The 284,583-nt window shown below is 40.1% G+C and overlaps 4 protein-coding genes and 1 long non-coding RNA gene across 19 annotated transcripts; 3 read left to right on the top strand and 2 right to left on the bottom strand.

Annotated features, from left to right (window-relative positions):
- The first annotated feature begins 83,171 nt into the window (after positions 1-83,171).
- Positions 83,172-83,778, top strand: LOC122686767 (60S ribosomal protein L6-like). Its single transcript, XM_043892003.1, has one exon. The coding sequence runs from the start codon at positions 83,187-83,189 to the stop codon at positions 83,718-83,720; it is 534 nt and encodes a 177-aa protein (XP_043747938.1). The 5' UTR covers positions 83,172-83,186; the 3' UTR covers positions 83,721-83,778.
- An 8,941-nt stretch (positions 83,779-92,719) lies between these two features.
- Positions 92,720-157,041, top strand: RCBTB2 (RCC1 and BTB domain containing protein 2). Of its 14 annotated transcripts, XM_043891905.1 has the most exons (16): positions 113,784-114,039; positions 125,372-125,470; positions 128,896-128,973; positions 130,038-130,120; positions 130,429-130,479; positions 135,228-135,383; positions 135,614-135,764; positions 136,818-136,984; positions 137,510-137,668; positions 137,797-137,904; positions 138,909-139,051; positions 144,319-144,509; positions 145,020-145,146; positions 146,772-146,911; positions 151,052-151,182; positions 155,810-157,041. In XM_043891905.1, the coding sequence occupies exons 5-16, from the start codon at positions 130,429-130,431 to the stop codon at positions 155,948-155,950; spliced, it is 1,665 nt and encodes a 554-aa protein (XP_043747840.1). In that variant the 5' UTR covers positions 113,784-114,039; positions 125,372-125,470; positions 128,896-128,973; positions 130,038-130,120; the 3' UTR covers positions 155,951-157,041. The 14 variants fall into 14 exon arrangements, with proteins under 14 accessions (XP_043747834.1, XP_043747839.1, XP_043747844.1 ...); XM_043891899.1 differs by lacking the exons at positions 113,784-114,039; positions 130,038-130,120 and adding an exon at positions 92,720-92,882; XM_043891896.1 differs by lacking the exon at positions 130,038-130,120.
- Positions 157,042-158,719: 1,678 nt separating this feature from the next.
- RB1 (RB transcriptional corepressor 1) lies at positions 158,720-275,168 on the bottom strand. 2 transcript variants are annotated; one of them, XM_043891640.1, is made up of 27 exons: positions 274,883-275,168; positions 272,016-272,142; positions 247,105-247,220; positions 244,935-245,054; positions 238,337-238,375; positions 237,308-237,375; positions 235,266-235,376; positions 232,725-232,867; positions 230,226-230,303; positions 227,840-227,949; positions 226,794-226,871; positions 224,282-224,369; positions 216,988-217,104; positions 215,474-215,530; positions 215,359-215,390; positions 215,196-215,272; positions 213,999-214,195; positions 176,761-176,879; positions 173,008-173,153; positions 171,383-171,528; positions 170,649-170,753; positions 170,066-170,179; positions 169,805-169,968; positions 167,690-167,720; positions 165,136-165,278; positions 164,570-164,619; positions 158,720-161,113 (listed from the first exon to the last, which is right to left on the bottom strand). In XM_043891640.1, the coding sequence occupies exons 1-27, from the start codon at positions 275,005-275,007 to the stop codon at positions 161,040-161,042; spliced, it is 2,775 nt and encodes a 924-aa protein (XP_043747575.1). In that variant the 5' UTR covers positions 275,008-275,168; the 3' UTR covers positions 158,720-161,039. The 2 variants fall into 2 exon arrangements, with proteins under 2 accessions (XP_043747575.1, XP_043747576.1); XM_043891641.1 differs by lacking the exons at positions 272,016-272,142; positions 274,883-275,168 and adding an exon at positions 262,680-263,231.
- On the top strand, positions 191,774-193,835 carry LPAR6 (lysophosphatidic acid receptor 6). Its single transcript, XM_043891642.1, has one exon. The coding sequence runs from the start codon at positions 192,514-192,516 to the stop codon at positions 193,537-193,539; it is 1,026 nt and encodes a 341-aa protein (XP_043747577.1). The 5' UTR covers positions 191,774-192,513; the 3' UTR covers positions 193,540-193,835.
- On the bottom strand, positions 268,654-269,916 carry LOC122686530. Its single transcript, XR_006338807.1, has 2 exons — positions 269,867-269,916; positions 268,654-269,418 (listed from the first exon to the last, which is right to left on the bottom strand). It is a non-coding gene; the product is annotated as an uncharacterized LOC122686530 (long non-coding RNA).
- Positions 275,169-284,583: the final 9,415 nt, after the last annotated feature.

The following is a 284,583-nucleotide window of genomic DNA, read 5'->3' as shown; positions in this document are numbered from 1 at the left end:
GAGCGGCTAGACAACAACAGCAACTTACCTGGGCATTCTGTTTCCCCATGTGAATCCAGTCCCTTCTCTTGAATCAGATTATTTGGCATCTTCTCCTCCATCTTCAAACCTCCAAGAAACTTTCCCCCTCACTTTCAGCTTGTAACCTCATTTCAAACTCTATGGAGAAAATAAATAAATCAGATGAGAACTACCTCATTTTCCCACTACCAAACCCAGGCCCTGTGTTGGGACCACACGTTTTGCCTTCTTGATTGATAGCGGGGAGTGCAGATGAGCACTCCTGTCCAAAAGCAGCTCTCTCCTGTGCTCTCCTCCAACCGTCTCTCTCTACTCAAGCCCCTGTTCATACAGCATCAAGTTCCTCATCATTCCAATCAACATATTGATAGGCTTTAATAGTGGAAGTGAAGGTGTTAATCAGTCATATCTGATGTTTGCAACCCCATGGACTGTAGCCCTCCAGGCTCCTCCGTCCATGGGGTTCTCCAGGCAAGAATACTGGAGTGGATTGCCATTCCCTTCTCCAGGGGATCTTTCCAACCCAGGGATTGAACCGGGGTCTCCAGCATTACAGGCAGGTTCAATGAATTTCTTGACCCCACACCTTTCTGGCTACTCGCCCATTTCTCTGTTCTTCTTTAGAGCAAAGACTCTGTCTATATTTTTCATTCTACCCTCTCGTCCTCCATTCTCTTACACAACCCCACTTCCAGCCAGGCTTCTGTCCTTATCAACCCACTGAATGACTCTTAAGAAGATCAGTAGTGACAGCTCTCTCATCAGATCCAGCGGTCAGTTCTCTGTCCGTATCTTGTTCACCCTCAGCAGCACTGGCCATTGACCATTGTTTCCTTCATGGACATATTCTCTCTAGGCTCCACGGCACCATGGTCTTTTCTTACACTGGTTGTCATCCTACTTGTGTGGCTACTTCCCACTCTCCACGCACCTGCATTATTTATTTCTATATCTGGCTGTGCTGGTTCTCAGTGGGGAGCATGCAAACTCTGAGTTGCAGCACGTGGGGTCTAGTTCCCTGACTAGGGATCGAACCTGGGCCCCCTGCATTGGGACCATGGAGTCTTAGCCACAGGACCACCAAGGAAGTCCCCTCCCAACTTTTTAAAACTTTTTATTATAGAAAATTTTCAATATGTACAAAAGTAAACAGAAGAGATACATGTATGATTGAGTCCCTTTGCTGTCCACCTGAAACTATCACAACAGTGTTAATCGGCTCTATGGTAATACAAAACAAAAAAAGGTTAATAAAAATAAAAGTACACAAAAGAGTCTAAAGAATTCCCGTGGTATTATCAGTCAGTAGCACGCATGATGTGTCTTGTTTTATCTATCTCCCACCCACTTCCTCCTTCTAAATTATTTGCAAATCCCAGACATATTATTTCATTCTTAAATATTTCAGTTCAGTTCAGTACAGTTCAGTCGCTCAGTTGTGTCCAACTCTTTGTGACCCCATGAATCACAGCACACCAGGCCTCCCTGTCCATCACCAACTCCCAGAGTCTACTAAAACTCATGTCCATCGAGTCGGTGATGCTATCCAACCATCTCATCCTCCATCGTCCCCTTCTCCTCCTGCCCCCAATCCCTCCCAGCATCAGGGTCTTTTCCAATGAGTCAACTCTTCACATGAGGTGGCCAAAGTACTGGAGTTTCAGCTTCAGCATCAGTCCTTCCAACGAATACCCGGGACTGATCTCCTTTAGGATGGACTGGTTGGATCTCCTTGCAGTCCAAGGGACTCTCAAAACTCTTCTCCAACACCACAGTTCAAAAGCATCAATTCTTCGGCACTCAGCTTTCTTCACAGTCCAACTCTCACAACTATACATGACCACTGGGAAAACCATAGCCTTGACCAGATGGACCTTTGTTGGCAGAGTAATGTCTCTGCTTTTTAATATGCTATCTAGGTTGGTCATAACTTTCCTTCCAAGGAGTAAGAGTCTTAATTTTATGGCTGCAATCACCATCTGCAGTGATTTTGGAGCCCAAAAGAAATAAAGTCTGACACTGTTCCACTGTTTCCCCAACTATTTCCCATGAAGTGATGGGACCAGATGCCATGATCTTAGTTTTCTGAATGTTGAGCTTTAAGCCAACTTTTTCACTCTCCTCTTTCACTTTCATCAAGAGAGTTTTTAGTTCTTCTTCACTTTCTGCCATAAGCGTGGTGTCATCTGCATATCTGAGGTTATTGATATTTCTCCCAGCAATCTTGATTCCAGCTTGAGCTTCTTCCAGTCCAGCGTTTCTCATGATGTACTCTGCATAGAAGTTAAATAAGCAGGGTGACAATATACAGCGTTGATGTACTCCTTTTCCTATTTGGAACCAGTCTGTTGTTGCATGTCCAGTTCTAACTGTTGCTTCCTGACCTGCATACAGGTTTCTCAAGAGGCAGGTCGGGTGGTCTGGTATTCCCATCTCCTTCAGAATTTTCCACAGTTTCTTGTGATCCACACAGTCGAAGGCTTTGGTGTAGTCAATGAAGTAGAAATAGATGTTTTTCTGGAATTCTCTTGCTTTTTCGATGATCCAGTGGATGTTGGCAATTTGATCTCTGGTTCCTCTGCCTTTTCCAAAACCAGTTTGAACATCTGGAAGTTCATGGTTCACGTATTGCTGAAGCCTGGTTTGGAGAATTTTGAGCACTACTTTACTAGCGTGTGAGATGAGTGCAATTGTGCAGTAGTTTGAGCATTCTTTGGCATTGCCTTTCTTAGGTATTGGAATGAAAACGGACCTTTTCCAGGCCTGTGGCCACTGCTGAGTTTTCCAAATTTGCTGCCATATTGAGTGCAGCACTTTCACAGCATCGTCTTTCAGGATTTGAAATAGCTCAACTGGAACTCCATCACCTCCACTAGCTTTGTTCATACTGATGCTTTCCAAGGCCCACTTGACTTCACCTTCCAGGATGTCTGGCTCTAGGAGAGTGATCACACCATTGTGATTATCTGGGTCATGAAGATCTTTTTTGTGTAGTTCTTCTGTGTATTCTTGCCACCTCTTCTTAATATCTTCTGCTTCTGTTAGGTCCACACCATTTCTGTCCTTTATCAAACCCATCTTTGTGTGAAATGTTCCCTTGGTATCTCTAATTTTCTTGAAGAGATTGCTAGTCTTTCCCATTCTGTTGTTTTTCTCTATTTCTTTGCATTGATTGCTGAGGAAGTCTTTCTTATCTCTCCTGGCTATTCTTTGGAACTCTGCATTCAAACGGGAATATCTTTCCTTTTCTCCTTTGCTTTTCACTTCTCTTCTTTTCACAGCTATTTGTAAGGCCTCCTCAGACAACCATTTTACCTTTTTGCATTTCTTTTCCATGGGGATGGTCTGTCTATCTAAATAAAGACTCTATGATAAGAAACATAACCAAACCATTGTTATTGCACTTGAGAAAAGAATGAACAACATATCATCAAATATCAATGACAACTCCTTACTGGCTGTCTTTGCTGTATCCCCTTGTCTACCAAACCTCTAAATGTTGGAACTTCAAGCTGCATACTTTATTCACATCTCTTTTTATGCTCGTTTTCTAGATGATCCCATCCAATTATAGAGCTTTAAATGCCATCTCTGTGCTTATACTCCCCTGAGTTCCACGTTTCTGTGGTCAATTGTTTAACTTAAATTTTTAAAGAGAATAGCAATTTTGATATGGCAAAAACAGGATCTCTGATTCTTTCCCTACCCATCCTCTACCCGATACCTGCTCAGCTCCCAGTCTCATCCATCCTTGTAAATGGCACTGATATCTACATTTTTTGCTCAGACAAAAACCAGGCAATTAGCCTTGATTCTTTTGGTTCACTTCTATCTCATATCTTATATCTCATGCAGAGAAGGCAATGGCAACCCATTCCAATACTCTTGCCTGGAAAATCCCATGGATGGAGGAGCCTGGTAGGCTGCAGTCCATGGGGTCGCTAAGAGTCGGATATGACTGAGCGACTTCACTTTCACTTTTCACTTTCATGCATTGGGGAAGGAAATGGCAACCCAGTCCAGTGTTCTTGCCTGGAGAATCCCAGGTATGGTGGAGCCTGGTGGGCTGCTGTCTATGGAGTCGCACAGAGTCAGACACAACTGAAGCGACTTAGCAGCAGCAGCAGCATCTCATATGATGAGGACTCCTATTTTTCTTGATTTCACCTTCTTCCATAGTAACAGAAATTCTTCCTGGGCACCTGTGCAACCAGGATGAAGACTACATTTCCCAGCTTCTCTTGCAGCTAACTGTGGACTTGTGACTTAGTTCTGGCTGACTGGATGTAAATAGAAGTGTTAAGGGGCCACTTTTTATCTCTTCTTTATCATTTCTTCTGTGTTGATGTTTTGAATAGTGGTGCTGCCTTGGACCACAAGGATGAGGGTCACATCCTACAATGCTCTAACAGTGAGCTGTATGTGTATCATACACTGTCCAATCTGGAGACAGAATTTGAACAGGCAATGTGCCATATAAAGAATTATTAACTATTTATGGGAGGAGGGGAGCTCAGAGGTCCTTATATCACCATCTTGTTTGTCTTTGATTTCCCTTAAAGACTTTCTGTGACTTTTCAGTAAAGTTGGAGGTTAGATATCTTGTTTGCTGATGAAGATGGATTAGCAAAATCTTCCCTGTGACTTTTTCTAAATTGTTACAAGAAAAGTATTGGATGGGGTTAAGAATAAAGAAGTAGGGCCTTCCTGGTGGTCCAGTGGTTAAGAATCTGCCTGCCAATGCAGGGGACATGGATTTGATCCCTGGCCTGGGAAGGTCCCACATTCCACAAGGCAATTAAGCCCATGCGCCACAACTACTGAGCCCGCACACCTAGAGCCCATGCAGGGCAACAAGAGAAGCCACCACTGTAAGTCCATGTCCTGCGACTCTAGAGCAGCCCCCACTAGCAGCAATTAGAGGAAGCCCTCAGGCAGCATCAAAGACTCAGTGCAGCCAGAAAATAGAAAGGATAAAGAATTGATCTCTGCCCACCTCCATCAGGCCCTGAAATTAACTGGACTATTACATCTTGTCAAAAGACCTTGAACCTGCCCCTTCCAATCCCCCTTTCCTTCCCAACCCTCCTTACTGCAATATTGCAGCCACATCTCCTGGATATTTTATCAACAGAGAGAAATGCACATAGGTTTCTCCTTTGGGATCCTTAAAAACATTTTAAACCACAGGTTTGGCTCAATTTGAGGACCAAAGCCTTGAGTAGCTGTATACTGAGGGGTTTACCTAAACACAAAGGCAACAGAAATTACCATGATTATAGAAAGCTGAGATGGAAGGAAAATTACAGGTATCTCACTTTCCTCCGCAACACTATTTCTTTTAATTCATCCTCATTTGTTGATCAATCTGGTGGTAAACACTTCACAGGTGGCGTGTTAATCTTTTCCAGGAGTCCAAGAATAGCACTTAACAGCCCACAAGTATTTTCCCAACATTCAGTGTTATTTCCTTTTCTCAACCCTATGTTCCTAACTCTGAAGTGTTTGGGTCTTTTTATTTAGCCCAAGGTCTCCTAGGGCTTCACCGGGTCACTGGCTCCACCACCAAGTAAATAAATAAATCATTCCCAAGGTCCTTGGCTGGGCCGACTGCCCATCTCACATGAATTTGACGTTCCCCTTGAGTCACTGGTTAGCCTGCAGCACAGGAGAAGGGGGATGTGCCTTCGTCCACTCACGTCCTTCATGATCTCTGACCTGATGACCTCCTCCCCCTTCCCTAGGGGTCCATTAAGATAGAAACGAGAGTCCTGGGCTTCCCTGGTGGCTCAGTAGTAAAGAACCTTCCTGCCAGTGCAGGAGACACAGGTTCAATCCCTGATCTGGGAAGATCCCACATGCCATGGAGCAACTGAGCCCATGCACTTGTGTTCTGCAACAGGAGAAGCCACTGAAGTGAGAAACCGGAGTACTGCAGCTAGAGAGTAGCCCCCATACACCACAACTAGAGAAAAGCCCACATAGCAACAAAGACCCAGCGGGGCCACATAAATAAATTAATAGAAGCAAGAGTCCTAGAACCATTTTCAATATTTCCAAATTGCTAATGTTAATATAAGCTATAACACTCACTTGCGCCTTCCAGATTAAAACAGTCATCTCCTTAAACAGATAAGGTTAATGGTTAGTCACCATCTCTGTGGCTATTCTATGGGCTAGTAACTTCCATAAAATAATCACCAACTCATAGTTTTTCTTCTGTTGCTCCTAACTCCTACATGACCCAAGTTTCACTAATGATCCCACCTCTTCACTCTGTACCACAATCCTGAGAAAAGCCTTCTACCTAAGTATTTCCAGGAAATCCCTGGGGATGTCTCACAGAGGTTCAAGTCCCCTCAGCTCTCTGCACTTCTGGTCTCTTCATCTGTTTCAGCTCCCTCTGCTGGTCATTGCCACGTCCTTGGGGCCAGCTGCCCAGGGTGGACACCTTTGCCTTTTTCTTTCAGGAGTGGTCACCTGACTTTGAGGGGCTTAGCAGGATGGTTGACTGTGGCCAAGAAGTGGAGAATATGTCTATTTCTATACGGACTGATGCTGAAGTTGAAACTCCAATACTTTGGCCACCTCATGAGAAGAGTTGACTCATTGGAAAAGACCCTGATGCTGGGAGGGATTGGGGGCAGGAGGAGAAGGGGACGACAGAGGATGAGATGGCTGAATGGCATCACCGACTCAATGGACATGAGTTTGAGTAAACTCCAGGAGTTGGTGATGGACAGGGAGGCCTGGCGTGCTGCGATTCATGGGGTCGCAAAGAGTCGGACACGACAGAGTGACTGAACTGAACTGATACTTCTTTAGCATACTTAGCCATTCAGTCAGTCCAACTCTTTGTATACTCTTTACAGACCCCATGGACTGTAGTCAGCCAGGCTCCTCGGTCCAAGGGATTTTTCAGGCAAGAATATTGGAGTGGGTTGCCGTTTCCTCCTCCGGGGTATCTTCCCAACCCAGTGATTGAACCTGAGACTCCTGTGTCTCCTGCATTACATGCAGATTCTTTACCCACTAAGCCAGCGGGGCAGCCCATACTCCTTCAGAGGAAAACCAAACAAGGATGTTCATCCCCCAATATCGTAACATTTTCAGTGAAACGGTTCTTTCTGTTGGCACTTGGTGTCCACCTCCCCTCCTGTCCTGCCTTCATCCCTGATTCCATCAGATCTGGACATGGTAGGCAGCGTCATGCACTGTATTGGAAATTACACCTCCTTCCATGGATGTGGTCCATGTGACTGGGGCAGGCTCTCCTTGCCTGGGTCTTGGGGAATTCTTGCTGACGAGGCTTGTCAAGCCTCTTGGCAAATTAAATTTTTACTGGGCCGGTCTATCAGGTTTCCAAATGTGCCGGACCTTTTCTGACCCCCAGTGGTGGATAGAACTTAGGATCCTGTAAATTGAAAGCTCCCTGTAAAGTTGATCCCGTGACTCTGTTCTCATAAATAATGGAACAGGCTTTGGGGAGATTAAGAGATTCATTCAAAGCTCTGTAGCCATGTCTTGATCAATTTTAAAAAATCAATTAAGGGACTTCCCTGGTGGTCCAGAGGTTAAGAATCTACCTTGCCATGCAGGGGACTAGGGTTCAATGCCTGGTGGGGGAGCTAGGATTTCACATACCCCAGAGCAACTAAGCCCACAGGCCACAACTAGAGAGTCCATGTGCCACAGCAAAAGATCCTATATGATGAAAAGAAAATTCTGCATGTTGCAACTAAGACTGGATACAGCCAAATAAATACATTTTTTAAAAACTTAGCAACTTAAATAAATAAATAAAATAAAATGCCAATGCCAGGTCACGCTTCTAGGCCAAGTTAATTGGTCTGACTGGACCTCAGGCATTGGAATAAAAAAAGCCTGATAATTAATTAATACAGCTTTTGCAGTAGAAGATTTTAAAACTGGTGACTGAGGGCCATTGGAGTAGGGGGTGGGACTTTAGAGATCTGGATGCCGATGTCAGTGGGGCAATTGGCTCGACTTCGTATTTCCACAATCACACCAGAGGCTTCTACCGCTGCCAAAGCTCTGCATGAACTCCACTGGAGGAAACCTGGTTTGTTTTCCTCTTCATTTTCAGTACAAACACACTGCTCTGAGGAACCATTGTGAGACATTTGATTTAAGGCTGAAGATTAAGATGCAGGCCTGGCTTCCAACCATGGTTCCCTGGACCCCGGCGTGAATGAAGAGAGTGGTTACTGTCAGGCAGCCTATGAGGACCAAGGCGATCCACAGTCCCAGAGTCTGCTTGGAAGTAATACAGATGGGAAATAGGAAACCTCATCACTCTGCTTCTTAGGGGAAGACAATAAAAGGTGGGCAAGTAAAAGAAATTCCAGATGAAGAATGTTTAAGCTTGAAAGTGAGACCAATTACTCAAAATCTTTATGACTGTCCCAGTCCACTGTCTCGACTGCAAAAGAGAGAAACCAACTTTAGAAGCTTAAGCAGAAGGGGAATCTATCAGAAGTCCAGCTCCCCTGGAGGACCTGAGAGAATTGTTAGGATGGCTGGAGAACCAGACTTGGAAGTAGGGCAAGGAACAGAGGGCACCCAGCCACTCACTGCATCTGGGTCATTCAGGACAGCCTGGGCCAGAGGAAGCTGCTGCTGCTGCTGCCCCTGAATGCCCCATGGCACCCCAGGCCTGCCCCCCAGCCCCGCCACCACCAGATACTGGCCTCTCCTACTGCCCAAGGGCTGCTGGGCCCTGGACAAAGGGAACCACTACTGCCACCAGGGCTGATTCCAAGCTGCTCTTGCTCGCATACCTCACTCCACCATGGGCCAGACTTGGGCCACGCGCCCCCTCGGTGGCTGCTGAAGAAGCAGAAAAAGCACCTACCTGCCTTTTCAGGTCGCCTACTAGTGGGTGGAACCCTGATTCCCAGCAACATTCACCCAGCACCTAGTTCCTTTGACATGGGAAGGGGGTTCAGATCATTGGTACCCACTGTACTCCTGTCTAGGGCTTCCCAGGTGGCACCATGGTAAAGAACCAACACAGGAGACATAAGAGACACAGGTTCAATCCCTGGGTCAGGAAGATCCCCTGGAGGAAGGCATGACAACCCACTCCCGTATTCTTGCCTGGAGAATCCCATGGGCAGAGGAACCTGGTGGGCTACGGTCCATGGGGATGCAAAGAGTCGGACACAACTGAGTGACTTAACATGCACACACATGCTCATCTCTTAGGGCTGCCATACTAGAATACCACAGATGGTGGCTTAAACAACAGAAATTTTTTTTCTCAAAGTTCTGGAGGCTGAAAGCCCAAGATGAAGGTGTGGATGGGCTTGGTTTCTCCTGAGGCCTCTCTCTCTTTGTGAACTCACTGTGCTGTCTCTGTGTGCATTCACGTTTCCTCTTCTTGGGACTCCTCTGGTGGTCCAGTGGCTAAGACTCCACACTCTCAATGCAAGGGGCCTGGGTTCGATCCCTGATTAGGGAACTAGATTCCACATGACTCAACTAGGATTGAAGATTCCGCATGCCACAACTAATACCTGGTACATCCGAACAGAATTAAAAGAAATAAATTTTTAAAAATAAAAATTAAGAGAAAAACATTAAAGAAAATAAACCAGTTCTCCTCTTACAAGGACTTCAGTCAGATAGGGTCCTTTCTAATGACCTCATTTTAAGTTAATCACAGTGTTAATGGCTCGATCTCCAAACACAATCACGTTCTGAGGCACTGGGTATTAGGCTTCAACATGTGAATTTGGGGGTGGACACATTCCGGCCAGCTGGAGAAGGAACTGGCAACCCACTTCAGTGTTCTTGACTGCAAAATCCTGTGGAGAGAGGGCTCTGGTGGGCTGTAGTCCATACTGTCATAAAAAGAGTTGGACATGGCTAAGTGATTAAGCAACAGCAATTCAATCAGCACCCTCCCAAACCAAAAAATGTCTAACCTTTGTGAGTGAAAACAGAGACAATAAGTAGGAATGGGGTTGATATGGCGGCTCCCTGGTGAGTCAGATATGGCTTCCCCAGTGGCTCAGACAATAAATAATCCAGCTGCAATGCAGGAGACCTGGGTTGGGAAGATCCCCTGGAGGAGGGGATGGCAACTACCCCAGTATTCTTGCCTGGAGAATCCCATGGACAGAGGAGCCTGGTGGGCTACAGTCCATGGGGTCCCACAGAGTTGGACATGATTGAGCAACTAAGCATAGCACAAGTTGGTATGTGTTCAAAGGCAGGACTGTGTGCTGTGTGCACGCTAAGTCACTTCAGTCGTGTCCAGAACTTTGTAACCCCATGGACTGTAGCCCGCCAGGCTCCTCTGTCTATGGGATTCTTCAGGCAAGAATACTGGAACGGGTTGCCATGCCCTCCTCCAGGGGATTTTCCCGACCCAGGGATCAAACAGGAGTCTCTTACATCTCCTGCATTAACAGGTGTGTTCTTTACCACTAGTGCCACATGGGAAGCCCAACAGTTTGAAAGAAGACTTATTTGCTGCAGATGAGAGGGGCCAGTTCTGTGTGCCTCAGAAGCTCTTGCTGAATCCAGACACAGAAAAGGGACCACGGGCCTCCTGCCTTAGGGCCTGGCAGGCTCAGAAAGCTCTCATTCTAGGCCACAGTGACAAGAGTGGCAGGGACCCTCTTAAGTCTATTTCTTGGCACAGGAGGGGAAATTTTATATTTTTGGTACTTACTTTAAAATTTTGTGCCATGATCTCTAAACAACTCTCTGGGTTTTCACTATTTCCTTTGGCCAAGTTTCTTAAGCACCTCCTGGGTCAGTTTTCTCATCTGAAAACGGGGATAATAGTACCTGCCTCCTGAGGCCATGTGACTTTTTTTTTTTTTTTTTCTCTTCTAATTTAGTTTGGCAGTGCTGGGTCTTCATGGCAGCGTGCAGGCTTAGTTGCCCTCTGGCATGTGGGATCTTAGTTCCCTGACCAGGCATTGAACCTGCATCCCCTGTGCTGGAAGGTGGATGTTTAACTACTGGATGGTCAGAGAAGTCCCTGTGTGAGGACTGAGTGGGTTAATCTTGCAGAGCCTGAGAACAGTATTGGACACATATTGAATGCTATGTGGCTCAGCGGTAAAGAATCTGCCTGCATTGCGGGAGCAGCAGGAGACATGGATTCATTCCCTGGTTCAGGAAGAGACCCTGGAGGAGGGCAAGGCAACCCACTTCAGTATTCTTGCCTGGAGAATCCCGTGGCCAGAGGAACCTGGCAGGCTACAGTCCATGGGGTCACACTTAGCTCTGAAGTGACTTAGCACACACACACACATGCACAAGTGCTACATAGGTTAGCGGTTATTACTTTTATTTCAGGAGAGGTAAAAGAGGTCCCATGACCTCCTTCTTGATTTTCTTTTATCCTTAGATGAGTTAACATTCAAGGACAGAATTAATTCCCTAGGACCCATCCACATACCTAAAATTTTGGCGAGAATTTAAAGTATTCACACAAGTATTTTCAAACGGAACAAGCTTTAGGCTTTAGGACCAATTTTGAAAGTGTTACAGTCTGGCTGGTGAATACATGTATACGGGAAAGTTGAGTTACTGGTTCAGTCAACTCCTAGCCTGCGAGATGAAGAAGACAGAGTCTTGAAAGCAAGAGAGAGAGAGAGATCAAGAGAGAGAGACTCTTAGAGTAGGAGCCAAAGGGAAAAGACACATGTTTTTGCTATATAGACAAACTAGAAATACAAATAATTACCTGCCTTTGGTTGGCGAGGACGTTGCCCAGCAGCGCCTCCTACAAGGGTAAAGGAAACCTGAAAAGTGCAGACCACCAGGGTGGTCAAGGAGAGGCCAGCCTGGCCTTCCTGCAGAATGAAGAACCATGCTGAGAAGAACACAGCCCGTCCGGGTACCCTGTTCTCCAGCACACGGCAAGGGCTGGGCACGGGCCCATCCGAGCCGCATGGAAGACGGGAAATGTTTTTGGTAGGGTTTGGTTTGGTTTGGTTTTCCTTGAGCTCTGGAACCTCAAGAGAATGGAAAAAGGCAAATCCAGAGTCAGGTGTGTCCAGAACCAGAGGCTCTGGGAGGCGTGGAGGAGGCACCAAAGGCCGGGGGAGGAGGGAGCCACCCGCTCTCGAAGAGATGACCTGGATCTGGGGATGCCTCCCTGTGAGAATAGACTGCCTTTTCAGAAATGAGTCAGATTTCTGACCAGCAAATATAATTACTAATTTTAGACATTTTCTGAAGAAATGACCAAGTTGAATCTTCAGTGCTAATCATGATCTTCTCTGAAACTTTTGAAGTATTTCCCCCCTCCCCCATTGTTTTCCTTAGTAATCTGCCTTGGTGTTCAGCTTGGGAAATGGATAAAATTCCCTTCTTTGAAACCGAGCTGAATAGCTTTTAGGCAGAGATGATCTCCATGTCGTTTGATGCCACAGTCCTGGTTCCACTTCAGGACCCGCTGTTATTCCCCTTTTGTTATATACTGACCTCAATGGCAGGTGAAGGAAGAAAGAAAAACACAATTTGAGGGAAAGTGACACTAAAGCCAGTTTCCTCTGCCTGGAATGTCCCTCTTCCTGATTTCTTCTCATCCTTTAGAGCCTGGTTTAAATATCACCTGCCCAGGGGACTTCCCAATTGCCTGTCTGCCATAGATACATCCCCGTGACAAGCGATGGTGGGTCATGGTCTCCAGATATGGTCAAACACCATTCTGGATGTGTTCAGCGAGGGTGTTCTCAGAGGAGATGCACATTTAGATCAGTGGACTATGACTAAAGCAGATGGGCTTCCCTAATGCGGGTGGACCTCAACCAGTCAAAGGCTTGAGTAGAGACAAAGGCTGACCTCCCAGGAGCAATGGGGAATTCTGCCAGCAGACGGCCTCCAGACTTCATTGGCATCATCAGCTCCTCCCAGTTCTAGAGCAGACTCAGATTGCAGGTCTTTCCTGAGTCTTCAGCCTGCTCCTCCCTGACCCCTGACTGCATTAGATTCTGGACTCCCCAAGCCTTCAGAGTTCGGTTAGCCAATTCCTTAAAGTAAGTCTCTTTCTGTCTATGTGTGTGCTAAGTCACTTCAGTCATGTCTGACTCTTGTGAACCTGTGGACTGTAGCCTGCCAGGCTCCTCTGTCCATGGGATTCTCCAGGCAAGAATACTGGAGTGGGTTGCCTTGCTCACCTCCAGGGGATCTTCCCAACACAGGGACTGAACCTGTGTCTCTCCCATCAAACTTGCATTGGCAAGTGGGTTCTTTACCACTAGCCCACCTGGGAACCCCTTCTGTCTGTATGCACACATCCTATTGGTCCTGTTTTTCTGCAGAACCCTGACCCATACACCCTCTGTGCACACACACACCCTTGTTCTTTTCCTCAGTCTTTGTTCACGTCCTGCAGAAGCCCACACCAACATGCAGCTGTGTTGTTCATTGTTTCATCTGTTTATTCAGTGTCCCTACCAAACAGAAGCTCCCCCAGGGCTGGACAGGTCTGCCTGCTCCCCCTGCCTTCTGAACGGGTCTGCCTGCTGTTCTCTGCCTTGTGTTGTCAGAAGTGCTGGGAACACAGCAGATGTGGCAGATCTTGGTTGAATGAGTGGATGGTTAAGCTTATCTGATAGACTATGGGCTAGGGGAACTCCTATATGCAAATCAAAGCTCTAGCGTGTGTGGGAGTATTGTTTTAAAACTACAGTGCGTATTCAATAAACTACATTCCTAGGGAAAAAAAAAATACAAGACTTCTCTGGTGGTCCAGCAGTTAAGACTCCATGCTTCCACTGCAGGGGGCACAGAGTCCATCCCTGGTCAGGGAATGGTGATCCCACATGCCATGCAGCATGGCAAAAATATATTTTAAAATTTAAAAAATTTTTAAAAATGATCACAACCATAGTGAGGTGCCATTTCACACCCACAAAGATGGATGACTGTAGTCTGACATACACACAGAGCTAATAATAACAAGTGTTGTTTAGGAGATTGGAATGCTTAGACATGGTGCAGCTACTGAAAAACAATTTTTCAGTTCCTTAGAATGTTAAACATAGAGTGATCCTTTGACCAGAAATTCCATTTCTTGACTATACCCAAGAGAGATGAAACTTCTACACAAATGTTCATAGCAGCTTTAGTCATAATGGCTAAAATCTGGAAACGACTCAATGTCCACCAGGAGCTGAAAGGATAAACAAAATGTGGTATATCCATATTTGGATACATATGTGCTGGTTGTACAGCCATGTATACTTACTAAATGCCCCTGAACTGCATACTTTTAAATGGTGAGTTTTATGGTATGGGAAATGTCTCAATTTTTTAAAATAATAAAGTGCAAAAAAAAAAAATGCTCTCAAGAGGTGAGCTCTGTGGGCTTCACGTGCAGAATGTAGCCTCAAGTGGAAAGTACAGCATCCCAACCATTCTCTTAAGCCCCTCTATCGTGGGGATTCCCTGCTGGCCCAGTGGTTATGACTCTGCACCTCCACTGCTGGGAGCCTGGGTTCCATTCCTGGTCAAGGAGCTAATATTCCTGAGAGCTTGGGGCACAGCCAGAAACAAAAAGACCCCCCACTGTGTAAGCAAGGGCATCTCTAAATGAGGGTTACACTTATTGGCATAAGGTAATATTGATACGATTCTCTATTTCTCTTTTTGGCCTATGAATACACTTAGAGGTGAGTTATCATTCTCAAAACTCAGCCATTAGTTTTTAAATCTGTTTATTTGTTTTTGGTTGTGATGGGTCTTCATTGCTGTGTGTGGGCTTTCTCTAGTGAGCGAGGACTGCTCTTCGCTGCGGTGTGAGAGCTTCTCATTGAGTGACTTCTTGTTGCAGAGCATGGGTTAGGAGCTGGGGCTTCTGTAGTTGCAGTAACACAGGCTCGGTAGCTGAAGCTCAGGCGCTGTAGAGTGCAGGCTCAGTACTTGTGGCGTGTGGGCTTAGTGACTCTGAGGCATGTGGGATCTTCCCAGACTAGGACTGAACCCGTGTCCCCTGCGTGGGTGGGCAGATTCCTATCCACTGTGTCACCAGGGAAGCCCTCACTTAGCCATTATTTAAGAAACTGTAGCTGTCGCCCATTTGAAAACCATGAGTCAAAACCCACAAGTGAATGTAACAGTACCAAGCGTGGCTCTTGGGAAATGACATTTTCAGCTGTCCGCAAAACTAAAATGAAACTCCCCACTTTGTCAGCTTCCTGGAGGAGCACTGGAGATATTTATAACGTGTCCAATCTCAACCACAAAAGCCAGATTCCCTGCTTGTCCCCACCCTTTCCACTGCGTGCTCTGGCTACTTCCTGTTGCTAAGTCTGCTCAGTGGTACCTTGTCCGTGAAGGCAGTGGAAGACAAGCTGAGTGCAAGATTCGAATCCAGGTTTGTCTGAGGATAGGGTTGGAGAAATTGGACACTGTGTTATTTAAGCTCATGAGTGTCTGTATTCATTTTGTAGCACTGTCCAAGGAAAGGACTTTTCATTTGGGGTACTTTTCTCAAAACCTATTATACTTCCAATGTCCTCTAATTTTGTGTCAAGCCCAAATATCTTGTTATTCTTAACTAACGATTACCCTCAACCCCTCATTTCTGACAGTGCGTGTGTATTTCCCATGCTGCTTCTGCTAAGTCGCTTCAGTCGTGTCCGATTCTGTGCGACCCCATAGACGGCAGCCCACCAGGCTCCGCTGTCCCTGGGATTCTCCAAGCAAGAACACTGGAGTGGGTTACCATTTCCTTCTCCAATGCATGAAAGTGAAAAGTGAAAGTGAAGTCGCTCAGTCGTGTCCGACTCTTAGCAACCCCACGGACTGCAGCCCACCAGGCTCCTCCGTCCATGGGATTTTCCAGGCAAGAGTACTGGAGTGGGGTGCCAATGTATTTCCCATAGGTGAATTTAAACCATTTTCTGTTCAGAAAGGAACACTTACCAAGCTGTGACATCAGGACCCATCAGCTGGCAGCTGGAGCAGATGACTATGAGTGCTTGGACCCAAATAACCAGAGAAGAACAGCCTCTTTCCTGGCTGAACCACCTGTGCCCAAGGTGATTCCACACCTCCAGAGCAGGTGTCAGAGCTTCAGGCCACAGCCCCTTGGCCTGGGCTGTGGCTCTATGTTCTTTGGAGCCAATACAATGCAGCTTCTCATGCTCACCGGGTACCCTCCAGTCTACTCAGCCCTGACACTCCTGTCCCGGGCCGCACTGGACACTGCCTTCACTCTCCGCCAATGCCAGGACCTCTCATGGGGGACACAGTTAAATTTCTCAGTCTGACTTTGGCTGCTGGTTTATCTTCACTCGACCCTCAGTGTTGGGTTTTCACTTACTGGTGACAGTAGCCAGCCCGTCCCTTTCCCTCCGCTCTCACTTCCACCCCTACTCTGTGCCGCTGTGTTTTTTAAGATGATAGTAATTAGCATTGTTATGACAACAGCCAACATTTATTCAGTGTTAATAATGTGTTTTACATATGATTATTTCTCTAAGCCTCATGAAACTCAATGAGGTAGACACCACCTTTTCATAAGACAATGTAAACAGAGAGAGATAACAAAAAGTCAAGGTCATATAGCTAATGAATGAAATTGTCAGAGCTTGAAACCAGGCATTCTCCAGCAAGGACTCAGGCTGCCGATCTGACTGGATTTCACCATGTACCCTCCATCTCTCCCCCCAACCCCCCCCACGACCCTGATGTTTTCTTTGTGGCAACAGATATAATGGCAAACATAACTACAACCAATGGATGGCATCACTGACTTGATGGAAGTAAGTTTGAGCAAGCTCAGGGAGCTGGTGATGGACAGGGAGGCCTGGCGTGCTGCAGTCCATGGGGTTGCAAAGAGTCAGACACGACTGAGCAACTGAACTGATCTGAACTGATAATTACAACCAGGAAGTAGGTCACTACTTGTTTCTCCTGCCCAACTCAAATTTAGATAAAGAGGCTCAAGGCAAATTAAACTATATTCTGACTCTTGTGGATATAATCTACTCCTTCCTTCCTTTGTTCATTCTTTCATTCCTTCCATTTATCCTTCCAAATGATAGACTTGGAACAAGATGGCAACCTCACAGACATGGGGTCATGGGGGATTGTGTCACATAGCGAGCACAAGGTCAGCTTTGGCATCTGCTCACAGACCAACTAGTCCAGATCTGGGTGATTTAGCAGTGGCAGATGCAGGTGAACACATCCTCGAAGATCACTGATGATGATCTTTCTTCACTTCTTCAGAAATTTCTAGGAAAAGTTGGTTCTCTTTCTGTCATCCCAGTAAAACCATGCAATGTAGATTGGGACCTGACCCATGGTCTTTTCATTGAGATCACACACCTGGTCTTAGGGCTTAATGAAGCTCAGGTTCTTCACGTCTCATCACAGAAAGAATTCAGTGAGAGACAAAGTGGTAGGTAAGAAGTGGATTTATTTAGAAAGAAGCACACTCCACAGACAGAGTGTGGACCATCTCAGAAGATAAGAGCCCCTGAAATATGGCATGATTAGTTTTTATGGGGTGGGTAATTTCATAGGCTAATGAGTTGGAGGATTATTCCAACTATTTCAGGGAAGGGGTAGGGATTTCCCAGAATTGGGCCACCACCTACTTTTTGGCCTTTTATGATAGGCCTCGGGAAGATCTCCTGGAGAAAGGAATGGCTACCCACTCCAGTATTCTTGCCTTGAGAATTCCATGGACAGAAGAGCCTGGCGGGCTACCGTCCAAGGGGTTGCAAAGAGTTGGACACCACTGAGTGACTAATGCTTTCATTTCAGAACTGTCATGATGTTTATGAGTGTGTTGTTTAGTATTTGCTAATGTATTACTATGAGTGTATACTCATTGGTCTACTAAAAGTTGAATCTTCCACCGTCTTGGATCTAGTTAATTCTAACCAATTTTTGTCATGTCCTTTGGTCATGTCATTCTTTTAAAGGTTGTTTTCTGCACTCTTCTTTCCTGTTTCACCAATGGCTAGATGGGTCCTTGGCATTTCTATACTGGTTGGTCAACTACAAGGACAGGGCTGATAAAAGAGAGGGATATGTGGTACATCTGGATAGATTACTATTCAAGACCAGTGGTTTATCCATTTTAGTTTCTATATATAACCAGTTTACTCACAAGTCTAAACTTGTGTGTCTAAAACATAAGATGATCCTATTTTTTCTAATAATTTTGCCCAGCTGGCCTTGTCAAATTTTCCAATGGATAGCTTATTCTTTTGGGCTTCCCTTGTGGCTCAGCTGGTAAAGAAGCCACCTGCAATGTGGGAGACCTGGGTTCGATCCCTGGGTTGGGAAGATACCCTGGAGAAGGGAAAGGCTACCCACTCCAGTATTCTGGCCTGGAGAATTCCATAGTCCATGGGATCTCAAAGAGTTGGACATGACTGAGCGACTTTCACTTTCAGTTCATTCTTTATTGATATCTTGGCCAAATTTTATAATTCTTCAGGGATTCTTGTTTTGAAACAGTCTCATTTCAGCATTTGAAACTCACTTCTGTTCATTTCAAAATTTCTGTCTCAAAAGTCATTCCAAAAAGTCAAAAAAATTCTTTTTTCCTCGTCCTACTTGTACCAAGTAAACCTGGCTTGGTTCTTGGGGTTTGTGAAGTTAAATGCAATTTTTACAACTGTGGTTGAGGGCAGGTTTGAGTCTCCAGGCAAGATCAGATTTTATTTATGAGACAATATTCCCGATCATGTGATCCTGTAAATTATAGTAGTTCCCTCTTCTCCCTTCTCATTGTCCCCATCTGCACCAAAGATCCATCCCATTACCTCTTGCTCCTGGGGTTCCTCTTTCCTGCAGGTTAAGTGGCTTCAATCTGATATCAGTAATTGATTCAAATCTGGTTATTTTCACTACAGTCTCTTTGACCTACCAGAAACATATACGTCGTCGCCTGGTCAAATAGTGGGCTTCTCTGGCAGTTCAGTGGTAGCGAATCTGTCCACCAATGCAGGAGATGAGGGTTTGATCCCAGAGTCAGAAAGATGCCCTGGAGAAAGAAATGACAATCCACTCCAGTATTCTTGCCTGGGAAACCTTACTGACAGGGGAGCCTGGCAGGCTACAGTCCATGGGGTCACGAAGAGTGGGACATGACTTTAAGTGACTAAACAACAACAACCCCTGTACTCCCCAAACTCATTGTTCTTCTCTATTTTTTTCATCTTGCACAGCATCCTTTCACATATCATATAATTTGCCAATCTATTATGTCTTCTCCCCAAGCTAGAATGTGAATGCCTCAGAATGGGGATTTCTGGCTATTTTGTGCATGAAAGTTGACACACAGAACTTAGTAAATACGTGTTGCATGAGTGGGTAAAAATGAATGAATGATTCTATTGAGACAAAACTGATTCCATAACAAGGTATCTTAGGGCAGATAATCCTCCTCCCAGTGGCTTGTAAAGACTAAATTCTTTGGCCAATGTATTTTTAAGCTATATCTCCCAGATCCAATTTAAACCAGGATCTTTGCAAGTTAATCAAATGAGCCTTAAATTAGAAAATATATGTACATTCAGCTAACACTGTTCCTGGTGCAGAATAATTTCTAATAAATTAAGTTTCTAACCCCCGCTTTCCGAGAAGCACAGGATTTTATTATCCTGAAGGAGGGTGGAAGGCCTCTTTAATTTGAGTCCTTCTCGTGACAAGGACAGATTTATGTGGGGCCATGGCATCGGATGGCTCCTGGTGCTTACACCAGAGACTGCTCTTCCAGACTTGCCAGCATGCCAAGCTGATGACAAGAATGAAGACATGCTAGCATGGTGACATGATGGAAAGGCAGAACCATAGTCATAATGTGTAAAAATTCTGGGTTCCTGCAGCAAAGAGTTTTTTCCCTTCCTCTTCTCCCCCTTAGCTTTTTTTTTTTCTCAAAAAAAAAAAAATGCTTTATTATTTATTTATTTGGCTGTTCCAGGTCTAGTTGTAGCTTGTAGGATCTAGTTCCCTGTCCAGGGATCGAACCTGGGCCCCCTGTAGTGGGAACTCAGAGTCTTAGCCACCGGACCACCAGGGAAGTCCCTGCAACAGACCTTCTTGCTCCACTGGGGGTATAATTGTTGCTCTTAAAGACCTGGTCCTTGCCCTTCAGTGCCCTCTGGCATGTTGTGTCAGCATGGCATCAACACAGAGGCCCCAGAGGAAAGAGACAGTGGTTGTGTTCACCACCAGGCACTGACACAATGAGTGCTGCTTGACACAGGCTCCCACCGTGGGGCCCCCAGGCCCTGGGACTGACCTTTCCAGAAGGCAATGAAGTCATCCAACAGTAACTGTCTTAGTGGAAGGAGATGTGTGTCTCTTATAGGGGAGCTTAGGTAGCTCACTTGTTCTAATTCATATTTCTCTTTTCTTACCCTTTTGCACTGAAATCATGTAAGATGTCATAGACTCTCTCTCTGAAGTTGTCCTCCATTTATGGTCACCATGTTGACAAAATATAAAACCATACCCTGGAACCCCTGAAAGCAGCACAGTACCTTGATGAAGCGTTTAAATTCTTCTAGAGCTTCCCTGGTGGCTCAGATGGTAAAGAATCTACCTGCAATGCAGGAGACCTGGGTTCAATCAATCCCTGGGTTGGGAAGATCCCTTGGAGAAGGGAATGGCAACCTACTCCAGTACTTTTGCCTGAAAAATCCCATGGACAGAGGAGCCTGGCAGGGCTACAGTCCATGGGGTCACAAAGAGTCAGACAAGACTGAGCAACTAACGCTTTTTGAACAGGAAAAAAGAAATGTCACATTAGTAAGACATCTCTCTCTTATGTGTATACATTATCTCACTTCATTGTCTCAGGCAGTGGGTATTACTATTTTATAGGAGAAAACAATGGACTGTATAAACTGAGAAAAAAGGCGTGATTTTGCTATATTAGTTTTTTTAGTGCTCCATAAAAAATGGCCACAAACTTAGTGGTTGAAGACAACAGAAATATATCCTCTGAATTGAGAGAGTAACATTGACTTATGTACAGCTGTTGTTGTTGTTCAGTTGCCAGGTTGTGTCTAATTCTTCGGGACCACACAGACTGCAGCAGGCCAGGCATCCCTGTCCCTCACCATCTCCTGGAGTTTGCTCAGGTTCATGTCCACTGAGTCGGTGGTACCATCCAACCGTCTCATCCTCTGCCATCCCCTTCTCCTCCTGCCTTCAATCTTTCCCAGCATCAGGGTCTTTTCCATCGAGTCGGCTGTTTGCATCAGGTGGCCAAAGTACTGGAGCTTCAGCATCGGTCTACTACCACGTATAAAACAGATAGCTAGTGGGAAGCTGCTGAGTAGCACAGGGAGCTCAGCTCAGCCCTCTGTGATGACCTAGAGGGATGGGATGGGGGAGATGGGAGGGAGGCTCAAGAGGGAGGGAACATATGTATACTTACTGGCTGATTCATGTTGTACAGCAGAAACCAACACAATATTGTAAAGGAATTATCTTCCAATTAAAAAAGAAAGAAAGAAATGTATCCCCACCCAGTTTTTAGGACTTCCAGAAGTCCTAAATCAAGGCATCAGCATGTTCTTTCTTGCAGCATCCAGGAAAGAATCCTTCCTTGCCTCCCTCCCAGCTTCCAGTGGCAAGAGCATCCTAAGCATTGCTTGACTTGTGGGTGCATCACTCCAGTCTCTACCTCCCTCTTCACAAGGCCTTCCCCTCTGTGCGTCTCTGTGTCTGTTAAGTCTCCCTAGCCTTTCTCTCAGGACACCAGACATTGGATTTGCATCCCTCTTTGAGTCGGGATGATCTCACCTCTAGGTCTAATTTCTAATCTCACCTCTAATTTACTGACATCTGCGTGTGTTTGTGCTCATGCTCAACTGCTTAGTCGTGTCCGACTCTCTGTGACCCCATAGACTGTAGCCCTCCAGGCTCCTCTGTCCACGGGATTCTCCAGGCAAGAGTACTGGAGTGGGTTGCCATTTCCTTCTCTAGGGGATCTTCCCAACCCAGGGATCAGACCTGCGTCTCCTGTGTCTCTCCTGCTTTGGCAGGTGGATTGTTTACCACTGAACAAGCAGGGGGAAAACCTCATTTTTAAATAAGCTCACATTCACAGATATCAGGGGTTAGGACCTAGACATATCTTTTCAGGTTGACACAAGTCAACCCATTATAGTTACGAAGAAGTGGCAAAGCCAAGACTCAAAACCAATTCTATATAAATTTAGCAATTCTGAGTCACAGAGGCTTCTTCAGTGATTCAAGAGGAACTCGCATAAACCACGCTAGACTTACAGCTACTCTTGAAGACAAGTTCCTCTTGTGGCTTGTCTTCCTTTCCTAGGAAAAAAGTTCTTCCTTTCTGCTTTTCCCATTGCTTAGCTGGATTCAAATGGAATATAATCTGAGTCAAGTCCTTCTGAGAATTTCTTGGGAAGTATGTGGGGGTTATTCTAATGTTAAGTGTGTTTGGCAGAATCTCTCTTCCTATGAGGTACTGAAATTGTTCTGAGAAAAAATCTGGGTTCACACGACAACAGAGGCCCTGGCAAACACTGAACCAGGAGGGAAAAGACCTTATTTCCAAATAAGGTCTTACTGAATTTGTAAAGATGCTCCTGACATGGGAAGGAGTGCTTTAGAACTATCTGTTGTGTCTGAATTTCTTTAACAACAAAAATTCATTTGGATGCTCTGCAGTAAAGCAGGGGTCCCCAACCTCTGGGATCTAATGCCTGATGACCTGAGGAGGAGCTGACGTAATACTAATAGAAATAGAGTGCACAGTAAATGTAACACATTTGAATCATCCCCAAACCACCCCCCCTCCACCTGTGGAAAAATTGTTTTCCATGAAACCTGTCCCTGGAGCCAAAAATATTGGGTCTATGCAGTAAAGGATTATTTCAGCAATTCCAGATTGTCCAAACCCTGCACATTTCAGAGACATTTCACTTCCAAGATGGTGCTAAAGAACCAGACTGCCAATGCAGGAGAATTAAGAGAGGCAGGCTCGATCCCTGTGTTGGGAAGGTCCTCTGGAGGAGGGCACGGCAACCCACTCCAGTGTTCTTGCCTGGAGAATCTCATGGACAGAGGAGCCTGGCGGGCTACAGTCTGTAGGGTCACAAAGAGTCAGACATGACTGAGGAGATTTAGCATGCATGCTGCACACACACACCTCGTGTCTTCAGCCATGCTAGATAGTTTATGCAGACAACTTGACTTAGGGAACCCTTGGGCCACATGGCATTAGCTTGGTCTCTGCAGTTAGGTCAACCACACAAGCAGTCAGCCATGCCTCTGTTATAGAACCCCAATAACAACCCTGGACCCCAAGACTCAGCTGAGCTTCCCTTTTTGGCAATACTTCATGTGCACTGCCACACTTTGATGCCTAGAGAATTCAATGTCCATGTGACCCCACTGGGAATGGACAATTGGAAGCTTATGCCTGGTCTCTCCAAGAATTCATCCTGTCACCCTTTCTCTGCGGTCAATTTTAGTCTAGATCCTTTCACTGTAACAAGTCCCAACCATGATTATAACAGCTTTGCTGATTTCTGTAAGCCCTTCTAGTGACTCACTGAACCTGATGCTGGGCCCTGGGAGTCTAAAGAGGACCCCCAAACACAGGAACTACTGTCTCATAAAAGTCTATAACTTTTTAAATGGTGCATTGTTTCCTTTAACATTTCAGTTCTTTCAAAGTCCTGCTGAATTAAATCGGAAACTCCGTTACAGTGAAAATTGCTCCTTTTTTGTTAATCTTTACATTTCCTTGTCCCCACAATACACATACAGAGCTTTGAATGTACTATCTGTTCAATGAGGAGCAAATGGAAATGACATGAAATCTGAGACCAGACTGAGGAAAACTCTCCTATAACTGGAGCTGACTTGCAGGCCATAGGTGAGCATTGTTATCAATACTGGGCTTCCCAGATGGTTCAGTGGTAAAGAACACACCTACCAATGAAGGAGAAGCAGGAGACATGGGTTCAATCCTTGGGTCAGGAAAGATCCCCTGGAGGAGGGAAAAGCAACCTGCTTTAGTGCTCTTGCTTGGAGAAGGCAGTTCTGGGAATAAGCAACTTCTTAAATCACAGCCTTGAAACAGATGTCGTGACTCTTCAAGAAAAGTATCAACATCTTCAATGGATTTTTGTTTTACAACTAGAATTTTAGTGGACTCTTTGAGGTTGGTCAAAAGTCTTAGTCTTAGAATAAATAAAACTGGTTGACTGAGGCAAATATTAAGTCTCTCTAGCCATCCAGAGGTAGCGTATTTCTCAGGGGTCTCTGTTCTTTGCTTTGAAAGAGAATAAAAATTTTTTAGTATATAACGCCAAGCGGCAAACTGCCCAACAAATAGGGCAGTGGTCACTAAAACAGATGGTTAGAAGCACTTTGCATAGCATGGAAGCTGTACTCTGCCATCCAGAAATACTCAAAATTGCTTCTTTGTTCATCTGTTTGTTTTTTCCTCATAGCAATATCTTCACTAGCAAAATTGTTGTGGGTGAAACATGAAAACAAAACAAAAGGGGTCGATTAACTGATTTTTCACAAGGACGCCAAGACAGAAAAGGGGAAAGAATAGTCTTTTCAACAAATGGTGCTGGGGACAAATGGAAAGCCACATGCAAAGGAGTGGAGCTGGACCTTCACGCCTTCACTAACAAAAACGAACTCAAAGGATCAATGTAAGACTAACGCGAGACTTAAGGTATAAAACTCTTAGAGGAAAATATAGTGGTTAATTGGCTGCTGCACCGGCACAGGAGGACGGAGAGGAGCTACTCCACGTTCAAGGTCAGGAGGGGCGGCCGTGAGGAGATACCCCTCGTCCAAGGTAAGGAGCAGCGGCTGCGCTTTGCTGGAGCAGTGGTGAAGAGATACCCCACGTCCAAGGTAAGGGAAACCCAAGTAAGAAGGTAGGTGTTGCGAGAGGGCATCAGAGGGCAGACACACTAAAACCATAATCACAGAAAACTAGCCAGTCTGATCACAGGACCGACCACAGTCTTGTCTAACTCAATGAAACTAAGCCATGCTGTGTGGGGCCACCCAAGACAGTTGGGTCATGGTGGGGAGGTCTGACAGAATGTGGTCCACTGGAGAAGGGAATGGCAAACCACTTCAGTATTCTTGCCTTGAGAAACCCATGAACAGTATGAGAGGGCAAAATGATAGGATACTGAAAGAGGAACTCCCCAGGTCGGTAGGTGCCCAATATGCTACTGGAGATCAGTGGAGAAATAACTCCAGAAAGAATGAAGGGATGGAGCCAAAGCAAAAACAATACCTAGTTGTGGATGGGACTGGTGATAGAAGCAAGGTCTGATGCTGTAAAGAGCAATATTGCATAGGAACCTGGAATGTTAGGTCCATGAATCAAGGCATATTGGAAGTGGTCAAACAGGAGATGGCAAAAGTGAATGTTGACATTCTAGGAATCAGTGAACTAAAATGGACTGGAATGGGTGAATTTAACTCAGATGACCATTATATCTACTACTGTGGGCAGGAATCTCTTAGAAGAAATGGAGTAGCCATAATAGTCAACAAAAGAGTCTGAAATGCAGTACTTGGATGCAATCTCAAAAACGACAGAATGATCTCTGTTCATTTCCAAGGCAAACCATTCAATATCACAGTAATCCAAGCCTATGCCCCAACCAGTAATGCTGAAGAAGCTGAAGTTGAATGGTTCTATGAAGACCTACAAGACCTTTTAGAACTAACACCCAAAAAAGATGTCCTTTTCATTATAGGGGACTGGAATGCAAAAGTAGGAAGTGAAGAAACACCTGGAGTAACAGGCAAATTTGGCCTTGGAGTACAGAATGAAGCAGGGCAAAGGCTAATAGAGTTTTGCCAAGAGAGCGCACTGGTAATAGCAAACACCCTCTTCCAACAACACAAGAGAAGACTCTACACATGGACATCACCAGATGGTCAACACCGAAATCACATTGATTATATTCTTTGCGGCCAAAGATGGAGACGCTCTATACAGTCAGCAAAAACAAGACTGGGAGCTGACTGTGGCTCAGATCATGAATTCCTTATGGCCAAATTCAGACTTAAACTGAGGAAAGTAGGGATAACCACTAGAGCATTCAGGTATGACCTAAATCAAATCCCTTATGACTATACAATGGAAGTGAGAAATAGATTTAAGGGACTAGATCTGATAGACAGAGAGCCTGATGAACTACGGATGGAGATTTGTGACATTGTACAGGAGACAGGGATCAAGATCATCCCCATGGAAAAGAAATGCAAAAAGGCAAAATGGTTATTTGAGGAGGCCTTACAAATAGCTGTGAAAAGAAGAGAAGCGAAAAGCAAAGGAGAAAAGGAAAGATACTCCCATTTGAATGCAGAGTTCCAAAGAATAGCCAGGAGAGATAAGAAAACCTTCCTCAGCAATCAATGCAAAGAAATAGAGAAAAACAACAGAATGGGAAAGACTAGAGATCTCTTCAAGAATATTAGAGATACCAAGGGAACATTTCATGCAAAGATGGGCTCGATAAAGGACAGAAATGGTATGGACCTAACAGAAGCAGAAGATATTAAAAAGAGGTGGCAAGAATACACAGAAGAACTGTACAAAAAAGATCTTTACGACCCAGATAATCACAATGGTGTGATCACTCACCTAGAGCCACACATCCTGGAGTGTGAAGTCAAGTGGGCCTTAGGAAGCATCACTATGAAAAAAGCTAGTGGAGGTGAGGGAGTTCCAGTTGAGCTATTTCAAATCCTGAAAGATGATGCTGTGAAAGTGCTGCACTCAATATGGCAGCAAATTTGGAAAACTCAGCAGTGGCCACAGGACTGGAAAAGGTCAGTTTTCATTCCAATCCCTAAGAAAGGCAATGCCAAAGAATGCTCAAACTACCGAACAATTGCACTCATCTCACACGCTAATAAAGTAATGCTCAAAATTCTCCAAGCCGTGCTTCAGCAATACGTGAACTGAGAACTTCCAGATGTTCAAGCTGGTTTTAGAAAAGGCAGAGGAACCAGAGATCAAATTGCCAACATCCACTGGATCATTGAAAAAGCAAGAGAATTCCAGAAAAACATCTATTTATGCTTTATTGACATTGCTAAAGCCTTCAACTGTGTGGATCACAATAAACTGTGGAAAATTCTGAAAGAGATGGGAATACCAGGCCACCCAACCTGCCTCTTGAGAAACCTGTATGCAGGTCAGGAAGCAACAGTTTGAACTGGACATGGAACAACAGACTGGTTCCAAATAGGAAAAGGAGTACATCAAGGCTGTATATTGTCACCCTGCTTATTTAACTTCTATGCAGAGTACATCATGAGAAACGCTGGGCTGGAAGAAGCACAAGCTGGAATCAAGATTGCTGGGAGAAATATCAATAACCTCAGATATGCAGATGACACCACCCTTATGGCAGAAAGTGAAGAGGAACTAAAAACTCTCTTGATGAAAGTGAAAGAGGAGAGTGGAAAAAGTTGGCTTAAAGCTTAACATTCAGAAAACTAAGATCATGGCATCTGGTCCCATCACTTCATGGGAAATAGATGGGGAGACAGTGGAAACAGTGTCAGATTTTATTTTTTGGGGGCTCCAAAATCACTGCAGATGGTGATTTCAGCCATGAAATTAAAAGACACTTACTCCTTGGAAGGAAAGTTATGACCAACCTAGATAGCATATTAAAAAGCAGAGACATTACTTTGCCAACAAAGGTCCATCCGGCCAAGGCTATGGTTTTTCCAGTGGTCATGTATGGATGTGAGAGTTGGACTGTGAAGAAAGCTGAGCGGCGAAAAATTGATGCTTTTGAACTATGGTGTTGGAGAAGACTCTTAAGAGTTCCTTGGACTGCAAGGAGATCCAACCAGTCCATCCTAAAGGAGATCAGTCCTGGGTGTTCATTGGAAGGACTGATGCTGAAGCTGAAACTCCAATACTTTGGCCACCTCATGCGAAGAGTTGACTCTTTGGAAAAGACCCTGATGTTGGGAGGGATTGGGGACAGGAGGAGAAGGGGATGACAGAGGATGAGATGGCTGGATGGCATCACCGGCTTGATGGGCATGAGTTTAAGCAAACTCTGGGAGTTTGTGATGGACAGGGAGGCCTGGCGTGCTGCGATTCATGGGGTCACAAAGAGTCAGACACAACTGAGCGACTAAACTGAACTGAACCCTGTGACCCTGGATTGGGCAACGGTTTGTTAAATATGACACCAAAAGCACAAGTGACATTAGAAAAAGTTGACTTAGACAAATAACAGCACCAAAATTAAAATTTTGTGCACCAAAGAACACCATAAAGGAAGCAAAAAGACAACTTACAGAGTGGGAGAAAATATTTGCAAGTCATACATCTGATAAGGGACTTGAATATATACTATATAAAGAACTCTTACAACTCAATAATAAGAAGACAAGCTCATTTTAAAATAGGAAAGGGACCTGAATAGTCATTTCTGCAAAGAAGATATGCAAATAGCCAACAAACACATGCAAACACACTCAACATCATTGGTCATCAGAGAACTGCAAATTAAAACCAGAATAAGATACCACTTCACACCCACTAGGATAACCAGAATAAAAAAGTCATGTAATGACAAGTGCTGGCAAGTGTATGAAGAAATTAGAATCCCATACACTATTGGGAACAGAAAATGGTGTAGCTACTTTGGAAAATAGTCTGACAACTCTTAAAATGTTTAAAAATAGAGTTCTATGCCATGTGATATAGCAACTCCATTTCTGGATATAAACTCAAGGCAAATAAAAACATACTTTAGTCCTTTTGGGCTTTCACAACAAAATGCCATAGCCTGGGTGACCTAAACAGCAAACAAGTCTATTTCTCACAGTTCTGGAGGCTGGAAGTCTGAGGTCAGGGTACCAGCACCATTGGATTCTGGCAAAAGTTCTTTTCCTGATTTATAGATGGTATTTTCTTACTGTGTTCTCACATAGCAGAGAGAGAGAGAGCATGCGCTACAGTCTATTCTTCTCATAAGGGCACTAATTCCATTAACGAGGCCCCATCCTATGGCATAATTACCTCCCAAAGGCCCCACATTCTAATACTATCACATTGGGAGTTAGAACTTCAACCACTGAATTTTGGGGGTACACCAACATTCAGTCCATAGCAACACACATCCATGCAAAAATTTGTATGCAAATGTTCATAGCAGCATGATTCTTAAAGGCCCCAAAGGAAGAACAACCCAAATTTACCATCTGATGAATCAATAAATAAAATGTGATTTGTCCATATAATGGAATATTACTTGGAAATAAAAAGGAGTACTAATACATGTTGATGGCTCAGCCAGTAAAGAATCTGTCTGCAATGCAGGAGACACAGGAGATGCAGGTTTAATCCCTGGGTAGGGAAGATCCCCTGGTGAAGGAAATGACAACCCACTCCAGTATTCTTGCCTGAAAAACCCCATGGACAGAGGAGCCTGGCAGGCTACCATCCAATGGGCCACAAAAAGTCAGACATGACTGAGAAACTGCGCACTAATACATGTGAATGTACTAACACTGACACATCCAATGTGGATGAACTTCAATAGCATCCTGAGTGAAAGAAAACAGAGGACCACATGTCGTATGATTCCACTTGCATGAAATGCCCAGAATAGACAAGTCTATAGAAGCAGAAAATAGACCAGAGGAGATTGCCTAGGACTGGAGGAAATGGGGCAAGGGTTGGGGGTACTGATGGCTAGGGGATGTGAGGTATATTGTTTGGGTAATGAAAAAATTCTGAAATTGATTTTTATCATGATGGATGCATAATTTTGTGAATATACTAAAAGTCATTAAGGCATGCACTCTAGATGGGTGAATGGTCAGAATGTGACTATTTCTCAAAAATATTTTTAAGTTGCCTTTTAAAAAAATATGAAGGTTGAGAAAAATTTCAGAAACTGATGACATGCAAAAACAATAAAATAAATCACGTAGGTTAATCCCTCCCCCATATCTCCCAGCCCAGGAGAAAGGAAACAGCTTTGCTATGCACATCATTGGTGCCAAACAATTCTTGTTGTAAGTCTGCCAAGATCACACAGCCAGTGATGGGGAGGCCAGGCCACCTTGAGGAGGGACCTTTTTGTTGGTTGGTTTAGTTGCTAAGTCATGTCTGACTCTTTTCAACCCCATGAACTATAGCCCGCCAGGCTCCTCTGTCTATGGGATTTCTCTGGCAAAAATACTGGAGTAGGTTACCATTTCCTTCTCCAGGGAATCTTTCTGACCCAGGGAATAAACCCAAGTCTGCTGCATTGGACCTTGCTACACTGCTATTGGTGAGGGACAGGGAGGCTCGGCGTGCTGCGGTTCATGGGGTCGCAGAGTCGCACACGACTGACTGACTGAACTGAACTGAACTGACACTGCTAAAAATGTATACTGTTCCTCTTTATCCCAGCTGTCTCCAAACATACCTTTGGCCTTCCTTTTACTGAGTGACTGTGCACTGGGGAAAAGGAAATAACCAGATATTCAGGGATCACTGGACACTAGCTCTCAGTTAACACTAATTCCAGGACACCCAACACTTCACTGTGGCTCACCAGTTAGAGTGGGGGCTTATGGAGGTCAGGTGATCAATGATATTTTAGCTCAGGTCTGTCTCACAGTGGGTCCCTGAACTCATCCTGTGGTTATCTCATTTTGAGGAAGCATAATTGCAATAGACGTACACAGCAGCTGAGAGAATCCCCATGTGAGTGGGAGCCCACACTGAAATCTAGATTTGTTTGACTCCAGAATCTGTGTTCTCTCCACTCTGCCAGATGTCTGGAAGGCAAGACAGCAAATTATTAACAAGAGGCTCCAGCAGCCCTGGAATTTATGCCTACTTTCTGCATAATGGAGTTATGGCCGGTGATCTGGTTTGTCAACACAGAGCAGACTGAAGCGGCAAATTAGAAGGGACACAAATTAGACAGAGATGTTCTGCTGACAGCCGAGACGGATGACCGCCCTCGGTGGGAGACAGAACCTGCAGAAAGGTGGGAAGAGCTCCTTTTGCAAAGGGCAAAGCAGTCGCTGGGTGTGGGGCATAATGCAGCTCTGCCCCTCCCCACCCAGCCATGCCCCCAAGGGCATCCCCATAGCAGCCTTGCTCAAACTTGAGTGAACTTCACAATCACCTAGGGGAGTTGTTGTTGTCTAGTAGCTCAGTTGTGTCTGACTCTTTGTGACCCCATGGACCGCAGCATGCCAGGCTTCCCTGTCCTTCACCATCTCCCAGAGTTTGCTCAAATTCATGTCCATTGAGTCGGTGATGCCATCCAACCATCTCATCCTCTGTCGTCCCCTTCTCCTCCTGCCTTCAGTCTTTCCCAGCATCAGGGTCTTTTCCAATGAGTTGGTTCTTCACATCAGGTGGCCAAAGTATTGGAGTTTCAGCTTCAGCATCAGTCCTTTCAGTGAATACTCAGGACTGATTTCCTTTAGGATTGCAGGAATCCTGCAATTGTTGGATTGTTGGATCTCCCTGCAGTCCAAGGGACTCTCAAGAGTCTTTTCTAGCACCACAGTTCAAAGGTGGGGAGGGTCAAAAAAAGTTTCCTGGACCCCACCCCTAGCATTTCAGATTCAGCGGGTCTCAGGGACCTGAGAACGGGCCTTCCTAACACATTCTGGGGTTGCTGAGACTGCTGGTCCCAGGACAGACTTTGAGAACCGCCAACCTGAGTATTCACTGGAAGGACTGATGCTGAAGCAGAAGCTCCAGGACTTTGGCCACCTGATGTGAAGGGTTGACTCATTGGAAAAGACCCTGATGCTGGGAAAGATTGAGGACAGGAGGAGAAGGGGGTAACAGAGGATGAGATGGTTGGATGGTATTATTGACTACTGATGTGAGTTTGAGCAAACTCTAGGAGATAGTGAAGGACAGGGGAAGCCTGGAATGCTGCAGCCCATGGGGTCATCAAGAGTCAGAAGCGACTTGGTGACTGCAACAATAGCAACAACCTAGAGACTAGCCCGGGATATTCCCAGGTGTCCCCAAGAGCTGCATCTTTTAGAGAAAGATGTGACTGTGCCAGGTGTCTGTGTTATAAAGCAGAGGTGCACAAAGCTTGTAAAATAATTTTGGTCAAAGCTAGTTAGAATTAAAACTGGGGACATTTAAAGATGTAAGTTTTGGAAATTGGGAAGATTCATTCCTCAGGAGCCCTGCACATGGATCCCCGAGGAGGGGGAAAGACTTCCCTCATCCCTTTAGCCATCCTCTCCTCACCCCCACCCCCATCCTGCCATCCCTGGTCCCTGCTCCCCAACCTTGCTCTACTTCATCTCAAAGCATTTCTCACAACTGGATGCTTCATTGTGCATTTATTTGTTTATATGTTCATGGTCTTTCTCCCACAGAAAGGAAGATCCATGAAGCCAGTCTCATTTTATTCTGTTCATCAAGGGTCCCCAGAATCGAGATCAGGCCTGGAACCTGGAAGGGTCTTGTTGTTCAGTCACTCAGTCTTGTCTGACTCTTTGTGACCCCATGAACCACAGCACACCAGGCTTCCCTGTCCTTCACCAACTCCCAGAGTTTGCTCAAACTCATGTCCATTGAGTCGATGATGCCATCCAACCATCTCATCCTCTGTTGCCTCCTTCTCCCCCTGCTCTCAATCTTCCCCAGCATCAGGGTCTTTTCCAATTAGTCAGTTCTTCACATCAGGTGGCCAAAGTGTTCGAGCTTCAGCTTCAGCATCAGTCCTTTCAATGAATATTCAGGTTTGATTTCTTTTGGGATTGACTAGTTTGATCTCCTTGCAGACAAAATAACTCTCAAGAGTCTTATCCAACACCACAATTTGAAAGCATTAATTCTTTGGCACTCAGACTTCTTTATGATCCAACTCTCACATCCATACATGACTACTGGAAAAACCATGACTGACTAGATGGACCTTTGTCGGCAAAGTGATGTCTCTGCTTTTTAATATGCTGTCTAGGTTTGTCATAGCTTTTCTTCCAAGGAGCAAGTGTCTTTTAATCTCATGGCTGCATTCACCATCCACAGTGATTTTGGAGCCCAAGAAAATAAAATCTGTCACTGTTTCCACCTTTTCCCCATCTATTTGCCATGAAGTGATGGGACCAGGTGCTATGATCTTAGTTTTTTGAATGTTAAGTTTTAAACCAGCTTTTTCAGTCTCCTCTTTCACCTTCATCAAGAGGCTTTTTAGTTCCTCTTCACTTTCTGCCATGAGGCAGGGTCTTAGTAAATAGTTATTTACTGAGCAAATGAATGAGGAAAACATAATGTTTTGTGAAAGTTTTGGCTAAAGGCAGGGTGTGTGTATGATGTTCGTGGTGTGTGTTGGTGGTGCATCGTTAGTGTGTGTTAGTGTGTGTGGGTGTGTTAGTGTGTAATATGTGTAATGTGTGTGCACAGTGTGTGCTGTGTGTGTGTCAGTAGTAATATGTGTAGCATGTAGCGTGTGTGTAGTATGTGCAAAATATGTTTGCGGTGTGCAATGTGTGTGTCTATGTGTGTGTCTGCATGTTTTGAGAGGATCAGGGCCCAGGAAGAGGTATAATTGTTGGGTGGCTACAAGTCAAGGAAAAAGGACCCTCCTCTTTGCACCTCCTTTAAGGAAATGGCATTTGAGAAGCGCGGGAAAGGAGTGGAGGGAAACCATGGATGGGGAAGAAGCTGTTTCCTTCTCCATCTGTTTGCTGAGAGTGAAGCCCATCTCGGGAAGGGCAGGAACACCTCACAGGGTTCACCTGGTGCTCCTCCTCCTCCCCAGGCCTGTAGTCGGGGCTCCAATGCCCTTGCTCACTTCATCCATCACCCAGTTTATCCATCCCTGAGTCCAGCATCTGTTGGGGAAGAGAGGAGGTGTCTGAGACTGACCGTCTGCTCAGTGACTCCTCAGGGCAGCTGAGAAAACAGCCAAGCATCTGGTGGTGGAAAAATACAAAAAAGAGCAGTACTCTGCATTGCTCCTCCTCTCCCCTTGTCCTCCTCTCTCCTTTTCCCCAGGAAAACAACATCCTGTTTTCCCCTGCAGTTACTCTCCAGAGGGTCCCACACATACCTTCAACAAGAAAGTCAGGGATCAGCCTTCTCTGACACAGAGGCGATCACAAAGGCCCAGGAAGCAGAGGTCACCCTCCCAAGTCAGCCGCAGATCCAGGACCAGAATTCAACTCTGTCCATCAAGAGAACTTTCTACTACCCACCCTGTCATTGCAGACTTGGAGTGCCTGTGGAGAGAAACTGCCCCGTTCATCTGATGGGCACCATAGCTGGTACAAAATAGATCTCAAGAAGTAGCCAGGAATAAACAGGAGAAAACTTACTATCTTTTCCTCCATATGCCCTGCAAGAGGCAGTGTGATTATGGATGACATAAGAAACATGTCTGGTGTGATTAAAGAGAGAAAGGGACATGGGAGAGAAATTACAGGACATCCAGGCATGGAAAATCAACAGGATAGGGTCAGCCTTTCCAGGCTCTCCTCATACATTCTTTGTGTCTAGAAGCTCAATTTTGGGATCATCTCAAGCTAACCAAACTCACAAGAGACCAGAAGGCAGGTAATTCCTATTTAGTGTGCAGGAATGACTAGGTATCTGGATTAGTTCATCAACCATTCTCTTCCTGTGGGAAGATCTAATTGGGAACCATATCCCCTAACTGTGTGTCCCAGTCCAACCCCTAGCACGGTGACTAATCACTTAAAATTATTCTTCTTGTTAAGTAAGCTCCAAGAGGGCAGGCATCTTTGCCTTTCTTTCTTATCAGTGTATCACAAGCATCTAAAAGAATGTCCATCACATAGCACATACTCAATGAAGAGCTCTTTAATCAACACAAAATTAGGACAAAGAAAATTGCACTAGTGGCAGCAACAGACTTATGTGGACCATGTCTGCTAAGAAAATACAGCTGCCAAGCAGACGCAATGGGAGTGTGTCCATGGGCATCTTCATGAGGGTGTTGAAGACACTGATAAGCCCTAGCTCCCTGGCTTCCCTTTACTCTGATGATCTGCCTTTGGGGTGTCAGATTCTTTCTTTGGACAAGGTACAAGCCAGTTCTCTCTTTCTTGATTACACCCACCTTCCAAGCACCTGGTGACTACATTTTGGCACCTGGCCACCCTGCTTGAAAGTGGGTGAGGCTTGCTAGAATTTCCCCAACTGCTCATTTGTCTCTCTTGCGGGGGAGTCAGTCCTTTTCAGCACATGTTGATTCATCCTTGTTTCCTCCACAAAGGGCAACTGAGTTTCCAAGTTCAAAGCTCCCAGTGATCTAGCCATTGTCTGTAGCAAGTATTCAGAGGGAATCATGGGACAATCCAGGAAATAAAAAATCCTCCAAACAAGAGATTCTCCCGAGCAACTAGCTGTCAGCTCTGCCATTCATTGTCAAGTATAATTAACCTGCTCATAATATCTTACAGTATAACAACACTCTTATACATGATATCACTCTCATTTTTATTATTCAAGTATCACTGATATATATATCTATATATATATACACACACACACACATCAATATCAATATGTGTCATATATATAAGATGTTATGGAAAAACTCAAAAGAACATTTTGGCCAACCCAGTGTATATGGATAACCGAATCACTTTGCTGTACACTTAAAACTCACATAACATTGCAAATCAACTATAATTTTTTAATTTTAAGAAAAAAAAATACAGTTGACTTACGATATTAGTTTTATGTGTAGAACATAGTAATTCTTTATTTTTATAGAGTGTACTCCATACAAAGTTATAAAATATTGGCTAGGGCTTCCGCAGTGGCTCATGGGTAAAGAACCCACCTGCCAATGTAGGAGACATGGGTTCGATCTCTGATCCGGGAAGATCCACATGCTGCGAAGTAACTAAGCATGTGGGTCACAGTTACTGAGCCTGTGCTCTAGAGACCCACATGCCACAATACTGAGACCCCAGGTGCCCTAGAGATGCTACCGCAATGAGAAGCTCATGCACCATAACTAGATAGTAGCCCACACTCGCCGAAACTAGAGAAAAGCCCACGTAGCAAACAAGACCCAGCACACCCAAAAACAAATACATAAATAAAATAACTTTACCAAAATAAAGTAAAAAATAAAATACTATGTTCCCTACACTGTATATCTTTGAAACTTGTTTACTTGATACTTAGAAGTTTGTACCACTTAATATCCTTCCCTTATTTTGCCCCTCCTCCCACCACTCTCTCCTCTGGGAACCACTCATTTGTTCTCTGTATACACGTGTTATCTCTTGATCTGATGCTCATATCACCGCCTGTCATAGATACTTTCAGGATGAGAGAGCCATTCCCCAGAGGAAGACACGGCAGCAGCCTTATCGCCTGGTCTAAGCTGACACTGCTATGAAGAACAGGAGTTTGACTTGACTTTGTAGGAATTCAATCTAAAAACCTCCCATTATGTCCTCTCCCTCTATAAACTGAGGGTGTCATTAGCATGAGGGGAAGGTAATGACTGAACCCAGCGGTATGTCCAGCTCCTAAGGAATAAAGAGGCCAGCAAGATAGAAACTAAACCACCAGGTGGCCACAGGGCTGAAACTTCCATTCTGGCCCTACCCCCATCAGCACTGCTCCCCCAAATCTTTCTTCTGAGAACCCCCCAAAGTGATCGTCAAGGAATTTAAAAATTATAAATCCATAAGGATCAAGAGTACCAAGAGGAAACAATGATAGACAAGAAGTGCCCACCTAGTTTTAGAAGATGCTAAAAGATTGTGGAGATACAGAGACTTTTATTTGTGTAGAACTTAGATGAACTTGGGCTTCCCTTGTGGCTCAGCTGGTAAAGAATCTGCCTGCACTGTGGGAGAACTGGGTTTGATCCTTGGGTTGGGAAGATCCCTTGGAGAAGGGAAAGGCTACCGCCTCCAGGATTCTGGCCTGGAGAATTTCATGGACTGTACAGTCCATGGGGTCTCAAAGAGTCGGACACGACTGAGCGACTGAACTGAATTGAATAGGACATGGAGAAAGAGAAAACAGAAAACAGAGCAAGGAAATTTTAGGAAAGAGAATAAGAACTTTTAACCAGGCTGAAGGAAATAAGACTCTGGGCTGAAAGGAGCCCACTAAATATCCAACAAGATAAATTAAAAAGGACCCCCACAGCACAGCACCATGAAATTTCAAGAACCCTGGTATTAAGAGAACAACCTAAAAGCCTCCAACCCAATGTAAGTTCTAAGAATCAGAATGACTTTGGACTTCTCAACAACATGAGAAGCTGGGATACACTAGATGTTTCAAAATTCTAGGAACTCAGTCTATCAATTGATACGTGGGATTGAGGCATTTTCAAATGTACAATGACTCAAGAAGTTTTGTGTCTTGTGTTTACTTTCTCAAGAAGCTACCAATCTAAACAGTAAATGTGAAAAGAAAAGGAAAGAGTAAATACAGGAAGAAAGGGCAAGGCCGTGGATACAGAACATTAGGATCCCACAAAGGAGAGCAGTCAGGAGGCGGACCCTGATGCTGACAGGATGAGACCACCCCCACTCCCAGCAGGGCTCTGGAGGAATGAAAGGAACAGATACATTGCCTGGTGGCTTTGATCATGTTCTACAGATTACTTGGCCTCTTCAGGAAGAATTAAAGAGTGGCACAAAAAGAGAACCAAATAATAAAAGGGAGACAAAGATTAACTCTGGACAACCTAAATATGTATAAGAAGAAATGTAATGGTTGGCTCAGCATGGGACATTTACACAGCACTAATAATGAACATTCTAAATATGTGTGTGCTCAGCTGCATCATTCGTGTTCGACTCTCTGTGACCCCATGGACTGCAGCCCTCCAGGCTCCTCTGTGCAGGGGATTCTCCAGGCAAAATACTGGAGTGGGTTGCCATGCCCTTCTCCAGGAGATCTTCCTGACCCAGGGATCGAACCCATGTCTCCTGTGTCTCCTGCAGTGCAGATTGAATTCTTTATCCACTGAGCCACCTCATAGTTAAAAACAAAAACAAAAAAGTTTATGATATAACCTAATGGGCAGCTGGAGGGAGGAGGAGAAATAAGGTAAGGATGCCCGGCAGCTAAACCCTCATCGCCCGCAACAGGACAACAATAGCTACCATCAGAAACTGACAAGTCGGAAAAGAGCTGTATGTGTTTATTCCTTAGAAATGTTCAGTTCAGCCATATGACCCAGCAATCCCACTCCTGGGCATACACACCGAGGAAACCAGATCTGAAAGAGACACTTGTACCCCAATGTTCATTGCAGCACTGTTTATAATAGCCAGGACATGGAAGCAACCTAGATGCCCATCAGCAGACGAATGGATAAGAAAGCTGTGGTACCTATACACTATGGAATATTACTCAGCCATTAAAAAGAATTCATCTGAATCAGTTCTAATGAGATGGATGAAACTGGAGCCCATTATACAGAATGAAGCCAGAAAGATAAACACCAATACGGTATACTAAAGCATATATATAGAATTTAAAAAGATGGTAACAATAACACTATATGCAAGACAGAAAAAGAGACACAGATGTATAGAACAAACTTTTGGACTCTGTGGGAGAAGGCAAGGGTGGGATGATCTGAGAGAATAGCATTGAAACATGTATATTATCAAGTGTGAAACAGATCACCAGCTCAGGTTGGATGCATGAGACAAGTGCTCAGGGCTGGTGCACTGGGAAGACCCAGAGGGATGGGATGGAGAGGGAGGTGGGAGGGGGGATCAGGATGGGGAACACATGTAAATCCATGGCTGATTCATGTCAATGTATGGCAAAAACCAGTACAATATTGTAAAGTAATTAGCCTCCAACTAATAAAAATAAATGAAAAAATAAATAAATAAAAGAGCTCTGTAGTTGAAACAAACAAACAAAAAAGAAATATTCAGTTCAATAGCAGAAAAATAGAAGGGGCTTGGAAGGGTTGAAGTTGATGGCTTTCAAGGAGAAATGGAGAGACAGAAAGACAGAAATGTGAAGTAAGGAGCCACTGTTATTTGTCTTAATCTCTTAGTACCACTGGACATAATATGTGTGTATACATACCATGGATAACAGTGAAAAAATGCACAGAGATAGCTAGGGAATGTGGTGTATTATAAAAAAATGTCCTGCAAAAATGGCTGGAGTCAGCAAGCACCCATATATGAATTTAAGATGTAAGCTTCAGGTGTTTGAAAAATGCCCACCTAGGGCTTCCATGGCAGTCCAGTGGTAAAGACTCCAAGTTTCCAATTCAGGGGCTGCTGATTAGATCCCTGGTCAGGGAACTAAGATGCCACATGCCGTGAAGTCCAGCCAATAAATAAATAGATAATATGAAAAATAAAAATGCCCACACATGGTGCCCCTTGTCCCCCACACTGAGTCTAGCACTGTTACCACACCCCTCAGCTCTCAGCACAAAATCTCCCCTCACACTCCACCTATTCAGTGAACAAACTGTTTGCTCTGCATATCTGGACAATAAGGGTTTTCTCCAGGAGATTTGTACTTTTCCATAGCTGATGAAGCATGTCTCCTACATAACCCTAAGGGATATTTTGTTGACTCAGTCCTTCTGGCCTTTGTCAAGCATCCCAAGCCACCAAGCTGTGTGAGTTCTAGAACCTGTAGGACTGAGTTATGACTTTCATGGGCTCAAGGCACTTCACCTTTGTGGCCCCCTTCCTCCATTTAAAAACAAACAAACAAACAAACAAACAAAAAAATATATATATACACACACACACACACATATATTTATCACACTAGTGTAAAGATTAACATAAACAATCTAGAGTCATTGTTATACATGTTCATTAAGATGTGGGGTTTTTTTTTCTGATTTGAAGAGCAATGAAAACCATTTTCACATCTCTTTGAGGTCCCTCAGCCTTCCTGTGAGGTGGGTCCCATGTCCACTGACATCCCAGTGGCTCCTGAGGTTAGATTTTGTGCTTAAGTTCAACCATGCCATCAATGGCAGCCCAGGGGTGTGTGACCACCAAGTCTGCCTCTTCCCACCTTGCCCTCAACATTTCTGGTGTCATGGGGGTGGTGGGGGCCATGCACCTGCTCCTGTCACCCTCTGTCTGAGTCCTCCTTTCCCCACCATACACTTTACCTTGCATGGAGAAGAGAAATAAACATCAGCGTGCAGTAAGAGTGAAGCCAGAATCTGATATAGTAGGAAACTCCATGAGTGCATGTTCCTTTGTATCTACAGTGATCAGAATGTTGGTGACATTTTTTTCCCCCTCTCGATCTAAGATTTCTTATCAGCACCTTGTGTTCCCATTTCAGTCCATGTCATCAGCTGGCCTTGATGGTTGGTCACCTTTTGTGATACCTGAAGGGTGACAAGGCCTGAGCACAAGGAGAGATCCCCCCTTACTCTGAGAGACAGTTTTAGATGAAGTCACAGCCAGCCAGTAATTCCAACTCCACCTTATTTTCCTCAGCTATTACCCATGGAAGAGAAGCTATGATAAACCTAGAGAGCATATTAAGACATCACTTTGCCACCAAAGTCCATATAGTCAAAGCTATGGATCTTCCAGTAGTCATGTATGGATGTGAGAGCTGGATCATAAAGAAGGCTGAGTGCCGAAGAATTGATGTTTTCGAATTGTGTTGGAGAAGACTCTTGAGAGTCTACTGGGCTGCAAGGGGATGAAACCAGTCAATCCTAAAAGAAATCAAACCTGAATATTCATTGGGAGGACTGATGTTGAAGCTGAAGCTTCAACACTGGCCACCTGATGCAAAGAGCCGTCTGGTTAGAAAAGGCCCTGATGCTGGGAAAGATTGAGGGCAGGAGGACAAGGGGGCGACAGAGGATGAGATAGTTGGATGGCATCGCTGACTCGATGGACATGAGTTTGAGCAAGCTCCAGGATATGGTGAAGGACGGGGAAGCCTGGTGTGCTGCAGTCCATGGGGTCGCAAAGAGTCGGACACGGCTGAGTGACTGAACAATAACATTACCCATGTCTGTCTGTGAAAGGGACTCAGTGAGAAATGTGACAATTTGCATTTATACGGAATCCCAGTGTTAATTAATCAGAACACTTAACTACCTGGCAATCCTTCCCTGAAAGTCGGAAAGCTAAACTTTGTTTGAAAGAATGATTTGTGCTGCCACAGAATCTCACCACAGGACTCCTGAGCCTCACAATATAAGGAAATCATTCTCTGTGGGAAAATCTGTCCATTTATTCCCACAAAGTGATGTTCCTTTCCACTCTGGCTACCCTCTGACCCACCTCTATACCCACCCCCTAAGCAAAAACATTATGGTTAAAAAGGAAAAAACAGGACTTCCCTGGTGGTCTGGTGATCCAGTGATTCAGTGGTCCTTCCAATGTAATGGGTGAGGGTTCAATTCCTGGTCAGGGAACTAAGATCCCACACGCCTCATGGACAAAAAAACAAAGCATAAAATAAAAGCAACATTGTAACAGGTTCAATAAAGACTCATGGGGCTTCCCTGGTGGTTCAGTGGTAAAGAATCTGCCTGCTAAGGTAGGAGACACTGATTTGATCCCTAACTGGAGAAGATCCCACATAACATGGAGCTACTAAGCTTGTGCTCTAGAGCCCATGTTCAGCAATAAGAGAAGCCATCATGATGAGAAACCCGCGCACCATAACTAGAAAGTAGCCTCCGCTCTCTGAAACTAGAGAAAAGCCTGAACAGCAACAGAGATCAAACACATCCAATAAATAAATTTAAAAAAATATTTTAAGGAGGAAGAAGAGAGATTTTTCTTGAAGTAAATTAGAAACCACAAGAGGGTAGGTTGAGTCACAGAACACTAGCGTGATGCCAGCTGCCATGACACACAGCAGAGAGCTGTGAGGAAATGACGAAGTGAAGGAAAGGCAGGCCTGAAGTAGAAACTTGATAAGAGACAGAAAATTTCAAGAAATGCATTGCTGTGATGAATATTGAGGTTGAGCCCCAAACTGTTCATTGAGGGGTTACCTTAGAGAAATAGTTCAGAGAGGGAGGTTGTTGGGGTTGCAGAAATCACTTCATATTCTTCTGGAGGTTTGAAATATTTGTTAAACAAAGAGCATGTATTGGTTTGATTACTTTCAGCATGGCTTCCCTGATAGTTCAGCTGGTAAAGAATCCGCCTGGATTCGGGAGGATTGGATTTGATCCCTGGGTTGGGAGAAGGTAAGGACCACCCACTCCTGTATTCTGGCCTGGAAAATTCCACAGACTGTACAGTCCATGGGGTCGCAAAGAGTCAGACACGACTGAGTGCCTTTCACTTTCAGCATAATAAAAATAAAAGAAATTAAATGATAGCCATGGGAGGCCTCCAGGCCAAAAAAAAAAAAAAAAGATAAGAGCAGGGAAGCCAGAGACAAGGACTTGAATTCATCTCTCTCTGCTTCTCAGAGTCTTCGTGTGAAAAATGCAGAAGTTATGATACTTCTCGGCCAGGTTTACCACAAGAGGATTCCAGCAGGTGATAAGTGGAAGAAAGCACAGGGTGTCTTTTCACGTAGCCCCTTACCACTAACCCCTCCTAAGTTGGAGGATGGAACATGCTACATCCCCAAACACAGTTTGCTAAGGATTTTCCTTCAGGCCATGTCCAGGCAATGTGAGGGTCCTCAGCCTTGAGGAGCTGCCCAGCAGACATGAGAACCAGGCAACCTGTCAACCAGTAGCCAGGACAAAGCTCACAGACCCACGGACACGTCACCTACACAGGTGTGCACACTCTCTCACTGGTAGAGGCGAATGTGGAAACATCTCCTGACACTTACATTAGGGCCCAGAATGAGGTGACTGAAAGGTCAAAATGGGAGCGTCAAAGATATACAAGGAGGGGGCATGGTGCTTGGGGCGGGGGAAACGGGGTTGCCTAGAAGCAAAATTCAGCCACCAAAATATCCTGCTGAGAGAGGGTTCTCTCTGAATTCCAGGGGTCCAAGCAAAGTTGCCACTAAGCCCCAGGTTGCCCCTTTCCTTCCCTTCTTACTCCTCAGCTTCCCTGATGGCTCAGGGGTAAAGAATCCATCTGCAGTGCAGGATAATGCAGAAGACCCAGGTTCGATCCCTGGGTCAGGAAGATACCCTGGAAGAGGAAATGGCAACCCTTTCCAGTGTCCTTGCTGGGAACGTGCTGTGAATGGAGGAGATGGGCGGGGCTACAGTCCATAGAGTTGCAAAAAGTCAGACGTGACTTAGTGGCTGAGCACACAGCACGCATCCCCAGCCCTCCATCCCCACAGACTAAGAACCACCCCACACCAGGCTACCTCATGAAGAGAGGTAGAAGAGAGAGGTTGGGGCAAGAGAGATGGGGGTGGGGAGAAAGTCTACAGTGGGATGGGGTGGGGACCCTTTAGGCACAGACCTAGAGCTCCGTGGGGAAATGATTTGCACCATTCCTCGTCATGCCAACGACCAGTGTTGCAGGCATCACTGGAATTTTATTATACTCTTTGCTGCTCTGGAAAACTGTGTTCACCAGGCCTTGATGTGTTGGTTCTTGGTGTTAAACCAAGTTGATTATTTAATCCTCCCCCTTGTGTAAGAACAGACTAAGCAGCACATTCACACTGTCAGGACACATTCTTCTCATTTATAAAGGGGAAACCTCTCATAAATGAAGGCTCTGCCTTCCAAGATGGACAGGAACAAGCCAGACTGCTCAACATGTTCAGTCCAGGAGAAATAGTAAAAGTTGGGCAGAAATTCATAGGTTGTGTTTTGAGGTATTGCTGGCATAGAGGTTAAAAAGGGCAAACAGGTATTATTAGTATTCTAGCATCAAGGGTGCTGGAAAATGTCAGGCTCTGTGGACCACCACTCAGTAAAACATCCTGAGGTTGCTTCCTCAGGTCCACATACCACACCAGAAGCTCTGTGATAGAAATCCTCCTCATTGTGGCTTGTCTCAGGAGGTGCTGTGGAAAGAATAATGGCTGCAAAACAGCTGAAAAAGACTTCAAGAGACAGCATCTGGGACAACTCCCTAACATCAGATAGACATGTGTTCTTGTCACCGATTTTAAGTGAATGGTACCTGGGGTTGGAGAGTGCAGTGACTCAACCAAGGTTACACGGCCAGTGATGGAGAAGCTAAGGTGAAAACTCTCACCTCTGCCTTCTGTGCATGCCCTTTCCCCTGCTCTGTGGCTTCCCTAGCCCAGGGAGAACTTGGGGGTGATTTCCTGGTCAGTGTGGATTGCTGCCACTCAGCCACTATCCACAAATTCATCCCATCCACCTACCCTCCGATCCATCCATCCACCCACCCATTCATCTACCTATTTATCTACCCATCCATCCACTTATCTAGTTCAACGAACATTTACTAAGGACCTATTCTGTCCCAGAGTCTGTATTCTCCAGCAGTTGGAGGTAGAAAAATAGGTTAAGAGGCATCTTCTTCCCTTAGGTGTCTGAGGTTCAGTGGAGAGGCCCACACATACTCACCCACCTGCCACACTTAGATTCAAGCTAATAAGAACAGAGGCTTGGATGAGGCAGACAAGATGGGGTGGATGAGGGAGGGGCTAGGTAGAGAGAGCTGGAAAGGAGAGGGCTTTTCTACTAGAGGCATGGGAGGAAAAAGCACCAGGAGTGGTCTGAGAACACAAGAAGACCACGCTGTCTGGCTGGGTGGAGGATCCAACAAGTGATCCGGGTTAACAGAAGCCCCAGTAAAGACAGAGTCAATGCCCTGTGACCTCCTGGCTGACCCTACTCCTCAGCAAGCAAGAGAAATGTGGGGGACAGGATGGGACATGAGGTTGGTGCTGGGCTATGTGGACCTTGAATATTGGAGTTGGTCATTGAGATTTGATCCTGTGAGGGTGTCCTCGCTCTGTGTTGGAGTCATGAATCAATCCGGGGAGATCTGTGTGACTGATATCTGAAAGGTCACGCTGACCGCAGGCGGGAAAGCGCCAGCCGGAAAATGCTGACAGAGAAGCCCCCGCCGGAAAGTCCAGGATAAGTCCCAGGGACAGACATCCACCAATCAACAGCCCGTTGCCAGGCAGACTGATGGACACGAAGGCACCAAGACTCCGGCCAATCCAAAACTGACACGAGACCGAAAAGTCCAATCAGCACCCTAGAGCCCGATTCTAACCATATATGGAAAGGTCCCGCCACTTCTGCATCCGCCAGGGTATATAGGTGACGCCTCCCCTTCCCGCAGGTTGTAGACTCCCGCTTTCCCCCTGCTCGCGCTTGGGAGCTCTGCCCGGGAGCGATTGCCCAATAAAGCCTCTTAATACTCCGGTGCTCTCTTTGTCTTGCTGCGGCGTTCTTACAATATCCTGTTCCTAAGTGTTTCTGAATTGTTCTTTCTACCTAGCTTGCTCCCCTGGGGGGGGGGGGGGGGGGGGGGGGGCGTTGGGGTGGGTAGGGCGGTAATTCTGCCTCCTCCTTCCTTCACGGTCTTCTGCCCCAGTATGTACCCCTGATCACTTCCTGACTGTTGTTTTCTCGTGGTTGTTTTTGAACATCCTGCGTGGCCAAGTTATAAATAACTTCTTTCATTTAAGAAGTCTAAGTACGCTTATCCACCTCATCCATACATGATTGTCTCTGATGGTACAAACACTCCCTTGTGATTAGACCTTCCTGTTGTGTCTCCTCAAGCAGCTAATCGGTGGCCTTTGACAGTGGCCATTCTGCTGGTTCTGTTTCTTTGTGATTAGCTCCCTGTTGCCTAGCAGAGTGTGAGCCCAGCTTGTGTTAGGCCAGCTAACCCATAGTCTGTCAGCAGGTTCCAACACAGGCTGCTGCAGACAGGGGCTGGCCATTGGCCAAACTCTTGAGGAGGGACTGCATGCAGGCTTCCTGTGGACAGGAATGCTTGACAACAGTTGGGGCAGAAGCCAGCCGTGAAGATTTTGGTTATCCCTGATTCCAAAACCATGCCCCAGATAATTATGTTAGGTAAAGAAAAGGAAAATAAATCGCCTTCTCCAAATGCTTAAAAGGTGAGGGCTAGGACTTCCCTGGCTGTTCAGTGGTTAACACTCTGAGCTTCTACTGCAGGGAGTATGGGTTCGATCCCTGGTCAGGGACATCAAATGCTGCATGCCAACTGACCCCAGAGCAGATATTACATAAAACCAACAATAAACAGCCAGATAATAAGCTACAAAAACACAAAACAATAAAAAAAATGTAGCCACTTGGAAACTGAAACTCTCTCTTCTAAATCTTGAATCAATGAGAAATCAGATATGTAATTGCAAAATGTTTGGAAGAAAAAAAAATTACATGAACATCTCATATTAAAACAAAGCAAACTGATAGCATTATTGTGTCATATTAAAAAACATAGAAAATAAATGTGAGGGCCACCTTTACTTCACACAAGTGCTACTTAGCTACAGAGTCAGTACCAGGGGGCTGTTCTATTATTGGATTCAGACGCCATGGGATTCCAAAGCCCACACAGATAAAGGGTTTGCGAACCAGTGTCCTTCACATCCCACGGCTGAAATAAAGGATTTTAATTTTTTTTATTTAAGAAAGTGAGACAAGTGTTGACAAAGATGGAAGTGGAGTAGAGAGAGAAAGGCAATCATTAGAGGAAATACGAGAGAAGAGAATACACACACTTCAGGATCATCACTAATGAAAAGTGTATCTATCATGTGTTTTTTGATAACTTCTGATGGAGGGAGAGTGCATGTTCTTTTTAGATAAGTAAAGTAGTGCAGGCTGTGTAGCCTTGTTTTCTGCTAGGAGAGAGAAACAGAAGAAAAAACATTCCAGTGGTTATGAAAATTAGGACGGTTGAATCCCCATAAAGGGTTGCCAACAAGATACCTCATTATATTCACCTTCAGAAAAATAAGCAATAGTTTTTTTGTACATATATCCCAAATATTGTATATTAAAAAATTTTGTTGTTTATCAGAAATTAAAATGTAACCAGATAGCCTGTATTTTCATTTGTTAAATCTGACAACCTTAGTCTTGCATTAAGAATGAAAACTCTCAATAAGCTTCGCATGAGAATGGTGTTTAGAATATAAGAGAAAGGTCAGCAAGAGGTCATCCGGGGAACACCACAAAGGGCTTTTATTCAGGATGTTGAATAAACACCCGGTAGACAGCGAGCTTCTTGCTCCTATGAAAGGCTGGTTCTGTTTCTTGGCAGGATGAAGGCTGCCCTCAGTAACCCCAATTTATAGCCTGATTGGAAAACTCTCTCGGATTAGAACTGGTTTCCATGGGAACACCCTGGCTGCCCAATACTTAAGTGCCTGGCGTGCATTTCTTGTAGTAGGTGCTCAGGAAGAAGGAGAGGTTGGGTGAGAGAGTTGGTAGATGAATTCTCTTAACTTTAGCATCAAAAAGGTGGCTGACTCTTTTTTGGAATTATGCTTTATTGTAGTATAATTGCTTTACAATGCTGTGTTAGCACCTACTCCACAGCGAAATGAATCAGCCATACATATACATATATCCCCTCCATTTTGGATTTCCCTTCTTCTTAGGATGGGCTTCCCAGGTGGCTCAGCAGTAAAGAATCTGCCTGCCAATGCAGGAGACGCAGGTTTGATTCCTCAATCAGAAAGATCCCCTGGAAAAGGAAATGGCAACCCACTCTAGTATTTTCGCTGGGAAATCCCATGGACAGAGGAGCCTGACAGGCTACCGTCCATGAGGTCTCAATAGAGTCAGGTATGATTTAGCCACTAACAACAATGCATTAGGGACGCCACAGTGCCTTAAGTAGAATTCTCTGCGCTACACACTATAATCCCAACAGCTGTGTATTTTGTATTGATAGTGTATATGTACCAGTTCGTCTCCCAGTTCCTCCCACTCCACCCCTTTCCTCCTTTCGTGAGCATGCTCAGTCATGTCCAATTCTTTGCAGCTCCATGGAATGCAGCCTACCAGGTTCCTCTGTCCTTGGAGTTTTCCTGGCAAGAATGCTGGAGTGGGTTACCATTTCCTCCTCCAGGGGATCTTCCCGACCCAGGGATCCACCCCTGGGCTCTTGTGTCTCCTGCATCAGTAGGAGGATTCTCTACCACTAGCGCCATCTGGGAAGCCCACCGTTTCCTCCTTGGTGATTGTTTAGTAAGACTAATTAGCATCCAAAATGTTTCTATCTGCATTCATTGGCCCATGTTCAGTTTTTTAAGTATAAAAATGGGCAGATCTTCAGACAAGGTAACTCAGCAGCTTAGTGGCAGAGCTAGGATGAGAAGAAGAAACTATCATTCTGTACCATATGCCTTGGCACATGTTTCCATTCAACAGTTTGTTTCTTACTTGATACCTAAGATTTTTCATCCTCACGGGGTCAAATAAAATCACACTTTTCCGTAAGCATTGTTCTTCACGCATCATGTGTAAGACAATTTACACAGCCTCCATTTTCTCAATTTTTGGTTTGTTTGGGTTGATTTATTTTGAAAAACCATCACACAGTAGAACCATTCCAGCTACTCTTTTTATCTGCAGACTTATGAATATTTAAATGAGCTTGGTCCCTGCCAATTTAGATATGATGTAGGTAGAAATTTTTATCGCTTCTTCTATTTTCCATGTATCCAAACTCCACTAAGTGATGGCACATGACCATCATTTAAATCTAATTCACACATTTAGTTGGGAGTTAGAATATGCTTAGGGAATTACCCTGAAGTTTGATTTTATTTATTTCATTTAATTAACTTATTTATTTGATTTGATTTATTTTATTATGTTTCTGTGTCTTTGATAAAATTTAGAAGCATTCCCAGAAAACATCCACTTTTGGGTACTTAGCATGTTTCAAAAACTACATCAATAAATGAGTCTGAGTTTTGAGCAGAGTATCTCCTTGCCGTTCAGTCACTCAGTTGTGTCCAAATCTTTGCGACTCTGTGGATTGCAGCACACCAGGCTTCTCCATCTCCCAGAGTTTGCTCAAACTCATGTCCATTGAGTTGGTGATGTCATCCAACCATCTCATCCTCTGTTGCTCCCTTCTCCTTCTGCCTTCAACCTTTCCCAGCATCAGGGTCTTTTCAAATGAGTCAGTTCTTCGCATCAGATGGCCAAAGTGTTGGAGCTTCAGCGTCAGCATCAGTCCTTCCAATGAATACTCGGGTTTGGTTTCCTTTAGGATTGACTGGTTTGATCTCCTTGCAGTCCAAAGACTCTCAAGAGTCTTCTCCAACACCACAGGTTGAATGCATCAATTCTTTGGTGCTCAGCCATTTTTGTTGTCCAGCTCTCACATCCATGCATGACTACTGGAAAAACCATAGCTTTGACTATACACACCTTTGTAGGCAAAGTAATGTCTCTGCTTTTTAATACGCTGTCTAGGTTTGTCATTGCTTTTCTTCCAAGTATCTCTTACAGGAGAGGAAAAAAAGAAGATGAATCAGACTGAACTTCCTGGTTTTCCCTTGATGCACAGCTTTCCATCTCTCAACTCAGGTCTACTGACCTAGAAGCACCAGGCAGGGCCTCACAAATGTCACCCAGAGGGTGTCATCATCATCCATGACAAAATCCCTGGTTGCACTCACAACTACTGTACCTCACAGATGCCTTTGGCTGGAATTCCAGAAGACACTACTAAGTTTCAGAACTTATCATGTCATTCTTGAAATGTGTGATGAGAAGAAGTGCTTGCTTGGATCTGAGAAAACAGAATTGGCATTTACGTGGAAGGTGTATTTTATAAACTCACACAGCAGTGGTGTGGGATGGCCGTGGGACTGGAAATACTTTTGGAGCCCATGCTCCATACAAGATATTGAGCTAGACAGCTGGGAAATAGAAAGATGAATTTGCCTCTCTCCTCTCAAAGGGCTGTGAGACATGTAGTTAATTAATTATAGCACAAGGCAAAATACAAGGCATGTCCTAAAAAGGCACAGAATATCATAGTATTAAGAGGAAGGAGAGGGACTGCCCTGGTGGTCTAGTGGCTAAGACTCTGTGCTCCCAATGCAGGGGCTCTAGGTTCAATCCCTGGTCAGAGAAATAGATCTTGCATGCCCCAACAAGGACCTAAAAAAAAGTGAAAGTTGCTCAGTTAAGTCTGACTCTTTGCAACACCCATGGACCATAGCCTGCTCCTCTGTCCATGGAATTCTCCAGGCCAGAATACAGAGTAGATTATCCTCATATCCTCATGCTCACCCAGGCCCTCTGGCTTCATCATCTACATCCATCCTGGGCTCTTGCCCCATCCATATGTGCAGAGAGGCACTAGATGGTGGCATTAATTTTTGCTAAGTAGCTAGAGACCAAAAGTTAACTCCAAATCTTCAAGAGAGACAAAGAAAGAGTTCCTTTCTAGAAACCTAATCTTTAAACAGAGACATCAGTTTGCCAACAAAGGTCCATCTAGTCAAAGCTATGGTTTTTCCAGTAGTCACATACGGATGTGAGAGTTGGCCCATAAAGAACTCTGAGCACCAAAGAATTGATGCTTTTGAACTGCGGTGTTGGAAAAGACTCTTGAGAGTCCCTTGGGCTTTGAGGAGATCAAACCAGTCAATCCTAAAGGAAATTAGTCCTGAACATTCCTTGGAAGGAGTGATGCCAAAGCTGAAACTCCAATACTTTGACCACCTGATGTGAAGAGCTGACTCATTGGAAGAGACCCTGATGCTGGGAAAGATTGAGGGCAGAAGGAGAAGGGGACGACAGAGGATGAGATGGTTGGATGGCATCACCGACTCAATGGACATGAGTTTGAGTAAACTCTGGGAGATGGTGATGGACAGGGAAGCCTAGCGTGCTGCAGTCCACAGGGTCACAAAGAGTCGGACACGACTGAGCAACTGAACAACAATAACAGCTTTTCAACAGTGACGGAGGCACACCACAAGCCTGCCCTCCAGGTGACCCTGAAGGAAAGCCATTGCCTGTAAAGCCCAGAGCAAGAGTGGAGGGAGAAGAGGAACCACTTGAATTCAAGTGGCTTCTTAGAGCCTGACTGTGATGAGAGTGTGGCTCTCTAGTGACCATGCTCCTCGGGGTAATTAGGTCAACTGTCTGCTCACTGGAGGACGTTACCCCTTAGGCCAGGCCACGGCAACTATTTACTTCCCACATCCTCAACATCTCTGTGTTCTTCTGAAAACTGCCCCAGAAGTAGCTGTGGGAACTCAGCCTGTGCCCTCACTCTTGTTTACGCCTCCCCATCACCCTTCTCCCACTTAACAAAAGAGAAACAGACACCTCCAGCCGTCCCACACGTCTTACCACATACACGGCCCCAGTGTGTGAAAACACGCACCAAACAACCCGGCAAAAGGAAACTTCAGATCCGAGAGAGGAAATTCCCATGAGAGCAAAGCAGAGGGAGCTTTCTGGAAGGAAATCCTAGCAGGGCAGAGCAGCCATCAGCCTGCCCTGCCCCAGCCGCTCACCTGCCTTGGTATTCAAGACAAGCGTGCCATGGTCGCCACCACAAAACAGTTTCTTGAATGGAAAACGATCGAGTAAAGTTTTTTTTTTTTTTTCCCGTCAGAACACAATTTTAATTTGTCCACTGGCTTGACAGTGGAGGCTGACTTTGCCCACGAGGAGATTCAGGGGGCATTTTTTAAACCTATTTTATTTTACTTTACTATTTCATTTCATTTCATTCATTTTTATTATTTCAAAATATATTAAAAAAATTTTTTGCCACCCTGCATGGCATGTGGGATCTTAGTTTCCTGGCCAGGGTTAGAACCCATGCCACCTGCAGTGGAAGCGTAGAAGCTAAATGGCTGGACCAACAGGGAAGTCCCTAGATGTCAACTTCAAAATGTGCAGGGGGCACACACTTGCTCACTATCTTAGGGGACATAGAAATGAAGATTGAGGATCTCTGTGTTAGTCCTTCGGTCATTTCTGACTCTTTGTGACCCCGTGGACTGCAGTACGCCAGGCCTCCCCGTCCATCGCCAACTCCAAGAGCTGCTCCAAGATGGAGCGAAGCCTGGAGTGATGCAGTCCACGGGGTTGCCAAGAGTCGGACATGACCGAGCGACTGAGCTGAACGGAGGGATCTTCAGGATCTTCCCTGGTGGCTCGGATGGTAAAGAATCTGCATACAACGCAGGAGACCAGGGTTCGATCCCTGGGTGGGGAAGATCCCCTGGAGAAGGGAATGGCTACCCACTCCTGTATTCTGGCCTGGAGAATTCCATGGGCAGAGGAGCCTGGTGGGCTACACTCTGTGGGGGCAAAAAGAGTCAGATACGACTGAGCGACTAACACAGGGATCCTCAAGCTTCCTTCCTAAGTCCCCTAAAATAGTTGTGAGCTATTATGTGCCCCCTGCACATTTTAAAGTTGACATCTAGGGACTTCCCTGTTGGTCTAGCTGTTTAGTCTCTACACTTCCACTGCAGGTGGCCTGGGTCCAACCCTGGTCAAAGAACTAAAATCCCACATGCTGTGCAGTGTGGCAAAAAAAAAAAAAAAAAAAAAAAAAATTGAAATAATAAAAATGAATGAAATGAAGTAAAATAGTAAAGTAAAATAAAATGGATAAAAATCCCAGTTTGGGGGATTTCTATAGATAAAGATCCCTAAACCTTCACGTTCTCTTCAAACTAACCAATGTTGGGAAATGTATTAACATAAACTGCTGAGCTGAAATTCTAGTTTAATCCTGAAGAGGGCAGCATTGCTTAAATGTTCAGTTCAGTTCAGTCGCTCAGTCCTGTCAGATTCTTTACAGAGCTGAAAAAATATTTTTCCTAATGGTTCTCTCTAAGCTATCTCATCCTAAAGGAGATCAGTCCTGAGTGTTCATTGGAAGGACTGATGTTGAAGCTGAAATACTTTGGCCACCTGAGTTGAAGAGCTCATTTGAAAAGACCCTGATGTTGGGAAAGATTGAAGGTGGGAGGAGAAGGGGAAGACAGAGGATGAGATGGTTGGACGGCATCACCTACTCGATGGACATGAGTTTGAGTAAACTCTGGGAGATGGTGATGGACAGGGAGGCCTGGCGTGCTGCAGTCCATGGGGTCACAAAGAGTCAGACACGACTGAGTGGCTGAGTTGAACTGAACTGAAGCTAACTCTCCTTATTTGCCTTCAGATAATTTTACTTCAAATAAGAATGAACTTTAGCATTTGAAGGCTTGAGGAGAGAGTAGCTGTCTTTTCAGAACAGAAAGGCATCTGTGTCAGGCACATTTTTTCAAGACTGAAACAGTATTATTATTTTTTTGCTTAAAAAAAACAAACAATTTCTTGAGTTCCAATAGCAAATAGGTACTCAAAAAAGTGCTTCCCTGGTAGTTCAGCTGCTAAAGAATCTGCCTGCAATGCAAGAGACCCCGGTTCAATTCCTAGGTTGGGAAGATCCCCTGGAGGAGGGCATGGCAACCCACTCCAGTATTCTTGCCTGGAGAATCCCCATGGACAGTGGAGCCTGGCGGGCTACAGTCCACGGGGTTGCAGAGTTGGATACAACTGAGTGAAGAAGCACAGCTCAGAAAAGCGTTTGATACTTGGACAGTCATGTTACCTCCAACTCCAGGGAAGTTTTTGGTTAAACACGCAGGATAATTTTGTGTCTACATGACTCCCAGGCAAGACTCACCCACGTCCCCTGAAGACCCACCTCACTCATTGCTTGAGCCTAGCAGTGCCCAGAGAGGTCAGACACATTGTATAAATAAAGAGGACTTTGGCACTGTCTGACACGCAATGGCCTAAACGTGACTATAGCTGTTTACAGTTCTCGATGACTCCAGGAAATTATGTTCTGATGTCATTTCACTAAGAAAATCATGTGGTTTCCTTATGGGGGGTTAATTATTGCCAGGTCTTGAATAAATGATGGTCAAAAATTTACATTGAAAGCACAGATAAAGCATGTAGACAGATAATCCATGGCTCACATCGAACACGACCCTGCCAGGAACTGGAAGCTTCTTCAAAGATGAGACAGGGAAGCAAGATGAAGTTGAAAGGAAAAGCGTGAAGTAATGAGTTCTGACTCTCAGACTCTCAATTCCTCTTTTTTTTTTTTTTTAATTGGAGGATAATTGCTTTGCAGTATTGTGTTGGTTTCTTCTCAATTCCTTTTTCCAGTGATGTGTCCACTCCCAGCTAAGAGGCTACACACTTCTCGTTCTAGATGTAAAAACTGCCTTCCGGCAAGTTTCAACTTGGTTGCCTCCACTAGGGTATTTGAATGTTTGTTTAAATAGAACTGAAATAGAAGATTTTGCTCCAAGTAGAAGGAATTCCAGCCTCAGAGACAGGTGTGGGAGGCGGGTTTTTCAGAGGGTGAGTTCTGTTGCTGAGATGGCTGGGCAGGTGTGAAAGGAGCCCACAGACTCCACGCAGCCCTTCAGATATCTCATCAGCACCTTGGCACCACCAAAACAGAATTGAAAGGTTGTTGCTGAACGATGAGACGCGGGATTCTTGGCCTCCGGAGGAGATGAATTCAATCCGGGGCCAGAGACGAGGCTGGATCGCTCAGAGCTTATGTGTAATAAAGTTTTATTAAAGTATAAAGGAGATAGAGAAAGCTTCTGACATAGGCATCAGAAGGGGGCAAAAGAGTACCCCTTTGATAGTGTTAGCAATGGAGTTATATACTCTCCAATGAATCCAAAGAATGTCTGGAGGTTGCAAAGACCTCACCAGACCCACTCCCATAATTTACATTTTAAGATAACAGAGTTGGCTAGAAGGTTTAATCCAAAGATTGTCCTCAGGCAGGATACATCCTTGTAAAGACCAGACCTACTCCCATAATTTACATTTTAAGATAACAGAGTTGGCTAGAGGGTTTAATCCAAAGACTGTCCTCAGGCAGGATACATTATTGTTATATATTCCTAAGGAATGTAGAGGAAAAAAAGTAAAAAAGTTTGTCCTTTCTTCCTCCTTGAATATCCCAGACCTCTCTCTCATTGGGGACCCCTAGACTTCTTATCAACCTGCCTAGGAAATGACTCTCTCAGAATGTCAGGTCAAGGGATCTGCTGCTTTCAAGGCACTGAAAGTTTCAAATATAATCTACAACAATCAAACCACAAAACCAAAGGCACAAGATATGCGTGCCTGTGTCTGTGTGTGTATATATGTATGTGTGTGTATGTGCATGCATGCTCAGCCACTGAAGTCACGTCAGATCTGTTTTGCAATGCCATGGACAGTAGGCCGCCAGGCTCCTCTGTCCATGAAATTCTCCAGGCAAGAATATTGGAGTGGGTTGCCATTTCCTCCTCCAGGGGATCTTCCCAGACCAGGGATTGAACCTGCGGTTCCTGTGGCTTGTACATTGGCAGGCAGATTCTTTACCACTGAGCCACCTAGAAACTACTGTGTGTATATATACACACGCATAAATATCATATCAGTACTATATACGATATATTGGGTATACATATATTTAAGCACATGCTGCTGCTGCTAAGTTACTTCAGTCGTGTCCGACTCTATGTAACCCTATAGACGGCAGCCCACCACGCTCCCCCGTCCCTGGGATTCTCCAGGCAAGAACACTGGAGTGGGTTGCCATTTCCTTCTCTAATGCATGAAAGTGAAAAGTGAAAGTGAAGTCGCTCAGTTGTGTCCGACTCTTAGTGACTGCATGGACTGCAGCCCACCAGGCTCCTCCGTCCATGGGACTTTCCAGGCAAGAGTACTGGAGTGGGGTGCCATTGTCTTCTCCAATTTAAGCACATGATTAACTGCAAAACTATAATGCTTGCTATATCAGGAACTGTATATCCTACTAGGAAGGAACCTGTCATCACCACCACCAAAGGCAAACAGTTATTAATTAAACATCCATGTTCACATGGCATTTTCCTGAGAATACAAAACCTCCTGCAGCTCTCCCTGAGTTTACCTTTCTGTTAAATACCAGTGTGGGCCCTTCCATAGAGGGAGAGGCAGACAGAAATGAACAAGAAGGACCAGGAGTTGATCAAATTAATATAAACACACTCTGTGGTTGGTGGAGACAGGTGTCCGGACTGCATAACATCCTGGCCTTGGCTGGGCCCTATTTCTTCATTTAACACATACTACTTATGATCTTGGTTTACTGTTAACCTGACTTATTCAGGTTCTGGCTTATTGCAGACTAAACCACTGGCTTCCTATTTCTAGATGACAACATCAAATACAGCGGAATGAATATTTACACTCTCCAAAAATTTTGTGTTGAAATTCTAACCCTCAGGGTGTTGGTATTAGGAAGTGGGACCTTTGAGAGATGGCATTTTTCGTGAAAGGTTATGAGAGTGGAGTCCTCGGGAAGGAGATTAGGAGGCTTATGAAAGAGACCCCTGGGAGCTGCCTCACTCCTTCTACCATGTGAAGACACAGCAAGAAGTTTGCCATCTGTGAATAGGAAGTGAGCCATTGTTGGACATCAAATCTGCCAGGACCTTGATCTTGGACTTCCCAGACTCCAGAACTGTAAAAAACACATTTCTGTTGTTTAAGTCATGCAGTCTAAGGTAATTTGTTATAGCAGCTTGAACAGACTAAGACCCAAGGTAAAGGCCATGTTTACTATGCATAGGCTTCAGGGTCCCAGAAACTAGTATTGTCTTCTAGGTACCGAAGAAGGGGACCCAGGAAACTGGTGAACTGGAAGTCTACTGGAAAATTTCTTCTAGTTTACCATTAACTGGAAAACTCAGTCCTAGCCCACCTTAAATAGAGATGTTGCCAGGGTGGTCTCTAAGTCAATAGGGCAAGGGGAAGGAGGGAACAGAAGACATTATAGTCCATGTTCCCTGAGAGTCTTACTTGCATTTCTTCACCCTCAATAAGACTATTCCAGGGGATTAACTGCAGAGATGCCAGGGAGACAGCATCTTTGACTTTTAAGAGGGAACTTTCAAGGTTAAAAACCACATTCTAAACCTCAGCAACATCAGGCCAGGCTCTGCCCAGGATAACACATACCCCTAGGAAGAAGTAGGGGCTTCCCTGGTGGCTCAGATGGTAAAGAATCTGCTGCAATGAGGGATACCTGGGTTTGATCCCTGGGCCACGAAGATCCCCTGGAGAAGGGCATGGCAGCCCACTCCAGTATTCTTGCCTGGAGAATTACATGGATAGAGGAACCTAGAGGGCTACAGGCAATGGGGTCGCAAAGAGACACAACTGAACAACTAACACTTTTTAACTTTTGGAAGAAGCATCACTTGCCCCAGGAACCCAGAAGTCCACCCTTCCAGGCACTTCCTCGGTGACTCAGATCCTAGGATGTTTGGTGACCCTTGGGTGTGATAATGGCTTTGAAGTTTGTGAAAAATTAGTTGAAGAGGAAAGACGTCAGCCCCACACACCACTGCCCCCCCCCACCCCAAAGAATGAAAGGTCTTGGAAAGGTCTCTAAAGAATACAATGACCAGACACAGAGCTTTAGCTTAGTGGTTTGATTCTTATTTTTTTTTTCAAATAGTCATGCCTTCCTTTACAGTCTCAGAGGGAGTCTGAAATTCACCCAAATTCTTAAAATAAATCCAATTTAACTTACAAAAATTACTGTATGTCTGACAACATTTTCAGAAGAAGATAGGGGAGGCTCTTCCTACACAAAATAACAATAATAAAATGATTGAATTCATTAAAAACCATGTACCAGTTATTTATATGTATTATATATAGTGTATAGCTATAGCTATATCTGGGCTTCACTTGTGGCTCAGATGTTAAAGAGTCCACCTGCAATGCAGGAGACCCAGGTTTGATCCCTGTGTTGGAATGATCCCCTGGAGAAGGAAATGGTGATTCACTCCAGTATTCTTGCCTGGGAAACCCCATGGACAGAGAAGTCTGGCAGGCTATAACCCATGGGTTGCAAAGAGTCGCATAAGACTGAGTGTCTAAACAGCAACAAAATGTATCTGTAATTGTCTAGCCTGAAGAGAAAGGATACTAGTGAGCAGGACCTCAGTTATTCCTACTAGGCATTTTGTAACATCACCTCCCTTAAACCTCCTAGACAATCACATGAGGAAACGGGGGGTTTGCCAAGATCCGGCAGCTGATGAAATCAGGTGGGATCAAATCTAGATCTGATGAGCCAGAAGCCAGTGTTCTTAGCTGACTCTGTTCCACCAACTTCCTGGTCATACTCAAAGTGGGAAAAAGAAAGGTTTCATGAAGATCTTCAAAAAGAAGAGAAGGCTATTGCATCTGATTGGTATCAGCCTTTGTAAGTAAGTATCACTGGTACTTACCAGGGCTTCCCTTGTGGCTCAGACAGTAAAGAATCTGCCTGCAATCCAGGCAACCCAGGTTCAATCTCTGGGTTGGGGAGATCCCCTGGGGAAGGAAATGGCAATCCACTTCAATATTCTTGCCTGGAGAATTCCATGGACAGAGGAGCCTGGTGGGCTACAGTCCATGGGGTTTCAAAGAGTCGGACACCACTGAGTGACTAACACTTGCTTACTTACTATCACTGGTAAATATAATATCCATGGTTTAGGGTTAACATTGTTTCCATCTGTGTCTTAAAAAAATTTTTTTTAATTAATTAATTTGGCTGCACTGGGTGTTGATTGGGACACATGGGGATCTAGTTCCCTGACCAGGTATCAAACCCAGGCCCCCTGCATTGAGAGCACAGAGTCTTAGCCACTGGACCACTAGGGAAGTCCTTCCAGCTGTGTCTTAAAGGGAGGAAGGGAATGGGAGAAGGAAAAGAGAGAGGGGAGGACAAGAGTTAAAGCAGCTTTGAAATCTTTGACGAGTCTACTCTTTGTCCCTCTAGGCAAATGGAGAGCACACTTTCTGGGAGAAAAGTCAAGTCATTCCCCATGGCTCATCACTCCCCGAGAACAACTGGTTACCTCCTTCATAGGGAGGTGTGTGATTCCTGCTGGCAGGGTGAAGCACCTGGCTTCAGGAAGGATGAGACATTAGGAGATGTAATCCAGTTCATCCTAAAGACCTGGGCAGGGCAGCCTTTAGAAGGCCATTCCTTGCTCCACAAGCCCCGAGGATTTGAATGCCAGCCAGAATGACGCCAAGGAGCCTTCCTCTTTCCTGATGGCGTGGCCGAGAAACCTCACTCCAAGGACCGGCTTCCTGGCCAGATGTTTGTCATCCACACCTGCGGACCTTAGGAAACCTAGGGTGACCTCAGTAGGTGTAGCCTTGACTTCCTTCCCACCACCACCCTTCAGATGTGGAAACTGAATGAAAATCCTCACTGGGACCATCCGCTCAAGCAAATGGGTCAGGGTGGAGAACTTCCTCGATTAATGGTCAGCAAGTCAGGTGTTGGGCCGCCTCCTGGCACATCTGATCAAAGGACAAGACCATCCAGGCAGTGGGTCAGGCTGTTTTCTTGCAGGATGATGTGGTTGGGCTTCTATTTTGTGGCTCATCTAGAAGCAGACGGTATTTATGTATTTATTTAGGATGTTCCAGATCTTTGTTTCAGCCTGCAGGCTTCTCTAGTTGCGGCTCAGTTGCCCTGAGACATGTGGGATCTTTCCGGACCAGGAATCGAACCCATGTCCCCTGCATTGGAAGTCAGATTCTTAACCACTGGACTACCAGGGAAGTCCCAGATGGTTCTGATTCTCTAGTGATACTCCCAGAGCCTGTGCTAAAGCAAGGAAGCCACCACGTTGGATTAAGCCAGACAATCAGACAGCTGCCTTTGTGCACTGTATTTTCTTAGCCTCTCCTAAAAGGTCCATTTCTGAACTGGCCTTTCATAGAATGCCCTCTTTTGCATTAGTGAACACTATGCCAGCTGTAGGGCCATTTCAGTGATACTACTAAGTGCTAAATTGGTTTAGTCGTGTCCTACTCTTTGCAGTTTTATGGACTGTAGCCCACCAGGCTTCTCTGTCCATGAGATTCTCCAGACACAAGTACTGGAGTGGATTGCCATTTCCTCCTTGAGGTGATCCTCCCAACTCAGGGATCAAACCTTCATCTTTTATGTCTCCTACATCGGCAGGCAGGTGCTTTACTACTAACACCAGCTGGGAAGTTGGTGCTACTAAGGATGTGGCCCAATCCAGCTGACAGCACTGATCCCCTTTTTCAGGCCTCTTAAGAGAAATGCCTCTAGGTTTGAATAACCAGAAAAATGTGTGTTTCTCCTGAATGTGAGCCTGTGTTCTTTTCCGGGCATAATGAATCTGGTAACTTACAGAATTTTTCTGTTTACGTTGGATGTTGGGAAATTCAAAGCTAAACACATTGCCTACTTCCAACAACTTGCACAGTACTACAGGGCATGTATTGTCTGTACACCCTTTGCACTTGTGTTCATCCTGTTTTCCTACCCTTGCTTTCTTTTTGCCTTAATTGCTTCATCTCTTAGTTGTTGTTGATCACATTGGATATATTCTAGGGTATTAGTCAGAGTAGGCCTACTAGATTTACAATTAAATTACAAATGGCTCCAAAATCTCAAAGCAGTAAGTGAGGATGACCTCTGAGTTGCGCTTCACAGGTGACTCAGCAGTAAAGAATCCACCTGATAATGCAAGGAGACACAGAAGGCATGGGTTTAAACCCTGGGTGGGGAAGGTCCCCTGGAGAAGGAAATAGTAACACACCCCAGTATTCTTGCCTTGGAAATCCCATAGACAGAGGAGCCTGGTAGGCTACAGTCCACGGGGTTACAGAGTGAGACCCGACCGAGCAACTGGGCACACACACTCAGCCTCTCACTTGACTTAAGTCTAATGCAGCTATTATGTGGTGATTCCCCTCCTCAGGAGCCCAGGTCCTTTTCACCATGAGGTAGAAAGATAGGAAGCATATCAGAAAATTGACTGCTTCAACCTGGAAAGCACACACCATTTCTTTGCACTTTCCATTGGCCAACATTAGTCACACAGATGCAAAATTTCTTGGAAATATATTTCCCAGTTGGGCACACTCTTCCTTCAAGCAACTCTATATGGGAAGGAACATGAATCCTTGATGGTTGGCTCTCCTTTCTCTGCCACACTCCCTAAATTGTTCTTGGAATAAGAAAATTAAACTAACTCAATAGACACTAGATAAAAAGAAAATGTCTCCTTGCCAAAGAACTGATCACTCCAAAAATAACCAGAATTGGTAAAGATCTATGGCTAGACTCTATGCTGGGTATTGCAGTTGACACGAAAAGGTGAGTTATACAGTTCTCGCCTTCAAGTGGATTACAGTGTTTCATGTACACCTTCTGCACTTCCACTTCCATGGTTAGGTAGAGATGTAACCACCCTCAAAATCATTCTCTGGTAGAGACATCATTCTACCAGATATCTTTCCTGTCCTCATCAAACTCTGTAAAGAGAAGAGTCAGACACAACAAGCAGCTAGCTTGTTCTGCGGCATAAACCAAAGACCTTCTGAAGCCATCTTTAGGGCAACCAGTGAGAAGTAAGGAGGTGGGTACTCTTCATTTCTGGCCTTGGTAAAGGGTTTAATTTCCTCTTGCCTGGATTCCTAACCTGTAAATTGAAGATAATGATGTTTGCCTGCCTTGCCCTCAGAATTAATTAGTGGTTGTGTTGTGCTTTTTGTCTATAGATGAAAGGCTTTCATGTGAACATCATTACCATCATCATCATGACCATTATTACCTTGGGTCCTGAAGATAAAGTGATGGAATTCCCACACAAAGTTTCCAGGAGACTTGAGCTTTCTAACCTTTCAACCTCCTCCTCAACACTTTTAAAAAGAACTAACCCACTTTCCCCCTCTTTCTGACCTTGCTGTCAAGGACAGAGAAAATGAGAGCTAGTCGTCATTTCTTAAAGACCTGTGTTTCACACACCCCAACTTGACGATGACTTTCTTCCAGCAATCGAGACTATACCATTTCAACCACTCCCCAAATCCAGATGTAAGAGATAGATCAGGAGACAAGGGAAGGGAAAACACTTAAAAGAAACTTTAAAACATCTCAGAACTCTTCAAAAAATTATTTCATTTTTTTTCTCCCAAGACATCTAACTATATATATTGACCTTTTCTATTTACTTGATTACATTATAAGGAAGAGTATTATTTCATTTCCTTCAGGTAGCTCAGTAGTAAAGAATCTGCCTGCCAATGCAGGAGGGGTGGGTTCGATCCCTGGGTCGGGAAGATCCCCTGGAGGAGGGTATGGCAACCCTCTCCAGTATTTTTGCTTGGATAAACCCATGACAGAGAAGTCTGATAAGCTACAATCCACAGGGTTGCAAAGAGCCAGACACGACTGGGCACGCATGCAGAGGCACAATTATTTCCTTTGAACTTAGTACCATGGGCTGGTTCCCAAGTTCTAGGGAGCTTGTCTGTCTCTGAACTCAGTAAAAGGTCAAACTCTGATGTGAAAACTGGAGTCCTTCCAGGGAGATTGACAGGGCTTCGGACAACATCCTACTTTTGGAAGTGGGAGCTAGGAGCAGAGGTAGTGTGGGTGATGAAGTGATAGAAGTAGCACCAAGAAAACAGGGTCAGGTTATCAGAGAAGAACCTGAAGTTTCCTTGGTACCTAGATTTAGTGTTCCTGAGCCAGTACTGAGTTGGCGTAACCCAATGGGGACTTATAAACAGTCCCAGTTCCCAGGACTAGATTAATTGGGGTCATGATATTTCTGGGACGCCAATAAAATAGTTTGCTAAAGCAGTGTAAACCCTTTCACTTATCATTGATGCTGGTACTTCCTCATTCTAAATGAGCCCTGAAATGTGAAAGCTGGTCGGGACTGGAAAAGCTGGAATGAGTCAGCTACCCCAGTGATTCCAGCCCCAGCTTGCCTTATTTCCAGTGACAAGTTGCACAAGGGGAATAAAGTTTGATTCTGAGTTCTTGGTGACTCATATGCTTAGTCAGGCAGTAATGATCATAGCAAATATGTTTATGCCTCTTCCTGTGTGCTAGGCATTGTTCTACCCCCTTGGCATGAAATAAGTCATTTAATCCACCCTAGGAGGCAATTTCTATTATTACTCCTACTTTAGAGATAAGGAAACAGAGGCAGAAAGGGTTTAACTGTCTTATGCAAGCTTTCATGGCCAGGCAGAGGCAGAGCCAGTCTTTGAACCCAAGCTGTCTATACTTGGAACCCCTAAACTACAGTGACTCTGCTGCTGCTGCTCAGTCACTTCAGTCATGTCCTACTCTGTGCAGCCCCACAGATGGCAGCCCACCAGGCTCCTCTGTCCACAGGAGTCTCTAGGTAAGAACACTGGAGTGGGTTGCCATTTCCTTCTCCAACAATGACTCTATGAGTGTTCTTTTCTGCGTTGTGTAGCATTTCTCTGCATCAGGAAGTCAGTCCCTATTTCTGGACTGAATTTAAATGGTCAGTTTTTTCCCACAAGTTGGAATTTTCATACCTACAGAAGACCTGCATATACTGGGTTGGCAAAAATGTTTGATTCTTTTGGCCAACCCAATATGGTCAACCACAAAGCAGGGAAAAGGCAGAGCTCAGCAGAATGGATGCCACCTAGTGACCCCAAGGTACAGAGAGAAACACGCACTGTTGCTGGAGGTGAAAGGAGGGTGCTGAGGGCATGGGTCCATTCCTTCCATGGCCAAGACAGAGTTTGTTTTGTTTTGTTTTTTTAAAAAAGCATTCTAAACCAAGATGGAGATATCTGTTGCTGATGAGAAAATCTCTCAGGAAGTAGAAGAGACAAGAGGTCTTTTTAACAAACGGTGCTGGAACAACTGGAGATCCACAGGCCAAAAAACCCCAAATTAATCCAAGTGTAGATTTTACACTTTTGGCAAAAATTAACCCCAAATGAGTCCTAGACCTAAATGTAAATTCAGAACTATAAAACTTCTAGAAGATAACATAGGAGAAAATCTAGGTGACCTTGGGTTTGGCATAATTTTAAAAATAGAACACCAAAAGCACAATCCAAAACGATGTCAGACTTCATTAAAATCAAAATCTACTACACAAAAGACATCGTTAAGGGAACGAGAAGACAAGTCACAGATTGGGAGAAAATATTTGCAAAACGTGTATCTGATAAAAGGACTTGTATTCAGAATATACAAAGAACTCAAACCCAACAATAAGGAAACAAACCACCCAATTTTAAAAAAGCAAAAGGTCTGAATAGACACTGCACCAAAGAAGATATACAGATGGCAAACAAGCACATGAAAAGATGCCCCATGTCATATGTGACTGGGGAATTGCAAATTAAAATAACTATGAGATACCACTGTACATTGATTTGGAGTGGCTAGCATCAAAAAAAAGAAAAAACCACCAAAAACAAAAACCCAACACCACCAAATTCTGGAAAGGATGCAGAGCAAGAGCACCCCTCATTTGTTTTTGTTTCTGGTTGGAAGGCAAAGTAGTATAGCCACTTTCAAAGACAGTTGGGCAGTATCTTAAAAAGCTAAGCACAGTTCATATGTCAGCTATCTCTCAATAAAGCTAGGGGGAAAACAGTCTTGCCACAAGATTCAGCAATCACGTTCATGTTTACCCAAATGAGTCGGAAACTTGTGTTCTACACAAAGACCTGTACACGAATATTTATAGCAAGTTTATTTATAATTGCAAAAAATTGGAAGCAACCAAGATGTCCTTAAACAGATGAACAAACCGTGATATACCCAGATAATGGAATATTATTCAGTGTTAAGAAATGAGCTATCAAGCCATAAACAGCTTTATAAGGCAGAACTTCAAATGCATATGCTAAATGAAATAAGCCAGTCTAAAAAGGCTACATACTATATGATTCCAACTATAAGACATTGTAGAAAAAGGCAAAACTAAAGATCTAATTAAAAAAAATCAGTGCTTGTTGGAGGGAGATATAAATGGAGCACAGGTGATTTTTAGGACAAACTATTCTGAATGATATGATAATGGTGGGTATATGACATGTATTTCTCAAAACTCATGGGCCTGTACTGCACAAAGAATGAATTCAAATGAAAGCTATGGACTCCAGTTAGCATATTGGTTCATCAATTATAATAAATGTTTCACACTACTGAGAACTATTAACTATAGAGGAAAGTGAAACAGAGAGGAACAGGGAAGGGGGGAGCATATGGGAACCCTTTACACAATCTGTTTGATTTTTTGGTAACTAAAGTTGCTTTAAAAAGTAAAGTCAGGCTTCCCTGATGGTCCAGTAGTTAAGAGTCAGCCTTGGCATGCAGGGGACACTGGTTCAATCTCTGGCCCAGGAAGATCCACACACCACTGAGCAACTAAGCTCCTGTGCTACAGTTACTGACGCCCATGTGCCTAGGGCCTGTGCTCCACAACAGAGAAAAGCCACCGACCACAACGAGAAACTTGCACACCACATCTAGAGAGTAGCCCCCACTCACCACAACTAGAGAAAAGCTCGTGCAGCAACAAAGACCCAACACAGCCAAAAATATAAATAAATAAATAAAATAATGAAAGTTTTTTTAAAAAGTAAAGTCTCGGGAATTCCCTGGTGATTAGGGCTCTGTGATTCCACTGCAGGGGACACAGGTTTGATCCCTGGTGAGGGATGCCTTGTTGTGTGGTCCAAAAAAACAGGGGGGGAGTGGGGAGAGTCTTAATTATAAAAAAGGGGAAATAAAAATGATGAGAAAATTGAAGCATTAACTCAGAAAATTCAACATCTGGCCCACCATTGTAAAGACACAAGTTCAGCATGGGGAGAGATTTTATCTCTTTCGTTCATTGTTATGTCCCAAGAGCCTAGAACAGATTCTGGTATACCAGAGCTAGGTATAAAACAATGCTATTAAAATATATTTAATATATATTAAAATACGTAAACAATGCTAGGTACTCAAGAAAGAAAAAGCAGAGAAAATGGAGAGGACAAATTTATTAAGGAAATAATACATTTCTCAGAACTGAAGTATCCTCTGAAACAGAAAAATGAGGGACCAGAGGGCCAAAAAAGCATGTTACCTGCCACTTCAGAACATCCACAATAAGGAAAAGATCCTGAAAGTTTACAGAACAGACTAAGAACGATTGGCATTGGGTTTCTTGACAACACCAAAATCTGGACGAGAATGGAGCGATGTCTTCCAAGTTTTGAGGAAAATCTTCTCCAACCTAGAATTCTCTGCCTTGTTGCCGGAGTCCAACCCCGGCAGTCCAGGAATACTCAAGGGATGAGTGACGTCAGCGAAAAGAAGTGCATGGACTCTGGTTGCAATGCAAGAACTCTCTCTGTTTATTTTTTAACAGCTCAGATTATATAGAATTGTTTTTCTTGCCTCCCCCTTACCATCACCCCATGTTACATCAGATGTTGGTTTCATACTTCCATCAACACTTTCCCTCATATCTTTTCCAATGACTTCATCTGGAACAATCTTGATTACAGGGCTTTTTCCTTGAATGTCCTGTACATAGTCTTCTTGCCTCAATGGCCTAACATTTTCACTCTGACAAAAACAATGTTCCATAGATTCCAGATATAGTATGAATTCTTTGGACAATAAAACAATGCATGGGAAGGGTTATGAAAAACATGTTTGACATTTCTGAGAATAGTACCATGAGAAAACCTCGATATTTTTCTTTGTCTAAGACCACACAACCTCAGTCTACAATCTTTAACTAAGAAACAGCAAAACACCTCTAAAACAGCAAAACACCTCTATTAATAGTGAGGTGATGGCAGTGAGGCTGGTTAACATAAATCTTTCATACTATTGAAATCCTATGTTACACATTTTCTAATTCTACAAAAATACCCATAATATTCTATGTTTATTAAGGGAATGGAAACAGTGGACAAATAGCAGCACTGAAATAGCAACAATGAAAACTCTCTTGACCAAAGAGCAAGTAAACTGAAGCAGTACATCTACTTCTGAATCTAAATGTCTCTACTCTTTTCTAATCTAGAACATTATAATCTTCTGAGCAAGCAGCCAAACTATGCCTGTGGCCTTTTCCTTATTTCTACCCATAGCCATACCCTCGGCTTGGGCTATTCTGGGGAGGCCTGATTACTACATATTACATTTCCAAGATTTAGTAGAAAGCACAATAACAGTAAGACAGAAAGAGAAAGGGGACAAACTGGGTCCCCGGGGTGACCCTGAGGGGAAGAGCTGCCTTGCAGGTTCCTCTCTCATCCTGTGACCTTGTCACGGTCTGGGCACTTCCCAGCGACTCCCGACACCTAGTTAAAATACTAATTGAATATGAAGATAAAATAAAGTCTTTTTCACACCAGCAAGGGCTTCAAAATTTCCCTCCACCAACTCCTTCTCGGGAGCTTTCCTGGTGGCTCAGCATAAAGAATCCGCCTGCATGCAGGAGATGCGGGTTTGATCCCCTGTTGGAGAAGATCCCCTGGAGAAGGAAATGGCAACTCACTTCAGTATTCTTGCTTGGATAATCCCATGAGAGAGGAGGCTGCCGGTCTACAGTCCACGCAGTGGTAAAGAGTACCTTCTTCTCAGAAAGTTCCAGAAGGATGTACTCCACCAAAGGAAAGAATTAAACCATGAAAGAGGAAGACACAGATTCTAGGAAATAGAGGCTTCAACACAGAGTGTGGACAAAGGAAATTCCCCGGGAGCTGACGAAAAGAAGCTGAGTCACAACTGGACAGCAGACCCAGTGAGCAGCCAATCCCAATCGGAGCCAGGACAGAGGGGTCTCTATCTTTTTCTAAGTGAATATATGTACATATTCATGGTTATATAAATACCAAATGTTGATTTAACCCCAATTTCAGAAATGTCCATATAGGGTGGTAGAAAGTGGAAGTGGGAAGGTGGAAATGAACTAAAGTCTCTCATTCTATAGTAAAAAATCAACATGTAATGCACAAGCTGGAATCGAGATTGCCGGGAGAAATATCAATAACCTCAGATGAGTAGATGACACCACCCTTATGGCAGAAAGTGAAGAACTAAAGAGCCTCTTGATGAAAGTGAAAGAGGAGAGTGAAAAAGTTGGCTTAACGCTCAACATTCAGAAAACTAATATCATGTCATCTGGTCCCATTACTTCATGGCAAATAGATGGGGAAACAATGGAAACAGTGGCTGACTTTATTTTGGGGGGGCTCCAAAATCACTGCAGATGGTGATTGCAGCCATGAAATTAAAAGGCTCTTACTCCTTGGAAAGAAAGTTATGACCAACCCAGACAGCATATTAAAAAGCAGAGACATTAGTTTGTCAACACTCTGTGTTGAGGCCTCTGTTTCCTAGAATCTGTGTTAAAGTATGGAGGTTGTTACTTTGAAAACACCATCAGTTTCCTGTAGAGAGGAGGCCTCTGGATGGGGAAACTGTCTCTCGTTAGAAAGAAATATCATAGTGTTCTTTGTCTTTTGAAGGTTTGACACGTGTTGTCTTCAAAATACAAATTCAATTTAAAAAAAAAAAGAAGAGGAAGAAAAGTTGTAGTAGTAATTTCAAAAGGATTCAAGCAGATATTTAAAATGGATAACCAACCAGGACCTACTGTACAGCACAGGGAACTCTGCTCAAGATTATGTGGCAGCCTGGATGGGAGGGGAGTTTGGGGGAGAGATGGATACATGTGTATGTATGGCTGAGTCCCTTTGCTATCTACCCGAAACTATGACAACATTGTTAATTGACTATACACTGAGTTCAGTTCAGTCACTCAGTTGTGTTCAGCCACTCTTTGTGACTTTATGGACTCTAGCACACCAGGCTTCCTTGTCCTTCACCATCTCCCGAAGCTTGCTCAAACTCATGTCCATTGAGTCGGTGATGCCATCCAACCATCTCGTCCTGTTGTCCCCCTTCTCCTCCTGCCTTCAATCTTTCCCAACATCAGGGTTTTTTCCAGTGAGTCAGGTCTTTGCATCAAGTGGCCAAAGTATTGGAGCTTCAGCTTCAGCATCAGTCCTTCCAATGAATATTCAGGACTGATTTCCTTTAGGATTGACTGGTTGGATCTCCTTGCAGTTCAAGGGACTCTGAAGAGTCTTCTCCAACACCACAGTTCAAAAGCATCAATTCTTTGGTGCCCAGCCTTCTTTACGATCCAACTCTCACACCCATACATGACTACTGGAAAAACTGTAGCTTTGACTATATGAACCTAATATAAAGTAAACTTTTCTTTTTTTTTTTTAAGGACTCAAGCAGGGTCCTTTGGGTTGCCTGCTGATTATATGAGGATGGAGAGGCAGTGTACAGGTGACCTATCCATCCCAAATTCCATCCCAAATACAGAGCCCAGACTGTGTCTGGGGTCAAGTAGCAGGCTCATTTTGGTACATCAGCAATGTCATTTTTGGTCTTCAATTCTGTGCTCTCTGCCTCTCCGACTTTGAATCCTTTGAAAGGTTTGAAAATATTGCAATCATACCTTAGTACGAGGGGCAGACCTACATTTTATGGGACCTGAAACTTATATGACTTTGGGGATCCTCGCTAGGAAAAATAATACAAAGGAATATTTACTTATTATTATTTAGAATGAGACAATATATCACAGTAAATTCAAAATGTTTTAAGCTATTGAATACCCAAAAGCTAAAAATCCAGAGAAGTGATGTTACATTTGTTAATTAGCTCCCTGACACACCCTTAAAATAAGTTTTTCCTATATTGTTTTGGATGCATAATCTTTGATCCCTATAAAAAATTTTATCATATTTTTATAGAGAGAATAGAAAGATAATTCAGTCTTCTCTCTAGCAAGGTTGATTGAAATCTTTTTTTTTTTTTTTAGTAATTTGTTGCTTAGAAAATGCTTTCTCTGGTATCTAAATCATTATTGGTAAAGCCATGTACATGTGTAATGTTTTTGTCTTGAATTTTGAAATATCTTTTTGTTCTTTTTATTTATGAACTACTTCAGACACCTTGCTTTTGTGGTATTGCTTCAGACTTGTTGCCTGAAAACACAGGAATTCTGATAAATGTTGTTGTATGCGATTTCCATCAATACAGGAAAGGGAAATATATATATATATATATATATGTATATGTATATGTATATATATATATAGATATATAGGCTTCCCTGGTAGCTCAGCTGATAAAGAATCCACCTGCAATGCAGGGAACCCTGGTTTGATTCCTGGGTGGTGAAGATCCTCTGGAGAAGGGATAGGCTACGCACTCCAGTATTCTTGGGCTTCCCTAGTGGCTCAGTGAAGAATCCGCCTGCAATGCGGGAGACCTGGGTTTGGAAGATCCCATGGAGGAGGGCATGGCAACCCACTGCAGTATTCCTGCCTGGAGAATCCCCATGGACAGAGGTGTCTGATGGGCTACAGTCCATAGGGTTGCAAAGAGTCAGACATGACTGAGTGACTTAGTGTGCACAGCACACGTGTGCATGCACACATGCACACACACATACACACACAGTATCATAATTGTCTATGCTGCATTTTCAAGTATATTCCTGACAAGAAAGAACATGCATTTTGACTAAACTTGTTTGAGAGCTGAATCTTGCATTTACTAAAGATTGGAAGAATGTTCCACATTCCACATCTTTCCAACTGAAAGATGTTTTTCAGTTCCAACCTTTCAAATCTTGTTTCTCCTTCACTGTTCTCATGCTTCCAGTGCCAAACGCCACAGGACTTTCCATGTCATGAAATGGCCTCTGTCCCCTGCATCTTACTGTCATGACTCCCAGCCAATGAACTATAGTAGCCCCTAGACATACTCGGCAGAGACCACAGCATTCAACAATATATATCACTAAACCCAAACTATATGTATCTCCAGCTCAACTTCCTCCCCAAAGCCCAAGGAAAGCCACAATGTCCCCACCAAATGGGAAAGAATGATGGAAAGGACATGAAAGAAGAAACAGGGTCTTTACTGACTGTGGTTAAAATATGCCTTGCAAATTTTAATTTTTAAAAAACCATATTACCATGAGGCTCTATTTCTAGAGCCTTAGAAGGCCCAGTGCAAAGGAAGTGCCCTGTAGTTTAAGCTTCACTCCCTCTGACAGGCAATTAGGCAGGAAAATGGCCAGCACTCCAGTCCTTCTGCCCTGATGTGAAATGTCACAGCTTCTGTCCTGAGGCCAGGGTGGGGAGGTTTGGGCCTAGGGTAGCTGAAGGGGTAGGGCTCATGTCTGGTTCACCTGAGCTGACCCTGGCTGTGTGGCTTAAGGGATGTGAGCAGAGGACAAAGGAGGTCACCCTGGAAGCACTTTCTCTGCCAGCTGGCAGGGGAGGAGGCAGGGTGGGGAGTGTTGAGGGAAGGCAGGAAAGAAAGGAAAACCCGGTCCCCAACAATTACTAGCAGGCACCAGAGAAAGTCTCTTCTGGCACTGAATCTTTGATTAACATCACCAGGATAATCAACCCATTGATTATTACCATTTTTTCTGAAGACAGCCATTTCTCCTGTATTTGCTTTTTTTTTAATATATATACAATATATTTAACCATATTTATTGTTCATGCCCCTTGAATTATTCTTTAAGGGGTAGAGCATATTTTTTAAAAAATATTTTATAATATGTTTGTTATTTTTTTAATTAATTAATTTATTTTAATTGGAGGCTAATTACAACATTGTAGTGGTTTTTGCCTACATTGATGTGAATCAGCCATGGGTGTACATGTGTTCCTCATCCTGAATCCTCCTCCCACCTCCCTCCCCATCCCATCCCTCAAGGTCATCCCAGTGCACCAGCCCTGAGCACCCTGTCTCATGCATCAAACCTGGACTGGCCATCTATTTCACATATGATAATATACATGTTTCAATGTTATTCTCTCAAATCATCCCACGCTCACCTTCTCCCACAGAGTCCAAAAGCCTGTTCTTTACATCTGTGTCTCTTTTGCTGTCTCACATATGGGGTCATCGTTGCCATCTTTCTAAATTCCATATATATGTGTTAATATGCTGTATTGGTGTTTTTCTTTCTGACTTACTTCACTCTGTATAATATGCTCCAGTTTCATCCACCTCCTTAGAACTGATGTGAATGCATTCTTTTTAGTAGCTGAGTAATATTCCATTGTGTAAATATACCACACCTTTCTTATCCATTTGTCTGCCGATGGACATCTAGGTTGCTTCCATGTCCTGGCTATTATAAACAGTGCTTCAATGAACATTGGGGTACATGTGTCTCTTTCGATTCTGGTTTCTTCAGTGTGTATGCCCAGCAGTGGGATTGCTGGGTCATATGGCAGTTCTATTTCCAGTTTTTTAAGGAATCTCCACACTGTTCTCCATAGTGGCTGTACTAGTTTGCATTCCCACCAATAGTCTAAGGGTTCCCTTTTCTCTGCACCCTCTCCAGCATTCATTGTTTGTACACTTTTTGATAGCAGCCATTCTGACTGGCATGAGATGGTTCCTCATTGTGGTTTTGATTTGCATTTCTCTAATAATGAGTGATATTGAGCATCTTTTCATGTGTTTGTTAGCCATCTGTATGTCTTCTTTGGAGAAATGTCTGATTAGTTCTTTGGCCCATTTTTTTGATTGGGTCATTTATTTTTCTGGAATTGAGCTGCAGGAGCTACTTGTATATTTTTGAGATTAATTCTTTGTCAGTTGTTTCATTTGTTAATATTTTCTCCCATTCTGAAGGCTGTCTTTTCACCTTGCTTATAGTTTCCTTCATTGTGCAAAAGCTTTTAAGTTTAATTAGGTCCCATTTGTTTATTTTTGCTTTTATTTCCATTACTCTGGGAGGTGGGTCATAGAGGATCCTGCTGTGATTTATGTCAGAGAATGTTTTGCCTATGTTTTCCTTTAAGTTTTATAGTTTCTGGTCTTACATTTAGATCTTTAATCCATTTTGAGTTTATTTTTGTGTATGGTGTTAGAAAGTGTTCTAGTTTCATTCTTTTACAAGTGACTGACCAGTTTTCCCAGCACCGCTTGTTAAAGAGATTTGTCTTTCCTCTATTGTATATTCTTGCTTCCTTTGTCAAAGATAAGGTGTCCATAGGTGTGTGGATTTATCTCTAGGCTTTCTATTTTGTTCCATTGATCTATATTTCCGTCTTTGTGCCAGTATCATACTGTCTTGATGACTGTAGCTTTATAGTATGGTCTGAAGTCAGGCAAGTTGATTCCTCCAGTTCCATTCTTCTTTCTCAAGATTGCTTTGGCTATTCGAGGTTTTTTGTATTTCCATACAAATAGTGAAATTATTTGTTCTAGTTCTCTGAAAAATACCATTGGTAGCTTGATAAGGATTGCATTGAATGTATAGATTGCTTTTGGTAGTATACTCATTTTCACTATATTGATTCTCCCAATCCATGAACATGGTATATTTCTCCATCTATTTGTGTCATCTTTGATTTCTTTCATCAGTGTTTTATAGTTTTCTATATATAGGTTTTTTGTTTCTTTAAGTGGATTTATTCCTAAGTACTTTATTCTTTTCATTGCAATGGTGAATGGAATTGTTTCCTTAATTTATCTTTCTGTTTTCTCATTATTAGTGCATAGGAATACAAGAGATTTCTGTGTGTGTATTTTATATCCTACAACTTTACTATATTCATTGATTAGCTTTAGTTATTTTCTGGTGGAGTCTTTAGGGTTTTCTATGTAGAGGATCACGTCATCTGCAAACAGTGCATCTCTCCTGTATTTGGCTGAATGTGTTCATTTTGTGGACTGTGACAACAACAGCTTGCCATCAATTGTACTTTGGATCTGTCTCTCCTGTCATCAATTGTACGTGCAAAAGAAATATAAAACAATATTACTGGTAGACCAAGGAAACTATAATGAGGAAGATTATTTCAGATAGAAGGTAACAATACATTCTACAAGTCAAACAGATATTATTTTTGAAAGTCTGTTTGTTTCTGTCTCTTGGAGGAACAAGGGCCTTCCCTGGTGGCTCAGTGGTAAAGAATCCACCTGCCAGTACAGGAGATGTGGGTTCAATCCCTGGGTCAGAAGATCCCCTGGAGAAGGTAAATGGCAACCTACTCTGGTCAGAAATCCCATGGATGAAAAGGCCTGGTGGGCTACAGTCCATGGGATTGCAAAAAGTCAGGCACAAATTAATGACTGAGCATGCACTTGGAGGAACAAACATTTTTAGAGGTTTACTTTGTGCCATGTGTATTATCTCCTTTAATCTCACAATAATCCTGAGAAGAGGTGCTATTATTTGTATTTTTCAGAGAAGGACACAAGCCCAGAGTAAAATTAAAAGGTTCAGGGTCTAAACAAGATAACACAAAGGTTGTCTGACTCCCAGGCTGTGTTTTCTCACTACCTCACACTGATCACTGAAAACCACCCATAACGTCAAGTCCCAGGGCTGGTCAGAGTCCTCCCCACTGAAGGGTTTGGTGTCCAGGCCTGTCACACTCTGAGCATCCAGACCCTGACCAAGGCAAAGAAACTATCTTGTCCTTTACAGGGCTGCTCAGAGCTTGCAGCGTGATCCTGACAACTAGTGGATAGATTTTATTCTTTTCCCTGAAGAATTACCCCTATCCTCAGAAGCAATCCCTAGAACTAAGAAAGGTTGTAGAAAACTTCTTTTATTAATAGAAACAATCAAAAATTTCATTTTCAGGTCAGAGATTAGAGAGCTTTGAAGTTTAATAATGTTGACTTGGATGAGTTTTTTTTTTTTTAAATCCTTTCATTTTGAAGCTATTGTAAATATTATAGAGACACGTTTTCACTCTATACCCTGGGAAACTGTCAACCAAACACTGGCTTCCTTCTCTGAGTTCTGGTGTCTGAAACAAAAGCTGACATTTCTTGTTTGCGTGCCTGGTTGTTGTTTCAAAACGAAACCAGAACATTCTCAGCCTTCAGGCAGTGCTAATAGCCACAGACAGCTGGCAATTCTGCAACCACAGTGAAGAGGCTAGGGGAAGCTCCCACTAGGCCCTACACACAGATCCGCTGTGTGTGCATGTTTATACATATTTTTTAGTGATGCACAAAATGTAGACTCAGAGAAGCATGACTGTGGTTACAGACTGAACTACCTTCTTGTCCTGACTTTGTGATTCACTGGACAAGCGGTTTGGGGGCTGAGAGAGGAGGGGGCCAGGACCATGAGTCCTTTGATTACACCAAAGCTTTAGAGACATTTCTGGAAGAATAAGCAGATTGTCTTCTATATATATATATAACATATGTCAGGCAACGGAGACTGTTGCTTTTTCCCACACAATCACATGCAGCTATTTCAGTCTCCATGGCAGGAAGAGGCCCTTGACCTGTATGCCTTGTCCCATAAAAGAGTAGATGCAATCATGATGCCAGATCCATGCTGGCAAACTTCGAATGACTTTTTAAGAAATTAATTAATTTAATTGGAGGATAATTACTTGACAACATTGTGATGGTTTTTTTGCCACATATCAACATGAATCAGCCACAGGCATACTTGTGTCCCCTCCCTCCTGAGGCCCCCACTCACCTCCCTCCCTACTCCGTCCTTCCAGGTTGTCACAGAGCACCGGCTCTGGGATTTTCCAAACGACAACAGTAATCAAACAGTAATCATCACAAGGACTTCCCTATTGGTCCAGTGATTAAGGCTCTATGCTTCCACTGTAGGGGATGTGGGTTCCATTCCTGGTTGGAGAGCTAAGATCTCTTGTGCTACACAGCATGGACAAAAATAAGAAACAAATAAGTAAAAATTTTAAAGTAACACAGAAACTATTTTAAAAAATAATTGTCACATTTGGAGACATCTTTCTCAAGGGGAGCTCAATGAATGATAGCCCTGTCTTTAACTCTGACCTTTCCCTCTGAGTCCCTAAATCTCATTGGTCACAGAACAGTGAGGCATCTGCTGCTAAGTCTCCCTCTCTAGGGCCCCCTCATCCCACTAGATGCCCAAAACTCTCTGACAGCTTTGGGTTGCTCAGAACCCCCAAAGTGGGGCATGGCTTTGCTATTCCCTGGCTAGCAATATTGGCCTCACCGGGGGGCTGGTCAGAAATACAGCACCCTGGATCCCAGCCCTGACCTGCTGAATAGAGCTTGCATCTAACAGGACCCTTGGTGACTTGTGGGCATATGTGTTTGTGAAGCGCTGGTCTACACTATTCTCATGAGGGTACAGCTGAGCCTTGGCACCAACTCACATGTGACTCGGGGCATGTCAGGACATACCTCCGGGCCTCAGTTTTCTCATTTGTGGAATGAAGAAGTAAAACTATCCTTAGGTGGCTCCAGAGTCAGGCCAACCACTCACCTCTGGGTCAAATGAGTCAACCCCGCCCCCCGCCCCAAGCCTTAGTCTGTGCTCAGTCGCTAAGTCAAGTCCGACTCTTTGCAACCCCATGGGGTGTAGCCCTCCAGGCTCCTCTGTCCATTGGATTTCTCAGGCAAGAATGTTGGAGTGGGTTGCCATTTCCTACCCCAGGGGATCTTCCCAACCCAGGGATTGAACCCACATCTCCTGTGTCTCCTGCATTGGCAGGCAGATTATTTAACACTAAACCACCAGGAAAGTCCTTAGTTTACTCACTTGCAAAATAGCAATATTAAGTACCCATCTGCTGGAGCTATTGTAGAGAGGGGGATGGATGAAAACAATCTGTATTTTTTTTCCAGTTGCAGCTGTAATAAATTATCCCGAAGTTAGTGGCTCAAGGAAAAAACACTTTTAACTTACAGTTCAAGAGATCAGAAGCCTGAAATGGGTGTCATTGGGCCGAAATCAAGGTGTCAGCAGGGCAAGGAAGCTCAGAGGAGAATCTGTTTTCCTGTGTTTCCAGCTTCTAGAGGTTGCCCACATTCCTTGAGCCATGGCTCCCTCCGCCTTCAATCTCAGCAATAGTCAGTCAAGCCCTCACATCCCATCATTCCAACCACTGCTTCTGCCATTACATCTCCTTCTCTGACACTGCCTCTTGCCTCCTGCTTTCACTTATAAGGACTCCTGTGATGACCAGATAATCCAAAACAATCAACCCATCTCAAAGTCAACTGATTAGTAACCTTAATTCCATCTGCAGCCTTAATTCTTCCTTTGCTGTCTAATGTAACATAGTCACAGACTGCAGGGATTGGGACACAGACATCTTTAGGGGGGCAATCTTTTGGCCACCACATGGCCTTAGGGAGTTATCACTGTGCCTGGCAAGTAGTCAACACTCAATAAATGTTACGTGTTTTTATCCTATTTTATAGGAGCAGAGCAGTGGAGTGGCTGTGTTTTCATGATGAAGTTGAAACAGAGTAGGACCCTATGGGCCCTGTCCTCCACGTCCTCAGCCTGCCCTTTGTCTGTGGAAAAACTCTAGCCAAAGAATAAGTTTAATCAGAGAAGGGAGAAAATGCAGAAGCAAAGGAAAACTGTCCAACAAGACTAAATAATAAAAGTTTAGTCATTAAGCAAAGTCAAGGATCTTTGGTTCCTTCTCAAAAGCTATAGATAAGATTCTGAGCTATGTCCTCTGAGTTGTCTTGTAGATACTACTGAAACCCCCACCAGGTCACAGAAGTTCACTACACGATGACCAGACTATAATCCATGACATAAATTGCCACAGTTCTGAGAACTGGCCTCAAGGAAATGGGAACACACCAATCCTGGAACTGAAGACTAATTGTACTTAAAACAATCAAGATGACATTGGTCAGACCACCAGTGACCAATTTGAAGATGACTGTCAGAGCTGACTGTACTGTTTCTGCATGTAGCCCCCTCCCTGAGCCTATAAAAGCTTTTGCCCTCTGATTGTCAGGGTAGAGAATTGGTCTTTGGACAGAAGTTCACCCTCCCCTATCTCCTTGGTTGCCAGCAACCAAAATAAACAAACTTCCCTTCCCACCAACCTGGGAAGGCTTTTGAGTGTTGAGCAGCCAGACCCCACTTCCTGTCACAAAACAACCGAGATTGTTTCCATAGATGTGTCTTCTGGTTCTGGCTTGTCTTACCTGCTACAACTTTGGCTCCTGTGGTTAGACACACATCCCTAACTAGGGGCTCCCACACCCCCTGACGAGTCAGCCACATCCCAAGTCTAAAGCTTGAGAAACTTTCAGGTCTACGTGTGGATAATAAGTTACAGCTTCATGACAGTTTCAGAGTTCCCTGAATCCATTATCTGAGTTTTCTCCTGAAGACCACCTATCCTCTATCATGTTCATTCATTTGAGAAATACTGAGTACCTCTCAGGGGCTTACCTGGTGGCTCAGTGGTAAGGAGTCCACCTGTCAATTCAGGAGACACAAGAGACACAGGTTCGATCCCAGTGTCAGGAAGATCCCTTGGAAAAGGAAATGGCAACCCACTCCAGTATTCTTGCTTGGAAAATCCCATGGACAGAGGAACCTGGCAGGCTACAGTCCATGAGCTCACAGAGTTGGACATGACTTAGTGACTGAGGACACACGCACCAGTACCTTTCAGGTGCTGGGCACCAAAGCTAAAACAAGGTTGAGACAGCTTATCTCCATTTCTTGATAGAAACCTATGTACCTACAGAGGTGACTTGGGAGCTGCCGACAGGGTTCAGAGGGAAGCTGGGAGGCCCTGGCTTCTCTGAGCCTCACTTCAACAGAACACCTTCACAAGAGACTCTATGGCCATCAGTGCGAAGACTTTAGACCAATTCTTTGTATTATACTTGGTTACCTCTCGGCTATATAACGTCTGAGTGCAAATCATTGAACTCTTTAACAAAGTATTGTGGAGAATAAATCATAATTGGTTTTTTTAAAAAAGCAGCTTCAATTTTTTTTTCTGTTTCACACAGTGGAGTTCTGTGTAGTATTTTGTTTAAAATCAGTGTCCCCTTTCTGGGACCTGGCACTCAGCATGCTCAGTGGCTCATTGTGTCCGATTCTTTGCGACCCCTTGGACTGTAGCCCGCCAGACTCCTCTGTCCATGGAATTTTGCAGGCAAGAAAACCTGGAGTATGTTGCCATTTCCTACTCCAGAGGATCTTCTTGACCCAGGGATCGAACCCACGACTCTTGCATTCCCTGCATTGGCAGGCAGATTCTTTATCACTGCATCACTTGGGAATCCCCTGGCACTCAGTGGACATTTGTGAATAAGTAAACCTCTATGTGTCTGTAAACCACTAATCTAAGATATGAAGCCCCTTTCCAGCTGATTCTCCCTGGTTGGCCCCTGGGTTTGCTAACGCTGATGCCTCAGGTCCTCTGGTCCTGAGTCTGGAAACGCCTTCTCACCTCAGCTCAGTTGCATGGCTTCCCCTGAGTGCCATAAGCAGCTCTCCTTCCTTTGTCCTCATTAGTTTTGACTTCCTCTCTTTTCTTTCCATTTCTAGGCACCACCCTCCGCCATCTTTTGATCCACTTCTGGTATTTCTGGAGCACATGTAGCCCCTCTTACCATCTTTCTGTCTCCTGTTAGTTAAATCCTGGTTTATCATCATAGTAGTTGTCTCAAGTCCCCAGTGATATTTGCTGCCTTCTTCTAAAAGGGATTCAACCTACCCTGCTTCCTAGGGCAGAGGAGAAATCACCCTTTTCCCCTTGCCAGCCCTGCCCTCTCCCCCACTCATCCATACCCCACTCTCCCTCCCCCGCCTTACCACAGAGCAACAACAACCCTTACATAGGGCTTCCCAGGTGGCTCAGTGGTAAAGAATCCACCTGCCAATGCAGGAGACGCAGGAGACTCGGGTTTGATCTCTGGGTTTGATCTAGGCAGATCCTCTGGGGGAATGCACACCAGTATTCTTGCCTGGAGAATCCCATGGACAGAGGAGCCTGGTGGGCTACAGTCCACAGAGTCGCAAAGAGTCAGACACGACTGAGTGACTAAACAAAAACAACCCTCACACAGATCTTCACCCCAGGGGATTTGGAATTACTTAAAATTAAGCTGTCTCATCATTCCCTTCCAATCATTTCTAATAACACCTTATATTTATAGCTCTTTTGAGTTCACAAAGTTCTTTGACATTATTGCATTTAATTTGAGATTCAGACGCTCATATGAGGTAAGCAAGGCAGTGACTTTTTCTTCTCTTTTTTGCAGAGAAGGAAACCGGCTCTGGGTGAAACAGCGCTTTGCTGAAAGCCACTGCGGTAAAACCAGCTGCAAGTTGAGGTTTGCCCAAGCACAACCCTCTCTGCACTGTGTATTTGGCCTCGCATCCAAAGAGTAAGAAGGTTCAGGGCCTGTTTCATGTTTGTTTCAGAGGTGGAATTGGCAACTGAGCAAGTTGCTCTTGATCCTGGCTCTGGCTGTTGGAAAACTTGCCTTGCCCTCCTCACATTAGTTGCCTGTTGAATTTGGAACCTGAAACAAAGAAATCTTCCGTTTGCTTGTTTGCACTTTATATTGTTTCCTCCTTTGACTTCATAGAAAAGGAAGAAGCTGGAAACTTGCATTTCTGTCAGTTACAGTCACTTTAATTAGACCATGACACTTGAAAATTAAGCTTTGTCATGAAAAGCAAGTTTCTTCTGTTGGAAAAGGACAGCCTTTTGGAGCCAATGAAGATAACATAGTTTGGCAATATTCTCCACAGCACACCCTTGACCTGCCACAGAATAGAAGGGTAGTTAAGATACTGTATCTGAATTATTTGGTAACAGAAATAAATTCTCCTAGTCTCAGGACTCCAAACATTAAGAAATACAAATGTAGGCTGTAAGGGATCACTAGACAGTCAGTTTCTGTCATTTCTGTTCCCTCTCCTCTGCTTTCCTTGGAGAAAGCTGTACAATTTGGGTTGTTCTCAGAACCTTAGGATTTTCAAACTTTTTTTTTGGGGGGGGGGGTTAAAAGTGATAAAGAAATGACAGATTACACCTTCAGAGCCAGGCAAGACGGGTGGAAACTGTTGTATTCTGCTTGGTCACCCTAAAAGCTAATCAGTTTTCAGATCAGCTTTCCTCTTACTGAGTCAGGCTGGGAGCAGAATAAGAAATAAATGGTTCCAAACTTGAATGCAAAACAAGAAGTACCTCTGACTAGATGGTACTGAATTGAATGAATGGATGTAGAATGTTTTTCCATCAAAGGAAGAACCTGGTGGTTCTGGATTAGGAAGAGAGGAGTCAGTGTGATGCAGTCATGACTTAAATAAACATATATTATAATTTTCCCTACTGAAGGGCCTAGACAATGACACCTCAGTAACAATAAACACACCATGTGCCCAGATATAGGTTTCTAAGTGCCATTCCCCTGGATTCGTCATGAAAAGGAACAGTTTCAGGGCTGGAGAAGGGAATACAAGATAAGCCTATGATATGCCAGAAAGTAAAAAACAAAGACTTATAGGTATTTGCTGGGGCCCTTGCCCCAGCAGGATCCAGGCGTACCCTCAGGATGAACAGCGTCAGCAAGTGAGAGAGAGAGAGAGAGAGAGAGAGAGACCAGACCAGGATGTGCAGCAGAGTCTGGCCGCATTTTATTTTTCACAGTAGCTTTTTTTTTTTTTTTCACAGTAGCTTTTATACCCTAAGTTAGTACATTTCTAAGGGGAGATGAAAGATAAGCATACAAAGTTTAGTTTAACATTATGTCAGTTTTGTCCTTCATGAAACCAGGGTGTTTTCTGCATACTTCTTTGTTCATGAGAGTTTTCTTTCATAGTGGATCTTTGTACATTATCTTCTGGCCTTGGGGCCTATTACCATTTTATGATCTAGGTGAAGGCAAAACTGTTTTTATTGTTCTATTTTGCCTTGAGTTTAGCAGAAAACAAAAAAGTTGCAGTTTCATGGTGCAGCAGGTTGCAACATAGTAGAAATACAATCCTGTTAACACAAATGTCAGCCTTTTTGCAAAAGTTCTCAGCTAAAATAATCTAAAAAATTTAGCACACAAAGACTCTGTGGCTCTGGTGAGGCAGCCTCTGTTTTAGAACTCTTGATTAAAATTAACAATTATCTTATTGTTTCCACACTAGGGCTAAACTCTTATTTTTCTAAATCCTTAACTATATTAGCAATAGTTTTTACTGCACAACCTCAGCACAATAACAGCAATCAAACATTGATCCAATAACCACTTTTAGAATAATAATTTTTGTGTTCTCTAATAGGGCTTTTTCACCCCCCAAAGGGCTCTGTGCCTATCAGGGCCTTTTGTGATCAGGTTTTTTATGCTGTTTATGATTAAGGTGTTGTGAGCAGTCGTGTGCATTAGTACGCATCTGCCAAACAAGCCAGAATGCCAGCAAAAGGGCTTTTACTTGAAACATTTCCTTCATTCCTGGCCCCTTCACAGGGAACCAGCGTCCAGGAGATTTATTAATTAGGGTTCTATGTTGGTCTTTATTTAGTGAAAGAGGAGCAGGAGAGCTCTCGGCAGGCAACACAAGAATCTGCAGTGGGCAAACAAGAACAACAGCATAAAAGTGGGGAGGATATGGGGTGGGGTAGAGGCCAAGGCCAACCTGGAGGGTCCCTTGTATCCTGAATGGCCTTGCGTGTCAGGTTTTTTCCTCATGACCTTGTCATGGATGGGATCCTGAACGGCCTTGCCTGTCAGGTATTTTCTTCATGACCTCGTCATGGGTGGGATCTCCCACAACGGCTCCCGGCAGGTATTTATAAAAAATATCATGCAGGGACTTCCCTGGCAGTCCAGTGGTTAAGACGCCACACTTTCACTGCATGGGGCACAGGTTCAATCCCTGGTCAGGGAACTAAGATGACTCATATGACACAGCTTGGCGGAGAAATTTTTTTTAAAAAGGCATGATCATACAAAGACATTCATGAGTCTTCAATGCATATTGGTCAGTGAAAGAAGTTGGTCTGAAAGGGCTACATACTGCATAAATACTGTATAATTCCATTTATGTAATATTCTGGAAACTGCAAAGCTATAGAGAGGCTAAACAGAACAATCTAGGGTGGGGAAGAAGATTGACTGCATAGGTGAAACACAGGGAAACTATTCTGAAAAGTAAAGAAATTTTTTTACAACATAAAAAATCACTTTGAGACTTATCTGTTTTCCAACTTCAGATTTTACTGTATAGAATTTTCTAAAAGGAAAGAACACACAATATACTTACATATGTATGTATTATAGACTATATAGGAAGAGCTAAAAACTGCAAGTGTTGATGTGTAGGGTTTATAAATGCGTGTAGGCAATATCTTGGGAGAAAGAGTATAATAAGGTTTCAATACATATTGCAATTTGTTTAATAGACTGATTCATTTGATTCAGACATCACCTTAGGTTCCATGAAAAAGAGAAAGTGTTACTCTCTCAGTCGTGTCTGACTCTGCAACCCCATGGACTATAGCCTACCAGGTTCCTCTGTCCATGGGATTCTCCAGGTAAGAATACTGGAGTGCCGCAAAATGCCTAGGTATTACCCCACTGAAGATGTGCCTCGGAAACTGTTGAGTCACGGCAAGAAACCGTTCAGGAAACATGTGAGGAAGCTGCGCGCCAGCATCACTCCTGGGACCGTTCTCATCATCCTCACGGGGCGCCACAGAGACAAGAGGGTCATTTTCCTGAAGCAGCTGGGCAGTGGCTTGCTACTTGTGACTGGGCCTCTATCCCTCAATCGAGTTCCTCTGCGTAGAACACACCAGAAATTTGTCATTGCCACCTCTACCAAAATCGATATCAGTGGTGTGAAAATCCCAGAACATCTCACTGACACTTACTTCAAGAAGAAGAAGCTGCGTAAGCCGAGACACCAAGAGGGTGAGATCTTCGACACAGAGAGAGAGAAATACAAGATCACAGAGCAGCGCAAGGTTGATCAGAAAGCTGTGGACTCACAAATTCTGCGAAGAATCAAAGCTGTCCCTCAGCTCCAGGGCTACCTCCGCTCTGTGTTTGCTCTCACAAATGGAATTTACCCTCACAAAGTAGTATTCTGAACTTCTTGCAAAGAACCTAATTAAATAACTTGTCCATTAAAAAAAAAAAAAAAGAATACTGGAGTGGGTTGCCATGCCCTTTTCCAGGGGATCTTCCCAACCCAGGGGTCAAACCTGGGTCTCCCACGTGGCAGGCAGATTCTTTACCATCTGAGTCACCACGGAAAGTTTCATACTGCATTGTAAATAGACTGAATGAAGTTTAACAGTGCATTCCAGGGGAATAACGAGGGCAACGGAATTAAAAACACAAAGTTTCCCTCTCCATCATGTCCTACTCCACTGCTGCAAAAAACTTAAAGTCTCATAAAACCTAAGGGACCTGTATGTCACAGACCCTGGGGCATGAAAGGCCAGAATATCATTGATGAGGCTGTCACTCTGCTCGCACCTATTCAGAAATCTAGAACCCAACTATAAAGCCTCTGAGAAGGGGACATATTTATTTACTGTGCAAAGTCAAATGGACCCCATCACATGAGCCCATCTTTCATGGTCCCAGTTGTAAAGGTGTCTACAGAAGATGTAGAGATGGAATATCACCTGAAGCCTAGAGAAATACAAGCCTCACGCTGCTCCTGGGCTAAATCTCATGGTCCTCTGAAGAATAACTTCCTCATCAGCGTGCCTCATCTAGGGCACACACTCACACACCCTTACTCACTTTACACACACTCACATACATTTCCTCCTTTTCTTCCCTGAATACTCAATTCCAAGGCAAACTCTGCATCGCACCATTTGTTTTCTTTCTTTCTTTTTGCCTATGTAAGAAGCATGGGGACAAGCTTACAGATAACTGCGAACTTGTGCAGAGTCAGTATTTGTAAAACCTCTCAAAGTGACTCTTATCACTATCAAAATAGACTAGGTCAGCAGCCCGAAAAGGAAGTAAAACACAGAGGAAGAAAGATGATCTTCTTAAACCGGCATAAACATCCTTATTTATTTGTCGTGGTCTCTTATTATCCTTACTTTTCTTTGCTGGAATAGCATGAATATTTTTTTCATGAGTTGTTATCACCAATTAGCCCAGAAAAAGGATAGCACTTATTTATCACTCTTTCTACTTTCTGCCTTTCTTGTCACAACCATTTTCAATCTCTTTCCAAGATACTGGTTGGCACCACGTATCATGTCCTCGCTTGGACGCTTTTACCAGCAACACTGAGAGAATCTATTACTTTTGTCTTCCTGGTGAGTCACACAGTTTATTAAAAGCATCTCAAGGCCATTGTAAGTGCAGTTGACTTAATAGTTGATGAAACACAGAGGAAGTTTTTTTAATTAAGTGAAGGCTCACATGTCTTTATATTAAAATTCTTTTGGCCACTATCCCTGGTAGTTCAAGCACATGTTTAATAGATAATTACCCTTAAACAATTCAAGCAATTTGGGTTGGGGTACAAAGGGACCAGAAGAATGGAACTGATCATTGGAAACCTTACAAAATAATCAGAGAAAAGATTACTCTTCTCTCAGTTCTCTACAGTATTCAGGAGTGTTAGAACAGGGAGGGTTTGAGGGGGTTGTCCATTTTAATTTAATTTGATTTAATTTAATAGATGAGGAGGCTGGGGGTCAGGGGGTTCTGATGCCTCACTGAAGGCTAGCAATTAGGTGCTGGACAAAACAAATTTGACCCAGTGTTTTTTCATTAAATCATGGATTTGTATTATTTTTGGACTTTTAGACAAGAAAGAAATATGTTTGTTAATTAAATTGCATCCTTATTATAATTATAGTGCTGAATATCATAAAGGTCTCTAGAAAGATGTAACCAAAGGGCATATGGCTCTAGGCCTTAAACACTGATTTCTGGGAATATTTAAGTGCCTTCAAGTTCAGTAAGGGATTCAGAAGAAATCATAGTCGACGTTTTCTAATTTCTTTGAAGAATAGGCAGCGATAGAATCTGTTTTGGTCAACAGATGTGTGCGTGTGCTCAGTCGCGTCCAACTCTTTGTGGCCCCATGGACTGTAGCCCGCCAGGGTTCTCTGTCCGTGGCATTTTCCAGGCAAGTTTACTGGAGTGGGTTGCCGTTTCCTACTCCAAGGGGTCTTCCTGACCCAGGGATCGAAACCTCCTCTCTTCATTTGTAGATGGATTCTTTACCACTGTGGCTCAGCTGGTAAAGAATTTGCCTGCAATGCATGGAACCTGGGTTCAATCCCTGGGTTTGGGAAGATCCGCTGGAGAAGGGAAAGGCTGCCCACTCCAGTATTCTGGCCTGGAGAATTCCATGGACTGTATAGTCCATGGGGTTGCAAAGAGTCTGACATGACTGAAATACTTTCACATTACTTCACTTCTTTACCACCAGCGCCACCTCAGAAGCCCCTTGGCCAAGAGATGAGACAGTCAGGTGTTGCTGGGAACTACATGTTTTCTAAGTTGCTCTTAGTTTCAGCCATTTTGAGATACCACTGAAAATGGGATCTACGGGAAGAATTAAAGGCATGGGGATAATTATGGTTAAGAGGTCAACCATTCTGGATAAGGATAGAAAATGATATTTCCTAATATCTCAGTCACTGGCAAGGCCAGAGACTGTGGTCAGGAGCCCTCATTCTGTAACCTCTGTATATTAACCTTACCCATCTTCTACCATGTTATATTAATATATTAATTATTATGTTAATACTACCATCATCAGGCTTCTCCTGTTATCCAAGTAAAATGAACCATTAAAAAATCATTTGGGGGAATCTCTTTGTGGTTCAATAGTTAAGACTTGGTGCTTTCACTGGTAGGGGCCCAAGTTCATCCCTGGTTGGGGAACTATGAGCCGGTAAGCCACATGGTGCAGGCAAAAATAATTATTTTGGTGTTCTCCCATACTTTGTCAAAGTTTGGGCATATAGAAAGCTCTTCATTTGTGTTTTAATTTTGTTATCAATTATTTAGTTGATCTGGAGAAATTATACCAAGTTTGGGTCCGCCAATTTGTAACCATGAGGTAGACCAGTTGACAACACTGCAGAATGGAAACTGTGGAACCTCTGTAGGTAGTCTAAATGTGAAGCCACACTCCTTGTGAGTAACCACTTCTGTGGTTCACACCTAGTTCTCACTGCCTCTGATTGAATCTCTCTCATGTATGTTTTCTTTTTGTTTTTCTCTCAGGTTAGTGGTGCTTCCTGTAGGTAAGGCACTAAACATCTCCAGTCAGAGTACATTATTCTTTTTGCTTTACAGGTCACATTCAGCAAACAAGACACACTGGTCAATATAAATGCCTCTTGCATTGGATTTGGCTTCTGATTTATCATCTTCAGCGTCAGGATAATTAAGGATTTGTTTTCAACAGCAGATTCATATATCCAGTGGGTTGGTAACTCCATTTCAATGAACACTCACTAAACACCTTCACTGAGCTTACTGTTCTGACAGGCACTGTAGAAAACATGGTCTCTTCAGGCAATAGAATTTAATTTATTTAACCTGTCATATTATTGTAATTTAGATGTATTTCCTGTAGTTTGCTCATTTTATCTTCCATTTCTCAGTTTTCTAAAACATCAGAGCAATAAGTGGTGCAACAGCTGCTTAGTAAATTTTTTTATGCACGTTATTCTTCTGCTTATGAGTTTGTAAACTAATCAATTCATATGCTAATCTGCTATGGATCTGTGTTATTTAATAAAAAATAAATCTGAAAATAGTAATATTAATATTTATCAATGTTTAACTGACGAAAGTCAACCTTATATATATATATATATTTAAATTAAGTATCACTGTAAACAATGGAACCATAAAAAATTCCTGAACATTTTGGGTCAGATTTTTCAAATCTGAAAGGAATGAAAAAGCCTGGGTTATTAGCAGTAATCTTTTAAAACTCAGGGTGCTTGAAGGACAGCCAAAATTATAATGAGCTTGAAGCAAATTATCTAATTAATCTTGGTTGATGCAATGACTGTCCTAGCTTGTGAAGCCACTTGTCTCCATTTGAAGATGTCAACATCAAAAGTGAAACATTTACTGAGAGTCCAAAATGCTTCAGGCAGTGGAGAGGAAAGCAAAATGAAAGGACCTCACTTTAGTGAGCTTATAATTACAAGGGAAGTAATGGGGAGGGCTTTTAGGGGAGAAATAAATAGAAATAACAAGATAATACTGAGCAAGAAGAAATTTTAGGATGAGCTCAGGAAAATAATTCCTATCAAACTTCTCAGTGTAATCACTGGAGACATTATACTGTATAATGTTGTTGGGGTTATTAATATTAATCATAGTAATCATCATTTATTATGAGTGCAGCATACAGAACAATTCTGCAGTGGTAGGATGATGGAACAGATAGAGCTGAACAAGGCTGTGTGGTTTATGAATTCTAAGAACAGACGGTCTTACGTACTTCATTATCAGAGAAAAGTGCTGCCTGACCAAATCCAAACACGTGTCTTCTTTGCAACTCTACTCTTTTAATTAAAGAAGATGATCCTTAATGTTACTGACTCACTTGAAAAAAAAACACTACATACAAGAATGTTCAGTTATCGTTAGTGGGGAGCATGTGTATCCATCTTCCTGTCTTCTTTCATCTTTAAGAAATAATCTACAAAATAAGTTTATCTTGTTATTGTGCACAATTATTTGCTTATCTTGGAACTATGTGCAAGATAAGTCAGGTGAAGAATAAAGAATGGAACTTTAGTAGAAAACCTAAAGAAATTTAGATTACTAAACCATTTTCCATTGAATTTTTTATTGAGATAATTGTAGATACACATACAACTATAATAAATAATACAGAAAGTATCTTCAACTCAGTTTCCCTCAACACTTTGCAAAACTCTAGTATAATATCACAACCAGGATATTGACATTGATACAATCCACTGACACTATTCATATTTTCCTAGCTTAACATGTATACATTGGTGTGTACTTAATCCTATACAATTCTGTCACATGTAGGTTCATGTATCTATCATTACAGTCAACATATAAAACATTCCATCATCACAAGGATCTTTCCTGTTGCTTTTTATTACAACATCCAACTTTCCTCTCACCCTGTTAGTAACCCCTGGCAACCACTAATCCATGTTCTATTTCTAAAATATTGTTATTTCAAAATTACTGTCTAAAGGAATCATACAGAATTACCTTTTGAGATTGGCACTTTTCACTGAGCATAATTCCCTGGAGATATATCCAAGTTACTACTTGTATCAATAGTTCATTTCTTTTGATTGCAGAGTAGTATATCATGGTATGTATGAACCATAGTTTGTTTAACCACTCACCTGTTGAAGGGCATTTGGGCTGTTTCCAGTTTTTAACTATTACAGAACACTGCTATGTACATTCACAAACAGGTGTTCATTAGGTTTGTCCGAGAGTGCAATTGCTAGATCAGATGGTTACTGTGTATTTAGACTTATAAGAAAACACCAAATTGTTTTCCAAGTGGCTGTACCATTTTTACTTCCCACCAACAATGTATCATTGATCCAGTTTCTCTGCATCCTTACCAGTACCTGGTGTTGTCAGTATTTTTAATTTTAGCCATTCTTGTGGGTATACAGTGATATCCCATCATGGTCTTAATGTGGATTTCTTGAATGGCAAATGATGATGAACACCTTTATATTTATTTGCCAACTGTATGACCTCTTCAATAAAAGTGTCTTCATGGCTTTTATCAAAAATTATCATGACTGACGAGGGTTTATTCCAGGAATACAAGAATGGTTTAAGACATGAAACTCTTTTAAGATAATTTTCCACCTTAATAAATTTTAAAATAAGGGATAATTGCTATATATGTTCTCCTCCAATTCAATAAGATTAGACATTTATCTAGGATGTTTAAATAATCAAAAAGAATATTTTAGAAATTAGGAACAGAAAGAATATTTCTTCAAGTGATAAAGGGTAATTATAAAAAATCTGCCACAATTATCTTACTTAGTGAAACATTAGAAGCATTCTATTTAAAGTCAGGAAAATGACAAAGATATCATCATTACTATTTCCATTCAATTTAGTTCTAGAAGTCTTAACCAGAGCCAAAAAAAAAAAAAGAAATAAAATGGAATGGGAAAAAAATCAGTTCCAAAGAACTTGATTGTTCAAACAGTGCATCCAAGAGAATCTACAAATTTTTCAAGCTAATAAGAAAGTCCAAGCTAATAAGATGGTGTGTTACAAGAGCAGTATTAAAAAGTCAATGGTATTCCAGGACACTAGCAATGATCATAATTGAAACGGAGAAGGAAATGGCAACCCACTCCAGTATTCTTGCCTGGGAAATCCCATGGACCAAGGAGGCTGGCGGGCTACAGTCCATGAGGTCGCAAAGAATCGGACACAACTTAGGGACTAAATCACCAACCACCACCATTAACTGAAAAGCTTTAATACAACATTCTCTACTTGTTTCTAGAAATTCCTAGGTATATCATATCAATCCTAAACTTATTTTAAGTAAAGATTAAGATTGGTAAATTCACTTTTATTGTTTCCCTTCTTTTCTTTGCTCACGAGGTTAGTGATCCATACATGAGATTTTAAAAATATGTCCTATAGTTCTTAGCGATATAAAGAGAAAATGCAACAATACCACAAATGTGAATTAATTTTATTTCTTCATATCTAAGATTCACTATTTGTTCCCTATCATATGTGCATGTGCTTGCTAAGTCACTTCAGCCGTGTTGACCCAGGGATCAAATCCATATTTCTTAAGTCTCCTGCATTGGCAGGCAGATTCTTTACCACTACCGCCACCATGGAAGCCCATGAGAACAATCATCTTCAAGTCCCAAGTACTGAAACCAGAAGAGGGAAGCTGTGGGCTTTCTCAGGATTGTCTATTTGGGGCAGCGATTTCTCTTGAGTTTTTAGGGAGACGTGGGAGGCTTGTCTGAGCTGTGAGCTAGTTTGAGTGGCCCCATTGCGGAAAGGAAAGAGAAGGAGGATTTGAGGCCAAGGGAACCAGGAAGACTGGTTAAACCAGGGCCTGACATTCTGATGAATTTAGTAGGTGACAGAGCTTGGTCACAGACAGAGGTCACAAGAGTCAGCACTGCTGTCAGAAATGAGTGTTGAGAGACCAAAAGGACACTGAAGGCCAGAGCTGAGCCAGAGAAGAGCTACTGTCAAATCCTAATTAGAGAGAAGAGCAGAAGAGATCGGAGTTAGAAGTGGGTTGAGGTGAGAAGGGAGTTTCCGAGACCACGGGGCACAGCCAGAGGCAGGCAGCATGGCACCACAACTTCCTAGTTTCTTGATGTATCTCCTGCTTCGTTTGCACCCTTGTTGTTAACCACTGACTAACAACCGATTCCTAATTTGCCCAAAGCCTCACTGTTCATTTCTCCTTTTGTGTGTGTTAGTCACTCAGCCGTGTCTGACTCTTTGCAACCCCAGGGACTGTAGCCTGCCAGGCTTCTCTGTCCATGGGGTTTCCCAGCAAGAATAATGGAGTGGGTTGCCATTCCCTTCTCCAGGGCATCTTCCCAACCCAGGGATCGAACCCGGATCTCCCGCACTTCAGGAGTCCACTCGGGAAAGGACGGATATCCATTCGGTTTGGTGATGTTGAGACAAGGGTTCAGAGATTCATCCATAACCCAGGCTGAGTAGATCCAGGAAACAGGGCCAGAATTTCCCTACAAACCTCTCTCCTAATTTTAATTTAGGAACCCTGAAGGTGGCCTTATCACAGCCCATTACATGGCAAATTTTATTTCAATTAGTGCAAAAAAAGTCAGAAAATGGGTGAAGGGGGTCAGTTGTATGGTGATGGATGGAATGTAGACCTTTGGTGGTGATCTCTCTGTTGTGGACACAGAATATATATATATAATCACAGTGGTGTACACCTGAGACTTATGTAATGGAATATTACCTATTTTCAATTTTTAAAAAAGCTAAAAAAAAAGAGTTAGAAATTTCATTGTGTTCTTCATTTCTCTATGATATATTTGAGATTATCAGGTCAGACTATACTACCAAGCCTTGGAATAATATCACACCAGGCCCTGCAAAATGAGATCATAAATTGGTTTCCAAGTTTTCTCTAGTGACTTGGATCTGAGGTGCCAAACCTGAGCTAGGAACTAGCACACTAGATAGAAATCTCAGAAGGGAAGAGGATTAAATAGACACTGGTACTAAGTAATACAGTCTCCACAACTTTACTTCTAGGTGGGACTCTTAAACTCTCCCACCACTGACCCATGCCTTGTGTTTTTACCACAGGGGATGGCATTCTTGACCCAAAGTATACCTGAGGTCCTGAATGGCTTGGAGGGAAGACAGTCTCAGCCTTTCCTCCAAATTTGCTACAATATTTTCTCCGGAGGCACATTGACTCTGACTGCTGTAGGGTATTATCAGTTTTGAGTCCCTGCTGTTGAAGCCTTGTTTGTTGTTTAGTTGCTAATTCATGTCTGACTCTTTTGTGACCCCATGGACTGTAGCCCACCAGACTCCTCTGTCCGTGGGATTTCCCAGGTAAGAATACTGGAGTGTGTTGCCATTTCCTTCTCCAGGGGATCTTCCCGAGACAGGGATCCAACTGGCATCTCCTGCATTGGCAGGTGGATTTTTTACCGGTGAGTCACCAGGTAAGATGGTCAGAAGTCATCAGAAAAGCCTTAGGGAGGCCTTGTCTAACCTCTGACCAGATTTCAGAACAGCCTGTCCCCTAAAAGGCAATTTGAGTGAAGAGCCAGTGGTATGGGAAGACCCCAGACAACCAGGCCCATCATGAAGCTGTAAGAATGCTCCCAAGGGAGGGTGTGAGCAACATCACCTCACTGAAGACTCAGGGCAGGACAGGGAGAAGACACCAAGGCTATAATATGGTCCCGGGATGGATGGCCTGCTGTCTTTGTCCTGGGGTCAGGGACACATCCCTGTGTCTGTGGGGAGGTGAGTTCTACTGTCACTCATCACGTGATGGGGTGGATCTATTGCAGGGAAAAACAAATCTGCAGATAACCTGGCTCAGAGTTTCACCACTTCCATGCTGCCTGCCAGGAGCAAGCTGCTCCTCCTTTAGAGCTCCGACCTGAGGATGGATGGAAAAATGCTTGCTCTCTGTTTCCCTTCCCACAGATGAAGTAAATTCAGCTCTGCCAAAGGCTCCATGGTGTCAAGAGAGAACAAGGGAGAAATGACCCCAGAGACCCTAGAAGGTAAGTGTTTGCTTAATCCCTCTTTTCTCCTTTCCATCCCCAAATGACTTCTCAAATTCATGCTTGCATTGTCTTGTCTAGACTCCAGGGGCGCTTCTCAATCTGTCCCCCTACATTATCTGCCCCTTCACGCCATCCTCCACACCATATCTGATCTCTGTTAAGAATTCACCTGAGAATTCACCTCAAGGAACTGCCTTTCTAGATTCACCTCCAGCTTGTCTCCCCGCATGCCTTCGTGGTGTGTCTGTACAAGCTCATGAGGTCTGTGAGAGCAAGGTTATCGCGTTCATCAAATTTGCCACAGTGTCTATGGTAACATAGGGCACACAGCACGTGGGTCTAGCATGTTGATTCCATTTCCTTTGACCACTGTCATGGTCAGCATGGCCCTGGCTCCCTGTGTTGAAGGCCTGGTGGAATCAGCCATGCAAAGGGTAATTAACTAAAGGAAAAAAGGCTCTTCTTCAAGTTTACTCTGGAGGCCAAGAATATTCTTAAAGCCGAAAAGATTTTAACATCTTTTCGGCTTTAAGAATATGTAATTTCTTGGGAGAATTAAAGGTGCCAAACAAATACAAATTTCTTACAAGTAGGCTAACAGGAGACTACTTATCATTTTTACCACTAAGTGAAAATTGTGCCAATCTTATTCTCTTGGTGACTGGGAAATATTTCTCTAATAAAGTGCATGCTTTTCTCAAAGTTTTTTTTTTTTTTTCTTTCTCCAGCAGGATAACTATGTCCCCCTGGGCTACAGAGTATTGTTAATTATAACGATAAGATACACAGAGGAAAAAAAAAAAGATCAGGAAATGCTTAAAAGTCCCCAACAAATGTTTATCAGGAAATGTTATTCTAGAATCAAAACATTTCCTGTCCGATGATTGTGCCACAGAGAAAAATCAAGTGATGCCAGTTATGGGGTCTTATAAAAATAATTTTTATGATGAGATGTTTATTTGAGGCAAAATCATTACAAATAACATGAATTAAACGAGAGTTGCTCAAAATCACACTTTTAAAAAAAAGTTTATTATTCACATCAAAATCTAGACCTTCAACCTTACAGAAATATACAAGGAATAAATTGGAAATTCACCATCTTACCACTCAGAGATAACTACTATTAATATTTACCTTTATATTTAAATGAACATAATTCCAGGTGTATGAATGCTTAGTCACTCAGTCATGTCCAACTCTATTTGACCCCATGTACTGCAGCCCACCAGGCTCCTCTGTCCATGGAATTTTCTAGGCAAGAAAACTGGAGTAGGTTGCCATTTCCTCTTCCAGGTGATCTTCCTGACCCAGGAATTGAACCCATGTTTCCTGGGTCTCCTGCATTGACAGAAAGATTCTTTACCACTGAGCCATCTGGGAAGTCCTTGGATTGCAAGATCAAACCAGTCAGTCCTGAAGGAAATAAACGTTGTACATTGGAAGGACTGATGCTAAAACTGAAGCTCCAATACTTTGGCCACGTGATGCAAAGAGCTGACTCATTGGAAAAGACCCTGATGCTGGGAAAGATTGAAGGCAAAAGGAAAAGAGGGCAGTAAAGGATGAAATGGTTAAATAGCATCACCAACTCAAAGGATGTGAATTTGAGCAAACTCCAGGAGATAGTGGAGGACAGAGGATCCTGGCATGCTACAGTCCATGGGGTCACAAAGAGTCAGACACAACTTAGTGTCTGAACAACAACAACCACCAAGACCAGATAGGTCTTGGTGCATATGTACACATTTATGTTCGATTTTATGTAGATAATTTTAATAATAGGTGTATCAGCAACATATCATATATATCTTTCCCTGTCAATAAGTCTATAACTACAGTGTGTATTCATAAGTCTGCATGAATATCATATGTCTCCACTGGGATGTTCCAAGCTTCAGCAGCAGCTCTTCAAACATCAAGTCCTCATGTGACAATATGAGAAAAGCCTGAAGGGAAGAGTGGGCAGCTGAGTGGGTGGCGAGGTCATTCTCTAATGTGACCTTTCTCATAAGTGTCTACATCCAGGATTAGCCACCTGCCCACCACAGACACTGCCAATGAGAAGGCACTGATAAAATGTGCTCACAGAAGCCAAGATTTCTTCTCTGTGACTAATTGCATTACTACCTAAACGAAACAGGGTTCTGTGAGCAAGAAAACACATGAGCAATGAAACACATGAAGCAAGCTTAAATCCACGAATTCACAATGATACCAACAGACAAACTCATTTGATCACCGTTGGAGACTGTGAGTGAAACAGCTCATTATTTTGCAAACTAGCAAATTAAGAAAAAGAATTAAATGCTTTTCTGGTCTCCCTATATCACTCGGAAACCAACTCATTGAGGAAAGTAGTTTCCCTTTATAAAAGTGTTCCAACTAATAGATGGAGGAGAAATGATGGAGTTAGGATTATCACTATTTATAATACTAGATGCTAATCTAATCAGTAGACCGCATTCAGTATAGTATGGATATATGCACTAAGCACCAACAGTAACTAACATCACACACCTCTTGATGGAAGGATACAACATTATCTAAGAAGAAATTATCTTGCTGGGAAAAAAAGAACCTGAATCTAACCAAGACTCTAAATCAGGGGTCCCCAGCCTCCCAGATCTAATGCCTGATGATCTGAGATGGAGCTTATGTAATAGTAAAGAAATTAAGTGCACAATAAATGTTAATGTGCTTGAATCATCCTGAAACCACCCCCTCTACCCATCCATGAAATAACTGTCTTTCACAAAACTGGGCCCTGGTGCCAAAAAGTTTGAGGATTGCTGCTCCAGACTATCAATGACCAATTTATGGGAAGTATGAAGAGCGCATTCAGGAAAATCCAGAATTTGGAAAATCTAGAGGATAAAAGGAGAAGGCAAAAGGAAAAGAGGGTAGTAGAGGATGAGATGGTTAGACAGCCTCACTGACTCAATGGACATGAATTTGAGAAAACTCCGGGAGACAAGAAGGACAGGGAAGCCTGACCTGCTGCAGTCCATGGGGTCACAAACAGCAACTGAACAACAGCAACAACGGAGGACAAATAACTTAAGAAATAAATTTCAAGGAAACGAAAGGAACTGAAGAGGGAACCTGTGAATTAAAAGAGACTTAAAAGATGTATCAGTGAATTGCAATGTGTAGACTTTGAGTCCTGAGTCACCCAAACTGTTAAAAAAGTATATAAGGCACTTGTGAGGTAATTAAAAATTTGAACTCAGAAAAGATGTCTTCTCATCAAGAAATCTGTGAAAGGATGATAATATTTCAGTTACATTTTTTACAAAAGAGTTCTTATTGTTTAAGAACTTTTACATACTTATGTGTTGAATATTTAATATTCAAATTGAAATATTTACAGATGAAATGACAAGATGCTTCAAAATAATATGGTGGTGGAGAGAAATATTGATAAAACCCATTTTGGCTGTGGATTGCTAATTGATGAAGCTGAATGATGAATGCATGGGGGCTTATTAATCATTTTTTCCATTTTTGTACATGTTTGAAATTTTTCCTAGTACAAAGTGAAAGAAAGAATTGAGGAAAGAAAGGAAAAAAAGAAAGAAGGAAGGGAGGGTGACTTTTAGGTAGGTCACCAATAGTATTCTTCATATTTTAATTTTTCTAATTAACTTGCCATAAAATATATAGGCTGTTTTTCCTTTTCTCCTAATTATAAAGATGCTGTGATGGACTTCCCTGGTGGTCCAGTGGTTAAGACTTTGTGCTTCCATTATAGGGGGTCGGGGTTTGATCCCTGGTGGGGGAATTAAGAGCTCATATTCCACTAGGAGCAGTCCCTACCCCTGCCCAAATACTGTGATTTATAGCCATCTGCATACATCTTTTCACATTAACAGATTCCTAAAGGTGGGTTTATTGAGCCAAAGAATAAATTTAATACATAAAGTCAAACTGCTTTCAAAAGGGCTCTGCCAAAATACACTTTCAAATGGATTTTTAAGTTATTTCAATGAAAATATTGAGATTTTTATTAGGATAGCATTAGACTTACAAACTAATTTTAGGAAAATTGACATCCTTACATTATTGAATCTTCCTCTCTAAAAACAATACAATATTCTTCTCTATTTCGCCTTCCTTTGTCTCAGTAGTTTTATAGTTTTCTAATTGATTTTTGTATATTGATTTTGTAACTGGCTATGTTGCTAAACTATTATTTCTAAAAGTTTTTCAGTTTCTATTCTTGGCTGTTCAGGATCTATTTCAGTTAAGCCAAAAGTATGAATGATTAAGGTGGTTTTTGACAAGGAGAATCAGAAAAACTCAAATCCTATTCTGAACCTGTTTTCTTTAAGGTCCCCCAAGAAGAGTACCTGAACACAGACACACAAAGAAAGCAGGGCACTGTTATACTCTGATGACTTTCACTGGGAGCCTTGAACTCAAGCAGATTAGGCTACACTGTTACACTAGGGGCTTCCCTGGTGGCTCAGATGGTAAAGAGTCTGCCTGCAATGCTGGAGACCTGGGTTCAATCCCTGGGTCAGGAAGATCCCCTGGAGAAGGAAATGGCAACCCACTACATATGCCTACATGACATAAACAAAACAGGCATGGAACCATGATCTTGGCTCTTGCCCCTGCAATGCAGGATAAGCACTAACCAGAGCACCTGGTCAAGAAAAGCACGTACTAGAGCATAAAAGCATTTGCTCCAATGCTTGGGGAGTCAGTGATGGACAGGGAAGCCTGCCCTGCCCCCGTCCGTGGGGTCACAAAGAGTCCAACACGACTGAGCGACTGAACTAACTTGGGGCAACGGGATTATCACTGAGCTTCTGCCTTTCAGGCAACAAGGAATGAAAAGCCACAAATGGAATTAGTATGTTGTTGGCTGTCTCTCAAGAAGGGACTCTGACATTTTTTTCCCCTCAAGCCTTCTAAAAAAGGACTCACGAGAGTCACTCCCAGTGCCTCCCACTGGACAGAATGGTACAATAACAGCTCCATTCTTGGAGGGCAGTAGCCAAAAAGTGCCTTTGAACTTGATCAATCTCAAAGTTGGAATAGAGTAATGGGGTAGGGAAAAGAGGCTGTGAGCATCCCTCAGCCAAAAAAATCTAACTGCATTGTCAATAAATAATGATAAATTGTCTGTATCCTGGGAATTCCGTGGCATCCAGTGGTTAAGACTCGGTGATTTCACTTCCAGGGCCTGGGTTGAATCCCTGATCAGGGAACTATGATCCTGCAAGCTGTGAGACACAGTTAAAAAAAAATTTTTGTTTTTCCTCTGTGTCCTTTTAAGTCATCAGTTCCTTACTTTACTTTCTCATCTAATTGTAACCATTGTTTTATTACTATATTTAACAGACATGCTGTTAGGATTTCACCATTAAACATGAAGCTAGTTTTCAGTGTGTGCATGTAGCCTTTTACTAAAATTTCTTTTTATCAAAAATGCATATCATGATTGAATTATATGAGAGTCTCAGCATCGATCAAAACATACCCTATTCCTTTGGCCTGTTTTTAAAATCACACTACACCTTTATTGTGCTTTTGCAAATATCTTGCTTTTTGTTTTTTTATGAATTGAAGGTTTGTGGCAACTCTGCGTTGAGCAACTCTTTTGGCACCTTTTTTTTCCAGCAGCATTTGCTCATTTTGTGCCTCTGTGTCACATTTTGGTAATTCTCACAGTATTTCAAGCCCTCCACGAGGAAGAGATAATGACTCACTGAAGGCTCAGATGAGACTTAGGAGTTTTTATCCTTTTTTATTTAACGTATGTACATTTTTAGACATACTATCGCATGCTTAATAGATAACAGTATGATACAAACACAACCCTTATATGCAATGAAAAACCAAAAAACATGCAACCCACCCAGGCATATGTTGGAAGTTGGGTCCCAGATCACAATAAAGCAAAAATTGCAATAAAGTGAGTCACATGCATTCCTTGGTTTCCCAGTGCACAAAAAAGCCATGTTTACACTATACTTCAGTCTTTTGACCTATTATTATAGAGAAATATGTTAACCAATATTTTCTCAAAATCTTCTCAAATTCATCTCCTCTTTCTTTAAGCTATCCCACTGTTACATTGAGTTCAACTCTTCTAACCAGACTGCTGGAAAAAACCTAAAGTTCTCAGAAAGTGAAAGTGTTAATTGCTCAGTCATGTCCAACTCTTTTTTGTGACTCCATGGACTCCAGCCCACCAGGCTCCTCTGTCCATGGTATTCTCCAGCCAGGAATACTGGAGTGGGTTGCCATTCCCTTCTCCAGGGGAATCTTCCTGATCCAGGGATCGAACGTGCATCTCTTGTGTCTCCTGCATTGACAGGCAGATTCTTTACCATTGTGCCACTTAGAAAGCCCATTTAAAATATTACAGAGATTCGGGGGGAGGAGCCAAGATGGCGGAGGAGTAGGACGGGGAGACCACTTTCTCTCCTACAAATTCATCAAAAGAATAACTGAACGCAGAGCAAACTTCGCAAAACAACTTCGGATCGCTAGCTGAGGTCATCAGGCGCCCAGAAAAGCAGCCCATTGTCTTCGAAAGGAGGTAGGACAAAATATAAAAGATAAAAAGTGAGACAAAAGAGCTAAGGACGGAGATCCGTCCCGGGAGCTCTTAGGCGGCATTGCTTGGGGTAGGGTCCGGCCGAGTGCCCTGAGGACAATCGGAGGGAACTTCTGTGAGTTACCAACTTGAACTGTGGGAGACCAAAAGAGAGAGAGTAAATTAACCGGCCCGAACACACTGCCGGCCGTTCGCAGAACAAAGAGACCGAGAGGGTCCAGAGAGGAGCTCGCAGGCTGCGGACCCGCCCAGCCCCGTCGGAGGCAGGAGGCAGGGGGGAGGGGAAGGTCGTGGCGAGACACAGGGCGCAGGCACCCGACCGGCGCGGGCGGGGACTGGGGCTGGGGACGCGGAGGGCGGAAGGCGCGCGCACCCGACTGGCGCCAGCGGAAACTGAGACTAGGTCCGCGGAAGGGAGGGGGCGCGCCACACCTGGGGAGAGTGCGCCCACCAAGCCCCTGGCTGCCTGGACCGCTCTGACGGGGAAGGCACAGAGAGCAGGCGCAGCTTTTCCTTCCGCGCTTTTGTGGAACACCCGAGGGCTGGAACCTCGCGCAGCGCGGGGCGCGCTCCATATAGAACAGCCGGGAGCCTGAGCAGCGCAGACGGAGAAAGCAGCGTCAGCCCCTCCCGGCAGCCCCAGCCCGCCCCCGCAGGGCCAGCCCCTCCCCGCAGCGTCAACCCCTCCCGGCAGCCCCAGCCCATCCCCGCGGCGCAAGCCTGTCCACACAGCGCCAGCCTCTCCCTGCAGCGCAAGCCCCTCCCTGCGCCGCAGAGCGACGGAACTAGCTACCTGAATAAGAGTCCACCTCCGCCCGCCTGTGTCAGGGCAGAAATGAGGCTCTGAAGAGACCGGCAAACAGAAGCCAAATAAACAAAGGGAACCGCTTCAGAAGGGACTGGTGCAACAGATTAAAATCCCTCTAGGAAACACTGACTACACCGGAGGGGCCTGTAGATATCGAGAAGCGTCAGCTGGAACGAGGAGCTATCTGAAACTGAGCCGAACCCACACTGACCGCAACAGCTCCAGAGAAACTCCTAGATATAATTTTACTTTTTTCTCTTTTTTTTTTTAAATTTTTTTATTTTTTTTCTTTTTTCTTTTTTCTTTCTTCTCTTTTATTTTCCTTTAAAATCCCCTATTACTCCCCCATTACTCCTTAACTTTCATTTCCACAGACTTTTACGATTTTTTAATTAGGGGGAAAAAAAATTTTTTTTTTCTTTTTTTTTCTTTTTCTTTCCTTTTTTTTCTTTTTTTTCTTTCCTTTTTCTCTTCTATTTTCTATTTTTCTTTTTCTCTTATTTCTTTTAAAGTCCTCTAGTACTCCTCTACTACTCCTTAATTTTCATTTTCAATACACTATAACCTTACAAAAAAAAAAAAAAAGAAGAGAAGCCCTATTTTTAAACCGAAGATTATTCTCTCCCAATCTTGACTCTCTGTTTTCTACCTCAGAACACCTCTATTTCCTCCTTTCCCCTTCTCTTCCCAATCCAATTCTGTGAATCCTTGTAGGTGACTGGGCTACGGAGAACACTCTGGGAACAGACAGCTGGGTAGATCTGTCTCTCTCCTCTTGAGTCCCCCTTTTTCTCCTCCTGTTCATCTCTATCTCCCTCCTCCCTCTCCTCTTCTTCATGTAACTCTGTGAACCTCTGTGGGTGTCCCTAACGGGGGAGAATCTTTTAGCCATTAACCTAGAAGTTTTCTTATCAGGGCTGTATAGTTGGAGAAGTCCTGAGACTACAGGAAGAATAAAACTGAAATCCAGAGGCAGGAGACTTAAGCCCAAAACCTGAGAACATCAGAAAACTCCTGACTACATGGAACTTTAAGTAATAAGTGACCGTCCAAAAGCCTCCATACCTACACTGAAACCAACCACCACCCAAGAGCCAATAAGTTTTAGAGCAAGACATACCACGCAAATTCTCCAGCAACGCAGGAACATAGCCCTGAACATCAACATACAGGCTGCCCAAGGACACACCTAACACATAGACCCATCTCAAAACTCATTACTGGGCACTCCATTGCTCTCCAAAGAGAAGAAATCAAGTTCCACGCACCAGAACACTGACACAAGCTCCCCTAACCAGGAAATCTTGACAAGCCAATTGTCTAACCCCACCCACTGGGTTAATCCTCCACAATAAAAAGGAACCACAGACCTCCAGAATACAGAAAGCCCACTCCAGATACAGCAATCTAAACAAGATGAAAAGGCAAAGAAATACCCAACAGGTAAAGGAACATGAAAAATGCCCACCAAGTCAAACAAAAGAGGAGGAGATAGGGAATCTACCTGAAAAAGAATTTAGAATAATGATAATAAAAATGATCCAAAATCTTGAAAACAAAATGGAGTTACAGATAAATAGCCTGGAAACAAAGATTGAAAAGATTCAAGAACTGTTTAATAAAGACCTAGAAGAAATAAAAAAGAGTCAATTAAAAATGAATAATGCAATGAATGAGATCAAAAACACTTTGGAGGGAACCAAGAGTAGAATAACGGAGGCAGAAGATAGGATAAGTGAAGTAGAAGATAAAATGGTGGAAATAAATGAAGCAGAGAGGAAAAAAGAAAAAAGGATCAAAAGAAATGAGGACAACCTCAGGGACCTCTGGGACACTGTGAAACGCCCCAACATTCGAATCATAGGAGTTCCAGAAGAAGAAGACAAAAAGAAAGGCCATGAGAAAATACTCGAGGAGATAATAGCTGAAAACTTCCCTAAAATGGGGAAGGAAATAGCCACCCAAATCCAAGAAACCCAGAGAGTCCCAAACAGGATAAACCCAAGGCGAAACACCCCAAGACACATATTAATCAAATTAACAAAGATCAAACACAAAGAACAAATATTAAAAGCAGCAAGGGAAAAACAACAAATAACACACAAAGGGATTCCCATAAGGATAACAGCTGATCTATCAATTGAAACCCTCCAGGCCAGAAGGGAATGGCAGGACGTACTGAAAGTAATGAAAGAGAATAACCTACAACCTAGATTACTGTATCCAGCAAGGATCTCATTCAGATATGAAGGAGAATTCAAAAGCTTTACAGATAAGCAAAAGCTGAGAGAATTCAGCACCACCAAACCAGCTCTTCAACAAATGCTAAAGGATCTTCTCTAGACAGGAAATGCAGAAAGGTTGTATAAACGTGAACCCAAAACAACAAAGTAAATGGCAACGGGACCACACCTATCAATAATTACCCTAAATGTAAATGGGTTGAATGCCCCAACCAAAAGACAAAGATTGGCTGAATGGATACAAAAACAAGACCCCTATATATGCTGTCTACAAGAGACCCACCTCAAAACAAGAGACACATACAGACTAAAAATGAAGGGCTGGAAAAAAATATTTCATGCAAACGGAGACCAAAAGAAAGCAGGAGTCGCAATACTCATATCAGATAAAATAGACTTTCAAATAAAGGATGTGAAAAGAGACAAAGAAGGACACTACATAATGATCAAAGGATCAATCAAAGAAGAAGATATAACAATTATAAATATATATACACCCAACATAGGAGCACCGCAATATGTACAGCAAACGCTAACGAGTATGAAAGAGGAAATTAATAGTAACACAATAATAGTGGGAGACTTTAATACCCCACTCACAACTATGGATAGATCAACTAAACAGAAAATTAACAAGGAAACACAAACCTTAAATGACACAATGGACCAGCTAGACCTAATTGATATCTATAGGACATTTCACCCCAAAACAATCAACTTCACCTTTTTCTCAAGTGCACACGGAACATTCTCCAGAAGAGATCACATCCTGGGCCATAAATCTGGTCTTGGAAAATTCAAAATAATTGAAATCATTCCAGTCATCTTTTCTGACCACAGTGCAGTAAGATTAGATCTCAATTACAGGAAAAAAATTGTTAAAACTTCAAACATATGGAGGCTAAATAACACGCTTCTGAATAACCAACAAATCATAGAAGAAATCAAAAAAGAAATCAAAATATGTATAGAAATGAATGAAAATGAAAACACAACAACCCAAAACCTATGGGACACTGTAAAAGCAGTGCTAAGGGGAAGGTTCATAGCATTACAGGCTTACATCAAGAAACAAGAAAAAAACCAAATAAATAACCTAACTCTACACCTAAAGCAATTAGAGAAGGAAGAAATGAAGAACCCCAGAGTTAGCAGAAGGAAAGAAATCTTAAAAATCAGGGCAGAAATAAATGCAAAAGAAACTAAAGAGACCATAGCAAAAATCAACAAAGCTAAAAGCTGGTTTTTTGAAAAAATAAACAAAATTGACAAACCATTAGCAAGACTCATTAAGAAACAAAGAGAGAAAAACCAAATTAACAAAATTAGAAATGAAAATGGAGAGATCACAACAGACACCACTGAAATACAAAGGATCATAAGAGACTACTACCAGCAGCTCTATGCCAATAAAATGGACAACTTGGATGAAATGGACAAATTCTTAGAAAAGTATAACTTTCCAAAACTGAACCAGGAAGAAATAGAAGATCTTAACAGACCCATCACAAGCAAGGAAATCGAAACTGTCATCAAAAATCTTCCAGCAAACAAAAGCCCAGGACCAGATGGCTTCACAGCTGAATTCTACCAAAAATTTAGAGAAGAGCTAACACCTATCTTACTCAAACTCTTCCAGAAAATTGCAGATGAAGGTAAGCTTCCAAACTCATTCTATGAGGCCACCATCACCCTAATTCCAAAACCAGACAAAGATGCCACAAAAAAAGAAAACTACAGGCCAATATCACTGATGAACATAGATGCAAAAATCCTTAACAAAATTCTAGCAAACAGAATCCAACAACATATTAAAAAAATCATACACCATGACCAAGTGGGCTTTATCCCAGGAATGCAAGGATTCTTTAATATCCACAAATCAATCAATGTAATACACCACATTAACAAATTGAAAGATAAAAACCATATGATTATCTCAATAGATGCAGAGAAAGCCTTTGACAAAATTCAACACTCATTTATGATTAAAACTCTCCAAAAAGCAGGAATAGAAGGAACATACCTCAACATAATAAAAGCTATATATGACAAACCCACAGCAAGCATCACCCTCAATGGTGAAAAATTGGAAGCATTTCCCCTGAAATCAGGAACAAGACAAGGGTGCCCACTCTCACCACTACTATTCAACATAGTGTTGGAAGTTCTGGCCACAGCAATCAGAGCAGAAAAAGAAGTAAAAGGAATCCAGATAGGAAAAGAAGAAGTAAAACTCTCACTGTTTGCAGATGACATGATCCTCTATATAGAAAACCCTAAAGACTCTACCAGAAAATTACTAGAGCTAATCAACGAATATAGTAAAGTTGCAGGATATAAAATTAACACACAGAAATCCCTTGCATTCCTATATACTAACAATGAAAAAACAGAAAGAGAAATTAAGGAAACAATACCATTCACCATTGCAACAAAAAGAATAAAATACTTAGGAGTATATCTACCTAAAGAAACAAAGGACCTATACATAGAAAACTATAAAACACTGATGAAAGAAATCAAAGAGGACACAAACAGATGGAGAAACATACCGTGTTCATGGATTGGAAGAATCAATATTGTCAAAATGGCTATTCTACCCAAAGCAGTCTATAGATTCAATGCAATCCCTATCAAGCTACCAACGGTATTTTTCACAGAACTAGACCAAAGAATTTCACAATTTGTATGGAAATACAAAAAACCTCGAATAGCCAAAATAATCTTGAGAAAGAAGAATGGAACTGGAGGAATCAACCTGCCTGACTTTAGACTCTACTACAAAGCCACAGTCATCAAGACAGTATGGTACTGGCACAAAGACAGAAATATAGATCAATGGAACAGAATAGAAAGCCCAGAGATAAATCCACGAACCTATGGACACCTTATCTTTGACAAAGGAGGCAAGGATATACAATGGAAAAAGACAACCTCTTTAACAAGTGGTGCTGGGAAAACTGGTCAACCACTTGTAAAAGAATGAAACTAGAACACTTTCTAACACCATACACAAAAATAAACTCAAAATGGATTAAAGATCTAAATGTAAGACCAGAAACTATAAAACTCCTAGAGGAGAACATAGGCAAAACACTCTCCGACATAAATCACAGCAAGATCCTCTATGACCCACCTCCCAGAATATTGGAAATAAAAGCAAAACTAAACAAATGGGACCTAATGAAACTTAAAAGCTTTTGCACTACAAAGGAAACTATAAGCAAGGTGAAAAGACAGCCCTCAGATTGGGAGAAAATAATAGCAAATGAAGAAACAGACAAAGGATTAATCTCAAAAATATACAAGCAACTCCTGCAGCTCAATTCCAGAAAAATAAATGACCCAATCAAAAAATGGGCCAAAGAACTAAACAGACATTTCTCCAAAGAAGACATACAGATGGCTAACAAACACATGAAAAGATGCTCAATATCACTCATTATTAGAGAAATGCAAATCAAAACCACAATGAGGTACCATTACACGCCAGTCAGGATGGCTGCTATCCAAAAGTCTACAAGCAATAAATGCTGGAGAGGGTGTGGAGAAAAGGGAACCCTCTTACACTGTTGGTGGGAATGCAAACTAGTACAGCCGCTATGGAAAACAGTGTGGAGATTTCTTAAAAAACTGGAAATAGAACTGCCATATGACCCAGCAATCCCACTTCTGGGCATACACACTGAGGAAACCAGATCTGAAAGAGACACGTGCACCCCAATGTTCATCGCAGCACTGTTTATAATAGCCAGGACATGGAAGCAACCTAGATGCCCATCAGTAGATGAATGGATAAGGAAGCTGTGGTACATATACACCATGGAATATTACTCAGCCATTAAAAAGAATTCATTTGAACCAGTCCTAATGAGATGGATGAAGCTGGAGCCCATTATACAGAGTGAAGTAAGCCAGAAAGATAAAGAACATTACAGCATACTAACACATATATATGGAATTTAGAAAGGTGATAACGATAACCCTATATGCAAAACAGAAAAAGAGACACAGAAATACAGAACAGACTTTTGAACTTTGTGGGAGAATGTGAGGGTGGGATATTTCAAAAGAACAGCATGTATACTATTTATGGTGAAACAGATCACCAGCCCAGGTGGGATGCATGAGACAAGTGCTCTGGCCTGGTGCACTGGGAAGACCCAGAGGAATCGGGTGGAGAGGGAGGTGGGAGGGGGGATCGGGATTGGGAATACATGTAAATCCATGGCTGATTCATATCAATGTATGACAAAACCCACTGGAAAAAAAATAATAATAAAAAATAAAATTAAAAATAAAATTAAAAAAAAATAAATAAAAAGCAGAGACATTACTTTGCCAACAACAACAAAAAAATATTACAGAGATGCAAAAAACATGTGGTGAAATCAGATGCTTGCCTACAGAGCTAATGGTACTCTAAGGAAGTTGGTCTCTACACATTTAATAAATTTATTTATTTAATTTTGGCTGTGTTGGGTCTTCTTTTAGGCTTTTTTCTACTTGCGGCAAGCAGGAGCCACTCTCTAGTTGCAGAGGGCAGGCTTCTCTTTGCAGTGGCTTATCGTGTTGTGGAACATGGGGTCTAGGGTGCACAGGCCTCAGTAGTATGGCACATGGGTTTAGTTGTTCTGCTGCATGTGGGATTTTCCCAGATCAGGGAATGAACCTCTGTCTTCTGCATTGGAAAACAGATTCTTCACCACTGAGCCACCAAGGAAACCCTCTACATGTTTTTGATCAGGTACTATGACCCCCCAAAATAGGCACTATTGTCAATCTCCACGTTAAATACTAGTAAAGTTTGATTTCTTAATTTAGACAGAGATAGAGGTATTCTAACAATTTTCTTCCACAATCCAACTGCTCTAGGGGTCAGATTTGTCGAAGGAAATTTCCTACTTTATATTCCAGGAGTATATTCTATAATCAACACTTACTGAATCCTCTGTTCTAATCATTCTTGCAGTAATCTCATTCAATCAAATTCCTCATTAACAATATATTTCAGAGGCTGAAATCACAGATGGTCTATACTATAAACTGTCTTTTATTTTTTCATCATTTAGGAATAATCTCAGGACTAAAATCTTCAGGATTTTAAAGATATATGTATCTTATTTTAAAAATACCCTATCTTTTAAAAATTAATTACTAATTTGTCAGAAGTATTATTTCTGCAGAGAAAGGATTGTTACATAGGTTGATTTGTAAATTCTGTATGACATTCTGTATGAAAGGTTTCTTTTTATTTTATAATTTTGCTTTCTAGACAGTGACTCAAATCCCTTGCATGTGTGCTAAGTCGCTTCAGTCATGTCCGACTCTTTGCAACACTATGAACTGTAGCCCGTCAGGCTCCTCTGTCCAAGGGGATTCTCCAGGCAAGAATACTGGAGTGGGTTGCCGAGCCCTCCTCCAGGGGATCTTTCCCACCCAGGGATTGAACCTACAGCTAATCAAGTTTACTGCACTAGCAGGTGGGTTCTTTACCGTTAGTGCCACCTGGGAAGTCCCTGAATTCCTTAAAATGCCTTAAATATAGTCTGGATACAGGGAAAAGAGGCAGGAAACAGCGAGTGTTTGAGTAAGAAAGAATTTCTGTTTCATGAATCAACTCTAAACTTGTTGAACAATGCATTTTAGCTTTGGTGGTGATCAAAGAAAAAGTCCTTTCCTGAACAGAAAAATAAGTGATTTTTAATGCAGACTTGGTGTTATACTAATATGCGACAAGGAAAGCAGGAAGGAGAAAACTGGTTGATCAGGGTATAAAAAAAAAGTGACTTAAAGCCTTTTTGAATTAATATCAATAACACTTAAGACTATGCCAAAGCCTTTGACTGTGTGGATCACAAGAAACTGTGGAAAATTCTTCCAGAGATGGGAATATCAGACCATCTGACCTGCCTCCTGAGAAATCTATATGCAGATCAAGAAGCAACAGTTAGAACTGGACATGGAACAACAGACTGGTTCCAAATTGGGAAAGGAGTACGTCAGGGCTGTATACTGTAACTCTGCTTATTTAACTTATATCCAGAGTACATCATGCGAAATGCCAGGCTGGATGAAGCACAAGCTGGAATCAAGATTGCCAGGAGAAATATCAATAACCTCAGATATGCAGATGACACCACCTTTATGGCAGAAAGAGAAGAAGAACTAAATAGCCTCTTGATGAAAGTGAAAGAGGAGAGTGAAAAAGTTGTTTTAAAACCCAACATTCAGAAAACTAAGATCATGGCATCCAGTCCCAACACTTCATGGCAAATAGATGAGGAAATAATGCAAACAGTGAGAGACTTTAGTTTTTTGGGGCTCCAAAATCACTGCAGATAGTGACTGAAGCCATGAAATTAAAAGGCACTTGCTCCTTGGAAGAAAAGCTATGACCAACCTAGACAACATACTAAAAAGCAAAGACATTACTTTGCCAACAAAGGTCCATCTAGCCAAGGCTATGGTTTTTCCAGTAGTCATATATGGATGTGAGAGTTGGACTATAAAGAAAGCTGAGCACCAAAGAATTGATACTTTTGAACTGTGGTGTTGGAGAAAGCTCTTGAGCATCCCTTGGACTGCAAGAAGATCCAACCAATCAATAGTAAAGGAAATCAGTCCTGAATATTCATTGGAAGGACTGATGCTGAAGCTGAAACTCCAATACTTTGGCCACCTGATGGGAAGAACTGACTCATTTGAAAAGTCCCTGATGCTGGGAAAGATTGAAGGAGGAAGAAGACGGGGATGACAGAGGATGAGATGGTTGTATGGCATCACCGACTTGATAGACCTGAGTCTGAGTAAGTTCCAGGAGTAGGTGATGGACAGGGAAGCCTGGTTTGCTGCAGTCTGTGGGGGTCTCAAAGAGTTCGACACGACTGAGCAACTGAACTGAACACTTAAGAGGTATGTTTAACCAGGCTATCAGGTCCAGGAGAACTGGCACAAACCATCCCAAATGAAAGTAGACTATGGATTCATGTTTATGTTTAGGTCTTTTCATGTAGTAGCAAAGCATATTTGAGAAACCAAAGGCACATAATCAAGGTTAATTTATTCCACAAACAATTCTTAAGCATTTTGTGATACATACATAACAAGGCAAGATCTATACCCTCAAGGATGCTTCCCCGGTGGCTCAGATGGTAAAGCATCTGGCTGCAATGCAGGAGACCTGGGTTCGATCCCTGGGTCAGGAAGATTCCCCTGGAGAAGGAAATGGCTATCCACTCCAGTACTCTTGCCTGGAAAATTCCATGGATGGAGGAGCTTGGTTGGCTACAGTCCATGGGGCTGCAAAGAGTTGGATACGACTGAGCGACTTTACCTTCTTTATTTCTTATGCCCTCAAGAGTTTCACAATCTAGTGAGATAGAAACATCACAAGTAATTGTATAAGGAAGGTATGTTTAAGTGATAACCCCACCTCATCTGGCCACCCTTCCCCTTAGATAAACACTCTTGAAGGAGTTCCTTTTGATTATCCTTTTCAAATCAAAATTCTGAGCTGAACTTTCACTTAGTTTTATTCAGTTCAGTTCAGTTGCTCAGTTGTGTCCGACTCATTTGTGACCCCATGAATCGCAGCATGCCAGGCCTCCCTGTCCATCACAAACTCCCAGAGTTTACTCAAACCCATGTCCATAGAGTCGGTGATGCCATCCAGCCATCTCATCCTCTGTTGTCCTCTTCTCCTTCTGCCACCAATCCCTCCCAGCATCAGGGTCTTTTCCAATGAGTCAACTCTTCACATGACATGGCCAAATTACTGGAGTTTCAGCTTCAGCATCAGTCCTTCCAATTAACACCCAGGACTGATCTCCTTTAGGATGGACAGGTTGGATCTCCTTGCAGTCCAAGGGACTCTTAAGAGTCTTCTCCAACACCATAGTTCAAAAGCATCAATTTTTCAGCGCTCAGCTTTCTTCACAGTCCAACTCTCACATCCATTCATGACCACTGGAAAAACCATAGCCTTGACCAGACGGAACTTTGTTGGCAAAGTAATGTCTCTGCTTTTAAATACGTCTAGGTTGGTCATAACTTTCCTTCCAAGGAGTAAGTGTCTTTTAATTTCATGGCTGCAATCACTATCTGCAGTGATTTTGGAGCCCCAAAAAATAAAGTCTGACACAGTTTCCACTGTCTCCCCATCTATTTCCCTTGAAGTGATGGGACCAGATGACGTGATCTTAGTTTTCTGAATGTTAAGCTTTAAGCCAACTTTTTCACCCTCCTCTTTCACTTTCATCAAGAGGCTTTTTAGTTCCTCTTCATTTTCTGCCATAGGGGTGGTGTCATTGCATATCTGAGGTTATTGATATTTCTCCTGGCAATCTTGATTCCAGCTTGTGCTTCTTCCAGCCCAGCGTTTCTCATGATGTACTCTGCATAGAAGTTAAATAAGCAGGGTGACAATATACAGCCTTGACATACTCCTTTTCCTATGGGAACCAGTCTGTTGGTCCATGTCCAGTTCTAATTGTTGCTTCCTGACCTGCATACAGGTTTCTCAAGAGGCAGGTCAGGTGGTCTCGAATTCCCATCTCTTTCAGAATTTTCCAGTTTATTGTGATCCACACAAAGTTGAAGGCTTTGGCATAGTCAATAAAGCAGAAATAGATGTTTTTCTGGAACTCTCTTGCTTTTTCGATGATCCATCGGATGTTGGCAATTTGATCTCTGGTTCCTCTTCCTTTTCTAAAACCAGCTTGAACATCTGGAAGTTCACGGTTCACGTATTTCTGAAGCCTGGCTTGGAGAATTTTGAGCATTACTTTATTAGCGTGTGAGATGAGTGCAATTGTGCGGTAGTTTGAACATTCTATGGGATTGCCTTTCTTAGGTACTGGAATGAAAACTGACCTTTTCCAGTCCTGTGGCCACTGCTGAGTTTTCCAAATTTGCTGGCATATTGAGTGAAGCACTTTCACAGCATCATCCTTTTGGGTTTGAAATAGCTCAACTGGAATTCCATCACCTCCACTAGCTTTGTTCGTATTAGTTTATATTAAAAGGCCAAAAGGGGGAATTCCCCGTCTTTCCAGGGAATGGAATGTGGTTAGGATGTTGGGCTTTCACTGCCAGGGCCTGGCTTCAACCTCTGGTCAGGGAACTAAAATACCACAAGGTGAGCAGTTCAGACAATAAAAGCAAGCCAAAGGATAACTAGTTGTTTGGTGGGGTGGGGGTGGGGTGGGGTGGGGTGGGGTGGTCGGACTTTGTCTTATGCAATGTCGTCATGCATGTAAGGCTTCTGCTCAGCTCATGTCCCATAAAATCAAATAAATGCCAGCCCCATGGGGTTCAGAGGACTATGATCTGATGATAGACATAAGTGCCTGCCAACTATAGCACCTGCCATAAAAGTAGCTAGATGTTCCAGAATGATGCTTCTTCAATGACATGACAAAAGCCAAACCACACAAAAGACTGACATGGTCATTCTGAGTTGAAATCTCAATTACTCCATGTGGCTATGCTGCTTTTGGTAAATCATTTGAACTTCGAATCTGTGTCAAACATTTCAGATGTGTGCAGCAGTAAGTGGCAGCTTGCAAGCAAACAGCAGTGAAGGTGGCTGGAAGCAAGGTCTTAGTTTCCCAAACTGGGAGTCCTAACCACTGGACCACAGGAGCCAGGAGTTAGGGCTAAAAGTCCCTAGTCGTGCCTGCCTGCTAAGCTGCTAAGTCACTTCAGTTGTGTCCAACTCTGCGATCCCATAAACGTCAGCCCACCAGGTTCCCCTGTCCCTGGGATTCTCCAGGCAAGAACACTGGAGTGGGTTGCCATTTCCTTCTCCAATGTATGAAAGTGAAAAGTGAAAGTGACGTTGCCTGCCTAGCCAAGAACAAATTCAGGTGAGGAGGCAGAAGGTAAAGTAAAAAGTTTATTGAAAAGAAAAGTACATGGGGAAAGGCACATGGGGTGCTGAGAGAAAGAATCACGCCTTTGGGAAGTTTAAATCTTTCATAAAGCGTCAGTTTTCTGGGTCTTCATCTTCCCTCAGGCCAATCACCTTGCTCTGTACCCCTGGTTAATGTGTCTCAGGACCCTCCCCTTGGCCCATGCACACCCTAGCCAAGATGGATCTCTGAAGTGAAGGCTTCTGGGAGGAGCAAGACTCATTATGGCCTGGAACTTAGTCTCTGACTTTTGGCTCCAAGGAGCCTTTTCTGCAAATGTGCAGTGTCTCCCTTATCAGACAGGGCTCCCTTATCAGACAGGGATTTTTTTTTTTTCCTTTCTTTGTCCTTGCCATGATTATTCCCTTGAGGTGACAGACAAAGACTGGCTATGTATCCTGTTTTTGTTGGCTGTAAATTCCTCAACTGGAGCCCATCTATCTCTTATCTCAAAAACTGCAAACAGAAGGGTGACTGTAAATTTCCAACCTGCAGCCCATCTATCTCCTACCTCAAAATCTGTATTAAAAAGCCAGTGTAAAAGAAATCAGTTTACTTCATAGGAACAGCTTAATAACATCAGTTACAGCACGTTTTGTCAATACCAAAATCCACTTAGGCCCAACGTCAGTGTAGCAAGGTGGAAGAAATTATTGCACACTATAGAGCTCTGATTACAAAGCTGGGAATCTGCCTGCAGTGCAGGAGACCGGGGTTCAATCCCTGGGTGGGGAAGATCCCCTGGAGAAGGGAATGGCAACCCACCCCAGTATTCTTGCCTGGAGAATCCCATGGACAGAGGAACCTGGCCGGCTGCAGTCTGTGGGGTTGCAGAGTTGGAAACGACTGATCGACTAACACACACATAAAGCTGTGATGCATTTTACGAAAATCTACGAAGACCAAGAGAAGTGTAGTCTAATACAAGAAATGACTGCAGATAAACGGAGAGCGTGGTTGTTCCAAAGGACCTTGGTCCCAACGTAACCTGTAACCTAGGTCACCGCCTCAGCTTCCATCACTCATTATTTCGGCCTTTGGATTAGAAAGGTACAGGACTTCAGCCCCACAGCAGTGAAGGGAAAGCAGGGAGACCGTGTGTAGAAGTGATCTGAACTCCCTGATGGAGGGACCACCAGTCGAAAAGCCAGCACTGGCTTGGGGAGAGGGACTGTACAAGAGGTTGCCCCAGCATCTTTTGTGCGCCTCACTCTTCCGGCTCAGACACCTCCGAAATCCCGACTTTGGGGACCAGAAGCCTGGAGGAGGTGGGGTGTGTCCACAGGGGAATCCCTGAGAAAAGGGGAGAGGTGCACACAGCGGGGGTAGCCGGTGCCCAGTCCTAGGGGTCCGTTTAACAGTGAGAAAGGGGGCGGGGGCGGCTGGGGGGCAGCGGAGAGGAGGGGCGAGGCGCCATCGCCCGGCCCCCTCCCCTCCCCTCCCCTCGGGTCCGCTCCCCTCCTCTTCCCTCGGCGATCGGGCATCCGGGCGCATCCCGCCGAGGCCCGGCTGCTTCTGGGAGAGGCGCCAGCTGGTCGTTGCGCCGGTCCCCTGACCGAGCAGTAACGGCGACCTGAGAGGCCGAGCGGATGTGGTTCGGGCCTGCGGTGAGGTAAGGGCAGAGGGGATGGCGCGGGAAGTCAGAAGGGGGCGCCGGGCTTGAATCCGGCCCCTCGCAGATCCCCACAGCGGGAAGCCACCTCTCCCCACCCCCGCTGCCCGACCTCGAGGCGCGGCAGCTGAGAGAGTAGCCCCTGGGGCGAGAGCCCCGCCCGGGGCCGCTGGCTTAGGCGTCTCTGCGCGTGCGCAAGTCCTCCTGCGAGGCCTGGGCGCGGGGCTCGGGGGCTACACTCTTGCAACGTATAAGGGCCCAGGTGTCGGCGCGCCTGCGCACAGCCGCGGGCGGTGGCAGGGCGCGCAGCCCTGGGATCATATCCCGACCCAGGTCTCGGACCGAGGCGGCGTGAGGTGCGCATGCGTGAGTCGCTGGCGGAAGTGGCGCGGCCCCGCGAGGGTCGCGTGTGGCGTCTCGCCAGGGCTAGTCACCTGGCTGGAGACTTCTCCTTTAGGCCAGAGCGGGTGAGGCAACTGCCTCGGGGCTTCGCCTTCCTTTCCCGCTCTCCGCACCCCTTTGAGGCTGCGGTTTTCGTTTCCGTCACCTCAACCCTCGGTTGCGGTCCTGTACCTCTATTTCCCCCAGCTTCCGGGTCCGAACCGGCGCGCTAAACTCACTTTGCCTTCAACATTCGGTCCTGATGTCAAGAGATAGCACAGGAAGTCTGACTAAAAGCGAGGCCAGGCTGTTTGGGAACTGCTGTGGGGGGATGGGGAGAAATAGCCTTCAGTCTTTATTTTAAGCTGGAAGATACTTGCCCTGGAAGCAGAGATTTTTTTGAGATGCTGAAAACTTTCCAAGTGCTCCGCCCAGGTGGAGAAAGAACTTCCTGCTTGGAGTTGGAAGGCGAGTTCAAAGGGAGCTTTTTGCTTTTTGTTCTGTGGGAAATTACATAATATGTCTGGACAGTTCGAGTCCAGGACTGTAACAACCCATGTCGAAGAACTGACTGGTGGTACTGCGCTTGGCGACTTAATCTTTGTTAGAGCTGAGTAAAAGGGAGTAGAGTTCTCAAACTGCTTTGCCACGAAGATCTTTCCCCCAGACTAGGAAGTGACAGTCACTGTTTGATGTTTATTGAGCCTCCTAGCTTTGCACCTTTCTAGTACTACGTTCCTACTTGGCTTTGCACATTCCTGGGCAGTGGTGCTTAAGTCAGATTCTGCCACTCTAGTGGCAGTTCTTGGAATGATTTTTAACAATATTGCTGTGTGCCTTGTAATCTGATATGATGTGCTGATACAGCTATTTGGAGGCTGGAATAGAAGCATTTACTATCAGAGAATCTGAGTACTCTAGGTGAAATGTAATCTCTCTTTTTCAGGGAGTTAGGCAATATACACGTTATTAAGTGTGGGTAAAAGCTTCCCAGGTGGCGCTGGTGGTAAAGAATCCATGTGCCCATGCAGGAGACCTTAGAGACCCTGGTTTCATATCTGGGTGGGCAAGATCCCCTGGAAAAGGAAATGACAGTCCACTCCAGGATTCTTGCCTGGAGAATCCCATGGAAGGAGGAGCCTGGTTGGCTACAGTCCATAGGGTCGCAGAGTCTGACAGGACTGAAGGGACTTAGCACCCACGCACGCAAAAGTAATGGAATACCACATTCTTGCACACTCCACTCCTTCCCCACAGGACTTACTGTTGTTTCCGCACTTACCAGCCCGCCTCCACCCTCAGCCGTGTGCATTTCCTCCATGCTCAAAGTTCGCTTAACCCCTCTACCCAAATCTGCATGGCACCCAACTTCATTAAGATCTCAAATTAATTGCCATTACTTCAGAGGTGACTACCTCATCTAAAAGGGCACTTCTGTCACTCTCCATCCCCTTAGGCTTTTTTTTTTTTTTAATCCTCTATTTGGCTTTGTAGCACTTATCACTGTCTGATACTATGGATTTGTATGTGTATGCACTGTCTCCCCCATAATTGCAGCTCAGTAGATTTTTTTTTTTTTTAAACATTTGTTTATTAGTTTGTCTGCCCTGGGTCTTGGTTGTGGCACTCCGGATCTTCTGTCTTTGTTGCTGCATGTGAGATCTTTAGTTGCGGAATGGATCTCTTAGTGGAAGCGTGTGAGATCTAGTTCCCTGACCAAGGATGGAACGTGGGCCCCCTTCATTGAGAGCTTGGAGTCTTAGCCACTGGACCACTAGGGAAGTCCCAGTAGATTTTGTTAACTGTGCACATGAAATTGGTATTTAGCTCTAGAATATTTTATACTGAAGTTGCAAGGTAGATTCATTCATTCATTCAAAAAACATTTTCTGAGTGACTAGTTTGTATAAGATTGTCTTAGGTGTTTAGAGTAAGTCAGTGAACAAAATAGACAAAGATCTCTTTCCTCTGGAGCTTAAATTCTAGCAGAGAATGATTAACAACAAACATATTTAATTATTTATTGTGCTAGAAAATTGTAAGTGCTCTAAAAAAATGAAAAGAGAGGAGAGAAAGGGAAGTGAGATTTAGATGTGGGTTGCAATTTTAAACAGCGTGGTTTTGGTAAGTCTGAAGGATAAACTGAAGGTGATATTCATGGTGGAAACCTGGTTTTTAGAATTGAATTATCTTTCTGGGAAAACTTTTTTTCCCCACCATTCTCTACTGTGTGTTTCATGGGACCCCCACAGCATTCCATTATGGCTAATGTAACTGTCCTTTGTAGTAGATAGGTGAAAAAATGTCTTTTCCAAAAAGTTCACAATATTCATGCTTTTACAGTTTAATGCAGCACATCAGATGAAGAGACTGGGCTCTTGAATGGATAAGATGAGCCAAACGAATACTAAAGATGGGTAGAGGAAAAATGTGTATTCTCTTCACATTTTACTGCACTTTGCAATTGTTTCTTGATGTCCCTCTGACTATGGATGACCAGGTGAAGTTGTTTTGTATGAGTAGTCATTGATTTTCTTTATTTGAAACAGTTGAAGAGTCACCTGGTATGACATCATGCTTTAAGGTACTAAATTATTGCTCTTAGAGGTTTCTGAATAAACCAGACAATCCTGGCCAAATTGCAGTCCATAATTAAAGGATGCTTAGAGAAAGAGGCTGATGGAGAGGAACAGTTTTAGAAAGTGAAGTGTTTTTCCCTCTGGGTCCTTTACTTAAGTGGATTACAAACACTGTGTTTAAACATCAAAAGCTATTAATCTAAAACTGTAAATGTAGAGTACCCAAGGGATTTGCTGATGACTCTAGGAGTTTGTCATATTTAATTTTGGATTTATCACATGGCTAAAGTGAAATTAAAATGCGCCTAGGATGCTGTTACCTTTGAGGTTTTCTGAAATTGAGTTCCTGTAAATCAGAATTGACCAGGAAAGATTTGAGAATCTCTTTGAAGGGGAATGGAATTATGGAATGGAATGGAATGGAATGATCAGGGTTGCAGTGTGACATCAGGGACTCCTATTCAAAGCTAAACATGGAGGGCTGAATGAGGATTTTTTTTTTTTTTAAAGTATGTTTGCTTGTTTGTTTTTGGCTGCACAGATCTTCACTGTTGCACAGGGGCTATTCTTTGTTACAGTGCTCAGGCTTCTCTCAGAAGCTGTGGCTTCTCTTGCTAGGCACACAGGCTTCAGTAGTTGTGACACACAGGCTGAGTTGCCCCGTGGCATGTGGGATCTTCCCGGACCAGGGATCGAACCTGTGTCCGCTGCATTGGCAAGTGGATTCTTAACCACTGGGCCTCCAGAGAAGCCCTAAATGAGGATATTTACTTAAAAGGAGCAGATAAACTTCCCTCTCTGAAAGGGATATTCATAGTGTCCTTCAATGGAAGACTGGTAGGATCCTCCTTGCCTTCATTATTCAGAAGGAACATTTATCTGATTCACATGGCGAGCTCATCTTAACATGAAAGTTTCCAGGGAATTTAAGACAATAGTTTTTTTCAGCATTAATCTGACATTTGGAGTGTGCCTTTTATATGTCTCAGCCTTGCTGATCTAACCTGACCTCATATCTAGTATGTATATGTCCCCAAGGAAGACATTTTGAGCTGACATGTACCAGTGGGTGATAGTATGTGAGTAAATCATTAATTGTGACCACATTATAATATATTCTGTATTATGCTGAGTGTATTTGATTGAACAATGGGAATTGCAAATGGAAATGAGCCAAGGCCAAAAGGGGCTACCATGTTGAATTTACATTGTGGGGCAGAGATCTTTAACAGAATGCTATTTAATAGCCATGTTAAGAGCTTAAAAAAATTGTATTAGATCTATAAAGATCTAAATTTCAAACGTATTTGCAAATATCTCAAGTACCTGTTCATTTTAGCTAGTGTGTGAAAGTGAAAGTGTTAGTTGCTCAGTTGTGTCTGACTCTGCAACCCCATGGACTGTAGCCCGCCAGGCTCCTCTTTCCATGGAATTCTCCAAAGCAAGAATGCTGGAGTGGTAGCCATTCCCTTCTCCAGGAGGTCTTCCTGACCCAGAGATCAAACCCAGGTCTCCTATATTGGGGGCAGGTTCTTTACTGTCTTGAGCCACAATCTAAAAATATTTGTATAGTTTATGTTGATGATTTTTCAAATTTGAAAGTGACACTTTTGCTGTGCTTGTCTGAAAAGATCAATGCTGATGAGCTCCCTAATCTCTTCCAACTAAATGCAACTTTGCTTTGGACTGAAGATCTGCTTCATCACTCTTAGTGAAATTTGGAAACTGTTTACAATGGAATCATTAAAATGGCAACTATGTTTCTGTTTCATAAGTCATTTTGCTGTTTATCATAAACATGTGGCAATACCATTCCCTCTGAAGTTGTGCTTTGGTTTTAGTTGGGCTTTTAGTTTTTCAGTCTTGTCCATCCTGTCTATAATTGACCCACTTTAATTGGCAGTTTTATAGGGAGGGATCTTACTGTCATTTGTCGTTGATTTATGACAGCTGGCAAGGGATAATTGGGATCATGTTTAATTATCTTATATTACATTTATGCATGTAATATAAATGCATAGAATATAAATGACAGAAATGGTATGGACCTAACAGAAGCAAAAGATATTAAGAAGAGGTGGCAAGAATACACAGAAGAACTGTATAAAAAAGATCTTCACAACGCAGGTAATCACGATGGTGTGATCACTCACCTAGAGCCAGACATCCTGGAATGTGAAGTCAAGTGGGCCTTAGGAAGCATCACTACAAACAAAGCTAGTGGAGGTGACGGAATTCCAGTTGAGCTATTTCAAATCCTAAAGGATGATGTTATGAAAGTGCTGCACTCAATATATCAGCAAATTTGGAAAACAGCAGTGGCCACAGGACTGGAAAAGATCAGTTTTCGTTCCAGTCCCAAAGAAAGGCAATGCCAAAGAATGCTCAAACTACCGCACAATTGCACTCATCTCACACGCTAATAAAGTAATGCTCAAAATTCTCCAAGCCAGGCTTCAGAAATACGTGAACCGTGAACTTCCAGATGTTCAAGCTGGTTTTAGAAAAGGAAGAGGAACCAGAGATCAAATTGCCAACATCCGATGGATCATCGAAAAAGCAAGAGAGTTCCAGAAAAACATCTATTTCTGCTTTATTGACTATGCCAAAGCCTTCAACTTTGTGTGGATCACAATAAACTGGAAAATTCTGAAAGAGATGGGAATTCGAGACCACCTGACCTGCCTCTTGGGAAACCTGTATGCAGGTCAGGAAGCAACAATTAGAACTGGACATGGACCAACAGACTGGTTCCCATAGGAAAAGGAGTATGTCAAGGCTGTATATTGTCACCCTGCTTATTTAACTTCTATGCAGAGTACATCATGAGAAACGCTGGGCTGGAAGAAGCACAAGCTGGAATCAAGATTGCCAGGAGAAATATCAATAACCTCAGATATGCAATGACACCACCCCTATGGCAGAAAGTGAAGAGGAACTAAAAAGCCTCTTGATGAAAGTGAAAGAGGAGAGTGAAAAAGTTGGCTTAAAGCTTAACATCCAGAAAACTAAGATCATGGCATCTGGTCCCATCACTTCAAGGGAAATAGATGGGGAGACAGTGGAAACTGTGTCAGACTTTATTTTGGGGGGCTCCAAAATCACTGCAGATGGTGACTGCAGCCATGAAATGAAAAGACGCTGACTCCTTGGAAGGAGAGTTATGACCAACCTAGACAGCATATTAAAAAGCAGAGACATTACTTTGTCAACAAAGGTCCGTCTAGTCAAGGCTATGGTTTTTCCAGTGGTCATGTATGGATGTGAGAGTTGGACTATAAAGAAAGCTGAGTGCCGAAGAATTGATGCTTTTGAACTATGGTGTTGGAGAAGACTCTTGAGAGTCCCTTGGACTGCAAGGAGATCCACCAGTCCATCCTAAAGGAGATCAGTCCTGGGTGTTCACTGGAAGGACGGATGCTGAAGCTGAAACTCCAATACTTTGGCCACCTGATGCAAAGAGCTGACTCATTTGAAAAGACCCTGATGCTGAGAAAGATTGAGGTCAGGAGGAGAAGGGAACGACAGAGGAGAAGATGGTTGGATGGCGTCAGTGACTCAATGGACATGGGTTTGGGTAAACTCCGGGAGTTGGTGGTGGACAGGGAGTTCTGGCATGCTGCGGTTCATGGGGTCGCAAAGAGTCGGACATGACTGAGCGACTGAACTGAACAGAACATTTATGCATATTTATGTTATTTCTGACTTTCAGATGACATACCATTTAAGGGCTCAGGTGAGCATGAAGGTGGGCACCATCATTACCCCGTTGACGTTTACTTAGTCTGGAGCTCATTAACACACTGATACTGTAAGCTGTATGCTGGTGTCCTAAAAGACGTTGGTTTTCCTTCATGCCCTGTGTCTTTGATTATAAAAGCCTCATCAGCTGTGTTGCCCAGATGGGCAAATTTGCTGAAAAAGCATTAAGCGTTGTATTGCAAGAAAACTTTTTTATATATTAAGTTTCTCAAGCATAGCTTTAGAGTTGATTTCATACTGTGAAGTTGAATTTTGAAAATACACGACACTGGGCTTACTCTTAGTCGTGTCTGACCCTTTGTGACCTGATGGACTTCTCCATGGAATTCTCCAGGCCAGAATATTGGAGTGGGTAGCCTTTCCCCACTCCAGGGGATCTTCCCAACCCAGGGATCGAACCAGGATCTCCTGCATTGCTGGCGGATTCTTTACCAAGGGAGCTTTGAGCCTTTCTCTGCAAAAAAACAATTTTCTTTTTTTAAAATTTTTCCTCTGGGATCACTTCTAGAGAACAGATACCAGCATTTAGGAGCTTCTAATTAATTGCACAATAACAATTTATATGGAAAGTGCATTCTCTCATGGACAGTGTGTCTAGTTTATTAGTGCTTAAGGTCCATGCTTACTACTGGGTTGGAGTAATATTGACACAGGCAGCTATGAGCTGGATATCCTTTTGCTCCATGTTTTGGGTTTTTGTTTTTTTTTTTACATATTTGCTTTCAATTTAGTGCCTGCTGCAGGCACTAAATCAATATTTGTTGAATGAATTAGGCAAATGAGTGTCCATTTATCAGTTGAACTCATTAGGTCAGAGGTATTATCAAATAATATGATACATTGCCATATTAACAAACACTGAATAATTCTGATTACCGGTAATAACATGTAGAGATTGCTTATTATATGCTTTGTACAGAGAAATGAATTATTTGATCTGTTCTTCAAGAGGATTAGGAATGGGTATGTTTATTGTGTTCAGTTACTGAAAGACTGTCCTCTTGTCCACTGACTTTCAACCGTGTTATTATTAAAAGTACAGATAAAACTCTCAAAATACAGTATGTACAAAAAGGAGTTATCTGTCCCATACAGGGATAGTTTAGAAACATACAAGTTTAAAAAAAAAAAAAAAAGAAATATACAAGTTTAGAGAAACAGCCAAAGTAGGAAATGTCATGCAAAAGATTACCTTAGTTGATATATATTTGGTTTTGAGAGTTACTCTTGTGGGAATTCGCTGGTGGTCCAGTAGTTAGGACTCTGTGCTTCTACTGCAGGGGCCACAGGTTCAATTCCTGGTCAGGGAGCTACGATCCCACGTGCCACGTGGTGTGGTGGGAAAAAAGAAAATTGCTCTTACTAAAACTTGGAACATTGGCTCTTGAGTATCTTGTTTGGAGCCTCTGAAGGCAGATGTCAGTGGCAGGAGCTTCTGGCTGGAAAAGGTACTTATTCTTCCATTTCTTTTTGTATTGCAAGGCAAAATATCAGTATATTAAAATTCCATAATAACATTGTTCTTTCATTACATTTCAACAAAATGAGGAAATGCATAAGAAACTATTTTTCAAAGCACAAGGCACTTTTTAAGTTGAGTAATTAAGTAAATACATGAGCCAAGTTATGTATCCCAAAATATATGTAAGGAAAAACAGTAAAGCAACATATATTATGGGTATCATGTGGGATGATCTTAGGCCGTAACACTGTCGCTGTGAAGAAGAGCTTCCCAATACAAATGCCAGCCTCTGCCCTGGGTCTCCCTCCTGTGCAGAAAAGGGGGAAATTTGTAAGCAGAGTAAGACCAGAAGTGAAATCACATTCTAATGCACTTTTTTTCTACTTCAGATTCTTCTTCCCTGGCATTTAAGATACTCTCTTTTTTCTATGTTATTGAGTTGTTATCTTCCTGTTCTATTGGTAGAATTTTATCTTACTGATGATGAAAGAAATTGTGGTTTATGAGTTGTCAGTATCAAGCCTTTATTAAATTCTTATGTTCACGGTAAAGGCAGTATTAGAATGGTGTTATTCTGATTCTACAATTTTGTTTTCCTTACTATTGGGTAACCTTATCCTTCCTTTGTACTCAGATGATTAATGTAACTTAAGATTAAAATCATGAAAATTCTCTTGTCAATTGGAAAAACCAAATTACACTAATTCATTGATAGAATTACATGGCAAATTTTGCCTTTGGCATTACCTCTGGTGTGAACTTTCTTATGAAAACATTTCCATCAAAGTCCAGCCATGGGTATGTCAGTATCCATCACACAATAAGATAGTATTGTTTTCTGCATGTTTTAAAACATATATATATATATACATATATATATATATATAAATGTAGACCAAAATATTATATATAATTATAATTATTATATATATATATATAATAGTTTGGTCTATGTCTATCTCCCCCCACTAGACAGTAAGAACTCTGGGACCAAGTACTTTGTTTTGTTCACTGCTCTGTCTTGCATGCCTAAAATATTGTCTGGCATTTAGATGCTCAGTAAATACATATTAAATGAATGGGCCTACTCCAGAGGTAGGTACAATTATTATTATCTTTTTTGTAGCTAGAAGTGGTCACTGCTTTAAAATTACATAACCAATATTTGAGGGAGCTGGGCTTCTAGGTCAGGTCACTTTGGATCCAAAATCCAAGTCCTGAACAATTATACTACATAGTCTCAGAGTCTGGGAGGTTAAACTCACATAGATAATCATACAACTGTGCCATTAAAATGACTAAATGTGAGAATACAAATCAATTCACTGCTTTTGGAGAAAAATCTGTCAACAATCCGCGAATCTGAAACTTACAACCCCTCTTCTAATCAAATAATCAATCATGAGAAAAAAATGTTATCTGGTACTTCCCTGGTGGTCCAGTGGCTAAGACTCCACATTTCCAGTGCAAGGGGCCTGGGTTCAATCCCTGGTCAGGGAACTAGATCCCATATGCCACAACTAAGAGTTTACACACTGCAACTGAAGATCCCACATGCCCCGAGGAAGATCAAAGACCCCGCGTACTGCAACTAAGACTGGACACAGCCAAATAAATAAATGAATGAATATTTTTAAAGATATAAAAATAAAGTTTAAAAAATTGTTGTCTTAAAAAAAAAACTATCAAATAGTGTATCATATGCATCATTCTATGACAGTGATTTTTGATCATAATTGTTTTGGAGACTTATCTGTGTTGATTCTGGATAATTTATTTTAATTGTTGGGTAGTATGCATGATTTGTAACTTTTGTTGATGGAGCCTGTTGATCAGTTGTATCCACTATTTCTAATGTTTTGCTATTGCAAACAATTTTGTATATGCTCTAGAGTTCCATCTAGGCTAATGTTTTCCAAGACATGACTTATTAATGATCTTGAAGTTATCTTAGTGGGCTGAAACCAATGTTGAAAAATTAAATAGAAAAGGATAAATTAGGGTATGAGTAGAATTGTTGTCCAGTCGCTAAGTTGTATCCGACTCTTTGTGACCCCGTGAACTGCAGCATGCCAGACTTCCCTGTCCTTCACTATCTCCTGGAGTCCTTCACTATCTCCCAGGTAGAATAGAATAATGTAAAATAGAAAAAACAAATAGGAAAGAGGATATCCCTTAGTATCTCATGTAGCAAGGGTAAGAATTATTTTGTGAAACTTTTTTTTCAGGTACATATATGTATCAAAAAAGCTTGAAAGATACTGCTCTGGTCTAAATATTGTTGAGTTGCTCTAAAAGTGATTGTAACAGTTTACATTCCTTCCAGTAATATGAGGAAAATGTGCCTTTTGATCTGCATCCTCACAAACATTGCGTATTATCCCCTTTAATTTTGCAGATCTGATTGGTGAGTTCTATCTCATTGTGATTACATTTCCATGATACCTTTTGTGGATATATTTGTTAATTTCTTCTGTGAATTGCCTCTATCCTTTTTCCATTTCTAAATTGGATTGTTTGTCTTTCTTTTTCTGCTTTTAGGTATTCTTTATATATTATGGATACAAATTATTTGCCAGCTATCATTTATGTATATTGAAAATATCTTTTCCCACTCTGTGGCATGTTTTTCCTTTTGTTCATTTTGTCTTTTATAATGCCAAAGTTTTAAGCTTTAGTGTGGCAAAATTTAACAGTCTTTTCTTTGTGGTTTGTGCTTTTGTGTCTCAGTTAAGAAATCTTTCTCTGCCTTGAGGTCATAAAGATACTTTCTATACCTTCTTCAAAAATTTGAAAATTTTGCTTTTTCCCTTTTCCAGATGATTTCCCTTGCAGTTTTTATGTTGAAATACTATAGATTAAACTTTAAGTATCTTTTGTTAAGTTTCAGTGTCCATATTGTTGCAGCCTTGTCCCCAAACTTATAATATCTGAAAGTTATATTTTATAATATTAATTCTTTTTACAATTGAACACCTCTGCTGCTGACTTTCTAATAGTAAATTTAGCTGATACAATTTTAAAACTATATTTTTCTCAGATAAATACTGGCTTTTTGAAGCCAGTGGTATGTTCTGTGCAAGATGGTATGCTCTTTTTCTTTTCTATTTTTCTGTAATAGAATTTATTTATGTATTTCTATTTTCAGTCACATTAACCTTACTGTAGAAGACAACTTCACAACGATCTAGAAGGAACGGGATTAAAGATGACTGAATACTGGGCTCCAGAAAGTTAAAACAATCAGGTACAAACATTTTTGGAGGGGATATTCCCAACCAGTCAGTACAAAATGAAATCATCTGGAATATACACAGGAAAACTTAAAATATCCCTGCAGTACAGGGGAAAGTCCAAGCTCAAGGGCATTGAAATGAATCCTGGCTCCAACCCTGACTGGCTGCTGAATGTTGGTCAAAGTATTGAAATATGTCTGTTAAACAGAGGTAATGATGATATCTGTTTCTTCTGGCTATTATAAAGATTAAATGAGATAAGGCAGTTAGTGTTTGGCAATAATTTGGGTAACTATTTATTTTAACTATTATTATTGCTCCTGTTATTTAGAATTCATGTTTATCACATCATCGATGTGGTAGTCTATATGTGTATTAGTGGATTTTTAAGATGTATATGTTGGTATATTACTGTAACATTGTTATTAATAATAGCCCGGTGAAATCATACAGATAACAAGATGAGATGATTATAATCCTCACATATATTCCACAAACTGTATTCCTCAGGTAGTGTAAACTAGGGAAGCTAGTTTTCTCTGTTATATTTGTGTCACATCGGAATAATGTTAAAAAACCAACCAGGGAATTCCCCGGTGGTCCAGTGGTTGGGACTCCACACACTGCCTTGGGTGTGGGTCCAACCCCTGACTGGGGACCTAAGATACTGTAATATGCAGCAAGACCAGAAAAAAGAAAAACAAAAACCATTTTCCACAGTGCCACAGATTTTGACATTTTTTTCATAGTACTGCATAATAGTAACTAATTGTGAACCATTTTTAAATCTTCAAAGGCATTCTGACAAAAATGAAGTGATATTAATAATATATTTACTGTTGATTGAATCTTACTGACTGTTATTTTTTTGAGTATGGTAATGTTCATCTGCCATACATGTAATTATGTCTTAACCTGATTAGTCAAATAAATGGAATGACCTGTTTTACAGCATTCCAATTTTTAAAGAGTTAAGATAGTTGCAATTAATCAAAGACACTGAAAAGAGCTATTTATTTTGTTTCCTTGAACACCCAGGATATGGTGGTGTTTAAAATTTTCTATTAGCTGATATAGAGTACTTTTTGGGATACATTGTTAGGTTAAAAAAAATAGATTGCAAAAGAGTATGTAAAGTATGCTATTTTTTGCATAAGGAGGAATTGGGAAATAAAAACACATAAATATATATACTTATTTTGCAAAAAGAAACAGAGAAATAAAGCAGAAACCAGTGAAATTAGTTATTTACAGTGGTGGAGGAATGTGGTGGGGAAACAAAACAAACCCCAGGATTACTGTGGAGTGATCTCAGCATATTAGCAGGATTTCCTTCTACTAGGAACAAAGGTGTCCCGAAGTTCAGCAAGAGGCAGTCGCTTCTCTAGTTAGATTCCATTTCCTTCTCTTGTTTCTTTTTTTTGCCTTTGAATTCCCTTCCTCTACTCCTCTCCTTTCTTTTCCCTCTCTTATCTTTTTATCTTTTATTCCAATAAACTGGGGACAGCTATGGAAAAGATCTTTCCAGTTAGGATGAGGCAGAAGGAGAAGAAATTCCAGTATAGACTGTCTGCAGTCAACAAAAGGCTGTATTCAAAAGATGCTTTCAACAAGTATCTTATGTTTTCCTCTGTGCCGTGTGTTGTGGTGGTAATAGCAGTGACTGGGTCATGATCCCCTCCTTTTTTCTTTTTTCTTATAACTTATCTATTTATTTTTGGCTCTGCTGGATCTTTGTTGCTGAACAGGCTTTTCTCTAGTTGCGGAGAGCAGGGGATACTCTCTAGTTTCATGTGTGGGCTCCGGATCCCCTCTCTTAAAGATCTTGCAGATTAATAGAGAAGACAGATGATATAGGAGTAACTGCCACATGAAATGATTTTTCCCATATTGGCAGCCAGATCAAATTTTAGAAATTTATAAGTGAGGAAAGTCTAATTGATCCTTTTCTCAACAAGTTTATTTTTTCCAAACATTAGAAGTAATGATTTGTGTTGATTGCCATAGTTTGAGTAACTATTATTCTGAAGGTATCATTTATTATTCCCTATATGCTAAGAGACCTTTTTACAGCTGAAGAAAACAGAATTTTACCAGTATCCTCAAGTGAATATAAAACATTAAGTACACTGTTAAGAGTTAGCCTTATTTTGATGATTGCTTTTATCTATTGCTAGGCTCTAACTGCTTGTAGGTAACATCAAGTAAGATGTTCTGATGTTAGCACTTGAATTCTGGGTTTTATTTGAGTAAATAGAAGCCAATGTGGTAAATCAGAGTATTAACATTGTTTGACATGATTACATTAAATTGCTTTTGGGGGGAGAAGTGAAAGTGAAAGAAGTGAAGTCGCTCAGTCGTGTCTGGCTCTTTGCGACCCCATAGACTGTAGCCTACCAGGCTCCTCCATCCATGGGATTTTCCAGGCAAGAGTACTGGAGTGGGTTGCCATTTCCTTCTCCAGAGGATCTTCCCAACCCAGGGATCGAACCTGGGTCTCTCACATTGTAGGCAGACGCTTGAGAGAATATTTATTCCTATTTATTTTCAGTGATGATTGTGTAACAATTTAACCAGAGTCCAGACATCCTGCATATTTTGTGACAGGGCTGCTTCTGCTGTTACTTGTATGTGGTAGAAGGTAGTCATTGTGGAGACAGTTAATTAAGGCAAGAACATTCAGTGCGATGGCTACATGCTTGGTGGCTGTTTTTTCAGATTTTTTGTTAAGGTCTAAGGTAACACAGTCACATTTGTTCGTTCATCCTTTCGTCCTTTTCGTTCATTCATTTTTTTCCCTACTTAGCAAATCATATACTCTTCAGTGAAGCTGAGAATTGATAGGTCTGCTCTTCACAGTGATTTGGAACTTTCCAGTCCCAGAGGAAGTTTGACCAAGGTCCAAAATTTATTTTTTCTCATCTCTAGGAAGTGAACTCTGAAATGAAAATTTTCTACTCATTCCCTAGTAGATGTTTATCTTCTACTAGGGAATATACTAGGGAATATCCTGGGATTATTTTTCACATCTCTGCTGAAGGAGTCTCATCAGAGAACAACAGTTAAAACATTTTTTATGTTTTATAGATGTTAACACCCATGCCCCAAACTTAATTCCCTTCACTATATTTGAACTTGGCTTCTTTTCTCTGTTAACTAGAAAAGTGAAAGTCACTCAGTCATGTGTGACTCTTTGCGACCCCATGGACTGTACAGTCCATGGAATTCTCCAGGCCAGAATACTGGAGTGGGTAGCCTTTCTCTTCTCCAGGGGTTCTTCCCAACCCAGGGATCAAAGCCAGGTCTCCCACGTTGCAGGCGGATTCCTTACCAACTGAGGTGTCAGGGAACCGTTAATTAGAAGTAAAGTAATTTTAACCTGCCCAGTTTCACTCGACACATGGTATCCTGATTTTACCACATACTTTTTCCTCAGGGACTACACAGAACCATGGAAGACTATGTGGAAGATGACCCTTTCCTTCTCTATACTCTCTATGGAAAAAGTGGCAAGGTTAGAAAAATCATGCCCATGGAGCATGTATTTTCTGTCATGTAAAAGAAAGTTTGTCAAACATCTATTGGTCATTCAATAGGAAGATCAATGAGATAGTCTCTTTTCTTTGCGAGGCTCACAGTGTAGTGGCTAAGATGCTGGCAGGTCACTGTTGTGGGTGTAGAGAATGCCTGGGGGCCAGCAGGGGATGTGGGATTGTCTGAGGGTTAGAGGAGGGGTTCCCAGAGGTGGTGACGTTTGAGCTGGATGAAGAGGAGGCCACCCCCACTTCCACAGATAACGCTGTTCAGTCGCTCAGTCGAGTCCGACTGTTTATAACCCCTTGGACTGTGGCCCACCAGGCTCCTCTGTCCATGGGATTCTCCAGGCAAGAATCCTGGAGTGGGTTGCCATGTCCTCCTCCAGGGGATCTTCCTGATGCAGGGGTCGAACTCGCGTCTCCTGCGTTGGCAGGTGGCTTCTCTGCTGAATCCCCAGGGAAGCCCTCCACAGACAATGCTGTCCTACAGAAGGGTCTGGGTTGAGCAACGTTGCTCCACTGCCAGAGATTTAAAAAAAAATTCAAAATGGTTAATCTTCGATGACACATCCTTAATTCATCGCAAGTATTCTTTGTTTCATTTCTGTCACATCCAAACATTACAGTCAACCAGCTTAACTCTGGTCAGTGTCCCAACTGACGTTGGAAGTTTCACACCTTTCAGCAGGCACATCCATCTCCATCTTGTGTTAATTTTATTAAATTTATGAAATATCTCTTCAGTGTTAACAGCTTAATATTAACTGCCACCATTAACTTTCATTTTTCTGTTTTCCACTCTTTAGAGAATAAAATGTAGTCAAAATGTCGTAAAAGACGTAAATCAGTATCACAGCCGGCATAGTGTGCAAGACAGCACTGTGAACCATAGACAGCACCCTGAGCCATAGCATTGCTGTGCGCTGACTTCACATGCTAGTTTGTGAGCTCCTGTCAGAGAGTAGCTTGAAAAGCAGTCTACAGAACCTGAAAGTCTTACACAATGTTCATAGACGATTTCTTTGTTGTTTTCTGGGAACAGATTTGGTGAAATAACAGGCTCACAGCCTTAGCAATGAAATTACTTTATTACATGGTGTTATGCTGCCAGGAAATCCTTAAAGGGTGAGGTATCCGCTGTTATTTTTGAAGGATTTTTTTTTTTTTTTGACCATGCCTGCTATGTAATCTTAATTCTATTTCTATATGCTGTATTGTAAATTGAATTGTGGAAACTTAATACTTGTCCATAGTTAAGTATCATAATCCACTTGGTTCTTCATATGCATGCAGGAGCAGAGTTAATATGGAGAGCACACACTCAAAGGAATAATAAAATGCATTTTGGTATCTAACTTTATGGAGATGTATTTCCTTAATTATGTTCTCCTTGAGCTAATATTAAAATTTCACCACTTTGCCTTTCCAAACAGATGCCCGTGAAAGATGAAAGAGGTGACCTGGATGTGAGCAAAGTAGTGAAGGTGAGCTGGCCTAGGGTTAATTCTCACCTGTGTTGGTGAGTTGTGTGGGAAAAGGAGGGTCCAGGCCAAGATGCAGATTCCGGGGACATGATCTTAATGATGTAAATGTCAAACTTTCATGCCCTTGTAGTGTATTTTTCCACTACAGATTTTTTAATTGCCCACTCTTGGCAATTCAGCCAGTCCCTAACTTAACAGTTCAACCAGTCCCTAACTTAACAGTTGGGCCCAGAGGTGGTTGGGTGCCTTCTGCAGAGATGCCTGCTGTCATGCAGGTTGGCCGTGGTGTGATTGAGGCTCCTAAAATGTGTGGATCCTTACGTACACTCTTACTGTATACAGTGTATGTGTGCATGTGTGTTAAGTCACTTTAGTCGTGTCTGACTCTGTGCGATCCTATGGGCTGCAGCCTGAAGTATGTGTGTGTATGCGTATATATACACACAGGGTATACATATATGCTGTATATGTATACAATATATACAGTGTATGTCACTATATATGCTCATGATTATGCCAGACAGAAGAATGTATTTTTCTTCAAAGAACAAAGATGCTCAATTCCTTGAGAGTAATATTAAACATTTACTTCAGAAAAGTATTTTTAAAAAGTGTATTTTATAAATGAAGTCATCAGTTCTCTATGAAAAAGTTTCCCCACAGAATTAGAAAAAAATGAAATTTTGATGACTCATCTCTAGCAGCCAGCCTTCTGGCAGAGATTTAAAAAGCAATATTCACACTTGTGTTGTGTTTAGGTTATGTTGTAGTTACTTGTTTTCTATTAAATTGTGAGCTCCGTGAAGGTAATAACTAGGTATTACTTTTGTCTTGGTATCTGATACTTGGTAAATGTTCATTGATACCATCAGACCCAATGTTCTCTCACCCAGTAGCCTTCTTTACCAAATGTACCACTGCAGGTGATGTCACAGACCCACACACTGGAATCCTGTTGGTCAGTAGAGTTATGGCTTGGGTACCATAGGTTTTGTAGAGGTGGGCCAGGAGGAAAGCTCAGAACTAATGATTTGTAGATTAAGGAGCTGGCTGGATTGACAGCCAGATTCTAGGCACCTAAGAAACCACTTGATTTTGTAGCAATCAAAATCCAAAAATCTGCTTGAAAGGAAAAAATAAGGTAGCAGTCAGTCACTGTATATTACTTACGTAATATGTAATATGTCACCATCTGTCCTGTTCTTGGGAAGACAACCCATGGTGGGCATTGCCTTGTTCACTAAAAACTTCATGAGCACAGCAGCCCAGGCCTTACAAATGTGAGCAAACACTGGGTCTGCCAGGAGTGTCACTTTTTATGTGAACTTTTTACTCAGCAACAAATGATGTGTGGAAAGAAATCTGGTCCATCCACTCAGAAGCTAGTGATGTTGGAGGATTTCTTAGTCCCTCTGACCCTCAGGCTCCTCCCAGGTAAAATGAGGACAGCACTGTGTGTGTCCTTCACTTGGGAAGATGAGAAATATCAATAATATGTCAGAACCCCTTTAACTAGCACATTAGCATGTCTCCATGAAATATTCATGCCAAATCCCAAACATTGTTCCTTCTGAAAATTAAAGACTTAAAAGGGAAAAAACATTAAAATGAACCACTCATAGTAAATAAGACTCCTTCCTAGTATAAGGAGGTGGGTAATTTAAAGTAGAAGCTTAGACACAAAGCTGACATAACAAGGTTCTGTCATTAGCGCCACAGGGGTCCCAAAGATGATAGGAGACATCCCTGTCCAGACAGGATCTTGCAGTTTGAGTGGCATAGTGGGGAGCAGTGGCCAGATTTGGCACTAGGGGAGGCTCTGCCACTCATGAGAGCGATGCTGCTAGCATTGACAAACTGCTTCTCCTCTGTATTGGTTTCTTCACATGAGTTTCCTCCCTGACAAAGCACCACAATTCAGGTGGTGTAAAACAGCAGAAATCTATTCTCTGACGGTTCTGGGGGCTTGAAGTCTGAAATCACGGTGTCGGGAGGGCCACGTTCTCTGAAGTCTCAAGGGAAGAAGTCCTCCAGCCTCCTCCCACCTTCTGCTGGCTCCTGGCACTCCTTGGTGTTCCGGGACTGTAGCTGTATCGCTCTAGTCTCTGCCTCTGTCTTCACATGGCCTTCTTCACTGTGTGTCTTCACGTAGTTAACTTTACGTGTCACCGTGAGTGGGCCCCTAGTGCCCAGGTTAAACATCATCTCTGGTTGTGTCTGTGAGGGTGTTTCCAGATGAGAATAGCACTTGAATTGGCGGACTTAGTAAATGGGTTGCCCTTCTCAGTGTGAGCCAGTTTCCTCCAGTGTATTGACAACCTGAATGGAACAGAAGGCAGAGGAAGGAAGAATTCATCCTTTTCTCCCTGCCTCCCTCCCTGATGTATCTGGGAGATCTCATTTCATCCTCTGCCCTTGGGCTGGGGTTTACATCACTCTCTCCTCTGGTTCTCAGGCCTTTGGACTTGGGTTGAATTATGTCACCAGCTTTCCTGGGTCTTCAGTTTGCAAATGCAGATATAGGACTTCTTTTTTTTTTTTAGATATAGGACTTCTGCACCTCCATAATCTTGTGAGCCAAGTCCTTATAATAAATTAATTAATTAATTTCCCCTGACTCCTTTAGCTAGTCTGATCTTCTCTCTACTAGAACATATATCTGGTAAGATGGACTTAATATCTGATAGAAAAGACAGGCCTTAGAAAATTCTTTATCCCTTTAAAGGTACATTAAGCTAGAGTATAGTGATTATTGGGGCTTCCTGGGTGGCTCAGGTGGTATAGAATCCGCCCGCAATGCAGGAGACCCTCATTCGATTCCTAGATTGGGAAGTTCCCCTGGGGAAGGGACAGGCTACCCACTCCAGTATTCTTGGGCTTCCCAGGTGACTCAGACAGTAAAGAAAACGCCTGCGTTGCGGGAGATTGGGTTTGATTCCTGGGTTGGGAAAATCCCTTCGAGGAGGGCATGGCAACCCACTCCGGTATTCTTGCCTGGAGAATCCCCATGGACCGAGAAGCCTGGTGGGCTACAGTCCATAGCGTCGCAAAGAGTCAGACACGATTGAGCGGCTAAGCATAGCACAGGACATGGTGATTATTGCGGGAAATGCCATTTGATAGGCATGTTGGCCATTATGTAATCTTAGTGTAATAATCTTAAACATTTTTGGAAGTTGAAAAGTATGTAAGTGTATATATTTCCAGGATAACAAATAAGTGAAGAAGGGAATGGCAGTCCACTCCAGTATTCTTGCCTGGAGAATCCCATGGACAGAGGAGCCTGAAGGACTACAGTCCATGGGGTCACACAGTGTCAGACACGACTGAAGTGACTTTCCACACAGCAAATAAGTAAAAGCTGTCTTTAAAGAAGCTTTATCATGTCCACCTTGAATGCTCTTAAGGGAGTGTGGCTGCTTGTAACCTCATTGGATGTTGTGCTGGGTTTGATTGTATCCCCCTCCAAATTCATACGTTAAAATCCTAACCCCCAAAGGTAATGGTTTTAACATTAGAAGGCGGGGCCTTTAGAAGTTGCTTAAGTCATGAGGGGAGAAACTTCATGAATGGAATTAGTGCTTTATAAAAGGGGCTCCAGAGATACCCCCAGCCCTTCCGCCACATGAGGACATAGTGAGAAGACACGGGCTCTGAACTAGGAAGGGCACTTTCATCAGAACACAATCATGTCAGTGCCTTGATCTCAGACTTCCCAGTCTCCAGAACAGTAAAATATAAATTTTTGTTGTTTATAAGCCACTCATTCTATGATATTTTGGTTTAGCAGCCCAAAGGAACTAAGACACATCATTATTCTGGAAGGTGACCTTATTTGGAAATGGGGTCACTGCACATGTAAATCATTTAGTTAAGATGAGGTCATGAGGGTGACCTAACCCAGTATGACTGGTGTCTTTATAAAAGGGGGAAAATTTAGACACAGAGAGAGACAGACTTGGGGAAGATGATATGAAAGACACTGGAGAATTCAGCCCTCTGCAGGCCTTAGGGAGAGGGCTGATAGATCTTCCCCTCACAACCCTTAGAAGGAACCAAACCAGCTGATACCTTGACTTTGAACTTAGCCTCTAGAACTGTGAGACAATAAAGTCCTGTTGTTTAAGTCCCTCAGTTTGTGTACTTTGTTACAGCAGTCATAGCAAGCATATGCACATACTTTCTGGGTGTTTCTTCCTACCAGCCCCCGGATCTGAGTGGGTGCCTGAGGGAACCCACCAACTGCTCCAACTGAATGGTTAGAACTGACCCATGAACTGGAACTTCTGGACATATTCCTTGGTGTCACCTTTGGCACTGTCCTTTCCCAAGGGCTTCTTTTGCTAAGACTCAGGCAGCTGATGAAATAGCAGTCTTCCCTCTTTTTTCCTGCTTTTACCCCCCAGCCGATTTTCCAAAGCTACGTTTAAGACATAACTGCCACCGAAAGTGCTTGCCAGGCATTCAGCGCCCACCCCCCCCACCCCCCCAGAGTTCAGCCTTGGATGGTTCCAGTGTCTTTGAGGAAAATTAATAGGTGATATCTGATTCTATCCTGGGCCTCTGGCTCTTGGTTGTGGTGAGAACGGTCCGAAGTGGTCGAACCTGTAAAGGCAATTCCCCTAAATAGATAGTGTGCACACCGGTGCACACTCTTAAACAGAAGGGGGCAGAGAAATGAAGGGGGCAAAGAAAATGTGTTTTCTATGAATCATTTTTTAAATAATTTTTACAAAATTCTTTTTCAGCCAGTCCAGGCTACTCTGTCATCTTTGAAGATGTTAGATGTGGGAAAGTGGCCAATTTTCTCCCTTTGTTCTGAGGAAGAACTGCAATTAGTTCGTCAGGCCTGTGTCTTTGGCAGTGCCAGCAATGAACTTCTGTATACTACAGTAAATGATGAGGTAATGTTGAAGAAAAAATTTCAGCCACTTATATTTTTAGTAATATGTTTGCTAAATTGAAGATCTTGGGGGAACTAAGGAATTAAGATTAAAAAAAAATGCACAGAGTAAATCCTTATTTATTAAATAATGAAGCAGTTTTACTGTAAGGGGACTATGCCTGTTTTGAATGTAATTACAGGTTTGTCAGAAATAGAACTGCTTGAGCTAACAGTGGTTTTCCCCCACAGATTTTTGTGCTTGGCACAAACTGCTGTGGTTGTTTGGGATTAGGTGATGTCCAGAGCACCATTGAACCTCGGAGACTGGACTCTTTAAGTGGCAAAAAAATCGCCTGCCTCAGCTACGGGAGTGGGCCACACATTGTCCTTGCAACAACAGGTAACCTAGGAACACAGGGTAGAATTTTAGCCATTGCTTCATTTGTTGAGGAGCAACACTGGGACCACCCCTTTCACTGAGAACATACTCTTTGATTGGGCAAGGCTTTCTGGCTCTGCCCTGTGAACTGGTCTATGCTTTGGACTGTATGAAATATGAACATATCTGGATATCAAAGTAAGAAAAGGTAGCCGATGGAATCTAGCAGTTATTGGCACTTTGGTTGTCAGAATGACAGTGCTATAAGCCTACTTTAGAAGTGTAATTATTGTGCATTAGAATGCTGAACCTCACTCTGGACATTTTGAACTTGAGATTCTTGATCTACAAACAGAGAGGTTAAAACTAGATTCTAAGATCCCCTCTAACTCTTAACATTCTGTGATTCTGACATTAAACAATGACTGATGGCTCTAATTGGTGTCAGTAGTATAAGGAATTAAATATTCCCTTGGCTTTTCATGCATTCAGACTGATAAGACTTTATCATTAAAACATCTTATTGTGTAGTATTAATACATATTCAAAAAAGTTCATGAACTATATATGCACAGTTTTATAAATAATTACAAAGTACGTGTCCATGTTCTGTCACCCAGATCAAGAAATACAATCTTATGATTACCCCCAAAGCCCTGAACATGTATTATACTGCACAATAAGTAATATAATAAAGATTTTAAAAATTAACTTGGTAACCATTTATAAATAAGGAAATTAAGATTCAGAGAAGTTAAATAGCCTTACAGTCTTTTGAATTTCAATCTGGGTTTTTTTTTTTCCTCATAGTAGCCTTTTCTCTGTTATTTATCAAAAACCTATCTTCCAGTTATTTTAATTGCATCCATTTAAATTTCATCTTGTTGCTTTGAGGCAGAATGTAGTTTAACTTTCCAAGTGTTTTCTTTTATAAAATGAGTTTTGTGGAATAGGGAAGTTGATTAACTTTCGCATGTGAATTTTTAGTTTCCATTTGTGGAAGTGTGTAATATATATACTTTCATATAATGAATAGTTGTTTTGAAAGTAGGTTATGTTTCTTTTTATTTTCAGAAGGAGAAGTCTTTACCTGGGGTCATAATGCTTACAGTCAGCTGGGTAACGGGACAACTAATGCTGGTCTAGTGCCCTATCATATCTCTACTAATCTGTCGAACAAGCAAGTCATTGAAGTGGCCTGTGGGTCTTACCATTCTTTGGTGCTAACATCTGATGGAGAGGTGAGAATAGTCAGCCTAAATCTCACTGATCATAAGGTTTCAATAAGATTATATAGATTCCTATAGCAGACATGGAAATATGATCATTTAATTAAAATAACCACCAACCTCACATTCATCTTACTCTTGTTAGCAGTTCATAGTCATGGTGTTTATATTATGACATGTACCTGTATGTGGTAAGGATTTGTATGACTGCAAAATGTTGAAGGATGTATTGTTACTTCTCTTCACAAAAAGAAAAATTCCCCAAATGCTAGAAAATATGACTGAGGCAAAGTAGATATTTTATAAAGATTATGTGACATTCGATTATAATTGTTGCTGTTTAGGTAGATAATGCCAATAACCTAATTTTATAAAGTAATATATTTTATGAGAATGCATCCTGTTAAAACCTCCCTGTCTATGTTGTGAGAATTTATGAATATCAAGCACTTGGAGGGCAAAAATGAGGCCAGAAGTGCCACTTGAGACACTCTGTATATTAGCGTGTTTTATTTACTGATTTCTTCTTTCAAATAGGTATTTGCATGGGGTTATAATAACTCTGGGCAGGTAGGGTCTGGATCAACAGCCAATCAGCCGATCCCTCGAAGAGTCACCGGCTGCTTACAGAATAAAGTGGTTGTGAACATAGCCTGCGGGCAGATGTGCTCGATGGCAGTGGTGAACACCGGGGAGGTAAGAAAGGCATTTCATGCGTCGCTTCAAAAAGCCCGTCTACCTTCTCAGTGTTCTGCTGGCCTCACGACAGAGACCATGACTGCTTTTTGGCTTTTGTGGGCATCGAGTCTCTTGTTTTCTCTCAGGTCTTTGTCTGGGGCTACAATGGAAACGGGCAGCTGGGACTCGGCAGCAGTGGCAACCAGCCAACCCCCTGCAGGGTTGCAGCTCTCCAAGGCATTCGTGTCCAGCGGGTATGTCCCCTGTGGGTTTACATGTGCCTGTTTTTAAATCTATGGTGGCAGACATACCAGTGTACTAAAAAAAGGTCAGTCGTCTTAGCAGGATAAAAAGTTGAAGTAGAGGTTAAAGTTGTTTTCCTGAATTTAGCTGTAATATTTATCAGAAAATTTTTATCTCCAATGCACTCTCACACGTAGCTCTTGGAATGTAAACTTTTATTGTCTTTTCCAAGGAAGCTTTGGCAGTTTGTATCAAGAGCATTAAAAATATTCACCCGCTTTGATCTGTAATTCTGCTCTTAGGGCATATATACTAAGGCACCAAAGAGAAAGTGACTTATAGAAGGTATAGTTCTTAGAGCAGACAAAACAGAAAAAGAATGAAAGAAAAAGAAAACAATGGTAAATAATAGATGTAGCATAATTTATCCAATCAGACAGTAAGTTAATGGTTAAATAAGTGATACTGAATCTATATGAACAGAAATGATGCTTACAAAGGATTTTAATAGTGCTGTATGCTCTGTTTAGTAAAAAGATACAGGACTACTTATACAGTATGATCATTTTTAAAAAAGCCTTCAATGTATATTTCTATATTTTTTTATAAATAAACAATCCTGACCTTAAGATGACTTTCATAATTATATTTTTCTATATCTTTTTCACATTGAATTTATGTTTTACTTTCATAATAAAAAGAGAAAGTAGTTCTTGAAAAAGAGAAGAGTCTATTTCTTATTCCTTTCACACACTTTGATCTCTGTGAGCATGATGAATGCCACAGTAAAGGTGGCTAAACTGGACTCTTGTCACTGCAGGACTCATGTTGATCTCAGTGCAGTTTTCACCACACGTGGGGCCTAAACTACATCTGGAGGGGTGTTGGCTGACTTTAATGCCTGCCTCTCTGGCTACCGTTGCCCCTTTTGCATTTTTGATTCTTAACCTATCTTGTGGAAAGCATGTTTCGCTCTGTTTGCAGGCCTGAGTGGATTTGGTTTTTCTCTTTTCAGGTTGCCTGTGGCTATGCACACACTTTAGTATTAACAGATGAAGGTCAAGTGTATGCTTGGGGCGCAAATTCTTACGGCCAGTTGGGTACTGGCAATAAAAGTAACCAGTCCTACCCTACCCCTGTCGTTCTGGAAAAGGACAGGTAATATGTGTATTTTCAAAATGAATTCAGTGTTCTTCAGTGATAAAACAAAACTGAGGCATGATACAGAATTATGGGCAATTTATTGCTAGTATTAGAGTATTCCTGAACAAGACCATTCATTCCTTTTTAAAATTAGCTTTAGAATTTGGGGGAAGGTTGAGTGTATGTTAAATATTCTATTTTAGTCACCCATATTTCATCTATACCTGTAATAGTTACTCTATACAAACTACAATGACTAAACCTCCAACAGCTCTTCGGCATTATTCTTTTCACTCAGAAATTTCCTTTCCCCCCCATTCCCATTGTTCTCTATTTCACATTCTTAAGGAGTTAATAACATTTGAGGTCTGTCTTCTGTGGTTTAGGAAGATGAAAGTACCTCCGATGGGAGTATAATGCCATTCACCCAGCTACTTATCAGATTTGCCAGTTGAAAAGGGTAGGGCTGTTTTTCATGACCTCAGCTCCTAGGCTCTCACTGAGGAAGAGCAAATGGTTATGAAATTAGAGCGTAGTTTTGTGCACTTGTGTGCACGGTTGTGTACTGAAGTGAAAGTCGCTCAGTCGTGTCTGACTCTTTGCAGCCCCATGGGACTGTGGCCTGCCAGGCCTGTCTGTCCGTGGAATTCTCCAGGCCAGAATGCTAGTGCGGGTAGCTGTTCCCTGCTCCAGGGGATCTTCCCAGCCCAGGAATCAAACCCAGGTTTCCTGCACTGCAGGTGGATTCTTTCCCACCTGAGCCACCTGGGAAGCCCAAGAACACTGGCGTGGGTGGTCTGTCCCTTTTACAGAGGATCTACCAACCCAGGAACTGAACCGCAAGGTTGTGATAAGTGATTAGCATAACCCCAGAGTTTTTTTCCCCAAATTATCCCACTATTTTTGAAGGTCTCTTGAACTTCTCAAACATGGCCTTATCACTCCCTTTTCACTCTTCATTTCTTGACACAGAAGCATGGAACACGAACATTTCATTATCTTTTCTGTTAAACCAGGGTTGACATCATAGAAATCAGTATTGCTATTTTCATTTTTAGTGTACATATAAACTTCTATGATATCTGACTTTTAAATATATGGATAAGTTATTTTGCATTTGTATGTAGTTCTTTTCTGTATTTCTGTCAGAATATTTAACAGTGAAAATGAAGAACCAGTCATTTTCAGTCCCTTGATTTTCATTTGAGTATTGACCTCCCCACCCGCCACTGATCTTATAGTAAGACCCTAGACTCCTTAAGAACTGGGGATGATGGAGAAGGAAATGGCAAGCCACTCCAGTATTCTTGCTTGGGAAATCCCCTGGACAGAGGAGCCTGGTGGGTTAGGCTTGCAAAAAGAGTCAGACTAGACTTAGCGACTAAACAACACAGAGAGACAGAGACTGGCGGCAGACGGGGGCCGAGGGCCATGTATGCGGCACCCCAGGATCATAGGAGGCACCCCTGTCCTACGTCTGCATTGGCCTCCTGCAGCCTGATGGCTGCGGGGCCTCAGAGGGCCACTGGCAGGGGTCTGCTGCTGAGCTCAGAAGTATACCTAGCATCACACCAGTGAGGGGGTCCACAGGAGGTGGTCCTGGATCTCTCCCTGCCCCATGCCTGCCCAGGACCAGGTGCTGGTTTCCAGATGCTGCGGTGAGCCATTCAAGCAGGAAAAAAAAACACACACACAAAGAACTGGGGAGGAGGGAAGATAATGAGGGTCCTGTGCTGACAGGCACACAGGAGATACAAGCAGCCATGTCATTTTTATTTCTCTTAAAGGTAGTTCAGAGCCACTCAATAGAAAGAGAAGAGACCGTCTTGAGGCTTTGAATAATCACAAAAGTGTCTCAGGCCAGCAAATCCAGTCACTCAGGACATTTAGTATTTAGACAACACGGCACAGAAGTGTGAAAGGACCAGAGTTAGCATGGGTATAAAAACAAGCTGTATCTGCATGGCGCTTTACCATTTTTCTGGTGTTGCCTCACTTCACATAAACTTGAACTCCTCTGTCCTTGGGCTCATGGAATCGGCTGCCATGTGCCCACCAGCAGTTTGCCCCACCTCGTGCTGCTGGTCCTGATGGGCTCAGAGCGAGTGTCGGGTCTTCTCACCGTAGTCACGCTGGGACGGACAGAATATAGGGCGACTCGGTGGGAGAAAGCCAGAGAGTGAGAGATGCAGGCATGGGAGTTATGTGAGTGTCCAGATACCTGGCACTGGAGAGTTACCTGTTCCCTTCTGTCTTTTTAAAAAATCTTCACAACTTAAAAACATTTGTTTTTTTAAATTATATAGGTAAAAAAAAGTAGAAATTGCTAAACATGTGCATACTTAATGTTGTCCACCTAAACATGATTTTGGCTAGAATATCAAGGATGAGTGTTTTGAATGAGATGTTCCTGCTTTTCTCAGTTTCTCGTGCTTGAATTTCGTGCGGTGATTTTGAGCTTGTGGGCTCTCTGTCGCACGAATATTGCAAGGGAGGAACCTCTAGGTTTGCACGGGCTTGTTCTGCACCTCCCCACCCTTTTCAGTGACTGAAGCTTTGCAGGAACATTATGACTTACCTCTCAGGAACTCGTGACTCTCGGGGCTCATTGTGGGGAGGCTGGGCTAATTAGAAAGAACAGGATTGAACTCGGGGTGGGGTGGATCATCAGGTCTTGGTTGCGTGTTCCCAGAAGTGGAAAGTGAAAATCTGGCTACGTGGTTTATTTGCTCAAATAACAACCCAAGAAAAACCTGATTTTTAAAATATTTTTTTTCACAGAAACCTATTTATGATGAAGAATGCTAACGTTTTATGTTCACGGAGAAGTGATTTTCATAGTTAAAATGATTCTCTTTAACTCAGTCATTCCCAGTCTTTCTGAATTTTCAATACTTTGATTTACCAGCATTTAAAGTTCCATAAAAAACATATTTTGAGTTAAATTGATTTCTAAACTCACTTTGCCTTGAATTTTTGTGAATTTTGTAGCTTCTTGAGGTGTTAATAATTAGTACTGTGTTGGCCTCACAGGAGCAGAATTGAGAAACACTGCTCTGTATCTTGTAATGGTCATGATTTCTTTTCTGTTATTTTTCTTCTTCACAAATTACCTTATTTTCGCTCTTCAGTTTTCTGTTTTGCATTCTTTCTCATTCTCTGCCGTTCTAGTTCTCATACCTCTTAGCCATTAAGCCATGCCATTGTGGTAGATCATTTTATTTAGGTGACGCCAAATCCATTTATTGTCAACGTATCGTAACTTTTTTTCCAGTAGGAATGGCTGGCTACAAAATAAAGTATGCTGTACGCCAGACCTCCTGGGCTTCCCTCTTGGCTCAGCAGTAAAGAATTCACCTGCCAATGCAGGAGACATGGGTTTTATCCCTAGGTCAGGAAGATTCCCCTGGAGAAGGAAATGGCAATCTACTCCAGTATTCTTGCCTGGAAAATTTCATGGACAGAGGAGCATGGCACGCTAGTCTTTGGGGTCACAAAAGTGTCTGACATGACTTAGCGACTAAGCAACAACAATGCCAGACCTCCTGGCAGTAAACCTTAGCTCAGTTTATTGTCTACTGCATGTATGACTAGACAATTTGAACTTCCATATTTGCTTTTTTGTATGAATCAGACGAAGGACAGATGACCTCAGACAAAGGCAGGGCGCTTTGGCAGATGCTGGAGTCCCAAACCCAGACCTGAAGGTTCCTCTAAACTTTCTCCCTTCTCGTTGCTGTAGCAGCTGCTATGGTCAGCCAAGCCCAAGCCCCACCCCTGACTTCCCTAGTGGCACTGGGTGTTCCAGGGAAACGCCCTAGCCATGCCCAGGGACGGCCAGCCTTCGCAGCTTCTCTGGATCTTTAACTCCCTGGCTGTGGAAGCAGCATCCCGCCTCCTCGCATGAATGGCAGAGACTGCTTCCCATTCTTGGAGGGTCATGGTAAACATTTCTGAAGTGAATGTAGGGGTGAAGTTATTTTGGTTTTCTGGTATTGGGTAGTTTAGCACAGAAGTTCACGGTTGTGTTCCAGTCAGTTACATTTTTCATGGAACGTTTGTTATCAGGGAAAAGAGAGGTCCACCAAAGTGCCCAAGAACATTCCTGACCAAGGACTTTGTGCATAGTGACACTGAGAGGCAGTGAGTACTTTCTGTTTGTTCAAACAGAGGGTGTGTGGGCACAGGTGATACGAAAGAAAGCTGGCCATGAACGGTGGGCAAATTATAGTAGGCCTTAAGGACATGTGTCTGGATTTTTGTCTTGTGGGAAGTCAGTGAAAGGTTTGAAAGGAGTCATGAGAATGGTTTTTCAAGAGAATCATTAACTTGACAGCATTGTGCAATTTAGGTCAGGAGAGAGAGAAAGTCTAAGACAGGGAGACCTAAGAGTTACATCAGTCTGGATTTCGGGTGTGCTTGATGAGGCTCTGGCAAGTGGGAGACATTACCAAAAAAGAATTTGTTGTTATTTTGCCAACTGGATATTCTGAAGAAAGTGCTAAGTGAGGATGGAGGAGAAGTCAGAGATGACCCTAAATTTCCTAAAGTTCTGGGAATGCTGGTACCATTGCCCAAGGCAGAATCAGGATGGCACCTCACTTGGGGTAAAATATTATTTCAAGTCTGTGTGGTGGCTTGGTCTTAGAGAAGACAGTAAGTTTCAAGTCAACAAAACAGTGGTTTCCATCTGGAAGTGTTCTGAGAACTATCTGCCTGTCAGCCACGAACTTACTGAAGTAGGGTCTGACATAATGGTTGGTCCCAGAAAACTGCTCTCTGGGGTTCTAGATGATATCATTCAGCGAGTCAGAACTACTGCACTTACTGCTTGCAGTGTGAGTTGGGGTGCCCCATAGCATGCTCCATGGAACCCTAAAATTGGTGACGTTTTGATAAAAATATTTATTGACCCTGGGTGGAGATGCCCCACATCTTTTTGATTTGCTTTAAGTAAGCAGTGTTTTAAGAAAAAATTAAACCACCTTTTTTTTTTTTTGGTCTTTTAGTCTCTGTACTCGTGGCTTGTACTTTAGTTTCAAAATAGGTGCATATTTTTATCGGCTTACTGGCTAGAAGTGGTAACAAGCAGACCTTCATGATGTATAAGTGGTATTGAGACAGTGCTTAAATGTAAATAACGGTTTGGTGCCTGAAATTTTACAAACTTAGGCTTAATGAAGAGTTTGTTTTTTTTTAAATCAGTTAATGCTAAGGGAAGGAAAAATCGACTTGTTTCTTCTCCTGTTGACTGTTTACTTGGTGTGTGTTTGTGAACCTAGAATTATAGAGATTGCAGCCTGCCACTCGGCGCACACGTCGGCCGCCAAGACGCAGGGCGGCCACGTGTACATGTGGGGCCAGTGCCGCGGCCAGTCGGTGACCCTGCCGCACCTCACGCACTTCTCCTCCACCGACGACGTGTTCGCCTGCTTTGCCACGCCCGCCGTCACGTGGCGCCTCCTGTCTGTGGGTGAGCTGACTGCTGTCTGTTGGGTGATGGCCTGAGAGCTAGGAAGAAAACTCTGGTGCTGTTGTTTTTCAATAGTGAGGACTTTTGTTAAGTGCAGTATCAGGCAGTTCATTTCCCTCTCACAGGCTCCTGTGAAAGAGAACTCACCGGACCAATTCATTTTCCTTAAAAGTATTAGAAATCTCATACTAAAATTCAAAGAACTTCGGATGGCTTTTTGATGTGACTGGGAAACCATGGCTTTTATTTTTAGTGGGCGTATTTACTCAAGCTTTCAACATGTTTATTTAGTGAGGTGGTTGGGGCTTTAGTTGTTTTGCCAGATTTACAAGCAGATGTGTCTGAGGTTCTTATAATGATTGCAGCAGCGGGAAATCTGTATTTAGGGGAAAAAGCACACTGCTCAGTTGGTCACTTATTTTGGGAAATCAATATTTTCATGAGTGTGAGCAAAGCGATACTATATTTGGCCTGCATTTTCATTGGAAAACACTGGTGTCATTCCTTTAGAACCTGACGACCACCTCACAGTGGCCGAGTCCCTGAAGAGGGAATTTGACAACCCCAACACCGCAGACCTGAAATTTCTGGTGGATGGAAAGTACATTTATGTGCATAAAGTCCTTCTCAAAATCAGGTAAGGCATCATTTGAGAATTGAAATAAATATGTTTATTATTTTCTAGTTGCAAAGACTTATGTCAGGCACTACGGTGATTCTGAAAAACTGTAAGGATCTTTTCGCCCTTATGAGCAGACAGTACAGCAGGGAAAATATGTTATATGTGAAACAAGAAATCATAGAAGCCATCGTAGCAATGGGTGGGGCGTGGTGCAGGGCATACGCAATCGGCTTCCTCAGAGACTCTGTAGACAGCTTGTCCACCTTGGCGCTGGAGAGCAGCCATCCAGCCAGCGGTGAGCATCCACTGAGCCCTGTTGGGGCTGCTTGACCTAAGTGAGCCTCCCTGCCCAGGACCTGAGTGAGTCCATGAGAGTCACTCTCCTTAATCAGCTGTGGGATACAGTAGGTTTAGACCTTGAAAAAAGACAAGAGCAGCAAGGTTTGGGGTAAAACTAACAGACTTTTAAAAATTCACTTTTATTAATGGGTAATTTTTGAGCATCCATTTAAAATGTGCAGCCTGAGGAGTTTTGACATTTGTATATTCTCTGGAAACCACCATTCCACACCAGGACACAGAACACTGGCATCACCCCCCTCAAAGACCCCTCAGGCCCTAGCCCTGGGGCAAGCCCTGATCTTCTTTCTGTCAGTATAGATTAGTTAGCATTTTCTAGAAGGTGATGTAAATGTAATGAAACAGTATGTATTCTTCTCTGCCTGGCTTCTTGCTTCTAGCCTAATGATTTTGAAATTCATTTTGTTGTTGTGTAACAGACATCCAAGTCCTCCTGCAGTGAATCACAAACACAGTATAGTATTTCAGTCTCAAGTTCACTTCTTAGTAAGGCCAGGCTGTGCAATATTTGTTCACTTCTACTGTTGCCCATAAACCTTCATAAAAATGAGGAGGTTGTGGTTTGTTAGGGCTGTTGTAACAAAGTTCTGTAGGCTGATTGGTTTCAATAACAGAAATTTATTCTCTTATGGTTTTGGAGGCTAGAAATTCAAGATCTTGTTGAATGAAGTGGGTTATTCCATCCTCCATCCCACCTTCTGGTGGTTTGCTGCCAGTTTTTTGCCCTCCTTGGCTTATGGCAGCATAACTCCAGTCTTCACGTGGCGCTCTCCCTGTGTTCAAACCCCCTTTTTATAAGGACACCAGTCATATCAGTTTAGGGCCCACCCTAATGACCTACTTTTAATTTGATCCCTTCTCCAAATATGGTTATATTCTGAGGTTAGGACTTCAGTCTGTGAATTTGGGGATTCAATTCAACCCATAACAGGAGGAGAAGAAACAAAATTACTCAGAATTTAAAAAAACAAAGCCACCTGATTTCTATAAATGCTGCTCCGTGGACATGGTGTGGGAGGGACCCGTGGGAGTCTGTGGTCAGGGAGGCGGCCACCCCACAGCAGGCTAGCCTTTGCAGCCTCCTCTAGTAAACCACTGTTTGCAGACTTTTGGCCAGCAGAAGAAGCGAGGGACCCAGGCCAGGACATGAAGGTGTGTGGTCTGTGTTTTTCCTCTCTGCATGTTAGTTGCTTCCTCTTTAACCACTACGAGCACGTGCTCCTCAGGAAGGTTATCGGCTCTTGCCCAGAAGCCAGGACCTGACATCTTTCTTCCTTCAGGTGTGAGCATTTTCGCTCTTCATTGGAAGACAACGAGGATGATATTGTAGAAATGAGTGAATTTTCATATCCTGTTTACCGAGCCTTCCTGGAGTACCTGTACACAGACAGCATCAGCCTGTCCCCCGAGGAGGCAGTAGGTAATTCCCACCAGACTTGACCAAGGGTTTGGCAAAAAGGTGGTTTGTGTAGAGCCTCAAAGGAAGTCTCTGTGAGGGAAGTCACAAAAGTAGTTCTGTTTTTGTGTGCTAAACCCAAACTCTTTCCTTCTTCCCGCCTCATACAAAGGTTGACTTGATGGATAAAATGAGAGGTGGGTGAATTATCAACCCATCAACACTGTGGTGTGGGTGCCATTCAGCCTGAATTGCTAGACACCATACATAGCTTTTTAGTTTCCACAACCTGCTGCCTTCAAGATATTTACATTATAAAAATGGTAAGATGCATGTAATAAGAAGCCCTGCTGGTCTCCATAACTGTGACTGTCTCCTTGGGACAGACTGCCGTGGCCCAGTGCCTCACGGCACTTCAGGGTTACTGACGGTAAGAAAGCAACACAGGGTGTCCAGTTGGGCACAGGGTGAAAAACATACTCAGTTTCAGCTTACAGCTGTCAGTGTCGTTGGCCAGTGGGACAGAAGAATTAAAGAATTGCTTCTGTAAGGAACCAAAGAAAGAGTTTAAGCCTCACATTTTAAAATTTGGTATTCATTTTACATGTGTAAAGCTGGTAACACTTTTTACCAGATCAGCATTTAATTTTCCTCGGGTGAACAGAAGTGTGATTTCTGAAGTTTTCCAGTTTTCCTTCCTTCCTCCCACAGTGCAGGAGGGCCAGGGCCCATGGTGTGCCACGCTCCCCTCGGCACCTGTGAGGGAGACAGACCGAGCCCTGCCCCGTGGAGCTGGTGCTCAGGGGAGGGAGGCCAGTCCTTAATGAGAAATCAAAGCGGTCAGTCAGGAGGTCAGGGAAGGCCTCTGTGAGGAAGTGTGCTGAGGAGAGAGCGGGGGGAAAGCAAGCAGACACCCAGGCAAAGAGCATGCTAAACAAGAGACAGTGTGAGGGTCTGAGACAGGAGCACGGGGAGCACATGGAAGAGGAGGATGGGGAGAGAGAGACTGAGGTGGGCAGTGGAGGTAACTGAGGCCAGGCAGCTGGGTCTGGCCAAGACCAGATGTGGCCTTGGAGGTCATGGTGAAGGGCTTGAGTTTTAGTCTTGATGTGATAGACAGCCTTGGAAGATTTTGACAATGAGGGTTGCATATTTAGTTTTTGCTTTAATAATAAAATGGAAAAAGGAAGTAGCTTAAACAAGGTGGTTTCTCTGTCACCCAGGGACACAGTGCAAGGCATCCTTACGTGTGGCCCCTGGATTCACGTCCACGGCCATATCTGCACTGCAGACAGCAGGACGGAGGAAGGGACAGTGGCGAGGCGCCAAGGGCAAACCCTGATGTCTGCTAAGGAAGTCCCACTTCTTTTAAACCAGGGACCAGAGGTGACCAAGGCCTTAATTAGCTGCATAGGAAGTAGCAGGGAGTGGTCATTTCTAGATGGCCATGCTCAGCCACATAGTCTAGGATTTGGGGAGAAAAGGAGGATGGGTTTGTGTGTTTTACGGAGGGAGGAGGCACCGGCAGCTTCGACTCCAGGAGTGAAAAGATCAGGAACTGTAATGGTTGAGATGTAAGGTGGTGGTGCCCTGGGTTAAGGTGGTCTAGCATGGAGGTGTTGAAAGAGATGAGAGTCTGGATACATCTTACAAAGCGAGCTGACGGAATTTGTTGGTGGTTGGTTGTGGGGTGTGAAGGAAAGAGAAGGATGGGGGGGTTGGCCTGAGTATGGAGAGCACCAAGTTTTGCTCTGGGGTTTGAAAAATCAAAGGAGTCTGAGCTGCCTTTTAGACATCTGTGTGGCAGGTTTTCTATAGGCCCCCGGGCAAGAGTCTAAAGGAGGCCTACATACCACATGTCTAAAAATTTAAAGTTATGTGTCAAGCTAAAAGCTTCAAATAAAATGTGTTAAATCCTCATACCTTGAAAAATACACCTTCATTAAGAACTGAGAGGCCAGGTTGGCATATCATCTGGAATTGAGGGTAGGTCTCTTGGAGTTCGGTGCTAGGACACCATTGCTCAGGAAGGTCAGACTCCTGGCCTCCAGCTTGGTATCTGCCATCTTTGTTTACCCACCACCAGCTACATCCTGCACCACAAGAGGTGCACGGGCACCCAGCCTACTCTCCACGCTCCATCCATCCTGCCCTGGCCACCCCTTGGAACTGGGGGTCTGTACCTTGGTGACAGGGTCGAGGGGAGGAAACACTTGCATGTGTGGCCTCAGGGCTGATTAGGCAGGGAGTCCCAGGGTCCCTGGGCGCTCAGACGGTAAAGAATCCACTTGCAATGCAGGAGACTCGGTTGGATCCCTGGCCCAGGAAGATCCACTAGAGCCGGAAATGGCTACCCACTCTAGTATTCTTGCCTGGAGAATTCCATGGACAGAGGAGCCTGGCGGGCTATAGTCCACAGGAGCGCAGAGTTGGACATGACTGAGTGACTAGCACTTTCACACTTTCCTAGAGTCCCAGGTGCACGAAGTGTGGTCTAGGAGTGGGCACGTGGCTCCCTGGCCACTGTGGGAAGGGGTTGCCTGGAGCAGGTGCAGAGCTGGGCCCTCCTGAGTGGAGGATCCAGGCAGTACCTGTGAGCACACGCATATGTGAGTCTGGTGCCTGGGGTGTGGGGAGCTGTCAGTGTGAATCTGAGAGTTGTTGAGAACTGACTAGAAACAATCAGGTCATTCACAGCTCTCAAGATTTCAAAAGATCTCAGTTTGTTTCCCCAGTAGGCCATAGGCCTTTCTTCTATGATAATACTTGTCATGTTACAACGAAAGCAAGTTTCCAACTAAAATCTACCACATTGTGTAAAACTTACTGTAAGGTTGAAGAAATCCTGGCCCTGTGTCCTTTGGGCCCTCTATGCAGTACCTTCCATGAAAAGGTTATCTTGAAGTAAACATGACAACAGTCTAGAGTCATGATTTAGCTAGCTTTTGATCAGGTGGCAACCAGGACTGAATTGGACCTAGCAAGTGTTCTATTCTTCCCAGGGTGTAGGGCTACTGAGCCCATGGTGTGGATCCCGTTCATGCAGGGGTGGAGGGGACTCTCTCAGTCTCTCTAGCCGAGTGACATAACTTGAGGGCCACTCACTTCACCAGTGACATTCTTTATGGTAATTAACAGATCCTCAAATGGAGATTTAAATAGCCATAATTGAAGCCATTTGACAAGAGCCTTTCAAACACTTGACTGACTGACCATTCCCTTTTTTTGGCTGCACTGAGCAGATGTGGGATCTTGCCTGACTCGGAATTGGACCCTTGCCCCCTGTAGCAGAAGCTTGGCACCCTGGGCACAGTCAGGAAAACCCCCTGACTGACCATCCTTGATTAGAGTCTTTCCGCAGTGTCCCTGGTGTTCAGTCACTCCGCCCTGTGCAACTCTGCGGCTCTGTGGACTGCAGCCTGCCAGGCTCCTCTGTCCATGGCAAGAGACTACTGGGGCGGGTTGCCATTTCCTTCTCCGACAGTATCCCTTGGAGTAGCTTAAAAATCAACTTAAACATCTAAATCACTCTATGTTGTATTATTTGAAAGTAGATGACACATAATATAACAAGAATCATCAGGTTTTTACCAGACAGTATTAAAACTGTGAGGCTGGAGATCATTTAGGGAAATAAGTGAAATAAGAGTCTGAATACTGAACTCTTGGGCATCCGAGTACGCGGAAGTCAGGAAAAATGGACCAGCCACGAGACTGAAGAGTAACTCCTGAAGGAGAAGCAAACCTGAGCAAGTGTTTGAAGCAGCTCTCACAGCTGTGTGAATGCTGCCGGGGAGGTGCTGAGGCTTCGGCGGGGGCGGGGGCGGGGGCGGCAAGCGGAGGAAACGCCATTTTCGCTCCTGCTGCTTCCCCCACAGCCCCGTGTCTGAGAGCTGCACTTGCTGTCAGCACAGCCGTGTCCTTAGATCCAGCCACACACGCACAGTGTGTGCGTCAGCCTAAGCTTCAGTTCCCACACCCCTTCGCCGAGGATTATATTGGGTTGGCCAAAAACTTCGTGTGGGGTTTTCCATACGATGTTACACACAAATCTGAACAGAAAGTTCTGGCCAACACAGTATTTAAAATCATCTCTGACGGGTTGAGTGAGTTTAAATCAGGATACTTGAGATCACTCCCCTAGTAAACATCTCTTTCTACCAGGATTGCTTGATTTGGCTACATTTTATAGAGAAAATCGTTTGAAAAAACTCTGCCAACAAACTATCAAGCAAGGAATCTGCGAGGAGAATGCCATCGCGCTCCTGTCGGCCGCCGTGAAGTATGAAGCTCAGGTAAGAAGAGCATCCTTTTAACGAGCTCACCTTACACTGAAACTCTGCTTAAAGATTTAATTTAAACAAAGTACTAAAAGAAAAAATATATAAGGGAATGTTAGGATGGAGCTCAAGGGCAGAAACCATGAAGGAAAGGATTGATAGATCTGATCTCAAAAAATCAAAATGTCTACACATGCACGCACACACACAAACACACACACACACACACAAATAGAAAATAAATGACACTCTGGAAAAAAATATCTTTAACACAGTGAAGCAAGTTTACCATAGTTAATGTATAATTCTTTAAAAAAAAAAATAACATGAGCAGTTTGATGGAAAAAAAATGGACCAAATGGATTTATGAACAAATGAAAACTAAGAATGAAAATAAGATATAATTTTTCAGTTGTCAATAGGGAAATCTATTTTTAGAAATAGTACAGGCTCAGGATAATGGGTATTCTCCTAAATTGCTGAGGAGAATGCAAATTAGTATTATCAGTTGGGGCAGTTTGGTATAATATGTAATAAAAGCTTTAAAAATTTAATTCTTTAAGGAATTCACTTGTAGAAAGTTATCTTAAGAAAGTAATCATGGATTCAGAGATTTAGCTTCAAAGACGTTTCCTGCAGCATTGTTTATAATTTTTAAAAATTAAAAAAATTCAGCATAAATATCTCAGTTCTCAGTTCAGTCGCTCAGTCATTTCTGACTCTTTGCAACCCCATGGGCTGCAGCACGCCAGGCCTCCCTGTCCATCACCAGTTCCGGGAGTTTACTTTTAACTCATGTCCATCGAGTGGGTGTTGCCATCCAACCATCTCATCCTTTGTCGTGCCCTTCTCCTTCTGCCTTCAATCTTTCCCAGCATCAGGGTCTTTTCAAATGAGTCAGTTCTGCGCATCAGGTGGCCAAAGGGTTGGAGCTTCAGCTTTACCATCAGCCCTTCCAATGAATATTCAGGACTGATTTCCTTTAGGATTGACTGGTTTGATCTCTTTGCAGTCCAAAAGTCTTCTCCAACACCATAAATACAGCATAAAGGTAGAAGAAAATTGTTTAAACAATGGTACAGTCTTTGGGGTCACAAAGAGTTGGACACAACTTAGTAACTGAACAACCACCTCAGATGTGCAGATGACACCACCCTTATGGCAAAAAGTGAAGAAGAAATAAATGAAAGTGAAAGAGGAGAGAGAGTGAAAAAGTTGGCTTAAAGCTTAACATTCAGAAAACTAAGATCATGGCATCCGGTCCCATCACTTCATGGCAAATAGATGGAGAAACAGCGGAAATAGTGGCAGACTATTTTTTTGGGCTTCAAAATCACTGCAGATGGTGATTGCAGCCATGAAATAAAAAGATGCTTACTCCTTGGAAGGAAAGTTATGACAAACCTAGATAGCATATTAAAAAGCAGAGACATTACTTTGTCAACAAAGGTCCATCTAGTTAAGGCTATGGTTTTTCCAGTAGTCCTGTATGGATGTGAGAGTTGGACTATAAAGAAAGCTGAGTGCCGAAGAATTGATGCTTTTGAACTGTGGTGTTGGAGAAGACTCTTGAGAGTCCCTTGGACTGCAAGGAGATCCAACCAGTCCATCCTAAAGGAGATCAGTCCTGGGTGTTCATTGGAAGGGCTGATGTAGAAGCTGAAACTCCAATACTTTGACCACCTGATGCAAAGAGCTGACTCATTTGAAAAGACCCTGATGCTGGGAAAGATTGAAGGTGAGAGGAGAAAGGGACGACAGAGGATGAGATGGCTGGATGGCATCACTGACTCAATCGACATGAGTTTGAATAAACTCGGGGAGTTGGTGATGGACAGGGAGGCTGGCATGCTACAGTCCATGGGGTCTCAGAGTTGGACATGACTGAGCAACTGAACTGAACTGAACTGAACAACGATGTTAATACTATTCAAGATATATCATTGACTGAAAAACTGTGGTTCTATTTTTTAATAAGTATATTTGTTAAATAAAAACATTTTAAAAATTTAAGTATAAATAGCTAAATTGAAAAAGACCAAAATTTACTATCTACATAGAAAAAAAGACTGAAAAATATAGTCAGTGGTTACCTTTGAATTGGTGGGATTGTAGATGATTTTTATTTCGTTATCTTTGCTAGTTTTTCCTGAAATTTCTATAGTGACCATGTATTGTTTTGATAATAAAGAAAACTTGTCTTAGAGTTAAATCTTAAGGAAACAGGCCAGACTCCTTGGAGTCGATTTCCTTAAGGATATCCTTTCCTTTGTCAAAGAACAGGGACATTTTAGCAGTGAGCAGAAAAAAGGCTATAGCTTCTTTTCTGTTTATGATATGCTTATTAAAGAAAATTCAGAAAATACAAAAAGTATGAGGAAGGAAATGCCTCATCAACCAGAGGACACAAACATTTTATACAGCTCCTTCTGATTTTTTCCCTAGGTTATGTGTATATCTCTAAATACTAGGTTTTTTTCACTTAACATTAAAAAAAAAAAAACTTCCCTACCTTGAAGCATGGACATTTAAAAGCATAGTGAATATTTGTCTTTCATCAAGGTAATAATACATTGGGCACTTACAACACGCAGAATGCTTCATGGTCAAATAGTAGCTACGTGCTTTTTCAAGAGTTTGTTACAGTCACGGCGGTAATGCTGGACTCCTCTGGACTGCCTCAAATGAGATGGCGGGCACATACTGTTTCCCTCTGAACTAGGCTTAATTTGCAAGGCTTCTTCACATTTCCTATTTATGTGAATTATTTGAATGCTTACCATCCAGCCCTCTGTTTTCTAGAAAGCAAGCTCCTTGAGGAATGGCAAGGACTTTGTTTTGCCAGATCCCTAGTGCCTAGGATAGTGCCTGACACATAGTAGGTGCTCACTAAATGTTTGTTTAATGAATGTCCCACTCTGCCTTTAGAGGTAGACTAACTAATTGTTATATCCTAAATTAGTATGACAGACCACAAATAAAATTGACTCAGTGCTTACATCACATAAAAGTTTTTATAAAGAACAGTGCATTTGATGTGACTAGTATTCTTACTTGCTGACTCAAATAAGAAATGGACCTTTTCAGCAAATTATCCCTCATGCTTGACTACACTTCAGTTCAGTTGCTCAGTCATGTCAGACTCTTTGCGACCCCGTGAATCGCAGCACACCAGGCCTCCCTGTTCATCACCAACTCCTTAATATATAATTAATACAAGCCAGGGATTATTCGAAGCCCAGTTCATATCGTGCTTAATTCTCAAAAGAACCCGATAAGAATATAGGTATTATTATTATTCTAATTTACAAGTGAGGAAGCTTGAATCTGAGAGATTAAATTCTTAGCAAACTATTAATAATAATTTTAAAACTGGCATGCAATCCCAGATTGGACCAATTTCAAAAGCACACCTTCTACCACAATTCTCTATTGTCTCCATATTTTAAAATCAGCAGGGTTTATGCACTGGTTCAGCAGATACCCACTGAGTGCCCATTAAATGCTTGACACTGTTCTAGGCACTTGAGGGTACAAGAAGTGAACAAAATAGACCAAAGTCTCTGCCCTCATGGAACTTTCTGCTGGTGAGGGCAATAGATAAACTAATATAATACGTGTTCTGTTAGGTGGTGATAAGTGATATAAAAAAGTAAGTTAGGGAAGGGCAGTGGGAGGAGGCCAGACTGAGATGAAATTTGAAGGTTTAAATCATGGTCGAGAAAGGAAGGGAGGTCTCACCAAGGAGAGCTGAGCACAGACATGAAGGAGACACGGAGGGCCACGTAGCCCAGGGCCCGAGGCCATCAGGGTCTTCACAGGCCGGCCTGCCTTTAGTTCTCAGTTCTCTGGGGCCAGAAGTGTGTCAAGCCACCTGATTTCTGATTCTCAAGTTTGCAGATCTAATCAAGGGAATCACTATGGGACTTTTTTTTTTTTTTTTTGGCCTAGAGTACATTACAGTAAGCCAGAAATCTCCAATCTGTGGAGTTTCTCTCAGCAGAAAGTTGTGATTTCTTCCAAGCACTTTCCCACTTCAGACTACTGAAGCTCTGTGTGATCTGATGAAGCCTAACCATCCCAGCCTTGTCTTCTTGTGAAGGAGAAAGAGCAGTGGTCTGTTCATGACTTCAGAGAAGCAGTTTCCCAGATGACTCTTTCATGGCATAAGCTTTCCTCACAAATTCTTTACAGGTAGAACTATTTAAGCCCCAGAAGACTAAAAGAGGAGTGTTGGGCTCAACATAAAGAAAATCTTTTAATCAGTTTACTCTATACATTCACACAATAAAGAAACATTTATTACACAAACAAAAAAGATTGTTGTACTCTAAATAAATAGTGAAAGAGGAATGAACAATACACATCGGTGCCTATCTCTGGGAAGAAAATGTCTCATTTTTTGCATTGGTTAGTGTGGAGGAACTTGAATGCTTTCCTCTGTTATTTACATTTTTACAAGCATAGACTCACATCAGCTGTATAGTTTTACAGCTATTCTTTAGGTACTGCTGTCCCAGCATTTCTTTCTGTTGGCCATCAAATCCTCTTTCCTCACCTTTGTGTTTTAGGAATTTTTGTGCTGTGTTGCATCGCATCAGGATATGTGAATTTGCTAAAATATTTCTGTTGTCGTCCCTAGGACTTAGAAGAATTCTGCTTCAGGTTTTGCATAAACCATTTGACTGTAGTAACACAGACTTCGGGCTTTGCAGAAATGGACCATGATCTCTTGAAGAACTTTATCAGCAAAGCAAGCAGAGTTGGAGCCTTTAAAAACTGACCCTCACCTGCAGGAAAGAAGTTTTAGTGTTTCCACTATCCCTGCAACAGTCAAAGAATAACTTCTTCTTAATAGTGTTGATGATGTGCTACATTTGGGCTGAACATGTTCTGTCAAAACAAGGGGATGGTGGCGAGTCTTCCCCCGCTTCTGAAATCCACTGTCTACAAGAGAAGGCATTAAATGCTCTGTTCAGATGGGACTAAGCTCAAGGGGAAAAAATTGAAATGTCTTACTATATTTACCATTTCCTCTTACGAGTCACTTAAGTTGAAGACTTTTGGTACAGGGGTCTAAGTGTATGCTATTCTGGCCAAATTTCCATATTCAACAGGCTGGTGCCACACAGAGCAGCTTGACCAGGAGTGCTCCCACTAGCACACTTCAGCATCCAGCACAGCGCCTTGCCTACAGCAGGCACTCAACTGATTATCGATCTTAATCATGCCTGAACAGCTTTCTTTATGGGACACTGGATGAAGGAATAACTTAGGCAAAGCAAATTTAAAACAGCTGAGGTTGCTATTATGGTACATTGTTCTGAGGAATAGTGGCTAATTTAAAGCGTTAATTAGAATTCACAAAAGGCCTTGGCAATTAAATTGTTGAAGACCCAAGGGCTAATTTTAATTCTCCGTTTTACTCTGAGTCATTAATTTCCCATATGAAATTATTAAGTATGAAATACTGTCTTTGAGAGAGTGTTATTCCTGGGCTGATTTGCCTTTTACTTTTGTGTTAAGAGATTTGCCTCTGTAAGTAAAAATGGGTTTCTCTTGTAGTTGACTTTTATGTCACCACAAAACAGGTCTTTTAACTTGGCACAGTGTGATTATAAAAGTAGCAGCTGAAAAGGAACTAATACTTCCATTTCATGGGCACCACTAGCACGAATGAGGTAAATTTATACTTTTTAGATCAAGTTACCCAACTGCAAATGAGAAACTGAACCAGGATGTAGGCTGCAGCGTCAGCGTCCTAACGTGTATTTCACAATATGATACTATGTGAAGAAACCTCTCTTGGAATTAGAAACCTCGTTCTGATGCTGAACTGTTTGATAATAAAGCGCTCATTTGTAAGTAACAGAACAAATGTGTGTGTTTTTTAATTCATCAGAAGCAGCAAGATTCTACCCACCTTATGTCTCTAGATACACACAGATTGTTTCATATAAACTAATTTTTTAAAGCAGTCACTGAGATAAGGCATCCTAACAAAGCCTACCCTAAAACCTGGATGACTTTTAAACAGTTTAATTACTATCCATACACTTACCTATGAGTGATTGGTCTTTACTGGTGAGGTCGCTTGAATCCTTGTTTCTTTCTGTTTATCTGTTTTTGCAGACCTGGTCTGGTAGAGGCCAAGGAGTCCGAATGTCTCTAATTAAGTCAGAATCCCATTTCTGGAACTGTACAGTGTGGGTTATTTTAAAACAGTCTCATACCATGTGTGTGCATGTCCTGGTAGGTTTATTGCTCTCTCCACAAAGAAACATTGAGGCGTTCCACAGCTTCAGTTGTCAGATGTCCACAGGCTTCATTAACTTCCGGCTTCTCCTCACCCTGCTAGGCCTGCTGTCACTGACCAAAAGCCTTTATATTTTACAGTGTCTTCCCGAACCTTCTCTTCCTCTTTCTTGCCCTTTTCTGACAGTCTTCTGAAGTTCCTCAGTGCCTTTTTCTTTTATGAACTCATTTCATGGAAACATGGGACCACCCAGAGAGAAAAACAGGCAAGTTTATTTAGGGATGAAAAATGGATTACCCTTCATGAGACTCCATAGTGGGTCACCACTCTGCCAGAGTACATGTTAGTAAGAAGGGGTGGATGGAGTTCTAGCCAGATATCCTCCAGAGAGGGAGAGAATATGATTTGTTTCCATATACTTGGAAAACACCTTCTGCACCGCCGCCCCCCCCCCCGCCCCCGTCCCCCGCCTATGGACTTCTGGGTGCTAGAACTACAGTAGTGGGTGAGACCAGTCAGGTTGATCCCAGGATGGGTAAACAGGCAATAGGCAAGCTGGGTAAGGTCATTTCTGATGGTGATGATGCTGTTACACTTTCAAAGGACAGCGGCACAGTACAGAGGAAGGATTTTTAGCTTGGGTGTCAGGGAAGACCTCTGAGCTGAGAGCCCTGAAAGATAAGAAGAAACAAGCTAAACAGAATTGTGGGGCAAGATCACTTACAGACAGAAGGAACAGCAAATGTAAAAGCCCACACCAGGGATGGGCTTGGCATCACAAGACAAAAAGGCCAGTGTGGATAAAGCAGAGTGAGCACGAGAAGGAGGCAGTAATCCACAGTGTGAGTACCCCTAGGAGAGGAGCGCAGCCAAGCCATTTACACTTTAAAAGGATCATTTTCACTCTTCTAGGAGTAGAAAGGTGAGGAGGGAGGCCGAGACCAGTTAGAAGTCTCTAACAGTGGTCCAGACATGAGCTAACAGAAGACAAGTTTTTTTATCTTGAGCGAGTATGTGTTGAGTAAAATGGGGAAAGACCAGGGTAGAAACAAGGTGGTGTTTTTGTTTGTTTGATTTTGGTTCATATTTTTTGAGAAGCTGGGTGGGGTAGGAATTAAGTTCTTTTGGCTGTGAGAGCTGACTTCTATGAAGAGGTCAGAGCTGGAGAAATAAATTTGGGATTCATCAGCATATAAAGCCCATTAAATGCTAACAATGGACGAGATACTAGGAGAGAATTCAGATACAGAAGAGACTGTTACTGCGCTTAATACAAAGACCACATCGGACTACTGAGACTCTTAACTAATTTATTGAAAAATAGACAAACTATTGTTAATTGTAGAAAATAGTAATGTAGCAATTTCAAATGTACAGTTTTAACCAATACAAAAAGCAATAAAGCAGTATCTGAAGTCTTATGTAAGAAATCTCAATACACAATCTCTGAAGTTCCTTAAATTCTGACACTAATTCTAACATGAACTTAGCAAAAGACCCAGTAATGTGGTAAGCCCTTGACCTAAAAGCTAACTGATTTGTATGATATTCATGCAAAAATGAATGAGGAAGTGAGATAAAGCTTTTTAGTGCCTGTGTTACCAAGAAAACTGTCAAAAAATTAAGTTTGCAACTTAATTGAGCACAAAATAAAATTTTGCTTTCTAACAAATAAGACCAGATTTCTTTTTAAAAAGAACTCTCAGTTTAAACAAAGTAATTTTCTAAAAGCTAGTAGATGCTACCTTAAATACCACCTATTTTAAATTATACCATCTCTAAATAAGTTAATCACACAAGATAGTTTAAATTACACCTTTAGGTGTCAGGGGGAGGGGGAAAGCGCCTCTTTTTCTACTATAGCTATTTTAATTTGAAGCTTCTGCACAAAATCAGAGAGAGAAACATTAATGTCTAACCCAAAGACCTTTCATCACCTGCACTGTGGACTAGAAATAATGTGGCTTTGAATGTGCCAGTGTAAGACCATGCTGAATTAAAAAAAAAAAAAAAAAGACAACTGCTAGTTCAAAAGATACATGGAAGACATGTACCCTTCCAGGAGAAAAAAAAAAAAAAACCTCTTCCCAAATTCAGGAGAGGAGAATCATTGCTGAGATGCAATTAGGAAACTCTCTAAGAAAAAAAATTAAGGCTCCTATAGTTAACAGTCTGTCTGTGGAGTAAAATTACTTTGTATCTTGATTCTTTGGGACCCAGAAACGTCAGAAAGGGTCCTGGGGATGTACTGGATCCAGGTCCTCGACAGCAAAGCTCTAGTTGAACACTTTATTTTCCAAGTACTAGACAGGTACTTAATGAATTCAGTGATCTGAATGGTATAAAACCAAGAGTACTATTAATAACTCTTTATTTTTAAAGCATGAGTTGGATAAAGAAAAGGATCAATAAACTCTTACAAGTCCTGAGGTATGAAACCTGTATCAGTAGTATGACTATCTCATAGGTCTATACTTTTGCTTTCTGTTTGCATTTTAAAACTAAAATTTATAAAACAAACACACAGTACACCCATTTAGTTTCCATTAGTAAACTAAACTCTAATGTGTAAAAAAATCAGTCATTTTCTCCTAAGTTTCTAGCATCTGTCTTAGCACAAGAGTTCAGGGTCATTTGGGTGAATGGGGGCAGTCAGCCAAATTGCATTTGGAAGACAAGACGCATTTTCTAAGGGTATTCATGTTAAATTAAAAAAATAAATATAAATTAAGAAAAATAACAGCAAACATCATACATGCCACAAGAGAAGACAAAAGTACTCAGATAGGCACAGGTTGTGAGACTCACTCCTGGGGGATCCTGCCACCGTTTGTAAAGCAGAGCAATTATTAAGTAAGACCCCTACGTATCAACGAGTTCCATTCCAAGAGTGTGTTCTTAAGTCTGATTTGTTCTTAAGTCCAACCAAGTTAGCCTAAGTACCCAACAAACACATTGGCTATATAGTGCTGTACTATAATAGGCTTATAATACTTTTCACACAAATAATGCATTAAAAACACACAAAAATAAAGCATCTCGGTCTCACAGTACAGTACCTGGAAAACTACAGTAGCACAGGACACCTGGCACACAGGCGGTACTGGGTGAACAGCAAGAAGGTTACTGGTGGAGAAGGGACAGGCGGAGGGAGGCGGCAGAGCGGAAGGACCATCAGCAACAGGAGACGCAAGGCGAGCTGCAACTTCATGCCTGATATTGACGGCACAGGTTCTGGTTCCTCACTGGACTCAACTGTTCACATCTTTGAAAGTTCGCATCTTGAAGGTTCGTATGTAGGGGCCTTACTGTACTTTGGAAATAGAAACATCTGGTACAGCTTTTTCAATGGCAGGATTGACATAAGATTTGATCAACAGACACAAGATTTTCAATCCTGTACAATAACAACGCGTGTTCTAGTGACTACAATGCTGCCAGTGGCTTAGGAATCCCCTGCACAAATACTCAGCTGTGCTATCCGCACAAAGATATGTTATCTTCTTCACTAACTGTGCTGTAAACAGAACCTGGGAGAGTCCTACAGTCAGATCTGTAGGAGACAAAGACAACGAAGCTGGATGTGCATGGCGTGCCCACCAAGGTTGTGGGGTCCTCACTTTTCTTCCCTGTTTGACGTATCCATGCTCTCATTCATTTTCTGCTTTTGCATTCGTGTTCGAGTAGATGCTAAAAAAAGGATGAAGAAATGTTAACAGCACTGATGGTGTGGGGTTAAGTTGGTAAAGGGCTACCCTATTTGTTATGCTCACACCAAACTGATGGAGCCCAGGACCTCACAAGCTGTGGTTTCCAATTTTTTAAGTCACATACCCCTATCAGCCAGCTTTTTCCCAAAATATGTACCATTAAAGTATGTATGTATTTATGTATATGTGTATAAATTATAAAACACATATACCCCAAACATTAAAAATCAATGAGATAAAGATAAATAAGCATTCTAATACTGTCTTATGTATCCCCACAAGGTGATCTTACAACACACTCAAGCGTGCCCAACTTTGTAGACCACTGCTCTAGAGGTGATGTGGTTAAGTCCAGCATCTGAGCAAAACAGAATCCTGGGCTGGTCCAGAATCTGCTGGAGTGAGTGTTATTCTTCATGAAGTTCAGAATCCCCTTGTGTTTGGAGATGCACTGCAAGTACTGCAAACACATCAGCTCACAGCTCATTTATAATTTTTTTTAACTTAATTAATTAATTTGGCTGCACTGGGTCTTTATTGCTGCAAGGGCTTTCTGCAGTTGCGGCGCGCAGGCTTCTCACTGCGGTGGCCTCCCGTGTTGCAGAGCGCAGGCTCTAGGTGCCTGGACTGCTAGTTGCGGTGCAGTCTCTAGAGCACAGGCTCAGCAGTTGTGGGGCATGGGCTTCCTTGCTCCTCAGCATGTGGGATCTTCTCAGACCAGGGATCACACCTATGTCCCTTGCATTGGCAGGCAAACTCAACAGCCAGAACACCAAGGAAGTCCAGCTTATAGCTCATTTAATTTGGACATGGACATTTTAAAATACATTATTAATTACAACACAGACAAAAACAGAAAGCTTCCTTGAAATTATTTCAAAATTCTTAACTTGATTTTAGAGGTGGGCAAGAGTTCTTTATAAAGAAGCACAAAGAACATTCACACTTGGTAAAGAACAGAAAGAGTGACTCTCAGTCTCCTCTTCTGGTCCTTCCACTCAGCAATCCAGCACTGTGTGATGATCTGTTTTCCCAGAAAGCTGAGGAGCAACCTGGAGAATTCCTTACCCTTATGTGTTAAAACGCCTGCCACTTCCCCTCCATTTTCTAGCTGTACGAAGGCCCTGAACTTCAGCCTGGCAGAGGGAATTCACAGTCATTGCTAACTGTGTCAGTGTGAAATGGACTGACTACAGCAACTGAGCTCCTCTGTAAGAAAATACTCATATTTTTACATCTTTCTACTCCCTTTAAAATGCATACTTGTGGGCTCCAAAAGGCTTCCACATGTTTTTAAGGCCTGATTTTAGTTATAAGCTTCATGTCTATTTTCATGCACTGGGGAGGAAAAGCTACAAAAAAGTTAAAACAGTAGTATATTAGTTGATGTAAAATCCAAAAAGAGTTTCATTTATAAGCAAAGAACTTAAAACTTTTGTTACATTTAGTTTCAATAGTATCTTCAAATAATAAACATAGAAAAATGGTTTAAAATCAAAAGTAATTTTAAAAACTTTGTATCTCAAAGTTAGTATATATAGAGATGTACTGAAAGAAAGCTTCTTTTTAAAAAGTCACATTTTAATTGGTATTGTTCTTATCGACATGTCCTATTACCTAAGGATGACAGTTTTAATTGTTATTATCTCTTAAATATTTGTCTTCTTTCCAAGACCTGGCTCTGTTTCCTGTTAATGGATCTGGCACCAGATTATCAGGAAATGTCACCTCTTCCTGGTGACATTCGTGTCTACCTCTCTAAGACAGTCCAATAACAGTCTGTGGTTTCTTGGTGGCTCAGCGGTCAAGAACCCACCTGCCAATGCAGGAGACCCAGGTTCGATCCCTTGGTTGGCAAGATCCCCTGGAGGAGGAAATGGCAACCCACTCCAGTATTCCTGCCTGGAGAATTCCGTGGACAGAGGAGCCTGGTAGGCTCAAAGAGTCAGACATGACTTGGCAACTAAACAACAAACAATTTATGCACATTGATCTTTTTCCTTTTTTTTTTTTTTAAGATTTTTTTTTTAATGTGGACCAGTTTTAAAAGTCTTTATTGAATTTGTTATTGTTTCTGTTTTATGTTTTGGTTTTTGGCTGTGAGGCATGTGGGATCTTAGCTCCCACACCCCCTGCACTGGAAGGTGCCGTCTCAATCACGGGACCACCAGGGGAGTCCCCTGATCTGTTTCTTAATGTGCTTTCCATCTAACTCTACTTGGGTTAATCTTTCACAGTCTCAGATAAGTTTAGGAGAGAATTCCATTTGCCTTAACATTCCAATGGAAACAGTAACAGACTTTATTTTGGGGGGGCTCCAAAATCACTGCAGATGGTGATTGCAGCCATGAAATTAAAAGACACTTGCTCCTTGGAAGAAAAGTTATGACCAACCTAGACAGCATATTAAAAAGCAGAAACATTACTTTGCCAACAAAGGTCCGTCTAGCCAAAGCTATGGTTTTTCCAGTAGTCATGTATGGATGTGAGAGTTGGACTATAAAGAAAGCTGAGCGCTGAAGAATTGATGCTTTTGAACTGTGGTGTTGGAGAAGACTCTTGAGAGTCCCTTGGACTGCAAGGAGATCCAACCAGTCCATCCTAAAGGAAATCAGTCCTGAATATTCATCGGAAGGATGGATGCTGAAGCTGAAACTGCAATACTTTGGCCACCTGAAGTGAAGAACTGATTCACTGGAAAAGACCCTGATGCTGGGAAAGATTGAAGGTGGAAGGAGAAGAGGACGACAGATGATGAGATGGTTGGATGGCATCACTGACTTGATGGACATGAGTTTGAGCTAGCTCCGGGAGTTGGTGATGGACAGGGAAGCCTGGTGTGCTGCAGTCCATGGGGTCACAGAGTCAGACACGACTGAGTGACTGAACTGAACTAATGTTCCAAACTTACGTCAGTCTAATTTGGAAAATGATTTAGTATTCTTTACCAAATTATGATTTCTAGTAATGGAAAACTTTTGTTTGAAATCTAGTTCTAAAACTTGCAAATTAGGGAAGTTCGATAATAGCAGAATAAGATTATTCTTTAAGTAAAGGTGATGATATTTATATATGCTAAGTTTCTAATATCCTCCCTATACAGCCAGCACTCAGAGAGTTCCTCATTACAGTTCTGCTATCCTAAAATATTTTCTAGCCACAGCCATCCATAATGAAGATGTGGTTTCACTTCTTGGTCTTCCTGCTGCTGCACAGTAGATGTCGGTTGGGATGGATGAAGATGACCTGCACTTTGCATCATACATTTAATACACAGATACTTGTAAATAACATATTGTTGACTGAATTATATTTTAAATGCATAAAAAAAGTCTGTTAATTAAAGGGATTCTATAAATTTATCCTTTTATAATGAAAAGGCTTTCTGCAATGTAAACAATTGTTCATTTACTTACTTACTTAAATAAGTACTTACTCATTTCTGCCAGTTTCTGTTGAAATTTGGATTCCCCTGGGAGATGTTTACTGCAGATTAAAAAATTCAAAATATTTCATATGTATATGTATAAATGAAAAACTTCAATTTCCAAAAACTATGGCATTTTCAATGACTATTTACGCTCTTTCTTTAGTAAATAGCTTTTACTGTCAAAGGATTATAAATCAAACATCTGAAATACAAATGTCATAAATTTATGAGCCTAGATATTTTATCAGTGGTTCTTATAAAATAGGGTAGCATTTTTCAAGAGTGAGCATTTTAAAATCTAATGTTAATCAAAACTCACAAAATCTATCCATGGCATTGTAAAGCCTGATTAGATTTGTAAACATCTGATATTTTCAATGAATTTCAGTAGATTTATGTGGTGCTTTTTTAACTTTGGGATGCAGTCACATCTTTTATTTTGAGCAAGCCTCATAATTTCCAAGATAAAATTGGCATGAGAGAGACTGGCAGAAGCCAGGGCCAGAGCAGCCACTCTGGGTTCTCCCGACGACCAGCTCAGCTCCTGACACACGTGCTAATACTGTCCCTACCTTCCGTCTGCTTCATCAGATCCCTCGATGTCAAAGCGCAGTTTTTTCAGTGGTTTAGGAGGGTTGCTTCCTTCAGCACTTCTTTTGAGCACACGGTCGCTGTTACACACCATTTGATTTATTTTCTGGAACTTCTCTGAAGTCTACAAATTATAGAATTCTTTATTTTAGATCATTTTGTAGTTAGCAACCCCAAATTATAGGTTTGAGGTGGATTAAAAATCAGGCAGAGGTAATATCTGCATTTAACTTCCTACTTTTTTGGACCAAACGGGAGATATGAAAAATGTTAACATCAGTCTAACTGCACCTAACTCTGCCCCAGTAAATACCTGCTCTTCTCACACCCTCCTGTGTCTTCCCAACAACTCTGACTACTACTCCAGAAGTCCTGGTTTCTCATTTTCAGAACTTACTCATGCACAAAACCAGGGCTATTTCTCAGAAGCATGCAAAGCTGGAAGAGCTTTCTGGAACCTTGTTTTTTTTTTTTTAAGCATAGCATAACTGGAGCAAATGTAACAAGAATTCAATAAGAGCTGTCTAGTGAATTTTGGACTCACTTTATGAATATCATGCTGAGAAGTCATACAGCTTATAAATTTGAAATCATCATTGATGTAATATTTGTTGATATTCCTAACTCTTAAAAGGTTTAAAATAAAATATTAAATATCTGAAAAACTCAAAGCATTTGAGTCCTTCCAAGTACTATTAGAGGTAATTTGATATACATATCTCCTGAGGAAGAATCCTTTCACAGTAAAGAAAACTTTGGTAAAAAATGCTAAAGAGGGCACAATACCTTATTTTATCCAAAGGACAAACACATGGAAAAACTGTGTCTTATCTATTTCAGAACCAGAGTGAGGTGGTTATCTCAGTGATGTGTATTAACATGTTTATTTGGATTCTAGAATGAAATCAGACTTTCCAATAGAAATTAAATCTGATTTGACACTGAGGATTAGCTTTGCTAATTATGCAAAACTAATTTTCATTAGCTAATTTACCAAAAATTAAATGAACTAAGTTTCCAAAAAATTAAATGCAAAACCAGATTTTGATGGAAAATATATTTAGAGCCCATGTACAATAGGATAGAAATGAAATTCTGTACACCTATTAAATGGATTTCCAGTTATCAGCTTTAAAATATGGAAGTATGTATAACATTCTTTCAACTCTTTCAGAATTTATGGCAAGCAAAACAGTTTGAAGACCACTACTCTATACTTAATCTGGATCCAATCCTATTTATGTGGTCCACATCACCTTTGTGAAGCCTGACGGCTGTAGCCTGTGTTGAGCTAAATGTCATCGCATTTACTATTTGTAACACACATGTTAACATTTGGTCTTTCAGTACACAACATGTATCTCTAGTTATTTCACTGGGGGCAGGGCTTAGGCAGACGCTAGAATGGCCTCACTGTCTCCTCGAATGTGGGGCTGGACCTAGTATTGTCCTGCTTCTGACAAAATAATGCAGCAAAGGTGATGGCAAGTCACTTCCAATATGACAAGAAGACTGACTTCAATTTTGCTTATCTCCCTCTTCCCCTCCCTCCTCTCTGTCGTGAGTAGCCCGCCACCCGAGGGAGAAGCCCAGGTGTCAAGGAACTGATGTTGGCTTGAGCCAACAGCCATTGAGGATCAGCCAACAGCCATACAAGTGAGTCTGAGTGAGAAAGGTGGTCCTCCAGGTGAGCCTGGAGATAACTGCAGATCCAGCTCACATGCTGACTGCAGCCTCGGACAGCCAGACCCTGGACCCGGCTGAGCCAGGCCTGCTCAATGACCCACAAGGAATGAGATTAAAAAAGGTTTAAATGCCTAAGTCTGGGGGTTGTTTGTTATGCAGCAATAAATAACAAATATAGGCGGGGGTGGTGGGAAGAAACATTCAGTAACGCTCACTGAACACAGGACTGTGAATTAGTGACGGAAAGGAAAGGCCAGTTAGAGCAGCGGGCTCCCAGACTAGGACAACCCTTTCAAAGCTTAACTTTCCCCTGGACTCCTCTGCAACAAAGACCACCACATAGTCTGTCACTTACCCTGGGGCATGTAACCAATTCCTAATCAATTTACCAGGGAAGAATACCCTAGAAGTTGGAGAGGAAGGAAAAGCAAAAGTGTGTATACATACAGAAGGGACCAGGAGGTGCTGGCTGGTGACAAGTGGACGTGGTGACCACATTTTGGAGTATTTTAAACCATACTCTGAATGAGTGAAATTCAAAGCCACTTTTTAAAACATTCCTTTGAGACTATATAATGTACATATATATTTGTATGTATATACATTAATGTATACACACATATAATCTCAAAGGTGTTTAAAAAGCAGTTTTGAAATACACCAATTATGAATATGATTTAAAATTAAACCTGATTTGAAAATAAATCTGATATATATCTTCTAAATTTTATGCAACATGCTTGAATGAGGTACTTGAATAGCAGCATTTATAAATTCAATTATAGAAAATTTCAAATTCTTTTATAATTATGGTATCATGCTATTGGAATTCACAGAAAAAATACTCACCCCAAATGATTCACCGATTGATACTAAAATTCTGTCAAGTTAATATAAAATACAAATTAGTAATGCAAATCATACACAACTATGCAGAGATGAACATACACACGTCATTCTGAACTCACAGGAAGACCAAATCAAAGCTTTCCTCTACCCCTAAACCACGGACGAATTATACTCATTAAAGGCTAATTTTGGTAGTGCTAGTCTAGTCACACACTGAGCTGGTTCCGTAGATTTTTTAAAGCAAGAACTGCACGTCTACAAGAATATATTTTGCCATTGCTCACAAGGAAAGAGGGTAAAAGAAAATTTTAAGTTTACCCATACTTAATTCTTCATAAATCAATGAGTAAAGAAACAATTCAAATTTTTTTCACATTTTCTCATTAAAAATTCAAGTTATATTTGGTAAAACTGTATAAGTGATAATCCAAATTCTATTAGGATCTGTATTGACATATGGTAAAGGTTATTTAACATGTGGGCTTCCCAGGTGTCTCAGTGATAAAGAATCCATCTGCCAATGCAACGATCTGTGGGTTGGGAAGATCTTCTGGAGAAGGAAACAGCAATCCACTATAGTATACTTGCCTGGGAAATCCCATGGACAGAGGAGCCTGGTGAGCTACAGTCCATAGCGTCACAAAACTGTCGGAAATGACTTAGCAACTAAAACAACATTTAACACATATCCTAGAATCATAAATCTCTTAGCTTGTCCCTGTTTGAATCATATAATTTATGCACTTGATAATAAAGCTAAAGAACAGCATTAGCCTGATATGACAAAGATTTGACCATATGCACATGGAATCAATAGATATATGGATTTTATTGTTCTCCAATTCTTTGATAAGTAGCCATCATTCTATATGATTTATCAAAATATGGTGAATAAGGAGTGTTAAGATGCTCTCTTAATAGCTGATCAGGATTTTCAGAATGTGACTTTTTTGCTAAAGGACTCCAACCCAGAAGTGAATTAACTAAGATCAGCAAGTAGCTAACATTATCAGCATAATATGGGTTAATTATCATAATTAAAAATTTACTTAAGTATACATTTTCCTGTAGCAATGTATAAACATGGTGTGCACCTCAGCAGCTTAGAATGTAAGTTGTAGATATTAGTACATAGATACTCAACCATAAAAACACCAAATATACAGAAAATAACACAGGGGCACATGAGAGCATTTATATCATTTGCCAGTTATTTTCTACTTTTTCTTTTACTGTACAGTTTGAAATTTTTATGTGTGCATTGCTTATATAAGTAAACACACTACACTAATGTTTTCATAGGATTAATATATCCCCTTCTTCCTGTTTGTTTTTCTTGCCCATTAAGTGCAACTATATGGGCTAACAATTTCTGAGATGAGACTATATTAACTTTACTAATTAATCTGCCTCCACTATTCAAATAAAGTCAGTTTCAAATAGCCCATGATAGCATATAATAAGTCAGGTGAAGTACTTCAAAGCCAGAGAGCACCCACTGTTGAATGTGTAAGATAACATAATGATTTGTAGGTGCACAGAGCCTTTCATCTGAGAATTTAAAACAGCTTCACACTCATCATTTACCTGAGCCACAGCAGCCTTCTGAAGCAGAGACCTGCCCAAGGTAATACAAAGAGGCCGCAGGCAGAAGTAGGGATGGACTTCTAAAGACTTCATTTACCATCATCTACATTTAATCAGTCATCTACATTTTCATAAGCAAGATGAACAGATCCACAGAAAGACTTCACAGGACATTCAATAAACTCTAGAATAAAAATTCTTAACAAAAGGAATCTACTTTGTTTAGCAGGGTGGCTACTTAAAAAACTGAGAGTGATCTGAAACTTAGGATCAAACTAGTACTCAGATTGTTTACAAAAGACCCAAGACACCAGAAAAGTTGATGACTAAATTTGCAAACCCATCTAAGTAAACAGATTATCTCACCCCCAACACCCCCGATTTTTATTTTTATCATATCACTTAATATAAATTAGGAAATTAGGGACTAGCTTGTAGTAAATGAAGAAAGCTTAATGGTTTTATGCTTGGATTAAAAAAAAAACACCCTCTCATTCTTTACCACTTTCCTAAAAAGAAAACACAAACCTTGATCTTGGAGTCATTTTTGTTGGTGTAGGCAGACCTTCTGAAATTTTATATGGATTCTTTAGGGGTGATATATAGATGTTCCCCCCCGGAATCCGTAAAGGTGAACTAGAAAACTTGTAAGGGCTTCGAGGAATGTGAGGAATCGGTGACAAGGTAGGGGGCTACAGCAAAAACAAAAGCAGGAGATTACTTAACATTTGAGTGAGACCCACTGCTTTACAAGTAGATTTGCCCAAATAAAGGATGCCTTCAACATACCCTGGTGGAAGCGTACTGCAAAATATTTGTTTTCAGTCTCTGCATGAAGACTGAATTGTAAAATACAATAATGGAATCATACTCCTCTTCTCTGATCAAAACACGTTTGAATGTCTGAGGAAGAAGAGCAAAAATACTTGTTAAATGAATTTGGGAATTTATCTCTTTAGAGTTTCTATTTTAATAGTTCATGATACTTTTTAACAGTAAAAAGACGCATTACTTTATAGGAAAAAAACAATCTAAAGAAGCCATTTTAGGCTTGGATTATAGCTGTTCTACTGGAAGTGAAAAGTTATATACAGTATGTGTTTTATATATATATAAAAGTTAAAAGTTTATTACAAATATTCTGCTTATTGGCAAAATACAGTGTTTCCTATTTATTTTATAATACGAATTTGAATATTAAAGTGTTAGCTTCCCAGTTAATTTTACTTACAAATAATTAATAATATGAAAACAAGTGGACATGTAAATTTACACAAATCAGTCAGAACATATGGTACCATTACTGACTAAAGTTACCCGTATTACAGACATGGACATATTTTGAAAACTCTTATCATGGAAAGTTACCTACCTCCTGAACAGCATGAGGAAGGTCTTTGTATGCTGTGACAATGATTTTGAATTTAAGGTCTATATTCTTCACTTTGCATATGCCATACATGGAACACATCATAATCTAGTAAATAAATGTGATATAAAAACAGTCAGGATTTTGTTACGTGGTTGTGCTCAGAGGATGAGATGGTTGGATGGCATCACCGACTCAATGGATTTGATGAGTCTGAGTAAACTCCGGGAGTTGGTGATGGATAGGGAGGCCTGGCGTGCTACAGTCCATGGGGTTGCAAAGAGTCAGATACACCTGAGCAACTGAACTGAACTGTGCTCTAAAATGCACTGTTATCTTTCTTTTAGTTAACAAAAAAATTTAACCTCCTACAGAATTATCTTTTCCTCTCCTGAGCTCATGTGGCACTGTTTTAGATCAACTATTCTTATGTCTCATGATTTTCCCACACTAAATGAATTCTAGTTTACAACAACACAGAAAACGCCTATGATAAAGTTTCTTCAGTGGTTTCTGCAATGAGAGCTTTCATGTCATTAAATAAGTAAATACTGAAATAGTCTCAAACTTTAAAGCTCTCATTTGTAAAAAATACACCAAAAATATAAAGGGTAGCCAGTAAGCAAATATATGTTAACTAAATTGATGTAGCTTCTCATGTGAATCCAAACTTTTCTTAAGAAATCAGTACATAGCTAACAAGTAAGCAGGAGGAGAGAAGTGCGTAATTTCCCTACCTGGTCCAAATGCCTGTCTCTCATGAGTTCATACTCATTTTGCAGTGTGTGCTGGAAAAGGGTCCAGATGATATGCTCTAGTTCTGGGTGGTCAGACAGAAGGCGTGCACACAGGGTATTCAGTCGAAGATATGCTAGTCGATACACTGGAAAAATAAGGAGAATTAATCACATTTACTCTTAATTTTGCATCACAAGTAGATATTTTCAAAACATTGAACTGTTATAACGAAATGCTGTTAAATAGCATTTAACATTAACTTCATTTCTCCCACTATTTTCCTTATGATTTCTAGTCTTAGGACTGTCCTACATACATAGAAGGCAAAACAGTACTTTGCTGAAACTACTATTCAGCAAAAATAATTCTTTTGCTGAATTATTATAGCATAAAGTTGAGGCAGAGGTGAAAATTAGAGGAAGAAAGATCCTAAGATATTGTGAAATTAGACAACCCAAATACGGTTTGTTTCAGTTTCGTTGGTAATCACTCATCACAGATGTTGAATATTCTATCAATATTCAAGAGAGTAATTACTTTTAAAAATAACAGAATTTCCAAACTCCCTTAATTTTTTCAATCTTGAAAATAAAAAAACAAATAGTTTTTTATATTTCTCTATATATTTCTCTATAAAAATGCTAGACTTGTAGATTATCTAAGTGGTAATATGACTGTGATATTAAATATATTGAGCAAATTTATTTAAAAATACTACTGGAACATGGGTTGGAGAAAAGTAATCCACAAAATTGAATTTTCCTCCATTTGGTTTAAATGTACCTGTCAAAGACTTGCATAAAGTAATCAGAATTTTTTAGTTAATAATTTATCCCACTGGTCTTCAACTTTGGCTTACATCAGACTTGCACTGAGGACTTGATAAAACAAGGATTTTTTCCTCATCCTACTAGAGTCTCTGATTGAACAGTTCTAGCATTGGGACTCAAACAAAAATTCTCCTTTCTGCAACTTATCAAGTGAGGTGGATTCTGCTGGCTGGGGACCACACTTTGGAACCACTGCTCTAATTTAAGGACTTATACCATGCCTATAAAGCTCAGTATATTCACTTTATTCAAGTCAGAAATAAGATTTATTACAGAGGAATCTGGCCTTCTACCTTTCTTCAAAGAGTTTCAAGTGGGTGTGCACCTGCATGTACATGCACAGACACCCAAATGACCTCCCCACCCCATCACACACAATCAGAAAATGCTGCACAACCTGGTCACCAGGAAATGCATCTGCCTTAGGCCACAGCCCATTGTATAATCTCAACTTACACACCTCAACAGAAGAAGTAATGGTAGGGGCAAATATTTCCAAGCTTAAATTTGAAAGCATAACAGTAAGCAGCAACAATAACAACATCTGACACTTTTTGAGTGCTTACTATGTGCTAGACACTGTTGAAAGCATTTTATGTATTCATTCATTTAATTATCTCAAAACTCAAATAAGGTAGGTTATTATTATTTCCATTTTACGGATGAGGAAACTGAGGCATAGAGCTTTTAAAGTGACTTGCCCAAAGTCATACCTAGTAAGCCGAAGAGCCAAGATTTGAATTCAGTCAGCCTCGTTTCAGAGTCCATGCTCTTGAAAGTAATCATCTACTAACCTTTTTTGTAAAACAGTGAAAGGGAGGTAGATTTCAATGGCTTCTGAGTCTGGAAGGCTGGGGTTGCTTGAGCCTCTGAATTTGGAGTAGAATTTACACGTGGAGTTGACCCTTTTTTCTTTGGGGATCTTACAGGGGAAAGATACCTAGATATAGTCAAAGGAAAAGTCTTCATGTGAAGTTTTCTCAGAATCTCTCTCTTTCACAGATACACAAACACACACGGCTGTACACACACATCCTGTCTATTTAATCTACTGTTTTACACCAAAGTCCTATTTAAATACAAGTTGGAAAAGGAGCTTAAGAGGAAAACTAAGCTTGTTGTTATCATTTCTAACCCTATTTTAATAAATGGCCTTTCCTGGAAATTACTGCCTTATTGAAAAAATAGCTATATATGTTTATATGTTCAATTTTAATAATTAAAGTGGGATTGAGATAATAAAAATGACTCCAGCTTAAAAGAACAAGCCATTGATATTAAAATATCAATTTCTCTGATTCTTCTCTTAAAAATGTTTCACTGATAACTATGGTTCATTTACATAAGACTTAAGTTACACAGACATACATCTTCCTAAATTATATAGCACAGAATTATATGAATTAATATTTCAGGTAACATTATCAAGGCAGGTCTACACCCATACACTAAACATGTGAGGCATAAATCGAGACAGATATGAGTACATACTAACTCTCAGTTTCTGACCTAACACTGCTCTGTGTTGCCCTTTATTTCAGAGGATAGTCCAGGTCTACCTTCTAATTCTGTTTTAGTATCAGATGGTAAAAGAATCCACCTGCAATGTGGGAGACCTGGGTTCGATCCCTGGGTTGGGAAGATCCCCTGGAGGAGGGCATGGCAACCCACTCCAGTATTCTTGCCTGGAGAAGCCCATGGACATGGAGAAGCCATGGTCTGGCAGGCTAGAGTCCATGGGGTCGCAAAGAGTCAGACATGACTGAGTGACTCAGTACAGCTGAGAAATAATTCTGAGCAGGAAGTAGGATTTGTACCTTACTATGGATGTTTCTACTACATGTAATATACTAACTAGAACACTAGAAAAAGGGAACCAGTATCACGATTTTATAAGTACCAGGAGTCTAGTCTATCACCCTCGAATTTACCTTCAATTCACTAGCAATACTGTATGCTGACTTAACTTGGGTAGAAGTTAGTCTCCCTCAAATTCCAGGTGAAAATATTACCTGCTGGATAATAGGTAATAATCAGACGGTAAAGCGTCTGCCTACAATGCGGGAGACCTGGGTTCAATCCCTGGGCCAGGAAGATCTCCTGGAGAAGGAAATGGCAACCCACTCCAGTATTCTTGCCTGGAAAATCCCATGGACAGAGAAGCCTGGTAGGCTACAGTCCATGGGGTCACAAAGAGTCGGACACGACTGAGCGACTTCACTTTCACTTTCAAGCAGGATAATACTTCGCTTTCTGAATCTCAGACTTAAGAAGGCCAAAGTGGAGCTCTTCATTTCTCCATTTTTCCCATCTCAAGAAATGGCTCTGTATTACAACCAGTTTCTTAAATCAAAAACTTAGATGTTTAAAATTTTTTCCTTTTCCCAATCTTCAAATCCAATGGAAAAGAAAGTTCTCCCTCTAGAAACATACCCCAGATATTTTCCATTTCTTTGTATCTCTACTGACATATCTTCAGTTCAGTTCAGTTCAGTCGCTCGGTCGTGTCCGACTCTTTGTGACCCCGTGAATCACAGCACGCCAGGCCTCCTTGTCCATCACCAACTCCCGGATTTTACTCAAACTCATGCCCATCGAGTCGGTGATGCCATGCAGCCATCTCATCCTCTGTCATCCCCTTCTCCTCCTGCCCCCAATCCCTCCCAGCATCAGGGTCTTTTCCAATGAGTCAACTCTTCGCATGAGGTGGCCAAAGTATTGGAGTTTCAGCTTCAACATCAGTCCTTACAATGAATACCCAGGATTGATCTCCTTTAGGACTAACATATCTTAGACCAATTCATTTATTTACATCTCTCATTTGGACTATTGAAATTGTCTCCAAACTGGGTCTTTCTACTTTCTTCCTTGCCCTGTTCTTTTCTCTCCTCTTACCCCATCTGTACTTCAAATGGCAGCCAGAAACTGGCCCTTTAAAAATACAAATTACAGCAAGCTGCCCCTCTGCTTAAAACCTTAATGCTTTCCCACAGCCTTTTAAAATCTGAACTCCTCTCTGTGGCTGATGAGACTCTACAAGGTCTAGCTGCAGTCTGCCTTTCCAGCCTCATCTTGTACCACTCTCCTCTTGTTTGCTTTGGGGTTTCTTTCTGTTCCTAAGACCAGGTAAGTTTGATCACCCAGGGACACTGCACTCCCTGTCTGCTCTGCCTGGAATGCACACCATACAGATTTTGGCAGGCCAGCATCCATTTGTTCTTGAAGTCTCAGGTCAAATATCATTTCAATAGAGAAAGCTTCCCTAAACATTCTATCACTCTCTCAGCTCCTCACTTTCACATCATTCTGTTTATTTCCATTACAGAACTTATTATACACTAAGGTCACCTTAAATATTAGTTTCCTCGTTCACTGTTTATTTCTTTTCTTCAGAATGTAAGTTCTGTGAAGGAAAGGACCTAATCCATCTTACATGCCTTTGTATTCTCAGTGCCTAAAATGCTTCCTGGCACCCAACAGTCAGCTTATTGAATTAAAGAAAAAGATAAGGCTTGACATACTTATATTTATGTATTACCTAGCAAGCTAAGTTATACATGAAGGCAGAGGTTTCACACACTAGAAATACTCTGGATACAAATTAGCATGGAAATGGCACCTCTGGAAAACAGCCCCTGCACGCGTCATAGAGCTGTGTAATGTCAATTCTTGCACAGAACTAAACAGAAACGTAACATTACACACATTCCTGTGAAAGGCAATGTAGCTGGAACGTTTCAGAGCATGGGCTTTGGGGTCAGACTGCTTGGATCTGATTTCTGTTGGCTTTTGGTAAGTTACCTTATTTCCCTAATTCCTTTTTCATAGATAATGAAGGCTGATACAGTGTCTATTTCCTTACAGGGCTGTTTGGTAATTCTCAAGCACTGAGTGAGCCTTCAAAAAAGGTTAGCAATTGCGTTGTTCTTCTAGCACATCACGAGGCACTCATCAACCACTTTAGTCTCCTGTTTGCACCGCGTACTCCCTATGCCCATCCTAGGGTGGTTTCAGTCGCTCAGTCATGTCCGACTCTTTGCGACCCCATGGACTGTAGCCCGCCAGACTCCTCTGTCCATGGGGTTTCCCAGGCAAGAATACTGGAGTGGGCTGCCAGTTTCTTCTACAGGGGATCCCATGCCCATCCTATGCTTCACTACGAAGGCACTGAGCTGCACTTCTGGAAAAATGTTTCCTGCTTTCCTGGCTGTTGTACTTTGGGGTTCATGCTCTTTCTGTCTTCTCCGTCCTCTCCCTTCTCTCTGGTTTCCATGTTGAAATCCTAGTCTACCTTTGAGGACTATCTAAATCGTCATCCCTACGTGAAAACTGTCCTCATGACATTAAACTGGAGTGATTTCAGTAGTACTCTGTACCGCTGTATATGGCTTTTCTTTGGGTCATGTATCATATATTTCTGATTCTTGAAAGCAGGAACAATGTCTTATGTAAAATTCTATTCTGTTATGCTTTTGCATAACAGCTTGTATCACACTATGCTCAGAATCCTTTTGTGAGCTGAATGGACAACAACAGATTTCACTCACATATCTGCTGCAGTGTGATTATTCTGGAGAGGAAGGTTGAGAGTAGAGGCAGGTTCAAAGTGATCACCTGGTCCTTCTCGGTCCTTTGCTTGTTTAATAAGATCAAATAAAGGTGAATCCTACATGAAACAAGATGACATTAAAACAACACTGGTAAGCATGACCTTCTTATGTATGTATCAAAATCATATTATTTGACATGGTGAGCATTATTAATATAGTCGTAATTGACAATGGCAATTCTGAAGTCAGAATAAGGTTCTTGTTTCCATTTTGAAAATGACTGCCAATTTTTTACTATGCACAAAATAAAGAATTAGGAATATGTATAACTTCAAATGCTTATATTAGAAAAGAAATTAAAAGTTAGAGAAAGAGATACAGAAAAGACCCAAAGAAAGTAGAAGGAAGAAAATAATAGAGATATGAGCAGGATTTAATGAAACTGAAAACAAAGATAAAATACATGGTCTGATAAACAAAGCTAATAACTGCTTCTTTGAAAGAACTAATAAAATTAAAAAAAACTCCAGTCAGACTGAGAAAGGAAGAGACAGATAAAGAATATTAGGAACAAAAATGGGGCCACCATTACAAAGATCAGAAAGATAATAGGGGACAGTTATAAATAATTTTATGTCAATAAACTGGAAAATGTAGACCAAGGGGAAAGTTCCACAAAAATAAAAATTAACAAAACTCAATAAGAAACAAACCTCAATAGTCCTATAAAGTATTAAAGAATTTGAAATGGTAATTAAAAGTCTCCCCATAAAGAAAACATTCAAGTACCTCTGGTTTTACCAGTAAATTCTACCAAACATTCAAGGAATAGATAATTCCACTTTTATTTCAACTCTTCTGAGAATGGAAAAAGTAAGAACATTTTCTCTCTGATTTTTGAGGCCAGTACAACATTGATAATAAAAACTGTCAAGGACATTACAAAAAGAAAAATTATAACCCATTCTCACTCATAAATGGAGATATAAAAATTCTAAAATTAGCAATCCAAATCAGCAGTGTTAAAAAGAGAGTATGTCATTTACCAAGATGAGTTTATCCAGGTTGCAAGATTAGTTCAATGTCAGAAAATCTATAATGCAATGCCCCTTACTAATAAATCTAAGGGGAAAAATATTGTCAAAATCAATGCAGAAAAAGCTCTCATTTAAAAACCCAATGTTAAAAAAGAAGAAAAGTCTTAAGAAATCAGGAACAGAAGGGTACTCCTAATTTGATAAATGGCATCTACAAATAAACAAAAAACCCACAGCAAACATCATGTGTAACGGTGAAACGATAAAAGCATTCCCCTTAAAAAAATCGGAGATAAGAGAAGGATGTCCCATTATCATGCTTTCTATTCAGTATTATACTTGAGGTTCCAGTCAGTTCAAAAGATAAAGAAAAGAAATTAAAGATCAAAAGACCAGGAAGGAAAAAAGAACAAAAATACCATTATTCACAAATGATTTATGTCAATAAGGTGGCTCAGTGGTAAAGAATCTGCCTGCCATTGCAGGAGATGCGGGTTCAATCCCTGGGCCAGGAAGATCCCCTGGAGGAGGAAATGGCAACCCACTCTAGTATTCTTGCCTGGAGAATCACATGGACAGAGGAACCTGGCAGGTTATAGTCCATGGGGTCAGGAAAGAGTTGGACACAACTCAGCGACTAAATAAAAACAACAAAGAAAACTCAAAAGGATCTATAGGGAAATTATTAGAATGAGAGAGATTAGCAAGGTCTCAGTACTGCTGTAAAACCAATACAAAATATATTTCTATATACCAAGCAAGAAGTTTAAAAAGCATAATTAAAAAATCATTTATAAAAATGTAAGACTAGCAGTAAGAGCCATTAAAATGATTGATTCAATAACTTTCTGGAGGTGACACCTTGCAAGACCATAAAACGTGGAGCCATACTTATTTCACTCTTAGTGCTTGAACTAAGAAAGGAAGGAAAACAGACAAATTGCCAAGATGCTAGGTTTATATAAAAAAGAAAAGTGGTGCACCTGTAAATAAAAATACAGAACACGGTAGAATGTAGATTTTGTGAAAATATGAAGATGTCTATTCAATAAGATGTGTTTGAAAAATTAGCTAACCATTTGAAAAAAAAGGCTATTATACTTTCTCAATATATAAAAATTCAATTACTTACATTAAAAAACAAAATTGAAGAAGTATTAGAAATACAAAAGAATATCTTTATAACTTCTTTTTTAAAATCTTTTTTCACCTTTGCTGACGTATAATTGACAAAAACCATATGTATTTAAGGTGTACTATGTGATGGCTTCATACAAACACACACTGTGAAATACTCACCACAATCAAGCTAGTTAGCATTCATCACCTCACAGAGTTGCCTTTTATCCTCTTTGCATCCCTTCCTCTCCTTCTTTCTAACTTCTTGATAAGGAAGAGCCTTTCTAGGTTTGACCAAAACCCAGAAGTCATAAAGAAAAACACGAAACAACCTGACTACATAAAGCCTGAAAACCTCTGTGTGACTAAAACAGCAATAAACTAAGGTAAACAAAATCTTTAAAAAGTAAACAATACTGATTTATTCTACAACCACCATAATGTATTGTACTAATTCCCATTGTCAAGTCATTCTTTCCTATATTCATTAGGGGCACTCTGAAGTGCAATCTCAATATTGGCTTTCCTCTGAGTAAAGTAAGGCTAACAATGAAAACCAGCTAATGCATGTATGTCAGAGTCAGTGTTTTACATTTTCTAGTCATTGATGAACTGAATATCTTTTCATATGGGATGAATCCACATATATTCAGCAGGAGTGGCCTTATCCCATTCTTTTCTCAAACAAAGACCTTTCAGAAGACCTTGAGACTCACAGAGATATGCAAGTAAACTTGAGCCTTTAATAGGACATAGGTATGTGGCTGATGGGCATTTTATTTTCTCTTCAAATATGGTTTAAACCCAAAGATGGTTTACCTGGTTGAATGATCACAATAGGATTATACCAAAGTGAATTCTTCTTCTAAGAATGCTGGTGCCATTCTCCTCACCAACAGTCTTCATGTTTCACCCAAGTATCACTTTTATTACTCCATCTCTCCAACCCAACTGATACAGAGGTGTACAGATATAGAGAATGAAGCATGCCATGAGAATAATAATAAGTATGGCGCAATGCACAGAAGCACAGACTCTGGAGTCACACCACAGGTGTTCAAGTCTTGACCACATACTGGCTGCCTGACCTAGGAGAGAGTCGCTTTACCTTGTTATGATTCACTTTTCTGTCCTGTAAAGTGGAGATACTAATGACAATAATGCCTAGTTATCATGCATCCACCCACCCATTGTTTGCCATATGTCTATTCTCTAACAGGTGCTATATTAGGAAGTAGGAACATAACAGTAAGCAATCCTCCAGTTGTTAGCTACTGATAGGGTCACTTCAGAAGCATGTGTCCTCTTCCGCCTTACTCAACATGTTCATCTGAAATAAACTTTAATCATCTTCTACCACAAAAACCTCCCACTCCTATCCAGTTTTCCCCATATCATGATCACTTTTATACAGTTGTCCAAAGCAAAAAGATATCACCTACATTATTCTTTCTCTCGCTCTCCACTGGAACCCAATCCACGAAAGTTATATTGGTTCAAACTTCAAAATATATCTCAAGTCTAACCTCTTCTCCAGGTGGGACTTTTAGAGAGTTCTTAAAATCCCAGTGCCAAGCATACAGTGGACACTCAGTATATATTTCTAGAATGTTATATGACAAAACCCTATCATGGGTTTAATTAAATACAGCAAAGCACAAAGACAAAAGTGGATGATAGGCTTTGCTTTCTAATTGATAACTAAATATCAACTGTAGCAGTTGGTTTCCAAGATAACCCCATTAATTCCTGCTACTGGGTATTTACACCCTTGTACACTGTACCTGGGTTAGTCTGTGTGGTCCATGGCATGCAGCAGAAGTGATGACATACCAGGTCTGAGATTAACTTATAAAAAACCTGCAGTTTCTATCTTAGGTTCTCTTTCACGGATCTCTTTGGGCTCTAGGGGAAAGCAGCTGCCATGGAGCAAGCAACCCTATAGGGAAGTCTACATGGCAAACAAATGAAGCCTCTGGCCAACAACAAGTGAAGGAATGAAGGCTACTAACAACCATGTGAGTGAACTTGGGGTGGATTCTCCAACTCCAGGAAAGACCAAACCCCACGGCAGCCTTGGTTGATAATTTGAACAACTCTCCTGAAAGAACTGGAGCCAAAACTACATAGCTAAACCATTCCCAGATTCCTGACTTTCAGAAATTACGTGCGAGTAAATCATTAGTTCTTTTATTAAACTGTTAAGCTGTGGGATAATTTCTTACATAGCAATGGATAACTAATACAGAATCTGACTTTTTTAATCTAAAGAAAATATTTAATGGAATATTTAACTTTTGAAAATTTATGTATTTGTATCTATAGCACTGCTTGCATTCATGATTCAGAAGTTTACTTTTGGGTTTCAGGCAAGATGTTTTATGTCATTGCTAACCTACTTAAATTAACTCAGCATAATCACTCTGGACATTTCACTCCATTTTGCCACTTAATCATGTGAAGGAAACCAGATTCTCCCTGTCAGCAAGATTAGTATAAATCCCACTTAATAAGTAATATGGATAGAAAAAGTAGAAGTTGTAAGTCTATTCTACATGATCTTTCATATTAACATACATCTAAAGCAACAGTGAATGTCTCCAGAGAGTAAAGGATTTCAAGGCTATCAGGTCAAGATATTCCTAAAAGAGATTCTGATTATCCAAGTAAGTACAAGGTCTCCAGTGCTAGTAGAAAAGTTAACAATAGGGGAAGTGGAAGACAGGAATTGCTATTGTTTTCTGGGCATTTTAAGAAATATTATTGGCCCTACATTACAGGAAATGTTTTTGTACTATCCTAAGCCAAATCATTATAAGATCATTTTAACTTGCAAAAGGAAATTAGAATACAAAACAAAATTGTGGGCTGGCCTTGACCTGACAGTTCTTTCCCATTTAACTTCACTACTTCTTTAACACTGATATTTTTCAGTATTCTTTTGCTAATATATATGCTGGCTGAGCCACAATCATGACTTTAGTTCTATCTCTGCTTACTCCTAAATCTATTAATACATTTCTGACTAAAACTACACTTTCAAATTCCAGATCCAGTGCTTCCAACTAGACACCTCAGATATATGTGGCAAGTATCTCAAACGCTAACATGTTCAAATATTAACATGAATGTATTACCTTCATCACCAATCAGCTAAGACTTCTTCAATATCCTCTTTGGTTAACTGTTATCAATCACCTAATTACCCACAGAACAAGTCTTAGAATTACCCTCAGTGCCATCCCTGCACTTATCCTTTGATTCATGCTTTTAATTTTAACATATTTACACCTTCATATTTAAAACTGGTTTCTTGTAGATAGCAAAGAACTGGGTCTTGTTTTTTATCCATTCTGAGAATCTCTGTCTTTTAATTGGAGTTTGGACTATTTACATTTAATGTAGTCATTGACATGGTTAGTTTAAATTCTACATCTGTTTGTCCCATCTGCTCTTTATTGCCTTTGACAAACGTGCAAAAGCAAATCAATGGAAAAGGAATGAACCTTCACCTAAATCTCAAACTTTGTAAAAATAAACTGGAAATGGATGACCTAAATATTAAGTGTGAAGCTATAAAACTTTTAAAGCATAGGGGAAAACCTTGGAGATTTAGAGTCCTTAAGACTTGACAACAAAAGCACGATCCACAAAATAAAAAACTGATAAACAGCACTTTCATCAAAATTTAAAATTTTTGCCTTGAGAAAGACCATGTGAAGAGAAGAGTCTACAGAAACTTTGAGAAACTATTTATAAGCCACACATCCAACAAAAGACTAGAATCTAGAATATATAAAGAACTCTCAATGGTAAAAAACAAACAAACAAAAAACCCCACAAACTATTCAATTAGAAAATGGGCAAAGACGTGAAGAGATACTTCACCAGAGAGAAAACACAGATCACAAGTAAACAGAAAAAGATATTCAACACCATTAGCCATCATCCTGATGGGCAATGTAAATTATAACGTCAATGAGCTATCCTTACATGATCAGAATGGCTAAAAGAAAATTAAGACAATACCAAAAAATGGCAAGGATGCAAAGAAACTGGATCACCCATGTATTGTTGATGGTAATTCAAAATGGTACAACTGCTCTGGAAAATATCTGGCAGTCCATACAACACAATAATTATATGACTTTGCAATTGCACTCTTTGAGTATTTATCTAAAACAGTGAAAACTCGTATGTTTATATAAAACCTGTACACAAATGTTTATGGCAGCCTTACTTGTAATAGTCAAAAAGTAGAGTCAGCAAAGATATTCTCTAATATGTGTACAGTTAAAGAAATTGCAGTACATTCATACTATGAAATATTAGTCAGCAATAAAAAAGTATGAACTATTGATACAGACAATATCTTAATCTCCAGAGAATCTGGCTGAGAAGAAAGATAATCCTATTTGATTCCATTTATATAACATTTTGAAACAAGAAAAATTTTAGAAATAAAGGACAGATTAATAATGGCCAGGGGTTAGGGCAGGTATAGTCAGGCTGGAGAAATAGGAATATAGTTCCTTATGTGATGGAACTGTTCAGTTTCTTGTCTGTGAGGGTGATTGTGTGAATCAGCACACTGTCCCCAGACAGGCTGCCAGGTATCTCTTAGTTGAGGGCATTATGGTAAGTGAAACAAATCAGACAAAGACAAAAACACTCAGTCTTCCATATCAGGGGATGTGGAACCTGTGGATATAGACGGCTGATTGGACTATGCCATTTTATATAAGGGACTTGAGCATCCACAGATTTCGGTATCTGCAGGAGTACTGGAGCCAATCCCTTGCAGACAGCAAGGGTCGACTCTCCAGTACAATCTCACTTATATGTGGACTAAAAAAACAGACACAGGGAACAGACTGAAGGTTGCCAGAGGCAGGGGGTGGGCAAAAAGGGGGAAGGAGGGCAAAAAGTAAAAACTTCTAGTTATAAAATAGTCATGATAGAAGATACAGCAGGGTGAGTATAGTTAATAACACTGTAGTGCATATTTGAAAGTTGCTAAAAGAGTAAATCTTAAAAGTTCTTATCATAAGAAAAAAATTCTAACTACATATGGTGATGAGTGACTTACTGTGGTGACTATTTCACAATATATACAAATATTGAATCATTACATTATACACCTGAAACTAAAATACTGTGATAGGTCAACTGTATCTTAATTAAAAAACATTTTTTAACCTGGAAAATTATAAACAGCTGATTAGAATAGTAGAGTTATATCATCTGTTCACTTTTAAGCTTTTTCTATTTCTCTTATTATTGCTAAGAACCTTAATAATATCTCTCCTACATTATAAATAAAAAATGTATTCCTAAAAAAACCTTAAACCTCACAGAATGATATCCCATGTGTTTAGAAAGTAGCAGAGTTTAGTCAGAGAAAACTGAAGTCATGATTCCAGGTGCAAGTAGGGCTGGATAATGGTCATATGTCAGAAAATGACAGTAAGGCCAAGACTTGACTGTGAAGGACAGACATGGTAACCAGAATCTGAAGGTAGATTCAAACTTAGGGTACTATGTTACCAAGGAAAAAAAGACAAGTGGGATAGAACTACCTTTAAGAGCCCAGATTCTCATTCAACCATATGCAGGATAGTTAACATAAGTCAAGAAAGCTGACCTAGCTGTGCCTACTTAAAAACATACAAACAAGAGCACAACATTAAAGCTGAGTCAAGTTTATTTAGTATCTTACACCTTACTGAGGACTATAGCCTGGAAGAGGTGACGGGGGAGGTCGGTATACATGTGCATGCGGTGAAGGTGAATCCTGCAGTCACGCACACATCTGGTAGAAGGTTAATGTTTCAGTGCTTTTCTAGGCATGGAAAGAAGAAAGAATCCAGGTTCACAAAAAATTTCTCCTGAAAATACCTATCAGAAGGTCTCTGCTGCCAGTTTTCCCAGAGTACATTCTGCCCTGAACTCCTTTCAGGGGGTGCTAAAATTCAGTGACTGCACTGACCAAGGACTTAATTCTTGCAGAAACTGCTGGCAAGAGACATTTTTTAGTTGGCATTTGTATCAACAAGTTAACGCAGGTTGTCAAATGTCACTGCTTTATTAGAAAACTGAACTCAGCAGAAGAAAATTCAGTCCCTTGAGCTAATAGGGTAACAGCCAAAGCACCAAGACAAAAAGATAAAATAACAACTGCACAGGGACACAGAAGTCAGTGTCCATCTGACTTGAAACTGAACGACTGACCTGGGGGTCTTTTGAGAGTACATCTCCTAGAAGTATTTAGCTTGAAGAACACTTTCAAGTAGCCAAAACCAAAACAATACAAAGCTCCTGGTTTATGATGTGCCATGCCAAACAAAAATCAGAAGCAGACACACAGAATTTCATCAAATTGAAACACTATCTAGAGATTTCCAATTGCCATGAAAATCTTGGGGACAGGAACCTGGTGAGTCAAGTTATGGAAGATAAAGCTGGGAAATAGAGACTGAGGATAGCTTTTTATAAGATTGTTTCTCTTAATTCTCCCTCCAACACAACATTGTAAAGCAGTTATCTTTCAGTTAAAAATAAATTTGAAAAAGACATTGTTTAATAGTTAAAGGGTAATTCTCTAAGACAGCTATGTGATTTATTCTTCACTTCTTTCAAGTTTTCCTTCAAATGCCCCCTCATCAACAAGCCCTTCCTAGAACTCTCTACATAGAACCTCCTTTTTCCTAATAAATGTAGTTTGTGTTTTTTTTTCATAGAACTTATCACCATATGTCCTACCCTTCCTATAACTCTCTACTGCTGCTGCTGCTAAGTCGCTTCGGTCGTGTCCGACTCTGTGCGACCCCATAGACGGCAGCCCACCAGGCTCCCCCGTCCCTGGGATTCTCCAGGCAAGAACACTGGAGTGGGTTGCCATTTCCTTCTCCAATGCATGAAAGTGAAAAGTGAAAGTGAAGTCGCTCAGTCATGTCCAACTCTTAGCGACCCCATGGACTGCAGCCTACCAGGCTCCTCTGTCCAAGGGATTTTCCACGCAAAAGTACTGGAGTGGGGTGCCATTGCCTTCTCCGATAACTCTCTACTAGAACCTCCTTTTTCCTAATAAATGTAGTTTTTTTTCAGAGAACTTATTACCATATGTCCAACCATACAACTGTTTGCTTTTTGATTGCCTGTATTCCCACAGTAAAATATAAGCCCAGAAATTCTTTTTCATATGCTGCTATACTCCCAACACCTAGAAGAGCTATTGGCACACAGTTTGCACTCAGTAAATATCTGTTCCTGAATAAACAAATAAATACAGCACACCAGAGAGAAAGATAGCATAACCAGGAAAAATAATTTAAATGTGCTTATCCTATTTCCCTATCCATATAACCAGGACAACAATCCAGCAATCTTTCTCTTGTTTTGATCAGCCTGAAAGGGTTTGTTTTTGTTTAACTGAAAACAACAACAAAAACAAAAGGTTTGGCTTTAAACGGGGCCCTTTTGTAGTCAGTCCTTCCGGTCTTTTGTTTGTATCCTTTCTGAGGCAGCACTGGTAACAGCTGGTATTGACAGGAAGTCCTCAAAATTCCCAAGAATGTGAAATCAGTTGATCAAAATGAACATGCTGGCAAACCAATAAAAAGAAGTGACCATGAAAATTTTGTTCTGGGAATGGATTACTAGTGGCTTAGAATCTTAGTGATTAATTCTTCCATATGCCTTTGCATTTAATATATGTTAAAGAGCCAATCTTTTCCTTTGAATTTCGGCTTGGTTAGACTAGGTTAAAAGCAAAACATCTACATAAATGCTTAAAGTCAAATGTATTTCTGCTTTTAAATGTACTTGCAATCGTGTTCATTGTGTTAGATCTTAAGAATACGTCATTTGTTAAAAAAAGGAAAGAAAGAAATGAAATGTATATACTCATTGCCCTTCTAGGAATTTAGAATGAAACTAGTTATGAGGCATCCTTCAGAGAACTGAGACAATCACTCAAATTATCTTCTGTGTTTTTGGTTGAGAAAGACATGACTGTACTAATGAGATGCTGTTTTTGTTGTTTTAGTCACTAAGTCACATCCAACTCTCTTGCAACCCCATGGACTACACTAAGACATTATTACCAGGCTCTAGTCATCAAGTCTTGAAATTTGAAACTTATTCAACTTTAAAGGCTAGCGTTCTCTAGACATCATCTGCTCTGGAGGCTCTTTAACTGACTTGATTGACTCTCATCTCCATATCATACAAAAGCTACTGTTATACTCTATATTACAAGTATTTCCTTGTTTTTTTAAACCGAATTCAATTGTATGAATATATTTTAAAAGTGAGACACTTTAAGTATCATGGAAGCACAGAAGAGGAATTGATGAGATCGAAAGGTCTCCACAGAAAAATGGGATAAAGTTTTAAGAGCGGCAGATGAAGGAGCAGGAAGAGATAGGAAAAAAGGAGGAAGGGAACAACTCAAGTGTTAACAGTGATAAACATGCTCACTCAAGTAAAGTCTTACACCACATTCTTGCTTCTCTTTACTTCATCTCTTTGCTTGAACCTGCTACAACCATCATTCTTGTACACTTTTGTTACAAATCACCATCCATTAGCTTTTAAATCTTTCTTCTAATCCCACCCATCCCCACAATCTGGTTCCACCTTTGAACTTGCTTTGTAGATGACTCATGCTCCAGGAAAGAGTAACATAAAGTGTTATGTGTCTGCAGTAATAACAGAAAGGTAAATCATTTTCAAATGATATAAATTATCACAAATTTAATAAATGTTCCTGTTAGGCTAAAATATTTTTTATATAAAACAAATATATTCTATCAACGTAAGTTATAAATGTTCTTTTTTCAAAGTGAGGAAGTTTTGCTTCTAAATCTAAATAGAAACTTTATCATGGAAATATCTAAAATGAGAAAACTTTGGCTTTTTTCATAGGTGTAAATTTGAGATGGAAAAGGACCCTGAAGAATCACTTCTCATCAAGCAAACATTTCTTGTATTCAAAATGAATAAAATAAATTTACAATGTTTTTCTTACATTTAAAAATTTCACTGTCCCACACTCTCTTTTAAACTTGAATATATTTATTTCACATACTTTCTCATTCAATTTTTTGCATATATTTGAACTATCTTAATCTTCCAACAAATAATACATTTTCCCAGAACCAAAATTGAACATTGGGTGGTTTTCCTAAATTGAGAGCCAACAAGAAATGGCATACCTTCTACCACCAGATCATGATTTGAAGTGGTTCATGTGTAAAGATTCACAATGTATTTCTGAAATAAAGCAATTTTTTTTCTTTGACACCCTGGAATGTTTTCTTTCACTAAATGAAAACTATGAAATCTACTTTATTTTCCTTTTCTCCCTTGTGCCAAATGCAGCAGCTTCCCCTTGCCTAGATTTTTCTGCCCTTCCCATTCTTCTCTTTCCCATGTTGTATTATTTTTTATTCTTTTACTAATGTGTTCAAGAATTTATGTTTTAAGATTTTTTTTTTGCTTTTTGCAAACATTTATTGCATTCAAAAGGAATAATTTTTAGAATAATGGATATTACTAATATTCAGAATAATTTCTCTCACATTTCTCACATTTAAAAACTTTTAACTGTGCCACACCAACTCCCTTTTTAAACTTTTAAAATGTAGGCATAATTTACATAAAATAAAAATCTTAAATATTTAGTTCCATCAGTTTTGACAGTTTTAAAATTATAATCTGCTTTAAGTCCTTTTTGGACGAAATGAAAGGTATAAATGAATAATAATTAGTGGACTCATTCATGACTTGATCTATGACTATCTGGCAGGGTAAACTGGTAGGACTGGAAATAAGTAAGATAGTACAACAACCATATAGATTAGAGCAGCAGGGTCAGTTTAAGAAGTGAGAATAAAGAAGGTACAAGATAAAACTGATATTACTATCAACACTGGAAATAACCAATATGAAAAAACAGAAAGGAAGAATAGCTGAGGAGCCCACTTTACGCATTATTTGTTTATAGCAGTGTTCAAGAAAGCCTATTTTCAATCAGGCATGAAAAAGTCGAAGACCCCCTGGAGAAGGAAAGGGCAACCCACTCCAGAATTCTAGCCTGGGAAATCCCATAGACAGAGCAGCCTGGTAGGCTACAGTCCACGGGGTTACAAAAGAGTTGGATATGACTTAGCAACTAAACAACAACATGAAAAAGTCAAATTTCTTGCCTTCTCACAGCTACAGTTATAGCAGAAATTTAGTCAAGAACTCAAATGTTACTCAAATCCTTACACTTATAAGCTAACAGAATTCTCTCTCAAACTGATAACAACAACAACAAAAAAAACTAAAACACAACTATACCATTACTAGAGTGATAAATAAAATATATACTTTGAAGGCTAGCTAGTTACTGACTTGGCTTCTACATAAAATAAAAGTTTGAAAAAAAAAATTTAAAAAAAAGTTTGAAAAGTTATGAGAAAAGTGAAAAGTAATGAGATTCATAAAATTTCAAATCAGCTCTTAAAAAACCCGTATAAGAAACCAGCAGATTCCCAGATTTAACTCTGAGAAGTATGTTGCTGTTCAGTTGCCCAGTTGGGTCCAACTCTTTGCTACCCCACGGACTGCAGCATACCAGGCCTCCCTTCAGAAGTATACAGATCTCATAATAAACTGTTTGGTCTCTTAAGTCTATCAAATACAAAAGCACCTATTAAATATACTGGAGTACTTAGACTTATTTAACTGCTTTTGTAAGTAGTTATTTCACAATTTTCATATCTTAATCTAAGGAATTTTAAAGTTATCTAATTTCACTCTGGTTCCTTAATTAGAAGTCAAATTAAATATTTTGAAACATCTAGCATTCAATGATCTGCCCATTCAGTCATTCTGCTGTTGTTCTTCCTCAGTAGAAACAATTCTCAATAAATTCCAGTTTATCAGTATAATTCATGCCTCAGTAAACATGTGAGTATTTGCTAAGGGTTAAGCACTGTGTAAAAATTGGAAATACAAACATATACTAATATACTGATAATAACAAAGTTTAATTCAATGAATAGTGATCTATCCAATTTTAAGCAAATGAAACATGAAAAAACTACAATTGAACAGTTAACTGAATATTAAGAGAATAACATCAATATGTGGAAGAATATTCCAATGTCTCATTAGTTCATTTAATGGGACAATGCCATATTCAAAATGAAAGTAAAAGTAAACAAGATCAGGGCATATAACTGATTATATTTCATTATTTAATGATATACCTAAAGAGATTGTCAATTTGAAAGCAGATTACTGAGAAACTATAACAGAAATTTTTCCCCAATGAGAATACAAACTTATTAACTACTCTCCTTACTACTGTTCACTCTTAAGTTTCCACCTGTCTTATGAACACATACTGCCTCTCTTCCAAACCAGTGTGATACAAAGAAATTCAGCCTTCTAAAGTTTTAAGTTTATTGAGTGCAAGTAATATTCCTATTTTTCTGTGTGTCACTTGATTATGTATTTCCTTGTCAAAACAACAAAAACAGACTATAATTCAGGGGATATTCATCAACAAACAACAAAAGTTGCTCATCTTGGTGAGAATGCAGTCCAAATTAAAAAGGTTAAAAATCAGCATAAAACAGACTACAAAACATCAGTTTTAAATTAGCTATGTAATTCATGAAAGAAAAATAAATTGCTCTTAAATTTCCTTCACTGATAACCTAAAGGAAGAATTTCAGCCCAAATGGAACCAAACTAGAAAATAGTAACAATATAATACAACTAGATGTTGCCTTTTCTGAAAAATAGTGATATAAAATAAGAAAAAATAAGAAAATGTGTCTATAGATTGTGATATCATCACTCCTTGAGGAAGTAACATCTATATTCAACTATCCCTTTCCCACACATACTTTCTTCTGATTTCTTTGGGCTTTAAAAATGAGTACACTTTAAATATATAGCGAGAAAACACTCACAAGAGCTTTTAAATGAAAACAAAATCTGACCCATAGTCCAATATATAGTTAATGTCATAATAAACGGGGTAAAGGGAGGGCTGGTGGCTGGGGGGGGGTGGGGGGCGAGATGATTAAAATAAAATTCTGAACCTAAAATTTAGCGAAATAGTGTAACTTTTATTTTCCAAAATTTATTTCAAGCAATATAGGGAAAAAATATCTTTGTTTACAAAGATGCAATTTTGTTCTGTAAGACTAATACTACTACACCAAACAGAAACATTTTAAAATTTATTCTTCGGTAAAAGTGATTATTAAAAAAATTGGAAGTGCAATAAAATATTAATTTAATTTTATAGAAAAGAGGAAAGAATGTGAGAAAATTGTTTATGAAAAAGTAAAGAGATTAAGGATTGGAGCCATTCACAACCATGGCAATTAAATTAAATCTTGAGGAGCAATTATAGAAAACAGAAGCCAAGGGTGGCAAAATTTGGGTCTCTCAACTCAAATCCTTTTTACGACTAAAGATTAAATTTCTCTCTTTTACAGCCAATAATTTTTTTAACGTTATATTAAGTTACCACCAACAATTTCAATTTATAAATATACCTACACATTTTAGTTCCCCCAGCCCCCAAAAAGTCTAATCCCAAACACAGAAGCAATCACATACAGATTTTTTCCCTCTCTCGATTACTACCAAAAAGAAAGAAAGAATAAAAAAAAAAAAAAAAAACCTCCTTAAGAGGTAGCCAACATTCCAGAAGGCATTTCCGCATAAAAGGAGTTAAAGGGCAGACTGCTCAGTTAAACAGTCAGAGGCCCTTTGCAAGCCTCCTATGTACATCCCCAGCAGATACGGTATCAGATTAAAGGCACTGCAAACAAACCGGGCTGAAACCTTCTTTGTTCACGCCCAGCCCCTTCTTCCTGTGACGTCATAGTACAAACCCAGCAAGCCTCTCTTCTCTTCAGAGAAAGCCCGCTCACAACACAGCTGGCAGCCGAGGAAAAGGCCTCCGAGTCGGCCGGAGTGAACACGCTTAGCAATTTATTTCGGAACCTCTGAAAGACTCCTCTGCTTACCCCTATCTGGGATCCACTGCAGGAATATCGAAAAGGAAAACTTCGTTTAAAAGGTGTAAGAAATAAGTGAGGTTGAACTGGGAATGTTTCAGTCTCAGAAACTTTGCACTGACAAGCAAAATGTGATTGTTAACTTCAGCTTAAACATTTTGCAGCATAAAGAAACTTTCATTTTGGAATATTCATCTTGACCACGGAAACAGAAGTTTACAGGATGAGGAGTTTTACTCCATGTCAGAACACAGTTTTTATTTAAACTTTATAATCCAATGGATTGGTTTCATTGTGTTTTTAATACGAAGCCCTGGGATCACAGATCTTCTGGAGACTTGAAAATGAAAATTTTTTCTTGTTGAAGAATCAACTGGAAACTTTATAGCAACAAACTTCATGTTTCTTTGGGAAGAAAAAGAAATATTTGTAAATCCTTTCAAAGATCTAAAGGGTTTGCAAATACACTGGAGGTTACAAAGTGGCCACGATCTGAATATCAAAGGAGACTGTTGCTGACCAAAGGAGTTGCTTCAACACTGTAAGCTGGACGTGCCTTTATGATGGTAAGCAACAACAGCTCCGACTGCATATACAATGACTCCTTTAAGTACACCTTGTACGGGTGCATGTTCAGCATGGTGTTTGTGCTTGGGTTAATATCCAACTGTGTCGCCATATATATTTTCATCTGTACTCTCAAAGTGCGGAATGAAACAACAACATACATGATTAACTTGGCGATGTCAGACTTGCTTTTCGTTTTTACTTTACCCTTCCGGATCTTTTACTTTGCAACAAGGAACTGGCCCTTTGGGGATTTACTTTGTAAGATTTCAGTGATGTTCTTTTATACCAATATGTATGGAAGCATTCTGTTCTTAACCTGTATTAGTGCTGATCGGTTTCTGGCCATCGTCTACCCATTTAAGTCGAAGACGCTGAGAACCAAACGAAATGCAAAAATTGTTTGCATTGCTGTATGGTTAACTGTGATGGGAGGAAGTGCACCAGCAGTTTTTGTTCCTTCTCCGGGTAACACTTCAGCAACCTGCTTTGAAAATTTTCCAGCAGCTACATGGAAAACCTTTCTCTCAAGGATTGTAATTTTCATAGAAATAGTGGGGTTTTTTATTCCTCTCATTTTAAACGTAACTTGTTCTAGTATGGTGCTGAGAACTTTAAATAAACCTGTAACATTAAGTAGAAGTAAAATAAATAAAACTAAGGTTTTAAGAATGATATTTGTACATTTGGTCATATTCTGTTTCTGTTTCGTGCCTTACAATATCAACCTTATTTTATATTCTCTTATGAGAACACAGGCATTTGTCAATTGCTCAGCAGCAATAGCAGTAAGGACCATGTACCCAATCACTCTCTGCATTGCTGTTTTAAACTGTTGCTTTGACCCTATCATTTACTACTTCACGTCGGACACGATTCAGAATTCAATAAAATTGAAAAACTGGTCTACCAGGAGAAGTGACTCCAGATTCTCTGAAGTTCAAGGCACAGAGAACTTTATTCAACATAACCTACAGACATTGAAAAATAAGATACCTGACAATGAATCTACAATATAAGCTGTCTGAAATAAGAACACCAGGACTTTACTGGGACAGAACCTCCAAGGTCCTTCAACTGTGAAAAGTGTTTTCCTGGACAACAATTTCTCCACCTCAGAAAGAAAATAAACATGTGGACATTTGAAAGTTTTTAGTATTAAAAAAGTATTTGATGTGTTAAGCATTAAAATGTATTCTGTTCTTGTATACACTCAGTTTTATTCTTCTGAGCCACTTTGATTTGTACCTTTCTCTTCATTATGAAAAAAAGTCTCTAGAAAATTGTTCAAAATATAAAAGTAATCATGATTTAAGTCATGTGATAACCATCTGTGTGGTCTTTGAATATCACAGTGATTTTATACTAAATAATTAATATTAACATTTTCATTTAAGTGTTTAACACCTTTATTCAGTATACATCTAATTTTGATTTCAGTCTTAATTGAAACTACTAATCATGTTTCTTAAACTATAATAATATAAATGAGAAAGTCATTTAAAGAATCCATAAGTGTCTTTTAGAGTAATTTTCAAAAAAACAGTAAAAATGTCTTCTGTAGAAATGACATGCTGACACTATTTGAGGATGTCGAGCAGTTACACTTACAGACAATATTTAGGATTTTGTCTTGCTATGCAACTTGTAAAAAGCAGATACTGTATATATAGAGTAATATACTTTAAAATTACTCTTTTGGTTCATTTTCTGCATCTAACAGCACTCAGTTTAAAAATTATATATGCCACAAAAAGTAATGTGGAAACTAACAAAATGTTATTTTGCTAAGTAAATTTTAAAAAATACTACTACAGGTATATTTTAAAGGCATATTTATGTCACAACAAGTAACTTGTTTTTTAAGTATTTTAGATCAGAGAAATAACATATAATACTTGACAGTGAACAGTACATATGTTTTGACCATTTAAGCCAAACAAATTTTTAAATGTCTAGAAATTTGTATTTTCCCTTTACAGTTGATTAGAACTTTTCTCCATATAGAATTCTAGGTTTACAATCATTATATTTCTGAACTTTGGAGGCCTTGATCCATCTTTCTTTAAATTGCAAGGTTGTTAAGTCAAATATTGAATAGCTGAAGAATATTATTTCAAGTAGACAAGATGCTATTGTATGTCAAAATAACTTGTAAAGTAAGGACATAGGTCCTTCCAGAAAAAGCAGCAAAACTAGAGGGTCAAATAACTAAGTACAATTACATTTTCATTTTACCAAACATAAATAAGGTATCGCGTTGAGCTAAAATTTAGATATGAAGCACTATCTACACTGAAACGCTTTCATTTTCCAACATATCTTTTCTTCCCCAAATTCAAGCAGTTTTTCAAAGTTAACTAAAAAAATTATTTTCACTTGAGAAAAAAAGATATATAATTAAATTAGCATTCAATCTATCTGATTTTCACATTTTCAATCTTCCAAGTCCTGAAAACAAATTTGGATAAACAAAACACTCTTTGTTTTAATGTTTAAGTTTTCTTTTTGCTGTTCTCTGGGTTTGAGCTGCAATGGTTTCAAATCATAGAAGTAAGCTAAATAAGCAAACCTATTTCCGTAAAAATAACAGTGGAGGATTTTCTTGTTAGTGAGTGATAGTCTCCTTTCAATAAACTTAAAATAAATCCTTAAAAAAGAAAACTAGTGAAGAAATTAAAAATAGTTCTTTATATCTCAAGAGAAGTATATATGTTGTAAAGATGTTTTCTTCAATTGACCCTGAAGTGCCTTTATTTGATACCATTCTTCAGAAAAAAACAAATATATTTAGCACTCTAAACATATATTTTTGAGTTGGAAAGCAACTAACAATTTAATAATACAGAAGAAAGGTGCTGAGTTTATAACTGAGATTTCTCAGAAGTTTTCTTGGATTAAGTACCTGTGAGCAAGACCTCAAAAGCATGGATATTATTTTAAAATATAAGCAAAAATAGTCAACAGATAGTTGTTATTACTGGAGAAAATTTTGTTGCCTGCTTGTCAACAGGAAGATGAATAAAAAAATTTATAAGATTCTTCTTGAATACATAACAGACAAATATTAGTTTTCCTCAACTACAACTTCAAATCCTAGGTAAATCGTAACTACAGGGACAAATAGGGTACAAAAGTTATTTTCTCTGTTGGCTTTGCATTTTTAAGTAAATTATACATTCAAAGGGTTATCTCTTTCCCCTTTACCCAGAAAATCTGTATTAAGAAAACTCAGAATTTACTTTTTGTTTCCTTAGAATGACAATACTAGCCCCTCCGTCCCCCCAAACTGCCCACTGTTTTTTACATCTTTATAAAAGAGTAGATGATTTATCTAATCTTCCTTCCCATATTAAAGTAAAAGAAGTAAGATGAAAAGTTTTGAAGTGTGTAAAACCACTTTCCAGCATCCTAAGGATTGATTTCAAACTTAGAAGTGATCTTTTCTAAGAAAATCAACCAAGTAGCCAGTTTACCAAAAGAAGGTATGAAAATATATGTATTATATCCATAGAAAATTAAAAGGAAAGGCACTACTTTATCAAGGAGTTTTATCTTCATATCCTACATTCAAAATACTGAGAGTCAATCTGACGTATAAACCTTAATTATGGGATTGGTATTTAAAGAATTAGCGACTCATTTGAGGAATAGAAAATGGAACATCAGCAAATTTCATACACCCAACTGAGAAACATTTAACTTGTAACTGGTATGCAGCTAGCAAGAATCTGAGGCAACTGCAATTTTAGACCTCTGGTGAGCAAGGTACCCAGTCTTTTGTCACTGTATTAAGTTACTCCTATCCTGCGGACTGATCTTTACTATCTCCCAACACTCAAAAACTTTTTAATACCTGCATGCCACATCCAACCCCAGATATCACAAATGAGGGAAGATAACGACCCTTTTATATATAACATTTTATAAATAGTGCCTACTAGTAGATGAATCTTAAGGAAATCCTAAGGGAAATTATTTTTAAAAAGTTCTTTTGAGCTGTCCTGAAAACCAAATAATCCACTTATAATATGACTTCTAAAAAATAAACTCCAAATTAAAAAGAACGAATGGATAAATGTAAAGACACAGAACATATTTAAATCAACCAGAGTATTTAATGATCAACAATATTTCTTAAATAGCAACATTTTCCAGAGGTCAACATTACACTATCCTAAAATCACTACTTCATTTTTTTCATGACTTTGCTACCAATTCTTCTGACAGTCAATTTTATAATAGTACAAAGAATATCACTTAAACAGGGCAAGACCAGGATAATAAAAGAATATGAAATTAACTCCAGGCAAACTTTTCTAACAAGTCTCTCTCCTTCTTCCATCTCTTAAAAAGATTTATTTCAGTAACTCCTTAAAGGGGAACAAAATTACCAGTGCTAAAAGCAGTGGCCAAAACAGAATTCAAGCTACAGGACCCCAGAAGTATAGATAATTCACAAATTTAATGAACGGTTTTCAAACTCAAAATTTGCTTTACTTATATAGATTCAACCAATACTTTTTGAAAATAATTGAAATATTTATGGCCAGCAGGAATGTGAAAATATATTCAACATCACTAACTAAAACAATGAGATATTACTTCATACCTGTTAGAAGGACTATTCTCGAGAAGGACTAGCAGTGTTGGTGAGTATGAGAAGAAAAGAGAACCCTCCCACAGTGCTGGTGGGAATGTAAATTGGTACAACTATGGAAAACAGCATGAGATGCCTCAAAAAATTATGACTAGAACTACCATGTGATCTAGCTGTTCTGCTTCTGAGTATTGAGCTGAAGAATATGAAAACATTAACTGGAAAAGACACATACATTCCTATGGTCATTGCACCATTATCTTTAATAGCCAAGATGTGGAAAGCACCTGAGAGCCCATCATCGGGTGAATAGAGCGTCTGTTATGTATCTGTCGGGGTAAACGGTACTCAGTCATAAAAAAAAACAAAACCTTGCCGTTTTCAATAACATAGATAGATCCAGGAGGCATTATGCTAAATGAAATAAGTCAGATGAAGAAAAGATAAATACCAAATGATTTCACTTGTGTAGAATCTAAAAAAACAAAACAAATGAATTAAAAAAAACAAAAACTCCTAGATACTGAGAACAGATAGTGATTACTAGAACATAAGGGCTGAGGTGAATTGGTGAAGGGCATCTATTGTATGGTGATCAATGGTTTTTGGTGATGATCTCTTCGTAGTGTATGCAGCTGTCATACTGTTGCACACATGAAATTTATATAATGTTATATACCAATTTTACCTAAATAAAAATAGGAATAACTTATGGAAATAAAATAGAAAGAGAAACAAATATGTGCTTTTATGGCCAAGTTACAGTTATTAGTCATAGGGTGAATGTGTTGAGTTTCATTATCTTCCTATCAAAATGACTGGTGGGAAATTCATAATTTAAAACTGGAAGAATCTGGGGGTCATTTATAAAACTTCTTTTATCTTAGGTAAAAGAAACGGAAGAAGTAAAAGGCCAAGTAACTTCATAAGGTCACATAACAATTAAAGTAGAGTCAGGTAAGAGTTTTGTTTTTTTTTTAGCTTGTCTACTCCTTTAATGGTAATTGAGAGAGTAGCAGATGCAAAGGCCTCCTTGGAAAGAACCTGGTATGTTGAAAGGATTAAACCAAATCCACAGTGTCTGCAGATGGAGGACTGAGATCCCTCATAAGCCATGATATAGCCATGGTAAGATCTGAGGAGATGGGGAATGCGCTGAAGGATTTCAAGCAGAAGGAAAGACACGATTATGCATTTCGAAAAACTCCCATCCCTCTGATTATAGTGAAGAGATGCATTTAACTTCAGGAAAAAGAAAAAAACAATCACAATAGGAGCTATATTTATTTCATTTAAATTTAAAGAGATTCTCTTATCCTTTATTTTGATTATGTCCTTTCCCCCTTATTAAAATGCTTTCTTTTTGAAATGATGGTGATGATGAGTAGGAAGAATATTTTAATGTGTTACTTGGAAAATTTAAGTTAGCAGCCCTGTGGAGAAATTGGTAACATTCATATACTGCTGGTGGGAAACAAAATGGTGTAACGCTAATGGGTGGGAATTTGGCACATGCGCCTGTGTGCATGCACACACGCACACACACACATACTCACTCTTATCCTTTAACCCAGCATTCTGATTCTAGGCATTCACCTTGAAGACACACTTTCAATAATATAAAAATACATATATGTACAGGATGCAGTATTGTTTGAAATTGGAAAACACTGAGAACTCCCTAGATGTCCAAGCGCAGAAAATTGGTTGAATAAATTACAACACATATACACAACGCAGTGTGTCAGTCTTTGAGAATTTTTAAAGAGTATAATAAAAATCGTGAAGAGAAAGTATCTGTTGTAACTTAATGGAGGCTGAAACTCAGCAAGAACAATAAAAAAATTTTTTTTGGAACGAGTAAGACACAAAATACAGCTGTTTCCTATTCTAAGTTTTCTTATCATGTTCTAAATCTAGCATGTACAGGAAGACACCAAAAATACCTTTGGTATTTGTCTATTTCAGTAGCAGAAAATATTAAGAACCAATATGCAAATTAATAAAGCCACATATGCAAAGGCCACTTGAATGCATTTTAAAACAGACTAGGTTGTGGCAGTTTAGTTTTTAAAACATGACATAAAAATCTGAAAAAGACATATGTCAAAAAGTTGGTTCTATTTTATAATTAAAAGTAACTGTACTTACATGGTTTAAGAACAATTGCCCTAGAGTGATTCTAAAATTTTATTAAACTCACCATTAATAACAGCTTTTGATTTTGCTGGAGGAATTCAGAAACTACATTAAACAGAATTGAGATCTCATAAGATATCTCTATTTTTTTGTTCCTTGCACATCCAGATTCCAGAGTCCTTCCACACCATTACAGTTAGGATATGACATGACCCTAGTTTAGAGACTGAAAATTCTTGGACTATATTCAGGTAGTTTTCTAACATCATGACCTTATAGAAGATACTCTCTGAACAAGAGTACAAGTGCTTCCATTTCAACAGGTTAAGTACAGAGGATATTTCCAAACTATTTTTTTTACAATTGCCATTTCTCTTGTTTGTACTTGACTAATGAACACCGACCTCAGGGTAATTAGTGACATGATTCACAACTAAAGCACCACAACAAATTCCAACGGCAGTATAACAGAGAACACCGCCCACATTTAACAATGCCGGAGTTCAGTTACACCTCTTTTTCCTTGAACTTATTCCATTCTGAGAAGGCAGTGAGAGAGACAGAGGTACGTCAGAAGAGAACATTTCTACATACTTGTAAGCCAGGACAAACAGATCCAATACTGTTTAACTGTGTGCTCAGTCCTCTGTTCTTAGGAAATCACTGTATAGTAGAAAAAATGAACTAAAGGAAACTAACAATTAATTGTGATGTTTTTAAAAGGTACCATTCTCATAAATGTACAGTTATTCCTCATGGCAACCCTGATAAGTATTATCATGCCCATTTTACAGATGAGGAAAATACAGTCTGAGCTACAGACACACAACTTGCTGAGAATCAGCAAGTTACATGGTATCTCTGAAGGAACCTCAGGTTTTTCTTGTCTGTAAAACAGGAAGAGCAATGTTTATTTTCTGGGAAGATTAAATGGGAGATGGTGACGCCAAAATCCAGACAGAAGGATCTGCTATAGCACAGTGACACAAACACAGATAAAACATGAATAAAGAAACTAGTCACAATAGTGCATATACCCAGTGGTAAATTAATATACACCACGAAGCAGCACAAAGGTTAAAAGTACCGTCTCTGGGACCAAGACAGTTTGAGTCAAAATTACAGCTCTGCTATCAACTTAGTTTTGTGGATAGGGGAAACGTTCTTAATTTCTCTGTGCCTCCAATTTTTCATCTGTGAAGCGGTGATAATGAGAGTATCTACCTCACACATTTGTGCGAAGTAAATGAGTGAACACATTTCAGCACTTTTAACAGTGCTGTTACCTATTGTCACTTCTACACTGGACTGTAATATACATAAGTGAGGGTCATTTTGATGTAAGTCTGCATGATGATCAGATTTCAAAGAAGCTAGTGATGAGCTTCTTATAAGCACTGCTTCCTAAAGCAAGTTTCTATGAGCTACCCAAGGGACATTTCTGAGTTTGAGATTTTTTTTTTAATGTTCCTGAATTTCTTTAGTCCTTTGTGCCAGTTCATGAACAAGGAGAATGTGCCGTATGGATGATGGGGGAGGGGAAGGGAGACATGAATGGACAAGTCATGAATACTTTTCCTCCACAGCGAACTCGAGCAATTTCTCACGTGTCAGGGCGTTCCAAAGATTAAAAAAAAGAGACAAGTGCATAGAGAAAAGAAGACACTGAGGAGTCAAGCTCGGGCTCAAGACAAGATGGCACGTGAACAAAGGTCTAGATATGAAAACAATTTTATGTTTAAAACCATACACAGATCTGGGTCAAGAACTCAGGTTCACGTGAACATTCAATACAGGCGAAGATGTGGAACAATTTCTAACAGTTATCTATCTCAGTTTCTTTGGGTTTTCTGCTTGTTGTTTTTTAACATATGAAGAACCACATAAAAAACCATTTAATACCTCACTGCTTCTTCAATGGTTCAATTATGAAGAAGAGTTATTTTATTAAATTGAGCTTACTTATAGTCTTAGAGCTTTATAAAGCAATCACTTATTTGCATTTCAGTGAATAACTGTTATATGAACTAAGTCACTATCCTTATTTTTGTGCTTTTTCTGTATATCTGTATTTTTTTTAAACTTCTCTCTAGACTACTTCACTAGTAGAACACAAGGTCCCTATCAAAAATTTTATTTCTAAGATATTGCCTTCCTTTATTTTTCATTCTTGGACTTTACAATTTTTCATTCTTACAGAAGACGTTAGGCATATCTGAAATTTTTCCTTTAAAACTCAGAAAGAACTCAGTTTTAACATTTCAATCTATAAAAAGAGAGCTAGTTTTCCATTTCACCTCACTCTCACCCTTCCCTTCAATCTCCCTCAGAGTTGATTCAAATATTTAATTTTCTCAACCCTAAACTATATATATATTTATAGATTTAAAAAATACTTATATTACTATATTAAAATATCATTCAGAGAGTTACAAAAATGAAACATACAGATGCACTAGTAACTTCTTTTAAAATCTAGTTTGCTCCTTTTGTAAAATCTTCTAATCTTTTCTTCCTGAGGAATCTAGTAGATCAACAGTGACAGGACACCATACAAAGGAGTGCTTCACAAAGGGCTGCACTTTCTCCCGTTTCCAGTACTGACTAGCTCCAGGGCACAACACTCACCTTGTTACTCAAGATAAAAAACATACATGCTATTTTTTCATTTAGAATAAAATTTTATATTGTCTCCTGTGCTGGACTACATGCTACAGTGGTAATAAAAACAGTGTGAATGAATAAACAGAAATAATGTAGTACAAGGAAAGGGGAACTTTACTGGTGGAATTTGGAATCAAACCAATCTGGGTTCATATGCCAAGTGGGTGACTCTAGACAAACTGCTTAACCTTGCTGAGCCTACTTCCACTTTTGAAAAACGAAAACAGTATTAACAACATCACAGGATTATTATGAAAATTAAATTAGACAAACACTTTTGGTGCACAGCACACTGCAACTAGTCAAGGAGTATTAGCTGCCTTCCATCTATGGCTAATTAGCTGCTAGCTGGGACACAGATTCCTAGGTTCCTCCTCATATGGGAAATTAGATTCATGCCTATACCTACTTTGTGGAGTCAGTGTGAAGAACCAACAGAGTATTTCACTTTAAAGTCAAAATCATGTAAAGTCATCTGGGATGTGGCCACTCTAAAGAGTGCATAAAAAAAACCTCAACCCTGAATATCCATTGGAAGGACTAATGCTAAAGTTGAACTCTACTTCGGCCACCTGATTGGCAGAACTGACTCTGCCAGTCTGGAAAAGACTCTGATGCTGGGAAAGATTGACAGCACAAGGAGAATCGAGCAACAGAGGATGAGATGGTTGGATGGCATCACTGACTCAATGGACATGAATCTGTGCAAACTCCAGGAGATGGTGAAGGACAGGGAAGCCCGGTGTGCTGCAATCCATGGGGTTGCAAAGAGTCAGACACAACTTAGCGACTGAACAACAACAACAAAATTATCTTGTACATTCACTTTTGTACAATATCTCATTTACCAAGAAAGCTAGCTCTTCGCTTTTAAAGAGATTAAAAACAGACTTTTGAGACTAATTAACTAGTCTTAAATCAGGACTCATATACCATGGCCAATGTGGTCCATAATTTTCCCCCAAATATCTTTCCACATTTTCATGCCCAGTTTGTTTTTTTCCCGTCCACTTACAATTGATCATTCCTTCCTTTGACCCTCATGGCTTATCTTATTTCACAGTATATCGCAATGATTTACTTTCCTATAGGTTCCAAGCCTCTTTAAGGGTAGGGGCTGTTTCGCATGTCATTAGATACCTTGCTGGGGCAAGTACAATTCCTTTCAAATAACTGATATACAAATATCATATACTATCCAAAGAGAATTGGGAAAAACTGAGGTAAAGGAGAGTAGGGAAATGAGCCCTGTCTGTTATCCTTTTTTGAAAAATGTTTCTTCAACATTTTATACATTGTGAAGCAATCTAAAGTAGTGGCACACCTTCAGCAGTGGCAAATAATTCTCAACATTTAAACAGTTTTGTAGAATCATAAAATATTTGAGCTAGAAATACTAAAATCTTTTTGGTCTGTCTCAATTTACAAAGCAAGAAACTAAGACAAAGACATTAACTTGTACGTGGAAGAGGTAGGCTCTAAATGTCAGGTCTTCTGATTCCCACATTAGGCCATACTCACTCTCACTATGTCAATGTGGTTTGCTCCAGAGATATACAACTCTCTGAACACAGTGTTTCACCATGTTGCAAAGGAAGGATACTCCAAAAAAAAGTTAAGAAAAACAAACCAAAACAACAATAAACATAGGGAGTGCTTGAAGAATAGCAGAAGGCTAAAAGGTAAAGAAAGTGAAAGAAAGTGAAGTCGCTCAGTCATGTTCGACTCTTTGCGACCCCATGGACTATAGCCTACCACACGCCTCTGTCCATGGGATTTTCCAGGCAAGAGTACTGGAGTGGGTTGCCATTTCCTTCTCCAGGGGATCTTCCTGACCCAGGGATCGAGCCCGGGTCTCCTGCATTGTAGGGTAAGGCAGGGTCCAATTATCACAACCAGAGTAAAGAGGCTGCATTTATCTAATGGCAATGGGAGATACTGTGGGTTTCTGAACAGGAATATTGCATGAAAAAGCATGTAAGAATATTCACTCAGCACCAAACTATAGAATGCAGGGTAGTGTCAAACCTGGGAGACCAAGCAGGAGTCTATAATAGTATGTTCAAGGTAAGAAGGTAATGATATGATCTAGGAAAATGTAAATGAAAATAGATATTTAACATACTAAATAAATACGACACGTGGTAATTTTTTCTGGTTTTTGTACTTATAATTACTGATCAACTTTAACTGATGCTTTCGAACTGTGGTTAGAGAACTTCTTAGAGAAGACTTTCAAGAGTCCCTTGGAAAGCAAGATCAAACCAGTCAATCCTAAAGTAAATCAACCGTGAATAATCTTGTGGAAGGACAGATGCTGAAGTCAAAGCTCCAATACTTTGGCCACCTGATGTAAACAGCTGACTCACTGGAAAAGACCCTGGGATGCTTGGAAAAACTGAAGGCAGAAGGAGAAGAGGGCAACAGAGAATGAGATGGTTGGATGTATCACTGATTCAATAGACATGAACTTGGGCAAACTCCAAGAGATGGTGAGGGACAGGAAAGCCTGACGTGCTGCAGTCCATGGGGTCGCAAAGAGTTTGCACACGACTTTGAGACTGAACAACAACATTTTATATTACAAGACTCTATAAAACTATAGAGAAAAAGAAGAAAAAAATGTTCAGTATTCAAGCCTTGATGACTTGAAAAGTAAAATGTAAAAATACAAATACTGGGAAGCAAAGGTGTATTTAGAACAAAATAAAATAATTTTAGCTTTGAAAGGTAAAGTCTAATTTTCTAAATCACTTGAAAAAGTCTACTTAACCGTGGGAATTAAGGGCAAGAAATTAGGAGTATGCTGGGTCAGAATGAGAAACATTATAAAACCACAGTGATGTTTTCAGAAAGAATCAGATTTTTAAAAACTAAAATGTTTTGCTGGAAAAAAGATAAATATATGCTTACTTAAAAAAAAAAAACTCATGACGAGCTTTTAAAAAACCCAACATAAAGCATTTTTCATTATAGTAGCATGGTTGCTATATAAATATAGTATGTGACATCATTATTACTTCACCATCCTTATTGTTTTAAGTGTTAAACACAGCTTAATCATTATCTTACAATTCATTTGCCTTCCTGAGACACTGCTCTTCGTAAAATATAACTTTTGAAAAAAACTAACGTCTAATGGTAAATACTAAAACCATTGTGCAAAGTGCACCAGAGGTTAATGATCTACCATCCAAATACACAACAGATATCCTTTTTGGCTTTTTCAGAGCCACAGGCTTTTCTCCCTTTTGTGTTCATTTCCTGTCAAGTTTGACATTTCAAAAGAATACCAAAGAAGCTTAAAAATTTGTTTACAAGTGTGTCATTAAATCAGGACTCTAAAAATAAAAGCTATTCATTGCAACTGTACTGATGTATAAAAGAGGCCTTCATTTAAATTTTGGAAAAATAATAAAAGAGGAAACATTTAAAATCTTTTCTTATATAAAAGTGCTCTGGTCCAATATTTTTGCAACTGAATGAAGAAACTTGCTGATGTGTAGTGACTACAAAATAAAAAAAAAAAAACACAAAACACAACAGAATCCAATTTAATGAGTCAGCTATATTTGACAACATTCAGAGGAGGCTCAGCTTTCTTATGACTTATTAAAATTTAATACAACAATTAATTACTAATACTTCTACATTCTCATAATAAGTATCCTCCAAAATACTATTATTCAGAAGATATGATGCATTTAATACAGGAAAATAGAAATGAAACCCTAAATATTCTTTAAGTATACATATTCAAAAATCGTTATCAATCACTAAATACTATACATATCTCTTTTGGCTGTGATAAAGGAACAGAGACCAGATTTGTCTTAACTACAAAATCAAACAACATAAATAATAGTTTTCAGACACTGAGTACAGGACAAGCAGTGTAAGACAGTGATTCCTGGGGGGAAAAAAGCAAATGCTTAAGCTCCACCTTTGCTTGGAGAGTGTTCCCAGGTCACAAGTCAGGGAGGAGAAAGTGAAATAGACTTCAGTGGTCTCCCTGGTTGAAGAAGCAGAATTGAGAATTCAAGACAGAGAAATCAGGAAAATTAGCAGGACAGAGTAGCAGAGGAGAGACTTACACAGAAAAGAGAGTTGCAAAGACAGCGCTCCAGGAGTCTGCAAAGAGTTACTCTCGGTCTTTACCCCAGCCCCGATCAGCGTGTGCAAACTACCCGAGGCCAGGAAAAGAAGCACGGGAAGAAGCAGAGCCATTCCAGGAGCTGACATAGGGCTAAGAAGAGTTCTTATTTCCACCAGCCAGTCTGGAAAAACCTTGTAATGTATGAGACATAAGGTAGAGCACCTAGAGGGGACTGCCTCTAGAGTGGGGAAAAATTAGTCATAAGTTTAAAGACTGGCTTTAGAAACAACAAAAGCCTTCAGAGGATCAAACGCTTCCAAGTAACTAAACTGTGTCCCAAGACACAAGAATAGTGAAAGGAATATGAAAATATCCAGGACCACTAAGGTAAAATTCACAATGTCTGGCATCCAATAAATAGTTACCAAGCAGCCAAAAATATAAAGACCCTTCAAAAGAGAAGTATCAGTCAACAGACAGTCCTAAAAAGACATAGATGTTAGAATTAGTGGACAAGGACTTTAAAATAATTATTATAACTATATTCCAGTTAGTTGAACGTAAAGGAAAGCACAGACATGCTGAAGAGAGATATGAAAGATTTAGAAAAGGATTCAAATCAGATTCTAGAGATGAAAAATCTAATACCTAAGATTAAAAGCACAGTAGATGAAATTAATAACAAATAAGACATTTCAGAAGAAAAAACTTAATGAACTTGAAGACATAGGTGTAACAGAAACAATTTCAAGTGAAACAGAAACAAAACATCTGGGACAACAACAACAACCCGAGCATCAGTGAGCAGTGGGACAATTTTAAGTGACCTAATGCACGTGTGACCAGAATCCCTGCAGGAAGGGGTAAGAGGAGTCAGCAAAAACATTTTGAGAAAATAATGGTCCCAGATTTGATGAAACCTATAAGCCCACATTTCGAAGTAGAACTCCAAAAAGAGAAACATGAAGAAAACTGAACTAAGGCACATCTTAATCAAATTGCTTAAAAGTAGTGATAAAGAGCTGCTCTGTAAGAAGGGCAACTACTCTTAAAACCAAAATGCTATGAGATGCACAGTTTCTCACATGAGAAGCTCAGGAGGATAAGATGAGGAGGGAAAAAAAAAAGAAAGGGAGGGAGAGGTCAGCACATACGAGGCAGGAGCAAGGTACCAGACTTCTAAGAAACATTTTAGAAGTGAATCTTGCTCCAGACACCAGCTGGCACCACATGGTCCGGGAGGAACTGTCCAGTCTAGCTTTTCCCAGATTTCTGACCCGCAGAATCATAAGCAAAATAAAATGATTGTTTTAAGCCACTAATGTGCCATTCAGCAATAGATAACTCATTTCTATCAACATTTAATCCTTCCTTTCCCATCTTGAAAAATAAGTATCCCGTTGCCTCACATACCCCCAGCTATACCTTTACTTCCCTACACAGATAAAACTGGCAGAAACCATTTATAAGCACTGTCTCCACTCTCTCTCACTCACACCTGAGCCAAACTCCACTGCGGTCTACTCCTGCTCCCACACCACTTCTTCCAACAGTCCCTGCTACCTTCACCAGTGGCTTCCTTGTTGCTGAAACTAATAAACACTCCTTCATTGTTACTGACTTCTCCTACAGTATCTGAAACAGCAAGTACTCAGACCTTTTCATTCTCTCTTTATGACACCACTTCTGATATTTCTCCTTAGCGAAAGGAGGATTCCTTAATTTGATCTATTTTGTAGGCTTCTGTTTTCTGTCTATCCCTTAACTGTTGGTGCTCCTTAGGATTCTATCCTAAATTACATTCTCTTTTTGTACTACACTCTCCTGTTAAATGACCTTATTCTATTTCCTAAACTTTAGCCATTTGGAAAAATGCAGGGATTTATAGTTTTGGAGCCAGAGAGACCTGTGTTTGAGCCATAAGCTCATGACTGTTTAGCTTATATGGTTTAGGGCAAGTTATTAAACTTCTCTAAGCATTATTTCCCTCATTTAGAATAATAATACCTCATGAATTATTATAAAAGTCAAATGAGATGATAAGAAGTACTCACCATAGTGTGGGTGACACAGATAAATTGTCAATAAAGGGTGGTAATTTCTATTATTATATATGTGCCAGCAGCTCTCAGGTTTCTATTCCTGGCCTAGAAGTTCTTTCCTAAACTCCAGACACACATATCCAACTGCCTCTTGACACCTTTACTTGATGATCTACAGGCAATTCAAACTCAACATAACCAAATTTCACCTCCCAAGGAAATCTCATTCAATCCCAGCTATCTTTAATGAATGACACTACCTTAATGTCATAAGTTGATCCTTTTTCTTTCATTCTCATTTGTGTAATTAACTGCCATATCTTATAATACAAAGCCAGAGATGCTGTTCCAAGTGCTTTTCCCATACATTAACGCACTTAAAATGAAACATACACATGTAATAAGATACAAAGTTTATAAATGACCAGGAAGTAGTATTGATCAACACTATAAGACTGCAAAGGAGGAAAGAATGACTATAGACTTAGGATGGTCGCAAAAGGCAAAGTGGAAGTAGACCTGAAAATCTGGTAAATAAAAAGGGGAAAGCATTTCAGGTGGAGCCTATGAAGTGAACAAAGACTCAGAGACAGGCAGAGACAAACATGGATGTATGAGTAATAGTAAACAGAGAAGTCTGAATCGAGAAGAGAATATAAGGAAAGTATTCTCAAAACATTTTGGACTCAGCATCCTTTAACATTCTTCAATTATTGAGGACCCAAAAGTTTTTGTTCATGTAAGTGTGTCTATCAATATTTGAGAACCCCTTGGACAGAAGAGCCTGGCGGGTTACAGTCCATAGAGTCACAAAGTGTTGGACTCAACTGAAATGACTTAGTACACATGCAATATTACTGTGTTAATAATTAAATCTTAAAGTTAATTAAGTGTAATTAAAACTGAAAAAAATTAAAGAATGCAATTTACCTGAAATAACCAAAATAAGCTTGCTATGGACATGAGTTTGAGTAAGCTCTAGGAATTGGTGACGGACAAAGAGGCCTGGCATATTGCAGTCCAGTGCTGCAAAGAGTCAGACATGACTGAGTGACTGAACTGAAGTGAACTGAAGCTTGCTATATGTTAACAAAACTAACATTTTTATGAAACCTAAGTCTATTTTCCTAAATAAACAAAAAAATTAGAACACTGGCAGAGTTTTATAATCCTGCAAAGCCCTTTCATATCTAGCCTATAGAAGAGACATGAATTCTCATATCTGCTTCTGTATTTGCTTCACTGAAATGTGTTGTCTGGTTGAAGTATAAGAATACCTTTGAATCTATTTTGAAAATAAAATGTCATTATGGAGAAAAAAAAAAAAAAGAATATCTGGCCTCACACAATATGTAGTTGAAAAAAGGAGTATTTTAACAGACTTTTCAGATAATAAGAGGTATTCTTTTTTGACACTACCCTAAAACTCAACAAACAGTAGTTTCTTAAAGGTTAATTGCAATGTGAAATTGGAAACAATTTTCATGAATTTTTATTTTCACTGAATTTTTAATTTTTTTCATGAATTTTAATTCATGAATTAAACTTCACATTCTGAGACCTTAAAAACCATTGATCTATCTATCAAAGACCTTAAACTCTGAATAAACTTCTTACTCATGTATGATTTTATAGCATGATGCATTGGTCATTTGGAAATAACAGTTCACTGAATTATATAGATCTTACAATGCTGATGAATCTCTTTATGTAATGTTAAACAATCACATTTACTAATACTACCCCTGAATTCATCAGAAAAGTCTTTGATGTATTGGGAAGCTATTCTGCTTACAGTGAATACAAGATTATCAAAATTCTAACTTTCCCTTGAGAACTCAAAACTTATCATTGGCAACATTTATTGTTAATTGCTTTCAACCACACTGTACTTGAGAATAGAGATTATACAAAATAAATACTTTTAACTGGCTCATCAATGATGTTTTTAAATAACAACAGATATGTTTTGCTTTTTTTTTTTTAACAGAGTTTGTGGTGGTGAAGAATACAGTGACCACAAGCCTGGTGGAGATGGATACAAGTATATATGTGGTTGATCACCAGAACCCCTTCGCTGTTCACCAGAAACTACCACAACATTGTTAATCAACTATACCCAACACAAAATAAAAAACGGAAAAAACAAAACAAAACAAAACCCACATGGAGAAGGAAATGACAACCCACTCCAGTATTCTTGCCTGGAGAAGTCCATGGACAGAGGAGCCTGGCGGGCTGCAGTCCATGGGGTTACATGCCTGAGCATGTGTGCACAAGGGTGGAGGGAGATGGGTTGGTAGCAATAAAGTGGGAGAACTAAAAAAAAAAAAAACCCCACAAACACTTTGATGCTACTGCTCTAATACAGTGCAGAGGTTCCAAAAGTGTTGGAATAAATGTCATTGGCATAAATGTCAACAGAGTAAAAAAAATAAATATAACATCTTAACAGTAATATGAAAATAGCTTTCACATTGCAGATCCCCTAAAATGCTTTCCGGGATCACAGACCACACTTTAAACTGCTGATAAGAAAAAAGGAAGAGACAAAGCTTCTAAAAGAGAGCCTTGCAGGCATCAAATAATTACTTAAAATTCCCACTAAAAACATACATTTGATTCCTTCGACCCTCTTTGTATGCTGGGTAATTATAGAACTGTATCCTGAACACCATAAATGTTTAAGCTGTAAAGATTCTGGATTCTATTTTTCTCAAATGAATATTGTTTATTTATTTGTCTTAAAGGAGGCAGTTATTTTTACTGAACTTGAGCTGCAAATTGTTTATTCACCAGCAGCTTCTGCTTCAAGTCAGATCTTCTGCCTTTCTACTAAAGCCACTTTGAAACAGGCTTCCCTGGTGGCTCAGTCAGTAAAGAATCTGCCTGCAATTCAGGAGAGCCGGGTTCAATCTCTGGGTCAGGAAGATCCCTTGGAGAAAGGAATGGCAACCAACACCAGTAACTTTGCCTGGAGAATTCCATGGACAGAGTAGCCTGGCAGGCAACAGTCCATGGTTGTTTCAATTTTCCAGTTTCCCTAGTCAGAAAGCCTGAGATTTTCCCACAGGCACTCATCTCCCCCTATACCTCCCAGCCCCAGGCTAAAAGCTTCCTACCTAGGCTCACAGCACCCCTACTCCATTTCTTAACTAGGCTGTCTGTTCTAAAAGGTCAGTGACTTCAGGTGATTCCTTTGGTAGCTCAGTGGAAGAGAATCTGCCTGCCAATTAGGAGACACAGGAGCTGTGGGTTCGAGCCCTGGGTCTTCGAGCCCTGAAGATTCCCTGGAGAAGGAAATGGCAACGCACTCCAGTATTTTTGTCTGGAAAGTCCAATGGACAGAGGAGACTGGTGGGCTACGGTCCATGGGGTCTCAAAGAGTCAGGCACAACTGAGTGTGCACAGGTTTTATAGTTGTATTTTTTGTGAGGAGTCATATGGTATGGTCTCCTTCCATATTACCAGAGGCACAGGTCCCCTAGAAAAGATTTTTCATCTGAGGAATTAGCATCATGAAAGTGGTTCTGCGTTTATAAAAAAACTTCTCTGGTGGCTATCAGAGACACAGTGTTAAGGTAGCCAAGATGTGGGAAGGTCATGAGGATAAACCCACAGACGCCCACAGAAAAGACCATTTAGAGAGTAAGCTACCTGGTCTATCTTGGTTTACAAAGATTTTACTGAAAAAATCCAACACAGTCTGAATACACGGAAAAGTAAAATATCCAAATCTCACCTCATCATCTACTGGCATGATAAACTGCTTAACAGATTTAAGAGGCCTAAACATCTGTAAGTCATTTGGTCCAATGCTTAGGCATGATTCATTTTAAACCACCCCTAATCCTCCAGATTTCTAGAGGACAAGATTTCACCAGGTTTTTCAATAGATTGTTTAGCATCTTATACTCATATATTGCCTGTTAATCTCTCTGGGATCAAAAAAACAGAAGTGTGCTTATGCCTTCTTAAAGTTATTCTGTTCTTGATTTAGTATTTCTCAAGACTGTGCAGTAAAGGTACTCAACCCTTTCCCCATGCAACCATTAAAAATACAGTGATGTTCTTTCTTTCATTAAATTACCAATGAGTAAAGTAAGTAGTATCTCACTTGATGTTTCCCTATGAGTATGTTCTCATAAATATCTTCAGTTCAATGAGAGATTCTGACTGTACTACAGAAACAAAAAACCAAGCAGGTTTGCTCTGATTCTTGATCTGGATTTTGGTATCATAGGTGTGCTCACTTGCTCTGATTCTTGATCTATATGTTAGTAATGTGGGTACATTCTATTTGTAAAAAATCCTTTGAACTACAACTTTTGATACATGCTTTTCTGTATATATGTTATACTTCAAGAAAGAAAAAAATCCTACAGTCTGTGAAAGCTCAAATTTATCTATGGTATGCCTACTCTCTAAAATGTTAATTATTCTCACAGGAAAGACTCACATATTATGTTGTGTGGCATGACTTATTTTCATAGTTACCCACCACCACTCTGTTCTGTTTATGATTAAAACAGCAGTATGTATTTATTTTTTGAAAATTCAAACACTAAAAGTAGTCTATAATCTTATCCCTCAGAAATACCAAACTTAGAATTTAAGTTCAGAGGCTTATGAAGTCCACACTATTATTAAAAAACTGTACCTACTACTTCCTCCATAATTTTCAGAGCTCGTGTCTTTTCTATATCCTCACAATATCTACCTCAATGCAAGGCATATAGCAGATGTGTATCGATAGAAATAAAAGTTCTCCAAAAGAAATGAGAATAGTCACTTTCAGATGATACAGTAATGTCTTGATGTCAATTTCTAGGAAAAGGGGGCATGGCACCCTCTAAAAAGTACTCTATCTATTTATTTCATTTACTGATCTATGTATTTATTTTTGCTACTTTCATTGAACCCCCAGATTCTGAGAGCTTTCTCCTAACTACTCCTTTTTTTACAAAGCAGAAGTTTTTGTATAAAAGACTTACACAATTCAATCATAGCAATACAATGTCTATCAACTTCCCCTACTTCTCTCCTTTCCTATCCACTCTGTCTATACGGCAATACAAGAAAAGCATGAAGAAACAAGTTATCTCTTAGCCATTACGTTTTTAAAATACAAAAAAATTTAAAACTACATTTGCATGAAGATTAAGATTATAATATAACTAAAGCCTTAATTTTTTCATTGTCATTTCTATATGCTGATATAAATGAAAAGATGTAAGCTTAGCATGCAACAGTTTCAAAAGAAACCAACTGTATATCAATCTACAAACCTGATGATTAACAAAGTATTGCCCAACTATGAAGATTTAAAGAGCATAACAGAAGAACTTCATATAAATGTTTTACTATTACTACATAGGAAATATAACCTTTGTTTAAATAAAGCTTTATCAATAGCTTATATGCTATAAATAGACTACCTAGAATATTCCTTTTGCCCATACAATGCTATAAGCAATAAATACACCTGTGTAGATTTTAGATTTTGAACGATGGAACAAAAAAAAATCAAATTAAATTGAACTAAAAATCTGTACTTTTAAATTGTCTCAACAGCCTGTCAATTTTTTTTTTTATTATTCTGTTGAAATTTAAGACCAGACATTTAAATTTTCAAACATGACACTCCTACTTTAAATAAAGTTCCCAAATACCTTAAAGAATTCTGCTTTGTTTTGAAGTACCAAGCTTTAAAAAAAGCAATTCATAATAAATTCCTATATGAGATAGTCTGGAGAGCTCAAGGACACCATTCTACTGATAATATTCCAATTGATTCCTGGGCTCTACTTGGAAATCACATTATTCATTAAATTGCATATTTGCTCAAGGTAAAATTTTAACAAATATATCTCACTAACAGATAACTGTTATCCATATGCATATGAATATCTTTAACTATTTTGGCTAGTTACTTACTGAAAGCCATGCAAGGGACTCCATGATTCGATGTTCACATCGTTCTAAATGTTTAATCATTTCTCTGGTCAGGTTGGCTTCTGCTTTGATGAAACTTTCAATCACTTTGTAAAAGTCAAAAGCTTTTAAGTTAAATACATTCAGAATCCATGGGAAGGATAGATCTGTTCCAGTATCCAGGCTCTGAGACATACTTCCTAAAAATGAAAGAAAAACATAACTTAGGAATGAAACAGAAAGTCTTGAATTACATTATTTTTCAGTTCAAAGGTTTTATCAAACAAAAAATTAAAACACAGTAGAAAGGCTACACACAAAAAATTTATTTAAAACAGAATTTTTTATTCTGGGGTCCACAGACTCCTAGGAAATAGGCTTCCCAAGTCTGAGTGCATATGCATGTATGTTTCTTTTAGATAGAAGGCTCATGCTGCTGCTGCTGCTCATAGCTTATATCAAATTTTCAAAGGTTTAAATATTCTAAACTTGTATCAGGGACAGGCTTAACATCCAACCAGTAATGCACTGGCATATCCAATTTAAGTGTCTCATTAATTGTTGATTAAGAGGGGAAGTGATTGTTTAGATTTTGATAATTTGGTTAGAAAAATCTGTTTCAACTGTGTATTTCTTGGTTATATTAGTTATGTAATATATTTGTATCCTTAGACAAATTTTTTCTTTTGTTTTTTACAAACAAAACTTTTTTGACAGTCGCAACATTATTTGCAAAGTAATAATACATATTGAAAACTGCGTTTTAAAAAACCACTATTGGTGGCCTCTGTTCCATTTATCCGGTAGATTTCAGTTCCAACCTTTGGTCTCGTAATCACTGAATATATATATGTGGCAGTGCTTCCTTATCAGTGGAAGCTGCTCAATAGTACTTCTCAAGGATTTTACAATCTCCTAAGTCTTTAAAGGGGGTTAAATAGGTACATTTCCTGGATTCAGTATAGACCAAAATAGAGGCCTTGTGAAAGTGTTCCCAAGATGATTAGAAATAATCCAAGTTCACAAGCCACTCTAAGGTGACCAATTACATTCTTTCGTATATAATGATCTAAAATATCCATTTCTTCTCCTTAACTTCTCCATCTCCCACCCCCGTAAAAAAACCCACACAATACCTCAGTTAAGTTTTTTTAAACTTTAAATTGAACTAGAATGTTTATTTACTAAAATTTAACTTACTGCTATAGGTAGCCATTACAACCTCAAGAGCGCATGCCAGCAAAGACATATGAAAGATGTTGTCATTCAGGAGTTTGCTAAAGGAAAAAAAGAATGATTTTTGTAACATTTACTTTTATAAAAAAATAAAAAAAGAAATTGTTTTACTAAAACAAAAATTTACCTAAAATTTTGAATGGATAATCGTTCTTCTTCCTAAAACAGATTTAAAAAATTAACTGACACAGTCTTTGCGTTAGCAATGAATTTTTTTTTCTATTATGTTCTTTTGAACTTACTGATTTAAGCATGGATTCCATTACTCGGTAATACAATCGGACTCCAAGTTTGTATCGCTACAAAAAACAAATAAAAAAAATCAGATCCCACTATTTTAGAAAACATAACAATTACTAATTTTTAAAAAGTTTTGCCCTGAGACACATCTCTGACCGTTCTTAGAAATATGGCTGCCAAGAGAGCACAAAAGCTAGCTTGTCTAAAACAGAGGAAAGTGAAAGTGTTGGTCACTCAAGTTGAATCCAATTCTCTGCGACTCCGTATAAAATGATGGTTTTCACATTCCTGATAAATTTTCAAGAGGAGGGGTCCAGTATATGGTTTTCCTACATTCCTACTTCAGTCTACATCATAACAGATATACATGTACTAAGAATGTATTATATGTTAGTGTTAGTTGCTCAGTCCTGTCCAACTCTCTGTGACCCCATGGACTGTAGCCCACCAGGCTCCTCTGTCCATGGGATTCTCCAGGCAAGAATACTGGAGTGGGTAGCCGTTTCCTTCTCCAGGGGATCGTCCCAACCCAGGGACTGAACCTGGGTCCACTGTATTGCACACTGATTCTTTACCATCTGAGCCAATGGGGAACCTGGTACTGTTCTAACCATTTTACACATGAATGTAACACTTCTGTGACCTAGTACATGTATTTAAGATAGCTCTCCAGGATTAAGAGAATAGTACCTTTCCATAAAGCTGGCAAAGGCAAAAATCAGATCTAAAGGATCTTACCAGGAAAAAGTTTTAATCAAATAACTAGTTTCCATTAGTTTAAAAAATAGTCAAATTTTAAATAAACAGAAATATACACCATAATCCTTCCTCCCAAATTATGACCAAAAGAACTTTTAAATTTTAAAATACAGATGGTATCAAAACATAACCTCACTACTCTAATAAACGTGTGTAGCAGACTACAGTTTTCAAACGTATTTTATGTGTCACCTTGTTAATGCCATAAAGTAACACAAACACAGAAACCTGGCAGCTCATACATGAAAGAGACAGATGCAAAACCAGGGCTCGGAGCCAGAGCCCATTCTCTTGCCAAATGCTAGTTTCAAATTTTCGGAAATAATAACAGCTACAGTAAAAGTAACATCATTCAAAAAAAAAAAAAGTAACATCATTCAATAATACCACTAATAAATGGCATGTATAATATTCCATTTACATAAGTATATGCATACATGAATATTCATATATGTAAAAGTTAAAGAATATACACCAAAAACTTAGTATCAACAAGATTTTTATTTTTTTTTCACTTATACTTTCTAAAATTTATATAAGTTTTCTAAAATTTTCTGCATGTTTCCTTTTGGTTTCTGTAATAGGGTAAGGAGAGCTAGCGCATAAAGTTTTTCCAAATAGCATCATACACAGGTGACTAGGATATGGTAGCTGCCAAAATTTTATACTATTATACAGTATTTACACAACTTGGACAGATGCTGCATTTGAAATTATTTACTATGCAGTGGTACTCATCAAAATGAGTTCAAGTTACCTGTGATCCAATTTCCATACATCCTTGTCCCACAGCTTTAGCAAATTTCTCTTTAAAGACGTCCCCAATATCCTTCACTCTTTTCAGGATACTTTCCTTTGGATTCACTGTGCAATTCTTTAACAAGGAAAAATAGAAATTAACATAGAGGATACTGTCTAATCAGAGAATTAACACTTTCTGTTCTACAATAGCATGACTTGTTACTTTCAATTGTTTATACTGTGAAAACACTTCACAATAAATAAGTAAATTCAACTACTGAAAATATGAGAAACATAAAGCATTCCATTCTGGAAATAGGGACCAGAAACTACTAGACTACAACTAAAAAACCCCTATTATCTAAATTTTCTCCTGGCAAGTTAGGAAAGATTTGTTAGCCCTTCCCTTAGCCATCAAAAAACAGCCTCACAGGTTTTACAACTGATACCAAAGAAAAACAGCTAATCATAAAAAACACAAACAAAAGTATTGCATGCTCAAGGAAATTAATATTGTTAAAATATTCATACTACTCAAAGCAATCTACAGATTAAAAAAATTCCTGTCAAAATTTCAAAGTATTTACACAGAGTAGAGCAACTGTATGTAGAACCACAAAAGACCCCAAACAGCCAAAGCAATCTTGAGAAAGAAGAACAAAGCTGGAGGCATCAAACTATACTGCAAAGCTACAGTAATCAAAACAGTTTGCTTTGGTATAAAAACATAATCAATGGAACAGAATAGAGAGCTCCAAAATAAACCCATGCATGTGATCAATTAATTGCCACAAGAGAGTCAATAATACAAAATATAAAGTAAGGAATGGGACAATCTCTTTAATAACTGTGCTGCTAAAACTGGAAAACCAGTTTCAAAAAACTGAAATTATACCACTATCTTACTCCACACACAAAAATTAACACAAAATGGATTAAAGACTTGAACATAAGACCTGAAACCATGAAACTCTTGGAAGAAAACATGGATGGTAAATTCCCTGTCATTAGTCTTGGAGATGATATTTTGGAATTGACTCCCAAAAGGTAACAAAAGCAAACTAAACAAGTGGAACTATTTCAAACCAAAAAGCTTCTGCAAAGTAAACAAAACAATCAACAAAAAGAAAAGGCCACCTACAGGATAAGATAAGATATTTGCAAATGATATATCTGATAAAGGGTTAATAGCCAAACATACAAAGAACTCATACAACTCAATATCAAACAAACAAAACAAAACAAAAAACTAGCTGATTAAAAAAGAGGCAGAGAACTGAATAGACATCTTTCCAAAGAAGACATACAAATGGCCAACAATCACAAGAGAAGATGCTTAACAATGCTAATCATTCCCTGGAAGAGGGCATGGTAACCCACTCCAGTATTTGTGCCTGGAGAATATCATGGACAGAGGAGCCTGGAGGGCTACAGTCCATGGGGTCTCAAAGAGAAATGGCTAATGATCAGAGAAATGCAAATCAAAACCATAATGAGATATCGCCTCACACACTGTCTAATGGCTATTATCAAAAAGAGAACAAATAATAAGCATTGGTGAGGATGTAGAGAAAAGGTAACCCTTGTACACTACTGGTGGGAATAGAAATTGGTACAACCACTATAGAAAACAACTTGGAGACTCATCAAAAAATTAAAAACAGAAATACCATAAAATCCAGCAGCTTCACTTCTGTGTATTTATATGAATAAAATGAAAACACTAATTTGAAAAAATATTATGCACCCTTATGTTCACTGTAGCATTACTTACAATAGCCAAGACCTATTGTGCCCATCAATAGATGAATAGATAAAGATGCGGTATATAGGTATTCCAAATAGGGAAAGGAGTATGTCAAGGCTGTACATTGCCACCCTGCTTATTTAACATATATGCAGAGTACATCATGAGAAATACTGGGCTGGATGAAGCACAAGCTGGAATCAACATTGCTGGGAGAAGTATCAATAACCTCAGATATGCAGATGACACCATCCTTATGACAGAAAGCAAAGAAAGAACCTCTTGATGAAAGTGATAGAGGAGAGTGAAAAAGTTGGCTTAAAACTCAACATTCAGAAAACTAAGATCATGGCATCTGGTCCCATCACTTTATGGCAAACTGATGGGGAAACAGGAGAAACAGTGACAGACTTTATTTTGGGGGGCTCGAAAATCACTGCAGATGGTGACTGCAGCCATGAAATTAAAAGACACTTGTCCCTTGGAAGAAAAGTTATGACCAAACTAGACAGCATATTAAAAAGCAGAGACACGACTTTGCCAGCAAAGGTAGGTCTAGTCAAAAAGATGGTTTTTCCAGTAGTGATGGATGGATGTGAGAGTTGGACTATAAAGAAAGCTGAGCACCGAAGAATTGACACTTTTGAACTGTGGATTTGGAGAAGACTCTTTTTTTTTAATATGGTATCATTTATTTGTGAAGCCTAAAAAATGATGTAAGTGAACTTATTTACAAAACAGAAATACACTCACAGACATGGAACACAAATTTATGATTACCAAAGGGGAAAGGAGGAGGAGGGATAAATAAGGACGCTGGGATTAGCAGATACATATTATTATATATAAAATTAAAAGTATGGACCTACTGTATAGCACAGGGAACATCTTGTAATAATCTATAAAGGAAAAGAATCTGGAAAGGATACACATGCGTAACATATGTATAACTGAATCACTATGCTATACACTTGAAATGAACACAACATTGTAAATAAACTATACAGCAATAAAAAAAACAGAAGAATCACTTGGAGAAGAATCACAAAGAAGAATCACATTGTTAAAAATAGGAATTCCTAGGCTCCAAACCTACAGTGTTGTATTAATTTCTACTGTATGGCAAAGTGAATCAGCCATATGTATACATATATCCCCCCATTTTTGGATTTCCTTCCCTTTCAGGTCACCTCACAGCACTGAATAGACTTTCTGAGCTATAATGAGTGGATTCTCATTAGTTATCTATTTTATACATAGTATCAGTAGTGTATGGAGAATTCCCTGGTGACTCAGTCAGTAAAAAATCCACCTGCAATGCAGGAGACCTGGGTTTGGTCCCTGGGTCCGGAAGAATCCCTGGAGAAGGAAATGGCAACCCATTCCAGTATTCTTGCCTGGAGAAACCCCATGGACGGAAGACAGTCCACAAGATCGCAGTAGTCGGACACAACTTGACAACTAAACCACCGCCATCAGTAGTGTTCAGTTCAGTTGCTCAGTTGTGTCCGACTCTTTGGACCCCATGAACCGCAACATGCCAGGCCTCCCTGTCCATCACCAACTCCCGGAGTCTACCCAAACTCATGTCCACTGAGTCGGTGATGCCATCCAACCATCTCATTCTCTGTCATCCCCTTCTTCTCCTGCCCTCAATCTTCCCCAGCATCAGGGTCTTTTCAAATGAGTCAGCTCTTCGCATCAGGTGGCCAAAGTATTGAACTTTCAGCTTCAGCCTCAGTCCTTCCAATGAACACCCAGGACTATTCTTTAGGATGGACTGGTTGAATCTCCTTGCAGTCTGAGGGACTCTCAAGAGTCTTCTCCAACACCACAGTTAGAAAACATCAATTCTTTGGCGCTCAGCTTTCTTTATAGTCCAACTCTCACATCCATACATGACTACTGGAAAAACCATAGCCTTGACTAGATGGACCTTTGTTGACAAAGTAATGTCTCTGCTTTTTATTTTTTATTTTTTTTTATTTTTTCTGCTTTTTAATATGCTATCTAGGTTGGTCATAACTTTCCTTCCAAGGATCAGCAGTGTACATATGTCAATTCTAATGCCTCCCCTTCCAAGTCAATTTTAGAAAGAGAGCTCTAGCCGTCAAGTAGAATTTCATATATAGCAAACAAAGAAGGTGGTTTCATGACATGATAAGAGTCTGGAATGCTTCCCTCCCCACCACCTACTTAGTTCATTTTGTCAATTTGGGTCACTGGAGAAGACTCTTGAGAGTCCCTTCGACTGCAAGGAGATCCAACCAGTCCATCCTAAAGGAAATCAGTCCTGAATATTCATTGGAAGGACTGATGCTAAAGCTGAACTCTAATACTTTGGCCACCTGATGTGAAGAGCTGGCTCATTGGAAAATATCCTGATGCTGGGAAAGATTGAAGGCAGGAAAAGGGGGCGACAGAGGATGAGATGGTTGGATGGCATCACTGACCTGATGGATGTGAGTTTGAGTAAACTCTGGGAGTTGGTGATGGACAGTGAATCCTGGTATGCTGTAGTCCATGGGGTTGCAAAGTGTCAGACACAACTGAGCAACTGAACTGAACGGAACTGATACAGGTATATGGGCTTCCCTGGTAGCTCAGCTGGTAAAAGAGTCCACCTGTAATACAGGAGACCCCAGTTCGATTCCTGGATGGGGAAGATCCCCTGAAGAAGGGACAGGCTACCCACTTCAGTATTCTTGGACTTCCCTGGTGGCTCAGATGGTAAAGAATCCACTTGCTAGAGAATCCCCTGGAGAGAGGAGTCTGGCGGGCCACAGTCCATGGGGTCACAGAGAGTCAGCCATGCCTGAACACTGAGCACAACACAGCACATGTAAGTGGACACACTCATACAATGGAATGCTATTTGGTGGCGGCGGAGTCACTGAGTCACGTCCAACTCTTGCAGCCCCATGGACTGACCCCGCCAGGTTCTTCTCTCCATGGGATTCTCCAGGCAAGAATACTGGAGTGGGTTGCCATTTCCTTCTCCAGGGGATCTTCCCAACCCAGGAATCAATCCCAGATCTCCTATATTGCAGGCGGATTCTTTACCAACTGATCTATGAGGGAAGACGCATTCCCTATAAGGGGATATTATTTGGCCATAAAGAAAAAAGAAATCTTGCCATTTGTGACAAGAAGTATGGATCTAGAGAGTATTATGCTAAATGAAGTAGATCAGACAAAGAAAGTAAATCATATGATATGATTTCACTTATATATGAAATCTAAAAAACAAATGAACAAACGTAACAAAACAGAAACAATCATAGATACAGAGAACAAACAGAAGGGACGGGGTGGGTAAAGAGAGAAACAGGTGAGGAAGATTAAGGGGTACAAACTTCTAGTTACAAAATACATGAGTTATGGGTATGAAATGTACAGTGTGGGGTACACAGTCAATAATTATGTAATATCTTTGTATGGAGACAAAAGGTAACTAGATTTACTGTGGTGATCATTTTGAGATGTACAGAAATACTGAATCACTACACTGCATACCAGAAACTAACCAAGTCTTGTAGGTCAATTATATTTCAAAGACAAACAAACTCATAGAAAAAAGATCAAATTTGTAGTTACTAGAGGCAGGGGGTGGTTGAGGGGGAACTGGATGAAGGCAGTCAACAGGTATAAACTTTCAGTTATTAGATAAATAAGCACTAGGGATGTAACACACAATATGATAAATATAATTAATACTGCTGTATGTTATACATGAAAGTTGTTAAGAGAGTAAATCTGAAGAGTTCTCGGTACAAGGAAAAGAATTTTCTTCTGTTTCTTTTATTTTGTATCCAAATGAGATGATGGATGTTAATTAAACTTACTGAGGTCATCATTTTATGATGTATGAAAGTCAGATCACTATGCTGTATGCGTAAATTTAGCAGCATGTCAATCATATCTTAATAAAACTCAAAGAAAAAAATGTCTATAGCTTCTAATATTTTACTTACACAAGGAAAGAAAGATGGCATTGATTTTTAAAATGAAGAAACCAAGAAACAAATTGAGAGAAAAACTTAATGATTTTCAAGATATGCCCCCTCTGAGACAGGCAATTCGTAGTGTACGCAAAACTTTGCAGTCAAACTGTTGCACTCCATTTAATGTTAAACTTTAAACTGAGTTCTGAAAAATAGCTCTGACGCAGAATTTTCTGCGCAACAGAAATAGTTTAAAATAAAAAAGACGTCCTACATACTTCAAATGTTGGAGGAAATACCAAAAACAAATTTAAGGAAACAGAGATTATCATTCTTTTTACTTATAAAAGTTCTAAGTAACTGAGTACCTATGTCTGGGAACTATTCTTGTGCTACAAATTACCCAGAAATAAAAACAATTTTATGCAAACTGGACAAAGAAAATCAGTTCTGAGCCAACACAGTTATGAATATGATGACAGAAAAATACTTTGTTAATACCTGGGGGGGGGGGGACATAAGCAAGAAGACAACAAAGACAAGGACAAAACCACAGGCAGCTTATGATATTAAATAGAATGCTAACCAAACAGAGCACAGTTACTGGATAAGCCAAACTTTAAAAAGTCTTCGAGCCTCAACCAGCTTCCACAGATGAGCATTTCAGTCAGTCCCAAGCCTCATCTAATTTTAAAGGAGAAAAGGAACAGCATGGAGTACAGACACTAGTTTTCATTCTCTTTCTTTCTCACTCCCTTTTTTTAAGGGGAGGGAGGGTAGCAGGTGCCTTTCAGAAATCAAACTCAGGGTCTATCAGGAATATATACTGTAATGCACACAGGGCCATACAATAAAAATAAATTAAAATGGGCTAAATAAACAAGACCGCAGAGCTATGACAAATATTAAATCCTATCTAATGTCACATTCAAAGAAAGCATCTTAACAGCAGCCAGAGGGAAAAGACAGATTAACTATAAAGAAACAACGTTTGAATTGACAGAAAATTTCTTGCTAGCAACAATGAGAGTCAGGAAGTAGTAAAGTAACACCTTCAAACTACTAAGGGGAAGTAAAGGTCAACCTAAAACAGAAGATCCAGGTAAACCGCCTCACAAAAAACAAGAATAAAGGTATTTTAAGACAAGAAATAAAACAAAAGGCTTGTAAACTCATACCACACTAACTCTCACTAAAGGAATTATAAAAAGATGTATGGGGGCATGGAGACTCAAGAGGGAGGCGATATACATATAGTTATGACTGACTCACATTGTTCAGCAGAAATCAACACAACCTTGTAAAGCAATTATGCTCCAATTAAAAAAAAAAAAGATGTATCTGAAGAAAGAAGAAAATAAAAATGGAAGGGAGGTCTAGGCTGCAAGAAAGAATGGTGAGCAAGACAAAGAGTACACATGAGTAAATCTGAAAATAACACTGTTCAAATAAAACAACACTACTACTAATATCTAATTTGGAGAGTTAAAAAGAAAAGCAAGAAATAAGATAATAGACAACTTATTGAGAAATGGGTGTTTAAAAAAACAGTATTTTAACTTCTAATTTCAAATTTGTTTGCCAAGATCTCGTAATAAAGTATTTCACATATGGCTTACATTAAAATAGGAAATCAGATTTTCCGATGGTTGATCACTTGCTGAATTTAAGATCATCATTAATTGTTGGATAGTATTCATAACAGTCCTAGAAAAAATATGAAGAAATGTTAAGAAACGAAGTAACAAAAAGAACAAGTGACATGTATCTATGTCGTAAGTTACACTTATCTTCAATCTCATTGTCTCCTGTTAATCTTTAAGTCCTCTGAAATAAGACTTTACAAATCCCTTAGTGTACTGTTGTTTATAAGGAATTAACATTTTAGTTAGATATCTAAGAATTGATATGATCATAATCAGTAAGTTTATCATTAAAAAACATATATGCTTATTTACTAATAAAACCATATATCAATAAAACAATTTATAAAAGTAATGACATTATTTTAAGGACAAAAGGGCATCAAAATGGCAATATTTTAAGCAAACATTATTACAATTAAATATTAAAACTGGTCAAATAAAGACTAAGATATTTAATAACTCAAGAAGCAAGTGACCCTCTTTTACAGAGATCTTCAAGAAGAAGGCATACATGATTTTATTTTTTATTTTTTATTTTTTTGGCATACATGATTTTAGAAGTCATCATTACTAAAACATAAATGTAGGTCAATCTCTTATAATTTTGTGTGTATTTGGGGGTACATGGTAAATATTAATAACCCAATTTTGGAGTAGAAGTACATTGCTACTCTGTATGCACTGTTTAAACATGCAAAAAGCTGTAGAATGTTTATGGCCGAAAGGTTCCTTAAATATTATTTAATAATCCATGTTTGGTTCTCAGTCAAGCCTCTCGAAACTGACAGCTACAATTCCTCGACTTTTAAATATAACGCTTCTATGACATATACATGTACTAACTGCTTAAGCCACAATGACTAAGTCATAAATGACCAACTGCTAAAACCAAAAGATCTTTCTTATTCGGTTTGATACTTGATTTTCTTGAGACATCTCACACTCAAACACTTGCTCTTTTCTGAAACTCCCTCCCTCCTTTGGCTTCTTTGGCTCCACTCTCCGGCCTCCCCGATCACACCTCTCATTCTTTTTAATCTAAGTTCTATCCAGTCCTTAAGTCCCAGCACTCTTAGGGTTCAGTCCTTAGTCACCATCCTTGCTATTATAACCCTCACTTCAGAAAACCTCATCTCTTTTTCTGGTTTTAACTCTCCCTGATGATTCCCAAATCTATTATGTAAGATCCTTATATCCTACTACTTATTACATTATCTTCTTCATATCCCATAAATTCCTTAAGAATAATATCCTAAATTTGAATTCATCAACTATTTATCAAATCTGTTCTTGCTCTTTCATTCCCATTACCTATCTTTTGGTTTAGATCTTCAGCATCTCTCAAGTGAATTACTGCAATGTGGGATTTTAACAGGGATTTTGACTCACTATGTCTATGGCAGCAGGATCAAGGCATACGTACTTTGGGGGAAAAAAAGCTCCTCAGGTTATCTAATTTGCATCCATGGTTAACAACCACTGTGACAGATTGGTAGGTCTCTCTATTTCTCACTACACCCTCCTCAGTCCCTCTCTTCACAAGTGACTATCATGTAAATTTTCAAAAACCAAGTCTGATTTTATCCTACCCCTGCTTAAACCATGTATAGCAACAGACTATATCCTGCACAAGCTGAAGTCCAAACTTCTGAGTGTGGAATAATAATAAGACCCTTCATGACCTACTACCCACCCTCCTCTTCTGCCATTTCACCTTCCCATTTCTTCCATCAGTACAAAGTTGCTTACAGTTCCCCTGACATATTGTGCTGTTTCATATGTCCATTCCTCTGCACATGCTATTGGTCTTCTGTGACACAAACTTACATGTTTCCAAATTCAGTTCAAACATCACTTCATAAAGTCCCTTCTGTACCAAGTCTAAGGCTATTACTGTATTCAAACAAGAATGCATTTTTATATGTGTATATAGTCATTTGAAAAAATTAATGATTAGTAACTATGTATCAAGTATTATCTTAGGTCCTAATTATTTAATTTAATGGTGAACAAAAAAGTCATGGTCCATTGCAGTATAAACTCAAAGGCTATTATGGGTATTGACAGAAACAAGTAAATACACAGATGAATTCATAATTATAAATTGTGATACACACTATGAAGGGATGAATGGGATGCTGTGAAAAATAATAATTTCATAGAGAAAGACATCTTCATTCTATATCTATATATACATGTAACAGGTATACATCGAGTGCTCTTTGTGTGCCAGATGTGCTCCTAATTGCCAACAATATGATTATTAGACATAGGTCTGTCTGCCCTTAAGGAGTGTAACCTAGAATGAGAATGTGTTCCATTTTAGCAAATAAAAAAGAGAAAAGTGTTATCATTTGCTCTGTGTATATCCCAGAAGGACTAAAACCATTTTCAATGTCTTTTCCTCACAAATGATTAAACCTGAAGCACTATAAAGCACTGATTAAATAATTATAATGAAAATCAAAAGTAAGAAAAATCATACCTAACTGGAGTCTGTGGAAGAATCATATTCACCTCTTCATCGGGGTTACTTTTTCGTGGTGTTCTTTGCATTTCAAAACTAAATAGTGATAAGCAGAGTAATTCAGACTGAAAATTTACAACTTGGGCTTTATGAGTCAAAAAAGCAGTATAATATCTTCTGTTGCCTCATGACATCATACAAAGTGGTTAAGTAAATAATAGAAGGTAAAGGAAATAGATGATCCAAAAGCTGCTAACATAAATAAAATTTCATTTTTTCATCATCATTTTTAAATTAGGTTTCTTTCCACTAGGTTTACAGACAAACAGGTGTGCAATCATTAAGAATTTTTCTGAAAGTGAAAGTTAGATGCTTGTTTTCTCTAGAATGTTAGATGTTGATGATACTACTAGCCAAGTTGTTCAGTATTAAAAAACATCAAAGCTCAAGTTTTTCAATCATCATGCCTTCCAAAAACTTTACTTTGGCTTAAATAAAACTAGAAACATTTTACTTGTGTTTAATTTCCAAATTATATATACATATATATATCTTAGCTAAGATTAAATGATTTCATGCTTAACGACATAAAATTAATCATACAATCATTCAAAATTTTTGTACAAGCATATCCCATTTTACTGCACTTTTCTTTACTGTGATTTGCAGAATTTGTTTTTTAAAACGTTGAAGGCTTATAATCCTGCATTGTCAGAGGATAGTTACTATTTTTAGCAATAAGGTGTTCTTATATTAAGGTATGTACATCATTATTTTTTATATAATGCTCTTGCACATTTAACAGACTATAGTACAATGTAAGTGTAACTTTTACATGCAGTGGGAAACTAAAAATATTTGTGTGACTCGCTTTATTATGGTATTGCTTTATTGCAATGATGTGGAATGGAACCCATAATATCTCATAGGTTTGTCTATAGTTATCTTAACCATTCCTATTTTAGGATTCTATACAACAATTCAAGAGAATATACTTTGGTATTATTAAGTTTTTAAAAAATGAACCAGCATATCAACAAATAATAATATATCATGTGTAATACCTGTCTGTAGGATCAGCCTGGAGAGTTTTATCATGATCCAGAAATAATCTTGCATCTAGATCTTTGTTTTTAAGGTAAATTTCTTCATATTGTTTAGAGAGATTTTCCACCTCAAAAACCAAAAAATACTGATGATTATCCTTTTCACGCCATTATATCTCAGTATATATATCCCAGATTTAAACAATTTTTGTACAACATCACCTAATTCTACATTACAAAGACTTCACATGCAATATAAATAAAGGCATATATCTAAAAGTGAAGTATTTTAGTACAAAAATTGCACGTTTTTCAACTCTAATTTTAAATCTTTTTTTATGGATATATCCCACATTTTATCTAGACAAGAATCACCAATGCTACAAAACAATACTGAGATGGAAATGTAGATAAAAATAGATATATGACCACTTAATTGCCAAGATCCTCCATTCTATACATCTTTCACTTTTAATCTTCTACCCCACTTTTCAATATAATATAATTTTTCAAACACTAACAAATCTTCTGTATCTTTCTAAATCCTTCGGTTTACTCACACTTTCTTTAGTAACGTATCTTGGGCATATAACCTCAATTAATTAGCCTAATTAACATACTTGCACAATTTATTTCCAATCTCAGACACTTTTCCAAATGCTAGAATCAATAAATCTTTTATCAGTTCTGGGTTCATAATTTTCCAATCATAATATAAAAGCCAATGCCTGATAATTATTTAACATGCCTTCTCCTGTGACTTTCTAACCTGAGAGCCCTAAAATTGCATTCTAAAAGGAGTAGTAGGAAGAAATTCATCTAAATGTAAACTTTGTGCTTGCCTGCATAAGTTTTTTAGGCAAAGCAGACATTTCTATTTATTTAATCATTGTTCTTGCCCTGTCTCAGTGAAGCACTAAATATCAACAGGTTATTGACTAGTAGCTGTTAGTGCTACATAATGTAAAGTTTATCTTGAATTTTCCAACCTTGTAATCCTTTCAAAGGGAAAAAAATTACAATGCCTAAGATTCTTTAGAGTTGTAAATACCATATTTTGTGATATATAAGTTGGTAACAGGACTCAGTAATACACCATCCGGCCCCTTCTTGCTTCTTTAGTACCATGTCTTACCAGTCCTTGCTCTGTATCCCAACTTTAAGGAGTTAGTTGGAGTTCACTGAACAGACGATACTATCACATATCATTGTGCCCTTGAATCTATAATTTCCAGCTCCTGGAAATGCCACTTCTCATAAATCTTACTCTGCTCAGAAATCACATGACCTCCAAAGGATTCTGTGCAAAATCTACCTGGCCCGATTTGAATTAGGTAGCCCTTCTCTGAGATGTCACCATGCCCTGTGTACACACCTGTTAAACTCCTGTAGACCCCTATTAGTAATGTCCTATGTGTGTCTCTTCCACTAGCACCACAAGGACAATGACTGAGTTAAATCTCTACACGGATGACATGCAGCACGATGCCTGGCACATGTTAAGCACTAAGTAACTGCTGAATAAATAAGTTAGTTAATTCAAGGACTAGCTCCCAACTCAGGTCACAGAATCAGCAATCTAGCTCTCTGATTTCATGTCTTCAGGTCTTGGTGACTGATGCTAGGTGTGTCTAAAACACTGCTTCACCATTGAGAACTTGCTCTTCATCATTTAAGCATCCTTTTCTCCACAAGTTACCACATAAAGTTCTCAGCTCTCTGTTCTCACTGAAGAGCAAGGCATTTGAGGCAAAATGTGAAAAGAAATAGATGGATGGCATACCACTAAGTTAAAACATGTCTACAATATAATCACAGTCATTTCAACCAAAGCTATTTCCAATTAAGTAGCCAAAAGAGGAAATTCCCTGACAGTCCAGTGGTTAAGTCTGGGTGCTTTCACCACTGGGGCCCAGATCTGATCCCTGGTTGGGGAACTAAGATCCTGCAAGCCACATGGAACACCCAAGAAAAAAAATACTCAAAAGGATGTTCCAAAATTCAGTGATGCCAATACATGTTGATGGCATTAATCAAGGCTTCTATGCTTAAAGAAGCATAATAAAGCAAATCAGAATCAAATTAGATCGCAGAAATTTAGTTTAAATATTTAAGGCATTTAGAAGTTCAAAAGCCTGTATTTTGATTTTTGAAAAATTTCAGTACAAATCAATCTCTAGTGCAAATGTTAAAATGCTGTTTATATATACATTTGAGCATATATTAAAAAGGGTTTTTCTGTTACTATATAAAACTGATTCACCACAATTCTACTTAGATTCTTTCCTTGAGTGAAAAATATTTAATATATAGTAAAGTAACCCTACGAAATTTAGACAACTCTTCTTCCCTCCCCAAAGTCCCGAAACACGTTAGCTTTTTATTACATTTTCTTTCAGATTACCTCTGGAAGTCCATTAGAAGCTACAATTCCAAGAGAATTCATAAAAGGTATAAAATTTTTGAAATAAACATTTTTCACCTGAAAAAGATAAAGTTACAACATGACCATTAAAATTTTTTAAAACTGGTTTTTTAACTTTTTGACTATTTTTGACTGGTTTTTTGACTGTCACTATTAATACTAGAATGAGTGAACTGACATTTTGATCAATAAGTTACATTCAACTCAGTGTGATCTTTATTTATAATTAATACAATTATTTATTTTAATTTATGAGGCAGCTTTCAGGTCCTAAAATGGAGGTGCAGGGGGTAGTTGTTAATGAAATGGGATTTACAAGAAGAAAATCCATCGAAACCAACTTCAAAATCCCATATTTAACAAGTGGTGAAAAGATCGAAGGCTCAAAAAAATTAAGCAACTTGACCAAAGTTACGTAGCTAGGAAGTGACAGAGCTGGAATTGAAACCCAATCTGCCTAGCATCAAAGCCAAGGCTCTTTAACTTCTCTACACTGCCTCTAATTTCTCCCCAAAGAGTATTTTTGGGCCATTTCATATACATATCAAGCTTAATGTATATTGAGTTAATTATTTTAGCACAAATTTAGGAAAAGGACCTGCTTTTATAAGAAAATAATTTCACATACATATACCTAGCAATTTTCTTCAAAACTGAATGAAAATGCTTTGGGACTTACGCAGTTTCATACAAAAAACTCCCTACATTTAACATGAATAATAAAGACCATATTTGGAAAACCTGGAATTGTATCTCTGACTATTCTATACTGACAAACTGTCACAGAATTGCAAGCAACTTACTTTTCTTCATATAACTTTCTTTTCCAACTTTGGAGTCTACATTTGTTAAGGTAGAAATAATTTAACATAAGCCTATTAATAAGATCCTATCTTCTACTTCACAAATAAGCTGTAAGAATTAAGCTTCTAAAATACTTATTAAGAGTATTGTTTTCCAATTAATTCCCATTTAACTGGAATAATTATAAGATGGGTAGTTCTATTTAACTAATTAGTATGACTAACGAATAATGATATGACCATAAATATAACCAACAGTTATATAATCATAAATGCTATATGTAAATAATATTACATATTTTAATATAGAAAGTATCAAATTTTTAATATAAATTACCAAAGCTATTGATCACCTATACTTTATAAGTCACTGTTACATCATAAATTATGAAAGAATTATTTAAAATAAAAAGGAAAAACATGATTTATTCCTGATTTTTGGAAGGCAATTATATAAGTAGTTCTGAAATCCAGAGATTTAACCACCAGGAATTAGAAAGCTGCCTTTATTTATATTCTTTATCTTGAAGGACTAAGCAGCAGGCTGGAGTTAGAAAGAAAAGGTTTCAACTACATTTGTCACCTTATTAGTGAAGACAATATGCTATTCTAGAAAAGTAAATTATATGTGTAAAGTTGATACATCTACATGTCTATATCTATATACTTGATGAAATTAACTCATAGTGCCAAAATTCAGACTTGATAAATCACTCCAATACTTATTAAATGAGATTTTGATATCATACCCCCATTCCTCCCCAGAGTTAACAGAGAAATTTCAAAGATGCAACATTTCATACAGTGAATTGTGGATAATATAACAATCTATGAGAGAAAGAGCATGGCACAGTAAAAGAAGCACTGGTAGCAGATGTTCCAAAGCACAGACTTTGTTAGTAATCAGCTATCAGTCTCTAGAAGCTTGTCTACTCATTAGTAAAAGGAGGCCGAGTACATTAATTGTAAGATTCCTCCCAGTTCTAACATTCCAGATCTTATTAACAAGATAAGCAATTCCTGGGTGTTCAGTGTATCCTCCACCAGTCATTAACATCTGGTGTGATACTTAGAAAGAGAGTAATTATACATGACTGAACAGAAATTTGGGCTTCCCTGGTGGCTAGCAATAAAGAATCTGCCTGCCAGTGCAGGAGACGCAGGTTCGATCCCTAAGTTGGGAAGATCCCCTGGAGAAGGGAATGGCAACCCACTCCAGTATTCTTGCCTGGAGAGTCCCATGGATAGAGGAGCCTAGTGGGTTATAGTCCATGGGGTTGCAAAGAGTTGGATACAACTTAGCGACTAAACAACAAACAGAAATTTAATCTTGGTATCACTTATCACTAAAATCAAAACAATAGGGTTTTCTTAGTCGCTTACTTTAAACATTAGGAGTATCAATAACCACAGAAGAATCAAAGAACAAATATATTTGAAAACTACTGCCTTAATCATGTACGTTTCAGTGATTCCAGAATGAGGGAGCTATTCTCTTTAAAATCAAAGTAACTGAATATGAAAATTAAACTTTTTCTAAATATTTTGCTACTGCAAAAGAGTTGGCGCTAATTACAAAAAAGCAAGCTCATCATGAAAGAATTATATATTGTTAGGAAGAACTTACATCTAAATCTACTGTAACTATTTTAAAGAAATCATGAAGTTAAATTACCTCATCTATATTACATTCATGTTCTTTACAGAGAACTTCAATAATTCTTGTATCATTTTCTAGTTGTTTTGCTATCCGTGCACTCCTGTTCTGACCTCGCCTTGGTGTTCGAGGTGAACCATTAATAGGTATTACAGCTGTTTCTGTAAAAATGGTAAATCAGATATAAGAACAATTGCACATTCCACTGTATAACATAATGAAGTATTCTAATTATAACTTGGAAGGTTGGAAATAATCTTGGTAACATTCTGCTACTTTTACTTATTAGGCTTCACAAAAAAGCTAACAGCTTCATCTATTTACTATCTATTGTAAATTATATACTGGTAATAGTTTTTGCCATCCCTATTCTCTTCTGCCCCCAGCTGGTCCAAAAAGAAACCTAAAACTCTATAGACAAATATGAAAAAGGCAAGGGAAATAGCCAACTTATAAACTAATTTTAAGTGTATTCTACTCAGTCGGTAAGGGGGAAAAATGTTTCCTATCTTAAAAGAGTCTTAAGAATGTTAAGCATTATTTATGGATTCACTTTCGAGGTAAAGTATAAAAATAAGTTTTTAAAATTTTAACAAATACCATACAAATTATGATGATTTTTAAAAAATAAGCATAATAATAATGAATAAAAATAATAATGTGACACTAAATTGTGATTTTAGAAAAAAAATCCCCTGGATTATTTTGAGCATTTTCAACTCAAACTGAATGTGGATTGAGCTATTAAAGAGATTATAGATGACTAAGTATAAAAAATATTAATTGCCTCTAGGCCCAACAAGAAACTGAAGAGGATAGAGGAACATGTTAGACTATACCATAGGATGCAATCAGTAAAAAATTAAACCATGAAAAAGTCAATAAAAAAGACCACCTGATTATTTAATAAATAAATTACAAGAAAAAAAAGAGAAAGATAGATGGAGGAGGAATATTTTAAGTTGTAAAGTCGTATCAATCAATCACAAAGTATAGATGCTATTTAGATTCTGATTTAGTCAACCTATAAACATTTTTAATTACTTTTATAAAACAATTGAAAACAGGGGCACCTACTAGATATTTGGTGGGATTAAGAAATCACTATACTAACTGGTTTTTAGGTGTGAGAATGGTATTGTCATTATGCTTTTTAAAAAGACTTTATCTTTCAGAGATATATTCTGAAATTTATAAGGATGAAATGGTATGCAAAAATGTGCTTCAAAATAATATTGCTGGTAGAACTGGGCAGTAGATAGGACTATGAGTTGATCAAAAGTTATACTCTGAGGGCAGGTGATAAATACATGGGGGCTTATTATACAATTTAATTATGTTCATAGAAATTCTTTTTTTTTTGGAAATTCCTAATAAAAAGCTAATTAAAAATTTACCATAGATGTCAATTCAATACCTTATCCTGGTTTCTCCTTTAACATGGCACTTGGGAGAATTAAATGAATATCTGAATTATCCAAAAGCACAAAAGCTATCAACCTAAAGTTATACTCTTCATCAACTTATTACAGTTATAACATATTTTAAAAGTGAGGAAAAGGCATATAAGGAAAATTTTTAAAGATTCGGGAAGTTTTTGAATATATTATTTTGTATTTTTTTCGTTTTGCATGTGGTTTCTGCTAAATGACCAGCCTTTTCTGTAAAATCACGTTCAACACATTTTCAAAATTCTGCTCCAGACTTCATTTTACCATGAAGCTATTGCTCATGAAGATTAATTAGGCTTCAGTTTTTCAATAACTTTGACAATACTTTGAGACTTACATGTTTTGATCTGTCCTCTATTATTTTTAGTATTATTAATACTTTTATCATTTTAGGAGCAAGGAATCAGTTAAGCCTAAGTTAAGTTCACATTTTTCTGTAGTATAACAAGTGTTTTTTTTAAATCCTACTCTATATGTCACCAAAAGAAGCAATTTCATTCTAAGAGGAGTATACTTATCTTTGCTTAATGCTATCTAATTATTTCAGTAATAGTTATTATTTAACTACAGTTTCCATCTCATTACCCTCTGAAGTGGATCAATTACAGTTCACACGCCAAAAAACAAAAATCAGTCACATAATCATTATAGCATCAATAAAAAATGTAGTTAACCTGTTCCTGTAGGCTGGGCCACCCTTTCCCATACAGTTTAATTCTTATCTGTTCCTTGCCTATCGATTTTCTCTTTACTGGGCATGCCCCTCCCTAAACTTAACCACAATCCTCAAACCCTAACTATCACTTCAACACTCAACCCAAATGCCACCACTTTGAAATGGTCTTCCTCAGCTGGGAAAACTTTCTCATCTCCTAAACTCCCATAGTATTTTCTGTATCTTGGCCCAGACCACTTTCAACCATATAGTCTAAAAACTTGCTTACTTTTCTAATCTCTTCTTCCATATCTTACGCTACTTAAGAGCAGAGGCTATGTCTGATTTCTTTTTTATTATTCCTTTGGCTCTACAACTGTGTTTTGGATCTAGGAGAAGTCAATAAACAACTCTGAATGATGAGGCAGGAGGGGAATAAATGAAAATACTCACTATATGGTTCTTTGAGCAATGCAGCAGGTGAGAGTTTGATAAAATAGTCAAGGACACACAGCATTAACTGAAACGAGATCACCAGATCATCTTCCATTTGTAATACTTGTCCTGAAAACAAAAATGGTCCACATTTTAAGGTAGAGATTGAGATATTAAGTCAGGAAAAATTGTGGACATGAGTGTGTCCACATACTCATGATTCAACAATCACTAGGAGCATGTTAAAAATCATTTTCTATATCCCTAGGTATGGTGCAAAAATTTGTTTATAATACACTTAGAAGTTGTTAAGAAATGCCACAGAGGTAAAGAATATCAAGGACCTCTAGTTAAAAATAGTGGAGTGAGGTCAGATCAAAGAATCTCTCTTCCAATTCCTAACAAAATGAAAAGAAAAATATATACTGGTTAAATGCTAATAACAATACCAAATTTGAGAGAGAATGACTCAGAGCATCCTTATCTTTTCCCCTCTTTTTACTTAGAGGGAATAGGTATCACTGACAAGAGAGGGGAAAATGGATGAAGTAAACAGCTACAGCAACTCTAACAAACATAAAGACTCCAGTATAATATACTGAATTAGGGGACAATCTGAATCCTAACACACTCCTTTTATGGAAACAGGACAAGTGCCTGTTTTACAGGTCATTCTAACAAAAATCTCAGAACAATGACTCATATCATTCCAGATGAGGTCCCGACTTTCTCCCTCATCCTCTGACTAAAAGTAGGTATAATTTTTTTTAAAAGGCTGCTTTCATACAATAGCTCTTTGGGGAACACAACAAGTCACAGATAAAGTGCAAAGTGAGTGAAGGGAAATGCATTCACACTACATCAAAGAAAACAGAACAGCAGGTCAGAGAGGCCCAAACAAAGTCCTAGCAACAAGGTGGATGGAAAGAGGATGGGAAGCACAGTGGTTATGCAAACATATTAGATAAAATAAAAAAGAAAATAAAAAAATAGAATCACAATATAAGGAGTGGGAAAACTGGGTAGACAACCCCATGTTGAAGATAATCTATCAGAAGAAAATGTCCTGAGTCCTTGCACTGAGAACTCAAAAGAACATGAATTACATAAAAACAAAGAGTAGACAAGGTAAGGAAAAATTCAAGACCAAGTAACAATTACAAACATAGTTTAGCTCAAAACAGAAGGAAAGTTTGAAATAAAAGTAGTTAATACATAAGAAAAAGACCAAAGGTTAAAATAACATTAGAGAAGACAATAAATAGGGAGGACAAAATCAATCTAAGGTAAGATAGTGGGTGTTCTCAAAACGTAACAGAATAATATCTTAAAATGTAGCATGCTAAGATTTCTCTGAAATGAAGAGCAGAATCTTCAGGACATGACTCATAAAACAGGCCAAACATAGAAAACACAGCACCAAAAAGCTTTTTTGAAAAACTCCATGGTAAAATCTAGACAGCTAAGGATAGATCAAAATAAAGAACTCAGAAATGGAGAAGCTATGATATAGGAGTGACAAAAAGCTTAGAATTCATTTAAATACATAAATGAGATAAAACAAGTGTGATAACTAAAATTACAGAACAGAATATAAATATAATCTTGGATAATGTAATGATGATAAAAAAAAAATAAGCAAAGCTGAAAGTAGGAAACAGGAAGGTTTTATCAGAATGTCATTTCAGATGTATTTTGTGCATATACATAATTTTGATGATTATTTTAGGTGGGTTCTGAGTAATTTTTCTATTTTTCTTTGCATTTCACTGTATTTATTGAATTCTTTATCATGAGTATACATCATTTTTATAAAAACAGTAACATTATTTTTAAAAATAGGAAAGTAGGAAAGAATGAAAAAATACTAGAAAAAGAAGTGAAATGAGACATTTTCAAGGTTGCCTCCAGTACCAGAACTATGAATTTTCTAACAGTTAAAAAATCACAAGAATTGGAGGTAAGGAGGAGCAACATTGAACTGAATTAAAATTTTGAGCTTACTCAAAAGAAGGATCAATTATTACATTTGAAACATTAACATTTAACAATGACTTTACCTTTAGCTAATAAAAATGTGATCCAAGAAACTTTTAGCACCAACATAGAATTTATTTCAGTAGATATCCTAGTAAACAGAAAAAAATTAGTTTTCTAAATATATCTTTTCCCCCCCATTTTTTACAATTACAGACTAGAGTTGACTGCATAATAGAATACAGTCCATTTTAAATGCACAATTTACACATGAATTCAATTTTGTCTCAATTTAGTTTGTGTTTTTCACCAAGTTATTTATATTTTCCCACAGAGTAGTATACCTTTTCTAAAGAAAACACTGAATACCTTCTATTGTAATCTAAAAATATGCACAGGAAGTAGTATAATATGACATACTTGGTTTCCAATTAACTCTTTTCTGTTTTCTAATTAAAACCAATTTTATGTGAACAGAAAATATAGAGGTTTGGGTGACTCTAGTTTACCAGTTTAACACTATGCCCTCATAAACTTTAAATCATTCACTTGTTGGAATTAACAAGTGGAATTAGATTAATAGAGTTAATTAATAAATATACAATTTCTCTGTATCAATTGTCTTCAGTATCATTATTTCAGTGGGGCAGAAAATCTCATATATTACTGATTATGTTTCTGAAAAAAAACTGTAGAGCTCTTACAATGGTATACTGCTGGAACATGTATCATACATTTAAAAAGACTATTTGGAAATTTTAACATAGACATTCATGTTTATTCTTACACAAAAATTATGCTTTAAGTCTTAGTTAATAAAATGTCTGTAATACACTCTCAATAAAGATTGGCATTTTTCTCAGAGTTGGTAAAAAATTGCTCTGAATCAACTTCTCCCTTTAGTTCCCAATTATAGTAAAAGGCAAGTATTTCATACCACTTTCTTTGTGAAAAGATAAATAATCCGCACAGGGCTTAAATCTATGACCTTAATTTATGAAGTAGTGTGAAATAAGCAATCAAACCAACCCTGAAATTATCAATGTGTTTGCGATTATTTCATATATTAAAAAACCCAAAAAGTGAAAAATAACATGCTCTGAGGTACTTACGAACTGCTGGGTTGTGTCAAATATATAAGCTCACACGTCCTGAAAGGAAGAAATAATTATGTTAACATCATGACTTTTTAAAAAGTTACTTTTAAAGTTTTTTCATAATTTAGATGTCAATTTTATAATGCTTTATTCATCCTATTTTAAGGATACTTTTTTTTAAGTGCAGAATTATAAAAACAAAGTTAAAGTAGATGTTTCCAATTTATGACATTTCATACATCCCTGTAATATCTAGTTACAAAACGACTGGACTCCATGTGTGCATATGTAACTTGGAATACATTCTGTAATTGAATCTTGATCTGGTTACAATCTCACACCAGGTCATAAAAGCTTATTTAATAAAGTCTTGCTGAAATAACACAACTGAAAAGTACTACTTAACTGAAACCTACTTATTTAGGGCAGCAACTTCTGGAATGGTGGGTAGAGTAAGGATCTTTGCAGACCTGTTCCCTAAAATAATAACTATAATTGGTAAAAATTATTTCTGAAAAACCATTTAAAAGTCTCTGGAAATTTTTCTAAGGGCATACAACAAAAAAGGGAACATATCTTCAAGAAAATCTAACAAATCTTGATGAGAACAATGAGTCTGAGGAATTCAATGCGAAACTCATTTCTTACTCCTCTCCAGTTCAGCATAAGGAAGCTCTATGCCTGACAGGTGTAGCCAAGACACAGGGCTCCTCTCTCTCCAGCTCTCAGCCTGGAACTCTCTCTGGGGAGAGCAGGTTATCAGTGTTTCTCACCTCCCACAGGTCTATGTTGCAGAAGACCCAGCCCAGGCAAGAGGAGCTGAGCGGTCTGGGGCCCCTGTCCTCCACTTCGCACCCACTCACGGGGTAAAGTTCTATTCCAGGCACACAGCACGTCAAAATACTGATTTGTCTTGTCTCAGCTGGCTCACAGGACAGAGGTTCCAGCCAAGAAAGGCAATCTGGGAAGACTACGGCTATTGTCTCCTCTCACTGCCCTACTCTTAAAGCAGAGGTATCACTGCAAGAGAAGACAACACTGTCATCTGGCTCTCCCAACCAGTGGCACAGAAGTGGCAGTAGGAGAGAAGCAGGTCTTAGGAACACAGAGCCTTGAGCTCTCCCGAGGGGAATTAACTTCACGCAGAATGGTGTGGGGGTGTTCAAGAATAACAGCACTGTTGAAGGCAATGCAGATTTTGGTAGAAGCAGATAAAAGAGAAAACCGACAGATCTCATGAGAGCAAAAAGCTAAATCCTAGATCACTGAGAGGAGAACCAGGGAAAGAAACAGCTAAGAATAACTCTCCTGACATCAAAGACTACTCCTGCAAAGGGAGCCAAATTTAATTGGATTAAACTGTGAAGCAATTTGTGACTCAGAGCATTGTCAAAAACAAAAAAGTAATCAGCAATAAATGAGAGGTAACAATTAAGTGTGATATTAACAGAGGCAGTTAGCTTAACAACAGGGGGAAAGATGGTTAAAGCAAAAAACCACTCAGTGACTGCACCTGGCCAAGGCTACACTGAGGAGCAAATCAGAGGTAACACACTGTGAGAAAAGACTTCACTGAAATAGTACCTTCCATGTCATGGATATGCCTGTTCTGGACATATCATCTAATAAAAGTATGTGGCCTTTGTATCTGGTATCTTGCACTTAGCTTCATGTTTTCAAGGTTCATCCACACTGTAGCATGTATCAGTACTTTATTCCCTTTATGGCTGAATAATATTCTACCATATGGATATGTGTGTCAGTTGCTCAGTCGTGTCTGGCTCTTTGCAACACCAAGGACTGTAGCCTGCCAGGCTCCTCCAGGCAAGAGTACTGGAGTGGATTGCTGTTTCCTTCTCCAGGAGATCTTCCCGGCCTAAGGACTGAACCCAGGTCTCCTGCATTGCAGGCAGATTCTTTACCATCTGAGTCGCCAGGGAAGCCCCCTAACTATATGGATAGTTCACATTTTGTTTATCCTTTCATCAGCTGATGGATATTTGGGGTGTTTCCACTTTTTGGCTAATACAAACAACACAGCCATGAACAGTTTATGGATGAATGATACACGTCAAAATTTGATGTTTTTGGATATATGAGTTAAATAAAACACTAAAATTAATTTCACTTGTTTATACTTGTCATGCAGCTAACTATTTAAAATATATGGCTTGCATTTTTATATTTATATGTGACAGCACTAATGTAGTTAGTAACAGCTTTAAAAGCTACTGTTTATTAAGCATTTAGTATGTGCTAGGAGGTGAGCTAACCAGTAATATTGTCTGACTTCATTCTTACAATTACTCTGCAAGGAGAGCATTAAGATTAGCTATATCTTACAGATTGAAATTGAGGTTTAAAGATGTTAAGTATCTTTCTCTAGCTTACAAAGTCGGTAAATGAAAAAATTAATATTCCTATCTAGATCTGTTTAACTTTTTAAAAGTTATCCTAATCACTACAGCACACTGCCATATACACACATATAAGTGAACCCAGAAATAAACAGGCTTTGGCAGGCCTGTGTATTTGTCCGTGTGTCCATGAGTCAGACACAACTGAGTGACTTTCACTTTTGGTATCACAGCTAATTTTCTCAACAGTTCTTAAGAAGAAGGTACACATAAGATAGAAAAAAAAAATCCTGATTCACTTCAAGATCAATAAACATTAAATTATCTCATAAACTAGTCAATAAAAATTCCAAATCCCTTTAACAAAGGCCTGAGTGATCTTTTACAGGACAAATCAGACTCTGTCATTTGATAGCTTAAAATCAATGACTCCATCGCCTGCTGGGCAAAGTTCAAGCTCACTATCAATCTCATCCCCTCCTACCTTTTAGCCATTAGCAATATCCAAAGTACTTTCTGGTACTGCTTTGGCTTTGTACACATGCTGATCACTCTGCCTAGGATGCTCAGTCCCAGTCTCCACGTATTTTGCTTGGTGAGTTTCTAATTATTCTTTAAACTCTACTTAGACATTGCCTTCTTCTACAGTTTTTTCACCCCATAATTATTCTTATTACCTTAAAAATACACAGTATTGTTACCCACTACATAATTTCTGCTTCTTACAAACAACCCTCTACAATAGGACATCAAAAAATTACTGCAAATAATTATATTAAAATATATAATTTAATTATTTACTGTAAACTTCTTGATGATCACAGTATCATAAGATTTCACATTCCGAGCATCTAACATTTAGTCATTACCAATAGTCATTTCATTAATGCTTGTGTAGTTTCTAAATTTATATGCACGAGAACAGCTGATAGCCTAAAGTTTCTTAAAGGATATGCCACCAAAAAAACTTCTTTTAAACCACCATTAAGAATACAAGTCACAACTTGGCAGTAAGGTCACCACTCAGTTCAGTTCAATTCAGTCCCTCAGCCGTGTCCGACTCTTTGTGACCCCATGGACTGCAGCACGCCAGGTCTTGCTGTCCATCATCAACTCCTGGAGTTCACTCAAATTCATGTCCATTGAGATGGTGATGCCACCCAACCATCTCACCTCTGTCATCTCATTCTCCTCTTGCCTTCAATCTTTCCCAGCATCAGGGTCTTTTCACATGAGTCAACTCTTCGCATCAGGTGGCCAAAGTACTGGAGTTTCAGCTTCAGCATCAGTCCTTTCAATGAACACCCAGGACTGATCTCCTTTAGGATGGACAGGTTGAATCTCCTTGCAGTCCAAGGGATTCTCAAGAGTCTTCTCCAACATCACAGTTCAAAAGCATCAATTCTTTGGCATTCAGCTTTCTTCACAGTCCAACTCTCACATCCATACATGACCAGTGGAAAAACCATAGCCTTGACTAGATGGACCTTTGTTGGCAAAGTAATGTCTCTGCTTTTTAATATGCTGTCTAGCTTGGTCATAATTTTCCTTCCAAGGAGTAAGCGTCTTTTGCAGTGACTTTGGAGCCCAAACCAATAAAGTCTGCCACTACTTCAACTGTCTCTCCATCCATCTGCCATGAAGTGATGGGACCAGATGCCATGATCTTAATTTTCTGAATGTTGAGCTTTAAGCCAACTTTTTCACTCTCCTCTTTCACTTTCATCAAGAGGTTCTTTGGTTCTTCTTCACTTTCTGCCGTAAGGGTGGTGTCATCTGCATATCTGAGGTTACCTTGATATTTCTCCCAGCAATCTTGATTCCAGCTTGTGCTTCTTCCAGCCCAGCGTTTCTCATGATGTACTCTGCATAGAAGTTAAATAAGCAGGGTGACAATATACAGCCTTGATGTACTCCTTTTCCTATTTGGAACCAGTCCATGTCCAGTTCTAATTGTTGCTTCCTGACCTGCATACAGGTTTCTCAAGAGGCAGGTCAGGCGGTCGGGTATTCCCATCTCTTGAAGAATTTTCCACAGTTTGTTGTGATCCACACAGTCAAAGGCTTTGGCATAGTCAATAAAGCATAAATAGATGTTTTTCTGGAACTCTCTTGCTTTTTCGATGATCCAGTGGATGTTGGCAATTTGATCTCTGGTTCCTCTGTCTTTTCTAAATCCAGCTTGAACATCTGGAAGTTTATGGTTCATGTATTGCTGAAGCCTGGCTTGGAGAATTTTGAGCATTACTTTGCTACCGTGTGAGATGAGTGCAATTGTCCAGTAGTTTGAGCATTCTTTGGCATTGCCTTTCTTAGGGATTGGAATGAAAACTAACCTTCTCCAGTCCTGTGGCCACTGCCGAGTTTTCCAAATTTGCTGGCATATTGAGTGAAGCACTTTCACAGCATCATCTTTTAGGATTTGAAATAGCTTAACTAGAATTCCATCACCTCCACTAGCTTTGTTCGTAGTGATGCTTCCTAAGGCCCACTTGACTTCACATTCCAGGATGTGTGGCTCTAGGTGAGTGATCACACCATCGTGATTATCTGGGTCATGAAGATCTTTTTTGTACAGTTCTTCTGTGTATTCTTGCCACCTCTTCTTAATATCTTCTGCTTCTGTTAGGTCCATACAATTTCTATCCTTTATTGAGCCCATCTTTGCATGAAATGTTCCCTTGGTATCTTTAATGTTCTTGAAGAGATCTCTAGTCTTTCCCATTCTATTGTTTTCCTCTATTTCTTTGCATTGATCACTGAGGAAGGCTTTCTTATCTCTCCTTGCTATTCTCTGGGACTCTGTATTCAAATGGGAATATCTTTCCTTCTCTCCTTTGCTTTTCACTTCTCTTCTTTTCACAGCTATTTGTAAGGCCTCCTCAGACAGCCATTTTGCTTTTTTGCATTTCTTTTTCTGGGGGATGATCTTGATCCCTGTCTCCTGTACAATGTCACGAACCTCCGTCCATAGTTCATCAGGCACTCTGTCTATAAGATCTAGTCTCTTAAGTCTATTTCTCACTTCCACTGTATAATCGTAAGGGATTTGATTTAGGTCATACCTGAATGGTCTAGTGATTTTCCCTACTTCCTTCCATTTAAGTCTGAATTTGGCCATAAGGAATTCATGATCTGAGCCACAGTCAGCTCCCAGTCTTGTTTTTGCTGACTGTATAGAGCTTCTCCATCTTTGGCTGCAAAGAGTATAATCAATGTGATTTCAGTGTTAACCATCTGGTGATGTCCATGTGTAGAGTCTTCTCTTGTGCTGCTGGAAGAGGGTGTTTGCTATGACCAGTGCACTTTCTTGGCAGAACTCTAGTAGCCTTTGCCCTGCTTCATTCTGTACTCCAAGGCCAAATTTGCCTGTTACTCCAGGTATTTCTTGACTTCCTACTTTTGCATTCCAGTCCCCTATAATGAAAAGGACATCTATTTTGGGTGTTAATTCTAAAAAGTCTTGTAGGTCTTCATAGAACCATTCAACTTCAGCTTCTTCAGCATTACTGGTCGGGGCAGAGACTTGGATTACTGTAATATCGAATGGTTTGCCTTGGAAACGAACAGAGATCATTCTGTCATTTTTAAGATTGCATCCAAGTACTGCATTTCAGACTTATTTGTTGACTATGATGACTATTCCATTTCTTCTAAGGGATTCTTGCCCACAGTAGTAGATATAATGGTCATCTGAGTAAAATTCACCCATTCCAGTCCATTTTAGTATGCTGATTCCTAAAATGTCCTAAATTCCTAAAACGTTCACTCTTGCCATCTCCTGTTTCATCACTTCCAATCTTCACTGATTCATGAACCTAACATTCCAGGTTTCTATGTAATATTGCTCTTTATAGCATAGGACCTTGCTTCCATCACCAGTCAAATCCACAAGTGGGTGTTGTTTTTGCTTTGGCTCCATCTGTTCATTCTTTCTGGAGTAAGGTCACCACTAGGAAGAATCTTAAATTTAGATGACTCTTTCATTCAGAACTACAAGTCTTCTGGCAGAGAAGGCTAAATTGGAAACGAACTTCATTAAAACACGTGAAACATGAATAAAGCAAATAATTTTGGAAGAAACATTCAGAATGTGTATGACTGGACAAATAAGAAAATCAAGACTATTAAGGGGACAAATCTAAGGTGCAATACTTAACAACTTTACTAAGTATGTAACAGTTCCCAGACGTAATCTAATCATGAACAATGACATGAAAATGCAGGGTGCAATCCTAATAAAACTTTTACTTTACCTTTCTAATTTGCTGTAGAGTGCAGACAACACATTATACTTCTTCAACAGTCTTGACATAGCATTATCAACTTTGGTACTAGTATCGATTTCTTTTAGTAAATCAAAGAATTTATAGACACTACAAAGGAAAGAATAGAAAAAAGTGAATCCACAATTTTAGAAATTCATTTTTTCATTTTCAAAGCATAGACATTTCAATTCAAAAGGCCTGTTAGCTCTGTACCAAATCACTATTATATCCTTTGGAAGGAATTAGTTTTTGCATTTTACTAGAATTTAAAGGGGAAAAAAAATCAACTAGTCTTCAACCTATACCCCTGTATCTATACACCTAAGCCTACATCCATTTATCAACAAGAACACAGAAAAAATAAGGGTTTTTACAGACATACAAATATTTAGTTCTATATCTAGCTATATGTTTTAAAAATCCTAAGTTTACATCCATTTATCCAACACAAAAACTACCTGTTTCATTCTAATGTTTTCCTTTACATATTTACATCTCTTCTTTGACAGTGAGAAACCTGGGATCCACTTATCTCTGACTTACTCATTTAATCAATCCCCCTGTAACTACCAAGCTACCCGCTCCTCCATGTTGGCACACCCCTCTCCTGCTTGGACTGACTCCCTCCACGGTGAACTGCCCTCACCCCTCCACGTAGGGATCTGACTGCTCATCCCAGATAGCTCTTACCTCACACGTGCTGTGACTCCCTACACCAGCTGTCCGCACACCAAGCAGCCCATGTCAAGAAGCCCCCCACACCCTCCGTTGAGGGATGACCTCCTCATCCCACTTTGGCTCTAACACCCTTCTCAGGGACCTATGGCTCTCCCTCACCACATATGCACACACCTTCTCTCTTTACCCCACCAATGGTTTTAGGGGAAAGAAAAAGCAAATAGCTGGGAGCTCAGATGGTAAAGAATTTGCCTATAATGCAGGAGACCTAGGTTTGATTCCTGGATCAGGAAGATTCCCTGGAGAAGGGAATGGCAATCCACTCCAGTGTTCTTGCCTGGGAAATCCCATGGAGAGAAGAGCTTGGCAGGCTACAGTCCATGGAGCACAAAGAGTAGAACATGACTGACGACTAACACTAATAATTTTTATATCACAGGAAAGGAACGGGACCTGAGACTTAATAAGGATAAGCAATCTATGTCAAGTCACATACCTTGTAAAATATACCCAGTCTATCTTAACCCAAACATTGATATTCTCTTTCCAATCCTCTGAGGTCACTAAAACATTTGCTGATGTAAAAATTTACCTGTATATTCAGACTGTTTTCAGCTATATAAAACCTATTTTGGTTTAGTGATTTTATTTAATAAAGTTAAATTTTGAAATCTCTGAGAGGTAAACAACTTCTAATTTAATCAGTTAAATATGAACATAGAAGGTCTTTGTTTCCACATTTTATTTAGAGGTAGTAAGAAAGAGTTACTAAAACGTGAAACAATTTTATCTCATTTACACAAAACACCAGTTATGTTTAACTCTAGATGGCTTTATCCAAGAAGAAACATACTACTATCTTTTTGGTAAATTATTTACTGTTATATATTGTAAATATACTGTAAAAGAAATGACTAGAAGAAATGACCAGAAGGCTTTTCTTGAGTTGTTGGAAACAATTAGTAAACTCTCATTAGGCTTATAAACTCAATATAGACATTAAGTAATTACAGGGGCAAGTATTAGAATAGATACTTAATTGAATACACAGTCTCAAAACATATATAATTACAATATCTATTATATTAAAAGTGTTAAACTTTAATAAATTAACTAAATTCCTTGAAGATGGGCTCACACTACTTTTACAAAGGTTTTAATATATAATAAGCCTATTTAATAATTCTGCCTTTTTTGTCCATTTTATCAACAGCTACAATTAAGAAAGTTAACATAGTGAGAGATACAATGAAGATTTTCCCAGGACACAGACTGGCACGTTTTAAAGAAAGTGCAGCATAAAGACATTAAGGGCCCCAACAGAGTAGGAGAGTTCACTAGCTGACCCAAATTCTCCATGTTTTAGTTAATTTTGGCACTTCCCACCAATTCCCTGAAGTCTATTAAAATGGTAGTTCAGGAATAGTTTTTTTTTTTTTCCCTTAATGGCAGAGGCCTATATTAATGTAAGAAATTCTACCTGGTTTCAATGTTTTTCTGTAGCTCAGTGAAAGTGAACGGCATCTCATCTAAGTCAACTGCTGCAACAAAGATACAGACTCCCCACAGTTCCTTTTTCTTTTGAACATAACCTTCCTGCAGACAAAACAAAACAAAAAGGTTCAAGTAATTCATTAAATCATTTACACACAAAATCTGTGTTAAAATTATTCTATGCAACTTTTTTCTTATTAAGCATAATAAAATAAATCTGTTCCTGAGTCTTTATGAGAGTATTTAATTTTAGCTAGTAAAAACTAGTTACAAAATTAGTAACTAAATTTTATATTGTAAAGCAAAAAAATGACCAGAAAGGTCAAAAAGTTAAATTACAACTTTCTATAAGAAATCTAGAAGCCAGTCAGTTCTCTGAGGTAAACATTTTCAGTTCTCAATAACACAACATCATCCAAGCCAAGGTGAAAGATTTTACTTCATAACACAAATTTTTTTTAAAAAACAAGCCCATTTTCTCACTTGATTATCCTCCTTTTACTTTAATTCACTTGTTCTTTTACCAAACTATTGATTCAAGTATTTTCTAACCTTATGAAATTTATATCTCTCAGTGCTCTAACTGCCATCCTTATAAAATGGAAATACTTACCTCACTTTCTAAGAATTAAATGAGACTTTTATATAAAGCCCTTACCACAATGCCTAGCATTTAATTAGTATTCAACGAATGACAGCTGTCATTATCATTAGAATATTTTTTCACTATCATTAGAATACTTTTTCCCCTAAAAATATATATTTATTTAAATATGTGTTTTATAGGTAGAATTGGATTATATTAAATTTAAAACAAAAGAAATAACAAATTATCTAATGTTCTATCAAACAGTTGGAACTACTTGCTTACTCTTAATTGTAGAGTACAATGGAGCTGAAAAGTACGTGATGCAATTTTATATTGTTTTGAAATCTCAATTATACAAAAGTTTTAGGAAAAAGAATTATTCTAGATTATCAAATTTTAGGGATAATACAAAGCTTATCACTATCCAACTCTAAACTTTTCCTTAATTTTAAAAATCATATCTTTATCTTCATACAGTTTTATCTCTTCCAATTTGTTTTTTTTTTTTTTCTGTTAAAATTTATATTGAGGAATTCAGAGAAACCCTAAGTAGAGCAGGGAAAAGCTAGCCAGTCATACACATGGTCATCCTGTGACAGCTGTGCAGTTCAGGGGACCAACAATGTGCTGACGTTCAGAATGCTTCTGCCGTTCTAGAGGCAGAACACAGGCATAGAAAGATGACCATTAACATGCCATACACACAGGCCTTAATTCTGAATTACCAGTTAAGATATTAACCATTTATCTGAAAGAAAACAACATATAAAAGCAACTGTGGAGTACAAATGTGGAGTAGTGAGAATCATCTACACTGGTGCAAAAAAAAAAAAAAGCGACATTATCTGTAGAAAATTTAAAAATGGTAATAAACCAACAAAAGCTGATCAGCTTTAATTATCACCATCATCTGGAAATTTAAACAATATCAATGATAAAAGCACACCTCTCCAGAAACACATCTCTTGGTCCTACTGTTGAGTTTATATATATATGGTGGTGGTTTAGTCGCTAAGCTGTGTCTGATTCTTGCAACCCCATGGACTGTAGCCCACCAGGCTCCTCTGTCCATGGGATTTTCCAGGCAAGAATACTGGAGTGGGTTGCCATTTCCTTCTCCAGGCCAATTTGTTTTTTTAGTATCTTCTAAAATTTGACATATCTAATAATTTAGATCACCAACTCAATGGACATGAGTTTGGGTAAACTCCGGGAGTTAGTGATGGACAGGAGGCCTGGCATGCTGTGGTTCATGGGGTTGCAAAGAGTCGGACATGACTGAGTGACTGAACTGAACTGAACAATTTTTAAAGAAATAATCATTATACAACTAACACAGTTTTGTCACTTTGGGGATACAGTGATGAAAACAGAAACAAAAAAAATTCCTTGTCTCCCTGGGAGTACACTTCTATTTAAGTTAAAAACATGAATTTTTGTGTCGAACAATCAAGACTTTGAACACATACTCTAGTTGTGTAACTGTGAACAACTGATTAAATCTAATTAAACCTAGTTTTTACTAAAATAGAAATGATAATAGTATCCTATCCGGGTCACTATGAAATTTAACAGTGAGGATGCTCTTAAGCAATCAGCACAGTGCCAGGCCTTACACTCATTCAATAACAAACAGCAGCAGCACTGTTACCAGAGGATCTAGCACTCATTCCTCTACATCGTATCTGTCTCAAAAACTGTCCACAACCCAACCTTCTCCACACCAAAGATATTCATCCTTGGGAATGCTGAGGAATACTGGAGTGCTGTGTGTAAGAAATCATTTTTATTGACTTCTAGTCCCTGGCAATCACTGATCTGATGTCAATTCCTTCTCTAGAATGTCATACAAATGGAATTATATAGGCTGTAACCTTTTTTGTCTGGCTTCTTTCACTTAGCATAATGCTTCTGAGAACTCATCCATATTGTTGCACCTATTAGTATTTATCCCTTTTATTTGTTGAGTAGCACTCCATTGTATGAATACACCACACTTTGTTTATCTATTCCAAAAGCTGAACACACTGCTATGAATAAGACTACTAACCCTAGCCTTAAATATTCAACTACAGATCTTTAAGTGGATTCATATTTTCATTTCTCTTGGGTGAATACCTCATTGGGGAATGCTAAATTCTGTATTAAATGTAAGTTTAAGTTTGTAAGAAACTGGTAAACTGTTTTCCAATGTGGCTGTAATACTTTGCACCCCCACCAGCTACAAATGAGAGTTCCAGTTTCTTCACATCCTCACCAGCACTTAGTTTCTGTTTGTCTGTTTTCCAGTCATCCTAGTAGGTGTGTAGTGGTACGTTTTCCCAAGGACTAATAACATTGAGTACTTTTTCAAATCTCACTTAGCATCTGGATCTCTTCTTTTGCCAATTTTCTATTCAGTTGTTTGTCTTAAAAAGTTAAGAGTTACTTAAACATTCTGGATTCAAATTCCTTAACAGGTATGTGTTTTGCAAAAATCTTCAACTGATCTGTAGCTTTTCATTTTCTTAAATAGCATATTTCAAAGGGCATAAGTTTTTAATTTTGATGGATCTCAATTTATTACTTCACTTTATAGATCATGCTCTTGCTGGTACTATCCATGAAATCTTTGTTTAAACCAAGGTCACAAAGATTTTCTCCTTGGTCATCTTCTGGAGTTTATATATATGCTTCATCTGAATTAATTTTTATGACTGGTGCAACATAGGGACGAAAGTTCATTTTTTGCTTATGGATGTCGAACTGCTCCAAGTATCGTTTGTTGAGAGGGAACTCCTTTCTCTATTGAACTACCTTAGCACCTCTGTGTGCAAACACTGACACATATGTGTGAATTCTATTTTCTGATTCTCTGTTCTGTTCCACTGACCTATTTGTCTTTCTTTCCACCAATACTACAATGACTTGATTACTACAGCTATGTTTTGTTCTTTTTTAGTTCAGTTTGATTCAAGACTTTTAAATCCGTAAATGACATTTGATTCAGTTCTCATTGTGCAGATTAAGAAATTGAAGATTAGAGTGTGGAGACTTGCCCAACACAGCCTATCAATGCCACAGGCCTATAAAACCTAAGTTTCCTAACACTCAAATTAGTCTTCTTCCCTTTATTTAAGAATATTTCCTTACTACATTTCTACATTGATTTCCTAACATTTTCACTATTGAAATCCTTAATCTCACCACCCCACTGAAAGTCCTGTACTCTTAACTATTTTACTCTTCTGTACTTTTTATTTCTATTTTGTTGAGAAGGTTAAAGAACCACAATTCCAAAGGCCTCAACATGTTTCTCCATATCAGATAATTTCTAATTACCATATATTACAGTCTGACTCCCAACATCCCTGCATCTAGCTTCAGGTCCCTCTTCTCTTCTGACTTGGACAAATGAACATCCTCCTCCAACACTTTATTTCAGTAAATCTATTCCCTCACTTCTTCCCACTTTGGATCACCTCCTTCAAGACCTAGTTTATTAATTCCTCCCTCTGTCTTACATAATTTATCTTACAGTTCTTTCTAAACACGTGCTTCTGTTTAGCTACAAAAAAGCTTGTGCTGTGCTGTGCTAGGTCACTCAGTTGTGTCCGACTCTTTGGGATCCCATGGACTGTAGCCTGCCAGGCTCCTCTGTCCATGGGATTCTCCAGGCAAGAATACTAGAGTGGGTTGCCATGCCCTCCTCCAGGGGATCTTCCCAACCCAGGTCGCTCCTGCATTAGAGGCAGATTCTTTACCATCTGAGCCACCAGGGAAACCCAAAAATACTGGAGTGGGTAGCCTATCCCTTCCCCAGGGGATCTTTCTGACCCAGGAATTGAACCGAGGTCTCCTGCGTTGCAGTCAGATTCTTTACCAGCCGAGCTACCAGGGAAGCCCCACAAACAAGCTTACATCACTTAAAAAAAAAAAAGTTATCCTTCTATCCCTGGACTTTATCAAGCTACCGTTCGAACCACACATACAAACCTCTCACTATTCACACACACACTTACCAGATACACTCTCCCAGTACACACCTACTGCATCCACTGAACACATCTACTATATAAGCGCTATTCTACTGAGGCTATTGTCTAAGTCTCGAAAGATCTCTCTTTAAACTTAATAGACTTTTCTTTGGTTTCATCTACAAAGACCTCTATACAACATCTGACACCACTGTAATGAAACTTTTCTCCTTAGCTTTTCAAACACAGTTAACATTCTCATTCTCTTTTTTATCTCTATCAACTTTTTCAGAGTTTCCTAATTCCAAAGACTTTTCCCCACCACCTTCTTTTTTCCTCTGCCGTCTGCAGTTTCATCCACTTCTATAGCATCCCCAACTCCTCGATACAGATGTTTCACATGACTCATCCTGCTTTCCAGCCCTCACTGCTGTCTCAAGATCTATGCCCTATTTTCCAATGGAAATTACAACCCAAATTTGTAACTGATTTGTTTCCTCAAAACTTTAGCTGAGAATTATGTAATGGGCTCAGAATAGGACCTTTGAAACCGTTAAAACAGAGGAAAAGCAATTTTTACTCAGCCAAAAGAATCACAAAAAAAATAAATAAATGAAAGAAGAAAAAAATGAGGAAAGGATAAGAAAAAGCATTTTGCAAAAGAAAAAGAGTAATTTTCAATAAACATATTTTGAAAATAAGAACCTCAGAAGAGTGTTAATTGAAGGACATTTTGCTAATTTGCACCAAGAGCCTTAAGAGTTCAGTTTTATCTCTATGAATTTATCCAATGAAAATAATTACTAAGTAAGATTTAGTATAATAAATGTTCAAAGAATTATAACAGCAAAAATAGTGGGAAACATTTAAATATCTTTAAATAGAATAGTTAAATAAATTATGATAGAGCTGTATCAAGAGCTATATAAAACTCTTAGAAAACATTTCAAAGATTATAAGGACATGGGAAAAAAAACCAAAGACACGTTAAGAGAAAAAAACATCAGAATACAAAATTCTGTGTATGTTGTGACTCCAATTTTGTGAAAAATTTTAAAAGAAAGGATAGGCAAAAATATATCAAAATGTTAACTATTATCTCTAGGTGGTAGGATTACAAATGGTTTTCATTAACCCTAGATATATTTTCTAAATTACCTACAATTATAAAATAGAGGGGAAAGTAAGTCAATTGAAGAGTACTAAATTTATATAAAACAGGTGAGAGGAAAAATTAGGAATATTCTTGAGAAAAAATTTTTTTAAATAGTAAAACTTTACATATACTACAGTTTAAATCAAAATCTATAATCAACACTTAAGATGCTATTCATTTAAGCTATCATTTAGTTTAGTTTACTTAAACCACCCAATTGGTAACCCTGAGTTAGTGATATGACTTCTACTGGGTTAACCAAAAAGTTTGTTGAGTTTTTTCCCCATGATATTTTATGGAAATACTGAACAAACTTTTTGGCCAATCCAACACTTGCTCTTTTACAATGCACTAACTTATAAAAGAGCTCCCCCAAGTGGTAACATAAATCATCTTAGAGACATCTGAAAAGTAGGTTATCTTAACTGAAAAGTAGGTTAACATAACTAGCATGAATTTAACCTGAAATTTTAAAAGCTAAAAACACTACTCTCTCTTATCTTTACTTTTTAAGATATCAACTATGAAAATGATGGAAATAAGCCATAGGAAACACGCTCTTTATCTCAGGGTCAAAAGGATACATCCTCACACCAGATTCATGAGACTGTAATGAGTGATTAGCAATAAAGTTACACGTTAAATGTATTACAGAAGTAGAGGGGCTAAGAGCTGCCTTTATATCTTCCCCTCCGGGATTTCCTTACCAAAGTTATATGTAAGAACAAAAGAAATAACATGCTAATATGCCAGAAAATTCTCCCTCTCACTTGCATAATATTAGCTGACAGCAGTGAGTGCTAACGAAATTCTTGATGTGCTCACAAGAACCAAAAGGCAAGAGCAGCACAGCCAAGAAGAATACAAAAGCTTACTTTACTTGTGCTCGATCATATTTTTGATTCAAGATGCAGGGGTCAACACCAACTGAATTAGCCATCCAGTTACACAATGCCTTTGTGGAGAAAGAGTTGACTCTACTCCCAGAAATATATGTTCTTGGCAAGTTCAGATTCATCTAGTCTTCTGCCCAAGAGATGAGTACTTGGAGCTAAGAACTTCTACAGAATTAAGTGGTTAGGACTATTTAAGCACCTAACTAAACTCAAGTTCAGTTTACTAGATTGTTCACCTGTCCCTATCTCAACTAGTTTGTAAGCATTTTGAAAGCATAATCACACTAAGTACACTGCTGAACGCCCAAGAACCTAGTACAATGGTCAGCATTAACTTGACATTAAATGGATATATATTTTAAAAGCAGCATCAGTAGTCATACCCCAGTATAGGATAGAATGACTTTTTTGACTTTCTCGTTTTTCCTCCTAGTAGGCTCAGAGAACGAAGCAGCAACTGAATCATGAGTAAAAAGTTTTAAGGTGAGAATATTGGTCCTACCACAATATCTTTATCTCCTGATCACACACTGATAAGCTACTGAGGATCAGCAGGATTAATTCACACAAAGAAATGAATGACCATCTTCACTTCCTAAACTTGTAATACATAACTGACCTGGAATTTAGTTTCTAGTCAAGCTCTCTGCTTTACTGAGTCCAAGGCCCAAAAAATGATCCACCCAAGAAGACAGAGCCATAGAGTAGTGAAAACAGCCACCATATTAAAACAACTACTAATTAACTGATGTCTACCCTCTTAGAAACAAAGATGAAAAACAGCAAGGAAATCAACTACTACAATTCAGATTTAATTATTCGTATAAAAGATATTTTTCAAAGTTTGCATGTCCATTCATTCAACCAATATCATTTGAAAAAATGAAAACATAACTACTGAATAAATGAGTTGGCATTAGAATAAAAGAATCTCAGTTGGAAGGGAAAATGAAAGGGACCATCGATCACTGAAGTCCTGTGGTCTGGGAGTCTCTAGGGTTCAAATCATAAAATGATAATCTTTGGCAAATTTGCTTAAATTTTTAAAAACTTAAGTTAACCCATATGTTTACTTTCAATAATGCCTCAGTAGCTAAAGTAGCTAGTGTTTCACTTTTGCTAGAATTCAATGCAACAAGGTAACACAATTTATCTTTATACTGATAAAAAGCACTGGCTGTCAGGCTAGAATAAAATTAGGAAAAATTATTATTTAATAAAGTTTGGTACACTTTCTAAAAGAGATTCAAGGTGGGGGGAAGTTTGGTGGTTTCTGACTGCAATATAAATCTGATTCAACTTATCTTAAAAATGGTTTGCAGAATGAGAAAAATCAAGGCACATACTGAAAAGAGGTAAAGCAGAAAAGGAACAGGCATTTTTGACAAAATAACTCACTTCAAAACTCTCCTAAATATCTAGGTCTCATATAAACTTGACTACTGTTTATAGCTGAATATGTAATAGAAATAACTACCAATCTGAACATCAATAATTATGAATATCAGGCCTCTAAAATTATAATGCATATAAGCAAAAAAATTGATTCACTGAGAGAGTATTTATAATCACTTCTTTCAAAACAAAACCTGTTGTATCTAAACTATATAGAGCATAAAGATGTTTAAAGTACAGAAAAACAAACGGTCCTATCAAATTGAGGTTGAAGATACCCTAGCAAACCTGGAAGCCTATAACTCTCCACAGTCATTTCAATCCTATGGGAAAAAGGTGTTATACAGTATGATATATTCTTCTGGTACCTACTTCTAACATGAAGAATAAAGATAGGTGAATGAATAAAGACGATGTGGTATATATAACCAACTAAATGTCACTCAACCATATAAAAGAAGGAAATCATTAATGCCATTTGCAGCAACGTGGATGGACCGAATCATACAAAGTTAAGTCAGACAAAGACAAACATATAATATCACTTATGTGTGGAATCTAAAAAACGATACAAATGAACTCACAGACAAAAGAGAAAAAGACTCACAGACATAGAAAACAAATTTATGGTTACCAAAAGGGAAATAGCTTGGGAGAAACAAGATATTCAATATCTTGTTATAACCCATGATGGAAAAGAATTTGATAAAGAACACACACACACGTCACTGAGTGTGATGTACTTTGCTGTACGCCAGAAACCAACCCAACACTGCAAACTTCAACTTAAAAAAAGCAGGGCAAAGTGAAGAGAAATCTGAGGGAGAAGTAGGGCAGAGCACAGTATTAAACAGGTTAGGCCTTATTGGAAAAGTGAGACATCAGCAAAGATTTTATCTATTTATCTATCTGTGAGCAAAGACATATCTATTAAATTTTGTAAATGTGAATGTCTTCTGACCCAGTGGTTTCACTTCTAGGAACCAACATTACAAAAGTACTCTTATTTGTGCACTAAATGTATATATAAAGCTATTCACTGCAGCAGTTTGTAGTATCAAATGGTCAAAAATAAACTAAATGTTTGTTAATAGGGGAATATATAAACAAATCACATGTCCATACAATGGAAAAATACATCCACTAAAAAGATTAAGCTAAACACAGAAGGAGAGGTACTCTTCAACATATAACACTACATGAAAAAAGCAAGGTACAGAAAAACACAAAAACTAGAAACTTTTATTAGCTGCCTATGGAGGAGAAGTGGGTAATTTAGGGGAAAGAATGAGAGAGGTTTTCATTGCTTACATTTTTATTTCTTTTGAATCTTAAAACCATCTGAATCTATTGCCTATTCCAAAAGCATCAATAATTACTTAAATTGGTTAAAAAGTGTAAATAAATAATAAAACCTCAGTGAAAAAAATAAAAATCCTGTGTGTGTGTGTGTGTGTGTGTGTATGTGTGTGAAGGGGGAAATGAGGAAGGGTTGCAGGGACAGAATGAACAAAAATTTATCAGTGGTTATTTCTATAGAGGTGGGAATACAAAGAGAGCAATGGATATTCACTTCTCACTTTAATACTACAAAAAATTTAAAAAACAAGTATATTTGAGTTTTGAATATATATGTGTGTTTATATATAGATATACATTTATATATGCATGTTCATATGTAAATATATATTTCTTTGAAATACTAAAAGGGAAATACAGAAACAGTGGAAAAAATAACAAGAAAGATGTCAGTGAGAAAAACTACATGCTATGCCTTGAAAGTTGGCATTCAAATCCGTAAACAGTTACAAGAGTCATAATGACCACAAAATAAAATAAAATTGCTTCTCAGAAGAAGCCTAGCTAGTCTTCATTCAGAGATGAGAGTAAAATTCCTTCCATGGGTCCTCAGAAAAAAAGAAAATATGCTGCAGTAAAAATAGCAATCAAATTATATACTATTATAACAATTATCTATAATTATATGTTAGATATATCTGAGTAGTTCATGATGAAAGCTCATGATGAACTTTAATAATGCTATCCGACATATATATTAAGCTTAAGACATTAAATGGTGAAGAGGGAAGAAATGGTTTGATTAAATTTAGAGAGTATAAAAGTAGAGAAAAATCAATAAAACCAAAAATTATTTTTTTGAAAAAAGATAAGAGAAACTTTTAGTTAAACTGATCAAGAAAAAAGATTCAAATTAGTTAAAAATAGAAATGACAAAAGGATATTAAGACCTACCTTATAGAAATTTTCAAAAAGAATTATTAACAGGAATGCTATGAGCCACTGCCTGCTGACAAATCAGATAATTTAAATTAAATGGACAAACTTCTAAAGAGACAAAGATGACCAAACCAACACAGAAACTGACAATTTGAAAAGACCTGTAACAAGGTAAGAGACTAGACTAATAATTTTAAAATTTCTACACAGAGAAAAGTTGAAGCTCAGATGGTTTCATTGATGAATTCTACCAAACATTTAAAGCAGAATTAGTATCAATTCACCAAGTGAAAGTGAGGTCACTCAGTCGTGTCTGACTGTGTGTGACCCCATGGACTGTAGTCTACCAGGCTCCTCCATCCATGGGATTTTTCAGGCAAGAGTACTGGAGTGGGTTGCCATTTCCTTCTCCAGGGGATCTTCCCAACCCAGGGATCAAACCCTGGTCTCCTGCACTGCAGACAGATGCTTTACTGTCTGAGTCACCAGGGAAACCCATCAATTAACCAAAATGCTCCATAAAAGCTGAAGAAAAGGAAACATTTCCCATCTCCTTCGGCAGTCACTACTACCCTGACATTAAAATCAGACAAAGACACTGCAAGAAAATAGAGACCAAAATCTCTTATGAACAAATGCATAAAAATTCTGAACAAAATACAAGAAAACCAAATTTAAAAAATATATATATAAGAATAATTACACACCATAAACAACTGAAACTTATCCTAGAAACACAATGTTGGTTTAAATTCTTAGAAGAATATAATACATTATATCAATAAGGAGAAAAAACATAGTTGTCTCAATAGATGCAGAAAAAAATCATTTGACAAAATCCCAAACCATTTGACAAAATACTCAACACAACTGGAATAAAAGGGAACTTCATCAACCTGACAAAAGGCATCTCCAGAAAGCCCACATCACAGGTAACAGTAAGACTGAATGTTTTCCCACTAAGATCAGGGAAGAGGTAACAATGTATTGGAGGTTCTAGCCAGGGCAGTCCACTAAGAAAAAGAAATAAAGGGCATCCACATCAATCCCAAAGAAGGGCAATGCCAAAGAATGTTCAAACTACCGCACAATTGCACTCATCTCACACGCTAGTAAAGTAATGCTCAAAATTCTTCAAGCCAGGCTTCAGCAACATGTGAACCGTGAACTTCCAGATATTCAAGCTGGTTTTAGAAAAGGCAGAGGAACCAGAGGTCAAATTGCCAACATCCACTGGATCATCGAAAAAGCAAGAGAGTTCCAGAAAAACATCTATTTCTGCTTTATTGACTATGCCAAAGCCTTTGACTGTGTGGATCACAACAAACCGTGGAAAATTCTTCAAGAGATGAGAATACCCGACCACCTGACCTGCCTCTTGAGAAACCTGTATGCAGGTCAGGAAGCAACAGTTAGAACTGGACATGGAACAACAGACTGGTTGCAAATTGGGAAAGGAGTACGTCAAGGCTGTATATTGTCACCCTACTTATTTAACTTATATGCAGAGTACATCATGAGAAACGCTGGGCTGGAGGAAGCACAAGCTGGAATCAAGATTGCTGGGAGAAATATCAAGGTAACCTCAGATATGCAGATGACACCACCCTTACGGCAGAAAGTGAAGAACTAAAGAGCCTCTTGATGAAAGTGAAAGAGGAGAGTGAAAAAGTTGGCTTAAAGCTCAACATTCAGAAAACTAAGATCATGGCATCCCGTCCCATCACTTCATGGCAAATAGATGGGGAAACAGGGGAAACAGTGGCTGACTTTATTCTGGGGGGCTCCAAAAGCACTGCAGATGGTGACCGAAGCCATGAAATTAAAAGACACTTACTCCTTGGAAGGAAAGTTATGACCAACCTAGACAGCATATTAAAAAGCAGAGACATTACTTTGTCAACAAAGGTCCGTCTAGTCAAGGCTATGGTTTTTCCAGTGGTCATGTATGGATGTGAGAGTTGGACTATAAAGAAAGTTGAGCACCGAAGAATTGATGCTTTTGAACTGTGGTGTTGGAGAAGACTCTTGAGAGTCCCTTGGACTGCAAGGAGATCCAACCTGTCCATCCTAAAGGAGATCAGTCCTGGGTGTTCATTGGAAGGACTGATGTTGAAGCTGAAACTCCAATACTTTGGCCACCTGATGCGATGAGCTGACTCATTTGGAAAGACCTTGATGCTGGGAAAGATTGAGGGTGGCAGGAGAAGGGGGACAACAAGAGGATGAGATGGCTGGATGGCATCACTGACTCAATGGACATGGGTTTGGGTAAACTCCGGGAGTTGGTGATGGACAGGGAGGCCTGGCATGCTGCAGTCCATGGGGTCTCAAAGAGTCAGACATGACTGAGTGACTGAACTGAACTGAACTGATATTGCATAAAGGGCATCCATATTGTAAAGAAAGAAGTAAAACTATCTCTATTTGCAGATAACACGATCCTGTTTACAGAAAATCCTACAGAATACACTAAAAAACTATTTGAACTAAAGTATGAATTCAGAAAGTTCGCAGCATACAAAATCAACATGCAAAAGTCAATTGTATTTCTATCTACCAGCAGTGAATAAACCAAATATTGAAAATAAATCCCATTTATAATAGCATCAATGAGTAAAATACTTAGCAGTAATATTTTAATTGCAAGACTTGTACTCTAAAAACTAAAAATACTGTTGAAAAACTTAAAGACTATCTCAATAAATGTAAAGACATTTCACGTTCATGCACCTGAAGATAATATCATTAAAATGGCAATACTCCCCAAATTAACCTACAGATTTAGCATAATCCCTACTGAGGTCTCAACTGCCTTTCTAAAAGAAATTGACAAATTGACCCCAAACTTCATATTAAGAGAGAAAGCTGGGAAGATGGCAGAGTAGGAAGCACGAGAAATCTGTGTCCCTACCTAGACAACAACTGCACTGAATCTGTCCGATGTTCACTATTCTGGAACTCTGGAGTCTATTGAAGGCTTCCAACTTCTAGAGGAAGGGACAGAAGGTAAATTATAGTTAATTTCTACCAGTTTTAGCTCTTAGCACAGTAGCAACTACTCATGGCCAACTGTCACCCACATGGCAGACAACTGTGCACATGTTCCTGGAACAGCCTGCATGCAACCTGCAGGAGCCAGGGAGAGCGAAAAGGGATCCAGTCCTCCAAATTTCATAGATCTGTGCCCTGATCACTGTGCATTGCAGGAATGTAGCAAGGGAGGGCGGGGTCTGTTGTTGCATCTCTCCTGCTAGCTGAAGTGACTTTCAGAAGATTTAAAAGGTTGGCACCTTCCCCCTACTCTTTATTTTCTCTATTTCCCCTTTGGGGAGCCAGATATTGATGACTAAGACCCATTCTAAGACAGAGACTTCCCTGGTGGTCCAGTGGTAAAGCATCCACCTGTCTATGCAGGGGGCATGGGTTAGATACCTGGTGCAGGAAGATTCCACATGCTGCAGAGCAACTAAGCCCATGCACCACGACTACTAAGCCCATGCTCTAGAGCCGGAACTCCACAATAAAAGAAGCCATCATAATGAGAAGCCCGGGTACCATAACAAAGAGTGACCCTAGCTCTCCAACTAGAGAAAGTTTGCGCATGACAATGAAGACACAGCAGAGCCAAAAAAATATAAATAAATAAATAACATTTTTAAAAGACCCATTCCAAGACATAATTAAGTTGTCAAATCCAAAGACAGGGCTTCCCAGGGAGCACTAATGGTAAAGAGCCTTCCTGCCAATGCAGGAGATGTAAGAGACGTGAGTTCAATCCCCAGGTCAGGAAGATCCTGTGGAGGAGGACCTGGCAACCCACTCTGGTGTTCTTGCCTGGAGAATCCCATGGACAGAGGAGCCTGGCAGGCTACAGTCCATAGGGGAGCAAAGAGTTGGACATGACTAAAGCAACTTAGCATGCATTCATGTACCCAAAGACAAAGGGAGAATTTTTAAAGCAGCAAGAAAAAAGCAAGTCATTATGTATAAAGAACCTTAAATTAGATTATCTGCAGATTTCTCATCAGAAATGCTGAAGAAGGCAGAGGACTGATACATTCAAAGTGCTAAAAGAAAAAAAAAAACTGTTACCAAGATTGCTATAGCCAGTAAAATTGTCCTTCAAAAGTAAGGGAGAAATCAAGACATTCCTAGATAAACAAAAGTTGAGGAAGTTCATTACCACTAGACATGTCCTATGAGAAATGCTAAAAGAAGTCCTGCAGGTTGAAAATAAAGGATTAAAGTTAGTAACTCAAAGTCATTTGAAGAAATAAACATCTCAGTAAAAGTAAATACACAGACAATTATAAAAGATATTACTATTACAATAATAGTGTATAACTCCACATGTTGTTTCTATATAATTTAAGACACTGATGCATTAAAAATCATTAGCTTATGTTTTTGGACTCTTGATATAAAAAGGCATAGTTTTGTGACATCAATAACTGAAAGGCGTGTGGACAGGGCTAATGAAGTATACTTTTCTATATTATTGAAGTTAAGCTTGAAAAAATTCAAATTAGAGTATAAAACTTTAAGATGCTAAATGTAATCCCCATGGTAATGACAAAGAAAACAAAGAATATACACAAAAGGAAATAAGAAAGGAATTTAAACATTTCAATACAAAAAGTCAGCTAAATACAAAAGAATCACTGCAAATAGAAAACCAACAGAAAAACCAAGGAAACCAAAAGCTGATACTTTAAAAAGATCAATAAAATAAGAAAGCCTACAGTCAGATTAACTTTAAAAAAAGAGAGTGAAAGAGAAAACACATTACTATAATAGAAATGTATGTGACTCTTTATTTCTTGCTGCCTTTTGAATTCTCTCTTTAACTTTTGCCATTTTAATTATGATATGCCTTGGGTTCATACTGTCTGTGACTGTGTGTTTCCTGCACCTGGATGTCTGTTTCCTGTCTACGTTTGGGAAGTTTTCAGCCAGAATTTCATGAAATAAATTCTCTACCTCTTTCTCCCTCTCTTCTCCTTCTGGGACCCCTATGAATGTGATTTTTAGTACACCTAATGTTGTCCCCACAGTCCCTTAAACAATTCTCATTTAAAAATTTTTTTTCTTTTTGCTGTTGTGACCCAGTGATTTCCATTATTCTATACCTTATGCATTCTTCTGTATCACCTAACCTGCTGTTAATTCTCTCTAGTGTTTTTCATTTCAGTTATCCTGTTTTTTAGCTCTGACTGGTTCTTTTTGTATGTTTTTTCTAATCCCTCGTTAAAATTCTGTGTTCATCTATTCTTTTCCCCAGTTCAGTTAGCATTCCTATTACTACTGGACTCTTTATAAGGTATTTACCTCCGTTTCATCAGAGAGTTTTTTCAGGGGTTTCTTCTTGCCCTTTCATTTGAAATATAGTCCTCAGTCTTCTCATTGTGTTCAGCCTTCTGTCACCATGATTAGGTGAAACAGTTACCTATCCCAGTCTTGGAGGCATGTCCTCATGTGGGGGTGTCCCAATGCAGTCCGCATGTGTCCAGAGGCTCTGGTCTGCGAGCTGCTGGATCTGAAGTGAACGGGCACAGGCTGTCTTCCCCTGGGCTGTGCGGGCAGCCATCATTGTGATGGGTTGACGTTGGCGCAACTACGGGTCGGAACTGGGGCCTCTCCGCTCAAACGCGGTCTCCACCATATAAGGGGTGGGGGCGGGGCTCCAGGGGCTGGAACCGGAGTACCGAAGCAAGTGGGTTTCTGCTAGAAGGAAAGTGGGTTTCTGACAGGAGTCCCTGTCCAGGTATGGGGCGCGTCCAGGGCTGAGGACACGGGGCTGAACCTCTGCGCTGGTTTCTCTCCCTCCGCAGCCGCGGCGTCCATGCCTTGGTTAGAGGCCGCGTCAGGACTTGAGCGGACGTCCGGGCTCACTGACCCGGTTTCACTCCCAGATGCGCGCATGGACACATGACCCTGCCTCACTGACCCGGTTCCACTTCCTTCCAGATGCGCGCATGGACACATGACCCTGCCTCACTGACCCGGTTTCACTTCCTTCCAGATGCGCGCATGGACACATGAGCCTGCGATGGCAGGCCCCACCTAGTTTTACTCCCCCTCAAGTGTGTGCAATGTCGGCCTACCAAGTGCCTACATTCTCCGCCTGGGATGCGGCTTTGCTCCCTCCAGGGTGTACACACGGACACCCAGGCTGGCAGTGTCCGCCTCCACACTGGTCAGAGTCAGGGGCAGGGTGCAAGCAAGCTCGCAGCCCTCCAAGTGTGCGCGCTCTCAGGAGCTGCCCGCGCCGCAGTGGGTGCAGCGCCCGGGCAAGAGGCGCTGGAGCAGGAGCCCTCAGCAGGCTGCGGGATACACTGGGGTGGTCCTGGTAAGCCGGCCAGAGCCCAAGAAAGTTTCCCATCTGCTGTGTCTTGGGAGGAGGTAAGTCTGTGCATGTCCTTCAAGGGCCGAGTCCTGGTTTCTTAGAGACCTCCGGTAAGCCCCAGTGGTTTCCAAACCAGCTAAGGGGGTCTTCCCAGGGTTGGACCCGTGGGCTAGGTTGCCTAATACGTGACGCAAACCCCTCACTCCCCCCAGGGAAAATCCCCAAATCTGTGCCATGTCCCTCCCCTTCTGTACCCTCCACTGGCGGGGGGCAGGTCCTGACCAGACCAGACTGCTTCTCCTCCCTTCCTGCCAGCCTTGTGCAGTTCTTCGTTCACAGCCTCGGTTGAAAAAGAGCCATCTGGCTACTTCCCAAATCAATTTTACCAAGCACCGCTCTATATGTAGTTGTGGTTTTGATGTGTTGGTGCGTGAAGGTGAGCCCGCATCCTTCTACTCCATCTTGCTCTCTCCTCTCCAGGTACGGTTTTTCACAGTGGACGCACCAATATACATTCTTACCAACAATGTACGGTTCCCTTTTCTCTATATTGTCACCAACGCTTGTTATGTCTTGTCTTTTTGATAATAACCATTCTAACAGATGGGAGTGGTATTTTACTGTGGTTTTGATGTGCATTTCCCTGATGATTAGAGAGGTTAAGCACCATGTACTTGTTAGCCATCTGTATGTCTTCCATGGAAAAATACCTATTCAGTCCCTCAGCCCATTTTTTTTTTAAACTGGATTGTTTGTTCTTTAAGTATTTTGGATTTTAACTCCTTATTAGATACAAGATTTGCAAATATTTTCTCCCAATTGGCCTTTTCATTTTGTCAGTGGTTTCCTTTCCTATCAGAAGCTTTTTATTTTGATGTAGTTAGTTCTACTTGTTTATTTTTGCTTTTGTTCACTCTGCTTTTGGTGTCAAATTCAAAAAATTATCCCCAAGACGGTGGTCAAGGAGCTTGCACCTATGTTTTCTTCTAGGAGTTTATGGTTTCTTATGTTCAAGTCTCTTAATCCAGTATGAGTTAATTTTTATCAATAGGGTGAGGCAGTGGTCCAGTTTTCCCAGAACCCTTTACTGAAGAGATGGTTTTATCACTGCTGAATATTCTTGGCTTCTTCTGTCATAAATTAACTGACCATATATGTGTGGGGGTTTATTTCTGGGATCTCTTTTCTTTTCTCTTGATCCATGTGTCTGTCTGAATGCTAAATCCCATTCTATTCTTATGACTACAGCTGTGTAATAGTTTGAAATCAGGAAGTGTGATGGCAATGATAAGGATACAATATCAAAGGCATGATTCATAAAAGGAAGAATTTATAACCTGGACTTTATTAAAATTATTTCTGCTTGATGAAAGACACTGTCAAGAGGATGAGAAGTTAAGCCACAGAATGGGAGAAAATACTGGCAAAAGGAATATCTAAAGAGGACTGTTTTCGAAAATACACAAACTCCTCCTAAAACTCACCAGTGAGTAAATAAACAACAGACTAAAAAATTGGCACAAGGTGTCAACACCTCTCCGAAAATGTACAGATGGCAAATAAGCATATGAAAAGATGTTCAGCATCGTACGCCGTTAAGAGAATTACAAATTAAAAGTGAGATATCACACCTATTAGAATGGCCAAAATGCAAGACAGTGAGAACACCAAATGCTCACAAAAATATGAAAGAAGCAGCGCTTTCTTGAATGGTACCACCACTCTGGACACAATTCGGAGGTTTCCTACAAAAATGAATATACTCTTACCGTAGGATCTCTGCAATAGGATCCAACAACAACACTCCTTGGTGTTTAAAGAGTGGAAAACTGATGTCCACAATAAAAATCTACAATATGATATAGATATAGCAGCTTCATTCATAGTAGCTAAAGCCTACAAACAACACAGCCACCTTTCAGTAAGTGAATGGTTAAACAAACTGGTGCAGCCATCCCATGGAATACTACCAAAAATAACAAAGAAACAAACCATTTTCAATGAGCTGGACTGTGTTCCCTCCACAAAATTCCTATGTTGAAGCCCGAGCCCTAAGTATCTGAGAACATAACTGTGTTTGGAGATAGGGTCTCAAGTGGTACGTAAGTTAAAATGAGGACAGAAGTGTAAACCTAATTGAATCTGACTAGTGTCCTTACATGAACAGGAAGTCTGGACACCCAAAAGGGCACCAGGGATTTGTGCACAGGAAAACCATTCCAGAAGACAAGGAGAAGGCAGCCATCTGCAAACCAAGGAGGGAGGCTGCAGAAGAAACCAAACCTGCCCATAGTTTATCTTGGACTTCCAGCCTCCAGAACTGTGAAAAAACACATTTCTGTTGTCTAAGCCACTCAGTCTGTGGTATTTTTTTATGGCACCCTTAGCAAACAAATATAATGACATTTAACAGCAATGTGTCTCCAGGGAATTATGCTTAATGAAAAAAAAGACAATCCCTAAGGTTAAATACTATATGATCTTATTTCCATTTCACTCTTGAAATTACAAAATACAGCTGACTCTTGAAGAACATGGCTGCAAATTGTGTGTTATATATTTTTTTTCAATAGTAAAGGCTACTGTTGTTTTTCAGTCGCTAAGTTGTGTCTGACTCATTGTGACTCCATGGACTGCAGCACACCAGGCTTCCCTGTCCTTCACTATCTCCTATAATTTGCTCAAATTCACGTCCATTGAGTTGGTGATGCTATCTAACCATTTCATCCTCTGCTGCGGCCCGCCCCGCCTTGCCTTCGATCTTTTTCAGCATCAAGGTCTTTTCCAGTGAGTCAACTCTTTGCAAGACTATAGTACTACACTATAGGCAATTTTTTTTCCAATAGTAAATATTATAGTATTACATGAGCTGAGATTGGCTAAACTCTCAGATGTGAAACTACAGAAATGGAGGAACCATGTATATGAAGAAACTGTGTATACAGAGGGTCAACCATAAGTAATACAAATTGTCAACTGTGTGGAGGTTTGCTGGCCCTAACCCCAACACTATTCAAGGATCAACTGAATGTTATATTATCTTTGTATAGTCAAACTGGTCTATTGGTATTATAAGATAATATTAATACTTGAAAAGATGATTATAACCATTGGTCACTTTTGGGGAATGTTAAAAGACAAACTCAGCTTGAAAACTAGTCAATAAACACACACACACACACACACAAAAAGAAAGAAAACTAGTCAATAAACGCAAAGAATAAAGCACTTATCCAACCTTTCCTGAATGACCTATACTTCAGAATAAACATAGTTGATGGAGGAAAGTTTCTATTTACAGAAGAATTACAACTAATAATTGAAAAGGGAAAGATTAGTTCAGCATTTAGCAACCTCTAATGGCTCCAGTCAATGGTCATCAAAAAAAGCTTACATTAAAAGACAGAGAACAAGACATTATTTGTCTACCAATAGGCATACACAACAACATCTCTGAAGCATTTCTTCTGAAAAATATCAAATCAGAATCTGATCAGGCCTCTACAATCATTTCTAGAAAACACAGAAAATTAGGAAATATGTTAAACAATGAAGGAGGTACAATCTGTAAAATACACACAGTAAAAAATCTCACAGGATAAAAACTCCAGTTTCTTCAACAAATACATTGGAAAAAAAATAAAAGAAAGGAAAAGGGGGAGGGAAGGAAAAGGTAAAGTCTATAGACTGAAAGAGATTTAAGACATAAATCAACCAATCACACTAGGTAGACCTTATTTAAATCCTGAGCATACTGAAAAAAAGAATTTATGAAACAATCTACATAATTCAAATAACGGATATTTGATATTAAGGAATTTTCATTAATTTTATCAGGTGTGATGAACTGTGATGCTTCTGTTGTTTGGAGGGGATTGTCTTCTGGTGCAGCTTGTAGGATCTTAGTTTCCAAATCAGGGATTCAGTCCATGACCCCTACAGTGGAAGTGTGGAATCCTGATCAGAGGACCGCCAGGAAATTTCTTGTGGTCATTTTTTTAAAGAGCTCTTTTTTTCCCCCCATACATACTGAAATATGTATAGATGAAACATCATATCTTGGATTTACTTTAAAATAATCTGGAGTCAGGGAGAAATAGAGTTTGGCCATGACTGATAACTACTGAAGCTGGTTAAGAGGTATGTGAGAGTTCATACTATTTTCTCTAACCTACTTATATAAATCTCTGAAACTCTCCAAAATAAAATGTCTTTAAAAATTAATCTTAGAAGTTAAATCAGAAATAAAAGAACCTGCATATATCCTCCATCTGTAATACAAATGTAACATTCACATGTATGTCCTTTAGCAGTTTACAGTCCATGGGGTCGCAGAGTCAGACATGACTGAGGACACGCACACAAACATGTTCTTAAATGTATTTTGCTCAGCAAAAACCACAAGCAATCAGAATATACGCACCATCTTCAAACAGAAAGGGTATATATATAACTAAGGACTAAAAAATTACAGGCAAAGAAATTTTTCATTACACATAATTTTAAAATATATATTCTGCTAAGGTTATTAAGAAACTTCATATTTTTGCAGCACAGCTTAAATAGAATGCCTAGTTTTACTCTAATTCCAAACTATTCTCTTCAATTATCTTTCTAAATGTAATTACCTCTAAAATGCTTCTATCAAGGGTAATATATTTCAAAGCCCTTGAATATATACACACACAAATAAACATACAAATACACACACACACACCCCCATGCAAAAGCCTAAAAGGCTGACATTCAGACATCATTTCTGCTTTTCAGATGGGCAAACTGAGACTGGGATTAACCAATTTGCCTAAAATCATATAGCTACATTACAACTACAATAAGAGTTTTTTGCCCTGAGGGCCAAGGTTTTTTTCTTCTCTGCCACGCTGTCATTCAAGATGCAGAAAGAAAACCAATATTCCAACAACTGATTCACCATAAGTCACAGTATGAGAAGTATACCTGACCAATTTCTTATTTTATTCATATGCTGTAAGCAGCATGAACACAATTTAATCATATGACAGCAATCACATATTACACACTTACTAAACATTTATACAAGAAGAAATTTCTAGACAAAATACCACAAACCTTTCCTTTAAAAGGATTAATATATGCTTTCCTGCATGTATAAACAACTTTTTTTTAACTCTCAAGAACCCAAAAATGTGAATTTTAATGAAAGTGCCACATCAAAATCACTATACATCCATTTAAAACTTCAACCATTTTAATTGATCCTTAAATTCTTTTAAAAAACATTAAATATAAGATTTTCTGCAGTAGCTCATTAGTCAAAATATTCTGCTTGCATGACCAAACATAAGCACTCATTTACACTAATAAATGCTTTATATGCATGAATTTATTTAACCTACCAAATAACTCCAAGACACAGAAATTATTGTTAGTTCCATTTGCAAATAAGATAATTGAGACTTGGAGATTTTAGGTACCTTTTCATGATCAGAGAGACAGTAAAGGGTAGATTTGAAACTTGAGTCAGTCCAGTCTCATGACAAATTCTTGCTCTTAACCCATCCTTTGTTTCAATAAACATTATCTATTTTCAGGTGACAAAAATTACCCTGAGTTACCACATTCTTCTTGTTTCAAAGAAGATAGCCAAGTGCAACTAGAATGGCTGCATCAGAAACAGGTTCATTGTGTCACTCTCTGGCTTCTCAGCACTCACTGTGTCACATTCTCCCTTAGAAATTACTGTATAAATGAAGATTAAATTATCAGGCCAACTTTCAAAAACTTAACTATCACTGAAAATAACATTTCTGTGGAAGAGTCTGGTGAACTGTAACAGAAAAATACAACATCATCCTGTCGTACCCAACGAAAAGATGCCCCAAATCCCAAATGTAACATGAAATTCCTTTATTTTCCTCAGCACACAACCAGGAATGACTTCTCATCTCCTAGTCCCCATCAAGAGCATCATCAGGAGATGAGTTTTAAACTATGCCAGTTCCCATGGAAGATAGGGACAAAGCCAGGAGAAAGAAAAGGGTAGGATACAAAAGCAGTAACATTTATTTATTTATATATGTATATATGAAAGTCTGAAGCCCAAAACTATTACTGCTAGAATTCAGTTTTTTTTTTTTAAAGTTTCCTGTGAATTAGCCTGCAAATCTAACTACCTTATTGTACTTACTAAGAGATCTGGATTCCTGGGTCAGAAGATCTGCTGGAGAAGGGATAGGCTACCCACTCCAGTATTCTTGGGCTTCCCTTGTGGTTCAGCTGGTTAAGAATCCACCTGTAATGTGGGAGACCTGCATTTGGAAGATCCCCTGGAGAAGGGAAAGGCTACCCACTCCAGTATTCTGGCCTAGAGAATTCCATGGATCAGAGTGACTTTCACTTTCACTTTCAAGAGATCTGGAACACAACTCACTTAAAAATTGGCAACTATCTGCACTTACCAATACTGTCTATAATCAACTACCCCTTCTCAACTTTCTAAAAACTAAAAGCCTAGTATTTATGGAAGAGAGAGAAGTGAAGGAGTGATGACTCTCTTTAACAGCACACTCAAAGAAATGGCTTTGTACATGATATACCCAAATCAGTGGAAATATATATTAGGTGCTTTGGGATGATGATCCCAAAGTCATTCATCCAAGATGCTTCAAGAATGCCTTTTTAGTATGTAGTTCTAGAATATGTTCAGATCTTTGGAAAGTCTTTGGAGGTTTGTTTTCTCCTTTTTTTTATTACCAGATGCTATAGACTGAATACTGGTGTCCCCCTCAAATTCAGATGCTGCAAACCTGATGCCCAACAAGATGGTATCAGGAGGTAGAGCCTTCAGGAGTGATTAGGTCAGGAGGGAAGGGCCCTCATGAATGAAATCAGTACCCTTCTAAAAGAGGCCAGCAAAAGCTCCCACCAGCTCTGCCAACCGAGGCCAATGACAAGGCACTATCTGTGAATTCCTTGTGAATAAAGAAGTGTGCCTTTACTAGACCCAGAATCTGCCTGCACCATGATCTTGGACTTTCCAGCTCCAGAACAGTGAGAAATAAGTTTCTATTGTTTATAAGCTATCCAGACTAAGGTATTTGTTGTAATAGTCCAAACAGATTAAAACACTAGAGATTTTTTTTTAACAGTTATAAATAGCTATTTTTATAGGATGTATATAAACATATTTTGCTGCATTGACCGAATCAGTAAAAAACAAGACAGCAGTGTACTCTAATACAATGCTGAATGAAAACGTAAACTCATTAAAAGTGATTAGAGTGCAATTTAGCAATAATTACCAATAGTTTTATAAATGCTCGTAGCTTTTGACTCAGTAATTCAAATTGTAAGAATTTATCCTAATAATCAGAGATTCATTCATTAATCCATTTAACAAGTAATTGAAGACTTAATTTGCGCCAGGTATCACTCTTACAAATAAGGATGTTTATCACATTATTTTACAGCTCCAAAAAGTTGGGGGGAAAATGTCAAATAACAGTAAGCTAACAAATCAGAATACATCTAATGGATAAAATATCATAACACCACTGGAAATGACATTATCAAATATATCAAAAAATATTTAACAACATAAAATGCTCATGTTAAGAAAAAATATTTTTTTAAGATACAAAACTACATGCAATTACATATATAACTATATGTATGATCCCAAATCTGTGTTTTAGATCTTATTAGTCAGGATTCCTTAGTTAAGTTACTCAATCTCACTCAGCTTCAGTATCTTCATTTATAAAATGAAGATTTTACATTTTACATGTAAAATAAGGATTTTATACTTCACAACTTAAAGGCTTGTCAGATGAGTTACTTACAAAGTGCTTACAATATTCCCCAGTACATATAAAGTGTCAATAATTATTTGCTAGTGATATTATTATATACATAGATGTTGAATATATATGCATATGTATTCAAGAAAAAAAATGGAATATCAAAATATTATCAAAGATTCTGAATTCTAAATAAATAATTATAAGGCAATCAGGAAATTTCAATACTGGTTATATATTATGATATTAAAATTATTTTATGAGTCATTTTGTTTTTTAAAAAGTCTTTATAGCATAGTGAACTATTTATGAATAAAATGTGAAACCTAAGATTTGCTTTAAAATACTTTGGTGGGGGGCTTACATGGAGAGTTAGGTTTTTTTAATTTTTCATGTTATCAGAAATAAATTACCTCTGGGTAATAGGATTATTAGTAATTCTGCTTTATAATTTTCCACTTTCAAAATTTTTTATAGTGATTAAAAATTATTTCTGAAATTAAAAAAATGTTTTCAAAAAATTTTGACATTCCTTACCAATACTCCATCCACAGATGAAACTTTTTCCCAAGTTAACCAAGCTCTTTCTCTGACATGATCTGGTATCTTTAATTTCTGACATAACGCAGTAAAATCAGGTTCTTCAGTTTCTTCAAACTCAAGCCTACCAAATGAAAAAATATTAATAGGCACATATTTACAATCAAATTAATTAGATAAACGTTTCAACAGTTTGCATAGAATAGCACTATCCTGAAAGACAGCATCACTAAATACTTTAGAATCTTATTTATCTTTGAAAAAATTACACTTAGAATTTAAACATATATTTATCTTTTTCAGTCTTTCCAGAATGGTAATACCACACAGTGAAAAATGTTTGCTACTTCAGAGCAGCAAAATAGCTTAAAGTAAGTACAAGAGCTAAAACTGTTTGGGAAAGTTGGGTTGGTTAACAGCAAGAGGAAAGCAATAGATAATATTACAAAACCAATTCAATATCATTAACTTTTGCTAAAATGCAGTATACCCTTCACAGTGTTTTATTTAACCTACTTACTAGTAGTTCTTACACGATGATTAAATTCAGCCTTTTCTTCCTGATTTTCCTTAACCAAGACAGGCAGTCAAAAAACTCTTCTTGGCTAATTCTTTTTCAATCACTTAATGTCTACTTGACCTCTAATAATAATAGTAGTAAGTACAAGGAATAGCTAATAATTTTTTAGTATTTATTATGATCCCACACAAAGTACCTTAGATGAAGGTAGATTCAATCCCCACATCAGCCCTATTAGGTAAATCCTCTTATTATCCCTGTTTTACAAATAACAAATCAGAGAAGTTAAAGCACTCACTTGAAATCAGGCAGTATGTCAGAAACCCTGATAGAAACCCAATAATCTAACTCTATAATCCATGCCCTTGAGCACTATTCCAGACTGCCAACCTCCTCTGAAACATAATTAACTTTCGGTTATCTGAAGAATGAAAATGGTGTGCTGTTTCCCTTAAGTAAACTCCCAATTCTCAAAGTAGACATGGGCTCCATCACTGGAAATGCAGTTGGACTGGGCCCTGAACCCACCCTAGGTAAATTTCTCAACTTCAGACTGCCAGGCAGTGGTTCTATCCTTGTTAAATAGTTAACCTGTAGTTTTTGATAGCCCATAAGGACACATTTTATGGGTAAGGATAATCAAGAATAGACTTTATCTTGCATGGTTCTGACTTAAAGAATTTGTGATAGTTTCATCATTTAAAAGTATATAAAATGAAGTGTTGGAAAATAAAAACAAAGACTTTCTTTTCCCGGGTGATGGCCAGAACTTCAATATTTCCGGTTACTCTACATTATTCAAGAATGCTTCCAAGCTCTGCGGTTAACATAAGAGTTCTTTGCAGTAAACTTCACTGCTCTTACCAAAGGGAAACTGGAAAATACTGGACATATCAGAGTTTAATCAGAAACTAACCTCTTCTCCTAGAACATCCCTGGGCTTTTTTTTTTTTTTTTTCCCACTAGTGAGAATGATTTTTAATTCATAAGATAGTCATATATGAATTTCTAATAGCCTTTCACAAGCCATTTCCAAAAGCCTTTCCCAATCTTTAACAATTTGTCCCAAATTCTGTTAGTGCAGGGGGAGGTGAGAGAAACAGGACCTGCTGATGGACTAAAACTGTGAAAGGGAGACAGAAAGGAGTCCCATTCCCCTGTAATTGATGTGCAGTTTCAAAGCAGGGCCACTGCTGACAATAATAATGGATAATTATACTCGTTCAATTTTTGGTTCTAACCATAAAGCATCACAATCAAGAAAAATAAGATGTTGCAATACATTATCTCCCTGTCAAGTTCCACTGCATTATCGTGGACTTGCTTAAATTTAGAATCTACTTAGGAGAAGAAAAACAACTCCACGTGAGCACAAAAACACTCGTTTTCTACTCCAACAAACGAAACAAACAAACAAAAAAACCCCAAGGACACCAGGATCCTTGCTGGCTCAAAGCCGAAAGGCAAAATGGAAGAAATAACGAGGCACGCTGTAGCCAACGAAAATACGCAAGACGTTTTGGAAAACAAGAGAAAAGTTTAGGAACTTTTAAGCTCTTGGGCTAAACGTCTCACAAAATTTTCACCCAGGCACGAGTTCTTTCTAAAGAGTTACGTTCCACCAGTCACTACCGATGGCCGTGAATCCCCAAGAACCGAAAATCCCCTTCTAAGAAGAGAACGCCACAAGGCGCCTCAGTCGAGCTTCCTGGGCGGGTAACTGACACCCAGGACCCTGCCCGTCACGTCCGCGGGCATCTCTGCCGCCGCATCCAAGGCTTTTCTGGCTGTCTCTCCCAGGACTGGGCTTCAGATACAGCTGCGCGCCCAGAGGAAAAAAAAACAAAAAACAAAAAAAAACAACCACTTCCAACTGTTGCATCGCAGGAGACCAAAAGAGAAAGTCAAAAGACCACTGGAGGACTACTAATCTCAACGGGAAGAAAAACCTGTCCAGCAGACACCAGTTAGTTCTTTTCTTTTTTTCTCTTTTGCGTGTGATGGGGTCTCGAAATCCACCCGCCGGATGCGCAAGGCCGTCTTGCGGAGCAAAGGCGGCACCTGTCACTTCGCTCAGCGACCCGAGCCCCACCCGCCCGACACCTGTCAAGCTGGAGCCGAGACCCCCTCCCGGCCGCCCTCCCCTGGCGGCGCCCGCACCCAGACCTCGGTCAGCTCCCTCCGGGCGCTCCGCCGCGAAGGGTGGCGGAGGGGGGACCGTCCTCCCGCCGGGGCCGACGCCCCGCGGGGACGCGCCCCCGCCTAGACGCCGCGGCGCCCGCCGACGTAGCCTCGGGGCGCCCTCCCCGCTCGCCGCCCGCCGCCGGTGGCTCGGCCCGCTCACCTGGCCAGAGGCAGGTCCTCAGAGCCGCTGTCCTGCTCGGGGTCCTCCTCAGGGGGCGGCGGCGGGGGCTCCGCGGCGGCGGCGGCGGCGGCGGCGGCTGCTCTCCGGGGGGTTTTGGGCGGCATGACGCGCTCGCAGGGCAGGCACCGGCGGGCGCTGGAGGAGGGCCTGGGAAGGGAGAGGACGCGCGCACCTCGGGCACGCCCCGTCCTCGGCCGACTCCCGTTACAAAAATAATTTGAACGTTCCCCTGAGAAAAAAAACCGGGCCGGCCCTCCCCCGCCCGGCAACCGAGCGCCGCGTCCAACCGCGGGAAAACGTCACTTCCGCCCGCGGCGTCACGTCCGCGAGGCTCCCGGGCCCGCCGGCGTCGGGAGGGCACCGGGGTGCTGGGCGAGGCGAGGCGAGGCGAGGCGAGGCGTGGGCCGGGCGGGCGGGCGGGGAGCTCCGGGCCTGCAACCCAGGCGCCTGCCCGGAGGCAGCCGCTGCCGCCTCAGCCTGTCTCTCCTCGAAACTCGCCCCTGCGGCCGTGGGTGGCTGGGTAAGGGAGCTACCCGGCCCGGTGGGTGCGCGGGCCCCCTCGCTATAGCCGGGTGGGTCCGGGGCTGCGGCCGAGGCCCCCGCCGGGGAGTATCGGGCGAGCGCACCCGGGGCGGGCACGCCCCTCTCCTCCTGGGCGGTGCCCTCCCGCTCGCCCGCGCTCCTCCCGCCCAATCCGTTAAGCGAAGTCGGCAAAAACAAAAACAAACACCCTCTGGAACACCTATGAGGAGCTGGATTTTGCCCACTGCTAGCGGAGACCAAGTATGGGACGACGAAACTGGCCTCTTGAGAGTTCTTTGAGGGAAGAGGGGTGGGCGCTGCGGGCAAAGAACGGATGACAGGGTGCTGCGCGGTTTTAATAGCGTTAAAACCAGGAAGCACCATCGAAACGTCTAAAGGACATCTTCAGAGGAGCAGGGGCATTTGAATAGAAGTTTGCCAGGACCTCACATATAAGGAGGACTTACTATGTGCACAGGGGATTGTTCTGGCCATTTTACCTCATTATCTTACCGAATCCTCAGGAAAAGCCCTTTAAAATGAGTTGTAGTTGTATTACACTTTGGATAGGGAAAACAGGCTCAGAGGAGTTAATTCATTTGCCCAGTATTCCAGTATTCTGGCCTGGAGAATTCCCTGGACCGAGGAGCTGACAGGCTACAGTCCATGGGGTCGCAAAGAATCAGATGCGACTGAGTGACTTACACACACAGCCGGTGGGTGGTAGAGGTTTTGAACCCAGATATATTTGACTCTACTTATCCATTACACTGTGTTAAAGAAAACACCGAGAAGAGAGAAATAGCATATGCAAGGCACAAAGACATCAGAAAAGAGTTTGCAGGAATTACCATGGTCAAACATTGACTTAGAAACTGTGTCTCCTGTCTCTTGGTATTTACTTATGCTAATAGATTGCCTAGTTTGAGTACTTGCTTTTGTCTCACTGGCAGATGCTGTGGGTTGCCCGCTCGGAGCTTCCCAACTGAGGTGCTGTGAATAAAATACAGCTGTGCTCTGATGTGAATTCCCTCATCCTTGGAACAGCTGAGCAGGGCTGAGGCAGCCGACGCCTTCAGGCAAGTGGTAGCTTTTGGGTTTATCCCTGTGGGCCATACAATGGATTATCATTTTCTGTGTATAGTATGGTTTATGCCAGAATGTGAAAAAGGGCTAACAGTTATTGGCCTACTCAACAACAAGTTCTGCCTAAGTTCAGAAACTCTTTCTTGGGGACTCAAAGTTTATCAGGTGTTAGGGTCCATACCCAGACCCAACTTCAGAGGGCAAATACCATCACAGCGGTAATTCCACTCTTCTTTCCCAGGATTCGAGTACGGTAGTCAGGAGCACAGGATACAATTTGGTTTTTGAAGATGCAGTTTTGGTTTTTGCAAGATCAAAGTTAGTCTGTTGGGAGCCTCTAAAATGAGATACACATGACATAGTTCTACCCCTTAACTATTTTGAGAATGTGTCACTTGCAATTGCTGCAGCCATAGTGACTTAAGCTGACCTGAGGATGAGGCAGAAACACTAAAGATGGCTCAGTAGTAATATCAGAAAATCTGGGTCCTTGGTGACATGACTGAGCCTCTGATTTGACTGGCCCTGGAGCTGACCTTGATGGAGCTGGGGTTTTCACTTGTTTCCACCAAAAAACATCAAAACCAATAATTTTGCTCTAGTGAACTACTTCCATATAGAGACCAGTCATTATATATATACAGTCCATATATATACAGTCATTAATGTAACCTTAGTACCTAGCATGGTGTTGGGCACACAGTAAATGCTTCTTTGCTAAAACTCGGCAGGGAGGGAAAGCAGAGGAAAGTCTGGGAACTGAAGTAAACTCTCTTCACATATAGATATGACTTGCTTTATTAAGCCCATTTTGTCAATACCTGAGTTTACCGTAATTATGATAGCTCACAGATTTCTCAGTTTACAAAAGGATGTGTATCTTACCATGGATACATTTAAAGTCCTGGAATTTCCCAGTGGTTAAGTCTCTGAGCGTTAAATCCAGTGGATAAGACTCTCCACTTCCAAAGCAGGGGGCACAGGTTCGAGCCTTGGTTGGGGAACTAAGGTCGTACACACTGTTTGGTGCAGCCAAAATAAACTCTTTATACAAAACTCAGGAGAAATTGAGTCAATTAAAATCCTTACATTCCTCCCACAGCTTTCTGTTGCATTGCCAAAGAAGTGTTAGAAAGTCTACAGATTCTCCAAGAAAGTTTCCCCTGATCTTTCTGCACCTTCATAGTAGTTTTAAGATTACTGTAAAACAAACAAACAAAAAATTCTTTCTTAGATTTTCTACCTAGAGACAGAACTCACTTCAGTTTGAGGCCCCTTCAGTGATATGAGACTTTTTATTTTTAAAGTCTTCCGTAGTCTAAGAAGTCTGCCTTCGACTTTTTTCTTTGATTCGTTTTTTTTTTTTTTTGTCTGTGCTGGGTCTTTGTCCTGGTGCACAGCCTCTTCACTGTGGTGTGTGAGCCTTCTCTGGTCGCGGAGCACCAGCTCTAGAGTTGGAGGGCTTAGTAATTGCAGCATACAGGCCAGCTGCCCCGTGGCATGTGGGATCTTAGTTACAGGACCAGGGATCAAACTCATGTTCCCTGCATTGGAAGGCAGATTCTTAACCACTTTGGCCCATCAGGGAAGTCCCTGGACCTCTTTGTAAACTACCACACTGTTTCCATTTCTTTCCCATCTAGCTTCTTGAAAGGGTAGTCCCCATTTGTGCTTCTCTCGCAACTCCTCAGCCTACTAGTGGTGCCTCCAGCACTCCACTGAAAACACTCTTTCAAAGGTCACCAGTGTCCTAATTGTCAACTCATGGCTTCCTTTTGGTCTCAACCTACTTGACCTTTATTGCAGTTAACACAGTGAACTACTTCCTCTTAAAGCTTCCCTAGTCTTCCACAAATTCATAGTCTCCTTGTTCCCCTCCTCTCTTCTGTTACTTCATAAACTCCTCTACTAGTTTTCTCCTAGCAGTGCTGATTAAAGTGTCGTTCTTGGACCAGTGCCAATCTGCAAACTACTTGTGTTTAGTACACAAGGAGATAAGGACGGAAGTTAAGAGTAAACGTTTCAGGCTTCCCTGCTGTCTAAGATGGTAAAGAATCCGCCTGCAATGCAGGAGACCTGGGTTCGATCCCTGAGTTGGGATGATCCCCTGGAGAAGGGAAAGGCTACCCACTCCAGTATTCCATGGACAGAGGAGCCTGGTGGACTACAGTCCATGAGGGTCACAAAAATATAATTAGCATTCTATAAACATGAAAAAAAAAAGAGTAAATGCTTCACAGCATTTATAGAAATTTAACATTTCAGCTGTATCCAAGCACGTGATCATTATACTCTGGCTAAACAGAGTATAGAGTGGTTCAGATTTCTCCAACTTGCGTGGCAAGTTGGAGGTCAGTGGCATGAATTGTAGGTCTGTGTCCTTGTCATGTGCTATAGGACCACATTAGTGAAAGAGTGAAATTTTTAAGGTTAGTTTGTCAACTGTAAGCCAAAAGTGAATAAAAATATGTGGAAATGTAAATTTTTCCTTTTATATAACTAGTTATTTTTATAGTCATTTTATTTTTGCAGCCATTTTCGTTTTTAATCAAGCCTGTTTTTGAAATTCAGAGCTAAAGTTGGGAAGCAAAATTTGTGTCATTTATTTTTAACCCTAAATTACAGATGGTGAAATAAGCCTTTTCTGTCTTGTCAAGAAAAGACACATCAGTAGTGGGTTAGCAATGACAGTAGTAAACTGAATAATAACCAGAGAAGTAATTCCAAAGAATTAAAGATCTGAGTGCTTGTATTAACTTTGCTCAGAAGTGTAATTCCCCATCTACTGAGTTCACAGCCATATTTCATAGCAAAGTGCTAAAACTATGAACTGACTGATGAAGCAAGAAGGCCATCAAATTTCAGTGGCACTTATACATAAAATATAAAAAAAAACTATGAATTTGTGAAAAGATTTTGAATTTTTATTTTCTATGAAAAGAAACACACATAGGGAATTCTTGAATCCAGAATCTATTTCTTTCGTTGAAAGATAATTTAAATGTAACTATTAAAGTAATAGGATAAATCTTTGGAACAGTCTACTGATGAAGAATTGAAAATGAATTTTTAAAATAAAGCATCATTTGTTTCATTTGGAATAAAAGTTAAGAATGAATGTCTGAACTTGCTGAATTTGCTTTAAAATCTCAGTGGTTAGGACCCAGCACTTTTGCTTCCAGGGCCCAGTTTCTATCCCTCCTTGGAGAACTAATATCCCGCAAGCCTTGTGGCAAAAAAAAAAAAAAAGTAAAGTCTTTTCTTCCATTTCCTTAAACATACATTTAAGAGACTGATTGCTCTGCTATTAGTGTTCTTAAATACAACACAGAAACAGTTTAGGGACTTCTGTGGTGGTCCAGCAGTTAAGACTCCTCGCTTCCACTGCAGTGGGTGTGAGTTCGATCCCTGATCACGGAACTAAGATCCTGCCTGCCCCACAGTATGGCCAACAAATAAAAATAAAAACACGGAAAATAGCAACAACAACAACCAAATAGAAACAATTTAAATATACATTATGCTAGTGGCCTTGTCAGCAACCAAGGTACATTAGAGGACTTAACGAGCAAGAAGCACATTCATTTATCATGTTAAAAACTTTAAGTATTAACAGACTTAAAATATTAAATATTGTTATAGTATTTAATATGAGAAATTCTCACTTCACTGTCAACCTTTTGTTTAGACCGTGGAATGATGGAAAATTAAGGGTGTATTAGCTGTTCTCTTGGAGAAGGCAATGGCAACCCACTCCAGTACTCTTGCCTGGAAAATCCCATGGATGGAAGAGCCTGGTAGGCTGCAGTCCATGGGGTCACTAAGAGTCTGAGACGACAGCTACTTCCCTTTCACTTTTCACCTTCATGCATTGGAGAAGGAAACGGCAACCCACTCCAGTGTTCTTGCCGGGAGAATCCCAGGGACGGGGGAGCCTGGTGGGTTGCCGTCTATGGGGTCGCACAGAGTCGGACACGACTGAAGCGACTTAGCAGCAGCAGCAGCAGCTATTCTCTATATTAATCACCTATCTGTACACTTTGAGTGAACGAAGTGCAGTTGTTATAGTTTTTTCCTTTTATGTTATTTTTAGTTTTAATTCTGTTTTTCGAAATGTAGTTTTATGTCTGTTTGAAATACTTAAAAGTGTGACCTTGTGTTTGGTGTGTCATTTTTGTTTTCATTTCATTTTTCTAGTGCTTTTCCATATTTTACTTTCCAAAAATTTATTTTTCACAAAAAATTAAAATTTGAAAGTTCATTCCTTTCTGGGTAGTGTAAGATAGCACTGGCCTAGAAGATCTTCATCTCTCTTCTATTCTTGCTCTATTTCATTCCCATGATTTAAGTCACCTCCCACATGTATGTTCTTAGATTCTTTTTGGTTTCAAGAAATAGAAACCTACTCAGTTTACCTGAATTATTTAGGGTTTATGATTAGGGGGAAAAAGTGCAGAAGACCAAAAAAAGATTCTCTGCTGCTGCACCCATGTATCTTGTCATCCATCCAGCAGCAGGCACTGTGAATGCTGCTATTCTTCATCTCTTTGTTCTGTTCTCCTGCCATAAGAACCTTCTCTCCATGCCACCAGTTCACACTCTTCAGGAGAGAAAACGTCATCAATTCCTGTACTAAACTGTAATTTATATTAAGAAGATCAGATAACATAATTCATGGAGCTCAGTGCCAAATGAAAATGTAGAGCCTATTGTTCGAAAATTATTGAGACTTCCAAGATGGTGACAACAGAGCTTTAAATCAAGCTCAAGGCCCTTCTAACGTGCAGTGTTACAGAACTGCATAGTCTACATGCCCCAAAAGCCAGCTCTGACCATGAGGGTAGATCTATGTCTGTTCTAGAGTATCCCCATGCCTAGCATGTGCCCACAACAATGAGCAGTCAGCTGGGTAGCCAGTTTCAGTTCAGTTCAGTTACTCAGTCGTGTCTGACTCTTTGCGACCCCATGAACCGCAGCACGCCAGGCCTCCCTGTCTATCAACAATTCCCGGAGCCTACCCAAACTCACGTCCATTGAGTCAGAGATGCCATCCAGCCATCTCATCCTCTGTCTTTCCCTTCTCCTCCTACCCTCAATCTTTCCCAGAATCAGGGTCTTTTCAAATGAGTCAGCTCTCCACATCAGGTGGCCAAAGTATTGGAGTTTCTGCTTCAACATCAGACCTTCCAATGAACACCCAGGACTGATCTCCTTTAGGATGGACTGGTTGGATCTCCTTGCAGTCCAAGAGACTCTCAAGAGTCTTCTCCAGCATCACAGTTCAAAAGCATCAATTCTTCTGTGCTTAGCTTCCTTTATAGTCCAACTCTCACATCCATACATGACCACTAGCCTTGACTAGATGGACCTTTGTTGGCAAAGTAATGTCTCTGCTTTTTAATATGCTGTCTAGCTTGGTCATAACTTTCCTTCCAAGGAGTAAGCATCTTTTAATTTCATGGCTGCAATCACCATCTGCAGTGATTTTGGAACCCCAAAAAATAAAGTCAGCCACTGTTTCCACTGTTTCCCCATGTATTTGCCATGAAGTGATGGGACCAGATGCCATGATCTTAGTTTTCTGAATGTTGAGCTTTAAGCCAACTTTTTCCCTCTGCTCTTTCACTTTCATCAAGAGGCTCTTTAGTTCTTCTTCACTTTCTGCCGTAAGGGTGGTGTCATCTGCATATCTGAGGTTACCTTGATAATTTCTCCCAGCAATCTTGATTCCAGTTTGTGCTTCCTCCAGCCCAGCGTTTCTCATGATGTACTCTGCATATAAGTTAAATAAGTGGGGTGACAGGTAGGGTGATAAGTAGCCAGTTTAGTACCACACTATTATACTGGGTTGACCAAAACGTTTGTTCGGGTTTTTCCATAAGATCTTCCAAACAAACCCAGTATTAGTTTCCGCTCCTCCCCTGCCCACTCCCTTGTCTTCACTCCTTTTTCTCTCAAATAGCCCTCAGGCTCTGTTTTCTAGAGAATCCAAGCTAAAAGTCTTGGCACCAGGCTAAACTCCAGTTAGAATGGGGACCAATGGGATTTTGATTCAACACCACATTCTGTGGTTAAGTCATTGGAAAACAGAATGTGGATAGATCTAAGGGAATGAGAATAAAGCACTTCTATTTTTGTGTCTCATGTTCATTTTCACCAAAGAGCATCTACCACAGCAGAGGTCCTCAGGCACCAGGTAAACAAGATAATTTGTGGTATCAGCTAGCACAAAGATCCTGTGATAGAAAGGTCATGGTGGCAGGGATGAAAGTCTTGCATGGGTCCAAAAATATGGACTCCTCACCACTTCTGATCTAGCTAGATTACTAGTTGGTGCCATTGCTGAACTCCCAACTTGCTATTTGTAGAGACCAAAACTGAGCCTTTGATGAGGCATTACTCTTTGAGAAGACCGTCTGCCACTTGATGGCAGATTGATTACATTGAGAAGGAGGAGATAGTGATTCATCCTTAAAGGAGGCAGTGATTCATCTTTATCAGAACTGGTGACTAATCTGGTTATGAGCTTGCCTTCCTGGCCCTCGGTGCCTCTGCCAGCACCACAACTCAATTTATGGAAGCCTAATATACTGACCAGTCCATCCTAAAAGAAATCAACCCTAAATGTTCATTGGAAGGACTGATGGTGAAGCTGAATTCCAGTTATTTGGCCACCTGATGTGAAGAACTGACTCATGGGAAAAGATCCTGATGCTGGGAAAGATTGAAGGCATGATGAGAAGGGGAAGGCAGAGGATGAGATGGTTGGGTATCACTGACCCAGTGGACAAGAATTTAAGCAAAGTCCAGGGAACACTGGAGGACAGAGGAGCCTGGCATGCTGCACTTCATGGGATCACAGAGTCAGACACAACTTAGCAACTGAGCAACAACAATATATTGACATGATTTCTCTCATAATAATGGCTCAGATCAAAGAATCCATTTTATGGCAAAAGAGGAGAAACAATGAACTCATGACCTGGGGCCCCTCTGGTTTTACTGTGGGACACATCTGTGTTAGACGGATCTTATTGCATTAACAGAACACTCCAGACTTAGCACATTCTAGACTGCAGGAACCTCCCTGCAAAATACAGTATAAGCACCAAACCAACTGCTCATATATGATGCTGTGGCCCCCAACAACTAAAATATAAGGGTGCAAAAAATAAAGAATGGAGATAGAATTAGCCCCTTGTGGTAGATGAATGGGGCTTCCCTGGTGGCTCAGACGGTAAAGAATCTGCCTGCAATGCAAGAGACCGGGGTTTGATCCCTGGGTTGGGATGATCCCCTGGAGAAGGGAATGACTACCCACTCCAGTATCCTTGCCTAGAGAATTCTAAGGACAGAGGAGCCTGGTGGGCTACAGTCCATGGGGTCAGGTGGATGGGTGCTGTTGGTGCTTTGCTTAAATCTCCTTTCTCTACTGGCACTCATCCCCCAGCTAATGTGAGTGTTGACTGGGGATTGTCCTCAGCCAAATGGGAGTTGCCTCATCTATGACATCTATAGTCCCTGACCCCTCATCTATGACATCTGTACTCCCTGATCATAGTTCCCCGAGCAGGGATGGAACCCATGCCCCCTGCATTGGAAGAGCAGGGTCTTAACCTTTGGACCGCCCAGCAAGTCCTGGTCCCAGAGTTTTTCAGTTGGCAATGAGGACTAAGCTGTTGAGGGACCAGACAACACCTATACATGCATAACCCAGAAATGTGGGAGATTTAATGTCTGAGGAGAAAAATTTTATCTCTTGTTTACCTATTTTATGTATCAAACAAGGGAAAAAACAAGGGGATTTAACAGAGTTTACTTTTTCTTTTTTATCTTTTGACCACACCAAGAGGCTTGTGGGTTCTTAGTTCCCTGACCAGTGATCGAAACTGTGCACCCTGCCTTGGAAGTATGGAGTGTTAACCACTGGATTGCCAGTTATCCTTAACATAAATTCTTTGTCTTCTTTTTCCCAGAAGTTTGTTCTGAGATTAGGGTCATTTATATTGTCTTTTGAAAGATGCTTTCATAAGACTGAGCAGTTATTAACAGTTGTGCTTGATGCTCAGTGA

This window comes from Cervus elaphus, chromosome 30 (genome assembly GCF_910594005.1).
Source record: "Cervus elaphus chromosome 30, mCerEla1.1, whole genome shotgun sequence".
Classification (NCBI taxonomy): domain Eukaryota; kingdom Metazoa; phylum Chordata; class Mammalia; order Artiodactyla; family Cervidae; genus Cervus; species Cervus elaphus.
The sequence above is the reverse complement of the archived record's forward strand: the minus strand, read 5'-3'. Positions and strand labels throughout refer to the sequence as shown.

Excerpts from the sequence above, each read along its gene's own strand:
- RCBTB2 (XM_043891899.1), top strand. The coding sequence starts at position 128,911 with ATGGAAGACTATGTGGAAGATGACCCTTTCCTTCTCTATACTCTCTAT. Across the intron at positions 135,384-135,613 it reads ATACTACAGTAAATGATGAG|ATTTTTGTGCTTGGCACAAA; the intron begins GTAATGTTGAAG and ends TTTCCCCCACAG. Across the intron at positions 145,147-146,771 it reads AAAGTCCTTCTCAAAATCAG|GTGTGAGCATTTTCGCTCTT; the intron begins GTAAGGCATCAT and ends TTCTTCCTTCAG.
- LPAR6 (XM_043891642.1), top strand. The coding sequence starts at position 192,514 with ATGATGGTAAGCAACAACAGCTCCGACTGCATATACAATGACTCCTTT.
- RB1 (XM_043891640.1), bottom strand. The coding sequence starts at position 275,007 with ATGCCGCCCAAAACCCCCCGGAGAGCAGCCGCCGCCGCCGCCGCCGCC. Across the intron at positions 217,105-224,281 it reads ATCTGATTTCCTATTTTAAT|AATTGCACAGTGAATCCAAA; the intron begins GTAAGCCATATG and ends TCCTTGTTAAAG. Across the intron at positions 167,721-169,804 it reads AAAATGACTCCAAGATCAAG|AATTTTAGTATCAATCGGTG; the intron begins GTTTGTGTTTTC and ends TTAACTTGACAG.
- LOC122686767 (XM_043892003.1), top strand. The coding sequence starts at position 83,187 with ATGCCTAGGTATTACCCCACTGAAGATGTGCCTCGGAAACTGTTGAGT.